Genomic DNA, 288,358 nt, shown 5'->3' with positions numbered 1-288,358 from the left:
TTAATTGGAAACTCCTCAAGTTGTCGCGGCACTCCAACCCGAGTTAATGGTTATGTCAAGTTCCCGTAGCCTTGAGGTCAGTTCCACTTTGGATCAGAAATGTGTTGAATCTCTCCAGGCTCCTCATCACTCTGTTGTTCACATTGAAAATAAATCTATAATATCATTTTTGCATCCTCCATATATATCACACGATCCTATTGCTCGAGCATTGGATGAGTCATACGTAGCAAGCACTGATGCAAAACAAAAAATTCCTTCTTTCTTCATGTTTGCTCATTTTTCAAGTTCAAACTTTTGTACGTGTTTGTCTTTGACTCGCAACATGTTAGGACGCCGTGGTACGTCTGCAGAATGTCTTTCATGCACTTTTCATTTTTTCTTCTCTGTGGATGCATTCAAGCTTCGAACATTCTAGTTTTCTTTGTTTTATATTTCTTGTTTGTTGGTTTTCTTGCATATATTTCTTGTCGTTCATGCTTTTGCCTTCATGGGCCAACCAATGCGTCGATGGCTGAATTGGAAGTATCATTTTACATGAGTTGGCCTATGCTCTGATTAGGTTAGGAGTAGGAGTAGTTTTTATTTACTTGTTTGTTTCTTGATTTGTTTGATTTTATTCCTCTTCTTTCCTTTTTTTGTTTTCTTTTGCATCCGTACGATAGTTTTCGCATGAAACCGTGTTTGGCTTCTTAGAAAAGCAGGGTGAAGTCCAAGAGGAACTTGTACAGATGTCAACAGTTGGTTATCTATCTATTCCATCTCTTTATGTGAATCTTGCATTTATTCTAGTCGATGATACCCTTATGGAAAATATGTTCCTTTCAGAGAGAGTCAAGTTGAAATCACGATGCTTGCACTTTTAACTAGTACCGCATACTCTAATCGATTTTCTATTTTTGGTTAACCCTTGTGAACTCAATCAAGCAAAGTAAGGAGAGGGGGGAAAACCTTAACAAGTATGTCAAAGGTATATATAAGTATTATTCTATGAAGGGACAACCTCTTCTACTCTCTATAAGTCGAGATCCCTTTTCTGCCTAATGAAATAAATAAGTTCCTATGCACAGTTCTTTGAAAAATGAAAAAATGAAAAAAAAATGAAATAAAGGGTGAAAGAAGAGAAAGTCTTCCTCCATAGAGAGGTAAAGAAAGTAACTCCACCGGGGTACTATCTAGGCTCATTGGCAGCAGAGCAATGCTTGTGTTCCTGAAGTGACTCCGCCGGGTTACTGTATAGGCTCGCTGGTAGCGAAGCAACACCAGAGATGAAACTAAAACTCTGATAGCATATTTTACTTATGCATCTATATACCCCTCATCCCCAATTGAAACAACTCAGTTTAACTTGGCTTGGTATGTGTGTTTCCGATGAAGGGAATGGTAAGTACTACATCTTTAACTCAAGCTTAGTGAAGGAGTTATGATAAGTGAAGAACTGAACAATACTTTCGGAAGAGTTAGACTCACTTTGCATCAGACAAGGTCCATAAAGAGAGCTGGAGTTAAACCACAACAACTCATCTTGCATTGATCCAAGTATCCATGCTTCAACTGAGACTTATCTTTTCAGTTAGGCTTTTTTTTACTTACTTAGATGATTTTCTAACCCATAAGTTGATCTCCTTACTTTCTCCCACAGTAGTTATGGGCTTGCCTCATAAAACTACGCAATTCTTGAGGGAAACTAGCCTGTTGTTGTGAATTATGCAGCCTTGACTACTAAAGAGCATTTAGCTCAGAAAATGTGCAGTCATGAGGGGGCAACCTAGCACTGAGCCCAAAAAATGTGCAACCCTCATTGAGCTCAGAAACGGCGTAGTGCACTCAGACAGAAATTTGCCCAGTTCCCGGAACTGCGTTTTCTTTCCCGACAGTGTGCATGGCAGGTTTCCAAAAAACAAAAGAAAACAAAAAAACAAAAACAAAAATCCCTAAAAAATAGGGATCTACTTTTAATATCCCAAAGGAGGCACTTGCGCTATTTTTAGAAACTTCCGCCAAGTGTCGCTTTTTCCTTGATTTTATGCATGTGCATCATAAACCTTAATTTATCCAAATCTATTTAATCGACACTACTAGAGCTCATTTTCACACTCGATATTGGAGCTCTAGCATCCCCGAGGAGATCAAGGAGCCTTTAATGTGATCATCGTCGCTTTTTTGGGTGAGTTTTGCTTTTGTCGTCTTTTGCCGCTTTTTTGTCATCTTTTGCCGCTTTTTTGTCGTTTTTTCTTTTTGGCTTGTGTGACTGTTGTTTCACTTGTTTCTATGCATGGTTTCTAGTGTTTTAACTTGTTTTAACCTGTAGAAGTGTTGTTTCAAGTTATAGATTGCCTTTCCCAAGTGTCACATGATTTTTCCTATTTTTTCACCAACGGTCATCGTTGTGGCGACTCTCCTCACATGCTTCATTTTCCTTCTGTTTAATCAATTTATGCACTTGTTTCACATGCATGCATCAACACTTAGCCAGATCTACACTCAGCTTCACATTATCTTTCAAATCTACTTATTTTTCACACTCCCCTTGGGGCAGATCTGGGTTCCCATGCCCAGATCTCACTTTTCACAGCTTGCACTACGCAATCTGGAGACTCAAGCCTCTGGCTTGGCCTCTGGAATTGCATAGAGCATAGCCTAGGATGGCCCCAACTCCACACTGTGCAGTTCCAGGAGCCAACCTCCCAGCTTGGCCACTAAGACTGTGCAATGCAAAGTCTCTCCCAGGCCTTGGCCCAGGTTGAACTACGCATTGTGAAATTTCAGTCATCAAGCTTCCACCTTGACTGTTGGGACTGTGTAGTGCACAGTTCCCATAGACTTTAGTCAATCACCCCTGTCAAGCAAAACTATGCAACCCATCACATCAAGTGCCTGGCTTGCTGCTTGAACTTGCCTTGAAGTTGTTTTGGTTTTTAACTAACATTTGCTCGCCATGAGTGTCCTCTCTATCCCACAGGTATAGAAGTTGTTGAGCATCTCTCCAGTAGTCACAGTTAACATGGCATCCAAGAGAGTTGCATCAAATTTAACCGCCGAGAGCAGTACTGGGGAAGCAGTTGAGCAGGTATCAGTTGATTTACTAGTATATGCAGATACTCAGTTGTTCATTAAGAAGGGAATGACACTAACATGGAAACAGATCAAAGACACTTTTGCAAAAGACTTTGGGGTAGATTTGGAGGATCGGCATATCTTAGTATCTGGTAGTCAGGGTTATACAAGGTTGCGTGCAGGTATCCCGCCTTCCCATGTGTGGACATCATCAGTGGGAGTGTCTCACATACGGATGAATAGACTATGACATTGAGTAGTGCCAGTGGGAGGAAGTTTGGCACCTTTCAGAGTAGAAGAATTTCAGCAGATGTATCACTTCCACGAGTCTGTGAAGCACATGGACTCACTCTTCTATGCCACCCATAGTTATGTGAACACAAGAGACATTGTCAAGCGCTGGGTGAAAGATCTGTTGAAATTTAGACAGGCACCCACCCATATTTACAAGACGAAATACCTCAAGAAGACTTACTAGTTCTTGATTATCTTTGCCTGCATAATATATGGTCAAGAGAACACAAAGACCTTCACTGTGGCCTATAGCAGTGGAGCAAAGAGTTTGTTCAAACTCTCAAAAACATACATGTTTCCATCGCCCATGTACAAGAGTGGGCAATGCGGTACAAAGGGGGCTCACTTGACTTAGTGAAGAAGATGAAGCCATAGGCATAGCTCGAGAAAGAAAAGGTCTAAATGTTGATTCAGAACAATGAGCATCTCACCTCATTCATCGGCAACACGCAGGCCTCATATGTGCAGTTGTACAGTAGTTTGGATGCCTTGGTGAGAAAACACAAGATCTCATCAAACGGTTCCCTCGCCGATGTTAAACCCAAGAACCAAGTGTGGCAGGAGATCGATGAGTACTTGGAGCAAATAATACAAGAAGCCACCAGGGAAGACTTGGAGATGAAAATGCACAACATGCAGAAATACATCAATGGTCCTGTCGTGATAAATACAATGTTGCTCATGCTTCAAAACGAGTTGGACACAAGTTCCAAGATGATATACCCTTATGTCATGGAGGCTAGAGTCTACTTCCAGAAAGACACCATTAAGTATTTTGGGGACACCATCACACAATACCAAGCTTGGCACCAATATATGGCCGAGAAGCAGCAAGTGGAGGTTGTTGAGCTTGACTTCCCCCAAACTCCATAAGCATAGTGTCATGTCTTGTTATGCTGTCTCTACCCTATTTTGTCTTATATGGGTACATGTAGAAAACGTAATATTATTTGTAATTATGTCTTAAGTGAAATTCCAAGTGTCAATATTGGAATATGAAAAGTCATCATGTAATGTAATGTGTTATTTAGGGAAGAAGTGGAAGAGTCATGAGGGTAGTCCAAATTTCACAAAAAGGAGTTGAAGAGTCACACTTTTGGCTAGGCTTACGCTTAGAAAGAGCTTAGGAGTATTGTGAAGAGCCTTTGGTTCTCCATAGTGTAGAGCGAGTATACTTCTTTGGAGAAGCAGGTATTCTTGACTGTAATGTTCCACTATTGGGGCTAGTGGTCGTCAATCGTGTATGTATGGATGGAACTTTCACTTATAATAATAAAATCAGAGCCAACACACTTTCATGCATATATCGTTAATATAGTAGGACTATTATTGTTATATTGGCAATGTATGTTATTTAACTTACGCATATGCTTATGAACTAATTTGTATGCATTTGTACGAATCATGTTGAATGTGTGTTATGGATTAACTCATCACTTTAATTTGTGGACTATTCTGCATTTTAGCTAGTGATATCATTTCGCTCATGTGTTCCTTTCAAGCTACGTACTATTACAGGCTTCCAAGCGGTGCACTTCCTTTTCCCTTTGTGTGTTGGAACCTTCATACATTGCACTTGACTCTTCGTATGGTCGCACACTTTCTCTCAGCCAAAGTTATCATACTTTTCTCTGCATGTTTCCACGGTCAAGGCATTACATTACCACCCACTTCTAGGACTTCTACACCAAACAGTGTGAGGTCTAGTTGGGACTTCAAATCGGGGAGATCCCCTAAATTTTGGCGGGTCCAACACAATCAACACTCTCCAAGTGATCCCACTGAAGGCATCTCGTGCTTTTGTGCTAGAGACTGTAAGCCATTGTGTAGTCGACTATAGGAAACAATAGCATTAGTCGACTGTTCTCAAAGACGGATATAATTATGATGGTGGAGTCTCAACTGTACTTTGCCTATTTTAGTGGTAATCCTTTCCTTTCTAACCAACTATCGTGGAACGTCTAGATATTTGGTAGCCTATTCCTGGAGGGAGTCAACAACTTTGTTTGCCACCTTTAGTAGTTTTAGAACTTATTGTGCCTTCTTCTATATACCAACAAGGGAATCCACTACTTCATGTAGAAGTATCATTTCATCATACAATTGTGCCATGGTATCCTCCATTGGCCCCAATTCCTTCTGTATGGATGAATTCCATTTTGTTGTATTAAAGTTGTGGGAATATGGTTGTTGGTTTTCCAAGGCAAGATGTTTCTCCTATTGATTTACTGTAGCTAAATTTCTCCTCAATCATGCATTCTCATTCAATAGGTATTTTTAGTTATCCTGCGTTGTTGTATAAGAAGCAACATTAACTGCCATGATTACCTAGGGATTCCTTCTAGTGTTAATAATTATCACATTTTCTTTAGATATAGAGACCAACCTCTAAGGATCATTTTTGAAGTATCTTCACCTTTGTTGCATGATCATTTTCTTTAACTGATAAAATGTGACATTACACACATTTATGACTATGTCTTCAGGCGTAGGTGTGATTCCATTTCACCAAATGGGATATGGCCACCCGTAAGAGGAGGTTTTGTGGTGCCACTACTCCATGTAGAAGTATCATTTCATCATACAAATGTGCCATGGTATCCTCCATTGGCCGAAATTCCTCCTACATGGCTGACTATCATTTTGTTGTATTACAGCTCCGGGAAGATAGTCGCTAGTTTTCTATAGCAAGATGTTCCACCTGTTTCTTTATTGAAACCAACTCTCTCCTCAATCGTGCATTTTCATTCAATATGTATTCTAAGTTATCCTATGTTTTTGTAGAAAAAGCAACATTAGGTGTCATGATTGCCTGAGGATTCATTCTAGTGTTAGCAGTTATCACCTTTTTTGTGGATACATAGACTAGACTCTAATGATCATTTGGGAAGTATCTTCACCTTTGTTGCATGATCCTTTTCTTCAGATGATCAAATGTGAAATTACACACATCCATGAATTTGTCTTCAGGTGGAGGTGTGATTCCCATTTCACCAAATGGGAGACGACCACCTGTAAGAGGAGGTTTTGTCGGAGAATATGGTTCATCATCTGCGGGCTGGATGGTATCATCTTCCTCCAATTCTTCCTCTATTTCATAAGTCAATTTTTCTTCCTCTATCCCCATTGTTGCTTCCTCCTCCTACGACTTCTTTTGCTGCTCTTCTTCCACTCTCCTTCTTTCCTCTTATTCTTCTTGTTTCTTTCTAAGAAATTCATCTTGCTTCCTCTTGTCGTCTTCTTTCTATTGCATCTTTCCCTCTAATTCTCTCCTTCCTTTTCAGCGTCAATAGTTCCATTATCCAATGGATTTTCTTTCCATTTTTGGCTACTTTCTGTCATTGGATCATGTTCGATCCTTTTCCTGGGAGTTGCAATCTTTACTGGAGTAGTTTTTTGTGGTGCCTCCTGTATCTGTACATCTCGAGCTGTTAAAACTTGGGGCGAACTGACTTTAATTCCTGGATATGTTCTTATCACTGTATTTTACTAATTTTTAACCTTCTCATATTTTGTGGTATTCATTGATGAATATCACCAAGAAAACCCAATCATGTCACAATGTTGCTTGTACACTCTCCTGGTATCATATCTATGAAAGTTTTTCATAGCAAATTTCAAGCGGTCCAGATCTTGTATTTCTGCATTTGTCGCATTGTGGCTTTTCAATTCATACAATCTGATCCTCAAAGGGAAAGTGGGCTAAGGGGATTTCTCCCTTCTATGAAGAATGTCTGACAACCCTTTATCCAACTTATAAGCTACTTCTTGTAGGACCACCTTATTAGTCACATATCGTGACATGATATGAGGAGAAATCTGACATCCAAAGCATCTGATATATGTACATTACATCGCAGCAACAAAATCTGCGCTATCATGCAATGACTCCTTCACTTAATTGGTCATGAAAGGAGCATCGATCTCATAGATCATCTGAAATATGACCATGAAGAAATGCTTCGTCAATCTTTTGTATGCCCCTTTATAACTTAACTCTGACAACACCCTGCGATGGAAGTAAACTGGAAACTTATTATAACGGGTCTAGTTCCAATACATTCACAGGAATGCATACCATGCACAAATCCCATCTAACATAAATGCAGACATATAGAACTTTGGTGCTTGGTTTGACCTTAGAGATCCTTTGGCCTGCCCAACATGACGCTGCAACTCAAAAGAAATTATATCCGCCTAATGGAAGATTTTGTCGTGGGTAACTACCATGTTGAGCATATATATCTAGTTCTTTTCAAATACTTTAGAGTTATTTCACCCATGCAGCCTGCAACACATGGAAATAAGGTACTGATGCACATCCCTAAGCATCCTAGTTGAGTAAATTGTATATGGGTAGTGTCGGGACTTGGCAGGCTCTCAACACCAAGATTTGGTGATGTCACTTGTGTTGAGATCAACCAATCTAGTGTAAAAGTTGTTGTTGGCATACTTTGTAGGCCTTACCATCTTATAATAAGTTTGCATGTCTTCTCCATAATAGCTCGCAAGTCAACCACCACTTTCACTATGAAGTACCAGATCTGAATCATCCAAGTGTGTTAGAATCCATTCAATTACCTTCGCAAAAGGAATGACTTGGAACCTGCATGAAATCATGTGTATCTTAAACCACTTGATGTTGATGAATATTTCCAAATCTTCCAGATTTTTAGAGAATTGTTTCTGCATGAGTGTTTCTTTGATGTCTTTCCGCGTGACCTCAGTGGATTTTCTATGAAGCACTACATATCTGTGAGAACAGGAATGGTTGGTTTTGTAACTTCTACTGCTTCTTCAGCGCTTACTTTTGAAGCTACTTTTGAGGCCACTTGATGTGTAGGAGGAGGCAGCGTTCCAATAGACGACGAAAGAGTAATGACAATAGTAGCTTGAACACCTATACGTGGAAGGACAATCATAGATACAAATATTAGCTTCACAAAATCTTCTATCTATTACAAGTAATAACTTAGTAGATCATATCCAAAAGGCCATCAAATGTAGCTAAGAGTATAAGCCTATCAATGACAGGACATGATTCCTGTACAAGCAAGAAATTTGCATGAAAACAAGGAGGGCGCACTATCGGAGCATGAAGGGAAGTTCAAGGATCACTCGAGGCTTCAAGGTGCCTTAGGGGTTCAAGCAAGAGAGATCGATTATCAAGGGTGCAAGGTGCATTGTCAAAGCACGAAGGAAGATCATTCATGAGTTCAAGGTGCGCTCATGCACTCAAGGAAGCTAAGAGGGCACAAGGGCGCACTCCGAAGCGACGAAGGGTTAGGATTTAGGCCTTCAAGATGTGCTCATGCACTCAAGAGGACAAGGAGCAAACATGTTAAAGAGACGAAGGTGAAAACACTCATTTGTTTAGGGTGCACTCATGCACTTAAGTAGGGCACAGTTCTTCGTGCTGAAGGAGTATGCTCTTGTGGAAAACTTGCCTTTTTGGGTGCAATTTTCTTTGACAGATGGGCCTTCGCTTCCAAACGTGTTTTTTGTCTTGGAATGGCTCAAGGAAAAGTCAAACAACAAGATATTATGATATAAATGTTGAGAGGAAAGATCTACAAGTTTTTATAGATTATGTCGCAATCATGACTAGAATATGAAGGGCAATGAAATATGGAGAGTCACAACCTGTGATAACAATTTGAAACTTGTAGAAGCAAGAATGAACTAAAATGTCAGTAAAGAAACCAAAAAGAAGTTAAATGTCAACAATTGATAGCGAAAACATCAAAGGAAAATAATAGAATCAAAATGCAAACTTACTTGGAATGAATATCTAGAAAGAGTTCCTTCATCCAAAGAAGTGTGTTCAACCTAAGATGGGAGTGATTATGAGAACGAATGATTAGAAATATTGATCTTAAAGTGATTACATGCAAATCCATTCCATGCATGCTCACCACTTATCGACGGATGGATGAGTTAGTTAGTGAAGGAAAGTGGGCTCCTATTTTCTAGGAGCACCCACATGCAATAAGAAAGTGCATGCATGAGTTGAAGAGGGCATAATTCTTTGTGTTGAAGGAGTGCGCTCAAGTGAGGGTGCACTAGCTGAGGATGAAGGAGTGCGCTCAATAAGAAGGAAACTCTTCATCATCTTGGAGTGTAATTTTGCTAAAGAAAGTTATTTTCTTTGCTTTTTTGTGCTTTTGCATGGCGAATAAAGCTAGTTACTAAGTCCAGAAAAGATATATCTTCACCTACCTTTTGGATAAGATAACACAAGTGCTCACTGTAATGTCCCAAATGCAGAAAATTTGGAATAGACAGTGATATACAAAGGAAAATTCAATTCATATAGAGAAAAATTAAATGAACGACAAATGCTCAATACATAACAGAAATGTGAACCAGCGGAGCCATTTTATTAATGGAGTGGAGCAAGTACAAAGTGCGGAAAATGAACCTAGGCTTGACATAACTCAGGTGTCAAACAATAATCTCAATGCAGGAAAGAACTCCTCCTCTAATGCTCTATTTTGTCTCTTAGTAACTACAATTGTTAGCTGGAAAGGAGCTGCAAGAAACCCTGCATCTAGTGCTTACAAAGTGGTGAAACTTCAGCCACAAACTCCTTCGCCAAAAGCCATAAAAACCCATAAATGGTTTGGCCCGATTTTGACCTCCCCTAAAGGCACTGTGCAATCCCTAGCAATTCTTCACTGTCTGCTGCAAAGATACGGCTGGAAACCCCACTTCTGGTGCTCAGAAAATTCTTAAACTTTATATCTAGGATCCTTGTCAAAAACCCAGAAATGGTTTGGCAAGATTTTGACCTCCCAAATTCGACCTCTTCTATGGCCCATGCCCTCCAAACAGCTCCAGAAATATGGCCTGCAAGGAATGACCACAAAGTCCTCCTCCAAGCTCTAAAATGGAAACAAACACCACTCTAAATATCTCCTCTAACCTCCACGGCAAAACTCATCCTCAAGGAATGATACTCTACCCAGCAAATGAGCTCCCACACACTACCTCCGTGCTAGCCTGGTTAGTGCGAAAGTCACACTGCCAAGCCAGAAGCTCAATCAGCTCCCAAAATCTTCTAGATTCTGACAATCCTCCCTCGCCTCCTCTCCGTAAAATCTCACATCAAATATCCACTGCTAAGCACCACCAATGAACTCTGCCTCCTCTCCACTATGTCCCCCAGTAATACACACAACCTGGAAGGGAATGCTACTGCTGGGAATCACAATGTGATCCTCCTCCTAAAGAAATGAAGAAAACCTTCCTAGGGTGGCACTCGAAATCCCCCGAAGAAAGGGTGAGCTCTTTTCCTAAAGAACTCATGCTAAATAGTTAGTGACTCAGCTAAGCAGCTCGAGCAACCAAAGAGAAATCGATATACTTCAATAAGATGAATGAAATGAGGAGAGATACCTTCCTTATATAGATTTCGTGGAGCACTTTTCCCTCCAATTTTACCTCCATCGTGGGCCCTCACTTAACGACCTACATGCAAAAATTAACCGCCTTCATGCAAACCAAACTAGGAAGTGCGTCTTTCACTAGTGTGGGTGGCCCCCATGTGTAATTTAACCACAACAAAATAACTTCCCCTAAGTCTAATCTCCTAATAAAAATAGAATGGGCCCCATCACCTCCAAAATCGGCCCCAAAATATAGAAATTAATCTTGTTCCAAAATAATTTAAGAAGGAATCTTACAATCCTCCCCTCCCAAATGTTGCTTGTCCCCAAGCAACTTCAGTGCTGGATGCTTAAGTATGTGCTCGCCCTCCCAAGTAGCAGCCTCATCTGACAAGCTCCTCCAATGCACCAAAAAATATTGCTTGTCCTCAAGAAATGCCTGAGAAAGCATCCTCTCTAACCACTGCTCCCCACTGTCACTGCAAAATGTGCCAGGGTCCCAGATGTGCCACTGGATCGTATCTAACCTTTGCACTGTCCTGATATGAAAGAATCCTTCAATACGATAATTCTGGGCCATCCTATCCAACATGAAGCTCCTTTCACTCCACTCATTATCCTACCTGGTGCAAGTACTAGAAGTCCCCTGCTCCATCAGTGACTCGCTAAAGCCTAATGGAATAATTGTATGATCTCCCCTTGTAGTAGCCAGCACATCCCTAAAGGTGATTGAGTTGTGAAGAGTTGTGATGCCCCAGCTCCCTGCTAGTCCCAGAGTGGTGACACCATGCTGACGCTACGCTACTCTGGCTATGACATACTCCCATCGTGCGCAAACAATATCCTCTCCTCCTGAGGCCTAGTGGCAAAAAATCTGTGAGAGTCAAGCTCATCCTACCCAGGCATCTCCATGATGCCAATACCTACCCCTCCACTACCCATCTCAACTCTGAGCCATAAAAGGACAAATTTGACTTGCCATGCAGTGGAGGTTTCATAGATCCCCCATGTTTCAAACCCAAAGTGAACTGGATCATCCTCTGCAATGATCCTGCTCGTCACAAAGTGGAGTGATCTGCCCACTAACTGGATCCCCAGATTCCCCAAACATACGAGGAGCTCATAACTCCCACTCCTCACAGGATGTCGTTGCATAACGTCGTTACCAGCTAGAACCCATCTGACCCTCATCTTTGATCCTTGTATGTATTCCCTGGGTGGAACCCAAGTATAAGGAGTAAGTCTCATGCATGTGACCTACCCTGCTCCTGCTCGACCATGCAATGAAATTCATTATCCCAACTCCTGATGATACACCTCGACACTGCTCGAAGTTTGGGTACCCTCCTGTATATGAAGTCTACCATCCACTATCCCTCAAGTGTGAGATCAGGGGTGGAATATATGCTACCTTGCTACCAACCACGCCATCCCTAAGTCTGTATCTGACAACTCGTGCTCCTTCCAAGGATCTCAATTAAAGAGTCTCCTTCTGACTAATGGCACGTGATGTCTCATCCAACTGTCTAGGGTGAGCCTCCCTTACCCTGCTGCCTAAATGGAGAGTGTCAAGGGGAAACAACCAAACACTCAGTGACTGTAAGCAAAATTGGATGATGATGGGCGAGTATGTCCCAAATGGTATGATCAAAATTTTTCCAGAATGCCCAAGAGTGATCCTACAGACGACACTCTCTCTGCCCCAGATCTGCTTATAACTCGCTCGAATCCCTATCTCCACTAAGCATGGTGTCCCCATATGCTCAGCAATGTCCTCATCGATCTTAGGTGAGCTAAATTCAACAGTACACCTAATTACCATGCCCATATGCCTCCTTGGAGACAATGCTCCAAAAGCTTGCTGCGTCGCACCATGCGTCATTGCACACCACCAAGCAACACCGCATTCCTTGGCATGCCACTATATGCCGCAACCTATCCCTCTACACCATTGGATACCCCCAGCTACAGGTATGCCATCCTGTACCATCTTGTGTCCCGTCTGTGTCACTACACCGATCACTCCCCGTATCTACTCAAGGCGACATGAGGTACTCCCCCATGCATATCCATGCCCATCTGCAGACCAATGCTCCACACTAGATGCTCCTACCGATCCCCGAATGAGATGGCCTAAAGATATGTCCCTATGTGTCGACCCACACTCGACTGATATCATCACCTCCATCGCCGCATCATCATACCCTCTAGTGAATGGATATTCACTCCAAAGCCTTCCTGAGGGATCTGAGAAGTGAATCTCCCTATGTATCAACAGTGATGTTACCCCTGCACTGTTCCTCTTTGCCCCACACAAAAGTGAAGAATCCCCAACTCCATACAAGGCATCATCTGGTGGCTTTCCAATGCCACCTCCTTCAACAAACTCCTACCAGAGTGTGTTGATCACCCCGTGACCCTGTGTACAAACGTCGTACCAAGTCAACCCAAGAAGCCTGTCCATAAACTGGTTGGCCACTGGTGCTGACAGAAACTCTCCTAGCAGAGGTGCACACTCGACTGCTAAGTCAACTATACCCTCTAGGTCGTAGTCAACTGGTATACCTGGGAAACGATAGGTGGTCCCTCCTAGATCCCAATGATAGTTGGGGCTTCTAGCATCCCTAGTCCCTGGAAACTCCTGCTGAGCTCCACCTAGGTCCACTACCATCTCCATAGCCCTCTCCACTGGGTACCAACTCAGAATCTCTTGCCACCAAACCCCAATAGAGGGATCGAATGGAAAAACTCCCGCACCTAGAACAATCCCAGCATGCGGGTGTTGCACCTTGTGTAGCTTGGGTCGTCTCATCTCATTATCTTGGTCAATGCATAAAATGTGACTAGGTAGCTCTGTCTCTCTCTGTCCAATGGGCCAAGATAAACTAACAGTGTTGCCAGCCTCGTTTATGTATGCCCGAAGAGGTTTTCTCTCACGCTCCAACATGCACTCTAGTTGCACCAGTAGGGAATCCAACCGCCACCCAACATGAGTCAATTTGGCCGTGGACTCAGCACAAACTGCTCTCATGCCCTCCAGCTCCTCGTTCTGCTGCAAAATAGCCTCACACACTAATGCGACCTTCCTTTTTAATGCTAGAAGGTCGGCCTGGAACTGGTGGAATTGTCATGGGCGTCTATTGCTTGTAAACTCAGTCATAGCTTTAGATACCTCAGCAATTGTTGGCATCTCGTCCATGGGTGGCTCCTCTGCAACAAATGGCTCTATGTGTGTAGGCTCTATCTCCTCCACCAAGGTGTCAACTGGGGCTATCAAAGAGGTTTCTAATAAAGGAGCATGTTGTGCCACACTGGGTATATCGATGTGCTCCTCACCCTGTGGGCTCTCATCATCATGCTCAACCTCCTCCTCAAGCTCCTGATATCTAAATCTAGGTCTCCACCAACAAAAGTATTCCCTGGTTTCACCCTCTAACTGTCTATGTCCTGCCTACTCCTTTTCAAGAGATCTGGTGCCCTAATCTGGTCGAATTTCCCCACATGATGTAGATGGTTGCATCCCCACGGCCTGCTCACCTCTAACATCTTTATTTTAAGGGTGAGGACGGGTTTGGTCTATCACCCTCCTCAATTGGGCTAACCGCTCATCGTCCCAATGAATTCTACCCTAGAATTTCTGCATACTGCATTTCCCTTGAGACATGGATTTGTCTCTGATTTCACCCGTCACTATGCACTCATACAAAAATCTTCCATGATCTTCTGGCTAGTTTCCCACAGCTAGGCCAATATCATGCTCTGATACCATTGTAATGTCCCAAATGTAGAAAATTTGGAACAGACAATGATATACAAAGGCAAATGTGATTCATACACAGAAAAATTAAACAACAAATGCTCAATACACAACATAAATGTGAACTAGCTAAGCCATTTTATTAATGGAGTGGAGCATTTACAATAGTGCGGAAAATGCACCAGGGTGTCAAACAATAATCTCAATGCTGGAAAGTACTGCTCCTCTAATGATTTACACTATCTCCTAGTAACTACAACTCTTAGCTGGAAAGGAGTTGCGAGAAACCCCACCTCCGATGCTCAGAAAGTGATGAAACTTCAGCCCCAAACTCCTTGGCCAAAACTCACAAAAAACCAAAAATGGTTTGGCCCGATTTTGACCTCCCAAAATTGACCCCGAAAGGCATTGTGCAATCCCCAGTGATTTTGCACTATCTGCTGCAAATATATGACTGGAAACCCCACTTCCGGTGCTCAAAAAATTCTTAAACTTTATTTCTGGGATCCTTGTCAAAAAACCAGAAATGGTTTTGCCAAATTTTGACCTCCCAAATTCAACCTCTTTTATGGCCCATGCCCTCCAAAAAACTCCAGAAATACGACCTGCAAGGAATGACCACAAAGTCCTCCAAGCTCTGAAATGGAAGAAAACACCACTCCAAATATCTCCTCTAACCTCCATGGAAAATCTCATCCTCAAGGACTGATACTCTACCCACCAAATGAGCTCCCACAAACTGCCTCTGCGCTAGCCCGGGTAGTGTGAAAATCACACTACGAAGCCAGAAGCTCAATTAGCTCCCAAACTCTCCTAGATGATGACAATCCTCCCTCGCCTCCTCTTTGGAAATCTCACGTCAAATCTCCACTATTAAGCACCACCAATGAACTCAGCCTCCTCTCCATTGCGTCCCCCAGTAATACGCACAACCTGGAGGGGAATGCTACTGTTGGGAATCATAATGTGATCCTACTCCTGAAGAAATGAAGAAAACCTTCCTAAGGTGGTACTCGAAGTCCCCCGAAGAAAGGGTGATCTCTTTGCCTGAAGAACTCGTGCTAAACAGTCAGTGACTCGGCTAAGCAACTCGAGCAACCAAAGAGAAATCAATACACTCCAATAAGATGAATGAAATGAGAAGAGCTACCTTCCTTATATAGATTTCGTGGAGCACTTTTCCCTCCAATTTTACCTCCATTGTGGGCCCTCACTTAACCACCTACATGCAAAACTTAACCACCTTCATGCAAACCGAACTAGGAAGTGTGTCTTTCCCTAGGGTGGGTGGCCCCCATGTGTAATTTAACCACAACAAAATAATTTCTCCTAAGTCTAATCTCCTAATAAAAATCGAATGGGCCCCATCACCTCCAAAATCGGACCCAAAATATAGAAATTAATCATGTTCCAAAATAATTTAGGAACGAACATTATACTCACAAAGATAAGGTGACGAAACTTAGAAATCATTGACTTAAGAGGATGCAACACTTAGAGAAAACATAAGGATAGCCAAGCAAACAACATGATGAAGTTAGGTGGCTTGGAATGATAATTTACGCAAGTTCCAAAATTAAGTTACGCAAAAAATTTGGAGGGTCATTGTTGCAGCTTTAACATTTGGCGACACACTATCAGAAACCCCAACTCCTCTGTTTTGGTTTCATTCATGCATGAAGTATCAATTTTCTAGGAAGTATTGATTCAATCAGTGAATCACCTCAGCTCCCCATTCTACCCGGTTAAAGATATAGTCTTTCTGTTGGAAATAACATTGAGAGGGGGGGGTGAATCAGTATTTACAACAATTAACTTTTTCATTTCCATAATCAGATTTATATATGCTACTTCAGAGCAGGGAACTCATATGTGCACGCAATTGTTCTTAAGGAAACCAACGTATGTCCAGTGAACTTATGATTCAGTTAATTCATCATTTTCTAATCTTTAATGAGTGCATCAGTGCTTTATTAAACATTAAACAGTAACCATGTGCAGTAATAACATAATAAACCATCACACATAAGCAACACACATGAACACCAAGATTTAAGGTGGAAACCCAATGTGGGTGAAAACCACCTGTTGTTGTTGTCTCTGTCTTCTTTTAATAATAAGAAAAATCTGTTTACAATCTTGTACTGGTGCAGACTCATACCAGTACGCAAGCACCCACTTACAGAAGGCTACAACCTTCTCTTGTTCTCCAGCTTCTTCTGGAAGGGAGCTACAACCCCCTAGTTCTTGTACTAGCCGATATATTTACTAGTACGTAGGCTCCGACCTACAGAAGGCTACAACCTTCACTCGTTCTCCAGCTGCTACTGGAAGGGAGCTCCAACCCCCTGATCAAATCACCAGCCACTACTGGTAGGAAGCTTCGACTTCCTCACTGAAGGCTCCAACCCTTAGTATCCTCCAAGGACCACATTTCATAAATTTTCATACTGGATACTCCTGGTACACAACACTACAATATGAAGGCCATGTTTCATCAAATTTTCACACTGGACCCATTAGTAACATTGAAGCTCAAAATCAATCACCACTGCAATACAACCATCAAATACATTTGCATCAACCAATCACTGAAACCCAATCAATCTCTGATATAACTGAAACTCAATCATCAATCTCTGATATAACTGAAACAACCAATCACTGAAACCGCTAAACCTCTGACACAACTCAATCAAACAATAGTTGAACCTCTGACACAACTGAATCAAACCATCACTGAAACTCTAACACAACTAAATCAACCATTTATTCAAACTTAATCAAATTCAACCAATCAACTGGAACAGAAAGATCATTGTAACTTGTACACAGATCTGAACCCAGAACAGTGCATCAACAACCAAAACTAACTATAACCTCAAAAGGCATGTGTCAAAATGTATATGCTCTTTTAATGAAGCAAACTTGTGTGTATACACTACTTCCTTTTTCCCAATCTGCGTATACCTCTAAATATACTGAATCATAAAACCTCTGAACCATAAATTGTACCAATCAGTGGCATTCTAAAGATCTATTATCATATTACAGATTTCTAATCAGATAGCAACAAGGATCACCCTTCTTTCTCAATCAATTAATTAATGAGACACATAATCTTTATGCATTCAGTTTTACTTTCAGATCTAAGAAGACTTCATTGACAGACAACAGTAAAACAGCAGCACTAATATGATAGATCAGTCATCATTGAACATCAAGCTTTTCTTTTGTATACGCTACTTGGAAGATTCGAACCAGCATGTATACGCACCTTCACCAAAGTGAACCAGCGTATAGATCTGCAAATACTTACTTATAACTTCGCTGCAATTCTCGATTTCAGACATACCCAGATCATCACATATAAAGGATAAAACATGTGTTGGCAATCAGATCTGGCCCATCCATTATCATATCACATAAGTCATTATGATCTTGATCCATCATTAGATCTCATCCATCATCAAACGCTCAAGTGCATATTTAGTCTAGATCAAGCAAAGCATCAAAAACCCATAACATGCATATTTGCTTTTGAGCTAACACTTCATAAGATATTCATTACTTGTGCACTTATCCCTTTGATATTCTCCTCCTTATATAGTTTTTGAGACCAAAACCACCTAGGACCAATATCTCGGACCAATACCTTGGACCAAATATCTCGAACAAATACCTTGGACCAAAACCTCGGACCAAAACCTTGATTTTCCATCCCATATCCGCTTTTCCTTCTATGAACGTGCATGCATACGTATACGCTTCTTTCATTCCATGAGCCTGCGTGTATACGCTACTTGGACAAGGTGAACCAGCATATATTTCTTAAACCATTCTCTTTCTTCAATTTCTTGATTCTAATTTGTAGTCCTTGTTCCCTCATCCAATTTTTTTGTAGCATTACTTTGTTCCCTCTGAATAGATTTGTTATAATGTGATTTGCCATATCACTTCTTAAATGATTCCTTTGAACTGCCCTGTATTATGTCACATCTGTAAACACAACTTCCATGCATTCTGTCACATCTGATATCTCTCTTGTAGATTCATCTAGTTACGTAGATTCATCTAGTAACCATATACAAGTGAGTTGTTCTGCTACAAGTGGGTTTCCATCAAGTACAACACATGTATCATAATGCCAACACTTTCCCGTTCCATTACTCAGCATAACACAACATAAAGCAGGCCAAGTCATTTGATGATAATAAGGGTAATATATAACCACAGGTCAAAACTAATCAAAGTATGAGTTTACATCTTTGGTGGTTCTCCGCTGCCAGCAGGCCTGGACAGTACCCCAACAGAGTCACTTCAGGAACAAAAGCATTGCTTCGCTACTATCAAGCCTGGATAATACCCCGACAAAATATATTGCTTCACCTCCCTGTGCAGGAAGCCTCTCTCTTCTTTCACCCTTTATTTCTTTATTTAAAAGGACTTTAATTAGGCACTTATTATTTTAAAATGGGGTGGAAGAGGGATCCCGACTTATTGAGAGCAGAAGAGGTTGCTCCTTCAGAGACAGGTTTATAGAACAACGATAGTTAGTCCGCTAAAAATTTTCCCCTTATCTTTCTCTACTCAAATAGATAGGCGAGAAAACATTATTAACAAACAAAACCGAGCATAGGAGCCAGAATCCTGAATATATATGGGCATCATGGTTCTGTTTATGGTTTCCCGGTTGTAGGATTGTATTTTCCATCCAAAAATCATTGACTTTAAAGATGTAAACCAAATCACAGAAGAGGGTAACAGATAAGCTGATCCAGGTGGATTTTGGTGACCACCCACCTATCCCACTTGGACCCCCACAACTGTCTCTTTCAGTTTTTCAGTTTCCATAATTGTAGCACAATTTACTATTTTTAGCAATTTTTCGGGTCCTGAACTTTCGGAGCCATTTTGAGGCCCTAAACAACGTTTTTTGGGAAATATGGGAGCAACATGAGTTCATGGATTGATTTTGCTCTTCCCAAAGTTGTAGTGCTCGAATATATCTTTCTAATGAGCTATTGTACATGTCAAACTAAGATCGGGTGCCAAAGTTACGACCCCGTGAAGTTGATGTACCAAATTACCCAAAACGAGACCCACAATTTGGCGTTTCATCTTCTAGGATTAGGTTTTGGAATGTTAAGGGTTTTCCATTGTTTCTCAACAATAAATAGGCCTTCGAGCATCATTGTAACATAGTTCAGAGGCATGTAGCCACCACATCTCTTCTCAGAGATAAGCTACCACGCCTTAGCTAGTTTATTTCCTTTTCTGTTTGTAAGCATATTTCAGTATTTTACATTAATGAAATGAAGTATTATTTCCACTGCATCTCTGTGTTTATGGTTATCTCTTTAATTTGTTGTGTTCCTGTTTAAATCTGGATCAGTGGTATCAGAGCGTTCTGCTTTTTTCTCTGTTTTTCTTTGCACGTCCCCAATGAGGTCAAGATATGAGGAGTTAGGGCTTGAAGTGGTCGAACCTTTGCAAGACCAGCCTCGCAAATCCTGACGACCTCCCATGGCAGATGAAAAGAAAGACGAGGGGGCAGGAGATCCTATCAAAATCTTGCTCGAAGAAGCCCTCGAGCGACAAAGGAACACGATGATGGACAGCTTTGCCCAGATCCTTCAGCAGCTACCCAGGGGCGACGCATCGGCTTCCAACAGCTACTCTGGAAACGCCACATCGTTTAAGGTACAAGTTAATTTTGAAATCCCCATCTTCGAGGGTCAGATAGACACAGATGCCATAGATAAATGGTTAAATCTACTAGAAGGGTATTCTTTCTGTTCATGAATTTTCGAGTCGGGAAAAGATTGTTTTGGCTCTTCTTAAAGCAGCCCCCCATGTCAAGGACTGGTGGGAAACCTACTGCGAGTAGAAGGATGAAAGTATGGGCTCACTATTTTCAGCCACACCCACTTGGAATTCATTCCGGAACGCCATCAAGGAGCAGTACTACCCTGTCAAAAGTTATGAGGACAAATACATAAACTGGACCACGCTGCGGCAGGGAAGAGACCAAGATCTGCCAGAGTTCACAAACATTTTTCATACCCTTCGCACACAATTGGGTATCAAGGATTCTGAGCTACATTTGGTACTCAAATACCGCGACTGCCTACACAGGTACATCCAGGAAGAGATGAAGTTCTTGAACATCTCCTCGCTTGGCACGATGTACCGATACACTGTCAAAATCGAGCAAAAGTTCAAACAAAAGAAGCAAGACTTTGGATCTTCAAATCCGAAGACCAAAGGACAAAGCCAAGGCGGGATGACCCAAGACAACTCGTCAAAGCCACAAGAAAATAACAACACTACAAAGTGGAAGAAGGACACAAGAAAGTGGTGTGAGTTCCATAAGAGCCCCACTCACAACACAAGTGAGTGTTGGACCAAGCAGTCGCTGGTGGTCGAGTTAAAGACTTCAGAATCAAATGCATGTTCTGACCCTGAGTCAGAACCCGACAAGGGGAATGGAAAGGGAAGCATATCATTGATGTGAAGCCCAATGCCATTGTTGCCACCGCCAAGATCCAGAAGAATGAGCCCGAAGATCTAGAGGAGGGGGAGCGTCTTTTCCACTCACAGATGTGGGTGAAGGGTTCACCGTTGTAATTCATTGTTGACAATGGGAGCCAAAAGAACCTCATTTCAGCAGAGGTCGTGAAGCAGTTGGTCCTACCGACTACACCACACCCGCAGTTGTATAGTATCTGGTGGCTTCACCAAGGACAAGATCTCTGAGTTCGCCAGCAGTGCCACCTTCCTTACAGCATCAAACCCTTCACAGACAAGGTATTGTGTGATGTTACACCTCTGGATGTTTGTGATGTACTATTAGGCCAGCCATACTTTTGGAGGCGACATGCTGTGTATGAGTCAAGGCCTCGTGCTGTCATTATTTCTTTGTGTAATTCATTATACAGGATACCGAAAGTAGCCCCACCTACCGCCACCTCTTTGATCACTACCAAGAAAGGCAGCAAGCTCATCTCCTAGACTAGGAAATTCATTTTATGTATGGTTCGCTCCCAAAGTAAGGGGAATATCATCACCAAATCCATGACCCCCGCGACGAGTTCCTCCACACAGTAACAGCAACAAAGGGATATAGTCATGACAGAACACAGGAACAACTTATCCTCACCCACAGGGGTACCACACAAGCTTCAGGTGGGCGACAAAATCTGGTTGCATCTGCAGAAAGAACGCCTGACAAGAGCCCATCAGAAGCTCAGACCACTCCGACATGGTCCTAACAACATTACTAATGTTGTGGGAAACAATGCTTTGGAGCACAACATTCCTCCATTCCTTCGCTTGCATTGAGTGTTCAATGTGGAACACCCTCGACCATGCTTCCCACCATTACTGGACATATCAGAGAATGTAGAACAACTCACCAGGGACTAAGCTTAGCAGATGGAGGAACTCAACACAATGGGGACCATTGCTTCCTAAAGGGGGAGGAATGATCCAGGTGGATGTTGATGACCACCCACCTATCCCACTTAGACCCCCACAACTCTCTCTTTCAGTTTTTCAGTTTCCATAATTGTAGCACAATTTACTATTTTTAGTAGTTTTTCAAGTCCTGAACTTCCGGAGCCGTTTTGAGGCCCTAAATGATGTTTTTTGGGAAATCTGGGAGCAACATGGGTCCATGGATTGATGTTTCTCTTGCCAAAGTTGTAGTGCTCGGATAGATCTTTCTAACGAGCTATTGTACACATCAAACGAACATCGGGTGCCAAAGTTACAACCCCGAAAAGTTAATGTACCAACTTACCCAAAACGGGGCCCACAATTTGGTGTTTCATCTTCTAGGGTTAGGTTTTGGGATGTTAAGGATTTTCCATTATTTCTCAACAATAAATAGGTCTTCGAGCCTCATTGTAACATAGTTCAGAGGCATGTAGCCGCCACATCTCTTCTCAGAGATAAGCTACCATCGCCCTAGCTAGTTTATTTCCATTTCTGTTTATAAGCATATTTCAGTATTCTACATTAATGAAATGAAGTAGTATTTTTGTTGCATCTCTGTGTTTATGGTTATCTCTATAATTTGTTGTGTTCCTGTTTAAATCTGGATCATAAGCCAAGGGTTACATGTTACTACAACTTTCCTTTCACAAAAGATTAGCCACATCGTCTTGAAGCCAAAACCAACTTTAAAAAAAGACAAAAAGAAAAAAAAAAAAAAAAGGTGGATAATGAAAACACATGCCAAAAATTAAATGCATCTAACTAAATGCAACCTATCCTACCTTAAGCTAAAAATTACAGGGTTGGGTTAAGTGAAATGGAACTTCCAATGCAACCATAGAGGTTTCTCCCCACTTTTGAATCGAAAGATATGTGCACATAAAACCAAAGTATGATATAGTGCAGTGAAAAGGATAAATAGCCAAAACATCTACATTGATAGGTAAAAACAAAAGCTGTAAGCACAACAATGTGACACACTTAACTGCTCTATTGGATGAAAAACTCCACAACAAAAGTATTTACCAAGTTCACAACCATAAAAAAATCAACTAACTGCATGAAAGAGCAAGCCATGAGACATGGGTCCTAACCGATAGGACTCTTCAAGGGAATCTGCAATAGGATCATGGAAATAACCTTTAGGAAAAATTTGACAAGAATGATAAATCAAAGAAAAATCTGTATTATGAGCAAAATCAATAGGTTGACCATAATCCATGTTTTCATGCGAGTTGAATCGAAGGATTTGACAATAGTTAAGATCATTCTTTGTTTCCATGTCACTAATCAGATATTTGCATAAAGAGGGATGCAACAATCAAAACTCAAAAGTCCAATTAAATTTCCACCATAAGGGTTTAAGAGTTGAACACATAAAAAGTGAGAATCTCTAAAGAGAGAATCCATGTCCCATGAGATGACATTAATGACGAGATTTTGTAAGAAAATTTTAAACTAACTAAAATCACAAATATCATTGGGGTGACAGGGAACCTGACATAACCATCAGCATAAGTTGAAGTGTCCTATTCACTCAACTTGACTTTGAACTATGAAAAGATTGAAAGTTAGACTTGGAAAGCACGATCAGTTGCTTGTTTGAACAATAGTCATTATTCAAGTCACCAGATTTATAAAGCAATTGAGGTTCATTAGTTAGATTTTCGAGATTACAACAAAATCCTCAATAATAAGCATATCATCTTCGTGACCAACCAGAGATGTACCTAAGAGAAAGTATTCAATAATTGCATCATACTCCATTTAAAACTTTTGCAAATCTAAATGTTCCTGTGGGAACAAATATTCATCCATGAAACTTGAACAATAATCACCATATAATTCAAAAAAAAGGAAATGATCGAGATAATGGTTGTTCAAGGATCCAACTATAGGATCGACAAGGGGACTATCAAGATTCGAAGTTGATCGATTAATAGGTTTGGGAAAAACATCATCTAGGGAAAGATGTGAAAGAAAAATTGATTCCTCATTGGCAAATTAATCTTCTGACTTACTAATGAGTTCAGGTTTGAAACACAGAACATCAAAAGGAGTGGGACAAGCAACAAAAGGAATATTGAGTTCTTCTTCGGGATGTTGAAACTCCTTTTGAACAAGAGCGCTTAATGGATCTGATTCAAAATATTTTCTTAAAATCCTTACTAAGAAACAAAACTTTTCCTCCAAAAATTTCCAATCCACATCCTCATCTGTAAATTCATAGCAAAGATGAAGGAACCAGTCAGCAATCCACGAAAGTCTTTGACTACAAAGTGCAAGCGGTCTGACTCTTGTATTTCTGCATTTGTCTCATTATGGCTCTTCATCTAATACAATTCGACCATCAATGGGAAAGTGGTCCAAGGGGCTTTCTTCCTTTTGGGAAGAACTCTTGACAACCATTTATCCAACTTATAAGATACTTCTTGCAGGACCACCTTATTAGTCACATATCACAACATGATATGAGGATACATCTAACATCCAAAGCATATGATATATATACCTTCTGTCACAGAAAACCAATCTATGATATCATGTAATGACTCCTTCACCTAATCAATCATGCAAGGAGGATCGATCTCATAGATCATCTGAAATATGACCACAAACAACACAAATATGACAACACCCTACAATATACCCCTCTTAAACTCAAATATGACAACACCCTACAATAGAAGTAAATTGTAAATTTATCCTATGGGGTACAATTCCAATACATTCTCGAGAACGCATATAATGCACATATCCCATCTAACAAAAATGCAGACATATAGAACTATGTTACCTAGTTTGACCGTAGAGATGCTTTAGCCTACCCAACATGACATTGCAACTCAAAATAAAGTATATTTGCCCAGTGGAATATTTTTCCTTGGGTAACTACCATGTTGAGAATATATATCCAGTTCTCTTCAAATACTTCAACATTATTTCGCCCATACAACCTGGAACACATGATAGTAAGGTACTGATACACATCCCTAAGAATCCTAGTCGGGTAAACTGCAGATGGGCAATGTCAAAACTTGTCAGGTTCTTGACACCAAGATTTTATGATGTCACTTGTGTCAAGATCAACCCATCTAGTGTAAAAGTTGTAGTTGGCATACTTTGTGGGTCTTATCATCTTATAATAAATCTGCATGTCTTCTCCATAATAGGTGGCAATCTGACCACCACTTCCACTACAAAGCACTAGATCTAAGTCGTCCATGTGTATTAGAATCTGTTCAATTACCTCCGCACAAGGAATTACTGGGAACCTGCATGCAATCTTATGTATCCTGAACTGCTTGATATTGATGTATACTTCCAAATCTTCCTAATTTTCATAGAAATATTTTTGCATGAATGTGTCTTTGATGTCTCTCCACGTGACCTCAGTGGATTTGTCTATGAAGAAATGTGTTCCCGTGAGAATAGGAATGGTGGGCTTTGTAACTTCTATTGCTTCTTTAGTGCTTACTTCTGAAGCTTCTTTTGAGGCCACTCGACATGTAGCAGGAGGCATCATTCCAACAAATGATGAAAGAGTAATGAGACTAGTAATGTGAACACTTGTATGTGGAAGCACACTCATAGCGAAAAATATTATCTTCACTAAATCTTCTATCTATTAAAAGAAATAATTTAGTAAATCATATCAAAAAGCCATCAAATTTAGCTAAGAGTATAAGCCTATCAACATTGGGACATGGTTACTTATACAGGCAAGAAATTAGCATGAAAATAAGGAGCGCACACTATTAAACCACGAAGGGAAGTTAAAGGATCACTCGAGGCTTCAAGGTGTGCTCATGCGCTCAAGCAAGAGAGATAGATCATCAAGGACGCAGGGCACACTGTCGAAGCATGAAGGAAGATCATTCGTGAGTTCAAGGAGCGGTCATGCGCTCAAGGAGGCTAAGAGGGCGCAAGGGCACACTCCATGTGACGAAGGGTCATGCTTCAGGCCTTCAAGGTATGCTCATGCACTCAAGAGGACAAGGAGGGTGCAAGAGCTCATGCTAAAGAGACAAACATGAAAACACTCATTTGTTCATGGTGCACTCATGCGCTCAAGGAGGGTTCAGTTAGTTGTGTTGAAGGAGTGCACTCTTGAGGAAAACTTGTCTTTATGGAAGTAGTTTTCTTTGATAGTCGGGCCTTTGCTTCCAGAAGTTTGCTTTTCCATGGAATGTCTCAAGGGCAAGTCCAATAACAAGGTAGAATGATATAAATGTTGAGAGGAAAGATCTACAAATTTATATAGATTCTATCGCAATCATGACTACAATGTGAAGGGTTATGGAATGGGGAGCGTCACAACTTGCAACAGCAATTTGACACTTGTAGAAGCAAGAATGAATTGAAATGACAGTAAAGAAACTAAAAAGAAGTGAAACACTCGCAAGGAAAGCAAGATCTACAGCAAAAACATCAAAGGCAAGCAATAGAATCGACATGCAAAACTTACTTGGAATGAAGATCCAAAAAGAGTTCCTTGGTCCAAAGAAGTGTGCTCAACCCAAGATGAAAGTCATTGTGAGAAGGAATGATTAGCAAGATTGATTATAAAGGGATTACATACAAATCCATTCCATGCATATTCTCCACTTGTCAACAGATGGATGAGTTAGTTAGTGATGGAAAGTGCGCTGCTATTTTCTAGGAGTGTGTGCACATGCAACAAGAAAGTGCATGCATGAGTCGAAGAGGGCACAACTCTTCGTGTCAAAGGAGTGCGCTCAAGTGAGTGTGCATTGGTTAAGCATGAAGGAGTGTGCTCCACTATGGCGTGATTGTTCATCTCGAAGGAGTGTGCTCAACAAGGAAGCAACTCTTCGTCATATTGGAGTGCGATTTTGTTCAAGAAAGTGCTTTTATTTGCTTTTATGTGCTTTTGCATGGTGAATAAAGCTACTTACTAAGTCAAGAAAAGTTATGCCTTCACCTATCTTTTGGATAATATAACACAAGCACTCATAAAGGTAAGGTGATGAAACTTAGAAATCATTGACTTAGGAGGATGTGACACTTAGAGAAAACATAAGGATAGACAAGCAAACAACGTGACGATGCTAGGTAGCCATGAACGACAATTTACGTAGGCTCCAAAATTGATTTAGGAAAAAATTTTGGAGGGTCGTTATCGCAGCGAAAACACCTTCATTATGCTCTTAAACTCTCCAAAAGGATTTTCCCTTCCTTCAATGTAAAGCAAGACACTCTTCTCTCAAAGAAGATAAAAAAAATCCTCTATTGTTGAGTTCTCTCAATGAAAGATGATGTTGATTGCACTAACAATTTTGGTAGCATAACCTTGCTCTAACTTATTCTTCTTGGCTCCAATTCATCTGATATTTATAGGCACAAGATCACTCCATGTCTCCCCCAGACCCATTAATGAGATTAATATGGGTCTCCTTAACTCCCGTTCAGGATTGGAATGACTCAAAAATGGGTTGCAAAATCCTTTATTGTTAGACAAAACCAACTCATTCAATGTGATGTGCTCCATGGGTTGCTAAGTTGTCACTTTGGTGGATCCACCAACTATCGAAGAAACAATTGCGGCAATCTATGCATAACAACTTTGGCACTCTTGCACAGTTTAATTTTTTAAATGAAGCTTAAGAGACCTTTTTCTTGTGTGCTTCATGATGCTTCTAGTGTTAATTGGTATACGTGTAATGTTGTTTTCTGACATTGAGTGTATCCTCACTTGTAAAATTGAGTGTATGATTTTTCCATGATAACAGCTATCCCATACCGTATGAGGTTAGGACCAAATGTATAATCGAAATACATCACGTTTTATTGTGCCTAACGATGAGTCCTACTAACTTCTTGAGAGAGTGTGTCTTGTGAGGAAAGAATCAAGGGAATCCTTACGAATGGATAAAACAACCTCATGTTGTTATGAAATTTTATTACAAAAATTGTCTATACGAGGTGAGCATGTTCCATGCTCGTGATCATGACTTTGACTAACATATTACAAGTACATAGGAAATGTCATATCAAAAGATGTTAAAGAAGTTGATTTGTTGTATGTTGAAGTAAATGACTGCTTCGCCCTTTGGGGCGTCTTAGTGACAAAAGGCAGTTGTGGGTGCCCCCATGCATGAGGTGAAGGGCATTGTTAAAGGGAGTGTGATCCTGATGCATGAGTCATTGACCAAATGAAAGAACTACAATTGTCACAAGGTACAATACTCCTTTGATGTCAGAGTTGTGTTGATGTCAAACATTAGAGGGACTGAGGAAATTAATGCATGATAATGTTTCACATTGTTCCACTCGAGATTAAACCCAAAATGGAGAATAACCAAGGTACTGCTTCAATTCTGGAAAGTGAGCGTTGATGTCGACAGAAAGGAAGCGACGAGCATATGGAAATAAGGGTTTCTAGGAGATATGCTTGAAGTTGATGCAAATACTGAAGCATGTAGTGTGAGCCAAGGGCATAATAATTGAGAGTGAAAATGCATAGGGAACATTCGGAAGTGCCTAAGATTGGAGCGTAAATGTAAATGGTGGTCATTAAAACAAAATTGTAGGATAACAGGCCCCATGGAGTTAGGATGACATCTAGGGGAGGGGCGAGTAATTTTTTTGACTGGATATGATGGATTGACTTCTATATGATGACATAGTGGGAAGAATCATTAAGACACAACATGAGATTGAGATTGAGCAAACAGTATGTATGTAAGATGAGCTCCAACTAAGGGTGACTAGGAACTGCTACTAGGTAGTAGACAGAAAAATATGGGTGAGGATTTGTTTCCAAAAGAATTTTTATACACTTTCCAAATGAATTTAAATGTGCTTTGGGATGTACAAAACACGTAGATGGGTGCCCCAAGTGTTGGAAATACTAAGAGGGGGGTTAGTCATTATTTTCTTTTTCTTTTTACAATTGGTTAGTTAATATTCCTTAAACATTTAGAGCATTAGAACATAACAGAACCTAATCATCACATCAAATACATAACACAAGTATTTGGATTTAATCAAAGCTTTGTTATGTAGCAATGTACATACAACATTTTCTAGTTGGGTTGGAAGGAAGTGCATAACTCCCAAGGTTTACCAGCAAGCAGGAAGGATGAAAAGGCTCCCTGAAGGATCAGCTCTCGTACCAGGGAAAATGGCCCAAGTACAATGGACTATTATCATTGCAACTACCCTTACTTCTACAATTTCCACAATGTCATTTTCCAAGGATTCTATCTGCTACCACTTCTGCTATTGATGCCACTTCTTCACCTACTACCACATACTACTACTACAATTGCCACTACTAAACGCAACCACTGTATCACACAATTGTTGTCACTGTCTGCTACTACTTACTTCATTGTTGTTAATACTTTTGAAATCATTATTATCAACTCTTCACTAAAATAAGGTTGTTGTTGTCTGCTACTTCTGTTGAACTGTCAGAATGTTATTTTTGCCTACTTACAATTGCTTCCATTCACCCCTTACTGTTGCACTTGTCTATTGCTACCTCTAGTACATACTGCACATGGTTACTATCAACGCACTATCATCGTTTACTTGTTGTTTAATGTCCAGACTATTACAACTTCCTCACACATCAAGAAGGTCAATGTGTGTTCATATAATTTCCTGCCACATTTATCATTAATTTCTGCACAATCATTTATCCTGTAGGTTACTGTTATGACACAATTTGCTACTAGATCAAGTCAACATCGTGAGTTATTGTCCCAACTTTGTTTTGCTTCCAAAGTTACTATTGTCGTTCCAAATATCTATGGTCACTGTCATATGAATCATGGCACAAATTCAAGGGTTATGTTCAAAAAGGTAAATTTGTCTTACAATGATACACCATAATCATCCCATATTTGCAGTCTCAAATAATACTAAAGACGTTGTAACAATGTCTCTTATTGTTGTAGATTTTGCCTTGGGCTAAAAACTCTTGAGGTCAACTTTAGAATTGGTTATAATGCCAAAAGATGCATTTCAAGATTACTTCAAACTACTATGCAACTTGCTAATATAGATATGCCAGTGAATTATCTTCATACTAGTGACTATGCCCTTGTCAATGGTATTAAAAGAATCATTGTCATGTATTATTCATCACCGCAAGCACTCCAACGCACTGCTAAACCACATCTATGGGGATTTTTGAAATACAAATAGGATACTCTGTGGTAATTTCAACCCCCTTGGATACTTGTGAAACTTCTGACTGTCGCACTTCAATACCAACGTCAACCCCAAATCCAAGTTTAATAGTTTTCTCACATATAGATGATATTAAGCGACCAAAGACCTCAAATGTTGTAGGCTAGCTTCATTTTTACAGAGAAGAGACCACTGTCTTCGGTGATCACGGATAGAGCTTGGGAAAATTCAAACCAAGCATTCATCTGAAAGACTATAAATTTGTGCCAAAATACTCATCGTTTTCTTCATGTTTTCTGTCACGTATAACAAGGAAAGTGCCTAAAGTTCCTCCCAAGATCCGAGAAAATCATTGTGTATTTTGGATCATGTGTCAAATAAAAACAGATATTTGCCAATAAAGCTATGGATTATATCACATAAACTTGGACTGATGCCATCTCGTCAAATATACATCGAACTTCAGATGTGTAGTGCAGTTGTACTATATGAGCCACAGGTAACGAATTCACATTTTCTTTCAAGTTGTAGGTACCACAAATTATTCCAGAGAAATATGTCGCCTCCAAAGAGAACAATACCAGATCTAAAAAATATATTCACCATAGACCCATGTTGTTCAATGAGAAGAATTCATTTCGAAACACGTGATTTGTCTTGCAAACCCTCGCTAACCCTCTTGTAGTTTCCACCTGTTTTGGCCATAACAACAATGGTCTTGCAAAAATAAATAAACCCTAGCGAAACCCTAAAAGATATGACTATAAATCCTTTTAGATTTTTCTCATTTGTTCAATCTATCCTTGTCGCAGAGAGAAAAAGACTTCACAAGTTTTCTCCATACTTCGAGAAGTAAAATTATGTATATATATAGTTTTATTAGCTCATATTTGATGGACGACAAGGTATTTTAATAAGAGGACAAGCCTCCACGTAAAGAGCCAAAGCAATCCCCACGAATTGATTTTGGAATATAATCTTTTTAATGTTTTGGGCTGTTATATTATTAAATCATTTTTCTCTTTTGGTGTTTGACTTCCTTAATAATATTTTGGACCTTCTCCTTGTTTTGGACCAAGGCAATTTCCTTTTTTTTAATCATTAGGTTGACCTCAAAATATGAAATATATATTTTTTAATAAAAGCTCCTTCTTATGATATGTGCCATAGGTTAAGCTGCCACATCATCTACCACTAGGTTTTGAATAGGTTGCCATGTCAACATCCATGGAGCCACATCATTAACCAATGCAATGTCGCCACCACATTTTTAATAATTTAATGCCACCTCAACAACCCTATGTGGTTTTGAACCACAAACTGGGACCACAACTTCAACTGGGAAAATCTCACAAATCATGAGGGCCACGGAATGCTCCACATATGAATGGAACTAGCTTGATGAGTAGAATCTTATGGCGAGGGTGCCTAAGGCAAGATCATTGATCTGCTGCTCCAAAAACGCCAATAAGAGTGAGGTATTTCCATCGTCTAAGAACCCAAGCCCTAAAGCTAGGGTTTCTTTCCTGCGACCTCTCATCTACCTGATAAATCCTTATGCTCTTGCGTTGACATCAATGACCTGTTGCACGCCTGCTCAATCATCCTGCAACTACTCTCGCTTTGACATCAATGACAAATTGTTCAACAATTTCCCACTTTGTCATTGATGTCGACATACCAAGTATATCAAAGCATGTTGCATCATGCATCTCTCTTTCTCCCAAGTTTCTCTAGCCCTTTGACATCAATGGCAAAGGGTTATACCACTAAAAATCTGCCTGATCCTACGGACATGTGATCTACCTGTGCTCCTCCTAAGGATAAGGCTTCTTCTGACACTGACGATCTGTGTGGACCTGTAATCTTTTAATTGTTCTTCTCCCCCTAAACCTGTTATGAGTTTGACATATATGTCTTGTTATTCTATCCATGTTGGTTGTCTGTCACTTTTAGACTTATACCTTTGCAGAGACTCCCCCTATTCATGCTTTCTTGCTGCATTAGATTTTGTGCTAATGCTCCCCTTGAACAATATGCTTCTCCTACAAACTCCCCCTATCTCTATTATCTACCAGTCATGTGAGAGATCATGGAGAAACCTATTTTCTCTGTCAGGCCGTAGTGGTCTTGTCTTCCTACCTAGTGAATGACGTTCCTTCCTGATTTTGTGGGGTCCACATCAAACCACTTCTACAATCTCATGCAAAATGACCAGTTTTGTGACATAGATAATATTCTGCATCCCTGTTTCTATGGGTTCCATGTCAAGCCACTTTTTGTAATATCGAGAAAATGGCCAAGATTATGGCACAAATAGCACTCTACATCTTATCTCAATAATGGAGCAAAAGGGTTGTAGTTCTTATTGTTCTAGGGGTTTGGGATTTTGTCTTGTCTTCCAGTAAATCTGCTCCAAGGGATTTGATAAAACCCTCTGTTAATACTCCTTCTATATCCCTTGCAATCTCTAGCTTTGTGTCCATAGTTAGAACATGTGTAATAATAACCATGAAATGTCTCTACATACCTAGGAGAATAGGGTGCAGATATGTGGAAGGTGTCTCAACCCTGAGAAATTTTTTGCTTCTCTTCACTCTTGAATGCTCTATCCTAAGTTGGTGTCCTGAATGCACCATCCTAATTTGAGGTATTTGTCTTCCAACATTATGTGTTGGTTGATTTGTGTAGGACCTTGACTTTGAGCTTCTCTCCATTTTTTTGATAAGACTGCTTCTCTTCCTTGACATGTGGTTGCTTTTCATTTTTGGGATAGGAATTCCCTTCACGTAATTGTTCTTCATCATTGGGATGAGGCTTCTCTTCTTATGGTTGCTCTTCATCTTCTTTGACATGTGGTTGATCTTCATCATTGGAATGTGAGGACTCAACAATATATCCAAGACCTGTATTAATGAGTGGTGGTCTCTGGAAATTGATAATATCTTCCAAGACCTATGAAATTCTAAGTTTTTGTTTCAATTTGTTCACTTTAGCTCTCAAGGTGATGGTTCCTTGCTCATGGTTTATGCAATCTTCTTCCTTCTTCTTTATCTGACCTTTTATGACATCCTCAACCCTTTTGGACTCTTCAAGTTCCCTCTTCAAGGAGGTGATCTACTTTTCTTTATTTTGCTTGTTCCATTTGTTTTGTTTTTCCTTTTCCTTGAGTTGGTTTGTCAAGGTTCTTTCCCTATCATTTGCCTCTAACAATTTGCTTTTGAGATCCTTCACTTACTTCTTGGCTTCATCAAGTTCCTTATCCTTTTCACATGATTGTATATTATCGATTTGAGCTCAAAGTCAGATATTTTCAATAAAAGTAAATTGAACACCTTCCTCTATCTTTTTATTTTCAGCCTTCAAGTTTTCATGTTCATTGTGAATAACATCATACAAGGTTCTCAACCTCTCTCGGTCACGTGTTAGCATTCAAATATTCTCTTTGAGAGTTTTGACATCTTTAGAATCATCAACCATCTTGTCAATGAATTTTGAATGTTATGGATCTGCCTTCAAGTTGTTAAGCTTCCACTGAAGGACCTGCTCTTATACCAATTGTTGGAAATACTGAGAGGAGGAATGAATCAATATTTCCTTTTTCTTTTTACACTTGGTTAGTTAATAACTCTTAAACATTCAGAGCATTAGAACAGAATAGAACCCAATCATCACATCAAAGACAAAGCACAAGTATTTTCTTTAATCAAAGCTTAGTTATAAATCAATGTACATACAACATTTTCCAGGTGGACTAGAAGGAAGTGCAAAACTCCCAAGGTTTACCAACAAGCTGGAAGGAAGCAAACACTCCCTGAAGGATTGGCTCCCATACCAGGGAAAATGGCCCAAGTACAATGGATTTTTATCATTGCAACTACCCTTACTTCTGCAAATGCCACACTGTCATTTTTCAATATTTCTATCCACTACCACTGCTTCACCTACTGCCACATATTGCTATTGCAACTGCCACTGCTGAACACAACCACTGTATCACACAACTGTTGTCACTATCTGCTACTACTTACTTCACTGTTGTTAAAACTTCTATAATCATTGCTATCAACTCTTCACTAAAATCAGGTTGTTGTCATCTACTACTTCTATTGAACTATCATAATGTTATTGTTGTCTGCTTACAGCTGCTTCCATTCACTCCTTGTTGTTGCACTTGTCTATTTCTACCTATGGTACATACTACACATGGTTATTATCATTACACTATTATTTTCTACTTGTTGTTGTTTACTATCGAGACTACAACAACTTCTTCACACATCAAGAAGGTCAATGCATTGTCTTATAGTTTCCTGCTCTACACAATCACAAGTTCTGTAGGTTAATCTTATGACACAATTTGCTACTAGATCGAGTCAACATCATGATTTATCATCCCAACTTTGTTTTTCTTCCAAAGTTGTTGATATTGTTCCAAATATATATGGTCACTGTCATATGAATCATGGTACAATTCAAGAGTTTTGTTCAAAAAGGTATATTTGTCTTATAATGGTACACCATAATCAACCCATATTTGCAGTCTCAAACAATACTAAAGACATTGTAACAATGTCTCTTACTGTTGTAGATTTTACCTTAGGCTAAAAACTCTTGAGGTCAACTTCAAAATTCGTTATAATGCCAAAGGATGTGTTGTCAGATTACTTCAAACTATTATGCAACTCACTAATACAGATATGCCAGTAAATTGTCTTCTTACTAGTGCCTTTGCCTTTGTCAGAGGTATTAAGAGAATCATTGTCATGTATTATTCGTCACCGCAAGCACTCCCACGTACCGCTAAACCACATCTATGGAGATTTTTCAAATACAAATAGGATACTTTGTGGATACTTGTCAAACTTCTAGTTGTTGCACTTCAATACCAACAACAACCCCAAATCCAAGTTTAATAGTTTTCTCACATATCGATGATATTAAATGATTAGAGACCTCAAATATTGTAGGCTAGCTTCATTTTTACACAGCAGAGACCATTGTTTGGGGTGGTCAAATATAGAGCTTGGGAAAATTCAAACTAGGTGTTCATTCGAAAGACTAAAAATTTGTGTCATAATGCTCATCATTTTCTTCATGTTTTTCGCCACGTATAACAAGGAAAGTGCCTAAAGTTCCTCCCAAGATCTGATAAAATCCTTGTATATTTTGGATCATGTGTTAAATAAAATCGGATCTTTGTGAATAAAGCTCCAGATTATATCACATAAACTTGTATTGATGTCATCCCATCAAATAGACATCGAACTTCAGATGTGTAGTGCAGTTGTAATATATGAGCCACATGTAGTGAATTCATAGTGTCTTTCGAGTTGTAGGTACCACAAATTATTCTATAGAAATATGTCATGTGAAAAGAGAATAATACGAGACCTATAAAACATATTCACCATAGACCCACGTTATTCAATGAGCATACTTCATTTCAGAACACACAATCTCTCTTGAAAACCCTCACTAACCCTCTTCAAAACATGTGATTTCCACCAGTTTTGGCCATAAGAACAATGGTCCTGCAAAAATAAATAAACCCTAGTGAAACCCAAGAGGAAATGACCAAAAACCCTTTCAAATTTTTCTCCTTCTCTCAATCTGTCCTTGTCGCAAAGAGAAAAAAACTTCATAAGTTTTCTCCTTACTTCGAGAGGTAAAATTATGTATATCTATAGTTTTATTTGTTCATATTTGTTGGTCAATAAAGTATTTTAATAAGGGGGAAAGCCTCCACGTAAAGAGCCAAAGCGATCCCCACGTATTGATTTTGGAATCTAATTTTTTTAATGTTTTGGTGCATGATATTATTAAATCATTTTTCTCTTTTCGTGTTTAACTTCCTTAATAATTTTTTGGACCTTCTCCTTGTTTTGGACCAAGGTATTTCCCTTCCTTTTTTTTCCAAATTCCTTTTTCTTTTTTTCTTCTTTTAAATCATTAACTTGAACTCCTTAAAATCTTAAATATATAATTTTAATAAAGCTCCTTCTTATGATATGTGCATAGGCTAAGCTGCCACATCATCTACCGTTGGGGTTTTGACCAGGTTGCCACATCGCCATCCATGGAGCCACAACATTAACCAATGCAATGTCATAGCCACATCTTTAATAATTTAATTCCACATCAACAACCTTATGGGGTTTTGATCCACAAATTGGGACCTCAACTTCAACTAGGAAAATCTCACAAACCATGAGGGCCCATGGAATGCTCCACATACCACTAGAACCAGCTTGACGAGTAGAACCTTATGGTAAGGGTCTCCGAGGTAAGATCACTGATATCCTACTCCAAAAATTCCAATAAGAGCGAGGTATATCCATCATCCAAGAAACCAAACCCTAGAGCTAGGGTATCTTTCCTGCAACCTCTCATCTACCTTATACATGCTTCTTCCCCTGCTTTGACATCAATGATCTATTGCACACCTACTCAATCATCCTACAATTGATCCCGATTTGACATCAATGATAACCTGTTCAACACCAAGTGTGCATTGTCCTAAATTATGATGCAAGATAATAATTGCAGAGGGTGGGTGCCCCTTTGGCTAGTCTCAATTTGGGCTAAATGAGGTGGATTGATCCCACAAATGGTCTACGACGGTGTGGGGGTGTCGGAGGCCAAGTGCAGAATTCGGTGTTGCATTCATGACGATCAAATGAAAGACTGCGTGGTAAGGGTGGTAAGAAATTATATGAAAAGAGAAATGATGTTGCCTTCCAAGTCATGCAAGTGAATGATTCCTGAGGAGGTGGCCATGGATTTTGGTAATGTAGGGGGTACTATTGAATGAGGCAATCCATGTAGGTGAAGGAATTACAAACCAATGCAGACACTTACCGTGTACAAAAGGAAGGTGACGATAAATGTGGTTAAGGTTGGGGACCTTATGACTAACTTAGAAAGGTTGATATCAAATCATGTAGTGTTTTATGGGAAAACCTATCATGCCAGTGAAGAATGATACCTTGAAAGTCGTTCAATTGTTGCAAGGGCGAGGCTTCGTATTGAGCAAAGAAGTGACCTGCAATTTTGAAACCAAGATCCCACTTGAAAGTATCAATTGTTGCAAGGGCAAGGCTTCGTATTGAGCAAAGAAGTGACCTTCAATTTTGAAATCAAGATCCCACGTGAAAGTAACATCAAGATACAAAGAATAGAATACATATACATAAAACCAATGGAAAAACAACAAGGCACACCAATTGAATATCTCGAGTGTAGAAATGGCCCGAAAAGGAAACTTTTGGAAAATTGAAGTGAACTTTCCATGTTGAAGTATGATGTGACATGATCGCAATGACACGAGTGGTTTTGAAAACAGATCTCATGGGCTCACGTATTAGAGTTCGAAAATCGCAAGAATGGTGTATATAAGGGCGGTGGGGCCCATAGTTCCACCTCATTTGAGCTCTAATGAAGTCAAGGCCAATTGTACCTGCGAGCTATTGTTGCTGATTTTTGTTTGCTGGAGTATCCTTTGGACAAGTGGTGAGAGATAAGTAAGTCATCATAATGATGTTTCTATCAATTTGGTAGATAGATTAGGCATGTCATACAATACGATACAATACGACCATTTTTTATGTTTGGGTCCCATAATCGTGCGGGTAACTCTATAGGAGTCACAAGGGTAGTTGTGAGAGTGGGAAAGGTAGTTACAGTGATGGCCATAGTTGTATGCTTCACAGGCACAGGGGTGTCTGTGTAGGTAGAGGAGGGACAACCACAACCATTTGATAGATGGTGTGTGCAATACGCCACGACTATTAGTCACATAGGCACAGTGAAACCCACATGCATTAGGATGATATAGTTGTGATGATCGTTGTGTCACCCATGCACTTGTATTATGAACAGGCACGCAGACCCCACAACTATGTTTGATACAACCACGACGTTCCAGCTAAGCTTTGGAGAGAGGTTTTCCTTTTTTTACTAACTGTCTTGATCATTTTGATGGTGCTTCACTAGAGGAAATGTGACTATGCTAAGCTGCATGATCCAATCACGCAAAATCCATAGGCAAGGGTGGACTTAGCTGCACAGGGGCTTCTCAAGTACCTTGAGAGCCCACTGATCCAATCATAGGAGTTGCTCTTGTGTTTCTAGATAGGTTTATGACAGCCTCAACATGAAGTATTCGACATCATGGGTAATCACTTAGCTATATTGACCAAGGTCGATATTTACTTCTTAACTGGATTACAGCCTTGGCGGTAGGAGGTTCTCGCCGAGCCTCTTCAACATGCCCTTTCTTTGAAGGATTAGGCCAAGTAGTGGTGTGGACCCTAGGCATTAGAGGGTGGTGCGATTAGGGTCGCGTCAATATTGGATGTTGGAGTATGAGTTGTGATGGTGATGATATTCCATATTTTTGGTTGGACGACCCCATATTGGATCATAGGGTAACAGCTGCCAGTACTCGATTAGATGCACATGGGAACCTTCCATGATTGGGCACAGGTGATGCAACACAATCTATTGGCTTAGTTAGCATGGGAATCGATGGGATAACTTTGAGATTTCACTTCTGGAACTCTCATGTGTTGCTTCTTCTATAAGTAGGTGATCCTCATACAACCAATCATTCAAGCTCTAGTAACCCCACTTCGCGACCCGAGGATTGGACCCTTGATGCCTCTTGATGGGGGAGGTGATATCGGGATATACTAGACTAAGATGATCCACGCTTGGTGGATATCAACACCACAAATTAGTTTAGACTACCTATATGCAAGGATGGACTTCATTGACAACCCAGGCATGGGGTTGCCCCCTGATGCTGAATGGGGGCCTTCAGGTACACATGAGTGATGTGATTTATCCACTGTATTTCATTTATGACTTTACATGTTTATATTTGTGATGGTATTGATGTTACCTTTGTGTACTGGCAGATATCGAGCCTCGAGGCCAGGAGAGGGCCCTAATTCGAGATGCACCTCACGACAAAAGACATGCATCAGGCAGTGTGCATGTTGGATATGTTCGGCCAGCAGAGGGGGAGCCAGAGGGAGCCCTTAGACCACAATAGAGCTCAAGGCTTAATGTTGTAGGACTGGCCACCCTTGTTGAGAGGGAGGACCAGGCAGAGCTCCCAAGGTAGATCTGGAAATTGCGGGCCTAAGTGGTAGCCTTAGAGGAGAGGGAGAGAGATGTATGTGATCAGATGACATCTTTTTTGTTTGGTATCTGAAATACTAGATGGGCCATGCAGATAAAGGATGTGGTGGATGTGAACATGACACCATATTGCGAGTGGTGGCTCGTGCTTAGGAGGGTAGCAGTGGCAGTGGAAACCTTACGGTTGATCTTGATTCTAGATCCTGAGGAGGTTGGGGGACCTCCTGCTAATGGAAAATGGAGCCATGGTGTTGGTCTATTCAACCATTGGCCCAGACGTTTTCATGTTCCAGGAGAAGCACCCATTATGAGGATGCTCCCCTCTTTTTGATGTTGATTCTTTTTTAGCGGCGATGGCCCTGGTATTGTACACAAACGGCATTATTGATGGTGTGTGTATATACATATGCATACATACATGTGTGTGTGTGTGATTTTGTACGGTTCACATGATGTGTCATGATGTGCTTTTATTTAATGGATCATTGCATGCTTTTTATGGTTCTCGATGATGATGTGAATGTGATAATTGACAGTCTAGGATGTGATTAGATATGTTATTGATGTCTTGGTTCCTATGTCTTGGTATATGTGAAAATGTAACATGATCAAACCCTCCTACCGATAGTTTAGCATGTAAGTATTTCTGAAATAGGCAATGATAATGAACCTAGAATGTCTGATTTAGTTACACAATGGTGAGTTGGGAATCAAGGAACACACACAATTGATGGATACCTAAGTGGGTGGAATCAACCAAAAGGACTATGACGACATCGTATTCAGCCTTATTCTTAGTATTTGAGCTAATGCAACCCCATTTATATGGAGAAGGGTTTGATCAGGAGAGTAGATGGCCCATGCTGCTGAAGCTAGATTTTACGACCATCAAGAAGCACCATCAATGAATTGGTGGTTGATCCATCCACGACACATAGAATATAAGCACAATTTAGTGAATGCATGGTAGGGCTATTGTCACACAAAAATCTAAAAACTATACATAACAACAACGTAGGGAAAATTGAGCATGATGGTTATGGGTGAAATATTTTGAGGTAGAGCCTATTAACATTATCTTTGAGACATGTGTCGTTAGGCTCTGCCAAGATGTATGCGCCTTTGAGAAGACAACCCTTGACTATGTATGGTCCATTCCAAAGCGTTTCGAATTTCCTTGGGCCAAGAGCTTTGTTGGTAACATCATAGTGTACGACTAAGTCCCCCTTGTTGAATGAACAGGGGGTGATGATATGATCGAAGGTGGCTTTGGTTTGACTCTTGGTGGCCTCATTATGTTGGAGAGAAGCTCGTTTTTCCAGTTGTACAAGGTGTTGCTTGAGGGGAGTTGTGTTAGGGAGAAGTTCTACTTAATGCATAGCGTAGGTATCTCGCACTTAATTGGGAGTATGACTTTTACCTCATGTACTAGGTGGAGGGGTGTGAACCCTGTGGACGTTTTGACCAAAGTGTGGTGTGCCAATAGAGATGAAAATAACAAGTGGTGATATTTATGTGTGTTCGCCATACGATTTAACATCGTCTTGAGTAATTTGTTAACAACTTCTACCTAGCCATTTGATTAGGGGTAGAATGGGGAAGAAAACTCATGTGTGAACCCAAGGAGCTGAGATAATTCTTTGAATATCTTATTCTCAAAGTGTTTTCCATGGTGAGACATAAGTTCCTTAGGGATGTTGAATTGCGTAATTATGCAATTAAAGTAAAAATGATAACAACATTATTTAACTTAGGCATGGCTTCTACCCACTTGGTGAGTAGTCGACAACGACTATGATGAATTTGTGGCCATTCTGTGATGGCATGTTGCAAGTCATGAAGTTGATGCCCTATTTGTAGAAGAGGCCTGCTACAATGATATGATGTGGAGCTAGTGGTTCTCTGGCTTTATGGGAGCTAGTGGTGCAAGTCTTGATAATTTTTTGATTACATAATAGATGACATGTTCTATATTATCGTCTCTATCTTGGACAAGTACATTGGCTATGCAACCTCGAATGTTAAGAGGTACATAGTGTAGTCTTTATTGTAATTAAGGGGTTTTATCAGTGCTGCTTGTGATAATGTGTCCTTCAAAGTGTTAAAAAGTTGTTAAGCTTGCCCATTCCATTGAAATGAAATATCCTAATGGAGGAGACAAAGAAATTGATGTGCATAAGGGGCACAGTCGGGGAAAAAGAAACCCGAGAAATTGGTTTTGGCTTGAAGGATTTATAGTTGTCGTAATGTTTTAGGTGGGGGGATCTCACAAATTTCTTCAACTTTCAGGGGGTTGACCATGATGCCTTCTTGGGAGACTATGAAGTTCAACAAGTATCCTGCATTGATGGTGAAAACACACTTGAGAGGGTTTAGGCATAGGTTGTACTATCGACAATGTTGTAATACAATTCGTAGATCATCAATATGGTTAGAGTTCTTTATAGAGAAAACTATGAGTTCATCCAAATATTCTAATATAAGATGAGCTAGATCATGAAAGATGCAGAGCATGGCCTGTTGGAAAGTGGCTTCGACATTTTAGAGGTAAAAGGGCATAACCTTTTAGGAAAAGGTTCCCTAAGGAGTGGTCAAATCAATCTTGTACTGGACCATATGGCGGATCTGAGTTTGGTTGTAGCGTGAGAAGCCATCCATGAAGGAAAATGCCTCATGCCCCACATAAGCATCAATGACCTAGTTGATGAAGGGTGTGGTATAATTATCCTTGGGACATTCTTTGTTCATATCCCAGAAATTAGTACATACTCATAATGTCCTATGTTTTTTCATGATGAGTATAGGGTTGGAAACCCAAGATGTGTAAGTGATAACATATATGAATCATGCTTTATGCAACTTTTCAATTTTGAGTTTGATGGTTGCAACCTTGGATAGGTGTAGTGGTTGTTGTTTTTTCCTTGCAAAGGAGGCATCATGTCATCTGTCAATACAATGCTCAATGATGGTAGGGCTTATACCAAGCATTTATGAATATGACCAAGCAAAGATGTTCCTTTGTAAGTGGCTACTTCACCTGGAGAATATGTTGCCCCAAACGAGATCTCATCAATAATGCTAGGCTTGTTCGAAATGTCCAACTTGATGGTAGGTGAGATGTTTGACATATTACCTTCTTCAAATGCGTATATGGGGTTTTTAAACCAATCGACATGGCTTGTAGGGATAAAATCCTTTATTTCCATTGCATATGCATTATTTATAGGTGATGCAGATGGTATAAAATATTTTTCTAGGAGGAAGAAGGAGAAATGATGCATGGCGCCCCACGAGCACTTAGGTGTTGTCATGGCCTCGAGGATTTCTTCATTAGAGTGAAATATGCTTGAAAATGGTGAAAAAGGTGTCATTGGGTCATGAGGAGGTGGTTGGCGCATGGAGTACTAATGGACATGCAAGGATATGGTGTCGTACTAGATACTATAGGACTAAGAAATTTGGATAGAGCGTAGATAGGTTGCATCCATGTTGCCTTTGATGGTACCTGTGGAACAATGTAACTAGTGTTGGTCTTCATAATTATACTTGAGTCATAATTAAATGCATTTATCAAAAGAAAGAAAAAGAAATTTTATTATTACATAATTGGCTTATCAAAGCATGGGTTTCATGCTTGGGTCAATTGTTTTTAGGTCAAAGCCTCCATTGAAGGCTTCTAGGGTTTATGTCAAGTGTCCTTGCCCATGTCATAATGTAAAGAACCCTTATTTGGATTTATTTGTCAAAGAAGAAATTTATTTTATTGTAAAATAGGTCAATTAGGCCTCCTCCACCAAGTCGGCCTCAAACTGGCCAAGTCAGCCTAAAATGGATAGTAGAATCACTATATAAGGCAATAACTCGACCTCATTTGTCACTCATGCACAACAAGTTTGATCTGCAACTTCTGGTGCCAGAAAATGTTTGAATTTCAAGGAAGAATAAGGAGAAGAAGAGCGAAGGAGAAGGAGATCTCTCACAAGCGTAAGAAGTTGAAATTCTCTCTCTTTTTCCCACACGTTTGAAGCTATTGGAAGGGCCAAAATTTTGTAGTTGCTGGGGAGATCAAAATTCTAAAGCTGTTGGTGAAGTTGGGGTAGAAATTTCTGATTTGATGTTGGGTTGTCACTGTTGGACAAGAAGAGGCTATTGAAAGTTGCAATATCTCATTGGAATGTTGACTTGGTGGAGGAGGAAGGTTTGTTGGTTTAGGGTCTTGGTCTATCTCATTTGAATTACTGAAGGAAGAGTTCTTGATTGGGTTTTCCCCTATATAGGGGACTTTCCCTGGTTTTCCCCTATATAGGGGATTTTCCCTAGTTGTGCGCCTACATCTAGTGTCCTTGATCTTCATGTTTTGATTTTGGTAATTTCTTGATGATCTAAGATAAAAGAAGAGCATAAGAAAGATAATAATAATTCAAATAAATCACAAGTACTTATCAACAAGGGAAAATCTTTCCACCTTTCTAATTTTTTAACATGGTATCAGAGCTAAGGTAAAGAAAAAGAAAAAGGCAGGTCAAATATCTATTGAGGTTAAAGAGATTAAGGAAAATTCAAGGGGATCATATATAGTGAAAATCCTACTATCTACAAGAACTATGTCAAACTCAACAAAAGGCGAAAACAAATTAGAAGGAGCCTTGAACTACAGAGTCTAGAAAAAGAGGATAGATCTCATTCTCGAAAACAACAAAGTTTTGGATCTCATTCAAGGAAAAATCAAGAAGCCCACAGATGAATCAAGTGAAGCAAAAAAACAAAGTTTATAGAAATAGAAATCTTGCCTATGAACCTTATAGTGGATGGAGTTACGGATAACCTAATTCCATACATATCGAACATAAATTATGCTCAAGAAATGTATGAGTCTCTCTCCAAGTTATTCACAATCAAGAACATTAGTCAAATAGAATGCCTTAAGAATGAACTAAGAACTGTTAAGATGACAAATGATGATACCATGTCATCACATTTTATAAGGAAATCTAGAATCAAATATTAACTCCAAGCAATAGATGAACTTGTCCCATAAAAGAAGCTCGTAATTACTACCCTTCTAAGACTACCAAAATCTTAGAGTGCCTTTGCATCGGGTCTTAACAGTTGGAAGGTACTCCAACATTTGAACAAATGTGGAATGCATGTAGTCAAGAAGAAGTCAGAATATCATTAGTAAACAACAACAAGGAGGAGGAAGAAAATACCTCTAATGCCTATTCCACTCATCACAAGAAGAAGGGAACCTTCAAGAAGTTCAAAGGACCAAAGAAGAAAGTGGACCTATCCAAGATTGAATGTTACAACTGTCACAAGATGGGTAACTACAAAAACATTGTCTAGAGAATATAGGAAATAAGAAGAGAGAGGGTGAATATGCAAATGTTGTTGATGAAGATCCAGCTAATAAGAATAAGACCGAAGAATTAGAAGTCAAGTACTTATACTAATAAGTTCTCTCTCTCTCACATAGCCCTCTTAGTCTTTTAAATTTTTTTTTGAATTAGTTTCCTTTATGTTTTGATTTCTAGAGTTTATAGGTCTAACATGTCTTGTTAGAAAAAAATCATTTTGATAAAAGTTATAAGTATCCCTTAAGATTAGATTAAGAGGGAGCCCTCACCATTTTACCAAATATAAGTATCTTACTCCTTGTCTTGTCTTTTATGTTTGGTTTCCCTCTCTAATCAAAATGTGTTTGTATTGTATGCTAATAACCTCTTCTTTATATTTTCCTTGGTTAGGAAAGCCTACAGAATACACAAAAGTTATGAAGGAGACTTCAGAGGATAAACTTGAAGCATTAAAGAAGTTATGTTACAAAGGAATCCCTTCAAGAATTGATGTCATACAAGGTTTTTTAAGGAACAAGTTGAGGTATGTCTTAAACTATAAGATTTATTATAAAGTTCTCTTCATGCAAAAGGCACGACCATTCTTCTTTTTAAATTTGCTTTACATTCTTGACATTATTATGTCTAAGGTTTTGAATCATAAAGATTCTTGTTAGGGTCATTAATCATTAGATTGAATCTAACCTCATTATACTATTATTTGTGTGGAACTTTAAAAGGGTTCACTGTAAAACCCTAAACTAAGGGTATGTTAATATTGATTATGAAACCCTAGTCTACTTAGGGTTGTTGATGAAATCTAGAATTCCTATTCTTTTGATGTTTTGGTATTGTTATGATAAAAACCCTAGCCCTTTAGGGTTTGCTATTAATGTATATGTTATGTATTGAAACCCTAGATCTTTAGGGTTTGGTGAATTAGGGTTTGTGAACAAAGCCCTTGTAAGTAAGATTCTAGGAATGAAACCCTAGGTGTATATTAGTTCGATTGAAACCCTAGTTTGAATGAAATTGTTGTATACCTAATTTTGATGTATTGATGTTTGTGTCTTGGGTTTACCTAGTAGATATTGTTGTGATATGCTAGTACATGATTATGAAATCCTAGATATGTATATGTGAGTATGCTAACCTAATTATTGATGCTCATAGTTTGTGAATTCTAGGATTTGTAACAAAACTTTAGTAGAAGATTGATATTCTAGGATATAATGATATTGTTTCCAATATGATTTAGTTTTGGTGATAAAATCTAGGGTTTGCAACAAACCTAGTAGAGTCTAACTTATAAATTCTGAAAATTGTTGATCCCTTAGATGCATTGTAGAACTAATATCCAAGGCTTTATGTCTCGAAGATGGATTCTAGGGTTTGAAATATATCATTAAAGAGTTTTCCACATATCTCTGAAAGAAATATTGAGGCCCTATATTTAATGAGACCGATATCTTGATTGAGTTTCTCGAATTCTTGATGGTGAAGTCTAGGGTTTATGACAAAACCCTAGCAAGAAGATGATGTCTAGCATATTTGTCTCATAACTAGGTTTTGGTATTTGATGTCAAAAGTTTGAATGTTTTGATGCTTCCATTGTATTGACATAATTAACTTCATGCTTATATATATTTGTATTTGGTTGTACTTGTTATTGAATTTTTGCAGGTACATAATCTTCAAGATGTTGAAGATGTTCGTATAAAACATGATGAAGGAAGTTATATGAATAAAATGACCTTGATGTTGTAAAAAGGAATGAAGCCATGAAAGGTTCTCCAATGTTATAGAAGAGGGAAGTGGTTGATTTCCCCAAGTTAAGAGGGACCATGGTCATAAGAAAAGAATACATCTCCCTAGTTGAGATGGAGGGCATATTATGATAGTCATGATGAATATATTATAGAAGAAATTGAAGAATGAATAGATCTTCAATATATTGAGGATGTCTTGGCGTTGTTGATGAAATGAAAAGCTTCTGAATATTTGAATACAAATAACTAAGTGGCATCAAGATGATTAAGATCCCCAAAGGTTTGTGTTTACTTGTATATGTGTATTTGAAAGTTTATTACTCATTGGGGTTGTGTTTGAACTGGTAAATCTCTTCATAAGGAAGGACGAACACTTGGAAAGTATGCTTGGAAAAATGGACATATCTAGTTTATTAGGGAGAAATGAAGCATCTAATGGTGGATGATTGGGAGGACATCTGACCGACCTATGTGTTTGTTATGAACATAAATTATGTAAAAATAAATAAAAATAGATAATAAATAATAATCATAATAATATAGATATAATAATAAATAAAAGTAAATTAACTAATGGTTAGTTAGTTAATAATGAAAAGGCATGTCTTAAAAACATGCCTGTTTGTGAAAGGGTACTTACCTCGCTATATATACATAACCCTCATTCTCATTTGTACTCATCCTACGTCAATTCTTTTATTCAATATACAATTACAATTACTGTCCTATAATGCATGTCTTTGTTTATGAAGTATTTTAAATATTTCCGCTGCATATACAACTTTTGGTCATTACATTGGTATCAGAGTTGTTCGATCCTCTGGTCGCTCAACCGCTGCACAGAGTCGTGTTCTCCGATCCAGGTCTTTGACCGTCAAATTCATCAACGTTGTTGTCGTTGAAGTATTTTGCTACAAGAATTTGGAGTTTTTCCACTTTGTTATCAAGCACTTGGCCAGTCAAAAAAAAATTAATATATATATGTGTGTGTGTGTGTGTGAAAAATAAATAAATAAATAAATAAGTAAAATAATAATAATAATAATAATAATGATAATCAAATTCAAAAAAAAAAAATGAAAAATAGAATAAGTACATATAAAGATTAAAAAAAAAAGATTTATAAATAAATAAATAAATATAGTCCGATGTAAATTTTGAAGGAGTTCATATATATAAAAGGTTATACATTATTGATAAAAAGTGCATAATAAAGCTAAGAGGTAATCTTTCCAAATATATTTAAAACTATACGTAAGAGAAGGAAGAGTAGATAATATTATCTTGATTCCAGTGGTTATAGAAACCCATGGTAATTGTTCATGGTATTTTAAAAGTAAAAGAAAAACAAGAGGAATACAAAATCTCTTTATGTGAATGGTAATTTATATTTTTTACGTGAAGAGTAGATAATATTATATTGATTCTTCATTAAGTGGTTGACAAGCCCGTGGTATCTCTTTATGTGAATGGTAATTTATACTTTTTACATGAAGAGTAGATAATATTATATTGATTATTCATTAAGTGGTTTACAAGCCCGTGGTTTTAGAAGCCAATGGTAATTGCCTGTGGTATTTTAAAAGTAAAAGAAAAACAAAAGGAATACACAATCTCTTTATGTGAATGGTAAGTTTTACAATTTACGTGGAGAACATTAACTAGTCAAAAGTACATAAGTGAACATATATTTTATAATATACGCCAAAGGTGAATAGCCACGTTTCACTAGGATTGTAACTTTTAAAAAAGAAAAAAAAAATATTATAAATAAAATATATATAAAGAGAAGTATTATATTATAAAGGGGTATTTAAAGAAAAGTTCAAGTCATAAAATTATTGAAAATATATATAAGTACAAAGCGGGTATTATTATAAAAGGTTACATAAGGAGAAAATATCAGTTAAGAGTTTACGTTAAAGTGAAGTTGAATTAAAGTTTAACGAGTTATATGAAATTTAAAAAATAAATACAAAGGACAATAAGATATTTAAAAGAAGCCAATTGAAACAATATTTAAATATTCTTTTTAAAATACAAAAGGAAAAAAAGCGTAAGTAGAATTATATAAAAAGAATACAAGGGAGTTTTGAAATATTAAGGATAATAGGAATTTGGATTAAAAGAGTTTTGAAGAATTATAATATATATATATATATATATATATATTAAAAAGGCACTTTTAAAGGAGGTTTGAAGTACAAAGTCCAAAGGAACTTTAAATATAATACCTTAAGTCATCTCGACAAAACAAATGGGATCAATCATTGAAAAAAATGATGGAGCTCAATTCTAAAATGACGAAGGAAGAAAGGTTTTCCTATAATGGTCTTTCAGTTACAAATCACAAAGTAATTACATTAAAAATAAGTATCCAAGGAAGAGAAGTTAATGTCGCCATCAACCCAAGAAATGATAAAAATTATATCAACATCAACTTGGCAAATCAACTGTTAATTCCAGAGCTAAGCATTGGCGTAAAAAAAATATTTTTGACCAAAACGAGTATAAAATTAGTGATCTACAAGTGAAAATAGGTCATTATGACTACATATCTCAATTTCATGTTGTAAGGACAGATAAAAACACTAGCATCATACTTGGTCAACCTTGGTTTAAGGATTTGGGTACATTCATGTTAAACATAAAGAAACAAGTTTTGACGTTCCCTTATAAAGGGAAGATGGTCATGTTTCGAGACATAACAAGTAAATCAAAATGAATAAAATCTTCATTAGAAGACCTTAAGGATATCTCAAACTTGATGTTTCAAGATAACAAAAAAAAGATATCAAAAAAGCAAAAAGAGCTTGAAGAAGTCATTTGCAGCAAAGACAAAGAAATTTCGCACCTTAGAGTTCACTAAGAAAAACTGCTCGAATAAGCCAAGAAAGCACAAGCATCAAAGAAGGAACTCAAGGAGCGTTTATTAGAACAAGAAGAAGAAAATTTACATTTAAAGAACCTTAACCAAACATTAGTAGAACAAATCAAGTGTTTAAAAGACGAGAAGTGTGAAGACCAAAATAAAGTTGACTCAGAGAATGAGGAATGCTTGTGTCTCAAAAATCATAATCAAAATATGCTCAAACAGATTAAAAAACTTAAGGACAAAAAGAAATCATTGACGAATAGGTTCAAAGAACTTGTCGCAAAGGAAGCATCAAAATCTCCAAATGTAACAATCAAAACTGAAGAAACAAACATCAATACCACTAATCTTGTAGTTCAGGCAAATCCAAACCCTATTGAAGTAAAAACATACTCAGAGGTTGTTGTTCAAATAAAGGAGACACCAAATAAGGATTCAGTAGTTAAGTCAACAACAACAATGCCTGATGGAAATCAGGAAACTTCCATAAAAACGTTAAAGGAAGTTCAAACAAGAAAAATTCCTTATCTACATCTGAATCACAAGAGTAGACACCTTAATCAATCTACAAATCTATATCATGCAGAACATAAACAAACTTATGTTTCGAAGAATATTGAAGTGAGCTCAGTCCGATCATACGATAACTATTCACCACACATCTCCAAGGATCAAAAGATTCCCGAGAAGATTAATCTAGGATGGTCTAATCCATTTTTAGAATGACAATTTTGTCTATCACTCAGAACATCATATCATCTTGTATCAACAAAGATAAAAGTTTAGAACAAGAAGATATTCTGAACAACAGAAGATATTTGATTCTTCATCAGTAAGCTTTGAGGACAAAGCTTCTTGAAGGAGAAGGCAATGTTATGAACATAAATTATGTAAAAACAAATAAAAATAGATAATAAATAATAATCATAATAATATAAATATAATAATAAATAAAAGTAAATTAACTAATGGTTAGTTAGTTAACAATGAAAAGGCATGTCTTAGAGACATGCCTGTTTGTGAAAGGGTACTTACCTGGCTATATATACAAGACCCTCATTCTCATTTGTACTCATCCTACATCAATTATTTTATTCAATATATTATTACAATTATTGTCCTACGATGCATGTCTTTGTTTACGAAGTATTTTAAATATTTCCGCTGCATATACGGCTTTTGGTCATTATAGTGTTGATGTATAGATCCCGAAGAGGGAGGATGGCGTTGGTCATGGAGCTCCAACCTTGGTTACGCACCTAGATCTCTGGGTTGATGGTTAGAAAGTAATCCTGATGGTACCTAGATTGGCTGAAAGCTTGAGTGCATATTAGTCCCACCTGAATAGAACACCTTGGTTAAGTTTCTAATCTGCAGCACTAAGTGTGCTATAACTCTCCGCAGTTCATCTTGGAGATCTTCCATGTACCTCTATATATATGTAATTATGAATACCTCCCTAGTTAAGAGGGAGCGTTGAAGAATATAACTAGTGTTGGTCTTCATAGTTTTACTTGAGTCATAATGAAATGTATTTATCAAAAGAAAGAAAAATAAAATTTATTATTACATAAATTGACTTATTAAAGCATGGGTTTCATGCTTGGGTCAATTTTTTTAGGTCAAAGCCTCCATTGAAGGCTTCTAGGGTTTATGTCAAGTGTCCTTGTCCGTGTTATAATGTAAAGAACCCTTCTTCGGATTTATTTGTCAAAGAAGAAATTTATTTTATTGTAAAATAGGTCAATTAGGCCTCCTCCACCAAGTCGGCCTAGATTGGACAGCAGAATCACTATAAAGGTAGCAACTCGACCTCATTTTTCACTCACTCACAACAAGTTAGATCTACAAGTTCTGGGGCCAGAAAAAGTGCGAATTTCAAGGAAGAAGAAGAAGAAGAATAATGAAGGAGAAGGAGATCTGTCACAAGCATAAGAAGTCGAAATTATCTCTCTTTTCCCCACATGTATGAAGTTGTTGGAAGGGTCGAAATTCTGCAATTGCTGGGGAGGTTGAAATTTTGAAGTTGCTGGTGAATCTAGGGTTGAGATTTCTGAGTCGATGTTGGGTCATAGCTCCCGGACAAGAAGAGACTATTGAAGGTTGCAATATCTCATTGGAATGTTGACTCGGTGGAGGAGGAAGGTCTGTTTGTCTTGGGTTTTGGTCGATCTCATTTGAATTATTGAAGGAAGAGTTCTTAACTAGGTTTTCCCCTATATAGGGGTTTTTCCCTTGTGCACCTAAATCTAGTGTCCTTGATCTTCATTTTTTAGTTTTGATAATTACTTGCTGAACTAAGATAAAAGAAGAACATAAGAAATGTAATAGTAATTCAAAGAAATAACAAGTAATTACCAACAAGGGAAAATATTTATGCCTTTCCAATTTTCTAACACTACCTTCGCAATGAATGAAGCGATCTTGACACCATGGAACGATGACAAGATGACTTTAATCACGGTTCATGTAAATGAAGAAATGTAGTAGATATGTTCATGTGTGTCATCAATACTGAGGGGCGGAAGTATCTAGTGTCCAATTATGGTAGAAGAGTTAGGGGAGGATTTTAGTGGGTGTGTTGGTGTCGTGGGAATTGTGCTAAAGGAATCAATGTGGCTTATCAATGGTAAGGAATGAGAAACCTCAAGGAAAGTGTGCATGTGGTGCTAGGTAATATCTAGGGTGTCAATTTTCTTATGAAAAGGTGAAGATATTTGCACAACGAAATTGCTCTTTGATGAAGCAAATCGGTGATTACATCACTATGTTATAATGCACAGACATAAATGTGTAGGATGGGTGGTTTTAATGTAAAGAGCACATGTGTGTGATTCACATCAACTAATTGTAGAGGAGACATAAAAAATAGTTTGAGGTGCATCATCCACGTTTGGGGTGGCTGGAAAGGGAGGTGCAACCATGATAGCATGGCATAATGTGACCAACACATCGCAATATTGAGGGAGATTGGGACAATGATGTGTGTAATGTGCATTTTGTGCACAAATGGTACATGGATGGTTTATGCATAAGCCTTTGTTGTGATATGTACTTGTATTTTCTCTAGGTTGTGGGGAAAGGCAATGGGTGCCTGAGGGGCATGAAGAATGACCTTTAACTCATCCAATGTAGGAATTGATTGGTAGGGTGTCCTATTATGTTAGAAAAGGCACAATGGGGAGGTACCCTAAGGTAAGTTGTATTAGCATGGTATTTTTCCTTTGATTTATTCACATCCTATCTTGTGTTGCCCTCTAGTGTCTGTAAAAGGTTTGGTGTGCTCGAAGGTGGTAGGACCTCCTTGGGGGGCTTGAAATAACATGCCCCATAGGCGCAACTCTTGACATGGTCGACGTGGCAAGTGGTGCCAAATATTAGATAGGCAATGCAAGATCCATGTTTGGCAAGGTGATCATCTTCATCACTTGGTGTGAGACAAAACTAGGCAAGGGATATAGGAAAGGATTTTGAGTGATATCGTATGGTAAAAGGGGGGTAACATTCAACATAATATTCTTAAGTTCCAATGGTGTCGATTGATTGCTTTGAGTCAATTCGCCATAAGAAGTGGTTAATACGCATAAATGAGTCGTGGAAGGAGGTGTTATGATAGGAGGTCTCCTGGGTAGGTACCAAGGAGAAGAAATTTTTAAAAATTCCTAGGCCACCTTCGGTTAAGGAAGGGACCAATTCTTGGTGGGTTCCAACAAAGGGTAACACACTATTCGGTGAGAGACAAACTCTTGATTCGTAAAGCATTAATTGGTGAATGGTGATGATTTTCTCATTATGGGGGGAATTCATAGTACATAAGACTAAATATGTTATAACCTTCACGACGTACATGTAACTTCTTCCAAACAAGTTATTATAATCTAGAGGGGTATCGAGGACTTCAATATATATGAGAACAATTTTATCGGTGAGTTCAACTAGTACATTTTGAAATAGTCCTACTAGTTGTAAGGGGCGATTATTATATGTCGTCAATGTGATGGAGGGAGTTGTAAGTTCAGAAGAGCGAAGTTTTTTCCAAATTGTTTTTGACATGATGCAAGTGGATGCCCCCTCATCAATGATGCCTCGATGAATGGTGAAATTTTGAATAGTCACTAGTATTTGGAATGCAACTAAAGATGGTAGCTAAGGTTCGGATTTATCCAAATTGAAGATGAAAAATCGTGAATTTGAGGGATCAAAGGTCCCTAATGCAGAAAGTAAGGTTTTTTGTTGAATTGGACAATTTTGAAGCACTTCCAATGTTGGCATTCTAGACGATAATTTTGCTAAGTCGTTGACAATTCTATAACTATGGGTAGCCTTTGCATTATACGATGTACATCATAATGTCCTTTGACCAACCTAGAGACTAGTTCTATGGGATGTCACGGGATCGTCAAACGTGGTGTTGTGGTAGCTGGAATTGCCTCAACTAGCGAGGGATTAGGTTCAGGAGGAGTACCATAATTTTGACAATGAGTTTGAAGACATCTATTGCCCGCATGTAGATGTCTCTATTTGTATTGTTTTAGGAACTACCCCCTGCCTTATTTGGGTATTGTGGAAGTCCAACTACATGTTGTGCAACAATGGTTTCTTGATGGGGGAATGGGTTCTATAGCACGACTAATTGTTGATTGACTCTGACCTTCCCCTTAGTTGCTCTCATGTGTTTTAACATGGGGAGTTGGGGACAATGGTGGGTGTAATGCCCAGACTCACCACAGATTGCGCAAGGGTGGTTAGTTTGGAGACCATTGTTCTTTCCTTATTTCTATAGGTTGGTTGTACCCTAGTATGGATTATGATTCCAATTAGGGGGGTTTCCCCTAGTCTATGCATTTTGTTATTGTTGGTTCCCACCTTGGCCTCGATTTCCCTTTTGCTTGTTGTTTCCTTAATTTTTGTTTTGGTTGGGTGGATTGGTAGTGTTGAGTTGTTTAAACACCTATTGTTGTTGTTGGGGGGAAGAGGGTTGAACAAAGTTAAGTCTGCATGTTGTTGAGGTGCAAGGTTAGGTTGTTGAGGGCCAAAAAAGGGTAATACAAATTTCCTTGTGGAGGAATTCGTAAGAAGGTTGGGATGTGGACAATTCATCTAAAGTACGCACAGACACTAAGTCCCCTGCATGGGATCAATAGTGGTAGGTGTAAGTGGGTTATGATAATATCCAGTTGTAGGTGTTTTTGGTGCTAAATGTGTACTGGTGGATTGGGGGAATGTTGGAGAAGGGCCATACAAATTCCCTTAATATTGGGGGGGGGGTTCCCAGGTTGAAATTGGGTAATGTTTCCAATCAACTCGTCAGTAGCATTGGATGCCCCCAACTTCTCCTATTAAAAGGTTGAGTTCATAGAGTGTTAGGGATCACTATGCAGAGGTATCCTGATTGTGTGTAAATAAGTTAAAATTGTTGAGATTTACTTATGGCTTCAACCTCATTTTGTGGCATAACAATGGATACAACTTTTTCTATGATAGGCAAAATTAATTCGAGGAAAAAGTCTAAAAGAAGTTCATTTGGAACATATACCTTGCATATACTGTGACATCTACACCTCTCTTGGATATGATCCACTATGTGAGCTGAGGCGGTTTCCAAAAATCAGATAAAAATTCTAGCCCAATGCCATGACAAAGTGGGAGTTGGAAGAAGGTGAGGAATGATTTTGCCAAAGATTCAAAAGTAGTGTGTGCTCTTGATTTCTCACTGACATACCATTTAGTTCGAAGGCTTGTTAGTGTATGTTGAAAAAACCTCAATTTATTTGAGTATTCAATGATACTATTCAAGGAACGCCAAATATGGAAGGACATCACATGGTTTTCTAGGTCTTCAGGTTTGTTCGGCATGGTTGACCATGTAGCATTATGAGCTATAGGATCATTTGTAACCTTCATCAAATTTGGTAGGTTCATTGAAGCTACAAATGGTAAGGTACATGTGATATTGGCCATTCTGATGTGACCTCTTTGAGATGAGACATTACCTTAAGAGGAAGATGTTCAACAAAGTAGAACAAAGGATGGAAGATCCTAACAAAGTGGGATTAATATGTGATCTTAGGGTGGAAGGTCGAGTGGGTTATGGTACAAGACCAGGCACTTGTCTTTCCAAAGGTGGGAGGCTTTGAAGGCACCCAGAGAAAAAGGGTACCGAAGGGTCCCCCATGTTGAACTAGTGAGTGTGTGAATCGTGAGGGGGGATTTCAAAGAAAAACCAAAGTTTCAACACATAAAACAAACCAAAAATAAAATGTTAATTTCCCTTGAGATGTGTCTTCATTTGCGAAACAATCAAAGTTTGGCGTGGGGGTTTTTGTGTATGAAAATCCTATAGATCTAACGTCTTGACACTCAATCAGTCATTAGGTCTTCTAGAAGTTTTGCAATAGTAGGGTCTCAAGCCACTAGCTAAAAACTAACAAAGGTATGTGAGGAGGGTTATAATGAGGGGTACTAGGGCCACATCCTAAAGAAACTGACAACGCTTCCAACAACCATTCAAAATCATCTCCAGGTGCACGTACTCTCGCACCCACCACCTATACGATAAGATGCCATAAAAATTGGCCACTAAGCTACTTTCGTTCAATGTGGGTGAGAGAATATGAGTTTCTAGTTGTCAACCACAGGATCTAAAACCCCTACCAAAAGTTGGGAGATTCAAGGAGGCCCACGATAATCCTTGGTATAGGCCTTACCCCCTTCATGAATTTCTTCTCACCACTGGCTTTTTTTCATTGTATGATGGAGGATTTCAAGCACCCTAAAATTCAACTTCTATGATTCAAGTGAGAAGTTATGAGGGGAGGTTTTTCTGATACCTACTCCCGAGGTCCTAACTTAAGCTATTAATTCTTTTGTGACCCCATGTTGGGGGAAATTAAAGTGTTTAAGTTAAAGTTACTTTTATGGGTCTCAATATTGAGGAGGGAGGATTGTGTATAGTAAAATGTGTGCAAAAGTGCATAAGTGATCATACAAAGTTTGTTTGATTGTAACAATGGTGGATATCGATGGAATCATTATTGATACCACCAAGTTAAACTAAATAAGTCAAATATTGCAAAAAATAAATGATGTCTGTTTGATGGGATACTAACTCTTCCTCCTAATTAATCTATGTGAATGATTCCAATCTAAAGGGAGATGGAAGACAATGATTTCGAAAACGATTATGATTCCCCAAGATCACCTAGGTGTGAGGGTAAGAACATACTTTGTTTTTACTTTCTCTATTCTTGGTCCCAAACTACAAATTTAATGAAACTAGATAAGCCATCCATGTGGCAAAGAATTAAACAAGCTCTCTACTTAGTGGCTAATTGGAGCTAAAAATAAGCTATCTAACATGCATAAAAATGTAGGAATGAGGATAGGTCACTAAAGTTTGTCCCCAACACAATTTATAAATGAAAATTACAACGAAAATGACTTTATAATCCGTGCGAGTCTTGGTGTTGCAACCGTGGGGGTGATGTTGCGACTGTTTTTTCGAGAGTCATGCGGACAACCTGATTTTTTAAGAAGAAAGACAAAATTCCCCTATGTTGAGGCCCGATGACATCCTACAAATTTAGCTAAGGAGAAACAAAAGAGATAAATGAAATGAAATGATAAAAGAGGCTCGCATGCAACCAAGATGATTAAAATAAAGACTTTGGAGTCATTAGTTTTAGGTTGTGGATTTGAAGCAATGGTGTACCAAATCCAAGTATTCTTTTGCAACTTCGTTGCCACTTGGAAAGGATCCCATAATTAGATTGATTGGAAACAAAACATAAACACAAATATAATGTAACTAAGTGAGAAACAAAGCAAGAGCACTCTCGCTCGCTCTCCAACCCCCACCTGTGCACGCTCTACAACCCTAATCGTGGTTGATGGTCGACCATGGGGGGCTCCTCCCCCTCCTTCATCTCCCTCTTCTAATTTGATCATCGCTGCCTTCTAAGAGCTAATCGCCGCCATGCTCAAAAAGTAAAAGTTGAAGGACAACAACTCGAAGTTTGTGAAAAAAGTTGAGAACATTCTAGCGGTTCCACTGCCCAAGAATTTATGTCGATTTACGATTGCTTATATGGGATTTGATCAGGAAGTTTAATGGTATGTGGCTGTCTCTGAAGTTTGTAGAGAAATGGGTAGAGAAAAAATGGAGAAACAAAATGAAAGGTGGATTGGCGATCTACTCAGTTGGTAATGGTACTTCACTTTTATGTTTGAGACCAGAGAGGATAAAGAGATAATATTTAGAAATGGGCCATACTTCTTCGGGGCCAAAGGAATGTATTATAACTGGTGGATGATATACTTCGATCCAGTAGAAGATATCCCCATGGCAGTGCATGTATGGATGAAATTACGGAGACTTCCTCTCCTATGATGGGGAGATGACTGTCTCTAGGCAAATAAGAAATGGGGTAGGAAGATATATTGATATAGCAGAACCTAAAGGAGGGAAGTTCACCTACAAGAGAATTTGTTTTGAGGTAGATTTGGAAAAAGGCCCCCTATAGAGATCCTTTTAACGATGGGAGAATGGAAGCATACCCAAATTATGGACTACAACTAGCTCCTCTTCAAGTGTCGATATTGTCACGAGTATGGACACTTTGAAAAGGAATGTAAGAAGGCCAAGCAAGGGGAAGTCACATAGGCTCAGAATGAAGAGCAATGGAAAATGCAAAGGAGGAATGGAAATTGAAGTCGGTAGACAAAGGATCAAGTTGCTCCAAGATGTGATGCCCCCCACCTCCTGAAATAACCCATTCGGGGTGTTACAAGGAATGAAAGGTAAACAAATTGAGGAAGAAAACAAGCCACTAGAGACGTCAGATGAGGAAGAGGAAGATGGAGACAGTCAAGAGGAATAAGAGATCCCCGATCCTCTACAAGGAAGGGAAGATTGGGAGGAACGAGCGACTTTATCAACGGAAAATCATCCCAACCCCAAGGTCCAAGAAAAAATGCAAGAAAAAAAGGATGAATTTGGTCTGGTCCTATGTCAAATTAAATCTATGGATGCTTCACCTTCAGAGCCAACCCAGGCCATAGGCAACACCAATAAAATAATGACAAGGAATTCGAAACTTCAAGGGAGAGGATATGAAGATGGAAGCAACCATGAAATGGAAAGCACAACAAAGAAACAAGGTCGTCACCTTAAGAAGGAGCTGAGACAGAAGGAGGCAAAAATCAATAAAATATTGGGAAGTCAACCCCAAATATCAGATGTTTTGAAAGGCTTAGGATCGAGTTCAAAAAGAGGAACCAAAAATGTCAATGGAGGAAGGAAAGCCCACTCCCCCATTAAAAAATGATGAAGTTTCTCTCATGGAATGTAAGGGGCATGGGTAACCCCAAAAAATCCCTTCTAATAAAGGATTTGATTAATTCGAATAAGCCTACAGTAGTGTTTATACAAGAGACGTAGCTAGAAGGTGTTGATCTCATGGAAGCCTCTAATATATTCTAGAAATATAGTGGAGGGATCGCCAAGAGCTCAAGGGGAGCATTAGGTGGACTTGGCACCTTTTGGGACCCAAGTGTATTCATAGCCAAAGTGGCATAAACTGTAGCGAACTAGATAACAATTGATCTAGAAAAAATAAGTAATAGAGAGAGAGTCAAACTTGTGAACATATATGCCCTGGTTGTATATGGGGAGAAAGCAGACTTTTGGAATGATTTTATCTTATTAAAGCAATCGTAATGGCTTCAAAACTCCATAGTTGGAGGAGATTTCAACACCGCGTTGACTGCACAAGAAAAGAAGGGAGGTTTGATGGTCTATGATCTGTCCGAAGAGAGATTAGAGGATCTATTGATAGAGTGAAATTTGATATATGTCAAACCACAAAGAGGTAGATTTACTTAGTCAAATAGAAGGTGTGGGGGAGCACATATTACTGCAAGGTTAGATCAATTTCTAATACACAGTTCATGGGGTATTATTAGGAAGGGATACTTCTTCAAAGTTCTTTCCCCTTGATGAATTAGACCACCGACCAATCAAATTGGTAATTGAGAAAGGAGAAGACTTGGGACCAATCTCCTTTAGGTTCAATCTAGGTTGGTTGTGTGAAGAAGGAGTGAAGGATATCATAAAACAGATTACAAGATGACCCACTTTTGTATGGGAATCAAATTTGAAGGAGGTCAAATGGGCGATGTGATAATGGGGTAGAGATTCCTATGTTCCTATAAGAAATAAGAAAGAAAGCATAATGCAGGAAATGAACAACAAATTACAAAAATGGAGAATTGTCAGGTCACAGAAAGCCATACAGAGAGGGAGAAATAACTAAACGCCCAATAATTCCAAGAATGTAGAAAGGAGGAGGATTCCCGACGTCTCAAATCAAGACGCAAATGGCTTAAGGTAGGGGATAGGACAAGACCTATTTTCACAAGCAAACCAATGTAAGGGAAGTCAAGAATAGAGTAAGGGAAAATATCCCCAAGAGGGAGGGAAAGGATCACTTCCTTTCCATAAATTAAATAAGAAGCCTACAATTATTTCCAAGCTCTATACAAAGTGGGTGGTGAGTTAGATTATGATAAGGCAGAAAAAATTCTTAGCACATTTCCCCAGAAGTATCAGATGAAGAGAACCGAAGTTTAGTTCGAAAGATTAAGGAGCAAGAGGTGACAAGGCCATATGGAGTATGGATCTAGACAAGGCACCAGGTCTAGATAGTTTCCCCATCAACTTTTATAGGCTATGTTGGAAAGGAGATAAAAAGAGACCTTCTTGGGATGTTAAATTGGTCCTTGGAAAAAAGTAAGGTAAGCGAGAGCACAAACTCCTCCTTTATTTCCCTCATTCCAAAAGAGACCAATCCATCAAACTTCTTTTGCTTCCAGCCAATATCATTATGTAATGCCTCTTACAAGATTATGACAAAGATTATTGCCAGCAAGTTAAAGAGGATTCTCCGAAGACTCATATAAGAGAATCAAGGATGTTTCCTCAAGCAAGGTATATTGTGGACAACATCGTCCTCATTCAGGAAGCAATCCATAGTAGCAAAGAGGAGGGGGAACTAGGATTCATCATCAGATTGGATATGGAAAATGCCTTTGATCGAGTGTGTCACTCTTTCCTCTTTCTTATTCTTAAAAAAATTGGATTTTGTAGTCAATTTGTCTCTTGGATAAATGCTTGTGTAAACTCTCCTTGAATCACTCCTTTAATAAATGGAAGGCAAACTCCCTTCTTCAAAGCCTCTGGCAAGGATGCCCCATGTCACCCTTGGTGTACATTTTGGTTATCGAAAGTATTAGCACACACCTTGAAAAGGAAAGAAGGTTTGGTTCCCTACTAGGCATCAACATAGCTAGAAATGTTAAAAATATCAACCATTCGCAGTTCACAAATGATACAATTTTGTTGGGAGGAGCTTCCAAAATCATAGCTAAAAGATTTAAATCCATGTTAGATTTATATTTGGAGCTGTCACGGGGTCAAGTAAGTAAAAATAAAAGTCAATTTTATGGATGGAATGGCTCGGATTCTATGTTGCTTGAGATTGCAAAAACTTTCAGATTTTCGTTTCAAACTAAATGGAAATCCTTCAAATATCTAAGAATCCCTATTTCCTTAGGATCATGTTGTAGTGACTACAACCACCCTCCAAAATTTTTCCTTAGCTTCGTTTTGGAGCCTCCCTTCCAACCTTCATAGCAGCTTGCCTTGCCTCGTCAACTTCACAAGCTTCAGTGTCCTCCTCGCACAAAGGCAGCCTGTCGATCACAGCTTGATCCATTCCCCCTCACAGGTTGTTCACCCAAACTTGGTCCAGCTACAGAATGAGCAGCTTTCCCAAGAAAATTGCACATTTTTGGAGGGCAACCAACCTTCCCTCCAGAAATTGTGCAATCCTATCTGGCACCTGCTGGGCTGCAAGATTGTATAATTTTGCTAGTCAACACTACCAGTAGGAATTGCAATTTACCCAACACGGCTGCTCAACCTAGAATTTGTGCAAATCTCGGCAGCAGTCAGCTGCTCTACCCAGAAATTGCACAAATCTCTTGGGCAGTCTACCCAGCTCCTAGCCAGAAATGCGCATTTCCTTCAAGCAGTCGAGCAGTCTCTTACATGTGCAATTGAGTTGACTGGTTCCCTCTGGGACCGAGGAAAACTGACTTGTATGCATAGGTTTTTTTTCCCAAGGCAGCATGCAAAGGCATCCCTTATTTCAAGGATCTATGATTAGCAGGTGGAGGTTACATGCAAGGATCATTTCAGAAACCTCCCACCAAGTGTCACTTTCCCTAGATTTGTCGCATGTGCGTCACAACCTCGATGTTATCTAAACTCATCAACCGGATGATGCAGAGCTCATTCCTCGCATCAACATTGTAGCTCTGACATCCCACATCACATTTAGGTGTAGTCGGCACATTCAGCTCAGTTGTTTTGGGGTAAGCCCGCTTCCCATGCCTTTTGTTGCATTTTTGTTGCTTTTTGTGTTTTCGCTTGTATGAGTATTGTTTGCTTGATTTCTTTGAATGCTTGTTGTTGTTTACATGTATATTAGCTTGTCTTAGCACCGTTTCATTTTTTGTCAACATCTCACTGCTATTGCATGCATGAAACTGTTTTTCACGAAGAGTCGTCGATTAAGTGACTCGCCTCGCCCACATACATGTTGTTCCATTTTATGAATCTGTCATTCACCATTTGCATGCATGATCATTCACTTATGCTTACACTCAGTATCAACATGCATTCACACTCACATTCACTTTCAGTTGCCCGTCGGCGAGTCTGGACAACCTTGGCTCGGACCTTGCCTCACCAAGACAGCATTGCGCAATCCTGAGAGGGAAGGCTTTGCTTTCCTCCCCATAAATGTGCATTTATGCCCAACAGTTGTTCCCCATGCCTACTTTGCGCAATCCTAAGGGACAGTTACTACTGACCAAGAAAATTGCGCAATGCAGTCACTGAGCCTGCAACCATTTCCAACTGAGATTACACATTGTGCAATCCCAACAGTCAGCAGCCAGAATGAACTATGCATTGTGCAATTCCAGCAGTCAATGAGTCTCCCAGCAGCCTAGACTGTGCCTTATGCAGTCTTGGCAGTCAGTCTCCCAACCTCCTGGTTGAAATAGCGCAACCTTCATGATCAGTCACACATGTATGTAGCAAGTCAGTTCTCAAGTTCATTTTGGTTTTCGACTGACATATTGCTTGCCATGAGTGTTTCCATGTCCCCAAGTATTGCAAGTGCTCATCTGCCTCTTAGTAGTGCAGGTACAATGGTTTCCAAGGGAGTAGAGTCGAAGACACCGTTTAGAGCACACTTGGAGATGTAGTCGATCAAGTGTTTATGAGCTTGGCTACTCACAAAGACATCAAGTTGTTCGTAAACAAGGACATCAAGATATGACAACAACAACATCACAACGAGCAGCGTCATGAATAGCAGTTGAAGGCAGCATACCGAATGCAGTGAATGCAAGAGGAAGGTTGTTGACAACACATAGGCGGGACAAAGTTGCAAAATCAAGCAGATCCACTGATAATGAAAGCAACTTTGGAGACTTAGGCTATGAGGTGACGGCGCGACATGAAGGTCGCGCGAAGACAGAGAATGGAACAAAGAAGGAGTTGCATGTGTTGAAGCAGCAACTCAAAAAAGAACATGAAGTTGCACAGACAGACGAATGAGTTGCAACAGGAACAGGAACAACAGTGGGCGCAACCTGCACTCACGGATGAAACTGCGCTCGTACAAGTTAAAGATCTATCCTGGAAACTGACACAGAGTAAACATGGTGAGCATTGTTGTTGATCGCATGCAAGGGATTCAACATCATGCATGTCATTGTGCGCACGCATGCAATCCAACCCATTCAACACACTCACCAAGGCGAAGATAAGAAGCAAGTCCAACTGGAGCTGAACATGTACTTCGGCAAGTTGATGTGCATGACCACCAGCACACACTTGAAGAGAAGCACAGACACTATGCATCAGTGTGTTGTTGGTCCATTCGCACCCAAGAAGACCATGTGCATGTTAACAGACGAGTTGGATGAAGGGGCCGAACCAATGCACCAGTTGCAACGTAGGCAAGAGTTCGCTTCAACAAGATGTCACCATGAGGTGCATGCACACCATCACGAATGACCAAGCTTGGCATCAGCTCATCACCTTCACCATCACAAGCATGTCAAAGAGTTGGTCTCATCACAACGGACCGAGTGCCAGTGATGTCTTGCTTGGCTTGCTCAAGCCATGTTGTCTCACATGAGTACATGTGCTTTGTAATGTTGAGTCATGTCAAGTGTAAGTCAAATGTCAATAGTTGGATGTAACAGTCATAGAGTAGGTGAATAGTCATGAGGGTAGTTGAACTGTCACAAAGGGGAATGTCAAGGGTCACCCCACCCTTTGCTATAAATAGTCCCTCATAACTCATTGTATAGGATTTTGGTTAGCCAAGCTTTTGATAAGACTATTCTTGCAAGGAGCTTGGATAGTATTGTAATGCACCTTGGCTTCTCTACTGCACGAAGCTAGTACATCTCTTTGGAGGAGCAGGCGGATGTGGCTGTAACATTTCACTGTTGGGGCTAACAAGTTTACATGGACGTATGGTATGATTGGAACTTACACTTCTTTATATAATAAGAGCCAACACGTTTTCACACATGTATTGTATCTATTGTAAGACTGATCTTCAACACTTGTAATGCATGTTGCTTTAACCTGTGCTCTACATCCAAACTGATTCATTTGTTGTAATGCATAATCTATTAATGGAAATGTGTTGTGTATGCTGTTAATGTTGTCCCATCCGTGTCGACTGCTCTGCCGGACATCAAACAAACCTTTCACATGAACCTTGTTGTAACAACCATTGCACTCGTTCAAACTTATCCGTGAGTGTCGTACGTGTTATTTTACCTTATATGTTGTGACTACCGCCTCCGAGTGGACTACTCCATCGGAAGTTGTGTATGTCCTATATGTTCTGTGTTCCTAGATGAGTTGGGACTGATCCCTTTCAATCTGGAACTTACCCTTCACCCTCATCTTACCCCCATGTGTTAGAACCTCTCATACACCTCCCTTGACTCACTGCAACATTCACACCCTTGCTACTAGAAGAGTTATCTTACTTGCCTCTGTGTGACATCGCAGTCAAGGCATTACTTTACGACCCACTGTTGGGACTCCTACACCAAACGGTCTAAGGTCTAGTTGGGACTTCTTACCGGGGAGATCCCCTTACATGTTGGCGGGTCCAGCATCGTCAACATTTTGGTGCTAGAAGGAGGGCCAGATGACAAGCTGAGTCCTCACATCTATTTTGAATCTCTACACATCTATCATGGTTCACTACCGAGTTGCTCTTCCGGAATGTATGTCTTATGGAAATGATTTCATCATCTCAGAACAACTTGCGGATAACTTGTCTTATAAAACATTTGATGGTAGAGGCTACATAGCCTTGGTAAGGGACGCGGTCGGCGTTGTAGGCTCATGCGAAGTACATGGATTCTTTGAAGAATACATGAGTTGCACGTTGTTCATCTACACGCTTCGAGGACACCCAATGCAATGGTGTGCTACACTGCCCGAAAAATCTATTCATTCTCTTGCTCATCTGGTAGTAGAGATAGATCGTGCTTTCAATCACTATGACCGTAAAGCACTCAACAAAGAAATTCTGAAATTACGAAAAGCACTCGATGAATCCGTTGAACAGTTTCACACACGCTTTTGTAATCTTGCATACCGATTCTCGGAAGATGATATTGATTAGGAATTTCTTGATGGAAGATTTGAGTATCTTCTTCACATATCCGAACCCTGCTCAACACACTTCGGTGATGGAGCTGCGCAATCATAGGCAAGCACAGTTGCTGTCACAAGTGATTGTCCGCCTTCACCTCATCAAACAGCTCCACCATCGCGAAGTGATGTGGGAGATCATGCACACACCTCGGTTGGACTGTCACATCTTCCACCCCACCTTCTCTTGAGATTTGTGTAGATTTGGCTTGCAAGCCTATTGGTTGTCACGTAGACTCGTTCCCTCAACCTTCGTCCTCGCGTTCTATTGATCCTCTAGATTGTACTGTCTTGTGTTCTCCCATTCCGGACTCCTCACCTGTTGTGAACGAGGATCAAGCTATTGACGGAGTTAGTGTTATGAAGCCAACCTGCACCATCATTCATGATGAGTTTGTGCGGGAATCTAAAGAAGAGCCCACGGTGAAGGATGACTCCCTTCCAGCCGCACCTCATATGCTTCATCCTGACATCCCTTGTGATTTTGCCACTGTTGATTTCCCCTGTGAAATTCATTTCTGGATGCTTCTACTTCTCATCATTCACATGACAAATTGGATGTCAGTTTGTCATTACAGTGCGGAGAGGACACATCCTCCTCGAAAAATCCGTTCAATCGGTCATTTATCTTTCTTGAAAACATAGAGGGTGAACATCTTTGCTTCTTATCTACCCCTCTGCCCGATTCATCAAATCATGAGGATGCCAACGAACATCCTGAATTTTTTTATCTTGGTTGTCGTGATCTATTCACTTCCTCATTTGATCACGATGTTGAGTCAACTGTTGTTAATCTATCCAAGACACTGGTCTACGATGATCTCTTTGTTAATGAGGTCGAAACCCCCCACACTGTCAAGGCACTTCAACCCGAGTTGATGGTTATGTTAGGCCCTCGCTGTCCTGAGGTTGGTTTCACTTCCGGTCATAAAATTGTTGAAACACTCAAGGCCCCTCATCACTCTCTGCTTTGCATTGAAGATCAACCAAACACCTAGATTTCGCTTCCTCCACTCAAACTACACGATCCCATTGCTCATGCGCTAGAGGAATCTTACATAGCAAGCACACATGCACAACACAAGTGGTCTACCTTTCTCAAGTTTTCTTGCATGTCACAGTCAAGAGAATGCATGCACTCAACATCTGCACGCAGTGTAGAATACCATCATGGCAGCACCATAGAATGCATGTCATGCACTTTCACTCATTTGTGTTATGTGGTCACTTGTAAGGTCGTAGTGTGTTTGTCTTCACTGTTACATCTTTCTTGTTTGCTGGTTCGCACAACTATCTTGTTCGCGAACCATGCCTTCACCAACATGGGTCAACCAATGTGCTGGTGGCTGCATTGGAAGTATCACTTCACATGAGGTGACCCATGCACTGTCAGCTTAGGAGTAGGAGTAGTGTTTTCTTTCAGTCAGTTTGCTAGCATGCTTGTTTGCTTACTTGCTTTGCTTTCTCTTTTGCTTCTGCTCTTGCTTTGCTTTGTTGTTTGTTAATTCGCTTGTTTCGTTTCATAGGATAGTTTCACATGAAACCGTGTATGACTCTTGAAGCAAGCTGGGTAAAGTACAAGAGGCCTTGTGGTGTTATCACTACTTGGTTATCTGTCATCTTGCCTCTGTATGAAGAACTTGTTACTTTCAATCCATGATATGTCAATGGAAAATACGTACTATTTGAAGTGAACCTTGGTGAAAACACAATGCTTGCGTGCTAACTAGTGTCACCTACTCTAGTCGGTTGTTTTTGGGTTAACCCTTGTCAACTCATTCAGGTAGAGTAAGGCGAGGGGGAAAACCTTAACAGGCACGTCAGAGGTATAATAAACTACTTCTCTGCTGGAACAACCTCTTCTGCTCTCAATAAGTCGGGATCCCTTTTCCGCCTCTATAATAAATAAGTGTTATGCACAGTTACAAAAATGAAAAAAATGAAAAAAGTTGAAAAAATGAATAAGGTGAAAGAAGAGAAAGGCTTCATGTGCAGAGAGGTTATGCAAGTAACTCCGTCGGGGTACTAACCAGGCTCGCTGGCAACGAAGCCATGCTTGTGTTCCTATGTGACTCTGCTAGGGTACTGTCCAGGCCTGCTGGCAGCGGAGCAACACCAGAGATGAAACTAAGACTCTAACGACTATACTGCTTGTGCACCAATATACCCCTCAACCCCAATCGAAACAACTATGTTGCCTTGGCTTAGAATGTGTGTCAATCGACCAAGAACTTGGCAGATGCTTCATTTTACAATCAAGCTAGTGTGGAAACCAAGAGGAGTTGAGAACTGAACAATACTTTCAGAGGTGTTAGACTTGCTTTTCACGAACAAGGTCCATTCAGAGAGCTGGAGTTCTACCAGTGTGTCACCAAGTGTTGTAGCAACTACAACCACCCTCCAAAATTTTTCCTTGGCTTCGTTTTGGAGCCTCCCTTCCAACCTTCACAACAGCTTTCCTTGCCTCGTCAAGTTCACAAACTTTAGTGTCGTCCTCGCACAAAGGCAGCTTGTCGATCACAGTTTGATCCATTCCCCTCACAAGCTGTTCACCAGGACTTGGTCTAGCTGCCAGATGAGCAGCTTCCCCAAGAAAATTATGCATTTTTGGAGGGCAACCAACCTTCCCTCCAAAAATTGCGCAACCTTGTCTCGCAGCCTGCTGGGCTCCAAGATTGCGCAATTCTACCAGTCAACACTTCTAGCAGGAATTGCACAATTTTCCCTAGCAGGGCTACTCACCCTAGAATTTGCGTAAATCTAGGTAGCAGTCAACTGCTCTACCCAAAAATTGCACAAATCTCTTGGGAAATCAGCCCAACTCCCAACCAGAAATGTGCATTTCCTTCAAGCAGTCGAGCAGTCCCTTGCATGTGTAGCTGAGTTGACTGGTTCCCTCCGGGACCGAGCAAAACTGACTTGCATGCATAGGCTACTTCCCCCAAGGCAGCATGTAAAGACATCCCTTGTTTCAGGGATCTATGATTAACAGTCGAAGGTTACATGCAAGGATCATTTCAGAAACCTCCCACCAAGTGTCCTTTCCTTAGATTTGTGACAAGCACGTCACAACCTCGATGTTATCGAAGCTCATCAACCAGACATTGTAGATCTCATTCCTCACATCAACCTTGTAGCTCTGACATCCCACATCACATCTAGGTGTAGTTGGCACATTTAGCTCAACTGTTTTGGGGTAAGCCCGCTTCCCATGCCTTGTGTTGCATTTCTATCACTTTTTGTGTTTTCACTTGTATGAGTATTGTTTGCTTGATTTCTTTAAACACCTATTGTCATTTACATGTATATTAGCTTTTCCTAGCACCATTTCAGTTTTCGTCAACACCTCACTATTATCGCATGCATGAAACTGTCTTTCACGAATAGTCGTCGATTCAGGGACTCGCCTCACCCACATGCATGTTATTCCATTTTTTGAATCTGTCATCCACCGTTTGCATGCATGATCATTCACTTATGCTTACACTTAGTATCAACATGCATTCACACTCACATTCACTTTCATTTGCCCGTCGGCAAGTCTGGACAACATTGGCCCGAACCCTACCTCACTAAGATAGCATTGCGCAATCCTGAGAGGGAAGGCTCTACCTTCCTCCCCATAAATGCACATTTCTGCCTAGTAGCTATTCCCCAGGCTTGCTTTGCGCAATCTTGAGGGACAATGACTGTTGGCCAAGAAAATTGTGCACTGCAGTCACCGAGCCTGCAGCCATTGTCAGTTGAAATTGCGGATTGCGTAATCCCAACAGTCAACAGCCAGACTAGACTACGCATTGCGTAGTTCCAGATGTCAGTCAATCTCCCAACAGCCCAGACTGTGCCTTGTGCAATCTTGGCAGTCAGTCTCCTTACCTCCCGACCGAAATTGTGCAACCTTCATGATCAGTCACATAGTTATGTCGCAAGTCAGTTCTCAAGTTCATTTTGGTTTTCGACTGACAGATTTCTTTCCATGAGTGTTTCCATGTCCCTAGGTATTGCAGGTGCTCATCTGCCTCTCAGTAGTGAAGGTACAATGGTTTCCAAGAGAGTAGAGTCAAAGACACCGTTTAGAGAACACCTGAAGATGCAGTCGATCAAGTGTCTATGAGCTTGCCTGCTCACGAAGACATCAATTTGTTCGTAGACAAGGACATCAAGATATGATAGCAACAACATCACAACGAGAAACATCATGAACATGAGTTGAAGGCAACATATCGAATGCAGCGAATGCAAGAGGAAGGTTGTTGACAACACAGAGGCGGAACAAAGTTGCAAAATCAAGTAGATCCACTAATAACGAAAGCAACTTTGGAGACTAGGGTTATGAGGTGACGGCGCGACATGAAGGTCGCGCAAAGATAAAGAATGGAACAAAGAAGGAATTGCATGTGTTGAACCAACAACTCAAGGAAGAACATGAAGCTGCACAGACAGACGAATGAGTTACAACAGGAATAGGAATAACAGTGGGCACAACATGCACTCACAGATGAAACTGCGCCCATACAAGTTAAAGATCTATCCCAACAGCTAACATGGAGCAGACATGGTGAGCAATGTTGTTGATCGCATGCAAGGGATTCAACAGCATACATGTCATTGTGCGCACACATGCAATCCAACCCATTCAACACACTCACCAAGTCGAAGATAAAAGCAAGTCCAGGTGGAGTTGAACATGTACTTTGGCAAGTTGATGTGCATGACCACCAGCACACACATGAAGAGAAGCACAGACACTATGCATCAGTGTGTTGTCGGTTCAGTCGCACCCAAGAAGACCATGCGCATGTTAGTAGACAAGTTGGATGAAGGGGCCGAACCAATGCACCAGTTGCAACGAAGGCAAGAATTCACTTCAGCAAGATGTCACCATGAGGTGCATGCATACCATCACGGACGACTAAGCTTGGCATCAGCTCATCACCTTCACCATCACAATCATGTCAAAGAGTTGGTCTCATCACAGCGGACTGAGTGTCAGTGATGTCTTGCTTGGCTTGCTCAAGCCATGTTGTCTCACATGAGTACATGTGCATTGTAATGTTGAGTCATGTCAAGTGTAAGTCAAGTGTCAATAGTTGGATGTAATAGTCATAGAGTAGGTGAAGAGTCATGAGGGTAGTTGAACTGTCACAAAGGGGAATGTCAAGGGTCACCCCACCCTTTGCTATAAATAGTCCCTCATAACTCATTGTATAGGCTTTTGGTCAGCGAAGCTTCTGATAAGACTATTCTTGGAAAGAGCTTGGATAGTATTGTAACACGCCTTGGCTTCTCCACTACACGGAGCTAGTACATCTCTTTGGAGGAGTAGGTGGATGTGGCTGTAACGTTTCACTATTGGGGCTAACAGGTTTACATGGATGCATGGTCTGATTGGAACTTACACTTATTTATATAATAAGAGCCAACATGTTTTCACACATGTATTGTATCTGTTATAAGACTGGTCTTTAACACTTGTAATGCATGTTGCTTTAACCTGTGCTCTACATCTGAACTGATTCATTTGTTAGAATGCATAATCTATTAATGGAAATGTGTTGTATAAGTTGTTAATGTTGTTTTGTCCGTGTCGACTGCTCTGTCGGACATCAGACAAACCTTTCACATGAACCTTGCTGTAACAACCGTTGCACTCGTTCGGATTGATCCGTGAGTGTCGTACGTGTTATCTTACCTTGTATGTTATGACTACCGCATCTAAGTGGAGTACTCTGCTGGAAGCTGTGTATGTCCAGTGTGTTGTGTGTTCCTAGCTGAGTTTGGACTGATCCATTTCAGCCTGGAACTCACCTTCACCCTCATCTCACCCCCATGTGTTAGAACCTCTCATACACCTCCCTCGACTCACTGCAGCAATCACACTCTTGCTACTGACAAAGTTATCTTACTTGCCTCTGTGCGACGTCGCAGTCAAGGCATTGCTTTATGACCCACTGCTAGGACTCCTACACCAAACGGTCTGAGGTCTAGTTGGGACTTCTTATCGGCGAGATCCCCTTACATGTTAGTGGGTCTAACACCATCAACATATCCTCTTTAAAGCAAGACTGGGAAGGCATTATGCATAAATTTCATAAGAAGATACAAGGATGGGGTGTGAGATGGCTTAACCTGGCTGGTAAAATTGTCGTAATTAAATTAGTACTATCGGCTCTCCCAATATATCTAGGTTCAGAATTGCTCGCTCCTAAGTGTGTTCTTCAAATGAGTGCCTTGATTAGAAGATTTCTATGGCAGCGAGGAAAGGATAATGAAAGGAAATTTGACCTTCTAAATTGGAATGTAGTCCGTATTCTAAAGGAGCATGGAGGGTTGGGAATTAAGGATCCCATGTATATGAATCTTGCACTAGGTGCTAAAATAGTTTGGAAATTGATTTTAGAAACCAATGGTTGGTGGAAGGAAGCTTTTCTCAAAAAACAATTTAACAAGAACAAGATCCTAAGGGCCGAGAGAGTGCAATGCGAAGGTAAGGGATCCAAAATATGGCACCTATGTAAAGTTGTTGCCTCGGTACTATTACAAAATTTGTGATAGAGTGTTGGAAATGGAGCAATAATCAACTTATGGAAGGACATGATATTGACAACTTCAGTGATAATAGAACATGAAGAGGGGGGACTCCTTGTAGAATGGTTTAATAACAAAGGCATCGAACGAATAAAAGACCTATCATCTTGGGACCCAGCCGGAGTCTGGACATGGTGGCAGTGTTGTTGGGCGTGGGATCCCCCAAGGGTAGTTTTTGGGCTTAAAGCCCATATTTTGGTCCAATTTTTGTAATCCAAATGTAAAGACTCATCATTTTGTGGTCGCGGAGATGTTAAAGAGTCATAGGGTTGTCCGCCCTTATTTCGATAATGTAATGTCGTTTGTAAAATATCTACCCATGGTCCGCGGACCATGGGATTGTATAAATAGAGCTAAGCTCTAAGTAGAAAGAGGAATCAATCAAGAAAATCAATGATGGAATAATGTATGAGAGATAACTCTGAGAAGAAGTCTAAGTTTTTGGTCGCAGCGTACGTAGAGGCTTTGCAGCTGAGTGCGCAAAGGCTTAGAAGTCCGCAGCTGAGTGCGCGGACCCCTGCAGCTAAGTGCGCAAGGCGAATCGAGTTTGTAAGCATATGGGATAATCAATAAAAAGAAGTATTCTATAATTTAAGTGTCTTTATTTCTTGTTGATGCATATGTTATATTGGGTATGAATTTCACTTCTAATGCTTATATGATGTGTGAATGTGTATAACTGTGTTGGTTAAGTGAACACAAGTAAGAACATCTGTTTACGTGAAGCTAACTAAGATTTGTTAATAAGATAAGTAAGATACTTAGCGTAGTTTGGGAAATATCACAATTCGCTGCCCTAGTAGCGCGAAAGCATATCAGCCCCTGGTTAGGGCTGTGTGGAAGTCGATTGTAACATTTCGTGAAGGTACTGAAGGGTAGAACAAAGGGATAAGCAACCTGCGTGAAGGTAGGTATAGTTGGAATAAACCGACATCACATCCATCTCAAGGGTTCAGAAACTTGGTTCCAGCATCCCCCCATATTGCTTCGGGTGAGACTTCAGTTCGCGCTCTGCAGGCTGATGCCGAAAGGGCCAGTAGTGTAGGGATATGTTTGGCTAACTAACGTTGAACCTGGGTCAGCCCTTCATAAGCCAATAAGTGTCCAGATCTCCCCACCTAATTAGTTGGGTAATGGAATCGACTCATTTCATTGTTGAAAGGACTTGCACCAATCTCTCATGGAGCATCCAATTCAAGAACGTGGATGCTAAGTAAATCACTTCAATATATAGTCAAAGAGGGATACAACCTGCTCCTCAATATGATCCCACACCCCCCAAAGAGGAGACTATGGAATGTGATATGGAAATATGATGCAATTTCAAAAATTAACTTGTTTTGTTGGGTCCTTACACATCAAAAGATCCTTATAGTGAAGAATATAAGAAGGAGGAATATTCAAGATTCGTCATGGTGTGCCTTATGTAAAGCAGAGGAGGAGTCGATACCACATTTATTCCATCACTATCCATTCTCCACGGAAGTATGGAGAATGGCCTTCGAAAAAATCAATATTGTAGATAACATTCCAACAAATTTGATATAGATGTTTGAGTCTTAGAAGAGCAATGCCCCCAAAGATAAAATCAAATCACCGACAGGGAAATGAGCCTTGAGTGCACTACCAAGTTCTTATGTTGGACAATTTGGCTGGAAAGGAATAAGGTGATATTTAAAGACAAAGTGTCGTCCACTCACAGAGCAACTATAAAAGCACAATGCTTACTAGCAGAATCCATGGTGGAAAAAGGACTAAAGTCAATGAATTGGGCAGATATGACCACTAAAGAGGGAGAATGGATTAGTTTCCCAAAAATATATGATCATGTTGTCAACTTCATGCCGAAACCTTCCTCCATCACCTTCACCCAATTAAGAATGGATGAGGAAGAATGTCGAGACTAGAAAACAAGGCAGCCCATTCTAATTCTCAATTTCGACGGGGCCTATAAAGGCAACCCCTGGGTGGTAGGAGTAGGAGGGGCATTACATAGCCTTGAAGAAAAATTGGAAAATACTTTTGCCTAGGGTCTATGATGGGAAACAAACAACCAAACATAGTTTTGGGCATTATGGAAAGGCTTGGAATTGGCAAGGGCTCGAGGAATCAAAAGCTTGTTGATTATAGAGGACTCAACGATGGTAATTAATCAGTCTGAAGGTGATTTCAAGACCACATCTTAGCTTCCCTCCAATTATTTGGAGAATAACACTGTTGGTGGCGCAATTTGAAAACACCCAGTTCTTCCACATCCTCAAATGCCTCAACACAATGGAAAACATGTTGGTAAATCAAGGTACTTGACTAGAACAAGGAGTATTAAATTTTCAGGATGTAGAAAGGAGATCCGCGCTGATACCATAATCCAATTCATTAAATGAAGATCCTTGGGAAATTGAATATATCACATTCTTTGACATTAGAATTATTAGGAATCAAAGCCAATAACCAGCTGGAATCACAATTGAGAAGATAATTCAAAACTCAACCCATCCTCCACATGTTGTATTTCATGCACGGAGGATCATACACCTGGATTGACAGCAAGAGAAGGTGGCCTGGTATAAAAACTCGATAACCCTCTCAAGCTTAATGCATATGGGAGATGGAGATCATTGAATCAAATCACATTAATGCTAACAAGAACTATTAAGGTTTGAAGCCCAACTCATCATTTGGGAAGATATAACTGACGACATCACCTTAAACAAAATTAATGATGATTTACGGAGGATCCTCCACCCAGGAGGAAGGGGAGGCAATAAATACTAGGTGACAATTCGAGGCAGAGTTGAACTGGTTGTTTGTATAGTGGAGAACCTTGTTGTGGAACAGTTGCTCGTAGAGATGACAAACATAGATGTAATTGAAGAATTCAATCGATGGAGGAAGGCGTAGGAGAATTTTTTTAAGAATCTATTGGGGATGTATGAAATGTTAGCTAGAATATTGGAGTTGTTGGAAAAGGAGAAGGATGACAGGGCAAAGGCGACGAAACACAAAATGGGATGGTACAATGCATGAACAGAGCATCCCTACTTCATTTGGAGTTAGAGATATTAATGTTGAAGACTAGGTGCAAGATAGCTCATTGGGATTCCAAGGAGGAGAAAGGAAAAGGCATGTTGGAACCAAGCATGTATCTGCAGACAGAAGCATACAACAAAGAAGAAGGCGAGTTTGTTGCATCGCTTGATAAGCAGGTACCACCAAAAGGAAATCCTGACATGGACCCAAGCCCCTTTGGGGCAAACTAAAACCTCTCTTTATGCTTTGTAGATATAAGTTAGTATTGTAGAAAATTCAGTAGATTCACAAGCCAATGCAATTTGCTAAAGCAAGAGATAAGAATCGACTTCTACTCTTTACAACGAAAGCCCATAAACATCGGGCAAACAATAATCAATAGAGGAAGATAATCAAAGGCATATAACACAATAAATATCCGAGGAAAGCCAAAACTCAAACCCCACTATCTGTTTTGTATTAATCCAGAAAATCAAGATGAAATTACAATGCTTGTTCTCTCTATAACAATCTCAGCACTTAGAAAATTCAATCTCCAACTCATAAGCAAGCTCAAGGCCAAAGCTTAGCCTCTTCACAAGCTCTCTAAGTCTCTATTCCAATGTGTAATTCCTATAAAGGATAACTTGTATTTAAAGGGAAATAAAGCCTCTAAAAATAACACAATCCTTTAAGGATAAGTTCCTAAATGCATGCACTATCAGTGCAACTCAGAAAAATCTAAAACAAATAGTACACTGTCCCTGCACTCTAGTCTTAGCTGGGTCTTTCTCTGAATCGACATGCATGAGTTTCTGATGAGTAAATATTCAGTTAACTAGAGTAGCACTGGTGGAGTTCATTAGTGTCACCACTGACTGTTAACTCACTATTAGTTCTCTCAATCAATTTGAGAACTAATTTAACTGAACTGACTCATGAAACTGAGTCTTCTATTTTACAACTCATAATTAACTCACACTGGACTCCTACAAAGTAGAGAGAACATATACATGACTTCCTAAAGACTTCCAACTCGAATTTCCTAAGTTAAGTAAGTTTAATAAACTTAATTTAACTATTTTAAATTCTTATGAGAATAGAATTTGAATTTAATTCACATTTTAATTCAAGGACAAATTAAACTAGAATTTCTTGTTGCCATTCTCAACACTCCCTCTCAACAAGAAAGGGATTATCAACTACCTCGATCCTATCTCCGTGAAACTCACACCTTTACAATGCCTTTGTCAAGATGTTAATATCTTGCTCCTCTGTGGGAATGTAATCTAACAACACGATCTGCCTCAATACACAATCTTTGAGATGATGATACCAAATATCAATATGCTTGGACCGATCATGAAAGATTGGATTTTCAGAGAGTTTGATACAAATATGATTATCAAAATAAATCATTGTCGGATCCATCTGCTGACCAAACAAACCAACCAAGATCTTCCTCATCCAGATAGCCTCACATGCTGCCTGACTTGCAGCCATGAACTCTGCCTCTGTCGAACTGAGTGCAACCGATCTCTATTTCCTGTTGTACTAAGAAACTGTTGTTGACCAATACTAACGATCCCTCCTGATGTGCTCTTCCTATCAGATGGACTCCCTGCCCAATTTGCATGGTGAAGCCTTCAAGATTCACTCCCTCTGTCCATCTGTAACATAACCCAAACTGAGTAGTGCCCCTAAGGTATCTCAATACATGCTTTGTCGCCTTCCAATACAACTTGGTAGGCCTAACCATCGCTTGACTAAGCTGGTTAACTGCATAGCACATATCTGGTCGTGTGTTCACCAAGTACATGAGTGAACCCACAAGCTGCCTGTAAATAGTAGCTTCCACTACTTCCCCTAAAGTTGCATCCTCCTTCCTCCAGTTACCAGCTAGAGGACTCTCCATGGGTTCACTGCTCTCCATGCGGAATCTCCTGAGTATCTCGTTGGCATACTTGCCCTGAGATACAAATGCCCATCTCCCTGCCATAACTCCATGCCAAGAAAGTAATGCATGAGCCCCATGTCCTTAATCTCAAACTCTCTTGCAAGGTCCTCCTTACAAGATTTGATGAGCTTCTCATCACCTGTCTGTATAAGATCATCTACACAAAGTACAATTATCAACATCTTACCTTCCACTACTATGTGATACAGGTTCGCATCCGCTTCACTCTTCGTGAAGTCCAACCCAGTGAAGTGGCTATCTATCTTGGTGTACCCAGCATGGGGTGCTTGCTTCAACCCATACAACACTCTTTTGAGTCGGCAACTCACGGTCTAAGGTTTCAAAACCTTCGGGTTGCTCTATGTACACCTCTTCCTCAATCATGCCATTGAGGAAGGCAGTCTTCACATCCATCTAATGGATCTTCCAACCCATCCATGCCGATAGTGCCAAAATAGATCTGATTGACGAGTACCTTGCAACAGGAGCAAAGGTCTCATCGTAGTCAATCCGCTCTACCTGTGAAAAGCCACGGGCCATAAATCTGGCCTTATGCTTCTCCATACTACCATATGAAGCTTGCTTTACTTTGTAAAGCCAACTAAAAAACACAACTGACTTGTCCTCCGGTCTCGGGACAACATCTCAAACACTATTTCGAACTATGGAGTCATACTCCTCCACCATCGCATCAACCCAAACCGGTTGCTGCACTGCTTCCTGAAAGGAAGATGGCTCTGTCACAACACATGCACCCATAAGTTCCATGTATCCAGTGTACCTCTCTGGTGACCTCCTCTATCTGCGCTGAGAAGAGGGTGCTCCCACATTCTCCCATGCATCATCCAACAATCTGTCAGCCTCTCTAGTGCGCTTTCTTCCCTCTTTGGAAGACTCTGCCTGAGTGGATGTCTCCACTCTCTGAACCTCTACATGTGGCTGCTCCACATCAATATGAGGCCCCTCAACCTTAGGAGCTAAAAGCTCCTCATCCACATGTAGCTCAAGCTCCCTCTCAAGGGATACTCGCATGGCCTTCTCCTCATCGAACCTGATATCCCTGCGAACCACTGTCATCTAACTGGTCAACATGTACACTCGATAGTTGTGGGGTGTATCAATGTACCCCACAAAGATCCCCAACTCCACTGTTGGCTCAAGCTTCTTCCGTGCATCTTTGGTCGCATAGAAATAAACCGATGACCCAAAAATCCTAAAGTGACCAACATCTGGCCTCTTACCATAATAAGTCTCCTCTGGTGTCTTCATCTCAAGTATCCAATGTGGGCTATGGTTTTGAACATAAACCATTGTGTTGCATGCCTCAACCCACAAGTGTAGTGGTAGGCCCCGATCATGCAACATCACCCTTGCTACCCCTACTATGCTCCTGTTCTTCCTCTCTGCAACCCCATTATGTTGAGGGTTATGGGGTGTCGTCAACTCTCGTTTAATCCCTTCCACTACACAGAAGTTCTTAAACTCATTGGAGACATACTCACCACCGTTATCACTCTGTAGAGCTTTAACCTTCTTGTGAAACTACATCTAGTTTTTCTACATCAATAAAATCAACACTAATAACAAATATGATTTTGCATTGTTTGGTTACCTTTATTTTTGCATCCTTATTTACCCATCCCAATGGATATGGGCTTGGATGATTACGAACTTCCAATCCTAGTTGTTTGACCAACTTTGCTGCAATGAGATTCACTTGTGGTCTTGAGTTGATAGAGCATCTATTTTCATCTTCTTGGCCTGTATCTTTATATGGAAGAGTTTGGTAATCTCCTTCTCTTCATGTCACTAAAGGCTACTTAGATTTACCCCCTTTAGTACTAATGTGTACACAATCTTCTCATCCACATCCAAGCTGCTTTCCACTTGATTACTTGTATGTGGCCATGAGATTTTTCTTCTTCCCATCCTTCTTCTGGTTCTTCGAGTTGAGTCCAACAATTTTCTTTTGTATGACCATAAAGGTTACAATAATTACAGTGGTTGTTGATATTTTTTTACTAATGTGTTGTGGTTGCTGTCTATTTGTCCTTACCTCCTATCCATGTTTTCTTCCTTTCTCTGGAAGCTTCTTGGTGTTCCTTCTGCTTTAACCGACTTGATTTCCCTTTCTTCTAGGCTATGTTTTCCTAGTATTGTTCCTATACACAAGCCTCATCCACCATTCTAAGTTTAAATAACATTATTTGCTTTTGTAGATGGCTATGTAGACCTCTTAAATACTTGAGGAGTGCATATGGGTTATTGGGAGAGAGGCCCAACATTATTGCCATCTTCTTGAATTATGTGGTGTACTCCTGTGCACTTTTCCTCTATCTCTTCTTGAAGTAATGCCATCAAATCCACCGGTCCTCTGCATATCTGATAGGGTAGAATTGAGACTTTTTGAGATTTTTGAAATCCTCCCACTCAATCACCAGAGAATCTCTCTCTACCCTCAGGGTTTTCATATGGATTTCCCACTACGTAAAGGCATTGCCTTATAGTTTTAAATAAACAAAAGAAATTATATGTTCTTCCTCTATGCATGAACACTAAAATAAGCCTCTAACTACTGCAACCAGTGATTTAATTTCAAATCTCCAATCTCACCTTGATATGGCTTGATGTCAACCTTCACTTCCATCTTGAACATGGACTGTGAATGGTTCATGAAACTTGAGCTGGTTTTTTTTTTGGGCACTCGCTTAGATTCCTTCTATGGTTCTTCTGGATCGTCTAATTTTCCTTTTGATTTGACCTCTGAGTTCGAATCTCCATCTTCTCTGATTCCAAGCTTATTTGCTAGAGCCACAATGAGAAGGTTCATATTATGGATGATATTTGCAACTTGTTCTTCTAGCCTTACAAATCTTCCTCTGTCAGATCTTGAGGGTTATTAATAGATTCATTAGCCATGGTTGGGGTTTTATAACTTTCAACTTAATTGATATGGATCTATTGCAACTCCCCACAATATACTAAAAGAAACCTGCTTTGATACCAATATGATTTGTAAACTACCGTAGGTATTCCATTGGACAGTTTGTCACGACATATATCATAAAATATATTGAAAATCCTTTTGGCCATAAAAATAGGAACAAGTTAAACTTGTAGCAATTAGATTCCATTTTTAGATCAAAAGAATGGACTTAATTAAACCAAAAATTCAAGGACAACTTTAGATTCTTATGATCAAAATTGTGTGTTAGAGAACCTCACCTCATCCTTTTGGATTTTGCTCTATTTTAAACTAACCAAACTACTCATAAAATCAATCTACCCAAAGGGGTTGGATTTAATGGTGAAAAGTGAGGGGCTTTTCACTGTTGGGTAAGGTTCAATTCTTGTGAGGGCCACTTACCCTAGAAACCATGGGGGCACCTTAAGGTAGGGATATAATGTCTAGTTGCACCTAGAGAGATTATATCAATAGTTTCGTGACCTATGCATACATAAGTGGATCAAGGGCCATCCTTATGTCCTTCTTTTTAAAAGTTTAGGGTTCATAACTCAGGTGGTTGAACTAACCATTTGTTTTCCTCCCCACATAGGTTCAATCCCATAAATGACATGTTGAACTATTGTGATAAGGATAGAGGGGTAAATGCCCTTTGTGAAAGAGGTCCACTCTAGTGTGGCTCGAGACATGTTGGTCTTTGCTAAGACACATGTCATTGGATATGATGGATATACTTTTGGGTTACAATAGCAACTATTAAGTTTGATTTTGGGGCTGCCCTATTTGGTTATAATGGTAACCAATAGGTTTGATCTCGAGCTTAATCTAAATCCTTTAATAAGTTACTTATTTCCATGTTAAAAAATACAATAAAATCAATTCAAATTGAGAAAGTAAAAAAAAAAGTGGTTTAACTATTCTAAGTTTTAAAAGTTTTCTAAAACATATTTTCCGATCAAATTGACAAATATTTATTAGAATCACAAATTTGATATATAAACTCTCACCATTATATTACCATAATTTTTTCCGAAAGTGCAAAATCCAAACTTTACATTCAAAAACAATTACATTCAAAAACAAATTTTAAATAAATAAGAACACAATCCGACTAAAAATTGTTTCAATCATTCCTAATCATCGATCGAGATGTTAAATCACGAAGAGGTCTCGCTTGATGTTGTCCAATGTTCAATGAACAAGAGAAATGGTTATGCGTATGCCCCGTTTTGATGTCCACATTCCTTGTGCTGGATGCAAATCTAATGAAAGGCGCTTCGTGGAATAACTTGGTAGGAATCGAAGCCCGGTGACAGCAGACGAGATTCCAAAACACCAGAACATATAATAACTAGAGAATCGGTCGATGTTCTAACAATAATAGGCAGATAGACTAACAGATAAGCAGTAGCTTCCTGTGCATTCTTGATCTGCTGCAATAATTTATTACAATGAAATCTTCCCTCCCTTCGTTAGCAATGGATTGCTCACACGAATCCTCCACTTCTCGTACTGTTTCATCCAAATTTCATCCCGCATTTTCCCTCAAAGAAAATTTCACCCCAAACATCGACAAACTGCTACCGTATTTTCACCAATTCGAAGGCGCCATTAACAGAACTATAAAGCCCCCCGAATCCAATAATTCTACCCCTAAACTATTTCCAGTATCGGCTGTAAATAACCACAGAATTCCTCATTTAACCAACACGGTTGCTAATTTATTTAAGTGTTTAACATCGAGGACGAATGCATCCGCTGCGAAGGTATTTGGCAGTATATTAGGGTTTTTCTCCTGGTCCATTTTGCATTCCAGGGCTTATCTTTGGGTTATTTCGAATTCCAACGGTCAAATAGGTTAGGCTATCGATTTCTTATGAATGATATAGTGTCTGTAATAAATTTTGTTTGGTTTCAGCAACATCCATGGTTCAAGTTTGGCAAAGAGTTAGGTCAGAGAATCGAGGATTTCAAGGCTTGCCTGGGGAGTGTTATTTCTGATGCAGCGAGGCAGAGGCAACGTCTAGTGCCATGCTTTGCCAGTGTGTCGACCGGTAGAGAAGAGTCCTGGGAGCCTAAGGCTGTGTTTCAGCTTGCTTTGAGTGCAGAGAATGTGGCGAAGACGCTTGAGGGAGTTCCTGTTTACACCGTCAGCAATGCGAACAATGAATTTGTGTTGGTGTCGGACCCGAATAGTTCAAAGTCCCTCGGGTTACTCTGTTTCAGACAACAAGATGCAGAGGCCCTCCTTGCACAGGTTGTTTATAGTTTCATTATTTTGAGATTTTCATCATTAGTACGTCATTGCGTCTAATTTTTCACTGTATTTCCGCATGCTTGTATTAATCGATTGCTACGCTGCGATTTAAAAGTTTAGTTTTATCTTTCTGTACCGAAAAGTAATTCAAATTTCATTTGTAGTAAACAATACGCGACAGAACATTTCTTCCTAATCACTCAAAATGGTATTTTATTAAGTCGAGCATTCTACTAAATACAAAAATAAATTACGGAAACAAATATAAAATTCTGAAGGCTGGAATATCCTTCCAAGGTCAGCACTGCTAAAAGGTTCAGACATTCCTACAAATATAAAGGTAAAGGAAACTAGAACCTCACAGATGTTCACTATTTAATCTTCAACCTCACCTTTGGATCCACGAGGTATCGTAGTAATGCTCTCTCAGAAGAAGGCCCCTGTGAGACCTGAATGCTGTCCTTGATACCCTGGTATGCTCTTTCTTGAATGCATCGAACGTATCGCAGATACATTTCCCCAGTTTGATCACGTTGTTTTCCATGTTCCTTTCTTGACCATACCTGAAGTCAATGACCGCTGATCCAAAATCGGTTACTATAAAAATTCGGCATTTGTTTTGGTACTTGTCAAGGTGGAAAATCAGAGCCATGGCCTTGTTAGGTCCATTTTCTGATTTGGTGATCTGGGGTCGTGAAACTTTAGGAGCTTGTTTCGGGCATTTAGACAACCGTTTTGGGGTCAATTTTTTGGAAAAGTTACCAGCTGCGTGACATTGTTCTACTTGTCGAGAGATTCGCAACAGTCCAAAGAGCACCCTAATTAGGTCTTGTACAAGGAAGTTATGCCTCCGACAAGTTCAGCTATACTTTGAGCATACACTACTCATTTGGAGCTAGTCACTTGTGATGTTAGGATACTTAATAAATCATAGTATATATGAATAAACTATTGTAAGTGAGGTTGTTGGGTTGTAATAAAATCACATGCAGAATAGATGGAGATCGTTCTATTAGAGTCTTAGGACAATCTGGAGATCCAATTCTTTAGGAACTAAGTTAAGTAAACTCTACCATATGAATTTGTATATGCTTTAAACAATAAGTCAAGCATGTTCAATGACTACTTGTGCTATAGTTGGTATCAGAACCTCTGTGGAAAAAGTCCCGTTAAAATCACGATAACATCGGAAACTAGCTATTTTTTCAACTCGCCGATTTTATCGGCCGGGTTTTTCACAATTTTTTCAAAAATGAAAAACTCGGGATAAAATTGGGAGTTTATCCAAAAACTTGTGAGTGAGGTGCCGGGCTGCGTATAAGTTAGGAAAAGGCCGATTTTTCCACTCATTTTGCACTCTAACCTTTGCGATTCGTGCTTGTGGAGAGAGGAGGTGTTTGTCACTGCCCAAGAGGAGGAGATTTACCTGATTGTGAGTGAGACAACTTCAAAAAACCCCTGATATGGAAGCCATCTCATTGGACCATATTGACACCACTGTTCCATGGAGGGTTGAGACTGAGAGTCCTATCATGGACTTGGACCCTGATTGGCTAGAGGTGGATCAAGAGGCATTAGAACTGGAGGAGGTAGCAGCTACAGGGGAGGGAGAAGTAAAGGAGGAGGAGGAGGAGGTGACACCATCTAGGATGGGCAGCAGTAGAGGACAGAGGCGACCTCCTATTTTTGCTTCTAGAGGACGACAGAGTCCATTTGTAGCCCCAGGGGCAGGGCCTTCTTCCTCTAGAGGAAAAGGCAAAGCCATTCCCTATTCTTGTAAAAGGGGCAGAGGAACTCAGTGACTGATTAGTTTATGACATGTAGATGACTCATGATGATGAATCATGATATACATTTATTATATTTTTTGTTGATATTTTGACTCTTGAGATTGAGTCAGGACTTGATTCGCTATTGATATGTGATGTAGCACTAGACTTCTTACACAACTTATATATTAGCTTTCTTTTCATATTTATGTGGCAATGCATATATTCAATTCACTTTAGATGCGAAAAAGTAAAAAAAAATTGAATATTTTTGTACTTTTTAAAATTTGCCAAGTTTTTGCCGATTTTTTCAAATACCTCCCGACCTTAACAACTTATTCAATTTCCGGACCCTCGCTGATTTATTCCAATGGTGGACTTTTTCCACTTTGATCAGAACAGGATCTTGGGAAGAGCAGGAAGAACAGGGAAGAGCACCAGTGCAAGCTTGAAGCAGCACAACTACTCCGGTTAAAAATCCAATGAGAATGATTGCACTTATTGAGTATTTGTGAGCTGCATATTCTTTATCAGAGCGATTTGGGATTGAGATGATGTCTAAGATCAAATCTATGTATGGATGAAGAAGGACTGATAATTTATGTAAATAATTGATTCCGGCGCTCCAAACCACACAGCCTAGCGAATCTTTGACTTACTTGTTGCACTGGACAGATTGCTAGATTGTCACACCTGAGGAAGCTTACGAGATAGTTATTGATCAGCACAACCAGAAGGCCGACTTCAGCACGATCATTCACATGCTCAAGAATCCCTGAAATTTACTGACTTGCCCTCCTCCAGCGATTGCAATCTGTTCGAATGAGTAGATCTCCAATAGTTCTGGCAGTTACAATGATGTTATCTATCATCTGTTAAAGCCTAGTCTTCTTGTTAGAACGTGCACAACATCAAAATTTCTAACCTGGTAACATTTTATTGGTTGGTTTCTCAAGGTTAATTAAATTGAATTCAACTTATTGAAATTTGCATTAACCTTGAGAAACCAACCAATAAAATGTTACCAGATTAGAAATTTTGATGTTGTACATGTTCTCACAAGGAGACTAGGCTTCAACGGATGATAGATAACATCGTTGTAACTGCCATACAGAACTATTGGACATCTACTCTTCCAATCTGTGAATCAATTGAGTGAATTTAAATTTGAGAAAAGATATGAGAATTATCCTCTGCAATCCAATCTTTAGATCTGGATCAAAATCGATCTTTCATGTATGTGTATTGGTTTCTTCACTTTGTTTTTGCAAATTGTTTCTGCAAGGTGAGTTATGCAAAGTGATTAATTCCCATAATCACAGTAACCTCTATAATGTGTTTCAGAACCTGGAAAACGATTTTTAAAGGATTTGGGTCAGTAGAGAAGGTAGGTTTACCTTCATAAGCTTGGTTTGTTTTTGATAAACATTCTCAAGGAATCTATTTTTACAAAGATTGTCATATCTTGCTCCTTTCTTCTACATTGGAAAACATAATGAATGCTTGCCAAAACTTTTCTTACCTGATTCACAACTTTTTCGTGACAACTGTCAACAACTACTCAGTGTGGAAAGCAAAGGTGCAAACTCATCTTGACTTTGAGGATTTATGGGCAATTGTGGATGGCACAATTACTAGGCATGCAACCGATGTTGATCAGTAGTCAAAGATTGACAAGGCTAACATGAAAGCCAAGTTTATAACTTTATTATCATGCTTAGGTGTTAGATGAGGTCCAACCTCATATCCGTGACTCAACCACAGCCAAAGATGCCTGGGATAAAACTCAACACTGTCTATGAGAGAAGAATCAAAATCAGATTCTGCATTTGCAAAGTCAATTATATTCTCTGAAGCTGAAGACTGGTGAAAAGATTGAAATTTTTCTTCGATGAGTTGCTGAACTGTGAGCCTCCCTACAAGTGCTAGGAGAAATAGTGGTGCATGCTTCCTTAGTGTCTATTGCACTAAGTGCACTTCCCTCTACTTACAATTTTTTTGTAACAACTTTAAAGGTCACCAGTCAAAAAACCAGATTTTATCAGCAGTTGGTCAACATGTTGCACCAAGAAAAGTCTATGAACAATAAAGATGAAATAAAAGAAGATCGTGCATTAGCAGACCATCAGAAAGGAAAGAAGCCCATGAGGCCTTCAAATCACCCTACTAAACAGGCAGTGTAGCAAAAGTAACAGACGATATGTCTTATCCATGGGAAAACAGATCATGAACTCAAGGATGGCTGGTATAATGCATTCACCAATAGCTCATCCAACAAGAAGCCAACACCACAACAATTGCAACAAGGATCGAAGAAGAAGCCCAGTTCACTCGAAGTTGGAAGAAGTCTTCCAAATAGCAGCAGCATGGCAATATTATTGATGACCGCAATCCTTCTAATGACGATTACTTTTATGCTGCACATACTAGTGAGGACATTACGCTGAATTTTGTTTGGTATGTGGAATCTGGAGCAATTCAACATATAACAGGAAGACAATATTGGTACACCAATGTGGATCATACACCTGACTGTGGCCAAGTGTCTTTGGGTGATGATTCATCCTACTATATCCAAGATATGGGCAATATTTCCTCATCACTTGATAATCATTCATTGAAAATCACTCGAGTTCTTCATGTTCCAGGATTAACAAAGAATCTATTGTCTGTAAGCCAATTGCTTGATCACAGAGTTAAGGTTGAATGATTGACAATATGACAAAAATACGTCTCATATGAGACAATTCTAGATGCTCAAAAATTGTTGCAAGGGCTTCAGGTATAGGCAAAATGTTCCAGCTTGATGTTGTCCACAACAACAGTCAATATCTAGTTGTTAAAGATACAAACTCTGGAAATCTTTCTCATAGGTGGTATGGACACTTTAGTGTTGGGTACTTGCTTGCTCTTAGTAGGTATGATATGGTGAGAGCCAGAGGCCTTACCTCACTAACAAAGAAATAATTTATGCTCTGGAAAACAACATAAAGCTCCAGTCAGTCCTCATATTGGGCAACTGGTCCATTAGAATTAGTGCACACTGATTTGTGAGGACCCATGAGACCCAGTGTTAGTGGATTCCAGTATTTTCAGCTTTTTCTTGATGATTACTCATGACAGATATGGGTGTACTGTGTGAGGGCATAGGATCAAGCTTCTAAAATCTTCAAAGAATTGAAAGCTCATCTGGAGCGACAATTTGATTGTCACATTCATGTCATTCACTCAAATCAAGGGGGGAAATCACTAGTCATGAGTTCTTTGACTATTAGAAAGCACATGGCATTAGTTGGCATTGAATGCTCCTTATACACCACAACATAATGGTGTTGTTTGGAGGCAAAATCATACCATTATGGAAATGGTGCATACATTGTTGCACGAAGCGGGGATGAAGCGGGTGCGTTTTTTAGAAGCGAAGCATCAGAAGTGTCATTTTCCAGAAATCTTTGGAAGCAAAGCGTCCTGGAAGCATCTATATATATATTATATTGCATTTATATTTAAAAAACCATCCAGAATGCCAAATTAGTTGCAGAATATTAAAACATGCACATTTATGCATAAATCAAGATATAGTGGCATCCACAGTACATTAAAGCAACATCTGTATATTATAAACTTATGGCTATTTGCTTTTATTTCACTTCCCCACCATGAGAACTTGGGAAGAGTTGATTCATATAGACATTGAGGAGGGACTCTGTGATTCCAAGAGTCTTTTCAACCTTGTTAGGTGTCGTTAGACAATGGATAGTAGAGTAATTGACCTTGTTGGGTGTTGGTGGATAGTGGGTGGTGGACATTCGGCATAGTTGGACTATGGATAGTGGACATTGGACCTTGCTGGGTGCTGCTGTTGGAGTAACAATCCTTGCTGGGTGTTGCTGTGGTAGTAATAAACCTTGTTAAGTTCTGCTGTGGCTTGTTTTGAACCTTGTTTGGTTTGTATTTGCCATTTGGAGAAGTTGAAACTGTTGTAGGGCTGAACTGTGTGCATTGTAGCATATTATTTGACTGAAATGGTGGAGAAGATCATTGTTTCCGCATTTTGGAGGTGTCTTGTGTAGTGACCTAGGTTAATTTTCGCAGTAAATTTTTCGTAGGTTTCATAAGGCACTAGGGTTTCAACAAAAAATATCTTCGAGTAGTTTAATTCAACACAATTAATGCCCTTTCAATGAACAGAATTTGCTTCTCAATAATACAATAAACCAGAGAGAATGCTACCATGCAAAAGATCAAAATCTACCAGTAATACAAATAATTCAATCAATGAAAGTTCAACACATCAGCCCAGTATTATTGTTCCACCATATGCATACACGATATGATAGTAAATTCAACAACAAAACATCAGTTCGACTTCATATACAATCTGATAAACACCATATGAGTTCTATTTAACCAAATCTTTTAGATGCCTCAGAATCACACTGTTGCAAATATGACGGCCCGTACTTCCTTCAAACTTCGGATTGGTGGAGTTTGGCTTCAGAAAAACCATAGACACGATGAATCGTACATTAGTAGCCTTGGATCTGCTAGTATAACCCTCGTGTTCCTGCCCGAATCTCTGATGCGCTGTTACGGGACCCGCACCTCCTTTAGACCTTTGGCTTTATGGAGTTTGACTTCAAAACTCCTATGGAAATAACTAATGAAGACTCTATACTTTGTCTGCTATAAAAAACTCGTCCAAGATATGATCTTGGGTTTGATGGGAAATCCCCTTATTCCATTACAAGATTCGCACTCTGTTCTAAGTCATGGATTACAGAACGATTTTTTGCATGGAACACCTGTGCAGCTGAAGATGAAAATAAAGGGCCGATCTGCTACAGGGACCCACGTAACACCTCCCATGGCCATACATTATATCACAATAAATTCGAATTATCAATGTCGCGGGTCTTGACTCGTTTGATGCTTATTCAATAAAAGCCCGATCTGCGACAGAGACCCATGTAACACACCCACGACCACGCTTAGCATGCGCACTGGTCTCTCTCCCCAGACTGAGTTTGGACAGCTTTGGGGGTCTCTTCCAAACCAGATCTGAGCTTCCAACAAAGGTCTGAATTCTTCGAGCCATAGGATCTAGAATTTCCAGCTACTGATTCACATATGACTTAGTCCAAAATCTCTCGCTTGCCCATAAAACTATTATATTACCACTGCGATTTTTGTTCTCTCCCTCGCTGATCATCCAAGATAGACCCTACTTCAGAAACTAGGGTTCAAACAGTACCAAAATTCTGCTATCTCTTTGCCCTCAGATTCAGTTACTTCAGGAGAAACTCGCTTTAGGTTTTGTCTTAGGAAGAGTTGGTTAGTTCTGGACTAGAGCCTCCTTCATAACCTGTCCCAGAACAAGCTTAAAGAACCAATAGAAACCCTTGCTATCTCTCAGATAATGTTCCTGTGCCAAATCAAGGAGTAAAACTCAACATAATTTTGTTAGTATTCTTGTACCAAAACATAGAAAAAAAGAAATGGCATCAACTAGGGTGGAATCTTTCACCATTGAAATTGACAAAAAGAAAGGGGTCTTAAAACCCTCAGAGACTCTGGCTCAAAGAAAACAAAGATAAATGATCCAAAATGAATTCATTCCTCTCATATTTATAGATTTCCTATAGGGGCCTCTTCTTCTTAAATTGATTGAGTACATTTTACTCCAAACCTCAATTTTGGGTTTCTTTGCCTAGCTACCCCAAACCTTGCCTAGACATTGGGTTTTTGGGGTTTTCCCCTCTACTGAGGACTATAGCCTACGCGGATATATAGGCTACTTTGTCCTTTGGGCCAATTAAACCCTTAGGAATATTACATCTTGTAATTAGCAACCTTCAAATTTGGGCTAAACTTGAGGAAGCGTGAAAATTTTGAGGAATCGTCGTTCCAAAATCCAGGGATTCGGTTTTGAGGGAAGTTCAGGCATGGATTCTCATGGTGGCCGGTTTCAGCCTCCAAACCTTGGGGGGCGCAGATCTTGCAACACTAGGTGCATAGCATGATTGAGGACTTAAACTTGGATTGGTCATATTGGGTAGAAGCGATTTACATAACAATTTACTTGCTGAATTGCGTGCCCTCCAAATCACTTGACGGGATTGCACCACATGAAGCATGGAATGGGCATAAGCTTTCTATCTCTCATCTTTGTGTATTTGATTGCAAAGTTCACACGCATGTTCCAAAGAAGTGGAAAGAGCTAGATAAGAAGTCCTTACAACGTATATTTCTATGGTACGGTGAATAGTCGAAAGTAAAACTAAGAAGATATGCATAAGCAAAGGTGTTGTATTTGATGAGAAGGGTGAGTCCATTCGACCCTCCGCACAGTTGCTTACAATGGGCATTGATCCAATAAACATTTTTGGTGATGATGAAGGCATTGATGATGACAGTAATGATGAGGATGATGTTGATGATTAGCTAGGGTCTTTAGCTTCACTATCTACAAATATTGCTCAAGGTATGCCCAAGTGGCATGTCAGTGCTTTTCAAGATGCAAATTTGGATGGAGTCCTAAACACTTTCACTTTAGGACCACAAACTTACAACATGGCTGGTGAAGAGGTCAATTTGGCCCTTATGAGCATAGTTGCAGAATCTTTTGAGTCCTCAATAGTTTGGGGAGCTCAATGGTCAAAACCTTGGAAAGAAATCTTATTAATCAATGCAGAAGAATACATGACAACTTGTTGATCTTTTGTTAGGGAAGATGCTTAGCAACCATGTTGAATCTTATTAATCAATGCAGAAGAATACATGACAACTTATTGAACGTTTGTTAGGGAAGATGCTTATTAATTGCAAATAGCTCTTTAAGATCAAGTGCAAGTTAGATGGTGACCTTGACAAGTACAAGAAAGACTTGTAGCAAAGGGTTATGCACAAAAAGAAGGCATTGACTATGAGGAGACTTTTGCTCCAACCCAGATAAAGACAATTAGTGTGGTTGTTGCTATTGCTACACAATTTGGCTTGGAGGTCCATTAGATGCACATGAAAAATGCCTTTCTAAATGGAATATTTGCAAAAGGAAGTTTATATGATCCAATTGGAAGGTTTTGTCTTGGTGAAGCACTAAAAGCATCTAGATTTATCAAGTCCTTATATGGTTTGAAGCAAGCTCCTTGAGTGTGGTACATCAAAATTGATGAGCATCTTATGCAACAAGGATTCCAGCAAAGTCCATATCATTTAAACCTGTACCCTAAGGAGCAAGGGGTGGTGATTCTCTTTGTGTATGTCCAAAATCTAGCCATCCCTAGCAACTTAGCAAAGATGATTGATTCCACAAAGAATGATCCGAAGAGATCTCTCGACATGACAAATTTTGATCTATTGCACTATTGTCTTGGTTTGGAGGTGTTGATTTTGTAGCCTGAAAAGGTTTTCTACATTGTCTTGGTGTCTTAGCATGTAGAAGTTATTTGATTGCCTCTTTAGGTGCTTGATTGGTGGAGTAAGTGATATTATAATTTCTTTCCCAAGGTTAACTTAGGAAAAGTACAATAATTAATTATTGTGGACTATTAGGCCAAAGTCTCAAGGATAAAAATTAAAATTATTTAAGTGACTTAGAGATAATCTCAATTGTTGATCTCAAGTGAGGCTTAAGATATAATCCTAGCCATAGATCACTTAGGAGATTAGGGTTAGAAATTTAGGCTTGATGAAATTATAAAATAAGCCTAAGGGAGAGGCGAGACACAATTGTGGTCCATGGAGAAAGTGATTTTATGTAGAGCGAGAGGCTTGACTAGATTGAAGAGAAATGAGAAGCGCAACAAGGAATTTTAGGAGAATTTCAGGGAGGTTGATTTGCTAAAGAGGAGCGCCGAATTGTGAAGGAGGCTGGAACATCCATAGAGGCCAATTCTTCAAGTGTGCATGGTCCGTATGAGTTCAAAAGAAAGGGGGCTGATTTGCTGGAGAGACATGTCTAATTCTCTAGGCCCGAGTTTCTTCTGGAGGGTCGTTTTCCTTGAGGTTGATATTTTCAGTGGGGCTGAGTCTCTAGGTTCCTAATATTTTCAGTGGGGCTGAGTCTCTAGGTTCCTAGCAGTTGTGGGTCTAACCCAAAATTTTCTTGAAAAATTCAATATGAAGGAAGATTGTGTTGGGTACAATTTTGTTTTTGTAATGTTATGGATATCTCCATTTTATTTCTGCCGCATTTTTTTTTCGAGTTAATATACCAATGTGTTTATTTTATTAGCAATTTCATAAATATTTGGGATAAATATTTTTTGGGTTTTTAATAATTGTTGAAGTAAAGTAAATCTAATTTGGAATAATTTAACATGTTATCAAAGCTATAAAAACTCTGTGGGAGATATCAGATATCACAAGGGTTTTTACAACAACGAATTATTTTATGGTAGCATAATTTTTGTTTTGCAGTGAGTCGATCTGGCAATATGGCCTCATCAAGTTTGAGGTATGAAGACAGGTTGGAGGGGGTTGTTCAGTCCATGGAAGGAGCGAATCACCTTTGATATAATGTGTTAGAAATTATTTAACAGAGCAATGAAGCACATAAAATATTGCATAAAATTAAACACAGAAACACATAGAACAAGATAAACACATATATACGTGGTTCACCCAATTTGGGCTACGTCCACGTAGAAACAGCCAGTCATTCCTTTCATTATCCAACAAAATGAAGAGATACAACCTACAAAAGATCCACTGTAATTTCCTCTTTGCTCACACACAATCATCATACATAGTCGCAATACAATTACCTCATATAAACTGAGGGTTACCTTCTAGAGCAAAAAACCCTAAATTAACATAATTGCTACTATGTTAGGTTATGGTATGTTCTATGCTTATAACAGTTTACTTCTTTTTCTTATTATATTCCACAGATTAGCAATCACATGTACATAAAGTAAAGTGCAGATAGAACATTAAACGATCGACAGAAAACAAGCCAAGACAGGAGACACAAGATGTGGCGGCTAGCTAGGGACAAACCCCACAATGTGTGGGGAAACCCTTTGATCAAATCTTCTTTTATCTTCAATAATTCAGCAGAGAGAAATAGTACAATAAATCTGATTCATATCAACAGTAGCAAACCCTAGATCAGCAACATCAGCATTAGCGGCTTCATTATCAAACTAGGGCAAACGATATCTCACAAACCGACCGTCGGATTGACTTCATTCCACCACCAAAAGTTGCGGCTTCCAGAGGAGGTTCAGATGAACCTACAACGCAGTTCAGATGAGGAGATCTTCTAGGCCACGTAGGTCAATCTTTACTTCTGCAGTTGCAGCTTTAGTTTTAGCAGTTTCTGGCTTCAAACTAGGGCAGTCGATATCTTGCAAACCGCTCGTCAGATTGACTTCATTCCACCACCAAAAGTTGCAGCTTTCAGAGGAGATTCAGATGAACCTACGTGCAGTTTAGATGAGGAGATCTTCTAGGCCACGCAGGTCAATCTTTGGATTTGCAGTTGCAGCGTCAGGTTCAACAGCTTCTGACTTCACGTGTGAGAGAGAGACCCATTTCTGCGCAGTAGAGAAGAGACTCATTTTTGCGCAGTAGAGAGAGAGATGTGATGAGAAGAGTGAGTGCAAATGAGGAAAAGTCCTCTTATGTTTATACACAACGTTGGTGTTTGAATAGATGCGACTGTTGGACTTCTGAGCCTACATGAGTTGTAGGTCGGCTTGATAATAATTCCATAATCAAAATAAATTCATATCTCCATGAATACTTATCGGAATCGGATGATCTTTATATCAATCCTACACCTCTCGACGAGAGGAATCTAAAAAATATTATCAACCATGAATAAGATGACCCACATGAAGTTTTGCCCTGGTTGCCAATTTTAACACTCCCTCTCAACCAGGGAGAACTTCATCTGCAATCTATCTATCAGTCGTTACTATTCATCCATCAAATGCACTGCCCTGTACAGCCTGACCCTTGCCCTGCTCTTCTCTATTCTGCTTGTTTTGCTTTGTCTTGTTCTGCCCTGTACTGATCGGTAATGTTTTGCTTTGTTCTGCTCTACTCTTGCATTGTTCTGTTCTGCTTTGCTTTTGTCCGAATTATGAAGAAGAAGAAATGATTGAGGATGTATCATACTGACTCAAAGTTAGTCTCAGAGTATATACCACTGGTGCAGACCAGTCTCAACCAACCCGAAGTCAACGTCATAGTGAGTACAACTCCACTGGTCCTAGACCAGTATCATCCTCCACTGACTCAAAGTCAGTCTTAGAGTGCATACCACTGGTCCCAGACCAGTCTCAGCCGACCTGAAGTCAGCTTCATAGTAAGTACCACTCCTACCACTGGTCCTAGAGCAATATCTCAGTGTTAGAGAGTGTACCACCAGACCAGTCTCAACCGACCCGAAGTCAGCGTCATAGTATGTACCACTCTCACTGGTCCCAGACCAGTACTGCACTGACACGAAGTCAGTCTCGGAGTATGTACCACTGGTCCCAGACTAGTCTCAATCGACCCGAAGTCAGTGTCATAGTATGGTACAACTCCTACCACTGGTCCCAAACTAGTATCGCAGTCTCAGAGAGTGTACCACTAGTCCCAAACTAGTCTCAACCGACTCGAAGTCAGCGTCATAGTATGTACCACTCTCACTGGTCCCAGACCAGTACTGCACTGACACAAAGTCAGTGTCGGAGTATGTACCACTGGTCCCAGACCAGTCTCAACCGACCCGAAGTCAGCGTCATAGTATGGTACAACTCCTACCATTGGTCCCAAACCAGTATCATTGATCCCAGATCAATGGAGGTCATCTAGCGTAGGGAGTACAGTAGATACAACAATGGGTCCATTGGTACTACTATGGTCCCTAACTTCATTTCCCTCCTCATTGATCAGATGAGAGGTACTTCCCATGAGTCCCAGACTGCATGGGTAGGATGCCTCGACAGGAGAACTAATCAATCCTGTCCTCACAGGAGAACACATCAATCCTGTCCTCACAGGAGAACACATCAATCCTGCTACAATTTCCATGGAGAACACATCAATCCAGGCCGCCATGGAGAACACATCAATCCAGGCCTCACAGGAGAACACATCAATCCTGCTACAATCGTCATGGAGAACACATCAATCCAGGCCTCACAGGGGAACACATCAATCCTGCTAGAGAACACATCAATCCAGGCCTCACAGGGGAACACATCAATCCTGCTACAATCGTCATGGAGAACACATCAATCCATGCCTCACGGGAGAACACATCAATCCTGCTACACAGGGAGAGCGAATCATCTTGTCCCACAAGAGAGCGAATCATCTTGTCCCACAAGAGAGCGAGTCATCTTGTTCCAGTGCACACCACCAGGGGAGGGTGAGTCACCCTGTGGTCGTATGTTGCTCCAGTAAGACCCACAAGCCCTCAGAGCTCCCAGAGCTCAATGTATGCAACATGCAGGATCCTTGTATAAGGGTTTCTTGACGACTCCAAGTCGTTTGGGAAAAATCACAGATTAGATCTTTCCTCGGGGCTTTGACAAGGTGTATCGACTTGTACATCATCTTAATGTGATGGAGCCTCCTTGCTCATCGACTTACCATATCCCAGATGATGTCTATCTGCTCGAGCAATCGATGAATACGAGATTCCTCAATAATCGAATCCCACCTCTGGTTGTTACAGAGAATCACAATGGTATGTGTTCAAACAGCTCACTGAAGAGCTTCCCCAACCAGGCAGCTTCATACGAGATCATATATGTAGATATGTATCCGGTCTCGGTGGTGCTTATGGCAATTGACTTCTGCTTCTTGCTCATCCATTATATCAAAGCAGAATCCAAAGAGAAACAACACTAAAAAGTGCTCCAGTGATCCTCCATGCTACCTGCCTAATCAGCATTCGAATAATCATGCAGTTTCGTATTTTCGGTAGTGTATCTCAATCTGTAGAAATTTCTGTTTTCCCACCCCGGTTTTCAGTTTCTCCTTATTTCTCCCATATAGTTAAATGCCCTTTCCCATAACCATACATTTAACAAGCTGAAAAAAAATAAATTCGCTGAAAACACAAATTCTGGAAATTTTACAGAATGCTGGAAATTGCAGAAATAAAAATCAGCAGTAATAAACAGCCATTAAAACACATTTAAACACTGAGATTTTTGGTCAATGTGACCCTGGAAAAACCCCCTACAACTCTTGGGGAAAACCAGTTTGAGAGCTCTTCTTTATTTCTGAAAATTGCCTTTTACAGTGAGAAATTTTCAGCAAAAAAATCAGCAAGCAAATTTACAACTTATCTCTTTTCCCATGCTTCACAGCAAACTGGAAATTACAGCAAACAGGACAGCAATAAATGTTGTACGGTCTTCTCGATTTTCGTGCCCACTTTCAGCATTAAATGCTGCTGTATGGCCCTCGTTTTGCGTGCAAAAAAACCAGCAAACTGCTCCTCGATTTTTGTGCAAACCTCTCCTCGAAAATCGTGCCAAAATCTGCTTTTCACTGTGTGCTGAATCAGCTGTACAAATCTGCTCAACTGCTGCCTTGGAATGTGTGCCAAGCTGCTATCTCCTTCTCCTCCCTACTCAGAAATCTCTCTTGCTCTCTTGTTCTCCTTCTCCCAATCTGCTCATGAAAGAATTGAATCGAATGTGATCGTTTCCTCCTTTTCCTCCCTTAATATAACTCCAAATGACTTTTGGGTGACCTAAGTGACTTTTGGGTGATCTCTAAATCCAATGGCTAAAATAGATTTAGATCAATGGCTGAGATTAAATGCTCATTTAAATCTCACTTTTTATTTTTTAATTCACCTCACTTTAATAAAGACTCACTTAGTCATTTATTTCCAAAGTCACTTTTCCTTTCTAATTTTTCATTGACTTTATAAAAGTCACTTTAAAATTAGACTTAGTAACTTTATCACTTAAAGTCACTTTTAAATTAGATTTAACTTTATAAAATTATAAAGTCACTTTAGGAGAAAAATTAAATTCTTTTGGACACTTTTCCCTAGGCCAAAGATCAAAGCCTAAGGGAACCACCTGTCCTCCGGTACCAAATTTCAACACTCCCTCTTACCGAGGAAGGTGTTCCTCACCACACCCATCTTGTCTCTGAAGTAGACATGCTTGCTCCGTGGTAAGGCTTTGGTAAGAATATTTGCAACCTGCTCATCAGTGGAAATATACTCAAGCTTCACAACTCCCTTCTGAACATAGTCTCTAATGAAATGATATCTGATCCCGATATGCTTTGACCTGTCATGAAATATTGGATTCTCCGTGAGTTTAATGCAACTCTGATTATCACAGTAAATCACTGAAGGTCTCAACGGCTGACCAAATAAGCCAAACAACATCTTGCGAAGCCAGATAGCCTCACAACTAGCTAGACTGGCTGCCATATACTCTGCTTCCGCTGAACTCAGTGCTACTGACTGCTGCTTGCGGCTGAACCATGACACTACTGCTGAACCCAACCCAAAACAGCACCCTGAAGTGCTCTTCCTATCAGAAGCACAACCTGCCCAATCAGAATCAGTGTATCCTGCCAATCTCACTCCATCTCCTTGCCTGTAGTCCAGACCATAACCCACTGTCCCCTGAAGTACTGCAAAATGTGTTTTGCAGCCACCCAGTGAACCTTCCTAGGCTCACACATAAACTGACTCATCGTGTTGACTGCAAAACAAATATCTGGTCTAGTGTTGACCAAATACATCAAGGAACCAATCAGCTGCCTGTACAATGTGGGATCCACCAACTCGGAATCCGAAGCATGAAGCTTCTTCCAGTTGGTGATCATTGGTGTCGACATGGGTCTACAATCCTCCATGTGGAATCTGCTAAGGATGTCCACAATATACTTCCCCTGTCCCAGGAAGAAATGCCCCTCCTCCTGCCACACCTCCAAACCCAAAAAGTAATGCATCAAGCTGATGTCCTTCATCTCAAACTCCGTCGCAAGATCTCTCTTGCGGTGCTCTATGAGTCTCTTTGCACCTATAATGATCAAGTCATCCACATACAGCACCAGAATGAGAGGCTCCTCACCAATCACAATAAAATAAAGGTTCGGATCTGCCTCACTCTTTGTGAAACCCATCCCCTGCAAATATGTATCTATCTTGGAGTACCAAGCTCTGGGAGCTTGCTTCAGGCCATAAAGGGCCTTCTTCAGTCTGCACACATGGGACTCCTTCCCATGCACCTCAAAGCCCTGTGGCTGCTCAATGTACACCTCCTCCTGTATGAAGCCATTGAGAAATGCGGTGTTCACATCCATATGGTGGATCTTCCAACCCATCTTTGCTGCTATCGATATAATGGAGCGGATCGAAGTATATCGAGCCATGGGAGCGAAGGTCTCCTCATAATCAACTCCCTCTACCTGGGAGAACCCTCTAGCCACAAACCTCGCTTTGAATTTCTCAATGCTGCCATCTGCAGCATGCTTTACCTTGTAAAGCCATCTGGAAGTAACCATGGATTTGCCCTCAGGCCTCGACACCACCTCCCAAACATCATTCTTCATGATAGAAGAATACTCCTCCTGCATGGCCTCTCTCTAGACCTGCTGGCTAGCTGCCTCCTCATAGCTAGAAGGCTCAGAGTCAAGGATGCTGGTAACCATCGCCATATAGCTACAAAACCTCTCAGGTGGTCTACTCTCTCTGACCGGCCTCTTCGGCTCAACAACAGATGTGGCATCTCTCAAGGTGTCCTGAAGCCACTTGGGCTTTCTCTTCCCTGAGCATGCTTCTCCCATAGAAGAATGAAACTCCTCCTCCTCATCACCATCAGTAGCCTGAACTCCTGACTGTCTGTCTGCTGTCCTCCTGCCTGCACCTGAACCTGTAGAAGCTGAGGTACCGTGTGAACTGTCCATCAATGGACTCCCTAGTGAACTGCTCTGCATGCTGCCCGGAGCACCACCCCTCTGGCTCGGCGAGCCACTGCTCACTGACGGACCTGACATCCTCATAGATGTACCTCCGGATCCTCCTGATCCCTGCCCACTGGATCCCTGCGACTGACTCAACTGCTGCTGAGGGTCTGGCTGATCCAGATACTCTAACTCCCGTGACCTCTTAAAGGCCCTGTCCTCCTCGAACTTCACATTCCGTTTGACAACAACTCTCCTCTGTGCAGGAATGTAAATCCGAAAGGCCTTTGAGGTCTCACTGTAGCCCACAAAGATACCCTTCTCTGCGGTGGGCTCTAGTTTGGTCCTCTTCTCCTTGGGTATATAGGAGTATGTAATGCATCCAAAGATATGAAGATGACCAATATCAGGCTTCTTCCCAGAGAAAGCCTCCTCCGGAGTCATGTGCCCCAAGGCACGATGCAGACACCTGTTCTGCAAGTAAACAGCTGTGCTGCAGGCCTCTGCCCACAAGAACAATGGCAACCCCTGATCATGTAACATGGCTTTGGCAGCCCCTATTATGGATCTGTTCTTCCTCTCCGCAACCCCGTTTTGCTAGGGGTTGTAAGGAACAGTGAACTCCCTCCTAATGCCTGCCTCCGCACAATAGTCAACAAACTCTCCAAGGGTGTACTCTCCTCCATTGTCCGACCTCAAGGACTTGATCTTTCGACCTGTCTGAGTCTCCACAAGAGCTCTGAACTCCTGAAACCGCTTGAAGACCTCACTCTTGGTCTTCAAAAAATAAATCCAGGTCCTCCTGGAGTGATCATCAATGAATAAAACCTAGTACTCATATCCACTCAAGGAAACATGAGACATCCGACTGCTCACATCGGAATGAATCAAATCAAGTATCCCCGTCGCTCTGCTGTCACTGCTGGGAAAAGGGGATTTGGCAAATTTGCTCATCGCACAACCTCTGCAAGTATCAAAGTGATCAGTACTGAAATCTGGCACACCTGTAGTGATCTCCTGCAATGTCCTCAAGGCTCCATGATACATATGTCCCATCCTGCGGTGCCAAATCTCACACAGCTCAGAACTGCTAGCTCTGCTATCGGTACTGCTCAATGCCAAAAGGGGCTGGAATGCAAACTTGTACACCTTTGCATGGCGTACACCTATCACTCTAGCTGAATCAGCTGGAGTGCCCCTGGGATACATCAACACCTGTCCTCCCCTGAACAGTACTTCATATCCTCTGTCCTCCAAAGCTGAGACGGATATGAGGTTCTTCCTCATCCCTGGCACATAAATAACCTCTGACACCTTCAAGGGAGGTTTGGACTCCCTCTGAAATGTCACTGTCCCCACCCCGACTGCTTTAACAACTCTGTCATCACCGAGTACTACCTCAATATCAGTGCCACTCTCTGAAAGCTCTGAGAAGTATTCACGGACTCCTGTCATATGACGTGAAGCCCCACTGTCCACATACCAGATACCTGAAGATGCTTCGCTAATCGAGGGAAAAGCATGCTCCCTCTGAACCTGTGTGGCAGGTGATCCTGCACTAGAGGACTCACACGTAGTGAACGCAAACTCTCGGTCAAAACGACCAACAAAGTCCTCAATCTCTGCTGAAGTTGCCACGTCCTGGTTCTTCCCCTTCTTCTTCTTCTTTTCTGAACACACAACTGCATAGTGTCCCATCTTTTGACAATTCCAACACTTCACCTTAAAATAGTCCTTCTGTGTGTTCCCCTGTTTACCTTTACCTTTTCCTTTCTTGCCTCCTGCCACCAGTGCTATATCTTCATCCTGCTCAACTGGCTTGGCTGCCCCAAGCTGACCTTTCCTGATCTCTGTCTGAATGCAATCATCCCAAAACCTCTCCCATGTGGGAAGGGTCTCACGTGCACAAACCCCATCAGCAAAGTTCAACCATGAACGGGGGAGGCCATTCACTGCAATCCGCACCAACTCAGTGGGTGGAATGGCCTCTCCAATCGCTGCCAACTCATCTCTCACATTAGTAATCTTTGTGAGATATCCAGCTGCACTATCATTACCCATCTTAATGTTCTTCAGCTTCTCCTTCAGGACCATCTTCCGGTTCTCATTGGTACTCTTGTAGAGATTGGACAATGCTGTCCACATCTCATGGGTATTGCTCTTTCTTCTCACATGAGGAATGCAATGGTCTTTGATTCCGTCTAGAATCAACTTCTTACCCTTGTTGTTCTTTTTATTATAAGCTGTCAACTGAGTAGCATCAGTAGGCACAACAACAGGGTTCTGTGTGCTATGCACCATGATATCCCAGACTTCTGCCTCCTCAAAGATACTCTGCATTCTCTCCTTCCAAACGCTGTAATTTATATGCCCATCCAGCCTATCCTCCACCCTCAATCCCAATGACATCCTGTTGTCATAAAACTGAAAAATAGCACTGCTGTAGTAAAGATAAAACTGCTGTTTATGAAAAAATCAGCTTGCTGAAATTTTCTGAGTGAAAAATCAGCAACTGTAATTTTTCCTTTTGCTGTCCCAAACTGCCCTTCAGCACTCAAGCTCTGATACCATGTAGAAATTTCTGTTTTCCAACCCCGGTTTTCAGTTTCTCCTTATTTCTCCCATATAGTTAAATGCCCTTTCCCATAACCATACATTTAACAAGCTGAAAAAAATAAATTTGCTGAAAACACAAATTCTGGAAATTTTACAGAATGCTGGAAATTGCAGAAATAAAAATCAGCAGTAATAAACAGTCATTAAAACACATTTAAACACTGAGATTTTTGGTCAATGTGACCCTGGAAAAACCCCCTACAACTCTTGGGGAAAACCAGTTTGAGAGCTCTTCTTTATTTCTGAAAATTGCCTTTTACAGTGAGAAATTTTCAGCAAAAAAATCAGCAAGCAAATTTACAACTTATCTCTTTTCCCATGCTTCACAACAAACTAGAAATTACAGCAAACAGGACAGCAATAAATGCTGTACGGTCTCCTCGATTTTCGTGCCCACTTTCAGCATTAAATTCTGCTGTATGGCCCTCGTTTTGCGTGCAGAAAAACCAACAAACTGCTCCTCGATTTTTGTGCAAACCTCTCCTCGAAAATCGTGCCAAAATCTGCTTTTCACTATGTGCTGAATGAACTGTACAAATTTGCTCAACTGCTGCCTTGGAATGTGTGCCAAGCTGCTATCTCCTTCTCCTCCCTACTCAAAAATCTCTTTTGCTCTCTTGTTCTCCTTCTCCCAATCTGCTCATGAAAGAATTGAATCGAATGTGATCTTTTCCTCCCTTAATATAACTCCAAATGACTTTTGGGTGACCCAAGTGACTTTTGGGTGATCTCTAAATCCAATGGCTGAAATAGATTTAGATCAATGGCTGAGATTAAATGCTCATTTAAATCTCACTTTTTATTTTTTAATTCACCCCACTTTAATAAAGACCCACTTAGTAATTTATTTCCAAAGTCACTTTTCCTTTTTAATTTTTCATTGACTTTATAAAAGTCACTTTAAAATTAGACTTAGTAACTTTATCACTTAAAGTCACTTTTAAATTAGATTTAACTTTATAAAATTATAAAGTCACTTTAGGAGAAAAATTAAATTCTTTTGGACACTTTTCCCTAGGCCAAAGATCAAAGCCTAAGGGAACCACCTGTCCTCCGGTACCAAATTTCAACACAATCCATTAGTGATTGTGCCATGAAGATATCTTAGAAGATTCTTGGCATCAATGGAGTGAGGCTCAACCAAATATGAGCTCACAGTGCTAACTGCAAAACATATGTTCGGACGGAGGTTCACCATGAACATCAACGTGAATGAGTTTTTGAAACTCAGAGGCATTTCCCAAATCTGGTCCGACATCACTACCATATAACTTCTAAAAGTTAAGATCCTCGAGGTAGTCATAGGCTTGCAGTCCATCATACTGAATCTTTCCAATATCTTTACCACATATTTTCCTTGAGATAGGAAAATTTCCCTTGGCTTTTGCCACACTTCAAGTCCTTGGTCCTTCATTTCAAATCCAGAAGCGCACTCCCTCTTACATTTGTGAATGAGAGGGTATGCACCTGTTAGAAAGAGGTCATCCACATACAACACCAGTATGAGAGGCTTGTCATCTTCAACCTTAAAGTAAAGGTTAGGATTAGCTTCACTCCTAGTGAATCCCAGCTTCATCAAGTAGCTATCGATCCTCTCATACCATGCTCGGGGTGCTTGCTTCAGCCCATAGAGAGCCTTCTTCAACTTGCATTCATGATATTTTCAATCATAAATCTCAAATCCTTCGGGTTGCTCCACATAGACCTCTTCTTTGATCGAACCGTGCAAGAACGCGGTCTTGACATCCATCTGATGTAGGTTCCATCCTTGTGAAGTCGCAAGGGCTATGATCGAGCGGATAGTCGTATATCTGGCAACAGGTGCAAATATCACATCATAGTCTATACCTTCCTTCTTAGCAACAAAACGAGCCTTATACTTTTCCTTACTTTCATCTGTTGCATGCTTTATCTTGTAAAGCCATTTAGAAGTGACAATTGTCTTGTCCTGGGGTCTGGGAGCTACTTCCCAAACATCATTCTCCATAATAGACTCATATTCTTTGGTCATAGCATCCTTCCATACTTTATGCTTGATGGCATCTGATAATGATGGAGGCTCATTTTGTATGATCATGCTCATGATGGTCAGGTATCCCTGATACCTGTTAGGTTTCTTACTTTCATGGAAGGTTCCTTGGGGTGCAGCATGTCGTTCAGTATCATCAAGTATCCCCCTAAGCCATGAAGGCCTCTTCCTAGAAGAGGGAGGCTCAGGTGGATAAATAAGATCCATGGGTTCCTCTACATCAAGCATTGTTACATCATCTACCCATAGACATCTTCCACAATCGTACGGTTCTTCCTTTCTGCCACACCATTCTGCTTAGGAGTATGTGGTGTAGTAGTCTCCCTCTTAATGCCAACCTCAAATATGCCTGAGTGAACCAACTCTAATATATTGGAGGTCTTGCTTTGGCTTGAGGGGAATGGTCCCCTTTTGAGCTTTCCTTCGGCACATCTTGTACATACACCTTCTTTCTCTACTCGGAATTTGAGCATCCCTATCACCGTTTGTCTTACACCGGGTAGAGCTTTATAATGAAGGTGGGTAAACCTTCGATGCCAAAGTTCGGGCTGAAGAGTTGTGTCACAAGACATGACACCTAGCGGACTTCCATCGACCTGATATAATGAATCAACACGAAACCCAAGATTAAAGGCATCTTTAACATTATTTTTCCATATACGTACCTTGCCATCGCTAAAGGTTACCTTGTAGCCTTTGTCTTCCATTGCCGAGATGGACACCGGGTTCTTTTTGAGGTCAGGTGCATTAAATACATGTTGGAATTTCTAGCCTTCTTGAATGGTTGTCCTCTTCCTCAATCCTCAGCTCTCCTCTTACCTTTGATGTTGAATTTGTCATTCCTTTAATTTGCTATCAGAGGGATTTTGATCAGCGTCCCGGTGTGAGTCCTTTCTATCAGGGCACTCCCTTGCATAGTGACCTGCTTGATCGCAGATGTAACATCGTCCTTTTCTTCCACCCTTAGGTCCAGCCTTTCCTTTTGATTTAGTCCTGGAATTATTTCTTTTCTTAGCATGAGAAGAAAAGGCAGCAGGAGGACCTTTAGGCATGGGCATTTCTTGCTCTTCTTCCCTTGTTTCTTGAATGCATCTAGCCATTAATTCCTCGAAACCAGGAATTTCATTATAGTTCATAAGAGTAGTCCTGAACACGTACCATTCGGATGGTAATCCTCCAAGAGTCGTGAGTGCCATTTCCCAGTCTATCGTAGATTTCCTTGGAGGTGTCTAGTTCAGAGATGTAAGCCACCAAGTGCTTGTCAATAGAGTCATGGATGATCTTCTATTTTGACTTCCTCGGTTTTCCATTTGTTCCATGCAGCAGCGGATGCATTTGATGGAGGCTCAACAATATTGCCTCTTACATGGTCCAACACTCCTGAATCTTCTAAGGTTAGATCGATAGACATCTTCCATGCGTGATAGTCATCTTTCTCACGCAGCTTGTCTTCGGCAGGAAAGAGTGTTGAGGACCCCATAGTTCTTTTAGGATAGCCTTGCCAATCATATCTTCGGTGATTGCTCTTGCTCTTGCTCGGGCTTTGTCTTCACCTTAGCTCCGATACCATGTTAGGTTATGGTATGTTCTATGCTTATAATAGTTTACTTCTTTTTCTTATTATATTCCACAGATTAGCAATCACATGTACATAAAGTAAAGTGCAGATAGAACATTAAACGATCGACAGAAAACAAGTCAAGACAGGAGACACAAGATGTGGCGGCTAGCCAGGGACAAACCCCACAATGTGTGGGGAAACCCTTTGATCAAATCTTGTTTTATCTTCAATAATTTAGCAGAGAGAAATAGTACAATAAATCTGATTCATATCAGCAGTAGCAAACCCTAGATCAACAACATCAGCATTAGCGGCTTCATTATCAAACTAGGGCAAACGATATCTCACAAACCGACTGTCAGACTGACTTCATTCCACCACCAAAAGTTGCGGCTTCCAGAGGAGGTTCAGATGAACCTACAACGTAGTTCAGATGAGGAGATCTTCTAGGCCACGTAGGTCAATCTTTACTTCTGCAGTTGCAGCGTCAGTTTTAGCAGTTTCTGGCTTCAAACTAGGGCAGTGGATATCATGCAAACTGTTCGTCAGATTGACTTCATTCCACCACCAAAAGTTGCAGCTTTCAGAGGAGATTTAGATGAACCTACAGTGCAGTTTAGATGAAGAGATCTTCTAGGCCACGCAGGTCAGTCTTTGGATCTGCAGTTGCAGCTTCAGGTTCAATAGCTTCCGGCTTCACATGTGTGAGAGAGAGACCCATTTCTGCGCAGTAGAGAAGAGACTCATTTCTTCGCAGTAGAGAGAGAAAGATGTGACGAGAAGAATGAGTGCAAATGAGGAAAAGTCCTCTTATATTTATACACAACATTGGTGTTTGAATAGATGCGACTGTTGGACTTCTGACCCTACATGAGTTGTAGGTCGGCTTGATAATAATTCCATAATCAAAATAAATTCATATCTCCATGAATACTCATCGGAATCGGATGATCTTTATATTAATCCTACACCTCTCGATGAGAGGAATCTAATAAAAATATTATCCGCCATGAATAAGATGACCCACATGAAGTTTTGCCTTGGTTGCCAATTTTAACATACCATCAGATCATCCGCTTAATGAATGGCCCAAATCGACTACGAAATTACAACAAGGCGATTTTTCATATATTTTTAGCTTCGGGGGCGTTGCCCGGAGCCCTTGCCACACAAGGGGGGATTGGCTGGGGGCTCATAAAAGTCGCTGTTGCCCCCTCTTGGACCCCCTTAACAATGATTAAATAAGCAGCGTTACGGCCCCAATAGGAGCATGGATCCAACCTCGATTGAAACAAAAACCTTTGAACAATCAGGAAGATAATCAAGCTCCACACCCAACATAATGGTGAGTGGTTTGTGGGAAATTGCAAGCCAAGAGATTTGAGTTCCTCAAGATCTACCCAAGCAGCTAAACATAAGATAAATGATATAAGAGCCAAGGGCTTCGTTTTGGATGGTGTGAAGGATCACATAATCCCTCACATAACGAAGAAAGATTCAGCCTATCAAATATGGACGACTTTGACAAAGTTGTATTAGAGTGACAACTAGAACAAAAAGATGGTGCTAAGGGAGAAGCTGAATAGCATCAAGATGAACAGATTTGAGATTGTGGCCTCATACTTCACAAGGATTTAGCATGTTTGTGATGAACTTTTAATTGTTGGGGAAGAGGTGGATGAGATGGATCTTGTCAAAGTAGCACTGAAAGGGTGTACCAAGTAGTGGGCTACATTTGTGACAGGTATCCTAGCCAAAGATAAGCTTCCTGATTAGGCTAGATTGTGGGATGATTTCACCCAAAAGGAGATTTGGGAGGAATCCATATCTGGTGGACAATGCAAAGGTGGAGACGAGGAGAACCTTACCCTTGCGGGGCAAGCAAATATGTGCAAGGGTAAAGCCAATCAAAACCAAAGTGGAGGAGCATCTTCACAAGGGAAGAAAGACATGAGCAAAGTCAAGTGTTTTGCATGTCATAAGTTTGCTCATTATGCCAGACAGTGTCCAAACAAGAAAAGGCAAGGGGAAAATAACAACAATTGCATAGATGGGTGAGTTCGCTGAAAAATTCGAGAAGGAATATGCTTTAATATCTTGTCTTTTTGGCACCATTGCAAGACAGGTGTGGTTTGTGGATAGTGGAGTATCTCGTCACATGTCGGGATCTTGTGATATCTTCACTAATATGGCCAAGGAGCACAAAGATCTACATGTGGAGTTTGGTGACAACACTAAGTATGCAATAGAGGGCATTGGTAGAGCTAGACTTAATTGGCGCCCCCCCCCGCCTCCAAATCTCATTTGCCAAGTGTTTAGACACCCATCGGGGGAAAAAAGTGATAGGGTACATTAATACCAATGGTTTAAAACTCCGACTCGAGTTTGGAACTGGCCAAGGGTTGACTCCGACTCGGTATTGACTCGGCCGATTTGATTTCTATGACTCGGTCATTGTAAAAAATACATTAAATATTTTTTTTTAATGAAAAACACAATTTTAAAGATTTTGATTCATGTTTCCAAACACAAAGCATTAGAATATAGAGAAAAAGCAACATATGATCAAAGTAGGCTCATGAATATATCCATTATATCAAAATGGCACCTAGTCTAATACATACATGATATAGAGATCAAAACAAAAACACATAACCAAGGAGGCTCTAAATGGTCTCTACAACAAAAGTAAACTGTAAAACATCACTAGTCACTAGTACTATTGACTACTGCTAGAGAAGCCAACATCATCTGGCTCAGACTCTGAATTAGAGTCAAACAGGGAAACCCATGGCTCCTCCTCCTCCTCATCACCATCTCCAACTGCAACTGTAGAAGTAGTAGCACTAGCAGCCGCAATAGTTGCACACTGAGATAGACGAGATATGCACTTCCGTCGTGGTTGAGTAGAGGAAGGGACTGCAACTAGAGGACTTGGGCCTGGGCCTGGTACAAGTGGATCTGCATTCAATTGAACATTATGTTCAACTAATGCCTCTGTTTGTAAATCCAAATCAATACCAATATCCTCATCAGAATCAAACTCTACTGGATGACTCTCCACTACCCAATCTAATGTTGGATCAATATCTTCCAACACAATGGGATCTGTATCAGGGGTTTTGTTCAGCAATTGGTTGCGTCTTAGCCGGAGGTTGTATTGGACATAGACTAGATCATTTAACTGTTTTTGTTCCAAATGGTTTCTCTTCTTCGTGTGAATCCTCTTAAAGACAAACCAATTGCACTCACACCCAGTCACACTGCAAGTTTGACTCAAAATACGGATTGCAAACTTCTACAATTGAGGACAATGGCTACCAAATGCCTCCCACCATTTTGCTGCAAAAAACATAGTTGTGTAATGAGTTAGCTCAACAAATTATATCCAACTTTCAAATTAAAAACAATTTAACAAAATAAGAATTTGAAAATTAAAGTTGTTTGTTTATCTAGTTCATCTGCTTCCCTTGCAATCCTTGCTAGGTTCTTGCCAAAGGTACCTGTGGCTCTGCTGAAACAAATGATTTGTCGGTGTATCTCCAGCTGATCACTCTCCTTAGGGATCATGTGGTCAATGCAGTCAATCAATCCATCTCTACACTCCCCGTCAAAGCTTTTGCCGCCAGAGCTTTATAATGATACCCTGGGTTTAGAAAAAACCCAGCTGCATGTATAGGGTGATGGAGTTGATTGTTACATCTTTGATCAATGATTTCCCAAATGGGCCCTGTTGACCACTACGTGTCAACTACCCATAGCAGTACACCCCCTTTTTTGCAAAAGGGTAGTGCTTGATCGCCGTGTCCGTGCCACTCGACTATCATCATCAACTTGATTATGTTATTTTGTAAACCCAGTCTGCATGTGTAAATTGTAAATAATCTTAACAGATCCGTGTCATGTATGTAATTGTCTAGGTAAACTTAATCTTCTAGTGATGATCTACGTTCCGGAAAGTTGTTTGTTTCACCGATCCATGATCGGCAGAGTTTTCTTTAAGCCTAACCCCAAAGTCAGAGTGGATTTTGTCATCAGAATCTTAGGGGAGTCCTAGTGTGCTAAGTTGAGTCCATGTAAAAGTGATTTGGGAATAATCTTAACTATTTGGTTAGATTATTTTATTACAAATTGCTTGATCTGCTAAGATTATGATTGTGTCGCAGAATTGGGTAGTCTATGAGGGTCTATGTCAAATGGGTTTTCTCCCTTGAGATGTAAAAATGTAAAAATCATGATGTAGAGTGTCTTGAGGGTTAGAAAATAATTAATCCCCTCATAAGTCCTAGGTCCTAGGTAAAATTCCCAAAGGCTAAGTTCGAGGGTCTAATAAAATAAAAAAATATAAAAAAAAAAAAAAAAAAATAAAAAAAAAATAATAATGAGTCAAAGTTTTGAGGAAATAAATGCAAAATTTTAATTTTTTAATATATTAAAATGCATTTAATTTAAAAAATGTGAAATTTCCTCAACATTTAAAATTTCGACGGATGAGATTAAAAGAGATTTTGATTCTCTTCGACGGTTGAGATTACTTTGACATGGATCACTTGAACTAGCCGTTGGGAAATTTATCTTTAAATAGGGTGTCAGGGGTCATTTGAGATCATTCGACCTGGGAGTTATGTGCTGAGTGAAAGCTCTCTTGTAATCGTTTTTCATGTGCAAATAAAGAAAGACTTTGGGGTTAATCTCTGCTGGTGTTACTCTTCGGAAAAATGTTGTAAGATGTTTTATTTTCTTGCATAAGATTTATTTTCAGCCATTGATGTTAGCTTATTGAAGATTGATTTAAACACAGGTATCTTGTTTGATTATTAGGGTTTGAATGATAGTTCAATTTCTGAATATAATGGTAGGTATCTCCATTAGATCTGAATTTCACTATTGTTTTCTCTCTCTATATTAATGGTTGAATTAAACTGTGTAGGAAATCCTTGATTTTGAGTTTACCGGGAGTTCAGGGAAGTTCTCGGCTGAACCAGCCAACTCCCAGATTGCATTTTCTGAAAAGCCCAGCTGGTTTTGATCCCGGGCTTATCATTAGAATTTTTGTTTCAGATGCATAAAGGGTTTTCTGAAGCACCTCATATTGAACTTAAAATTTTAAAAATATTTCTGTGGCATATTGATAAATTTGGCTATTTAGAGCCTTTAAACTGTGAATATTGTAATTATTTAGCTGATTTTAGGGTTTTTAGTTTTGTTTCTAGCATATTTTGTTTCTGGGTGTTTGTTTTTGTCATTACAGGTTGCAGATTTGAAGGTGTAGTCTTGTTCCGAAGCTAGATCTAGGCCCTGGAGGGTATGACCTGGCCTCAACATCATTTTGGCAGGGATACTCTTCAAAGGATTTTCAAATTTTCTGAAGAAATTCGAGGGTTTGTCCAAGCTATTTGTCTGCTGGAGTTTCATTTTCGCGGAAAATTTTGATTTTTTTTTTTTAAGGTGAGAGTTGTCTAGTCCCTCACCTGTGCGCTGCTTCCTACCTGCATGCTGTCCCTCCAAACCTGCAACGAATCTCCTTGCTATCCGCTATCTACACCTGCTTTTTGCCGTCCATTGCTACAACTCCCCTCAGCGTTTCTTCTCACGCTTCTCTCTACGCGTCTTCCCTTCCCTTCTGTCGTCTTCCTTGCGCGTTTAGCTTCATACCTCTGCCAGCTTGTTGCCAACCCTTACGCGTTCATCTCTTCCTTGCCCGCATCTTCACCTTGCTTTCGTCGTCGAGCTCCCTAGGCCTGCACACATCGAACACTCAACAAATTTTGATTTCGATTTATGAATGTATTATTTCTTTAGGATTTAGGTTAGCGTATTTGTGATTTTCATTTTTGTTTGACACTGTTAGGTGTTGGTTTTAATTAGACTTTTTTTTATTTTATTTACTTTGATTTCATTTAGTTTAGAATTTAGACAGATTTCAACTTTTCATTTTTTTTATGATGTATATATGTTAGTTATTTTAGTTAGATTTTAATTTAGATTTTTGATTTTGCTAATTAGATTAGATTTTGATTTTTAAGTTAGGTTTTAGTTTTAGTTTAAGTTTCATTTTCATTTAGATTTAGATTTTTTTTGTTTATTTTGACTTTAATAAAAATAAAAAATCATAAAAAAATTAGAAAACTAAAAAAATCCTAAAAAAAAAATTTTAAATTCTCAAAATTAAAAAATCTAAAAATTCATAAAAATCCTAAACATTTTAAAAAATTATAAAAATTTTTGGTGATTAAAAACTAAGCAAAAGGGATTTGCGTTTTAATGTTAAAAAAAATTTAAATGTGGCCTATGGCCCTTTAATTTTTTTAAAATTTTTTAGCCCTTTTTATTTTTTTCATCACCTTAAAGAATTTTAAATGTTGGATGAATGTTTGTCATTTTTATATAGTCAAATGCGCTTAAATTTTATCTAAAGATTAGCTATATGAAAGTGGTGAATCATTTTATGAAATTAGTGAGAATTTTAAATTTCGTGATTGCTTCAAATATTTAAATCTTTTGAAATTTATTTGCTAAAATATTGTGCATCTTGCATCTGGTGAAATTAATCATTGCTTGGATTATTTAATGTTCTTTACATCTTAGATATTTTGCAATTTTTTCAAGCAATCGTCAATTATTTCATAAGCAGCAACAACTAATTGATTACTTTGGATCATTGACTCCTCAAGGCACTGGTATTAAATCATTTAAAATTTTAACTGAGCCTTAATCAAGTAGTCGATTGCCTCGCTGTGTCTCCCGAACCGGCTGATTCCCAGCTGGTTCTCCTTTATCCCATAGGGTCTACCCCCCTTAGCCTACTTCAGGGAGACAACTTAAACGGAGAGATCAGGGATCAGGGTGACAACCCCTAGTCTGAGCGTTGTCGTGGTGCCTAGACACTCTGCGTGACAACATTTTTTGGCACCGTTGCCGGGGATACTTTATTTCTCGGTGTTTCAACGACTTTTCATCATTCATCGTTCATCTTTCTATCATTCGTTTGAGCTGGCAACGACAACATTTTTTGGCGTCGTTGCCGGGGATAGAGTTTTTTCTGTCCTTGGTTTATTCGACATTTATATTTTCAATCATCTCATCTCTTCCGCCATTCATTAGCCTGTCAAACGACCAACATTTTTTGGCGTCATTTGATCTTTTGATCGCCCTATCTTTCGTCATCTCATTAATCGTTTCATCTGCAACTTTAGCACTTGGACTTCTTGGTTCGTTTCTTGTTTGGGTGGTGACTCCATTTCTTTTCATTTATTTTTTCCCAGACAAGGAGCCCTTCCCTTATATCTGGTTGTTTGTTGCTTTTTGGATCTTAGAGTTAGATTCATGTTCAAGTGGCGACTCCACTGGTTTCATTTCTTGATTTTCTTGAGCAGAGGTCTCTCTCTATCATCCATTTGGTCCCTCATTATTCATCATGGATTATTTGTTTACCCCGTGTCATTTTACTAATGTTCTCCATGATATTGCAGAAGTGGCCATTTATAAATGCCTTTGTTCTCACATGGTGATTCAGTGGCTGTTAGAAAGCATCTATGCAGGTTTTCTCTTATAATGCTCATATATTGTAGTTCTCCCCAGTGTGATCAGGAAGATGTTAAAATGCGTCTATTTGTCTTTTCTTTAGAGGGTAATGCTTTGAATTGGTTTAATAATTGTCCTGAAGATTCTTTCACTTCTTTACAAGACATCGTTCATGCTTTTAAAGATAGATATGGTTATCAAGATACCTCGCCTTGTGCCCCTAAAATTATGCAATAGAATGAAAGTGATTTTGTGAAGGATTCAACTGTCGATGAAGGATTTCAAGACAATTCTCCATATCAGAATGTGCCATCCACTTGCACCGTTAAAGATCAAATCCATGACAGTGGAAAAGCAGGGACAAATTGTCAAATCATTGTCGACAATGAAAGGGAAAACCAGAAGCAAATTATAGAATTTATACACCCACCTGGAAAAGCGAGATAAGTAAATGTAAACCATGAAAGCTAATCATGATAGGGAAATTAATTCTATGCAAAACAAGTTATTAACTATGGATGAAGAAATGACTATCATGACATTCGATTATAATAATCAGTTGGCTACCAAGCAAGCAAATCACAATAAAGAGATAAACTCTATGCAACATTGCTTGATGACCATAAAAGCAAAGAATGACAAAGTAATAAAAGATATGGGAGTTAGTCAAATATGTCTTCATAATAAGTTATTGAGCATGGAGGAAGACCATGCCAAGGAAATGAAGGCTATGAAGGTTGAACACTCTAACCAGATGGATGCCATTACAATACAAGTACATAGATTTCAACAGCGGTCAGAGGATGAAAGAAACAAGGAGATGTCGATAGATCAGAAGCCTCCTTATCTGCTGCAACAAGCTCCATCTTATTATGAGGAGGTCATTGGTTCAATTGAAAAGTGGTTAATTGAAGGTGATCCAAATAAAATTAAAAACGATAAAGATCAGATGCAAAATGAAGAAAGACATGTCACGCATATCTTACATACTTCATCTGAGAGTTTTGAAGCAGAATGTTCCTCAAAGAAAAAACGCAAGAGAAAGAGAACGAGAAGGCAATTTGACGCATCAGATAGCACAAGAAGCTTAATTTTCCGATAGGAAACAGTCCTACCGTATGCAAATTGGACATGGCACATCCGAGTAGCAGTCGACAGATTTCCCTGAAAGCAGGCAAATGCTCAGTATACACTATATTGAACGCATCTGATGCCATGGGGCATCCTCTGTGTTTCTAACCCTACTCCTTGTTTTTTCAGCGTTATTTCTGTTTTAGAATTAGATTTACTTTTCATGTTACTAGATAGTTAATAAATGAGGAGCTTATATCTTTCCCGTGTTTAACATTATATGATGATTTTTGGACGGACGCTACTTATGTTTTGTTGTGTGTTGCGTGGATGCAGATTCTGGATTCTCATTTTCCTATAGTGCAGCAACGTGTCCCCAAGTAGAGCCAGATGTTGACCACTACGTGTCAACTACCCATAGCAGTACACCCTCTTTTTCGCAAAAGGGTAGCGCTTGATCGCCGTGTCCGTGCCATTCAACTATCATCATCAGCATGATTATGTTATTTTGTAAACCCAGTCTACATGTGTAAATTGTAAACAATCTTAGCAGATCCATGTCATGTATGTAATTGCCTAGGTAAACCTAATCTTCTAGTGATGATCTACGTTCCGGAAGGTTTTTTGTCTCACCGATCCATGATCGGCAGAGTTTTCCTTCAGTCTAACCCCAAAGCCGGAGTGGATTTTGTCATTAGAATCTTAGGGGAGTCCTAGTGTGCTAAGTTGAGTCCATGTAAAAGTGATTTGAGAATAATCCTAACTATTTGGTTAGATTATTTTATTACAAATTGCTTGATCTGCTAAGATTATGATTGTGTTGCAGAACTGGGTAGTTTATGAGGGTCTATGTCAAATGGGTTTTCCCTTGAGATGTAAATATGTAAAAATCATGATGTAAAGTGTCTTGAGGGTTAGAAAATAATTAATCCCCTCATAAGTCCTAGGTCCTAGGTAAAATTCCCAAAGGCTAAGTTCGAGGGTCTAATAAAATAAAAAAATATAAAATTTAAAAAAATAAAAATAAAAATAAAATAATAACAAGTCAAAGTTTTGAGGAAATAAATGCAAAATTTTAATTTTTTAATATATTAAAATGCATTTAATTTAAAAAATGTGAAATTTCCTCAACATTTAAAATTTCGACGGATGAGATTAAAAGAGATTTTGATCCTCATCGACGGTCGAGATTACTTTGACATGGATCACTCGAACTAGCCGTTGGGAAATTTATCTTTAAATAGGGTGTCAGGGGTCATTTGAGATCATTCGACCTGGGAGTCGTGTGCTGAGTGAAAGCTCTCTTGTAATCGTTTTTCATGTGCAAATAAAGAAAGACTTTGGGGTTAATCTCTGCTGGTGTTACTCTTTGGAAAAATGTTGTAAGATGTTTTATTTTCTTGCATAAGATTTATTTTCAGCCATTGATGTTAGCTTATTGAAGATTGATTTAAACACAGGTATTTTGTTTGATTACTAGGGTTTGAATGATAGTTTAATTTCTGAATATAATGGTAGGTATCTCCATTAGATCTGAATTTCACTATTGTTTTCTCTTTCTATGTTAATGGTTGAATTAAGCTGTGCAGGAAATCCTTGATTTTGAGTTTACCGGGAGTTCAGGGAAGTTCTCAGCTGAACCAGCCAATTCCCGGATTGCATTTTCTGAAGAGCCCAGCTGGTTTTGATTCCGGGCTTATCATTAGAATTTCTGTTTCAGATGCATAAAGGGTTTTTTGAAGCACCTCATATTGAACTTAAAATTTTAAAAATATTTCTGTGGCATATTGATAAATCTGGCTATTTAGAGCCTTTAAACTGTGAATATTGTAATTATTTAGCTGATTTTAGGGTTTTTAGTTTTGTTTCTAGCATAGTTTGTTTTTGGGTGTTTGTTTTTGTCATTATAGGTTGCAGATTTGAAGGTGTAGTCTTGTTCCGAAGCTAGATCTAGGCCCTGGAGGGTATGACCTGGCCTCAACATCATTTTGGTAGGGATACTTTTCAAAGGATTTTCAATTTTTTCTGAAGAAATTCGAGGGTTTGTCCAAGCTATCTGTCTGCTGGAGTTTCATTTTCGCAGAAAATTTTGAATTTTTTTTTTAAGGTGAGAGTTGTCCAGACCCTTACCTGTGCACTGCTTCCTACTTGCATGCTATCCCTCCAAACTTGCAACGAATCTCCATGCTATCCACTGTCTACACCTGCTTTTTGCTGTCCATTGCTACAACTCCCCTCAGCGTTTCTTCTCACGCTTCTCTCTACGCGTCTTCCTTCCCTTCTGTCGTCTTCCTTGCGTGTCTAGCCTCATACCTTTGCCAACGTGTTGCCAACCCTTACACGTTCATCTCTTCCTTGCCCGCATCTTCACCTTGCTTCTACCGTCGAGCTCCCTAGGCCTGCACACATCAAACACTCAACAAATTTTGATTTCGATTTATGAATGTATTATTTCTTTAGATTTTCATTTTTGTTTGATACTGTTAGGTGTTGGTTTTAATTAGACCTTTTTCTATTTACTTTGATTTCATTTAGTATAGGATTTAGATAGATTTCAAATTTTCATTTTTTTGTATGATGTATATACGCTAGTTATTTTAGTTAGATTTTTGATTTTGATTCTTAAGTTAGATTTTAGTTTTAGTTTAAGTTTCATTTTCATTTAGATTTAGAAATTTTTTTTTTTTGGACTTTAATAAAAATAAAAAATCATTAAAAAATTAAAAACTTTAAAAAAATCCTTTTTTTATTTATTTAAATTTTCAAAATTAAAAAATCTAAAAATTCATAAAAATTCTAAACATTTTAAAAAATCATAAAAATTTTTGGTGATTAAAAACTAAGCAAAAGGGATTTGCGCTTTAATGTTAAAAAAAAAATTTAAATGTGGCCTATGGCCCTTTAAAATTTTTATTTTTTAGCCTTTTTAATTTTTTTCATGACCTTAAAGAATTTTAAATGTCGGATGAATGTTCGTCATTTTTATATAGTCAAATGCGCTTAAATTTTATCTAAGTATTAGCTATATGAAAGTGGTGAATCATTTTATGAAATTAGTGAGCATTTTAAATTTCGTGATTGCTTCAAATATTTAAATCTTTTGAAATTTATTTGCTAAAATATTGTGCATCTTGCATTTGGTGAAATTAATCATTGCTTGGATTATTTAATGTTATTTACATCTTAAATATTTTGCGATTTTTTTCAAGCAATCGTCAATTATTTCATAAGCAACAGCAGCTAATTGATTATTTTGGATCATTGACTCCTCAAGGCACTGGTATTAAATCATTTAAAATTTTAACTGAGCCTTAATCAAGTAATCGATTGCCTTGCTGTGTCTCCCGAACCAGTTAATTCCCAACTGGTTCTCCTTTATCCCATAGGGTCTACCCCCCTTAGCCTGGTTCAGGGAGATAGCCTAAACGGGGAGATCGGGGATCAGGGTGACAGCCCCCAGTCTGAGCGTTGTTGCAGTGCCTAATCACTCTGCGCGACAACAGGCCCATACTTAGCCACTCTATCCTTGTATACTGCCTTTATTTGCTCCTTTGCTTGATCCATAGCCTCTTAAATGAAGCCCATAGCCAAACTTTCCCCATCCATCAACCGCAACACCTTAACCAGTGGCTCAACAACCTTCACAATCTTTGTAGCCCTTTTCCAAAATATTTCTTCATTAACTTTCTTTTTCACATCTTTGCCATCCTATTTGCGAGATCATTGACATTCATTCCATTCATCACTGGAAAACACCATTTGCAAGTTTCTATGTTGGGAAAACATAGATTGCAATGTCAAAAAATGAGTTGCAAATCTAGTGATGGCAGGGCTAATAATATCCCTGCCCCCTGTGTGTTTCCTCATCAGGCTCAAAATCCATGAATGATTGTAGATATATTTTGTTATGCTTTTGGCATGCTCTATAGTGTTCTTGACCCAATCTATTTTGCCAATATCCTCAAGCATGAGGTCTATGCAATGTGCAGCACATAGGGTCCAAAAGATGGTTTTGTGTTTTTCCTCTAACATTCTACCAGCAAGAACATAGTTAGAGGCATTATCTGTGATGATTTGAACAACATTAGCCACCCCCACCTCTTCATCAACCTCATACAAAAGCTGAAACAACAAGGGTGCATCTTTCACCCTATCAGATGCATCAATTGATTTTAGAAACATGGTTCCCTCTGGGCAAAAGATAAGAAAGTTTATGATGGTACGATTCCTTTGATCAGTCCATCCATTTGGCATGATGGTACATCCTGTTTTTGCCCATGGGCTTTTGAAATCTTTCAAATATTCATCAATGGAGGAAACTTCTTTTTGCAAAAGAGATCCCCTTAACTCATGCATAGTAGGGCCTTTGAAGCCCTTTCCAACAACAAATATGGCATCAAACATAGGTCCATAATATGGTGAATGAGAAGCATTGAAGGGGATATCAGCATCGTACCACCATCTAGCTATGTAATCACAGACAATCTTTCTCAATTCTTTCTTCCAATGGTAATCTAAAGTGGGCTGTATTTGACCTCTATTAGCTTGAGGACCATGTGCACTATTAGAGGGAGAAGAGGGTTTGAAATAACTTTTGATATCACCCTTATTTTTCATTTTACCCTTACCCTTTTTCTTGAATAGACTCCAAAGAGGAGGAACATAGCGAAATGGGTTGGATGCATCAGTGCAAGGGATAGATGAAGAGCCTTCATAATCAAAAGTGGGGTTGGCAACCATCATTTGTTTTATATTCCTCTTCTTCCCAATTTCAGCCTCTGTTTCTTTTTGCCTAGCTTTTTCTTGCTCAAACTTCTCAAAGTTATCTAGTAACTCCTTCTTCATCTCCTCAATTTGTGCTAATGGTGCTTCACATGGAGTAATTTGTCCTCTAACACCACCCAAGTGTTGTTTCAGCCTATGAATGCCCCCTCCACCCCCTTAATTTTTCTATGACAAAATTTGCAATGCATTTGATTATCAATCATTTCAGCATATGCCAAGCAACATCTTTCATTTTAGGAGCCATTTTATGATAGTTGGACCTGGAAATGAAAGGAAAAAAAATCTGAAAATGAAAAAAAAACAATGCTTCAATGTTCATTCCTTTTACAAACATTACTCTTTTCATCTAGATTTGCACAAAAAAAAAAAAGCAAAAATAGATTTTAGAAGTGAAAAAAAAAACCTCTAAGCACAAATCGCCTCCTTAATGCTGCTCCAATGGTTGCCCAAGAAGCTCCTCACTACTGCTCCAATGATTGCTTAAGACTCCTCACCGCTGCTCCAAAAACAAACTCCACAACTCTTCACAAACTCCTCACAAATTTTCACACAAATGCAATGAGATAGCTGTGAGGATATGTGAGGGGGTTGGGTAGCTTTTATAGGTGTGGGAGAGGTAAATGGCCTTAAAGATAACCTAAAGCCAAATTAGAATTAAGTTTGGGGTGCGTTTTTCCCTCCAAAAGATAGCGTTGGGCGTCGTTGGCTGGTTCGGCCAGTTTAACGCAGGGTTGGCCGGTTCGGTAACAAACGGGCCACTAGACTGGTTTTTTTGCCGAGTCGGACTGACCAGGGGTATGGCTCGGTTAGCTTGGCCGAATCCGAGCTGGCTTGGCCGTTTTTTAAAACATTGATTAATACCCAACTGAAATACAATAAGGAGTGATGACATTTGAAATATGAGTAGGTGTGTGGATATCCAACTAAGAAGCATGGTCTAGTGTAGCTGAAATGCAAAAGTGAGGATTAATGAATACCCATCTCAACATAGAGTTGATCCCATGCACATCATCCTCTTTGAATATGGAGAGGAGGTCAAGAAGAGAAAGTATTGGGGCACCACTTCCCTCAGGAATGCTGAATGTGGACCATCTAAAGATAGAACCGATGTTGCAAATATCTCTAATTTTGCTTAATATTTCCAATTTCTTTGAGTTTTTCATGTTGATGGTTTGTTTGGTATTTTCTAAGAGATTTTCAGGTCCAAGTTTATTCTTGTCAAGAATTTCCAATAATTCTTGATATTTTTTCCCATATTTCTGATAACTATCTTTCTAGACCCTCAATGATATGTGCCTTGAAATGATTTTTACAACATTGGATAGGACCTCTCCAAAACACCTTAGTACCAATACCAATGTGGTTCCACAATTTGGTAAAGGTGGCTTTTGGTTGAAGTTTGAAGGGAGGAGCCATTGAAGTATGTTGGTAAATCGAAGGTGCGATAAGGAGCATAGTCTTTTGACGAGTTTGAAGCTACGAATGAAAGTACATCTAAGAGAAACAAAGATCATAGTGGAGAAAGACAAGATCCATGTGAAACACTAAATGATCCTGCATATAGTATGTTTAATGAGGACAAATATAATTGTGTGGAAGACAAGGATCCACACAAACAAGTTGATCAATAGAAAGAAACACAAAATCATCTGTAGATTCATTATTAAAACAGAGTGGGATATACCTTATCGACTTGTGAGTGGAAACTGCATTGAAGGAGATGAGAAAGGCCTCTCTTTGCGAACAAACAATAGGCTTGTTAGAGTCACTATGAATCACCACTAGAAGCCGCAGAGTAAGCCTTGCTTTGCCAACAACAACATCTAATAGAAAGGTATCAACCCCTGAAATACAAAGGATGTATGCAAACAAGGTGGAGTTAGTACCGAAAATATCATCTTTTGAATTTGATACAACTTGATCATCAAAGTATATCACCATCCAATCTAGCAAAAGGAGGTTTCTATGAAGACCTCAAGAAAACATGCAAATGGGCCAAGAATGAATTGAAACCTACAATCCTATTGATCCATGCATCCCTAGTTCCGCGACACTTGGGGAAAATGCCACTAGTCAAGAGTCTCATATATCAATTGAATCACCCATAAAATTTTGCTGCCAAACAAGACTTTGGATCAAATATGAGAAGTGGCCCCCCTGTTGAGAAATCTAGGGCATGGATAGTTAAAAGATTTCTCTGCTTGATAATTGCTTGTGATATAATTTTACTTCTTAGCTTATAGTCTTTTCTTCGTTATGTTATTATTGTGTTCTTTTCATCAAGACAATTACCAATATGCACAATAAAAGACAAGTGACACAATATGTAGGCTTGTCAGTCAGGGCCAAAACCTCTCACCTCTTGAGAGGAAAACCCGATCAAAATTCTTCTTCTAGATCTTCAATTGATGAGTACCAAGACCATGACACAGACCCTTGACTCTAGTATCCTCCCAAGAACCTTGTCATTGTCCTTGATGCTCTGCCTCTTCCCTTCGACTTCCTTCTTGATCTGGGACTGCTCTCCTCGGCTTCTTCTAGAGAAACTCGGTCTCTATCCTTCACACTGCTTCTTCTTGACTTCTAGAGAATCTCGATCTCTAGGCTTTCACTGGTTTCCTCTAGAAAAACTCAGTCTCTAGATCTCTATCTCGGTCACCAGAATAATCCTTCCTTTTCTGCCCTAGAAGAATCCTCTGCCTTCGATTGCCCAGAAGAATCCTCTTCTTCGCTTGCCTAGAAGAAACTCTTCTTCACTACCCCAGAAGAAACTTCTCTTTGTTGATCCCAGAAGAAACCTCCTTTTTGCTGTCCCAGAAAAATCTCTCCTTGTTGATCCTAGAAGAAACCCTACTTCACAATACCCAGAAGAATCTCCTTTGCTATACCTTCTTCGTACTTCTTTTCTGGACTCTACTTCGCACTTCATCTTGATCAAATGCTTGTCGAGTTACTTGCTCTAAGTGAGGCCGAGTGTGGCTTATATATACACCTTTCCTCATGTCCTTTAGGCCGACATGATCACTTGTGGTTAGGCCGACTTCTTCTAGCAATTTCTTCCATCGTTGTAGGTCGACTTGAAGAGGATAAGTGACAAGGTCTTGGAGGATACTTTTCATAGACAAGTTTGACCTTTTACAAAGTGTAACATGACTTCATTACATGACAATGACTAACATTTTATGACTAGATGACAAATAAATCCTAAAGACTCTCAATGGGAGTCTTGACTCAAAAATAAAATCTCTTGCTCATGAAACCCATGAAGCAAGTCAATACAATAATTTTATTTTTCTTCTTTACATCTCATTACATAAAATCATAATTACATGTCATTATGAAGATCGAACCTAGTTGCACTTTTCAATGCCCTCAAAGCTAAGTTGCATTGAAACAGATATGACAAATTTTCAAAAAATCTAGATAAGATACGACAAGAAAACCACACACACACAAACACACATATATGACAAAATAAAAATTTCATATTACCATTCATCTTTTAGAATCTAAATTCCATATTTAAAAATGCATAATCATCATCATGATTCAACATAAACAAATCATCATCATCAATTCAACATAAACACTGTCATCATCATCAATGATTATTATAACATTCAACATATCATCAAGTTTTTGTTTCAAATTTCAATCATCAACATCATCACCAAAATTAATAATGCACACTACATAGTACAAATTACAAAATGAACTATGATTGGCAGTCTACTATCATATGACATATTATGGTATTCAATGTTCATTGTTCAAAAGTTTAAAACATCATCATAAATTACATTTACATATCATCAAATATGTCTTCATCCATGTAATTAAGATCCACATCAACATTTGAATCCTCTCTAGGATGTCCACTTGAAGATGCAATTATTGGTGCCTCCTCATCAAACAAAGTCATATGAGACATGGCATTCAACGTCATATCCAAGTCAGGCAACTCTAGTTCCACATCCCATAGTTTGGTGGGCCCAAATTTGTATTCGTCACTCTTGTGTGATAGAAGGTGAAGGTTCAAATGAATGTACGCTAGTTCTTCAGCCTTCTTGGAGCCCAATATGTTTCGCTTCACCGAATGGATGAAGCCATATGTATTCCAGTTCCTTTCTGTTGAAGAGGAATTAACAACCTGTGACAAGATCTTGATGGCCAATTTTTGGATATGTGGATGTTCCCCACCATAGTTGTTCCGCCAATCAATTGGACATGGTCTTGTCCCGCATAGAATTAAGGTCTTCACCCAAACCCTTTGGTCCCACAAAATGAGCAAACTCTGAACGAATTCGAATCCCAATATCAGGATCTACAAATAGCTTTCTAAAAGCTTTCTTAATTCATTGTGCGACTTTTGGGTCTTTGTTTGGTGTAGTTCTTTCTGGATTACTTGGCAACTCTGCACAATCATATTTTGGATTCACTGCATAGGCCAAAAGGTGCAATGGGGTGGTCATCTTGTTTCACCTTTTGGTCAATGTATCTTTAACTTCTTTGTAAAAGACTTCATTCGAGTCCTCCTCCTTGGAATTTATAACCACCCTTATCTTCTCTATCATGAAGTCAATGCCCTCATACACCTCTCCCAAATTAGGCATATCTGTGTCAAACATGCGTAACAAATCCATAATTGGCTTAATAATTGTCAAGAGGTACTCCACCCTATCCCACCATTCATCATCAACAACCAACCTTTTCATTACTTGTGCTCTTTCAGTTTGGGATTGCTTCCATTGATTCCAAATATATCGGCATACCATTGATTGTAATTCTTCTTTCTCTTGCATAAGCCTTGTTAAGACTATGACGTGAGAAGAAAAACGAGTCTCAACAACTTGCAAATGCCAATGTTTCAATAATTAAAAATCATAATTGGTTGAATACCTACTATGATTCACGCATCATGACATTTGAAAATCCAATTTACATATTTGCATTTATAGTCATAGAAGTTAGAATTTATGAAATAAACTTTAAAGTTTAGGTATCTTAAGGAGCTCCAACTTCGCAAATTCCTTGTAGTTGCCTTGGGACATGTGGTGGTTTGTTGAATTTCTTTTGCATGTTCAAAAATAACTCGAATCCACTCAATTTGCTTCCCTATCTCGCTCAACATGAGGTTCAATGAATGTTCAGCACAAGGGGTCCAAAAGTGTAATGAGCTAGGTTAATTCTGCCCTAGGGTTTCTTGGTTCTCAGAGCACTTTCCTTTCGAAACAATAGTTAATAACATTTAGTTTCTCAATTAGTTGAACAAAATAGTATAGTAGAATCTCCAATCAACAAATATAATAAGCCCACTGTACAATGCAACAATTTCATACAAATGCAATTACACCAAGCAATAATGTAACAATTTATTCACCAACAAATCATTGTCTAATGCCAATGTTCATAATTTAACCAAGTGTATTAGGGTCAATGATTTGATGCCCTAGTTCCAGATCCAACAATACGACTACTGAATTACATAGACTTCATACATCTAATAACCCTTGATTCAAATTGTTAGAAAATGTAGCTAGGTTCGGTCTTCATAATGGTCTTTGTACCTATATCATTGTATATTTTATGTAAAAGAAAAAAGAAGAAAGATAATATTTATTTTAATTAGTTTATTAGATAAGCATGTTCTTTATACTTCTAGGTTTTCTTGAGTCAAAGAGTCAAAGTCCTATTTGGACCTGTTGTAAAGAAAAAGGAAAAATAATTTTTCAATATGTAATTTAGGTCAAAAACCCCTCTAGATGACAAGTCAGCCTACCTATCAAGTCGGCCTAGCCCCAAAGGACATGTCTATTCTCACCCCTCTGGATAGTATAAATAGAGGATGATTTGAGCTCATTTGGACACACAATTCGCTTGATTGCTTTTGAAATCTTGCAGAAGGAGGGGGGCTGAAGTCTAAAATTGAAGAAGTGTTTGTGGAAGTTCTGTCTCATCATATTTCTTGATGAAGATATGATGAAGCACTGTTGATGGACTTACTGTGTTGAAGAAGGATTTGATTTGGCATCTAGAAGGCTGTTATTTTTTTGCAGTCATGGGTCTTGGATATCTCCCTTTGATCTGATTCTATAAGAAGAGAATTTTTCTGGCTTTTCCCCTTGGAGGGGTTTTGCCTTGGCTTGGAGCATATATCTTGTGTCCATTGTCTATTTGTGATCCTCATTATTTATGGGTTTTGGTAATTGTTTGATATAAAAGTAATAAGAAGGCAACATAATTTCATAAACAATTATCAAAGTAAAGAGAAATCACTCCAAGTGCTGCCCCTATTGATTTCTCAACATGGTATCAGAGCTAAGGTTTGATTAAGGAGGCTTGAAGATCACTGTTGTTGGCATACAAATTCTGCGTCTTATTTCCTGTGAAAGGCATATAATTCGAGTTTTGCTATCCTAGTTCTGTTCCTCATCTTTTGTGGAGAGATATTCGAGCTATGCAAAAGTTATGCTATCCGAAGTTCTATTGAAACGCGTCAAGATTACTGTGACATGCTACTATAGAAAGGAGATGACATTCTACTGTGGTATAATGTTGGTAATGCGAAGGACTTTGAGGCTAATGAAAGGATGATAATACGAGTTATCGTTCCTGAACATCGACTTACATTACTCATCCCTGAACTGATCTAAGATTGTGATACTTCTTGCTTATTGATGCGAGTTTCTATTAAATATAACAAAATTGGAAAGTCCTATAAAATTCGAGTGATGTAAGTTTCTTCTGAGATATTTTGGTCATCAAATTTTAGAAGTTCGCATTGCACCTATACTATTATGGCTCGCTTTTCTGAGGACATCACATTGTACACATTGTTTTGGTGGCTTGTTATCTCTATGTTACCGTAGCACGCATGAACAAATTGCATAACATATCTCTCAGTGTTATCATTATGTCCAGGGATGTGCCCCCCCCCTCGTCGAACCTGCTCTCGCAGGGAGCAAAATTTTCGCTCCCTAGTCTTTTTTGCAGTAACATTCCAAATGCAATTTTTTTCAAAAGAAACAAATAATTTTGATTGGGGCAGCCTAATGATCAAGCCTATGGCCCTAGTATTGATATGTGATTCATGGTAATGTTAAATTCTTAAAGTAAAAGTGACATTCTCCTGGATCTTCATTTTCATCCTTTTACTTAAATTTTTAACATTACCATGAAATGACTCAGGATGTTTGAGAGTGGTTCCGACCTCATTGGATTTCATATGGAGAAAGTAGAATTTTAGATCTCATTCAAAATCCAACAGACTTATCAGTTTTTCAGGATTGGGGGGATTGCAATGTTTCCATTGGATTTTGTCATGTATTAGGGTATGGAACTCATATTTAATCAAGAGCACCAATCCTCTATGTACTTTGATGTTAGTGACATTGGTTGTCGAACTCGTCTATCATGACCCTACTAAAAATGTACCCATCACTCAAACAAAATCTTGACTTGACATTCTATGTTTTTCCTATCTTATGTTAATGCTTAGAGGGTGATATTAATGACAAAGATCCCTATATAGATCCAAAGGTAATGACAAAGATACCTATGAATATTAATGCTTAGAGGGTGATATTAATGACAAAGATCCTGATTTTTCAACAAGACTAAAAAATTAGACATTTCTCGTGGCGGCAAGAGGCCCAAGCATTAGCAATAGATAATAAATTTTCTTGTCTTTTCTAGTTTCTGGTAGTTTTTATAACTGTGGACTCTTTGATATTTATTATTATACCTTTTGTAAACAATGTATGACAATTTAAGTTTGAAGTTTGAAGTTGGCAATTATAACTCATTGGTAATTATGAATATGATGCTTTGTGAAAGTTGAAAGTTGTTTCATTTCATTTCATTTTATATCATTTCATTTCATGTTAGATATTCTTTGTTGTAATGGTTACACTTAGGTCACGAGTACAACTTTGGTGGTCAATGATAATAGATGTTATATATTGAATTTTGAAAGCTTGAAACTTCAAGATTGATGAATCACGAGACTCAATATGCTTTATGTTACTAACTTGTGGACGTGGTTGATGAACATTATAGCTTCTAGATGATTGATGTTATAAGGTTCAATCTATGTTTTTATGCTTATATATCTATTTCATCATTCTACATGCTTTTGTTGACATATATGCATTAAAATATAAATAAATATATATTATATAAAAATTCGTTCCCAAACCGGGAGCTTTTGAAAATGTTGCTCCCGTTTCCAAGTAATCTTGGTTGTATCTCAATATATTATTATCTGTGGCTCGCTCTTCTTGTTGTGGCTCATGATATCTTTGACTTTGTGAAAATGACTTGTATATGTTTTAGCGACTCTTGTAAGTCAAACATGGCATCACATATGTTTTGATATGGCATATCTAATGACAAAGATCCCTATACAGATCCAGAGGTAATGACAAAGATATCTTTGGATATTAATGCTTAAAGGGTGATATTAATGCTTAAGATCCTGATTTTCCAGCAAGACTTAAAAATTAGACATTTCTCGTGGCGGCAAGAGGTCCAAGCATTAGCATTAGACAATAGATTTTCTTGTCTTTTCTAGTTTCTGGTAGTTTTTATAATTGTTGACTCTTTCATATTTATTATGATATTTTTTTTAAACAATGTATGACAATTTAAGTTTGAAGTTTGAAGTTGGTAATTATAACTCATTGGTAATGAATTATGAATATGATGCTTTGTGAAAGTTGAAAGTTGTTTCATTTCATTTCATTTCATGTTATATATTCTTTGTTGTAATGGTTACACTTAGGTTACAAGTACAACTTTGGTGATCAATGATAATAAATGTTATATATTGAATTTTTTAAAGCTTGAAACTTTAAGATGGATGGATCATGAGACTCAATATGTTGTATGTTACTAACTTGTGGACGTGGTTGCTGAAGATTATAACTTCTAGATGATTGATGTTATATGGTTCAATCTATGTTTTTATGCTTTTTATATCTATTTCATCATTCTACATGCTTTTGTTGACATATATGCATCAAAATATAATTAAATATATATTATATAAAATTCGCTCCCAAACCGGGAGCTTTTGAAAATCTCGCTCCGGCTCCCAAGTAACCTTGGTTGTGTCTCAATATATTATTATTTGTGGCTCACTCTTCTTGTTGTGGCTCATAATATCTCTGACTTTGTGAAAATGAGTTCGCTGAAACCCTAGCCTGAAGTGTTCTCTTCTTGTTGCCTTTAGCCACGAAGTCTCTAGTGTGTGAATGAACCAAGTGAGCACCCTTTTTCCCTCTTAGAAATCGACCTTGGTCCCACCACTACCATGAAGGGCTGAGATTAGATTTTATGGATGGCTGAGATCGTTTCACTTTTTGACTTGAGGAGAAATCAAATTTCTCCTAAGTCAAACTATAAGATAAAGGTAAATCTATGCCTTGGTCCACATGTGGGTCCCTTTGCCAAATGTAGCACACTTCTAACTCCATTTAACTCACCTTCAATAGGTGCCTAAAAGTGAGGACATAACTACCAAGCCTAGTCTTTGCAATCTTAAGTAGCTGCAACTTAGGGTCAGTACCATAAAAGTAATTGACCTTTGTATGCCTAGTGGCAAATTTGATGAGTTTCTTCCCTTTCTTGTACAAGTCATTAATCTATTTGTTGGGAATCACGATTGCCGTTAGACCAAAACCTGTAGGTGTTAGTCAACGATCGCATCGCCAAAGATAAGGATCCTTGAGAGAGGGTTAGTCCATGTCGCGAAACACACGGGGACCGTTGGTTTATCCAGTGTCCAACAATCTCCCCCCAATGCAAGTCGGGTGTGTATCGAACTGGTGACCTATGCTCTGATACCAATTGTTGGAAATACTGAGAGGGGGGGTGAATTATTATTTCTTTTCAATTGTTATTTTTACCAGTTAGATCACTTATAAATAGATACAAAATGAACAATAAGAATAAATACTTTTATTAATCTCTTCTTTACAATAAATCCAATACAGTAATGTGTAGGGCTCCAACCCTAGATGAAGACACCAATCTTCAATCTCCCAAGCTCCAACTTGTATTTTGCCAAGCACCAACTTGGACTTCCCAAGGCTCCAACCTTGTCACTTTGAGGCACCAACCTCTAGGGCTCCAACCCTATCTCTGGTACAGGCTCCAACCTGGTCTCTTGAGGACTCCTATCCTCTAGGGCTCCAACCCTATCTTCCAAGGCACCAACCTTGTCTCTATGAGGCTCCAACCCTCAGCTTCAATTCGTCAAGATAAGTTTGATGATTCTTTATGGCTCCCAATATCTTCTGCAACGAGCCCTGACAATATCTTCAACACTGCCTTCTCCAAATCACTTCATCAATGACAACCTTATCTTCTTAGAAGGTATTGCCACTGCTCTTCATGTCACACAAACAAAATCTCCAAGGTCACCTCATGATGACTTCAATAAGTTGTCAGAAGAAGTGGAGGCTTCTTCAAGGTGTGCTCTAAATCTTCAAGGATGCTCAACAAAGGCTTCACAAATCTTTTCAAATCAACAAGTATTGACAAGATCTGCACACTAGACTCCAAGAGATCTTCAACAATACTAGAGATGATTCCAAACTTCTTAAGTCATCAATGCTCCTTCAACAAGACTTAACAAAGCCTTCAAAAGGGTCAACAATGTTTTCAATCACTGCTCAAATATGATGCCCAAAATCACTGTAATAATTCTGTTCTCCAAACAGGTCCAAGACTTCTTTAATCAATTGAGCTACTACAGGAAGAATGTCTACACACCGAGCTGCAATGTCTCCTTAGCAATCTGGACTACTGCAATAGTAACAGTCCTCTGCAAGCTACAGAACAGAGCTCCTCTAAGTGACTGTTTCACTGATCCGAGCCTAACAGGTGACTGTCCTTACACCTGTCACAGGTCCGAGGTACTGATGGTAATTCTGGGCCTTCACACAAGTTAATTTACCACCGATCTGAGCCTTAAATGAGCTCCGTCAGGTGGCTGCCACAAATCTCTCCTCCACAGGTTCTAAGGCTAATCCGAGCTCAGTCCACAAGGCTGTGTCTTGCTGTAGGTCTGAACCTTGTCACTAAACAACTCACTGTTTGAGCTCTCAAAAAGTCTGCAATTCAAACTTGAAAGAAGGTTACTAACAACACTTTTTTCAGAGAACCTCGTCCAAAACACTACGAGTCTCCTTACTGATCCTTCCACCGAGGTGACTGTCACTCAAGCTAGATGACTGTTTGAGCTGTAATGAGTGAGCTATCTGAAATTCTGAGCTAGAAGAGACACAGGTCTGAGCACAGGTCTGTCCTCAACTCTTCATAGATGACTGCTTTCTGTCCCGAGCTCCTACAGGAGACTCTCCACAATTTCCAGCCCTTACTGTCCAGCAAAAAAGGAGTTTCTAACTAGTCCCAATCACTGAAAATGCCCAAACTGTGAACTTCTTTTAGCTCTCCTTGGCCTTCTTGCTTCAATGGTCCTTCTCTGAATTCCTGTGATATTCTTCACCGAAATTGATTGCTGAAATGATGAATCCGACCTTGTATTTATAGTGGTTTTCGACTAGAAAGGAAGGGGCACATCTCATGGTGGTCAAGCCGACTTAGACAGGTAGGCTTAGGTCGGCTAGCATTAAAAAATATTATTTTTCAACTTAAAAGTTCATTTTCTCTTCAATGGTTGGGAGTTTGAGGGCGTTAATAGCTAATTAGAAAGAGGAAAAAATCCTCTACACTCCTATGCCAATCCCATCCTTAAATAGGGTCATTTTACCACCAATAAAATTATTTGTGAGACTGTCATTATTATTTTATTTATGGCAGCCATTAGGATTTTAGTTTTAGGCATTCAATGTTTGTCTCCTTTATAGAATTAGGCCATCAAGTTGATTAGGATTAGGGATCCATCATTAATGATCTAAGGCTTGTCATGGATATTAGGGCAAGGGCTTCTTCATTAGGATTAGGGCTTCATGCTTCTTCATTAGAATTAGGCATCCTTATTTTATTAAAAGCTAGGTCTCTATGAGCATCAATCAAGGAGGGCTTGTCATCATATAGATGAGGGTTATAGATTCATCAAGAGCAAGGACATCATATTATTAGGGCAAGGGCATGTATATTAGGCACCTAATTGGCACTTAGGGATTATACATCAATTCTCATGTTTAGGGCATTGTGGGCATCTTTAGCACCTAGGGTTTGCATGAGGTTCATGTATCACAAGAATATTTTCCATCTCTAATAATGTGATATTGACATCAATGACAACCTTGACCAACAGTCTCCCCCTTTGTCATTGATGTCAATATTCTTGCCCTCTCAACATTCTCTCCCCCTTTGACATCAATGGCGAATGGGTTGCCCAAGTACGCTCCCTATCAAGCTGCTCCATCGTATTTCCTTCATCGATGATAGTTCACCGTGATGGATATGTTGCTTCCCCTGCCATAGTACTCTTCTTTAATGTACTTTCTCCTCCTAAGCCTTTGCATCCCTTCAAGGAAATGGATGAGGTAGTTAATCAACCAACTCCCCCTACCTGCATAAACTCCTCTAGCTCTTCTTTTTGCCCAAGACTCATCAAGGGGTTCATAGGGTTCTTCACGGATAACTTCTGCAAGAATAGTCAAGAATCACAAGCTCCCCCTAACAATATGCATGGTCTCCTTTTTGGCAGAATTTCACCATCAAAACTTGGAATATATACGCCAAAGATGTACAACATGATTTGATGTCTTGAGTGTTCAAGAGGCTTTCTGATCCAATTTGCTTTTTTCTCCAAACTTGTGTGGCCTTCTTCCCTTGCTTGGTAGTCATGCTTTTAGCTTTGTTAGGGACTCAAGTCAAGTTACAATCACAAGCCATATGTCCAATTTTATGGCAATTGAAGCATTCCATCTTGTTCATCAATGAGGAATCATGGCTTCTTTTTGCAAAGTTGCTTCTAGGAGACTGATGGGGACCATTATATTTGTCCTTGTGGTATGCCCTACAATCCTTTGCCATATGCCCAAAGTTTGTACAAGAATAGAAATAACCAAAAAATATACTTTGGTACCTGGAGGATGGAGATTGCCTTGATGTACTTCTAAAATCATTCTGCCTTGGGATCCTTTGATGATATCCATTGCCTCTTGCATTCTTGACACCATCTGCATATCTTCTTGGAGTAGGGTTTCTTCCAATGTCATCTTGACTCTTCTCCTTGCCTTTGCTGGAATTGGGGGCATCAATATTTCTTCCATGCTTCTCCACATCCTTGTTTTTTGAAGCATTAGGGTTTGCATCATTCTTGTTTTAAGGTTGCCCTGCATAACCAAGAATTGATTTATCAGGAGGAGATCATTGATGACTTAGGATTTCATCTAGGGTTTGAGAGCTCTTTAGACTCTTGTTCAGATGATCAACTTCTTTCCTTAGGAGATCAATTTCTTCTTTCATCATCTTGCATTCTTCATCCCTCTTAGCTAGATGATCCTCCATTTCTTCCTTCAGTTTGGTTGCTTCACGTGAATGGGCCTTAAGTTAGGTGATTTCCGATTTTAATTTGGTGATGTCTTCATCCTTTTCTTCTAGTTGTCATGTCATGGCATTTCTTTCTTTTTCTGCTTCATCGACTTGTCCTTCTAGGAGGGTCAAAACTTCCATTACTTTTTCAGGTCCTTGTGCTTGTTTCTTTGCTTCTTCTAGTTGAGATTTAAGGGAGGAGACCTCTTCCTTGCCTCTTCCTTGTATTGACCAATTTCTGCTTCAGTTTTGTTCAAGGCCTTGTGTCTTTGTTCAAGGCGGCTTGACAAAGTGTCCTCCTTATTCTTTGCTTTATCCAATTGATTTTTCATGGATATGACTTCTTCATGATGCCTTTTCTTGTTTTGATGAAAATCCTCCTTTAGCTTGGTGAGATCCTTATCTTTTTCTTGTACTTGAAGCTTAAATAGGTCAACTTCCTTCCTTGTCTTGTCAAGGCTATGGTCACCATTTTGTAATTGCTTCTTAAGCTCTTCATTTTCCTTTTTCAAACTGCTAATCTCTTCTAGGGCAGCTACAAGCTTTGCCATGAGATCTTCTTCGAAGTCATCTTTATTTTCTTCATCTTCTATGTCTTCCTTGGCCTTGATGTCTTCACTCCTGTTTTCAACTTCCTTAATGGGTTCTTGATTTCTTTTTTTCTTTCCATAATCTTCTTGACTAACAGTCATGGTCAATGCTCCTTTTGAGTGAAGAGCTTGAAGTTTGTTCCACATACCTTTTGTCAATGAACATTTCTCCACTTTGGTCTTTATAGCATCTATTAGCCCATTCAAGATTGCCTTCATTGCTTTTGTATTATATTCCTTGGATTCTCCTTCCATCATGCTTTTAGTAATCACTGATTCCCAGACTTCAATGCCTTGAGCCATTAATAAATTCCTCATTCTCATCTTCCATATATGAAAGTTTCCATTGAACGATGGAACTTTCATAATTTGGTTGTCTTCAGTTTTCACGGATGAGGAAGAGACATCTTTAAAAGGATTGGAGGCCTTCTTCCTCGGCTTTGCCATTTGTGTTCTAAGGATCAACCTTCAAGTTGTTAGGCTTTGAGTGAAGGTATTGGCTTTGATACCAATTGTTGGGAATCACGATTGCTGTTAGACCAAAACCGCAGGTGTTAGTCAACGATTGCATCGCCAGAGATAAGGGTCCACGAGAGGCGGTTAGTCCATGTCGTGAAATACACGGGGAGCGTTGGTTTATCCAATTTCCAACACCATCCACAATCTCTATGCTCGACAAGATCATGCATCAAAGAGTTTAATGTGCCCAGGAAGTGCTTGGGGAGCATCTAGGAAAGACCTAAGGAGCATCCAAGGAGTGCCCGGGGAGCACTAGGAAAGCACACTGTCTGCTTGGTGAGCTTCCAAGAGAGTGCCACATTCCCCATCGTGGTAGTTAACATACTCCCATTTTTTAGGAGCATGGTCCGAAGGGTGCTTCCATTTAAAGCGTTGTGGGCGTCTAGGAAAGACCTAGGGAGCATCTATGGAGTGCCCGGGGAGCACTAAGAAAGCACACTGTCTGCTCGGCGAGCGTCTAGGGAGTGCCACACTCCCCATCGTGGCAGTGAGCATGCTCCCAAGGGTGCTTCTATTTAAAGCGTTGTTCTAGGGTGGGAGTGTTGCCTAGGAGGACGCTCCTTGTAAGATGGGTCTATACACTTTGCTTGGTTAGAATTGCCAACAACAATAATTTCCTACATGTGGCATCAAATCTGCTTTTAGTTTACCCCAAAACTTTTATAGGTAATGAAGCACATATTTTAATGTGACTCACCTTTGGTATTCTTTTGGTCCATGCCATCTAAATTGTGACTCCTATCTCTTCTTTGGTGGGACTCCTTTTCAATAAATAGTCCGTTGTATGTATTTCTTCCAGTGTTTTAAAAAACGGCTGAACCGACTCTGACTCGGTCGAGCCAGACCGAGCCAATGCCTGGTCAGCTCGGCTCGGTGGTCGAAACGGAACCACTGGCCGGGTTGTTACCGAGCTGTCCCAGCCAGTTATCGACTCGATTGACTTGGTAACAACTCGGCTGGCTCGGTAATAACTTGTTTGACTTGGTAGCAACCCGGCCGACTCGGCGCTTTGAAAAATATCCTGAAGCACATTTGTCAAAAGTTGTTCCAGCTCCTACATATCAATAGTTGGGTTGTTGTTTATTGCATATTTATAGCCCTAAAGTAATCTATCGTTGTGATTGAAAATTACAAGGCCGAAATATGGTTATCCTAGTGGCATGAATTAGAAAACTGAAACAATGCATTGAGCCGTACAATGTTTTAAAAAGGCAAACGTTCTGGCAATGGACTAATAGATACATATTTACCTCTGATTTTTCTGGAGCTTGACCAGAATTAAATCAAGGGTTTTGAGACTTCATTAGGGGCAGATTTCTTGAAATCATCTCCAGCAGTCTAGGTAGAAGCATGAGACAGGCCCTTCTGTAGCAAAGGCACAAATTCGAAGACATCTGTTGATCAGTTCATTGGCTTATCATTTGGGAAGCTATGATTGGTTGCAGAGAATTGGTATTATTGTTGTTGTAGTCTAGTGATTGTCCTTGGGTTGAGGCAGAAAAGAATCCTGACATTGGTGGCTAAGTATGAACTTTGTATTGGACAGTGCACTGGGTGCCATTTTGATATAATGGATATATTCATGAGCCTACTTTGATCATATGTTGTCTTCTCTCTATATTCTAAAGCTTTGTGTTTGGAAACATGAATGAAAATCTTTAAAATTATGTTTTTTTTATAAAAAATTTAATATTTAATGTATTTTTTACAACGACCGAGCCGTTGAAATCAAACTGGCCAAGTCGATACGGAGTCGGAGTTTTAAAACGTTGATTTCTTCTACTCAATATTTATTTGGAAGTGATTTTGCTTGCAACGTGCACTGCGATTTTCATGATAATTATGTTTCTTCTTGCAAACTCTGAAAAGTCATTTTCTGTAGTCCCCTTTTCAATATCCAACTGGAGAACACTTATTCTTCTGTGTGACTCATCTTCAACCACAAGTTTTATTTTTTTGAATACACCTAAAACATCTGACTTTTCCTTTAAAAAATAAATCCACAACAACTGCGAAATGTTATCAACTTATCAACTAGAAGCAGAAAATCCCTGACACCTACAATGTGTTGGAATCACGATTGTCGTTACACAAAAACCTGCATGTGTTAGTAAACGAACGCATCGCCAAAGTTAACGGATCCACAAGAGGTGGTTAAGCACATGTCGCGAAACACACGGGGACCGCTGGTTTATCCAATGTCCAACAATCTCCCCCCAGCGTCAGCCGGGTGTGATTCGAAGTTCGAACAAGAGACCTTTGGCTCTGATACCACTTGTTGGAATCACGATTACCGTTACACCAAACCCGCAGGTGGTAGTAAACAGACGCATCGCCAGAGGTAAGGAATCCATCCATGAGGCAGTTAAGCACATGTCGCAAAACACACGGGGAGTGCTGGTTTATCCAATGTCCAACACAATGATGGTGAATTCATTGGTATGCTTATATGCGTGCACAAGCTCCACCAGAATCTTTGTCCTCCACAATTTTTTTGTGTCATAACCTTTCTGTCCTTAATTTAAAGAGTCAAACCTGCGGAACACATCCATTCCTCTTTCTGAATAGAAGGTAGACTATGACCTTCTTTAACCTACGAAGATGCCTATACCTTTGATGCCAAAACAATCTGACTTCAGAATTAACAGTACATGCAATCAACTATGAACCTGTCACTGCTACATCTTGTAAACTAGTCACTGCCACATCCTGCATTTTTTTCATTCTCACATGCTGGAATCTCTATAACTCATGCTTTTGCACTCTTGAAGCAATGATCTTCTTGATCTTGTCCTTTACTGGGGGTTTTCCTGCCTGGAAGAAGAATTCAATATATGGATTTTGTTCTTCAATCTGACAAACAAAAAGTAAAATTCTCTTAAACTAGGAATATATGAATGTAAATTTCTTGCCACTTGTCAACCTCAACTGTACACTGTGACGCCCTTGAATCACACGAGACCCACCGTCACCTCTCTCTGTCTTGAACCTCGCTTCCACAAAGGAAACAAAGTGATTCTTCCTACTTGTCATATCCTTTGAGTTTCCCAGTTCAAAAGGTCAGCTAGTTGCAACTGCCTTAAGCCCTTAAATATTTGCTTGCTTCCACTGACCATTAAACTTTTGAGAATTTGATGCTATTCTCATTTGCAAAGCTTGTAATTTTTTTTTTTTCAAATCTTAAGAACATCGATGCATAAAATCACCTCCTATATTCCTTAAACGAATACTATGGGTGTCTCGTAGATCGTATTTATCACCTGCAGCTTTGACTTCGATGACTTGGCAATGTCTCCCTAACAGCAAATCTTCCAAGCTCTATGGCTGATCTTGAAATGTCTCATTGCTAGCAAGAATCTTTAATTTCTATGGCTGCTATGTCCTAGACTCATGTATGTCAAACCTCAGTTAGAGACACCGATTTTCTTCATTGTTCTAGGTGTGCAACACATGATGTATCCCAGCACACAGATTCTCTCCACCCATGTCTAATTTCCGGTGTTTTTCTTTGCACACATGCTAGCCTGAAATTTTAATGTCTGCCCGTGCTAAGTCCCAGAAGATAAATGCTTTTGCTCACATCTTCATAGCTTATGTATCTGCCTATAGCTCCAGTTGCAATCACGACCTGCAAATTTATCCTCAGTTAAGTTTGCCTGTTCCAGCAATCATGCTATCCAGATTGAAACTCATTGCAAGTAAATTGCTTACTGCCCTTGCCATGTTAAATCACATCAACTCGTTTCTTGTGTTGCACATCCTACTTGTGTTGATCTCTTTTTCAAGGCCTTGGACACAACCTGCTTGTGTGTTTCCAAACCTCATCACACTTCGTTGTGAATCTATATATGCCTCATCCAATGTAAACTTGCTGCAACACTACCCAACACAGAACACACGGCAAGTTTCAGGCCACAATTTAAATAGTCCTTAAATTTTTATAAACATAATTATTTACCCAATTGCAAAGCCTCAATGTAATGCAATATTTATCCCTCCTGTCCAATTTACTCTTTGTCAGCGAAGGGTTGATTACCTTACATCTGTGATCTTGTGCCAGATGACCCATGATGCCATATGCTTGTTTTCACCTGTAATGCCACGTGCACATTACCCCTATGTAAATGTTGATTTCTCTCCTGTTCAATTGTAACTTCAATGTTTGTTAAACAAATATTTATTTTTATTATTTTGCAAGTTTAAAACTTAGGCATTCCTCAATTATTGAATATATGCAGTCGTGTTGTACTTATGTATGCACATTGTACACATGCTGACATCCGCTATGTTTTGCCAGGCTTCACTAATTCATCTTTTGTCTCTGACTCTTTGCTATGTTTTCTATGCTCCACCAATCTGTCTGATCTGTCTGCACAATCTGTCAATTGGTGGAGATCCATTCTTTGATGGTTGTCTGTAAATTTATTTGCAAGAATGGCAGAAACACAAATAAGCAATGCTACATTTTCTTGCCTCCTGTTGACCTTGTCACTGCCGTATGCATGATCCAAATGTTGTCATGTTCCTATGCATGATGCCTCTGCCTATGGTCTTTTTGCTTGTTGATCATTGGTATTGACATCCTCCTCCTAATATTGATTTGCATGGTAATGTCAAATAGAGTTTAATTATCAGTAAATTTTTCTAAGTTTGAACATAGACAAAGGCATAATATTTTCTCCCTTTGCTTGTCAAATTGTCTGTCAAATCAACTGTTTTAAAGATATGTATAGTGATGTCTTTATTGCTGTTGATGACTTTGTGGTCTTTCGTTGTCATTCTTTTCTTGTGTTATTTCTGCATGCTAATTTATGCCATGTCTTGAAAATAAATTTAATCTAAATCTCTCTCTATGCTGTAACCTAATGAAAGTTTTAATCATTAGATTGTTTTAAATTTTTAATGTATTCTTAGTATCTCATTGTATGCCTTCTCTACGCTCTGTTGACCCTGATTTTTCCTTATCATGAACATGCCATGCTTTGACTCTTGCATGTCACACCTTCCTTGCTATGATCTTCTGTCTTAGAATTGTCTCCCGTGTGTCACATTTTCCTGGCCAGAATCTCGTGTTTGTGTGCACACAAAGCCTTTACTATCTGCCATGAGTTTTTTTAGATGCCCCAGAACTTGGGCTATTGATACTCTCTGATGCCAACAAACCTGGGTCTGTTACAGAATTTTATGATAACATCGAACAGAATTTTATGATAACATCCACAAAGTCAGCTAGCATATGGGACAACATGCAACTTACATCCAATGCATCATTTTCTTCTACAAATGAAGAAAAAGAGAAGAATTTTGTGTAGGAGACGATATTCAATATTTGGATACCAAGCATTTTTGTGCTACTCATTTAGATTTGACCCCAAAGCTGTGTCACATTTTCTGGTTGGGTTTGCTTTCAGCAGGTTGTCTTTGACGTGTATTATCCTTGCCACTCCCTTGCCATATCCTTTACAGGCTTCTCCCTAAATATTGTTTCCAAACTGCTGTTTTCTAGGTTTGCTACCTTCTTGATGTGACTATATGCCTCATAATGATGGAGGAGACTCCACTCAGTTTTTCAACTCTCCTTTTTTGTGTATCTAATATGTCCTGCTCTTCCATTCCTCTTTGGGTTCCTTCCATTGTCCTGTCTCACATCTTAGTTTATGAAACCTAGTTCTTATCTGGGCCAATAATTGCTTTTATCTCCATGGGATGTTCATTTTATGTAAACTTGAATTTTGATTTTTCTCTCTAGGTTGAATTTCTCTATAATAGCAGTTTTACTCCCTCGTGTTGTCGCTTTTCCATTGGCCTTTTTTCTAGCATTATTGTGAGTGGATTTTCAGCCTCTTATTTTCTGTCAGTCAACTTTATTACATTGAATTTCCCATGTATTTTTATCCTTTGCAAATCCTCCTGTCGGATCTTGTTGGGTATAGTTTTGTTGTCCATGTCTGATCCTTTTTTTCGGTATAATATTAGCTTCCTTGTCTCCTCAAGTTCTGTTGGGTATAAACCCATTTTTTCTAGAAGTATCTCATATGGCATATTTACCTTAGAGATTATTAGATCATTCATTATAAAAGAGATTTACAAAAATTTATGTCTCGTGAGAAAGACAATCACTTGTATAATGAACTAACATTGGGTTAGGGCATAACTGAAGACTAATTTACACCATGTATTAACCTTATTTATTAATTTTACATGCAATTTTCTTACATTATGTCATAAGTCACTTTATCATCTAATACTAACACCTAATAAATACAAAATGATATGACCATTAGAATATGCCAACTCTGTCGTGGAAAATGAAAATGAATTCTGGATTTCTTTTTGATACAAAGTTAAAACTTTATTAATAGTACAACAATAACTTTCTTAATTACTACAACAACAATAAGAAAGGGTTTGGCTAGTTTAAAATTTAAACAACCTATCCTTTTACATATATGCATTCAAAAATCAATACCAAATTTCAACTATTGAGGAAAAGAATAATAGATTACGCATAATAGCACTGTATGTGAGGGTAGATTACTTAGCTTTTGGTCCTTGTAATATTTTTTTATTTCAATTGGCTGCCCTGTAGGAACCATTATTCCCTTATGATAGTGGCCAAAATTGAATTTGCAACTGTGACTCAACGGAGACCACTTCAAGGAGCACAAGTGACTGAATGCATCTTTGCAAAATGTAATTTGCATGTACATGCTAAAACTATACGAATTCAACGAGTTTCCTAAATTCTAATGCATTGGACTGACTTATACTGTCACAGTTCTCTACCTTTCCTGACTTTATATATAAAGTATTGACCTACTTTGTAAACCTTATAATGCCTTTGATGAGACCATGTTTATCAGCCCTGTGCAACATCCTGCCAACTTTGTTCATAAACCTAATCTGTTGAATTTACTTTAGATATTTTCTTGGACATGTAATTGTGTTTAAACTTTAAAGTGCCCTTATGTAATCATTTATGACAATTGTCTAGGTACAACTTCGACAACCAATGTTAAGCCGCGGAGCGAAGGTTGTACCCATTCCACTTGAAAAGGTAATTTACTAATTGATTGTGATAGAAAGTCTTGTTTAAATTCCATTTAGAAAATAGGGTTTGCCTTGGATTTGATGTATTATAATATGTTAATTGTGGTTACAAGGATCATGAATTTAATGGAATATTCAACACATCTTACTTGTACCTTTGAATGAACAGCTATATGAGACCGGCTTAATGTTTTGCTACATGTATGTAATGCTTTTCACATATCCATATGGGAAGTCAAATGCCAGTATTTACCCATATGCAGAGATGGTCTAGGTTGAGTGACTTTTGTTTGTTGTGCTGTATCTCGATCTAACATTGGAAATTGATAATTGCAGATCATCATTCTAGAATTTGACTTTGGTGCTTGACTGAGTCAACAATGTAATGTCTCCCATTTCTCTGATGTTCCTATCTGTGTTGAATCAAATTATCTTCTTCTTCATGCCTTTGTTTACTTGATGATGTGCAATTGTACTACCCAAAACACCAGTCTTACAAATATGAATAAAATATTCATAAAAATCAATTAATAAATAACATTAAAATAAAAAAGTATTAATAATAATTAATTAATTAAATTAATGTCCCATTTATTATGAAGGGGCATAGGTCAAAAGATGTGACCACTCATTTTCGTGGCCAGTCAATGCCTATAGTATATAGGCACACCGCCATGAAGAATTTTGTAATCACCATTCAATTCTTATTTAATAATACAACTAATTACTTACTCATACATACACAATCTACACCAATGTTGCGAACATCGGCATCGGGATAAAATCGGCAAGGGTCCGAAAAACCAAAAATCGTAAAAATCAGGAAAATATCGGTAAACATTGGCAAACATTGGCAAACATCGGCTAGGCCAAAAAATTGTGATTTCGAGATAAAATGGGGATGTTATCGAGATGTTCACAACACTGATCTACACACAATTACATTCTTGCGTACTGGTTTTCTCGCAACAGTGGTGTCAGAGCTGTACCACGAAGTTTCACTGTACCACGAAGTTTCACCGTGTTCGGTTACTCCATCAACTCCTTGACCACTGCTCCACATCTTTCTCTATCGCTGTTCTGTTCTGACACTGCCCTGTTCTGTCCCTTCCTCCAAACTGCCATCGTTGTGTTCACTGTACCCTTCATCACCACCAAACCATCATTGTGTCCCCTGTACCCTTCCTTACCACCAAACTGCTGTGCCTTATCTTGTTCCCTATGCTGCCATTCCCCGACATTCCATCCACTGTTCGTTGTGCATATATCTCTTTGACATTTGCTACCGTGCCATACTCTATTGTTGTGCCATCAGTTACGCTTGCCCCTTGACCATTGTTGTCAGCACTGCGTAACTCCTGTCGGCACTCGCTCATTTCCAACTGACCGACATTTGCTGTCAGCAAGCCGACAACGTGGGTTAGTAAACACGATTTTCAATCACAGCCTTACCTCATAGTTTGTCGACAAACTTTAGTTGGAACATTATTCATTCCAATCGGTGCGATTAATACAGTTTGTGACTATTGAAGGAAGTCCATAACGTCAATTCATATTAAGTTACTTCAACATATGATTTATATAGTTATATAATCAAATTATATAATAGTTATATTATATAATTAAAATTATATAATAGTTATATAATTTTAATTGAAATAATTATATAATATTAAAAAAATAAAAATTATTATTATGTTATATATATGTATATATATAAAGTAAGTGGGGACTGCAAGGAGAAAGGGCAAAATGGTGAATAATGAACAACTACAAGCCAACATTAGTTGTTGTAGAGACGACATCAATGACGTATGATGCTGTCTTGGTAATTTAGAAAAAACATAGATAAAATTTAACGAAGGCCAAAAGAAGTTAACATTAATGATGGAAAAAAATAGTACAAAGAGACAACAAGTTTGAAGAAACCACCAAAATACTTAACGACCATAACGAGTGACTTAATCAATTAATGGAGAAGGTGGACATGCTAGTAGTCCAAACTATTCAAAGACCAGAATCCAACCTGCAAAGTAGGATTGTGCATGAACCTGCTGATCCACCTGAGATATGGTTTTCGGGTAGCCAATATTACACTAAATTTCCAGAAAGAGACTATCAACGGATTAAAAAGGAGTTACCCAAATATGATGGTAAAGATCATCAGGGTGATATTGTGTGGGTTAATAAAATGGAAGCCATTTTTAAATCTAACCTGCCAAAAGGTGAACGAGAGAAAATCATGACCGCATCCGACAATTTGGGTGTCTATGGTGGTCTGATAAATGTGGAGCTCGTTTTTTTCTCTGGAAGAGCTTTGTGGATACTTTGCTAAAAAGGTTTTATGACGAAAAAGAAGATGATGTCTACCATAAATTTGTTCATCTCAAGCAAAAAGTGTCTGTAAGCGAATATACCCATGAATGGGAAGTACTAACTACAAGGTAATGAGGATTAACTGATGAGCAATTGCTTAAAATGTATAATAGTGGACTTGAGGAGTATATCCATGTAGAATTGAAATTATACAAACCTAAAACTATCGAAGAAGCTTGACACAGAACAAAGATTATTTGACAAAAACATAAGTTCAAAATGTCATCATTCAAGGAAGATGAAGACCAACAACAATACTCGGGAAAAAAAGAATCAAACAAATGTAGGTATTGTTTAAAAGTGTAACTAGGTTCGGTCTTCATAATGACGTGTAATTGTGATTTTTGTAAATGATGTAAAGAAGAAAAATAAAATTATTATTGTAATGCTTGCTTCATGGGTTTCATGAGCAAGAGATTTTATTTTTAGATGGCTCCCATTGTGAGCCTTTAAGGATTTTGTCATCTACTCATAAAAGTCTACAGAGTCATTGTCATGTATTGAAGGCATGTTACACATTGTAAAAGTCAATTTTGTTTTTGTAATTCACCCTCCAAGGCCTTGTCACTAGTCCTCACTCAAGTCAGCATACAATGAAAGGGATAATTCTAGAAAGATGATGTTGGCCTATTCCAGTGATCATGTCGGCCTAATAGTCATGGACAAACCACTATATATAGCAGTGCTTGGCCTCATTTGGAGGACAACAATTCGGTGAAGCAATTCTGAGATAACCAAGTGCGAAAATCATCCTAGAAGGAGCCTTAACATCAGCGAAGGAAGAAGAAGGGATAACGAAGATAGTGACATCATTGTGGTACTTCTTCAGTAATAATGTTTTTGGGCTAGTCTATCCTCACACATGCGAAGATTGTAGATTTGAAGTTGACAAAGGGAGGTCGAAGATTGCAGTCATATAAGGGTGATGTAGATTGGGTGAAGACCTCGTTGAAGGAAGCCGAGTAGAAGAGAAAAGAGTCTCCCTCTAAAAGGAGACTGTTCAAGGATCAAAAGTTGATCCAGGGTTTCTGTTGTGAAGCAAAGAGTTGCAGACCTCCAAGAAGAGGTTGAAATTCTGAAGGAAGCTGAGAAGAGGCAGAGGAAGAGGAAGAGTAGCGTTGATCTAAGGGTGAAGAGGAGGCTTGTGACTTGGTCTTGGAAGGGCTCTAGTGTCAAGGGTGTTTGTCATGGTCTTGGTATTCGTCAATTGAAGGTTCTATAAGAAGAATTTGTTTGGGTTTTCCTTTCAAAGAGTGAGAGATTTTGGCTCTGACTGACAACCTATATACTGTGTCTCTTGCCTCTTTATTGTTCATGAATTGGTAATTGTCTTGATGAAAAGAATACAATACTAACACAAGAAAGAAAAGGTCATAATCAAAAAAGAAAAAGACACTCACAAGTAATTATCATAGTAGAGAAATCAACTATCTATTGATGCCCTAGATTTCTCAACAGGTGTTGTGGAGACAAATGGACATCAGGACACAGACGCCTTGTTGCTTAACAAGAAATTGTATACATATGAAGTTGAGAAGGAATCAAACACTTCAAGCAATTAGTTAGATAAAAGGATAAAAAAGAAAAATAATTGTCGCAAGTGTGGAGAAAACTAGACGACTGGACATAAATGTGATGACACATCCTTACGCTACTATAAAATAGTAGATGGAAGGCAAGTTGAAGTACAAGAACTTGATGAAGAAATTGTTGTCACACACAAAGAAGATTCAAATCCTGAGGAACCATCATTAGCTGCAATCTCATGTGTCCAACAAAATCAAGATGGAGAAAGCAATTCTTCAAAAGGTCAAAAACAACAAGTCACTGCAAAATACGTTCCACCACACCTTCGGAAGCAGAGAGACCAATCTCCAAGACGAAAGAACATTAAGCCGACTACTCTACCAACAAACATGACAAGGAGACTACACCTTAAAACCCTAAAGTTTTACAGGATCATAAGAGGCAGCAATGTCAATATACTTGTCGATTCTGGCATGTACTCACAATTGTATAAACATTGATCTTTGTGTATGCCCAATCAGGGCCCTGAGCATGATTGTCGCTACTGGGCAAAAGTTGGAAGAGATAGGAGCATGCCATAAGTTTTCAATCCAAATACAAGAACTAGAGCTGCAAACAAATCTATTTTCCCTACCACTCAAAGAAATGGATATAGTTTTGGGTGCAGAATGGTTAATACAACTAGGAAGCTATAATACAAACCTTGAAGAATGGTTCATGGAGTTCAATTGGCAAGGAAGACATTATAAATTATATGGTGTTAATGCTTCCAGCTTCAAGGAAGGTACAATTACACATGAAGACTTCATTGGGCACAAACAAAGTCAAAGTAAAGATGTCATTCCATAGCAACGTGTTCAACTAGAGAAAACCCTTCTTGTTATGCTTTGAGGACAAAGCATCTCTAAAGGGGGTGGCAATGTTATGAATAAAATATTCATAAAAAAATATCAATTAATAAATAACATTAAAATAAATAAGTATTAATAATAATGAATTAATTAAATTAATGTCCCATTAATTATGAAGGGGTATAGGTCAAAAGATGTGACCACTCATCTTCGTGGTCAGTCAATGCCTATATAGGCACACCGCCACGAAGAATTGTAATCACCATTCAATTCTTATTTAATAATACAACTACTTACTTACACACACATACATAGTATACACACAATTACAATGTTGCTTGGGAGCGGGAGCGGGAGCGAAAACGGGAGTGGGAGCGACCATTTTCAGAAGCTCCCGGTTTGGGAGCGAATCCGGGAGCGATTTTTTAAAAATATATATATTTTTTTATATTTTTTAATTTTTGATACATATATGTCAACAAAAACATGTAGAATGATGAATTAGACATAAAAAACATAAAAAAACATAGATTGATCATTGAATCATATCACATCAATCATCTAGAAATTATAATCATCATCAACCATGTCCACAAGTTAGTAAAATACATATTACAACTGCAACATATTGAGTCTCATGAATCATGATTCATCAAATTCAATCTTAAAGTTTCAACTTCAAGCTTTCAAAATTGAAAATTCAATAACATTTATCATCATTGATCACCAAAGTTGTACTTGTAAGCTAAATTTAACCATTACAAGAAGTAATATCTAAGATATTTCTAAGTCCTAACTTCTAACTGTTAACATGACATGAAATGTTATAAATTTATAAAATGAAACATGAATAATGAAATGAAATGAAACAACTTTAGTCTTTCACGAAGCATCATATTCATAATTCATAATCATTACCAATAAGTTATAATTTCCAAGGCCCAACTTCAAACTTCAAATTTTCATTGTCACAGTGATATAATGTTTACAAAAAATATCATTATGATATGAAAGAGTCAAGAGTCAAGAGTCAAGGACTCAAAACTCAACAGTTATGAAAACTAAAGTCTAATAGAAACTAAAAAAGACAAGTAAACTGTAAATCTACATGTGGCCCTTGCCACGAGAGTCTCCAGGAGTAAAAGCAGGTCGTGGTGGTCTTCTAGGAGTCTCCCGCACAGACCGACGACCAGAACTAGAACCTCCACATGAGGGTGTAGATGGAGGTGGCGACAGCAAAGGAACAAGACTCGGACCTCGAGCACTGCTACTGGATGGTGGAGGTGGAGGTGGAGGTGGAGGTGGCATGGCTGCTTCATCTTCATCCCTTACAAGTTCCTCTTCCAGTTCTTCAATATGTACAATGCCATCCTCCAAATTGTCATCCTCTGGGTGATTGTCCCAAATTTTATATGTGGGATCCTCATAAGCCCGATCCTAGTAATGACTCAACAACCTCAAGTTGTAGTGCACATAAACCAAGCTTTCTGCTCGGTTTTCATTGAGTCTGTTTCTTTTCACATTATGTATGTAGCTGTAGGTGCTCCAACACCTCTCTGCAGAAGAAGTATTTAGTATTTACAACCTGTGAAAGAACTTTTTTTGCCAATTTTGGCAAAAGTCCGTGGCCGCCATATGTTTCCCACCATGTGAGAGTATCAAATCTATCTCTGTCGTCCATTGCGTGGAAGTTACCATACAAACCAGTGCCACTGAAGTATCTGCCTATTTCAAGGCGCACAGCTGCACATTCCTCCCTGTCAGGTACCAACTTTTCTAATGCTTCCAAATATCCTTTAGTTACCTCTGGATCTAAATGGGGTTTGGTCCTAACCCCACCCCCTGCTGCAGGTTGGCCCAACCAAGATGTAGAGTAGTATTTTGGCGTAAGGATATTCCACCGTTCACACACACAATCATGAATCAGTTTGTACAAGTTCGGATCTCTTTTATGAACAATATCTTTTATTTCCCCCAACATGGTATCCATTTGCTCATACACCTCGCCAATCACTGGTTTGTCTGTATCTGCAAACCGAATCATGTGATAAATTGGCTTGGTGAAATCCAATACTTGCCTCACACTTGTCCAAAACTGCCCATCAAGAGTGGCCTCCTCCACCATTTCAAAACCTCCCATGTCAGCTGCATTTGTAGCCCTTTCCTTTAATACCTGCCAATGTGGAATTGATACCATGCTAGCTAATGCCTCTCTTACCTTCAAAAGGCGCCTGAAGGTGAGGTAATAGCTACCAAATCTGGTCTTCGCAATCTTCAACAACTCCAATCTCAAGTGACTGCGGAAAAGGCCATGGGTATTGCTATGATTTGTAATAAATTTTATCATTTGTTTGCCTTTCTTGGACAAATCACCAATCCATTGGTATTGTTCATTTTTGTTCTTGACAATATCATGCAACAGAAGGTTCAATGTGTGAACCAAACATCCAGACCAAAATATGTTGGGGTATTGATCCTCAATAATTGCTCCCGCTGCCTTACAATTAGGAGCATTATCAGTGATGACTTGGATGACATTGTATGGGCCAATACGCTCAATTGTTTCAAGTAATGCTTCTGCAATGTTGATGGTGGTCTTGAACTTGTCTGAGTAATCATGTGCAGTTAGAAAGATGGGACCACTAACAGACACAGCAAGAACACTTATCAATGGCTTGCCTTTTACATTTTTCCATCCATCAGATACAATGGACACCCCATGGTCAGTCCAAGAACTTGTCATTCTATTCAAAGTATGTGATATTTTTGCTTTTTCATGATCAAGGCCAACGGTTCTTGCCTTGTCATACCCAGGGCTCTTGTATCCTTTAGGGGCATCATTTATGGCCGAAACCATTTCGTGCCAATAAGGTGAGCGAAGAACATTGAATGGTATCCCACATGCATAGAGAAACCTGTAAACTTTTGAATCCACATCATTCCTACACCCCTCATCAAGGAAATCTGATATGGTTCTACGCCTTAAAGATGATGACCCTGTGCCTCCATATCCACTGCCTTGGGAGGATGCTGAAGGAGTTCTTTGTGATTGTGAGCTTGGTTCAAAGAAACCCCTTGATTTTTTTGATGTGTATTGGGCTTCCTCCTCTTCCCTTATGTATTTGGCTCTATCCGCTGTTGACACCACTGTACAAGTTTTGATTCCTATTTGTTTGTCTCCATCTCATGGCCTTTTCCCCCAAAGGTGTCTTCTAGCACGGGTGTATGAACCTGTGTAATCAGTGTTGCAATGGGGGCAATGAAATTTAGTGGTTCCACCCCCTCTCCCTGTTTCAGCCCTGTTAACATATTTCCACAATGGAGTTTGGTCTTGTTTAGTTTTTTGAGGGTCATGTTCACCCTCCTCCAGCTCCTCCTCACCGGGGTTTTCACCAATTTGACTTTCTCCAGCTTCTTCATCCCCCTCTTCAGTTTGGCCCCTCCGTTTCCTACTCTCCAGCACCATAATAACCATAAAAGGGACTAGGAAGAGGAAAATCCCAAGAAATATAGCCAGGTCCATAGTGTTTGATGCTTGTAGGGTTTTGATTCTTGAATCTGCAAATTAATTTAATTTATTGGGATTAATTAATTTAATTTATTAATTTAGTTTAAATTCATGATTTTTAAACTCAATAAACTAAATTAAATTAACTAAATTACTACCTAACTAAATTAAACTAACTAAATTACCAAGTTACTTACCTCTGCAGGCTTGCTCCTCGCCCCTCGGCACTTGCTCCTCGGCGCCTCGCTCCTCAGCGCTTGCTCCTCGCTTCTCCATGCTCCTTTGCTCTTGCTCTTGCTCCAAGCTCTTGCTCAATGAAGTGATAATGAAATTTTTTTAGGCCCATTGGGCTTTTAAAACTTTTTTTTTTAATTGGATTTTTTTTGGCATCCGCAGATTTTTTTTTTTTTTTTTTTTTTTTTTTTTTTAATTACTTTGTTTAATATTATTTATTTATTCGCCGGATCGCTCCCGGCGCCCGTCGAAACACTCCCAGAGCGATTTTTTAATGCCCGGGAGCGATCCGGCGGAAAATGCTCCCAGAGCAATTTTTTAGCGTTGAAAATCACTCCGGGAGCGACAGAGCGACCACTCCCTGCAACAGTCCCGAAAATGGCAGGGAGCGCAAATTTTTTTTCGGGAGCGCGCTCCCGAGCCGCTCCGGAGCCGCTCCCGTCCGGAGCGCGATTCAGGAGCGGGTTCGAGGGGGGAGGGGGGCGCTCCCCCGCAACTATGCACAATTACATTCTTGCGTACTGGTTTTCTCGCAACAGACACAACTTACATCCAAGAAACTGCCAGAAATATGACCTTATTGGAACTTGGAACTCCTTTGATTAAAAATGGAATATACTAATCATTCTTTTTTAAAATTTTTCGAGTGTTAATGTTATTATTAGTTATCTTACCATTTGCATTTTTTCCATTTTAGTCACATTTTTAACTCTTTATTGTTTATTTTTTTATTTTTTATATAAAATGACCTGTTTAAACTGCAACAGTGTGCACAAAATCTTTCTTACTTCGATGCAACAGCTGATTTCTTTACTTTTATTGTATGTTTACATTATGAGGGCTCTTCTGCATATATTGTGACAACTCTCAAATACCCTCCAAAGTGTTTGTTTAGCAGGCGACAGAATGTGGTTGCGAACAACACAGACTTCTCTGTGGTGGCTGCAAACAGGCATTGACTTTCAATTGTTGTGTGCAGCAATTTCTTGGCAATAGCATTCTGCTATTGCCGTAGTGTTGGTGATCGCCTGGGGTACTGGAGATTATTACTGCATTTAATGAATCTTCCTCCCATTCTTTTCACATCTATTTGCACATGGTTCCCATTTTTCTCTGCATTATCTTGTGTAAAGAAAGCTGGCTCTGGTGCAAATAATCAAAGACCAATACGAAGAATTATAGATATTTGAACGTTGACTAAGATGAGATGATGCCTTGTTAAATAAGTGCAGGTAATATCTATACATATGAAAATGGAGGGTGTGAACAATAGTCATGCCTCTAAATAATAAAGACCCTCTCTTCTATTACTTGAAAAATCTAATTGACAAAGTTTCCAATGCCCAATAATCATGCCTCTTTATTAAAATTACAATAATAATAAGGTGCATTACACCATCTCTATTGGAACTTTTGCTTGAATAATCCAAGTGACAGACTTTCTATCGAGGAGATCTTTCTTCATACATTTGGGTTTCCAGGTGCAGTCCACTTGGGCGTGAAGGTGCCACAACTATTTTCTGTTCTTTTGGCTCTTTATTTCTGCCATTTTGTGTTTTGCTATTTCAGTTATGTCTGTAGCTGCAGTGGTAGTGCCATTTTGGATACAGGTGCACTGCATGTATGAACCATATGATTGTGGTTGACAGAAATTCTCTCGGCTGGTCCTTGTAATGTTGTTGCAATTTCCTTTTACAGTTAGAAAGATAGACATGGGAATGTTGTGAGAAGATTTGCCATTATGTATTGGGTGTGTCTCTGTTTCTTATGTTTGCATTAAGGAATTGGTTGTTGCACAAAGCCCCCTCCATTTTCTTGAGTGGTTGCTGCTGCTGATTAGCACAGTATAGCTGCAAACAGTAAGCGGGAGGCTTCAGTAATACATTATGCAGAGACTTTTGGGGTTACTTAGTTGGGTCCAGGAGGGACTTGATGCTAGTTATTTGGCATGAGAGAGGAATGTTTTATCTTAATCTTTTTAATATTTATTCAGTAAATTGTGTGGAGGCTCTTATCCCTTCATTTATTTTATTCTATTTCATGTGGTGATTTGTATGAGTATATTGGATGGGGGATGATGCTATAGGCACTGTCTCGCTAATACTGCGACATGCTGATGTTTGTCTGTTCCATTTTATCATCTTGGTATGGTTTTGTTTTTCTTTTATTTCTTCAGTAATATTCAAATATATAGCAACATTTACATAAAAATTTGTTGAATACCATATCCCTGAAATTTGCATACTTGCTGACTATTTTATTAGTATAAATGTATCTTTATCATATTTTGCTCAAAAGATGTTACAATTAGTTTAATGAGTTAAAAATGAATTATAATTACAGTGCAGATGCTTAAATACAATTGTGAGTGCACTTACCTTGCTTTGCTTTTGACGGTAATGAGCCATTAGGTATGGCCTAGGCACGTGCTATTTCATTCCATAATGTTCTCAGGTAATTGATATGTTGTATTTTGATGCGATTGTGTTAGTTGCTAGGCAATCTTATTATGTGCATTTCAACAATATTTGTGTGTGCTTTTTAGTGCTCTTTCTACTATAAACTATGTACACAATCCATGATTGAAGCTGAATGATATTCTGCACTTTGCTTTAAGTTTAATAGAGCTATAACATTGGAAAAAAACAGAGCAAGTGGTGCATAAGATTCGGCTTAGGTAACTTATATAGTTCCCTTTAAAAGTAGTCATTGACTCAGCTTTAATTTCGTTTTAGCACAAAAACAGTATTTAATCTCATGAAATAACTTGAATTTGCTTAATTTACTTGAATACCCAAGGTTCTGGTTTGTTTCAGCTTACCTACTTTTTTTCTGTTTCAATAGGTTTATACACTTAAGGTTGAAGGAATTGCATTCCGTTTTTTGCCAGATCCTGTCCAAGTTAAATATGCATTACAGGTGAGATTTTATCTTGCATTTTATTCTGCCACTGTTATTTAAATTGGTGTATCACATTATTCTTTATTTTGAGGCAGGAGAACAAAATTAGCAATTCTGCCTGTCTAATATATTGAAAAATAATACATTTTATCATTCGAAGGGAGAATATACTTGTGAATCAAGATTGCTTGTGGAAAAAGGTTCCATAGATCTTCTATTCTAGAAGTAAAGGATTCTTAAATTACTGGATGTGCCCTCCTCTGCCTCCAGATTCATTTATATCCAGTGTGGATACAGCTGGGATATGGCTAGAATATGAATCCCTTCCGGCTAAGTTACCAAGAAAAGGAAATGGATATGGATCTGGATTCGGATCCACCATATTTTTTAAAAGCTAGGATCCAGATATGGTGGGGAAATGCCATGTATAAAAAACACCATATATTTTTTAATTTAAAAAAACATATTCAAAGTTAAAAATCAAAACCATTCATGAATCACAACATTAGAACTGAAATCATTAGATAATTCATAAATCTGAAGATTGAAATCATGATGCATCATGCTTTATACAAAAAGGATAACTGTAAATACAAAATTGAGTGTCTCATCAATGATCACTCTATTGATATGATGATGTAGAGTAGGTCTAACTACATGTCAAAAAATGGGTCTACATGCTCATCAATTGAATATTTCAACTCTACATCATGATCAACCTGTCATATTCCTTGAAATTTGCCTTAAAATCTCCCATCTAGGTACAGCGGTAAATATATATTGTACATTGTTTGAGAACATACTATAGTCTATGTATCATGTTCTAAGAGGACTCTTCACCTAGAGTTGGATGGGATTGATCTAATTAAATTATTAATGACACAACCATCCTTTGTACACTATATATTATTATCTATGTATTGTCTCAATGCTTTCCTGTTAGCATTATCAAAAATTGAAAATTAAAATTTTGATGTGTCAGACCTTTCCTGCTAGCATTATCATGTGCTATACAGCCTATAGGTAATTAATAAATTATACAAATATACAGCCTACAAATTACTAATAAGTAATCTAACTAAAAATCTTAAAGAGTATTTGCCATTTATGGTTTAAAAAAAAAATAATAAAAAACTCTAATGTTATTTACTTGGGATCTGATGTGTGAGGGCTAATTGGCACAAGATCTGTTTCAGTGGCATGTGATCTATTTTTGGGTTTGAAAGATCCATTTATGTGGTGGATCCTATGTGGACATGGGTGGATTCATGTTAAATTATGGTATGTTCTATGCTTAGAGCAGTTTACTTCTTTTCTTCTTATTAACCACTGATTAGCAATTACATATACATTAAGTAAAGTGCAGATAGAACATTAAACAATCGCCAAAAAACAAGCCAAAACAAGAGACACAAGATGTGGTGGCTAGCTAGGGACAATCCCAATGCGGGAAACCCTTTGATCAAATCTTCTTTTATCTTCAATAGTTCAACAGAGAAAAATAGTACAAAATCAGAATTCTGTAATTTTATATCAGCAGCAGCAAACCCTAAATCAGCAACAACAAACTTAGTCAAACGAGATGAAATTGACCTCCAATATGCTTGGTCAATTTCCCGGTCAAGTAGTTTTCGAACAGCCTGAAGAATCAGCCCTTAAACAGCCCCAAATACACAGTCAAACTGCAGTTGACTGAAGTCAACCTACTGCCCCAAACTAGGGCAGTCAACGCTGGTCAAACCTGAGGTCAGATTGCCTCGATCTTCGTGCCAAAAATGCGGCCTGCCTAGGAGAGGCAGCTACACCAAACCGCACTCTTCTAAGGTCAACGCTTGGTCAAAGAGACCTTTAGCAGCTTCTGCGTCCTCCTTCTTCCGACGTGCGAGCTACTCCTTGTGTAACACAAAACTAAGGAGAGGGAGAGAAGAAATGAGTGAGATGAGATGATTATAAAATGAATCAACCTCACTTGTATCTATATGATTCATTGGGCATGTGTGCCACACATTTAATTGCTGGCCGACCTTGACAATTTGTCAAGTAAATACAAATAAATTCATATCTCCATAAATACTTGTCGGAATCATATGATCTTTAGATCAATCCTACACCTCTCGACAAGAGGAATCTAGGAAAAATATCAGCTGCCATAAATAATATGACCCACATGGAGTTTGGCCCTAGTTGCCAATTTTAACAATTCATATTTGTATATATATCTGAAACACAGATCTACTGATCTAGCATCAAGACCTCGTGGATTCGGTAGCACAACTTTTCAAATATGGCAGGGACTCAACAGGCACAAAAATCCCAGCCATATCCTTAAAAAACTGAAAAAAGAGAAATGAAAACAGAAATGGAGGACTAAAGCTTAAAATTGAAGATTTAACATGTGAATATGTAACTGATAGGTCATTTCACACTACTCATGTAAGTTTTTGCTGGACTTTACGTCAAATATGCACAATTATGTGAAGGACGGGTTTTAGGGTTTGAACAACAATTTGAATGTAGTTTATTTTCCTTGTTGGCTGAGTTAAAGGATGATCTTTTTCAACATGGGCAGTGTTTAAATATATTATACTGTCTATCTATTTATCTATAGACACACCATAGTTTAAAAACTGGTCGGTTTGAATCAATAATAGGTCAAACTGGCCAATCAACAACCTCAAGTTAATGAACGGGTAGAAAAAGTTGTTTGGTGACTGGTTGGTACTAGTTTGGTACCAAATCGGCCAGTTTGGTGCCTAAACTTTACCAACTATTCCGAACTGGCTGGTTTTGCTCCAAATCAGACTGACCAGGTTTCACATGAGTCTGGGATCCATAGTGGCAACTTTTTAGGTGGTTTTGGAGGAAATTAAGGGTTGATTCCCTCCCAAAACATACCCTCTTGGTCCTAAAACCAACCCTCCCCCTTCCTAAATCCTGGACCTAAACATAATACCTAACTCAACCCTAGCAATGTTGGTAATCAATGGTAATGTTAGATTCATAAAATAAAAGGAATAAAAAAGAAAGATTACCATTAATTGTTTTAGGATGTTTGAGAGTGGTTCCAACCTTATTAGACTTCATATGGAGAAAGTAGAATTTCATATCCCACTCAAAATTCAACAGACCTAACAATTTTTCAGGATTTTAGGATTGCTAGGATTGCGATATTTTCATTGAATTCTATCATGTATGAGGGTATGGGATTGGCATTAATCAAAAGAATGAAGCCCTTTATTTACCTTGATGTTGGTGGCATTGATTGTTGATTGGTGGTATTGATTATTGAACTCCTCTGCCATGACCTTAACAAAAATGTATCTTTCACTCAAACTAAAATAATTGGGTCGGCATCTTGGAGATGAACCTTTCCCTCAAACCAAAATCATTGGTTAGGCATATTGATCTTTTTCAATTTCTACGATATTATAAAGTTGAATTAGTGATCATGTTGATTAGTGATTTGTAGTAGGCTAGTGACCAAGTAGCTTGTAGAATTGTTTTTGGACTCTAGAGGGCATTTAGAGCCTCATTGATTATTTATTTTGTTGTTGATATGTATTGCGTTCGGTGCCATTTTCATATATTCACCCTTACATGGTATATAGATGAGAAAACATTGCATATTTTGTCTCTAATGTTTTGGAATCATGGTTTGAAATCTTAAAAATAAGTTTTTCGTTAAAAGCTTATTATTTCATGCATTTTGTTCAAATCTGGTTAATTGAATTCGGTTCAAATCTCGGTTAGATAAGTGGGTCGGTTCAAAACCCAACTCTAGTTTTTAAAACTATGCGACACACACACATAGAAATTAGGATGGAAGAGGAGGAACCATTAGAGTTCTCAAAATTTTCCTTGAAGAATCTATGTGGAAGTTTCGTCTTTGCTTTGTAGAAAGACGTAATTGGGGCACAGAGAGAAAAGGGGACCTGCTATTATTCTGAATATAAGACATTGGAGGAAGTACCAGTGTGACTAAGGTCTGCTACGGTTTGGGAAATGAGAGGACTATTTGCTTCATTAGGAAACACATTATTGAGGATGGTTATTCATGGTGGCCTAAGGAGGGGATACTTGGGGTATGGAAGATCATTTTGGTGTTTGGTAGGATCAAATTTGGGGTCAGGATGGAAAGATTTGAACCACGATTCATAATGAGAGGAGAGCCTATATTTATAGATGAGGCTTGTAACTCCTCATTTTTTATTCTCTAAATTAAACCTAATGAAATAAAAATAAAGGATACTTGTCATCTACATAATCAAGGAGAGTAAGTCTAAAACGAGTAAATGATGCCACACATGCATAAAACCCTCATGACAGTTGGATGACTCACAAAAGGAGGCGTCGATTTGGTGTAGATGCAAGTTGTTCCTTTGAATAAGTGAAATCCAAGACACAAAATATGGTATAGAATCCTCCCAAGTCAAGAAATGTCCAATATGTACCCGCATAAGGTGGAACGACCTTGTAAAAAGGGTGAATGATTCACTAAGAAGTGGACAACTCCTTTGAATGTGGTTAAGAGTGCTCAAAAGGTGCGTCCAATGAGTGATCATCTCCTCATCTCAAACAAATATCCTCCTCATGGCATGGAAGGTTCCATCTCCACCTCAAATCATGTCATAAAACACCCTGTGACTGTCACAATGTCCACACATGTCTTAATCAAGTGGAAACATACTCCAAAGGTGACGAAATGTGAGAGTGCTTAAAGTATCTCAACATGGCATATGTAGGGGATGTCCATGTGTGCATAACTAGTCGATTTGTACCTCAAAGGATGTGGCCATGTGCCTTGGGAAATGTGAGACTACCTCAAAAAATGTGAAGATGCATGCGTAATAATAGAATCATCTCAAAGAGTCCACGACCAAAGTGTGATATATACATAAGCAAAAGGGTCCATGTGGGATATAAAATAGGTGTGCTAAATCGTAGGTATCTTAGCCTTTACATAAAGTGCAACACCTTTACATGGCGTATAAAATAAGTGAGTGGCTAGGGGCTCCTATAGATCATGTGTCCTAGGAGATACACCTCAAGATGCCCAAATATCTACCTAGGACATAAATGCCCAACATGATGGGGTGTTACTACTATTAAGCGGTAGTTGGCCCTAGCATTGAAACCAAGCACCTTGAAATTGTTGAATTTTCTACAAGATGAACAATAGGCTAATTTTTTGTTCTAATAATTACTTCCTAATGATTTTAAACAATTCTATCTTTCAAGCCACTAATATCATTGAGCAATTATACACAAAATCTCTTAATAGTAATACAGTGAAAACAGTAAGATCATAAAGAGACAACCATGCACAATAAAGACAACAAATTTTCCTTGGGAAGCCCAAACATGAGAGAAAATCCAACAACTTTTCTTCTAGGAGAAATTATTATTCAACAAGGTTCACAATTACATAAATTGTCTAGAAATTTGTGCCAAAAACCAAGTCCAAGATATCAGTCAAACTTGGTCAAATACCAACTAGTCAATGTTGGTCAAACCAACCAAGTAGAAAAGTCAACATTGGTCAATTTTTAGAATTTTGGCTTGTGGTCAAGCTCAAACCTACAGTCAAAATCCATATTGCGGTCAGCGTTAGTAAACGATCAAACTCGGTCAAAATTGGTCTCAGTCAAACTTTAGATAATTCGCTCTTCTTCTGTTCACACGTGCAATTGTCTTGTGTAGAGATGTGATGATTATTGAGTGGTCGAAATGAGGATGTCTCTTGGTGTATTTATACTTGTCAAATGGGTGGGTTTTGACCAAGGGTCACACCCTTTCATGTTGGGGCCAACTTGAAAATTTGGAGCCTACATAAATTGTAGAAAAATAATGATCTGCACCCTTTCCCAATTTACAAATTTTGCAAAGGTTTTTCAAGCCCAACCAAGATGTTTTGATATGCTAATAAATTTTCTGAGCATTCATTTGAAACATTTAAAGAGTGCTTCTACTATTTATTTTTGTACAACTGATACTAAAGAAATATAACAAGTACCAGTGTTGTGAAAATCGTGATAATATCACGATATTATCATTTTATCATGATTTTTTCCCCAAGCCGATATTATCACGAGTAATAACTGCGGATTTTTTTTAATACCTGATAATTTCGAAAAAATCGCGATAATTTGAAAAAATCGAAAAAAATCCCGATTTTTTCCTAAATTATCGCAGGACGTTGGGGCAGCGCAGTTTTATAAGGCAAAAAATGATTTTTTTAATTTCATTTGCACAGTTAGGTGCGCGGAGGGCAGTGGAGTGTTGGAGAGGGCTTGGAGAATTTTCTTGGAGAGGATTGGAGCTATTTGAAGTGCGTGGAGGAGAAAATCAAGAGGAGGAGACTGATTATCTCCATAGAAACGGTATGGGCACCAATTTTTTTTGTTTTCATTGTTTTGAAACTTTGTTTATGTTTTTTTTCATTGTTTTTGGTTGGGTAACTTGGGTTTGGAATGGGGTTTATGAAATTTGCCCAATGTAATTTTTTTTTAGTTTTTTTGGTTGGGTTTGGAATGGGGTTTCTTAAAAATTAAAACGTATGTAGTTTTTTTTAGTTTTTGTACAACGTAAAAATTAAAATACTAAATTGTGAGTTTGTAACTTGTAAATTACTAAATACTAAATTGTAATCCTTATTTTCCCATAGGTTCACAACTTCATCGAAACAACATTCAAGTTTTCAACTTCAAAGTTCAAAAACAAACATGCCAAAGAAATTGGATCCTTTCTGGGAATTTGGTGAACCTAAAGCTCCGAATGAGAGACTAAACTTGACTTGCAAGTTGTGTGGCCACCCTATGTCCGGGGGGGTGTATAGGTTGAAGTATCACCTTGCACGAATCCCTGGATTTGATGTGGGGCCTTGCACAAATACAAATCTTGAACTCATCCGAAGAGCCATGAAAGCATCAGAAACTTTAGACCAGAATAGAGAGGCCAAAGAAGAAATGAAGAGGCAACTAAAAAAGTCAGCTGAAGCAAGTGGCACTAGTTCTACTGCAGCATCAACCAATCCGGTAGCTGCCACATCATTTTTTGTTCCTCGAACCACACCTGGTTCACAGCCATTTATCAGTACAATGCTAAAAAGAATTGAGAAAGAACAAGCTGACAAGTTGCTAGCAAAATTTCTCCTCTGGAGTGATATTCCTTTTAGCATTTTAAGGAATAATCCATTTTTCCAACCTGCTATTGATGCTATTGCAAGTGTTGGCCTAGGGTACAAAATCCCTTCTTATCATGATTTCAGAGGGCAGATTCTTCAAAATGAAAAGCTTGACTGCACCCAAAGATTGGAGGATTTTAGGGCATCATGGGCACAAACAGGATGCACTGTTATGTCAGATGGTTGGACTGACCAAAAGCGGAGAACCCTTATAAACTTCGGTTAGTTGTCCCAAGGGGACTATGTTTATCAAATCTGTTGATGTATCTGCACAAATCAAAGATGCAAGAACTTTATGTGATTTGCTAGATGTGTTTATTTTGGAGGTGGGTGCAGAAAATGTTGGCCAAGTCATAACGAACAATGTTGCAAATTATGTTGCTGTTGGTAGGATGCTTATGGACAGGCATCCTAGTTTATTTTGGACACCTTGTGCTGCACACTGTATTGATTTGATGTTGGAGGACATAGGGAAAATTCCCTTTGTCAAAGATATTGTTGATTCATCCAAAAGCATTACAAAATTTATATATAACCATACATCTGTGCTTAGCTTGATGAGAAGATTCACCAACAACAAAGAGTTGGTGCGCCCTGCCATTACACGGTTTGCCACCAGTTTCATATCTCTTCAATCCCTCTTGAATTCTATGTGGGATTTGAAGAGAATGTTTCTTTTAGAGGAGTGGCGTGCTTTGCCAATGAGCCGCAAACCAGAGGGAGAGGCCGTATGCAGACTAGTTTCATATCAGGAAGACTTTTGGGTGGGAGTGCAGGAGGTGTGCACCATTATGGAACCTTTGGTAAAGGATCTTCGGTTGGTTGATGGTGAGAAGCTCGCAATGGGCTATTTGTATGAGGTCATGGATAGGGCCAAAGAAGCCATTCGGGCCTACTATGATGATAAGGGAGATGATGGGTTTCAGAGACAACTCCTCCTATGGGGAGTGATTGATGAGCGATGGAACACCACACTCCATTGTCCCATTCATGCTGCTGGGCTTTTCCTCACCCCCGCATTTTCTTACGCATGTGGGTTTCTATTTGATGCTGAGATCATGGATGGATTCTTATCCTGTGTCCAGAAGATGGTGCGATCTCCAGCAGAATGTATAGAGATCTCTAAAGAAATTGAGACATATAGGATGGCAGGTGGCACATTTGGCTTTGACATGGTTGTCATTGATAGGACGATTAAAATGCCAGGTATTTTTTAGTTTGTAACTTTGTTTCAAATTTCATTGTCTCTTCAAATTCCATTTTTTTCTTATGTTTATTTAAAATTTTATTTGTAATTTTGTTGTAGATGCATGGTGGAGAATGTATGGTGGCAGGGTACCCCTTCTGCAAAAGCTTGCCATTCGCCTCCTTAGCCAAACATGTAGCTCCTTAGGATGTGAGCGCATCTGGAGTGTATTTGAAAAAATACACAACAAGAAGCGCAACAGGTTAACACTTAAACATTTAAAATATTGCAAATTTTCAAATAAATTTTTGAATTCATTAAACAATATTTTTTTATAATTATTAATTATTATTTCATGATCTTTGTACAGGTTGGAGTCCCAGCGACTTAATGACATGGTCTACGTCTACTACAATCTTCGATTGTGGGTGAGGCAACTTGAGAGGCCACCTGATGTGGAGGCCATCTCATTGGATGGGATTGACACCACTGCTGCATGGAGGGTTGAGGTCGAGAGGCCTCTCATGGAGTCTGCTGATGATTGATTAGTGCAGGATGTAGTGGAGGGGGAGGAGGAGGAGGAGGAGCAGGAGGAACAGGAGGAGGAGGTGACACCGCCTGCCCGGGCTACCCCTGCCACCAGTAGAGGACTTGGTCTACCTCCTATAGCTCCTACTTCTAGTTCTTCAACTTTTAGAGCACAACAGACTCCACTGCCAACTCCACCAGCACCAACATCTACATCTAGAGGGAAAGGGAAAGCTGTGGCATTTTCTCGCAAGAGGGGCAGAGGAAATCAATAGGATTAGACTTTAGTTATTTTCTTCATTTTATTGTATATGACATTATGACATGATGAGATACATTATTATAATTTTTGTTGATATTTTGAGGTTGAGTTGGGACTCAGGAGTCAGGACTTACTATTCAGGACATGATTCAGTGTTATGTGTGATTTTAGCACTTAAACTCTTATATATTAGTTCTTTTATCATATTTATGTGTCAATGTATTTATTTTATGTTGTAGATGGTTTAGATAATAAAAAAATTGAAAAAAAAAGAGAAAAAAATGAATATTTTTGTACCAAACGATTTTTTCCTGATTATTTCCAATTATTTCTCGATAATTACGATTTTTTCTGATTTTTTCCGCACGTCGAAATTATCCCGATAACGATTAATGCAACATTGGCAAGTACACACAATTTTGACACATGTATTTTGGTGAACTTGACCCTAGAAAAACCCCACTGTTGGGGAAAACTAGTTCTGAAAGGAGGCTTTATTTGTGCTTCTTAAAGGTAATTTTACAACAAAATTTAATAAGTGAGTTTAAACTTATCTCTTCCCTCTCGTTGCTTCTCTAAGGTTCCTTTAACACTGAAATTTCTGGGACTGATATATCTTCACACAGTCTCTCTCATCCAGTGAAAAATACAGCCTCCTTTTAGCTTACAATGTACAGGGAATTTAATGCAAGGAACAATCAATGCTTCAGAACTCCTTTTAGCTTACAATGTACAGGGAATTTAATGCAAGGAACAATCAACGCTTCAGAACTCTAACATATATTTCTCCGCTAGAATTAGAACTCCTGTAGCAGGATTTTCTACCCTAGACAACTCATTGAAGCCTCCTGAAAATCACGCTGTAGCATGCTCAGACTGGCCCAAGAATTGTGCTGCTCAGGCCCGAGATTCTCAGCCTCTTGTTGGCTGCCTGTTGGGTGAGAAAAGTGATGCCTATACGCTGCCTATATCTCAGAAAAAAATTCGACCTGGGTGCTTAAGTTTATAAAACTGCTCCTTAAGATTCAAGCCTCCTCCAAAGCTTAAGCTCAATCTCTTGAGATTCGAACCAATGCTAAACTCTCTCTTGTTCTCTTTGTTGTTCGATTTTCTTCTCACAAAACCCTTCCTCCTTTCTCCTCCTCTTCTCTTCTCAATGCTCTCATGAGCTGAAGTGAAGAATGAGCTCCATTTTCCTCCTTTTGTCTCTTAGAAAATATGTGAACCCTATCCCTAAGATCTAATGGTTGAGATTTAATCTCAAACCATTTAGACCAAGGGTGGAGATTAGTTCCCTACTTGACCCCTTCTCATGTGGTCCTCCTTTCTATTAATGAGCCTCCCTAGTACTTTTTAATGTTTTAGTTACTTAGAACCATGGTCACTTTTTCTCATAAAGTGACTTTTAAAACATAAGTCATTTTAATAATATAAAGTGTACTTTAGTACTTTAAAGTTTACACATAAGTCACTTTTAAAACATGTGTGATTTTAATAAGTTAAAAGTACCTAATACATCTCCACATAGAAATTACATTAGCCCCCTTGATATTAATAAATTCATAATATCACTTGGACAAAAGGTGATTTATGTGTCTCCCTAGGCCAAAAGTAGAAATGCCTAGGAAACACCTCCTTGGTACCATTTTCAGCAGAGGAAGGTGTTTTTGGCCACTCCCATCATGTCTTTGAACTTGGTGAGTATGTCTGCTACCTGTTCATTAGTGGATATCTACTCAAGCTTCACAACTGCCCTCTGAACCCAGTCCCTGATGAAGTGGTATTTGATCTTTATATGCTTTGATCAGCCATGAAATACTAGATTCTCAGAGAGTTTGATATGACTCTTATTATCATAGTAGACCGTAGTTGGTGTCAGCCTTTGACCAAATAAATGAGGGAGCATCTTGCAAAGCCACAATGCCTTGCACCCTGCCTGAGTAGTTGCCATATACTCTGTCTTTGCACTGCTAAATGCCACTGACCTCCATTTCCTGCTGAACCATGACACAACTACTGAGCCCAACAAAAAACAACACCCGAAAGTACTCTTCCTGTCACTAGCACTGCCAACCCAATCTGAGCCTGTACAACCAATCAATCTGACTCCATCACACTTGACGCAGTCCAGGCCGCAATCAACTGTGCCCTGTAGGTACCTCAACACATGTTTTGCAGCCACCCAGTGCACTCTCTTGGGCTCCATCATAAACTGACTCAATGTGTTGACTACGAAACAAATATCCAATCTAGTGTTGACCAAATACATCAAAGAACCAATCAACTGACGATACAAGGTGGGGTTCACCAACTGGGAATTTGAAGCATACAACTTATTCCAGTTGGCGATCATAGGAGTAACCATAAGCTTGCAACCCTCCATACATAATCACCTCAAGATATCACCAGCATACCTGCCTTGGCCAATGAAGATATGCCCATCCTCTTGCCAAACCTCCAACCCCAGAAAGTAATTCATCAACCCCATATTGGTCATATCAAACACTGAAGCAAGATCTCTCTTGTAGTGCTAGATGAGTTTGTCCTCTCTTGTAATAAACAAGTCATCCACATACAAAACCATAATGAGTGGATCGCCACCAAGCACAATGAAATAGAGGTTCAGATCTGCATCACTCTTCTTGAAACCCATACACTGTAAGTAGGGATTTATCTTCTCTTACCACGCCCTCGATGTCTACTTCAATCCATACAAGGCTTTCCTAAGCCTACACACATGAGACGTAGGACCACATACATCAAAGTGTACCAAATCAAGGATGCCTGCAGCTCTGTTGTCACTGCTCAAGAAAGACGTCTTGGTGTACTTTCCCAAAGCACACCCTCTACATGCATCATAATGATCAATGCTAAACTCTGGTAAGCATGTAACCATCTCCCTCAACATCCTAAAAGCTCCATGGTGCAAGTGGGTCATTCTCCTATGCCATAATTCGCATAACTCACTGCGATTGGTTTGCGCCACTAGGGCTCTAATAGGCTGACACATAAGCTTGTAAAACCTCCTGCTACGGAATCCAATCACACTAGCAGACTCAATACTGGATCCTTTGGAATATATCAATCCTTGTCCCTTTTGGAACAACACCTTATACCCCCTGTACTCCAAGCTAGAGACTGATATCAAGCTCTTCTTCAGCCCTGGAACATAAAGAACATCTGTCCCCTTCAGAGGAGGTAATGACTCCCTCTGAAATGATACTGTCCCCACTCCTATTGCTCTAACCTTGGAGTTATCTCCAAGCACAACCTCCAAGTCAATATCATCCTCTGAGAGACTCGAGAAGTACTCTCTCACTCCGGTCATATGGCAGGATGTTCCACTGTCAACAAACCATGCACGAGAAGATGTAACATGAGTACCTAAACTCACCACAAAGGAAAACTCAGTGTTAAATTTGGAAGTAAACTCGTCCACCTCTGTTGAAGTTGTAACTCCTTGCTTCTTCTTATTCTTCTTGTTGGGAAACTGAACAACATAGTGACCCATCTTCCCACAAGCAAAGCATTTCACTTTGCTCATGTTCTTCTCCTTGGCCTTCTGCTTCCACATCTCCTTCTTTGCTCCACTAGAAGGCCCCTTCTTGGCCTTCTTCTTGCCCTTCGCTGCAAGTGTGACATTCTCTTCACCCCCCACCACTCTTGCTGCCCACCTTAGCACTCCTCCTAATCTCCTCCTGGATGAAATCATCCCACATCCTCCTCCAACTTGGAAAGTGCTCTCTGGCCACAATGACATGTATGAATCCATCCCATTTCTCGGTGAATCCATCCAATGAAATCTTGACCAGCTCGTTCTCTGGGATAGCTTCTCCCACGACAACCAACTCATCCTTCACCCGTGAGATCCTGGTGAGGTATGAGGTCACACTGTCGGTCTTGGTCATCTTGGTGTTTCTTAGCTTTTGCCTCAACACCATCTTCCTCTTCTCATTGGAACTCTGATGTAAAGTGACCTAGGATTCCCACATCTAGTTGGCAAATCTCATCCCCGTCATATGAGGGAATATGTGGTCCTTGATGGCATCGACAAGGATCCTTTTAGCCTTCACACTCTTCTTGTTGAATTTCGCTAACTGAGTAGCATTAGTAGGAGGTTGTACATGAGCCTCTACAATGTCCCATACTTCAACTTCCTCTAGTAAAAGCATCATTCTCTCCTTCCAAGGGCCAAAATTATCAGCCCCTGCCAATCTGTCCTCTACCCTCAATCCTGTTGCCATGACCTTCCTAACCAACAAAATGGAGCAAATCTCATACTAGGCAGTCTTCTCCTTCTTAACCAACATTGCTTTGGGTTTCTGACTGTTGAGAAATGACAACAAGAAATTCCAGTTTAATTTGTTCTTGAATTAAATTGTGAATTAAAATAGAACTCTAATCTCATAGCAACTTGTAAATAGTGAATTAAGTTTAATTGACTTAATTAACTTAGGAATTTTGAGTTGGAAGTCTTTCTGTAGTCATGTATGTGAGATCCCTAAATTTTAGTGGTCCAGGATGAGTTTATTTGTGTTGTAATTAGATAACTCAGTTTGACTGAGTTATGGTTAGTTATCTAGTTCTAACTGTTGGAGGAACTAGTAGAGGTCTAGTAGTGAGTTGGTGCATTGGTGCATCCTTAGTGCTACTCCAACTAACTGGAGATTCACTCAAGAGAAACTCATGCATGTCAGTTCAAAGAAAGACCCAGTTGAGACTAGAGTGCAGGGACAATGTACTATCAGTTGTATGATTTTTCGAGTTGTACAAATCATGCATGCAATCAGTTATGGACCTAAGATTGGATTGCGTAGTTTTGAAAGCATGATTTCCCAATTAAATATGCGCCGATCCTCTTAGGAATTGCGTAAGGAAATAGGGGCTTGGTAGGAAACATAATTGGCTAAGTGTTGGCTAGAGTGGGCTTGTGAGGTAGAGAGTTGATTATACTTGTGCAGGGATTGTTCTAGTGAGAACAAGCATTGTATTTTCATCTTGGATTTCTGATTAATGCAATATAGATAGTTGGGGTTTTGAGCAGTTGCTTTCCCCATAGAAATATTGTGTTAATGTGCGATTGATTATCTTCCTCTTGTTGATTATTGTTTTCATCGATCTATTGGTTCCGTTGTTAAGAAGTAGAGTAGATTCTTGTTTTGTGTTTTAGTACATTACATGAGCTGCTGAATCTACAGGAAAATCTATGTGGTATCGGAGCTGAAGACATCATACTAGAGGAGATTTCGAGTTTGGGGTTAGAGGTGAAATTCGAATTTGAAATTCATACTTCAGGATCGGCAAATAGCTTTCTACGACTTGAGACTCGAGTATGCCTTGGAAGGCAAAGCGAATTACATAGCATGGAAGGACAGAATGGAAATAGTGTTGGAGGACAATGGCCTTAAGGAATTCATTGATCAAGGCATTCCTAAGCCACCAGCATCAGATGCTAATGATCTGGCCGAATGGAAGAAGTGTGTGGCAAAGGCGAGGTAGATTATTCTTGAGGGAGTTCGAGACCACATTGTCTCGAGTCTCCATGGCAAGGAAACTCCATACTCAATGTGGAAGACATTGACGGACCTATTTCAGAATAGTAGTGACCATAGGAAGTTGGCACTGAAGGACAAACTTAGAAAGATCAAGATGGAGAAGGGCGACTCAATTCAGAAATACTTGACCAAGTTCACTCATTGTTGAGATGAGCTTGGAAGTGTTGGGATTACTGTTGTCGAGGATGATATGGTGAGCCTAGCTCTTCTAGGACTCCCCAAGAGTTGGCATAGTTATCAGGACTCTGTCAATGGGAGGGAGAAGCTGCTAGATTGGGAACAACTGTGGTTGGATTTGATGCAGGAAGAGATTAGAAGGAACACCAGAGACAGTTCCTCATCAAAGACTGATGAGAAGGAAAATTGTGCCTTAACGGGTAAGGCAAAGAAAGGCAAGGGGAAGGCATCCCATTCCAAATTGGATTCTTGTCATGGAGGAAAGAAGAAAGACATGTCGAAAGTCAAGTGCTTTCATTGTCACGAGTTGGGACATTTTGCTACAAATTGTCTGCTCAAGAAGTCCAAGAAGTCCTTAGGAGGAGCGGCGGGTGAGGCTCTTGCCTCTCAATTCGAATTGGACTTTACCCTCATTGCATGCATGGTGTCATCAATGATGGGTAGTGTATGGTACCTAGACAGTGGAGCTTCATTCCACATGACTGGCAACAAGGAGCTCTTCAGTGACCTGGAGGAGAAGGATCTCCAGATGCATATCGAGATGGGTGACGACGGGAGGTATAATGCTACTGGATTGGGTACAGTTACCTTTTAGAGGGAGTCGGGTGCTCCTCTCACCTTGAGAGATGTTATGTATGTTCCCGGGTTGAAGAAGAACTTGGTATCCATTGCCATGTTGGAGGATAGAGGCTATGATGTGATCTTTAGTGAAGGAAAGGCGTTCCTTTGTCACATAGCCACGGGACAGGTAAAGAGGATAGGGATTCGGGTGAAGAATCTCTACAAGTTGGAGGTAGAAGATTGTGCTGCCTTGAGCACGAAAGCAGAAAAGGTGCAGAGCCGAGACATCAGTGAGTTGTGGCACAGGCGGTTGGGTCACTTGCATCATGGGGCTTTGAAAATCATGCAACAGATTTCTACTGGTCTTCCCAAAGGTATGCTAGAGCAAGTTGATACATGCAAGGGGTGTACTTTGGGAAAATTCACCAAAGCTTCCTTTCATGACAGAGACAGTCGAGCACAAATGATTCTAGAGCAAGTCCATTCAGATGTGTGTGGACCATTCTCGACAACATCCATAGCCAAACACAGCAGAAGGGATTAAACGGGAGTTGACGACACCCCATAACCCACAATAGAATGGGGTTGCCGAAAGTAAGAACAAAATCATTGTAGGGGCAACACGAGCGATGTTGCATGATCAGGGCCTACCACTACACTTGTGGGCTAAGGCATGCAACACAGCTATTTATTTGCAGAACAAAAGCCTACATCAGATTCTTGGGATGAGTACACCAGAGGAGGCTTTCTGAGGGAAGAGATCAAATGTTGGTCACTTGTGGATTTTTGGGTCATTTGTATATTGCCATGTGACCAAAGATACATGGAAGAAGCTTGAGCTGATAACAAAGTTGGGGATATTTGTGGGGTACACTGATACACCTCACAACTATTGGGTGAGCCTGCCGACTAGCAGGATGACAGTGGTTTGTAGGGTTATGTCAGATTCAATGAGGAGAAGGCCATGCAATGTTCCCTTGAGAGGAAGCTTCAGCGACATACGGTTGCAGAGCTTTTAGCTCCTAAGGTTAAGGAGCCTTAGATTGATGTGGAGCAGCCACATGCAGAGGATTTGGGAGTGGAGACATCCACTCAGGCAGAGTCTTCCAGAGATGGGAGAAAGCGCACCAGAGAGGCTGACAGGTTATTGCAGGATGCGAGAGAGAATGTGGGAGCACCCACATCACAACACAGGCAGAGGAGGTCACCTGAGAGGTACACTGGATACATGGATCTTATGAGCAGATGTGTTGAGACAGAGCCATCTTCCTTTGAGGAGGCAGTGCAACAACTGGTTTGGGTTGATGCCATGGTGGAGGAGTATGACTCCATTGTTCGTAACAGTGTTTGGGATGTGGTCCCAAGACCGACAGACAAGTCAGTGGTGAGCTCCCGATGGCTTTACAAGGTAAAGCAAGCAGCAGACTGTAGTGTGGAGAAGCATAAGGCCATGATTGTGGTCCGTGGCTTTTCACAGGTAGAGGGGATTGACTATGATGAGACCTTTGCTCTTGTTGCAAGGTACTCATCGATTAGATCCATATTGGCACTATCAGCGCAGATGGATTGGAAGATACATTTGATGGATGTAAAGACAAACTTCCTTAATGGCAAGATTGAGGAAGAGGTGTATATTGAGCAACCTGAAGGTTTTGAGACCTTTGACCGTGAGTCGGATGTGTGCCGACTCAAGCGAGCATCGGTTGAAGCAAGCACCCCGTGCTTGGTACACCAGGATTGTTAGCTACTTCACTGGGTCTAGCTTCACTAAAAGTGAAACAGATGCGAACCTGTACTACATAGTGGTGGAAGGTAAATTGTTGATCATTGTTTTATATGTCTACGATTTGATTTTGACAGGCGATGATAAGCTGATCAAGTCTTCCAAGGAGGATCTTGCAAGAGAGTTTGAGATGAAGGACTTGGGGCTCATGCACTACTTTCTGGGCATGGAAGTATGGCAGGGTGATGGGAAACTTTTTGTCTCTCAAGGCAAGTATGCCAACGAGATACTGAAAAGGTTCCACATGGAGAGCAATAAACCCATGGAGACTCCTCTAGCAGGTAACTGGAGGAAGGAGGATGCTACTTCGGGTGAAGTAGTGGAAGCTACCATTTATAGGCAGCTTGTGGGTTCACTCATGTATTTGGTGAACACACAACCGGACATGTGCTATGCAGTTAACCAGCTTAGTTAAGCGATGGTTAGGCCTACCATGCTGTATGGAGGGCGGGCAAACATGTGTTGAGATACCTTAGAGGCACTACTCAGTGTGAATTGTGGTACAAACGGATAAAGGGAGTGAAGCTTCAAGGCTTCACTGATGCAGATTGGGTAGGGAGTCCATTCGACAGGAAGAGCACATCAGGAGGGATCTTCAATATTGGGTCAACAACTATTTCTTGGTACAACGGGAAACAAAGATTGGTTGCACTCAATTCGGCAGAGGCAGAGTACATGGTTGCAAGTCAAGCAACATGTGAGGCCATCTGGACGAGGGAGATTTTGGTTGGTTTGTTTGGTCAGCAGATGGATCCAATTGTGATTTACAGTGATAATTGGAGTTGTATCAAACTCTTTGAAAATCCAGTTTTTCATGATCGGTCTAAAGTTTAAACATACTGATATCCGATATCATCATCTTCAAGATTGTGTATTGAGGCGGATTATGTTGTTGGAGTACATTCCCACTGAGGAGCAGGATGCTAACATTTTGACAAAGGCATTGTCAAGATGTAAATTTGAGTTTCACAAAGACAAGATCGAGGTAGCTGATAATCCCTTTCTTGTGGAGAGGGAGTGTTGAGAAATGGCAACAAGAAATTCCAGTTTAATTTTTCCTTGAATTAAAATCGAATTCTATTCCCATAGCAACTTGTAAATAGTTAATTAAGTTTAATTGACTTAGGAATTTCGAGTTGGAAGTCTTTCTGTAGTCATGTATGTGTGATCCCTAAATTTTAGGGGTCCATGATGAGTTTATTTGAGTTGTAATTAGATAACTTAGTTTGATTGAGTTATGGTCAGTTAAACTAGTTCTAATTGTTGGAGGAACTAGTAGAGGTCTAGTAGTGAGTTGGTGCACTGGTGCATCCTTAGTGCTACTCCAGCTAACTGAAGATTCACTCAAGAGAAACTCATGCATGTTAGTTCAGAGAAAGACCCAGTTGAGACTAGAGTGCAAAGACAGTGTACTATCAGTTGTATGATTTTCCGAGTTGTACAGATCATGCATGCAATCAGTTATGGACCTGATTGCGCAGTGTTGAAAGCATGATTTCCCAATCAAATATGGGCTGATCCTCTTAAGAATTGCACAAGGAAATAGAGGCTTGATATGCAGCAAAATTCGCTGAGTGTTGGTTAGAGTGGGCTTGTGAGGCAGAGAGTTGATTATATTGGTGACGCGATTGTTCTAGTGAGAACAAACATTGTATTTTCATCTTGGGTTTCTGATTAATGCAATATAGATACTCAGGGTTTTGAGCAGTTGCTTTCCCAGGAGAAATATTGTGTTAATGTGCAATTGATTATCTTCCTCTTGCTGATTTTTGTTTTCATCGATCTATTGGTTTCCGCTGTTAAGAAGTAGAGTAGATTCTTGTCGTGTTTTAGTACATTACATGAGTTGCTGAATCTACAGGAAAATCTACATTGATTGAGGTTTAACGACTGCTGTTCACTGAGAAGGCAGACTTTGTGCTTGCTGGTCTTTGTATCAGCTGATGGAAATTTTCAGATCTGAGCTCCCTTTGGCTCTGATACCATGTAGAAAAATAATGATCTGCACCCTTTCCCAGTTTACAAATTTTGCAAAGATTTTTTAAGCCCAACCCACATGTTTTGACATGCTGATAAATTTTCTGAGCATTCATTTGAAACATTTAAAGAGTGCTTCTACTATTTATTTGTGTACAACTGATACTAAAGAAAGATAGCAAGCACACACAATTTTGACACAAGTATTTTGGTCAACTTGATCCTGGAAAAACTCCATTGTTGGGGAAAACCAGTTTTGAAAGGAGGCTTTATTTTTGCTTCTTAAAGGAAATTTTACAACAAAATTTAATAAGAGAGTTTAAACTTATCTCTTCCCTTTAGCTGCTTCTCTGAGTCTCCTTTAACACTGAAATTTCTGGGACTGATATATCTTCACACAGCGTCTCTCATCCAGTGAAAAATATGGAAACCTTTGCTCCCTCTTTCTATCTTGTTGATAGGTCCCTTCTCAAAGCCATTGGATGATTTCTAGTGGAGGGTCTTTTCCGTGATCATCTTGAAGCTTGTATGGCATTAGGATGATTTGCTAGGGATGGTAGTGGACAACCCTTAACTATCACATTAGTCTCACATTTTCACGCGCAGATCCTTAGTTGACCCCATATGCCTTATAAATTAAGTAGGCACTAATCTATTCTTCATCTAGGCAATCATAATTAAAAAAATCCAAAACATTACCTTTTGTTTTAGGTTAAATCTGAATTTTGTAGCTTGCACTTAAATTTTCAGCCATAGAAGCTGTAGAGGGCTTGGCTAATTTTGCATGTGTTTGGCTTGCAGATCATCTATCATGTAAAATTTGTCTTGCTGGTCCATATTTCTGCATTTTAAGAGTGGAACAATTCATTTTTATGGCCGTTATGTTCTATTTCATTTTCAGATTTAGCAAGTTGCATAAATTCTAGGTTTACATGTGGTTTTAACCCTAGAAATCATCACTTTAAATCTGTTTAAGGGGTTGAAGCTCACAGCCCTAATTACTTGTCTATTGCTGCAATGTTTACACCTTTTAAACAGTTTTTTTAACAGCTGAAAGTAGATTTCGGATATGGAATCTTTTGGGAATGAATTGTTGAGAAATCTATAGGGCAATAGTTAGGATGATTTCTCTTATACATGGTAGCCGCTTGTGATGTCTTTTTACTTTTTCTTACTTACTATCTTCTTCTCTTATTATTATGTTATTCTTATCATCAAACAACTACCAGAACAAGAAGATCAACAATACGCATGAACACAGGATATAGGCTGCAAGTCAGGGCCAAAGCCTCTCACGTTGAGAGGAAAAACCTGCAAATCTCCTCTTCTAATAGATTCTTCAATTAACGAATTGCAAGACCTCTAGACCAAGACCAATATCCTTCAAGGACCAAGTCCAACCTTCTTGACAATTTGCTTCCTTTGTCCAAGTCAAACCTAGTCAAATCTGTTCTACCAGCACAACTTCGACCCCCAGCTACAGAATTTCGGCTTCTACTACAAGTCTGAAATTTTCAGTGCTTCCAGCAACTTCTGCCTTCGCACGTTGTAGCTGATTTAGGGCTTCTAGGGCCTCTCTTGACCTTCACTTGAGTTTCTCCTTCTAGGGCTTGAGAATGACCTAATGAGCCTTCCTTCGACCTTCTTTCTGCACTTTCGTCAAATTTGATCTTCCAACAGAAAAACCCTAGCCCTCTTTGCTTCACACGTGTGAAAGAGAGAGAAATAACCCAAACACTTGTTTTCATCCTTCTTCCTTCTTCGCTGGCCTTCTTCTTCTTCTCCTTCGCTTGAATGATGAGAGGATGAATGTTGTCTTAAGGAGGTCGAGTTCCCTCCTATATATAGGACTCCAAGGTGGACAAAATGCCCTAGAATAGGCTAGCTTCTTATTTTCCAGGGCGACTTGGTCTTGGAAGGTATCTTGACATTTTAAAATACATAAATAATTGTTTTTACAAGTTACAATGTGCCTGATGGGGTCTTCCTTATATGACAATGACACTTTTGACTTCTTGACCCGAGGACAAATCCTAGAAGCACTCAATAGGTGCCTAACCTCTAAAATAAAAGACCTTGGGCATGAAACCCATGCTTCATAAATAACAATAATAATTTTTCTTTCATTTTACAATATACAAGAATGAAAAGTACATTTCATATCTATGAAGACCGAACCTATTTACACATTTTTCAACAGTCCCTCTTAACTAGGGAGGTATTCATAAATGGTACATGGACATTCTCAATCTGAAGAGATCTCATAAGTAGAGTCAGATTGGTAAGCCATCTCTTTGCATCAAATCATCCAGCATTGTCACATAGCAAGGCCTTGACTAACAACTCTATTTCTCCACAAGATCAGAGCACAATTCTGGCGAGACCAATAATTGATAGACACCATCATCATTGTCTCTCAAGGCACATACCCCACTTGGGTGTTCACAGGGATTGTCCTTCCAGGACAATTCCCATCTTGGAATACCACATACTCAAGGAATTTCCTCTACAACCACTCATATCTTGGATGCCCTACCTCGTCCTCAAAGAGTGTCGGATGCCAGATGCTTACCCAATCCTCCATTCTTTGTTCACAAAATGAATACAACAATGATGTGTTTATTTCTCCCTCTCAACTGGGGAGGATATATCAACCAAACCAAGCTTGTATCCCAAGTACAAAAGCTTCTTGTTAGATTTTGTCAAGGTGTCAACTACCTGTTCATCTGTGGAGATATACTATAGCTACAACGCTCCATCCTGCACCAGCTTTCGAATGTAGTGATATTTGTTATTTATGTGTTTTTTCTTTCCATGAAACACTGGGCCTTTAGATAGCCTTACACAGCTGGTGTTGTCACAATGTATCAACGTAGGGTCCATTGGTCCTTCAAACAAGTCGGACAACAACTTCCTCAACCAGACAACTTCTCTGCTTACTTCATAGGATGCAATATATTTAGCCTTAACAATACTCAAAGCAACCGATTATTGCTTTCTTCTCATCCAGGAGACCATGGAGGATCCCAAACTAAAACATCCGCCAGTAGTGCTTCTTTCATCCTCCTCACTGTCTCCCTAGTTGGAATCTGTATATTAAATCAAGTGGACATAATTCCTCATCTCATACTTTAGGCAATAGTGGATTGTTCCTTATAGATATCTCAGTATATGCTTGGTTGCTATCCAATGATCATGCTTGGGCTCTACCTAGAACTGACTGAGAACATTCATTGCAAAACAAATGTCTAGTTGAGTATTTACCAAGTACATCAATGAGCTAATCAATTGTCTATACCTGGTGGATCCACTAGGCTTGATTCAGAACTTCTTAGCCTCTTCAAGTTTGCGATCATGGGAGTTGTCATAGGTTTGCAATCCATCATGTCAAACCTCTTCAACATCTCGATCATATAATTTCCTTGACCTAGATAAATCTCATTAGGTCCCTACCAAACTTCAGTCCCAAATAGTAGTGGATCAACCCTAGATCCTTCATGTCGGATTTTGCTGCTAGTTGCTTCTTACACTCTTGAATGCGACCTTCCACACTTGCCATGAGAAGATCATCCACATATAGAAGAATGATTATAGGCTTATCCTTCACAACCTTGATATAAAGATTTGGATTCGCAGAACTCTTCGAGAAGCCCAATTTTTGTAGGTATGCATCCATCCTTGCATACCATGCCCTTGGAGCTTTCTTAAGGTCTTACAATGCCTTCTCCAACCTGCAAACATAAGTCTCTCTATCTTTGACTTCAAATCCCAAGGGTTGCTCTATATAGATTTCTTCATCAATAGTGCCATTCAGGAATGCAGTTTTGACATCCATTTGATGGATGTTCCATCCCATCGATGCTGCCAATGAGACCAGTGAGCGTATAGTTGTATACCTTGCTGTAGGTGCAAATGTCTCTTCCTAATCGATGCCTTCCTGTTGAGAGAAGCCCCTAGCCACAAATCTTGCCTTGTATTTATGAACACTGCCATCTGCTGCATGTTTAATCTTATAGAGCCACTTGGAAGTTACCACATATTTGTCTTCAAGCCTAGGTGCGATCTACCAAACTCCATTTTTCATTCGATGGACACTCTTCATTCATGGCATCTTTCCACTCTTTATGTTTGACAACCTGTTCAAAGGTGGATGGTTATGCTTCTATTAGCTTTGTCATATAGGCTGCATAGCCAGAATATCTTTTGGGTTTCTTACTTCGCTAAATGTGCCTTTGGCTGCTCCCTGTCCCTCTGCATCTAAAAGAGTAGTTTTCAACCAATTAGGTCTCTTTCTACTTTCAGAGTCGGCCACAAGTTGCACGGGTTCACTAGGACCTTCATTTTCATGATTTGAATCTTCTTCTTCCCTGGTACATTCCTCTTCAAATATTGGAAGTTCTTCATCATCAGAGTCTATCGGGAGGTCTTTTGATTTCTTAAACACAATACTTTCATCAAATATCACATCTCGACTGACTTCTATTTGGTGTCCTTCCTTTATGTAGATCTTATAAGCCTTTGAAGTATTACTATTTCCAACAGATGTTCCCTTCATGCTTGTAGGATCCAACTTCTTTTTCTTATCCTTCGGTATGTGAATATAGACAGGACAACCAAATATTCAGAGATGGTCCACATTTGGTTTCTTCCCAGGAAGTGCTTTTTCAGGATTTATGTTGTCTAGCGAATTGTGAGTATATCGATTTTGAATGTACACAACAGTCTTTGTTGCTTCACCCTACAGAAATTTTGGCAAATCTTGATCATGTAACATGACTCTTACACTTTCTTCAATAGATCGATTCTTTTGTTTTGCAACTCCATTTTGTTCGGGATTATATTGGACTATCAACTCCCTCTTAATCTCAACTTCCTTATAGAAAGCTATAATTTCTTTTGAAGTGTATTGCCCTTCATTGTCGGATATTAGTATCTTTATTCTTCTTTTTGTAAGTTTCTCCACTTTAGCTTTGAATTCCTGAAATTTGATGAATGCTTCATCCTTGAATTTCAACAAATAAACCCAAGTTTTCCTTGAATGGTCATCAATGAATGTCACATAATATCAATGTTATTGGAACCGAACTGGTCATCGAACCGAGAAACCTTGTGGACAGGAAACTTGTCGGAACCAGACCAGAATAGAAAAAAAAACTGGAAAAAAACGTTTACCCAAAATACATAAAATATTCATATTTTAAAGAAAAAACAGATATATTCATGTACATCCATATGAATCCAAACCATTTATACACAAATATGCAAAAGTTCTCATTTATATAGCAAGTAATAGTGCATATAACCAAAATAGCACTTAGTGCAAAACATCGCTGAACCAAAAATGTTACAAACATCAAGAAGCAGGCTCTAAAAGGCCTTTATAGTCCAAAATAACATGCTAGATCATAGTATTATACTACATCCTACAATGCTACAAGCTACAACTATAGCAAATCAATGATCAAATCATCAATCATCATTAGAATCATCCTCATCTAAAGAATGAGTAGCATCCAAGTCTGCAACGGGATTACGGCTTGATTCCCCTGGCCCTGAAGTTGCTACTGGTGCTTCCGATATATTTGCCTCTGCATCCTGTGGAGGTGGGTCCAAGTCCAACTTGGAAAGGTCTTCATTGTCAAATGCTGTTGGTTGACTCTCCACAACCATCCTCATCTAAAGAATGAGTAGCATCCAAGTCTGCAACGGGATTACGGCTTGATTCCCCTGGCCCTGAAGTTGCTACTGGTGCTTCCGATATATTTGCCTCTGCATCCTGTGGAGGTGGGTCCAAGTCCAACTTGGAAAGGTCTTCATTGTCAAATGCTGTTGGTTGACTCTCCACAACCCATTCTGATGTTGGATCAAAGTCATCCAAGACAATGTTGCTTGTTTCAGGGGTTTTATTCAGCAAGAGGAACCGTTTGGAGCAAAAGCGGTTGAATGATATGGTTTTTGTTTTGTATACGCTCAAACACACTCCAATTTTGCTCACACCCTGAAGCAGTACATGTTTGACACAAAATTCTAATTGCAAATTTTTGCAATTGAGGGCATTCACTACCAAATTGTTATTTAGGAAAAATAATAAAAAAACCAAAAAAGAAGAAGAAAAAAATCAAATTTTTGGCTTACCTGGTTGCGTGGCTGTGGGGCCCACGGGTTGGAAGAATCAGTTTGGAACTGGTCGGGACTGGTTCGGTACCGAACGATCATTTTTGGTTTGGAGGGCCAGTTTGGACCGGTTTTGCCTCCAAATCGGTCGGGCCGGCTAGTTTTGCCGGAACCGGTTCGGTTCCGATAAAATTGCATATTATAGATGACCTCCAAGAGACTTAGTAGACATAGGACGAAAAACATCAGAATGAATGAGGTCCAAAATTTCTTTTGACCTTGAAGCATCGCTTCCAAATGGTCTCTTGACATTTTTACCCAATGCACATCCCTTGCATACTCCTTCATGGTCCTCCTTGAGTCATCAATCTGTAGATTCTTCATTCATGAATCCCAATCATCTTTGCATTTGCGGTGTTAGAATTTTTATCCCATACTACAACCTTTCCATCTATAAAAGCGACTCTATCTCCCTTATCTTCTAAACATGAAATAGAGAGTAGATTCTTTTGCAAACCTAGAACAAATAGTATGCTGTTGAGATGAATATTTCCTCCATTCTCTAGCTCTAGCGAGGTCGATCCAATTCCTCTTACAGGATAGATCTTCTTGTCACCAAGCTCAATGGAGTAAGAGGATTTTCCTCTGATAAGGTCTTTAGTTGCTTGTACTCACCAATCATATGTTTTGATGCTCCACTATCAATTACCCAAATATTCTCATCTTCAAATGTGCTAGTAAGTGCTAAGTACAATCCTTTGTCCTTTGTAGATGTCTTGGTCATATTATTCTTGATGGATAATAGGAGATTCCACAATGCCTTGTTACCTTTCTTGAGATGACTTGCTACCATAGAACACTTCTAAAGATATTTCTTCAAGGGAGTAGTGATCTTCATCATGCCCTTAGCCAACCTTAGCTCTGATACCATGTTGAGAAATCTATAGGGCAATAGTTAGGATGATTTCCCTTATACTTGATAACTGCATGTGATGTCTTTTTATTTTTTCTTATTATCTTCTTCTCTTATTATTATGTTATTCTTATCATCAAACCAGTGTTGTAAAAATCGCGATAAAATGAAAAAATCGCGATTTTTTCCCTCTGCCGATAAAATCGCGATAAATAAACGAAAAAATCGCCGGTATTTTTTTGCCGATTTTTATTGAAAAAATCGCGATTTTATGAAAAAATCGTGATAAAAACGAAAAAATCGCCGGGGGTCGCGACAGCATGGTTTTATAACGTTTTTTTGGGTTTTTCATGTGCTCATTTGGACAGTCGTGCGCGGAGGGAGGAGGAGCTCTTGGAGACCAAGCTGAAGAGGGTTTTTAGCCAAATCTAAGTGCTTAGAGGAGAAAATCAAGAGGAGACCACCGATTTCTCCATAGAAACGGTATGAAGATTTTTTTTTTTGTTTTCATTGTTTAAAAACATTGTTTTTGTAAGTTTTTCATTGTTTTTGGTTGGGAAACTTGGTATGGGCACCATTTTTCTTTTGTTTTCATTGTTTTTAAAGATTTTTTTGTATTTCTTCATTGTTTTGGGTTGGGTAACTTGGTATGACTATGGGAACCATTTTTTTTTTTGTTTTCATTTTTTTTAAACATTGTTTATGTTTTTTTCATTGTTTTTCCCATTTGGTTGGGTAACTTGGGTTTGGAATGGTTGGGTAATTTGTGTTTGAAACTTTGAACTTTGGAATGGTTGTTTTAGGTTGGGTTACGGGTAACTTGGATTTTCATTGTACAATCATCAATGTAAAAATTAAAAATTAAAATACTAAATTGTAATTTGTAAATTTGTAACTTGTAATTTTTTAAATGCTAAATTGTAATCCTAATCCTTATTTTCCATAGGTTCACAACTGCACCAAAACACCATTCAAGACTTCAAGTTTGCAACTTCAAAGTTCAAAAACAAACATGCCAAGGAAATTGGATCCTTTCTGGGAATATGGTGTACTTGATGCTCCGAATGATAGAGTAAACTTGAGTTGCAAGTTGTGTGGCCACCCTATGTCCGGGGGGGTGTACAGGTTGAAGTTTCACCTTGCAAAAATCCCTGGACATGATGTGGAGCCTTGTACAAATACAACTCCTGAACTTATCCAAAGAGCCATGAGAGCATTGGAAACTTTAGAGCAGAATAGAGAGGCCAAAGAAGAACTCAAAAGGCAACTAAAAAGGTCAGCTGAAGGAAGTGGGCCAAGTGGCACTGGTTCTACTGCAGCATCAGCCAATCCGGTAGCTGCATCATCATTTTTTGTTCCTCGAACCACACCTGGTTCACAACCATCTATCAGTTCAATGCTAAAAAGAACTGAGAAAGAACAAGCTGACAAGTTGCCGACAAAATTTCTCCTCTGGAGTGATATTCCTTTCAGCATTGTAAGGAATAATCCATTTTTCCAACCTACTGTTGATGCTATTGCCAGTGTTGGCCCAGGGTACAAAATCCCTTCTTATCATGATTTCAGAGGCCAGATTCTTCAAAATGAAAAGTGTGACTGCACCCAAAGATTGGAGGATTTTAGAGCATCACGGGCACAAACAGGATGCACTGTTATGTCAGATGGTTGGACTGACCAAAAGGGGAGAACCCTTATAAACTTCTTGGTTAGTTGTCCCAAGGGGACTATGTTTATCAAATTTGTTGATGCATCTGCACAAATCAAAGATGCAAGAACTTTATGTGATTTGCTGGATGTGTTTATTTTGGAGGTGGGTGAACAACATGTTGTCCAAGTCATAATGGACAATGCTGCAAATTATGTTGTTGCTGGTAGGATGCTTATGGACAGGCATCCTACTTTATTTTGGACACCTTGTGCCGCCCGTTGTATTGATTTGATGTTAGAGGATATAGGGAAAATTCCCTTTGTCAAAGATATTGTTGACTCATAAAAAAGCATTACAAAATTTATATATAATCATACATCTGTGCTTAACTTGATGAGAAGATTCACCAACAACAAAGAGTTGGTGTGCCCCGCCATTACACAGTTTGCCACCAGTTTCATATCTCTTCAATCCCTCTTGATTTCTATGTGGGATATGAAGAAAATGTTTTTTTCAGAGGAGTGGCGTGCTTTGCCAATGAGCCGCAAACCAGAAAGAGAGGCCGTATGCAGACTAGTTTCATACCAGGAAGACTTCTGGGAGGGAGTGCAGGAGGTGTGTGCGGTTACTGAACCTTTGGTAAAGGTTCTTCGGTTGGTTGATGGTGAGAAGCCCGCAATGGGCCATTTGTATGAAGCCATGGACAGGGCCAAAGAAGCCATTCGGGCCTACTATGATGATAAGGGAGATGATGGGTTTCAGAAACAACTCCTTCTATGGGGAGTGATTGATGAGCGATGGAACAACACACTCCATCGTCCCATTCATGCTGCTGGGCTTTTCCTGGACCCTGCATTTTCTTATGCATGTGGGTTTGATTTTGATGCTGAGATCATGGATGGATTCTTATCCTGTGTCCAGAAGATGGTGCGATCTCCAGAACAACGTATAGAGATCTCTAAACAAATTGAGACATATAGGATGGTAGGTGGCACATTTGGCTTTGAGATGGCTATCACTGATAGGACGATTAAAATGCCAGGTATTTTTTAGTTTGTAACTTTGTTTCAAATTTCATTGTCTCTTCAAATTCCATTTTTTTCTTATGTTTATTTAAAATTTTATTTGTAATTTTGTTGTAGATGCATGGGTGGAAAATGTATGGTGGCAAGGTACCCCTTCTGCAAAAGCTTGCCATTCGCATCCTCAGCCAAACATGCAGCTCCTCAGGATGGGAGCGCAATTGGAGTGTATTTGAAAAAATACACAACAAGAAGCGCAACAGGTTAACACTTAAACATTTAAAATATTGCAAATTTCCAAATAAATTTTTGAATTCATTAAACAATATTTTTTTTATAATTATTAATTATTATTTCATGATCTCTGTACAGGTTGGAGTCCCAGCGAGTTAATGACATGGTCTATGTCTACTACAATCTTCAATTGTGGGTGAGGCAACTTGAGAGGACACCTGATGTGGATGCCATCTCATTGGATGGGATTGACACCACTGCTGCATGGAGCGTTGAGGCCGAGAGGCCTCTCATGGATTCTGCTGATGATTGGTTAGTGCAGGATGTAGTGGAGGGGGAGGAGGAGGAGGAGCAGGAGGAGGAGGAAAAGGAGGAGGAGGAGGAACAGGTGACACTGCCTGCCCGGGCTACCACTGCCACCAGTAGAGGACGTGGTCTACCTCCTATAGCTCCTACTTCTAGTTCTTCAACTTCTAGAGCACATCAGACTCCACTGCCATCTCCACCAGCACGGGCACCAACATCTACATCTAGAGGGAAAGGGAAAGCTGTGGCATTTTCCCGCAAGAGGGGCTGAGGAAATCAATAGGATTAGACTTTCATTTTATTGTATATGACATTATGACATGATGAGATACATTATCATATTTTTTGTTGATATTTTGAGGCTGAGTTGGGACTCAGGAGTCAGGACTTACTATTCAGGACATGATTCAATGTTATGTGTGATTTTAGCCAATGTTGTTAAAAGCGCGATCGGGATTAAATCGGCGCCGGGAATAAAGCGGAAAAAATCGGCAAAAGCGGGAAAAAAGCGTTTGGCACAAAAATATTCATTTTTTTTCAATTTTTTTAATATCTAAACCATCTACAACATAAAATAAATACATTGACACATAAATATGATAAAAAAACTAATATATAAGATGTTTAATATCATTTCTAGCGCTAAAATCACACATAACATTGAATCATGTCCTGAATAGTAAGTCCTGAGTCCCAACTCAGCCTCAAAATATCAACAAAAAATATGATAATGTATCTCATCATGTCATAATGTCATATACAATAAAATGAAAGTCTAATCCTATTGATTTCCTCTGCCCCTCTTGCGAGAAAATGGCACAACTTTCTCTTTCCCTCTAGATGTAGAAGCTGGTGCCTGTGCTGGTGGAAATGGCAGTGGAGTCTGACGTGCTCTAGAAGCTGAAGAACTAGTAGTAGCAGCTACAGGAGGCTGAGGTAGACGGAGACCACGTCCTCTACTGGTGGTAGTGGTAGCCCGGGTAGGCGGTGTCACCTCCTCCTCCTGCTCCTCCTCCTCCACCTGCTCCTGCTCCTGCTCCTGCTCCTGCTCCTCCTGCTTCTCCTCCTCCCCCTCCTCCTCCCCCTCATCCTGCACTAACCAATCATCAGTGGGATCCATGAGAGGCCTCTCGGTCTCAACCCTCCATTCAGCAGTGGTGTCAATCCCATCCAATGAGATGGCTTCCGTATCAGGTGTCCTCTCTAGTTGTCTCACCCACAATCGAAGATTGTAGTAGACATAGACCATGTCATTAAGTCTATGGGACTCCAACCTGTACAAATCATGAAATAATAATTAATAATTAATATTATAAAAAAAATATTGTTTAAAACTTTAATGAATTCAAAAATTTATTTGGAAATTTGCAATATTTTAAATGTTTAAGTGTTAACCTATTGCGCTTCTTGTTGTGTATTTTTTCAAATACACTCCAATTGCGGTCACATCATGAGGAGCTGCATGTTTGGCTGAGGATGCGTACGGCAAGCTTTTGCAAAAGGGGTACTCTGCCACCATACATCTTCCACCATGCGTCTACAACAAAATTACAAATAAAATTTTAAATAAACATAAGAAAAAAATGGAATTTGAAGAGACAATGAAATTTGAAACAAAGTTACAAAGTACAAACTAAAAAATACCTGGCATTTTAATCGTCCTATCAGTGACAGCCATCTCAAAGCCAAATGTGCCACCTGACATCTTATATGTCTCAATTTGTCTAGAGATCTCTATACGTTGTTCTGGAGATCACACCATCTTCTGGACACAGGTTAATAATCCATCCACGACCTCAGCATCAAAATCAAACCCACATGCATAAGAAAATGCAGGGTTCAGGAAAAGCCCAGCAGCATGAATGGGACGATGGAGTGTGTTGTTCCATCGCTCATCAATGACTTCCCATAGAAGGAGTTGTCTCTGAATCCCATCATCTCCCTTATCATCATAGTAGGACCGAATGACTTCTTTGGCCCTGTCCATGGCTTCATACAAATAGCCCATTGCGGGCTTCTCACCATCAACCAACCGAAGAACCTTTACCAAAGGTTCAGTAACAGCGCACACCTCCTGCACTCCCGCCCAGAAGTCTTCCTGGTATGAAACTAGTCTACACACGGCCTCTCCTTCTGGTTTGCGGCTCATTGACGAAGCACGCCACTCCTCTGAAAGAAACATTCTCTTCAAATCCCACATAGAATTCAAGAGGGATTGAAGAGATATGAAACTCGTCGCAAACCGTGTAATGGCGGGGCGCACCAACTCTTTGTTGTTGGTGCATTTTCTCATCAAGCTAAGCACAAATGTGTGATTGTAAATAAATTTTGTGATGCTTTTTGATGAGTCAACAATCTCTTTGACAAAGGGAATTTTCCCTATGTCCTCTAATATCAAATCAATACAATGGGCAGCACAAGGTGTCCAAAATAAAGTAGGATGCCTGTCCATAAGCATTCTACCAGCAGCAACATAATTTGCAGCATTGTCCGTTATGACTTGGACAACATTTTCTGCACCCACCTCCAAAATAAACACATCCAGCAAATCACATAAAGTTCTTGCATCTTTGATTTGATGAGTTGCATCAATAGATTTGATAAACATAGTCCCCTTGGGACAACTAACCAAGAAGTTTATAAGGGTTCTCCCCTTTTGGTCAGTCCAACCATCTGACATAACAGTGCATCCTGTTTGTGCCCATGATGCCCTAAAATCCTCCAATCTTTGGGTGCAGTCACGCTTTTCCTCTTGAAGAATCCGGCCTCTGAAATCATGAAGAGAAGGGATTTTGTACCCCGGGCCAACACTGGCAATAGCATCAACAGTAGGTTGGAAAAATGGATTATTCCTTACAATGCTGAAAGGAATATCACTCCAGAGGAGAAATTTTGCCATCAACCTATCAGCTTGTTCTTTTTCAGTTCTTTTTAGCATTGAACCGATAGTTGGTTGTGAACCAGGTGTGGTTCGAGGAACAAAAAATGATGATGCAGCTACCGGATTGACTGACGCTGCAGTAGAACCAGTGCCACTTGGCCCACTTCCTTCAGCTGACCTTTTTAGTTGCCTTTTGAGTTCTTCTTTGGCCTCTCTAGTGTGCTCTAATTCTCCCAATGCTCTCATGGCTCTTTGGATAATTTCAGGATTTGTATTTATACAGGGCCCCACATCACGTCCAGGGATTTGTGCAAGGTGGAACTTCAACCTGTACACCCCCCCGAATATCTCCTTTCCACACAACTTGCAATTCAAGTTTTGTCTATCATTCAGAGCTTTAGGTTCACCATATTCCCAGAAAGGATCCAATTTCCTTGGCATGTTTGTTTTTGAATTTTGAATTTGCAAACCTATGGAAAAATAAGGATTAGGAAATAGGAATTTAGGATTACAAATTACAATTTAGCATTTACAAAATTACAAGTTACAAATTTACAAAATCCCAAGTTACCCAACCAAATGGCAAATGCCAAAAAACAATGAAAATCAAAAAACATAAACAATGTTTAAAAAAAATGAAAAAAAAAATAAAAAATTGGTTCCCATAGTCATACCAAGTTACCCATCCCAAATCAATGAAAAATTACAAAAAAATCTTTAAAAACAATGAACATTGAAAACAAATGGTGCCCATATGAAATTTCTCAACCAAAAACAATGAAAAACAAAGTTTATAACAAGGAAAACAAAAAAAATTTAATCTACATACCGTTTTTATGGACAAATTGGTGATCTTGTCTTTGATTTCTTCTAAAACCACTTGGATTCGCTCCCAAACCCTTCAGCTCTCCTCCACAAGGCGTCTCCTCCTCCTCCGCGCGGCGAAAGTCAGAAATGACTAATAAAAAATTGATTTTCATAACTTAAAGCCCGCTGCCCCGCGCCTCGGCGCTTTTTTCAATAAAAATCGCGATTTTTTCGAAAAAATCGTTATAAAAAAAAGCCCGCGATTTTTTCAAAAAATCGCGGTTTTATCGCGATTTTAACAACACTGATTTTAGCGCTAGAAATGATATTAAACATCTTATATATTAGTTTTTTTATCATATTTATGTGTCAATGTATTTATTTTATGTTGTAGATGGTTTAGATATTAAAAAAATTGAAAAAAAAACGAAAAAAAAAGAATATTTTTGTACCAAACGATTTTTTCCCGATAATTCCGATTTTTTCCGATTTTTTCCCCACGTCGATTTAATCCCAATAACGATTAATGCAACATTGCATCAAACAAATACGAAAACAAGAAGATTAACAATACACATGAACACAGGATATAGGCTGCAAGCCATGGCCAAAACCTCTCCCGTTGAGAGGAAAAACTCGCAAATCTCCTCTTCTTATAGATTCTTCAATTGACGAATTCCAAGACCTCTAGACCAAGACCAATACCCTTCCAAGACCAAGTCCAACTTTCTTGATGATGTGCTTCCTCTGCCCAAGTAAAACTCAGTCAAATCTCTTCCATCAGCACAACTTCGACCCCCAACTATAGAATTTCGGCCTCTACTAGGGCTTCTGGGGCTTCTCTTGACCTTCACTTGTGTTTCTCCTTATTCTAGGGCTTGAGGATGACCAAATGAGCCTTCCTTCAACCTTCTTTTTGCACTTTCTTCAAATTTGATCTCGCAACAGCAAAACCCTAGCCTTCTTGCTTCGCACATGTGAAAGAGAGAGAAATAACCCAAACACTTGTCTTCCTCCTTCCTTCTTCTTCTTCTCCTTCGCCTGAATGATGAAAGGACGAATGATGTCCTACGGAGGTAGAGTTCCCTCCTATATATAGGCCTCCAAGGTGGACGAAATACCCTAGAATAGGCCAACTTCTTAGTTGTCAGGCCGACTTAGTCTTGGAAGGTATCTTGACGTTTTACAATACACAAATAATTCTTTTTACAAGTTACAATGTGCCCAATGGGGTCTTCCTTATATGACAATGACTTTTTTGACTTCTTGACCCTAGGACAAATCCTAGAAGCACCCAATGGGTGCTTGAACACTAAAATAAAAGACCTTGGGCATGAAACCCATGCTTCAAAAATAACAATAATAATTTTTCTTTTATTTTACAATATACAAGAATCAAAAGTACATTTCATATTTATGAAGACCGAACCAAGTTACACATTTTTCAACAATCCCTCTTAACTAGGGAGGTATTCATAAATGGTACATGGGCATTCTCAATCTGAAGAAATCTCATAAGAAGAGTTAGATTGGTAAGGCATCTCTTTGCATCAAATCATCCAGCATTGTCACATAGCAAGGCCTTGACTAACAACTCTATCTCTCCACAAGATCACAGCATAATACTGGCGAGACCAATAACTGATAGACACCATCATCATTATCTCTCAAGGCACATACCCCATCCGAGTGTTCACAGGGTATGTCCTTCCAGGAAAATTCCTATCTTGGAATACCACATCTTCAAGGAATTTCCTTTACGACCATTCTTATCTTGGATGCCCTACCTCATCCTCAAAGAGTGTCAGATATCAGATGCTTACCCAATCCTCCATTCTTTTTTCACAAAGTGAAGACATGAATGATGTGTCTATCTCTCCCTCTCAACTAGGGAGGATATATCAACCAAACCAAGCTTGTCTCTCAAATACACAAGCTTCTTGTTAGTAAGAGATTTTGTCAAGATGTCAGCTACCTGTTCATCAGTGGAGATATATCGTAGCTGCAACAGTCCATCCTGCACCAACTTTAGAATGTAGTGATACTTGTTATTTATGTGTTTTGTCTTTCGATGAAACACTGGGTCTTCAGATAACCTTATACAACCGGTGTTGTTACAATGTATCAACGTAGGCGCCATTGGTCCTTCAAACAAGTCAGACAACAACTTCCTTAATGAAACAACTGATCTTCTTACTTCACAGGTTGCAGCATATTCAGGCTTAGCACTATTGAAAGCAACTGATTATTGCTTTCTGCTCATCCAGGAGACCATGGAGGATCCCAAACTAAAACATCCTCCAGTAGTGCTTCTTCCATCCTGCGCATTGGCTCTCTAGTTGGAATCCTATATCCAATCAAGTGGACATCGTTCCTCTTATCATACTTCAAGCAATAGTGGATTGTTCCTTGTAGATATTTCAGTAGATGCTTGGCTACTATCCAATGATAATGGTTGGGCTCTACCTAGAACTAAGTGAGGACATTCACTGCAAAGCAAATGTCTAGTCAAGTATTTACCAAGTACATCAGCGAGCCAATCAATTGTCTATACCTAGTCGGATCCATTGGGCTTGATTTAGAACTTCTTAGCCTCTTCAAGTTGTCATCATGGGAGTTGTCATAGGCTTGCAATCTATCATGTCAAACCTCCTCAACATCTCAATCACATACTTTCCTTGACCTAGATAAATCTCATCAGGTTCTTGCCAAACTTCCAATCCCATATAGAAGTGCATTAGCCCTAGATCCTTCATGTCGAATTCTGCTGCTAGTTTCTTCTTGCACTCTTGAATATGACCTTCCACACTTGTCATGAGAAGATCATCCACATATAGAAGAATGATTATAGGCTCATTCTTCACAACCTTGATATAGAGATTTGGATTAGCAGAACTCTTCGAGAAACCCAATTTTTGTAGGTCATCCTTGCATACCATGCCCTTGGAGCTTGCTTAAGGCCTTACAATGCCTTCTTCAACTTGCAAACATAAGTCTCTCCTAAGGGTTGCTCTATATAGAATTCTTCATTAATAGTGCCATTTAGGAATGCAGTCTTGACATCCATTTGATGGATGTCCCATCCCATCGATGCTACCAAAGAGACCAGTGAATGTATAGTTGTATACCTTGTTGTAGGTGCAAATGTCTCTTAATAATCGACGCCTTTCTGTTGAGAGAAGTCCCTTGCCACAAATCTTGCCTTGTATTTATGAATACTTCCATCTGCCACATGTTTAATCTTATAGAGCCACTTGGAAGTTACCACGGATTTGTTCTTCATGCCTAGGTACGATCTCCCAAACTCCATTTTTCGTTATCGATTGATACTCTTCATTCATGGCAACTTTCCACTCTTTATGTTTGACAACCTCTTCAAAGGTGGATGGTTCTGCTTCTATTAGTTTTGTCATATAGGTTGCATACCCAAAATATCTTTTGGGCTTCTTACTTTCCCTAAATGTGCCGTTTGCTGCCCCATGTCCCTCTGCATCTAAAAGAGTAGATTTCAACCAATTAGGTCTCTCTCTACTTTCAAGGACGACCACAGGTTGCACGGGTTCATTGGGACCTTCATTTTCATGATTTGAATCTTCTTCCTCCCTCGTACATTCCTCTTCAAATATTGGAAGTTCTTCGTCATGAAAGTCCATCGGGAGGTCTTTTGATTTCTTAAATGCAATACTTTCATCAAATATCACATCTCCACTGACGTCTATTTGGTGTCCCTCCTTTATGTAGATCCTGTAAGCCTTTGAAGTATTACTATATCGAATAAATGTTCCCTTCATGATTGTAGGATCCAACTTCTTTCTCTTTTCCTTCGGTATGTGAATATAAACAAGACAACCAAATATTCAGAGACTGTCCACACTTGGTTTCTTCCCATCGAATGCTTCTTCAGGAGTCCTGTTGTCTAGTGATTTGTGAGGACTTTGATTTTGAATGTACACTACAATATTTGTTGCTTCACCCCATGGAAATTTTGGCAAATCTTGATCATGTAACATGACTGTTACAGTTTCTTCAATAGATCGATTCTTTTGTTCTGCAACTCCATTTTGTTCGGGATTATATGGAACTATCAACTCTCTTTTAATCCCAGCTTCCTTGCAGAAAGCTATAGTTTCCTTTGAAGTGTATTCCCCTCCATTGTCGGATCTTTGTATCTTGATTCTTCTTTTTGTAAGGTTCTCCACTTCAGCTTTGAATTCTTGAAATTTGATGAATACTTCATACTTGGATTTCAGCAAATAAACCCAAGTTTTCCTTGAATGGTCATCAATGAATGTCACATAATATAGATGACCTCCAAGAGACTTAGTAGACATAGGACGACAAACATCAGAATGAATGAGATCCAAAATTTCTTTTGACCTTGAAGCATTGCTTCCAAATGGTCTCTTGACATTTTTACCTAATGCACATCCCTTGCATACTCCTTTATGATCCTCCTTGAGTTCAGTGATGCCAATCACCATTGAATTTAGAGTTGGTAAGATTTTGTAGTGAAGGTGACCAAACCTTCTATACCAAAGTTCACATGGACTTGCTTCTATGTGAACCAAAGCTTGAGAGAGAAGAGTCAACAATCTATAGAGTCTTCCTTCACGAATCTCAATCATCTTTGCATTTTCGATGCTAGAGTTTTTATCCCATACTACAACCTTTCCATCTATAAAAGCGACTCTATGTCCCTTATCTTTTAAATCTGAAATAGGGAGTAGATTCTTTTGCAAACCTAGAACAAATAGGATGTTGTTGAGATGAATATTTCCTCCATTCTCTAGCTCTAGCGAGGTTGATCCAATTCCTCTTACATGATAGCTCTTCTTATTACCAAGCTTGACGGAGTAAGAGGATTTTTCTCTTGATAAGGTCTTTAGTTGCTTATGCTCACAAGTCATATGTCTTGATGCTCCACTGTCGATTACCCAAATATTCTCATCTTCAAATGTGTCAATAAGTGCTAAGAATATTCCTTCGTCTTTTGTAGATGTCTTGGTCATATTATTCTTTATGGATAATAGGAGATTCCTCAAGGCCTTGATACCTTTCTTGAGATGAATTGCTACCATAGAACACTTCTATAGAGTCTTCTTCAAGGGAGTAGTGATCTTCATCATGCCCTTAGCCAACCTTGGCTCCGAGACCATGTTGTGAAATCTATAGGGCAATAGTTAGGATGATTTGCCTTCTTCTCTTTATTATTATGTTATTATTATCATCAAACAACTACCAAAACAAGAAGATCAACAATACACAGGAACACATGATATAGGATGCAAGCCAGGGCCAAAGCCTCTCCCGTTGAGAGGAAAAACCTGCAAATCTCTTCTCTTTTTATAGATTCTTCAATTGACAAATTCCAAGACCTCTAGACCAAGATTAATACTCTTCCGAGACCAATCCCAACCTTCTTGATGATGTGCTTCCTTTGTGCAAGTCAAACCGAGTCAAATCTCTTCCAACAACACAACTTCGACCCCCAAAGACAATTTCGGCCTCTATTGCAGGTTTGAAATTTTCGGCCCTTCCAGCAACTGCTGCCTTCGCACGTGTGAGCTGATTTAGGGCTTCTAGGGCTTCTCTTGATCTTCACTTGAGTTTCTCCTTCTTCTATGGCTTGAGGATGACCTAATGAGCCTTCCTTCAACCTTCTTTCAACACTTTCTTCGGATTCAATCTTGTAGCAACAAAACCCTAGCTTGCCTTCTTTCGCACGTGTGAAAGAGAGAGAGAGAAAAAGCCCACACACTTGTCTTCATCTTTCATCCTTCTTCGCTGGCCTTTTTCTTGTTCTCCTTCGCTTGAACAATGAGAGGATGAATGATGTCCTAAGTAGGTCGAGTTCCCTCCTATATATAGGCCCCTAAGGTGGACGAAATGCCCTAGAATAGGCCGAATTGGTATTGGAAGGTATCTTGACACTTTAAAATACAAAGATAATTCTTTTTACAAGTTACAATGTGCTTGATGGGGCCTTTCTTATATGACAATGACTCTTTTGACTTCTTGACCCTAGGACAAATCCTAGAAGCAGTAAATGGGTGCTTGACCTCTAAAATAAAAGGCCTTGAGCAAGAAACCCATGCTTCAAAAATAACAATAATAATATAAGAATCAAAAGTACGTTTCATATTTATGAAGACTGAACCTGGTTACACATTTTTAACATGAATTTCACTTAATAATTATCTAACAAACCCCTTAGAACTTTGCTGAAGAGTACATTTGGAATTTACTTTTAATATTGACTTAATCCACATCTTTCATATCATGATAAGTTGGTTGTGATTGGATATTAACATAGTTGGGTTTGTCCTAGTGTTTATCTAGGTGCCAGTGGCAACTTTTTGAGGGCTTTGCATTGGAGTGCAAGTTTGTGTGATAACAACTCATATTGGATTTAGCATTTGGGTGGTAAATTTGATTGAGGAGTGCCACAACATTGTTTCTTTTATAATATTTTGAATTAAAGCATCTTTTGACTATTAAAAGAAACATTGTATACAAGGATTTGATAAAAAAAAATTGGCCACACATATGAACCCCATGAGCATAGCATGAAAAGAAAAAAATTGCATTGGTTGGCTCAAGCCAAAACACCTCGAGTCATAATGTCACAAACTGTCTAGACATGGGGATATGAAATAATAAAAGACAAAGTGTAGAACCTCGATCAAAAAACACTAAGAAGTGACCATGCCACCCATTGGAGAAAGCTTGTTATGGTCATTCAAGGCACTGCCCTATCTAGTGACTAGGGGATCGACATCAACAAGTTGCACCAGTTCCTATCCATTGCTAGGAGGCTTGAAGGCCCAAGGCCTAGAAAATGGCCAAGACTAGAGTCAAAAAGTGTTTTTGCATTATGTGGAGGTATTGGTGGCCAACTCCTCCTATGCGACGACACTCTTGTACATGTTTGCTAGCTTGATGGTAGGGCCTATAATCTCTCCTATATGAGCTGGAAGAGGTAAACCTAGAAGGTTCATGTGTTCTTTGCTCATAGTATAGGGGGCCCCACCCCAATACTCTAGAAGCCACTCAAGGCACTTTATCTCAACTTGAACCCTTGGAGTTTGTACAATGATTTGCAAAGATAGATTGGCTTCTATTAGAGTGCCATCTTACCATGAAAATAATTGCAATGAGACTACAAAATTAAAATAAGCATTTTTTTCAGCTTGTCTATATGAAAAGAAGCATGTCAACCTTAACAAGCATCACACAAAGTGAAACTCAATTGCCCAAGGAAGTTGGTTGCCTAACAAGGCAAACTTTTGGGTGAGGGAGGTAGATATAATTGAGATAGAGATTCGACCCATGCCTCGACAAACTTTGATAGAGGGAAATACCAGAAAATATGCTTTTGGTTTCAACTCACTACATTTTGGACAAGATGGGTTTAGCATACCCATGTATGAAAATATGCTATCTATAGGAAGAGCCTCCCATAATTAGTTTCTATGCAAATATTGCTTTCTTTGGTTCCAACAATGGTTTCGAAATACGACAAAGTTGAAAAAGCTAGGGATTTTGTTGAGATTTTACTCACCACATTTTATTTAGCCTACCTTTAAGGAACAATGTTGCACGAAGCGGGGACGCGGAAGCGTCATTTTCCAAAGATCTAGGAAGCGAAGCGTTTGCGAAATATATATATATATATATATATATATATATATATATATATATATATATTTTGCATTTATACTCAAAACAAACATCCCAAATACCAAATTAGTTGTAGAAGACATGAAAACATGCATATTTTTGCATAAATCAAGATAGATATAACATCCATTGTACATTAATGATTAATTATTCGAGCATCAACCATTTAGATGCATCAACCATCTAGAATCTAGATTCTTCTCCTCTTCTCTAGCCTTTGCCTCTACCTCGATTGTTTAGGGATATTAGTCAACATTGCCCAATTTTGATCAAACTACCTAATTCAAGACTTAAAATATGGTAGAAAAAGCTTAACATGCTTGATCGATGATTTTGACTTGATTGAAAGGTAATTTTTTGCTAGGGGCATGCTGCGTGACAAAGGAGTTCAACAATTAACACCACCAACACTAGGGTACATATAGGGCTTGGTGCTCTTGATTAAATGCTAATCGCATACCTTCATACTTGATATAATCTAATGAAATGCCACAATCCCCTTGATCCTGAATTCCTGAAAACTGTTAAGTTTGCTGAACTTTGAATAGGATATGAAATTCTATTTTCTCCATATGAAGTCCAATGAGGTTGGAACCACTCTCAAACATCCTGAGTCATTTCATGGCAATGTTAAAAATTTAAGTAAAAGGATGAAAATGAAAAATAAAGGAGAATGCAATTTTTACTTTAAGAATTTAACATTACCATAAGGGAGCATCTGCTATATTTATATTTTTTTTGCCGTCGTTCGTCACCCTAACCCAAGGTGGACCCACCCCCAACAAGCAAACTCACCTAAAATTAAAAAAAAATGAAAAAAAAAGATTTTCTAAACGCTCTTCCGGAAGCTTTTCTGGAAGCGTACGGAAGCGTACGCTTCCTCCTCCGAAGCGCCACACTTCCGACGCCCGAAGCGCCATACGAAGCATGCTTCAGCGCTTCCGTACCACGCTTCCGAATTTCGGAAGCGCGCTTTCGGCCAAGCTTCCTAGGCGCTTCCGTACGGGACGCGCTTTGGGGCTTGGAACCGGGGGGGGGGAGGGCGCTTCGTGCAACATTGTTAAGGAATGAAAATCCATTTGTATCCCAAGGTTGGTTTATACCTTGTAAATGTTGTCGTTGTACCCCACTGCTAGTGTCACTTCTAGGAATGGGCTCTGTTGTCGCACAAAGTGTCTAGGCACAACGACAACGCTCAGAGTAAGGGTTGTCACTCTAATCCTTATTCACTTCGTTTAGACTCTCTCCTAGACAAATCAAGGAGGGTAGTCCCTAAGGTGAATGGATGAGAATAGCTTGTGGAACACAAGCTCTAGGAGACTTAAAGACGAATGTAAATGAGTCCTGGTTAATTGTGATGAATAGATTAAACACAAGACACAACCACAAGATAGAAATGATTATAGACCAGTGCCTTAATATTCAATTAACTAAATGAGAACAAGTTACGTACAACAATTTATAATGTGGTGAAGGTGACAATCATGAACGATTAAATGTAAACGCCCAAAACTGAAATATATTCTAGCAATTAAATCCCATGAAGAATTATAAAAATTAAATGCTAAGCAATGATTCTAGATTAAAAATGATTTTCTTCACTAACCCAGATCTAGAATTAATTATCTTTCTCTTATAGCCAATATAATTTTCAAAACATTAATTGCACTTGCAAATAGAGAAATCAATACCACAAAAATAATTTTTTTTACACTTACACTAATGACACCAAGGGACTTTCAATTTGAATGTTAATAATCCCTTAGGCAATCAATTTAATGTGGTAAATGAAGAAATTAAATTTTTAATGTGACAAAAGTAAATAAAAAAGGTTAATAAATTGAAATTTTAATGGGCCATAGGCCACATTAAATTTTTTTATGTGAAAGTGCAAACCCTCTTAAATTTAATTCCTTAGCCATTCTAAAGTCACGAAAATGAAGATTTTTTAAACTTTTTAGTTTTTTTAAATGTTTTTTTTTTTGTTTCTTAATTTTTTAGATTTTTTAAATGAAATCAAAATCAAAATAAAAAAATGAAAATAAAAGGAAAGGAAATCAAAATAAAATAAAATCAAAAGTAAACAAATCGAAAAGTAAAGAAAAATAAAATTGAATTAATTAAGAAACTAAACTAAAGTAAACAAGAGAAATCCAAAACAAAAATCAAATTTAAAATAAAAATGTATCTAGAAATTAATCAAAGTAAGAAAAAAAGAATTTAAATTAAAAATGAAAAAGGAGACTAATTAAATCCTAACACATAAACATAAAATAAAATAAAAAATAAAGGTGAAACCTAAACCTAAGTGATGCAAAAAGAAAAGAAAGAAAAGAGAGGTCAAATGCTTACTGTGTGTGCAGGTTGAGAATGCGACGGAGAGGAGGTCGAGCGGACGAGAAGGAACAAAGCAACGGAGAGGAATGTGATTGCAGGAAGGGATAAGATGCACGCAGGGGTATGGCAGCAACGAAGGATGAGGATTATATGCAGCAAAGAAAGGTGGGCAACGTTAGGGAGGAGAGGAGGACACAACAAAGAAAAGAGGGCAACACGCAAAGAGGGACGTAGGTGGAGATACATAGAAGAAGGCAGCGAAGGAGAGGGCTGCGGGTAGGTAGCAAGAGCTAAGGAAATGCGCTGCGAATGGAGGGAGTAGGTAGCACTGGGAGAAATGGAAGAGGGAGCCGTAGGTAGGAGAAGAGAGGGGAACACAACAGGGTTTGATGGCAGCAAGATATGGATGCGCATAGATGAGGAAGGGAAGACGACAGATGAGGGAGATGATAGGAAATGCGGAGGCAGTTTTTTTTTTTAGAAATTTTTGCAGCAAATCGAAAACCCAGCCAGCAGATCGAAAAGCTCATATAAATGGTAGCCAAAACACCCCTTAAGATATTTCCAGAAATTCTGATTAAAATGTTGAATCCTTTTGCTTCAGATTTATTCTTGAAACCATCTTGAAAGTTTCCAGATCTAAAAATTTCACAACCCTTGGACTGCAAAAATTTGAATAATATCCCCTATAAAATTATGTGAATAAATCCCAGAGATCCAGAACTTATCCTCCAGGGCCTAGATCTGAACTATACACAAATTTCTTCCTCAGATCTGTTGCTGCACGACAACAAGAAAACACCCAAACGATATATACAATGATAAAAACTAAAACCCATAAAAACCCACGTTATAAAAATAATTACAAAATTTACAAACTGCAGGCCCTAATTAGCCAGATCTATCATTAAGCCGCACAAAAAGTTAAATTTTTAAATTTTGAAAGGAGGTGCTAACTCGAAACCCTTCGTGCATCACCAACAAAAAAAAGTCTTATGATAAGCCCAGAGTTAATTTAGTTGGGTTCTTCGGGAAATATAGATCGAGATTTGGCTGGTCCAATTGAGAACATCCCCTAACGCTCGAGGATTTAAAATCAAGATTTCCCTGCAAAACTCAATCCAACCATTAAAAATAGAGTGAGAAAATAATAATAAAACTCAGACATATAGAGATACTTGCTATTACGTTCAAAATTTAGATTATTATTCAAACCCTAGCGACTGAGCAAGATACCTGTACTCAAATCACTTTTTAGAAGCTATCATCAATGGCTTTAGAAAAAATTGTGCATGAAAACAAGACATCTTACAATATTCCCATGAAGAGTAACACTAGTGAAACTTAACCCCAAAGTCTTTCTTTATTATCTAGAAAAAAGATTACACAAGAGCTTCTTGCTAAGCACACGACTCAAAGGTCGGATAGATCGACTGACAAATGACTTCCTATTTAAAGATAAATCCTCCAACGGCTAGTTTGAGTGATCCTCATCAAAGCAATCTCGACCGTTGATGAAGATTAAAATTTCTTTTAATCTTATCTATCGAAATATTTAATTCTTGAGGAAATTCGAATTTTTTAATTAAATGTATTTTAATTAACTCAAAAATTAAAATTTTGAGTTAATTTCCCAAAAAATTTGACTTTGACTTAACCCCCATGGATCAAAGGTTTAAAATTTAGCAAAATAATTAATTTACCCTAGTCCCAGGACCTTTTAAAATTTTATTTTTAAGGACCGACGAATTTTGCCTTTGGAGAATTTAAATTTACCTAACACCTAGAATTAATTAAATAGCCGGCTTAAGATTTTAATTTATTTTTGGTCAGAAAATTTAATTATTAACCTATGAGGGTATAAATTATTTTTCCAACCCTCAAGACACTTTACATCATGATTTTTATATTTTTTACATCATAAGGGGGAAACCCATTTGTAATAGACTCTCACAGACTACCCATTTCTGCGACACAAATATAATCCAATAGACCAAACAATTTGTAATAAAATAACCTAACCAAATAGTTAGGATTATTCCCAAATCAATTTTACATAGACTCGATCTAAAATACTAGGACTCGCCTAAGATCCTAGCGACAAAATCCATTCCAGCTTTGGGGTAAGACTGGAGGAAAACTCTGCCGACCATCCGAAAATGGATCGGTGAGACAAAAAACCTCCCAGAATGGAGATCGTCACTAGAAAAATAGGTTACCTAGGTCGTTACATACATGACACAGATATGCTGAGATTCTTTACATTATGCACATGCAGAAAGGGTTTACATAACATCTTGGAAGTTACGCTGATGATGATAGCTAGACGGCACAGACACATCGATCAAGTGCTATCCATTTTGCGAAAAAAGGGGGTGTACCACTATGGTTCGTTGACAAGTAGTGGTCAACAGACTCTTTGTAATATTGATTGATGGGGCAACTTCTAATTTCTTTAAACTCACTTAGGGGTGACTTCTAATTTCTTTAAACTTGCTAGGGGGCTTAGGCAAGGATGCCCAAAGAGGAAGGCCGACCTAAGGGAATCAAGGTTTCTCACAATTACCCACTTAGTGTCTATGGATGAATTGTTACTCTTTAGGAATGGTTTTGTAACAAAAGTTAGGGCTTTGGGCAAAACTCTTACCATCTTTGCTTTGTAGTATGGATGCAAATAAAATTCTAAAAGTCTACTTTACCTTGAGACAACGTAAAAAGCCACAGATCCATATCATTAAGATGGTATTTTCCTTCCAATTCAAAATGTTTTGGCTTTCATTTGAAGGGAAATAACTATCCCTAGAATGATTGGATGTGGTTGTATGGGAGGGTTGAAAAAGCAATTGACTCTTGGTGTAATATGTGGTTATCCATGGGTGGTAGATTTATGCAAATATGCTTATGGGTAGGATAGAGGGAAATACCAGAAAATATGCTTATGGGTTTCAACTCACTACATTTTTGATAGGATAGGTTTAGCATACCCATGTATGACAATATGCTATTTATAGGAAGACCCCCCCATAATTAGTTTTTATGCAAATATTGCTTTCTTTGGTTCCAACATTGGTTTCCAAATACTACAAAGTTGAAAAAGCTAGGGCTTTTGTTGAGATTTTTCTCATCACATTTTATTTAGCCTACCTTTAAGGATTGAAAATCCATTTGTAGCCCATGGTTGGTTTATACCTTGTAAATGTTGTTGCCATACCCCACTGCTAGTGTCACCTCTAGGAGTGGGCTCCTTGTAATATTGATTGATGGGACGACATCTAATTTCTTTAAACCCGCTAGGGGTGACTTCTAATTTCTTTAAACTCACTAGGTGGCTTAAGCAAGGATGCCCAAAGAGGAAGGCTGACCTAAGGGAATCAAGGTTTCTCACAATTACCGACTTAGTTTTTGTGGATGAATTGTTACATTTTAGGAATGGTTTTGTAACAAAAGTTAGGCTTTGGGCAAAACTCTTACCGTCTTTGCTTTGTAGTATGGATGCAAATAAAATTCCGAAAGTCTACTTTACCTTGACACAAGGTAAATAACCACAAATCCATATCATTAAGATGATATTGCCCTTCTAGTTCAAAATGTTTTGGCCTTCATTTTAAGGAAAATGACTATCCCTAGAAGGATTGGATGTGGTTGTATGAGAGGGTTGAAAAAGCAATTGACTCTTGGTGTGATATGTGGTTATCCGTGGGTGGTAGGTTTGCCCAAATTTAGAGCGTAATTGAAGCTTCGCCACTATATTGGATGGCCATGGTAATCATTCCAAAAAGTATATTGAACATGAATAGAAGGAAATGCTTCAAGTATCTTGGGTTTGACAGAAAGTGTAAAGTGAGCATTGGTAGGGAAAGGCATTTGGAGGATGGTACTGATAGGGTGCCTCTAGCAAGATATAATGAGAGAGAAGAATATATACCTTCTTACAATAGAAGAATGGTTTGGGTTGCCAAGTAAGAGGTTGGTAGGGAATCTCTATGTTGGAGAGAAATGGTTGGAGTTTTTTCCATCATTGGGAACTGCCTTGCATGGCTAATTGGTAATGGTCAAAAGGTTATAGTAGGTTCAGACTCTTGGATAGAGGGTCAAAATGCTTAAATATTGTCATAGAAACTAATGAATAATTTGCACTCAAAGGGCATCTTCCATATAATAAATTTTTATGAAGGGGAGTTGGAAGCATATGGGAATTAGGACTGAAAACATCAGATTAGTTGGGGTTTGATGTTCAGTGGGTAGAAGAATGGAGAAGGTACAAACCCTTTTTCATAGAAGCTATAATGTCGCCATTTTCAGTTTCCCTTATGATGTGGCTAGGATGGATTTCTAGGGTTCGTGATAGCTTGGTCACAAGATCGAGATTTCATTATTAGTGGGACTGAAGGGTTTTGGAGTCTTATGGGGTCCAACGAAGTTCGCTTGGCATAATTCATCATTAGGGTCAGTTCCACACAACTTATTCTTGGTTCCACTTTATTCTGACAATTCCGGTAAAACAGGGTTATTATTGAGCATATATTAAGTAAATATGCTTAAGGTGTGATTTTGGGAGGAGTATTTGATGAAACACCTTAGTGTAATAGCTCGTGGGAACGAAAACGAAGAGATCTACAGGATGGGATGGTGAAAAGTGACTTTCAGTGGCCGGACTCCAGAGAGTCGTAGAGGTGGATTTACCATTTTCCTAGATTAAAAATTGACTTTAATTAGTCACTAATAAAATAAAAAAAGGGGAAAATGCCTAAAAAGGTGATAAATGGAAACATGACTTAGATAAAAGGGGAGAATCTTCTAGAATGGAGATAAAATAATAAAATAATATTTTTTCTAGAAGAATGGAGAGGAACCATTAGATCTACAAAAGGAGTGGTAGCAAATCATTTGGGACATCTAGGAGTTGTGTAATTTTCTTATTTGAAAGGTTTGGGAACAAGGTTCTCAGCTTTCAACAAGCCCCGGGACGAAAACATATGTATCTCAATGTTCTTACCACATTGATGGTACACTAGATGATGGACAAGCTAGATAACGCTCTCACTATTACATCAAATAATGGCTGGATTAATGTTTTAAAACTTGGATTCAAACTCGGATTAGGTCAAGAGAAAATGGTTGATTTTTGGGTATCCGCCGGAGGTATTCCTTAGCTACACAAGTTGAAAGAAGGAAAATTTAAAATTTTAATTAAAAGAAAGAAAATTAAATTAAATTTTAAATGTAATTTGCAAAGGGACGTGCCTTAATATCACTATAAAAAGACACCTGATCTTGTGATTTACTCACTCATCACTCACATTTTTCTCTCTCCCCCTCACACATGGGAAGTAATTTGAGGAAGAGGTTGAAGTTTCCAAGGAGTCAAATTTTTGAGACAATCAATATTTTTCCAATTGAATTTTCTGAGTGTTATTACTTAATGATGTTTTGTAGTGTGTTAAAGTAATATCATACATCATTGGAAGTAATTATCAGTCGCAGGAAATTGTGCTTGTCTAAATAGCACTAGAAAATCAACATGGTATTATAGCATAAATTATGGTGGGTGGTGTTAAATTTTTGGGGGTTGTTACAATCTTTATGTACAATATATTTACTTTTACTCCTATTTAAATTTATGCAAAGAATTGCATGAATTATGGTGGGCAGTAACTCCTGGTAAATATGTTTAATTACCAAAATATAAAGAATGTACTGCATATTTACGTTTTACTTCTACCTAAATTTATACAAAGAATTGCATAAATTATGGAGGAACAATTTAACCAAGTCAAACACCATGTGGGTGAATTATAGCCTAATTCCAATGGAGTAAAATGAAAATTTCAATACGAGGAAAGATTTAACCTGATAACACCAATGAATAAATGGTTAGAGAATATTTGTGGGGTGAATAGCGACATAGATCCACTAGTGTTCATAAGAGATTAACCTAGGAGATTTAAAGGGATTTAAAGGGCATCTCAGAGGAGTCAAGAGTAATTTGTGTTTGAGAGGGAGAAATTGTACAAACATCAAGAATCGTGCCAGATGACCCAAAGAGCTTCTAGTTCAGAGGGAGTAGAGGGAGTAGACATTCAGGTAGAATTGAAGGATGCCACCTATTGGAGATCCAAAGGGTCTCTCGTGATGATGATGAGCAGGGGGCTCCCAAGGATAGTAAGTGTAAATTATGGTTCCCAAGGATAGTAAGTGTAAATTATGGTTGACCGAGTATGATATCGGTGTTTTTGTTCGTCCTTACAACATGAAATTGAGATATGTAGTCATAATGACCTATTGTCACTTGTAGATCACTAATTTTATACTCGTTTTGGTCAAAAATATTTTTCTTTACACTAGTTGATTTGCCAAGTTGATGTTGATATAATTTTTATCATTGCTTGGGTTGATGGCGACATCAACTTCTCTTCCTTGGATATTTCCTTTCAATGTAATTACTCTACAATCTGTAACTGAAAGACCATTATACCATTATAGGAAAACTTTTCTTCCTTCATCATTTTAGAATTATGCTCCATCATTTTTTTTCAATGATTGATCCCATTTGTTTTGTCGTGATGACTTAAGGTATTATATTTAAAGTTCCTTTGGACTTTGTACTTCAAGCCTCCTTAAAAAGTGCCTTTTTAACATATCTATATATCTATATATATATAATTCTTCAAAACTCTTTTAATCCAATTTCCTATTATCCTTAATATTTCAAAACTCTTTTGTATTCTTTTTATATAATTCTACTTATGCTTTTATTTCCTTTTGTACTTGAAAAAGAATATTTAAATATCGTTTCAATTGGCTTCTTTTAAATATCTTATTGTCTTTTAAATTTCATATAACTCTTTAAACTTTAATTCAATTTCACTTTAACGTAAACTCTTAACTGATATTTTCTCCTTACGTAACCTTTGATAAATGACTTGAATTTTTCTTTAAATACCCCTTTATAATATAATACTTCTCTTTATATATCTTTTATTTATAATATTTTTATTATTATTTTTCTTTTTGAAAAGTTACAACCCTAGTGAAACGTGGCTATTCACCTTTGGTGTATATTATAAAATATATGTTCACTTATGTACTTTTGACTCTGTTAATGTTCTCCACGTAAAACTTACCATTCACATAAAGAAATTTTGTTCCCTTTGTTTTTCTTTTACTTTTTAAATACCATGGGCAATTACCATGGGTTGGTTTCTAAAACCTCCGTTAACTTTTTCCACATAAAAAGTAAAACTTACCATTCACATAAAGAGATTTTGTATTCCTTTTGTTTTTCTTTTACTTTTAAAATACCATGGGCAATTACCATGGGTTGGTTTCTAAAACCTCCGTTAATGTTTTCCACGTAAAAAGTAAAACATACCATTCACATAAAGAGATTTTGTTTTTCTTTTAATTTTAGCATACCATGGGTTTCTAAAACCACGGGCTTGTAAACCACTTAATGAAGAATCAAGATAATATTATTCCTTCTCTTACCTAAGTTTTAAATATATTTGGAAATATTCTCTCTTAACTTTATCATGCACTTTTTATCAATAATGTATAACCTTTTTTATTTATTTATTTTTTTAAATCTTTTTTTTGTAATCTTTATATGTACTTATTTTATTTTATTTTTTTATTTTTCTTTTTTTTTTGAATTTGATTTTTTCTTTTCTTTATTTCTTTTTAATCTTTGTTTTTTGACTTTTTATTTTCTCTCCATATATATATTAATTTTATTATTATTATTATTATTGAATGGCCAAATGCTTGATAGCAAAATGGAGAAACTCCAAATTCTTGTAGCGAAACGCTTCAACGAAAACAATGTTGATGAATTTGATGGTCAAAGACTTGGATAAATCATCAGGGAACATGAATCTGTGCAGAGTAGTTGAGCGACTAGAGGATCGAACAACTCTGATACCAATGTAACGACCAAAAGTCGTATACGCAACGAAAATATTTAAAATACTTAGTAGAAAAATACATCCATCGTAGGATAGTAAGTGTAAATTGTATATTATATAAAGAATTGATGTAGGACGAGTACAAATGAGAATGAGGGTCCTGTATATATAGCCAGGTAAGTACCCTTTCACAAACAGGGATGTCTCTAAGACATGCCTTTTCATTATTAACTAACTAATCATTAGTTAATTTACTTTTATTTATTATTATATTTATATTATTATGATTATTATTTATTATCTATTTTTATTTATTTTTACATAATTTATGTTCATAACAAAAGATGCACCTGGTTCACCTTTGCCCAGCGAGCCCCACAGTTGTACCATGCACTTGGTAGATGACCCAGCGCTTGTATGTTGATGTGGCATTACTTACACCATCATTTGTGCCCTTATAGATGGTCTACAAGCATCTTTGACTTACTTGAAGACCCATGAGGTCACTTGTGTGCCCTCATTGGGAGCACCACAAGTTTATGATGTGGAGAACAAGGGGCCAACCCCTTGCCCTTTGCTTTTGGAAGTCCAATTCATCATTCTGGCACTTATGGACTTCATCAGGCCCCTCAGAGGGCTCAACGACATGCATTATTGATTATTTGACCTTTTAGGAGGCTTATTATTTTGTTTATGAGCTAGTTTGGTGGGCTTGTCACCAATAGATAGTTATTTGCACATTATTTTAGTTGATGGGCTAATGTAGGCTCAAATTAGGTAATTCAAACTCCTAAGGAGTGTATAAATAGGAGAGACATTAATTCATTTGTATCATCGCTTGGATTGGATCATTCTTCTCTCTTGAGTATTTCACACTTTTTTTCTTGGAGGATGAATTGGAGCATGGATGAATTTTGCTGTTTGGATTAGATTATCTTGTCCTGGAGCTTCTTTATTGTCAAATTGTTGATGGTTGGATATGTTCTCTTACATGTAAGCATACACATTTAATGTTATTCTTGTTTTACTTTGTCATATGCATTGGAATGGGATTTTCGCTATACTAGGGCTAATTGTTGCATTGCATAATTGCGAAATTGTGGAATTATTGTTTCTATATAGCATCTCTAAATGTATGGGCCATGTATGTTGAATGAAATCTCCTAGGGATAATTCTACCATTGAATTTATCTTGATAAGCCATCTCTTTTTGCAAAGCGAAGTGTAAAGCTTTGAGGTCACTTCTTCTTGCCCTAAAGGCCAAGCACAATAGTCCTTAAGGCCTCCTTGTCCGAGAAATGAAGTCCTTTCTCGTTATTCTCCTAGACTCCATTCTCCCCAAGGGATTAGGCACTGATCTACCAATACGTGGTCACTCAAAGAACCATTTTTCTTCACCTTTCCCCTTCTCTTCTAGGTCTAGCCAAGTTGGGTCACTTAGGGCATCACTTTCCCGACAAAGTAGCCATAGAAAAAGTTTGATCTCCTAGCCTCTACTGCGCTGGTGTGTCCTCAAGGTCTCTTCCAAATTTGAAGAAATTTCGATAGTGGGATTGTGAGATATCTCAAGCCCTAGCTCTGAGATCAAACTTTGCCTTGGTGTTCCCTAGGCTAGTACCTCATAGGATCAATTTGACACCTTTAAGTGGAAATTCTTGTTTTGATCCTTTCCCCTTCCTTGTCTGGGTTAAGATCATCATTGGTTGCTAGACTCCCTCCCCTTAACCTAGGTTGGGTCCACTTGGTCTCGTGTGGTCCCATACCTTTGAAAAGTTAATTCTTCAAGAACCACTTGGGAAATCAAGTTCAATAAGGATTTTAGGGATTGGGAAAATCTTTTACAAGGCACATTCCTCTAACCTAGCCCTTAAATCCTCACCTCCTTATCCTAGAAAGCTTTGTACCTTGCTTAAAGAGCAAGCAAGCTCCATTCTTAACCTCCTTCTAGGAAAAGGATCATTAAGGTCACTTCACATCCATTTGTTGACTCATCCTTCACAAGTGACTTTCCATATACCGGGTCTCCTCCCATCGGTGAAAGTCCATAAAGAGTAGGGAGTCTTAGCTGAGGTGACAGTGGGCTAAGTCTCCATTGTTGCCCTTGACCTAGCATTTGTCTCTTTAGGAGTCCCTTTTAGCCCCCTGCTAGTTTGAGTGGTAACAGGGCCCATTGAGCTAGTGGACCCACTTAAGGTCGTTGTTCTAGAATCCAAGAAGAGGCTGACATGGCTTCAAAGTACATTAAAGGATGCAAAGGGGCATGCAACTCCCCATGGCACCTTCAAGGAAAACAAAACATCCTAAGAAGTACTCAGGATTTGCAACATTGATGAGTAATATCATTGATTCCAAGCCTTCCAACTATAGGAGGCAACATGCCAGGAAGTTTGGAAGGATCCCGCGATGGAGATTATTAGTCCATCATGAAGAATGATGTGTGGGAAATTGTGCTAGCATGCCAGGAAGTTTGGAAGGATGCCACAATGGAGATCATTAGTCCATCGTGAAGAATGATGTGTGGGAAATTGTGCTAAGACTTGAGGGGAAGTCATTGGTGACTTCCAAGTGGATCTACTGTTGATTTTTCATGATTTCCTATTTTGATAATTACTTTCAATGATTTCTTAATTAATACTTTTTGTATCACATTCATCATTAAATAATTATACATAGAAATTCTCAACTATAAAGCAATAATGACAATAGGATCATGGAGAGATAGCCAAACACAAGTGACACACATTTTAGCTTGGTAAAACCCTAACTAGGGAAAAACCAACAACCTTTTCTTATAGAAATTATCTAATTCAACAAGAGATACAATTTGATTTTTCCAGACAAATAAAGTCAAACTGACCACAAATCCAATGAGTCAAACCTGGTCAAACAGACCACATTTTCGGCCTTCTGCACTTCTTCTGAAATTTGGTCAACTTTGGTCAACAGGGCCGAATTTTTGCCTCCTGCAATTTCCTCAGAAACCCTAGTCAATTGTGGTCAAACTGCCCATAAAGCCTTGGTCAATGCTACAAGACCTCGGTCAAACAAATTAAAAGGAGCCTTGGTCAATGTAGGTTAGATTTCGGTCTTGACACTCTTTTTCCTTCGCACGTGTGAATAGAAATCAGATGATCTTGGTTGATCCGAATTTCATCTAGTGATGAAGTCGAATGGCAATATATAGGGGATGAATGAGCTCAGGTGTGTCTTTAGGGTTGTCCGACTTGTACTTCTTGGAGGAAAATTCATAATTAAAATTTTCCCTCTTTTATTTTTTTTGTAGCCAACCTGAATATAAATTTGAATTTTTGCTTCTTTTAAATTTGTTGGCTTATGTAATTGAAGAATACCGATTGCAAATGCCAAAATTCAACATCTATAAGATCAAGCATGCGGTAGATGGCAACATAGAGAAGTACAAAGTGAGATTTGTGGCAAGAGGGTTCTCCCAAAAAGAGGGAGAGGACTATGAAGAGACATTTGCTCTAGTCACCAGATACACTTCTATTAGAACTATTATTTCTATTGCTTCTATTATGGGTTGGAAATTGCATCAGATGGATGTGAAAACCGCTTTTCTCAATGGAGTGATTGAGGAAGAAGTGTACATAGAGAAACCTCAGGGATTTGAGGTACATGAGAAGGAATCTCATGTTTGTAAACTAAAGAAGGCTTTGTACGAACTCAAGCAGGCACCTCGGGCTTGGTATTCTCGGATTGATGGATACTTGATGAGTCTTAGTTTCACTAAGAGTGATGTCGATCCAAATATTTACTACAAGGTTGTTAAAGGTGAGCCTGTGATCTTGTTGTTATATGTCGATGACTTGTTTTTGACAGGAGGTAGTTGACCTTTGAGTTCGAGATGAAGGATCTAGGTTTGATGCATTACTTCTTGGGATTAGAAGTGTGGCAGAAGTCGGGTGAAATCTTCCTTGGTCAAGGGAAGTATATTATTATGATCCTTCAAAGATTTGGGATGATGGATTGCAAGTCCATGGCCACTCCCATGGTGACCAATCTAAAGAAGTTGAGAGGCTATGACTCAGATTTGGTGAATCCCTCTATGTATCGACAGTTGATCGGATCCTTGATGTATCTGGTTAATACTAGACCTGGTATTTTCTTTGCAGTGAACACTCTGAGCCAATTCATGGTGGAACCTAGGCATGTACATTGGATTGCGACAAAGCATGTGTTGAGATATCTATATGGTCTAGTTAGTTATTGTTAATTTTAGGTATGGTCTATGCGTAGAGCAATTTATTTCAATTTTCACAATTAGCTCAATATCTTTTCCATATTAGCAATCACATCAACATTAAAGTAAATTGCAGATAGAACATAAACATAGATCGCAGAAGACAAGCCAAGACAAGAGGACACAAGATGTGGGGCTAGCTAGGGACAAACCCCAATGTGGGGAAACCCTTGATCAATTCTTCTTATATGTTCCTCAATAGTTCAACAAAGAGAGAGAGAGATAGTACATTTACAACAGAAGTGAACACTTTGACTTATCTAAATAAGAGCATAGATCATCTCTAAGAAGATGATACATGAGGTAGCTGAACTCAGTTGAAGACATGTTGCTAAAACTGATTTTCTCCAAGGTGACTCCATCACCTTGCTGCACTTATTATTGTGCTGCTCCTCATTATCATGCTGCACCTCACCGTGCTGCACCCATCATCACTATGCTGCATCTCATCATGCTTCACCAATCATGATAATACCCATCATTGTATTGCATCATGTACCATCATGTGCCATTTGCTGCACCATGTTTGCCATATTGTCCCATGTGCTTGTTGCACCATGCTTGCCACCATGTGCTTATTGCACCTTGCTTACCATATTGCTGTTTCATTGTTAGCATGCTTTTGATATTGTCCCATTGTTACATTGTTGTACCATGCCATCGTTGTAACATTCTTGTACCATGCCATCATTGTAACATTCCTGTACCATGCCATCATTGTAACATTGCTACTATCATGCTGTCATTATAACATTGTTTACCATGCCATCATTGTTACACTATCATGCATTCAAACTTCAATGGGTCACCTTGCTGTCACATTCCTAGCACTACTATCCCACTGTTAGTGACTGCTACTCCTATGATTGCTTGCTGTCCCATTTGTGTTTGCAACACCGTGCTTGCTGTCACATTCCTAACACTGCTGTCCCATTGTTAGTGACTGCTACTCCTATGATTGCTTGCTGTCCCATTTGTGTTTGCAACACCGTGCTTGCTGCTGTCCCATTGTAACCTACAACAACCCAACATACCTTAAACATTGCTATTCCAAGTCTGCTTTCACTGTTGTTTATACTGTGATTGGTTAGGGCATCTGGTCATGCTGCAACAACCCTTACAAACACATCTAACAGTCCACAAACAACCCTCAAAGACTGTGGCACACCTTCATGAGACTCCACACTTAGTACACTGCTATTTTGGGCATATACTAGCCCTTAATCCTCCCTATGCAGACCCTAACTGTGGTGCTATGGCCTGCGGCCTAGCACACAATCCACTTGTAGCATACGACCAACACCATACAAGAATTTTGTCCACAAAACAGTGCCCAAACAGACCTGTGAGAGAGGTCTCCTAATTCGGTCTTCCCAGCAAGCAACTTGGCCTTCCTTTCAGCAACTCGGTGCCCTGTTTAACCCACAACCCAGTCCCTGATATCCTCGTTGCCTTGTCCTCTTTTTGCTGCGGCTAGGGCTTGCTAAGGCCTCCTCCATAGCTGCGTTAAACTTCATCCATGACAAAGGTAAGGGCTCCTTTAGGTCAACGTATAGATCCCTTCCATAGCTTCGCTGGCCTGTCTTCTTTGCTGCGGCTAGGGCAACCTCCTTTCCTCCAACGTCTAGGGCTTCCACTCCTAGATTTCTCTTCCACTAAAACCCAAAGCGAGTGGAGAGAAATCAAGAGAGAAGTGTGTGTGAAATGACTCTCAAGTCATCTCCTTTTATACTAAAACGTTGAGCACATGTGGGTGTTATTTAGTTGCTGGCCGACCTTGACGAATTGTCTTATAACACAAATAAATTCATAACTCCATGAATACTTATTGGAATCGGATGATCTTTAGATCAATCCTACACCTCTTGATGAGAGGGATCCAAGAAAAATATCAACTTCCATAAATAAGATGACCCACATGGAGTTTGGCCCTAGTTGCCAATTTTAACAGTTATGGATTGAGATATGTCTCAAATGGTGAAGTACAACTACAGGGATACATAGATTCTGATTGGGCAAGAAGTTCCTAAGACAAGAAGAGAAAATCAGGATGTTGCTTTAGCTTGGGTTCTGCCATGATATCTTGGATGAGCAGGAAGTAGACATCTGTCGCATTTAGCATTGTAGAGACTGAGTATATTCCAACTTGTCTGGCGAGTTGTGAAGTAGTGTGGCTTCAGAAATTGCTCGCAGGATTGTTTGATTAGGTGATAGAGATGACCATGATACATCTGAGACATGGTACAAAAGGGAAAAATGAGGCTCCAATACATTTCTACGGACGAGCAGGTTGCTGACATTCTCACAAAGCCTCTGTCCTGGATGAAGTTTGTATACTTCAGGGACAAGCTTGGAGTGGTTGAGAATGCCTCCCTCGTTGAGAGGGAGCGTTGATGTTGTAGCATAAGGGCAAACATTTTCCCTAGGTCAAGGGTATTGATCAGATGCCATGTAATGTGGCTAGGGAGAATGGCTTAGATAGCATTAGGGCTCAGAGTGCTCCCTTGGTCAGAAGGTTTTGACCATATTGCCAAGGGTTACTTGGCTAGTGGGTAGAGGGAGTGCCTCAAAGCATCGGCTAAGTATTTTTACCATTCAAGTTCTATGAGGCGACATGGGGAAATGGTAAATTGGCCCATGGTTTCACTAGTGGTCAGGGAAAATTGACTTGGTTCCAAGCGACGACTTCATTAGTTGGTGACCCAAGACTAGTTTTGTTTTTACCCCGATCAGGGGGTACCTAACCATATCGCCAAAGGGTATTTGGCTAGTGGGTGACTAGATCCTTTGCATGATGCTAATGCAAGATGCTTTCCACATGGTTCTAGAATGGAACATGAAGTGGATGGATACATTAACATAGCGGGTTCATTCAATCTTTTCTTGGGATGGAGAAATTTTTTAGCTAAGTGGACATCTTGAGGAAGTCAAGGTGAATACCTCCCTAGCTAAGAGGGAGTGTTGATTTTTGGGTAGTTGCGGGAGGTATTCCCCAACTACACAAGTTAAAAGAAATAAAATAAAATTTTAAATTAAACGAAAGAAAATTAAATTGAACTTTAAATTTAATTTTCAAAGAGACATGCCTCTTTGGGCACCCTAATATCACTATAAAAAAACAAATTAAATTGAACTTTAAATTTAATTTTCAAAGAGACATGCCTCTTTGGGCACCCTAATATCACTATAAAAAAACACTTGAACTTGTCATTTATTCATTCACTCATCACTCACATTTTTCTCTCTCTCACATGTGTGAAGTAATCTCGAGAAGTGGCTGAAGTTTCTGAGGAGTTGAATTTTTGACATAATCAATATTTGACCAGTTGAATTTTTTGAGTGTAATTACTTAATGATGTTCTAGAGTGTGTTAAAATAATATCATATATCATTGGAAGTAATTATCAGTTGCATAAAATGGTGCTTGTCTAATTAGCACTAGAAAATCAACAAAAATGTTGCACTCCTACCAATCTTAAAGTCTTGAAAATTGTTAAGTCTGAAGAATGTAAGCTCAAAATATGATCCATAGTGCTCATTGTTTCAAGTAAATGTTTTGAATCACTACTAGGATTCATCATCAAGACCACTGAGTCAAGAGATAAGGAAGCATAGATCATTAATAAATATAAATGCCAAGGGACCAACACTGTAGACAGGGCAAAGGTCGGCTAACATAAACCCTAAAAGAGAAGAAGGAAGCAACAAACCCAAAATAATTTAAGTTAATTAAACAAAATAGAAATTGTTCAAATAATAATAATGATGGAAACAGATAATTAATTAAATTATGACTTCCTTTAAACTTGTGCAAACCATAAGGCAGAAAATGAGGTCTATCAAGGACCATAACGATCATCGACAACTCAAAAGGGTTTACAAAATTTCATGCTCTTGTGGAAAATGTTATATCGAAGAAACTGGTAGATCTTTTCAAGTTAGGATAAAAGAACATGGGGCTGACATTAGGAAGGAACGTATTCGTACCTCTGCCCTTGTGGAATATTCCATCAATTCTAAGCACCATATCCTCCTTGAAGACACAAAATTCATTCTTAGAGAAGACTAGTAATACGAATGTAATTAATTTGAAAAAAAAGGGAAATTACGATTTCATTCAAACATGTGGAAACCATCATGCAAGAAATGATATTTGTGAATGACCATATTGATCATCGACAACTCAAAGGGGTCTACAAAATCTCAGGCTCTTGTGGAAAATGTTATATTGGAGAAATGGGTAGATCTTTTCAAGATAGGATAAAAGAGCAGGGGGTAGACATTTGGAACAAACATATTCATACCTTTGCCCTTGCGGAACATTCCATCAAATCTAAGCACCATCTCCTCCTTGAAGACACAAAATTCATTGTTAGAGAAGACCAACACTACAAATTTAGGTTTAGGGAAGCCCTGGAAATAATAAAACACCATAATAATCTTAACAAGGATGGAGGTCTTGAGGTTAGTAGGAATTGGTTTTCCATAATTGTGCATCATGGAACTTGAGGAATTCTTTGTAATCTTCTTTTTCTTAGATTCCCCTCCCCACACTCCCCCCCTAATCTTGTTTTCTAGGTTTGTTGCTTCCTTCTTCTCTTTTAGGTTTATGTTAGCCGACTTTTCTTTGCTCTACATCTTTGGTCCCTTGGAATTTATATTTATTAATGATATTTGCTTCCTTATCTCTCGACTTGGCGGTTGTGATGATGAATCCTGGTTGTGATAAACATTGACTTGAAACAATGAGCGTTGTGGATCATCTTCCAAGTTTACATTTTTTAAATTCCAACCATAGGAATTTGCAAACAATAACTTTTAAGTCTGTTGAAGTTTGAATGGGATATGAATTTCTACTTTCTCCATATGAAGTTCACTAAGGTGGGAACTTCTCTTAAACATCCCAAAACAATTAATGGTAATCCTATAAATTTGTGTAGAAGTTGACATTTCCTTTTTAACGATAAAAAGGAAATGTCATCTTTTACTTCAAGAATTTAACATTACCATTAATTGCCACCATTGGTAGGGTTAAAAGTTATGTTTTTTGCTTCATATATAAAAAAATTGAATTTTGCTTGCTTAGTTAGCCACTATAGGGTTTTGCGCCTATTCAGTTGAGTAGGTATGTACTTGGATTAGTAGGGTCCCATTTAGTACTGAACTACGTCTGGCATGGTAGGTTCAATATGAAACTGCCCATTCACCTACCAACTTTGACCCAATCACCTATCAACTTTGTTGGGTTGACTGACTCTGAGTCAACTCACACCGAGTTTTAAAACATTGGGTTGGATGTGCCCACTAAAAGGAAAACTCAGAAAGGACCCATGAAAGATAGACTATTTCTTATTTTTTTTAATGAATTGTTACTCCACAACTTGTCATAGCTAAGAAAAGAGAAATGGCATATTGATTCTTGCATGGCCAAGTATTGGTTCCCAAACCAAGATTGAAGACATAAATAGTAGTGGAATTTAGATCATCAAATTTGCTAGCACAATTGAAATTGGTGAAGCCAACCAAAACAACAGAACTTCCTAAATTGTACTGTATGCCAAACTAAACTCCACCTCGTATTTATCAAAGCATTTGTTTGTTGCTTTCTTGGGCCTCAAGTCCTAATCCTACATAAAACAAAACTTGAGAAACTAGGTCAACAATGAAGGTAAGGTTTGGTCGAGTATGAGTTAAGTACAACAAGACGTCGTGATTTATAAATTGTTGTGGATATTCCATTAGACAGTTTGTCACAAAAGATTTGATAAAATAAACTGAAATTTTTACTATGAAGGTTAAAGTCCTTTAGATTCCATATTTGTTAATTACTGATTTTTTGCTTATGGATGAAATAGATAAAATACAGAAAATAGAGAGCAACAAATACTGTCAATACCATCCACAATGAACACAAAGATTTGCTCTAGGAAACCATTGCAGGAGAAAAGCCACCTAGGTGGTGAGGTTGCTTTGCACTCTTTTATCTTGTATGGAAATAATGTCAAGTACAAAGGAGAAGGGACTCTCTATGGAGTTACTTGAGACTTGTGGACAAAGAGGATGCTACTAAACACTAACTCCCTCTGTTATGCACTCTAACTCCCACTCCCACTCCCACTTGCTCTCCTTTATTATGGAACAAGATACAATAGTATAGAACAGAACTCCTGCTCGTCTTAGTGGCATGGTTTTAACATAGCCTGATAGCCAACTAGCGGCCAGGTTTAACTCTGTCAACTCTTAGATAGAGTTACAACTATTGATGTTTATAGCTTGGACAAGTGCTTCTACATAGGCTAGGTGTCAAGCATGTAGAAGATGTCCAAAATCCTCTTTAGGTGCTTGCTCATGAGGAGTAAGTGATTAATATGATTTCTTTCCTAAGTTTAACTTAGGAAAAGCACATTGATTAATTTAATTGATTAATGTTGGCTATTGGGCTAAGTTTCTAAGGATAAATAATTTAATTATTTAAGTGAATTAGATCAAATCTCTATCGTTGATCTAAGTGGGTTAGGAATTAATCCTAGCCATCTATCACTTTGGAGATTGGGGGTTAGGGATTTAGCTCAAGATGAAATTATAAAAAGATCCTAAGGGAGAGGATGAAGACACATCAAATCATTTCAGAGAGTGATTTTAATTTTTCCCAAGAAGAGTGAGAGACTCAAGACTAAAGAGAAGAGAAAGGTGTGTAGCAAGGTGATTTCGGGAGAAGAAGAGGCTGAGTTTGTGGGAAGAGAGAGAGAGGGCTGATATTTGGAGGAGGCCGAAATCTGTGAGGGGCGGAGTTTTTTTAGCCAGACTTGCACAGGGGTAAAAGAGAGATTTACTCCAGCGCACAAGGGGCCATACAAATCAAGGAAGGAGAGGCTGATTTTCAAGTCGAGAAGCCCAAATTTCCTGGATTGAGAATCTCCAATGTGCCAAATGCTTTTGGAGGCTGAAAATCCAAGTTCTATATTGCTGTAATTTTCTGTGTATTCTTTGAGGGTCAATTTCCCTGTCATGGGAACTCTAATTTTCCTAAGTTAATTAAAAGTGAAGGAGAATTCAGGGGGCAAAATTTTGTGCTGTTTGTGTGGCTGATTTTCCTGTTTTATTTCCGTTGCAAAATTATTTATGAAGCTAAAATACCCATGTATTTACTTTCAGCAGTTTCAAAAAAAGTTTTTACTGGATGAAATAATATCTATGTATAAAATAATTGTTGAGAAAAATAATGATACCTGGTATTAAGAATTAACATGGTATTAGAGCACTATAACTCCGAGAAGGAAGATCAAGTTGTCACAAGGGTTACATCAAAATATTTACTTCTTCCAGCAGATATATTTTTTTGGGATTTGGTGTATTTGATTTGGAAATTGGGAGGATGGTTGTGCAACTAGGGCCAAATTCCACTTTGGACAACTCATTTGATGGAGATGGTGATTGTATTGAATTCCTCTTTTCGAGATGACCAAAATTGACCTAAAGATCATCAAATTTGGACAAACAGAAATGTGTTCTAGAATTTATGCCCACTCGTGCAAATTTTCAAGGTCGGCCACATCATCATGTAGGTTCATGAAGCCCAAAAAACATGTCACTTCACCCTCAACGACTTGTATAAATATAAGTGACCTCCAACCACATTTGGCACCTCACTCATTCACATTCTTCTCTCTCCTCTCATTGGTTTGTACAGCGATTGGACATACCATTTCTCTCACACGTGTGGCAAAGAGGATGAATTTTCTGGGCAGATTAAAGGACTGAAATTTTAGAGCTGTTGCAGGATTTGACCAGCATTGAACAAACACTTTGGCTCATCCTTTGACTGTGATTTTTGTGGGAAAATTTCATTTTTAGTGGGCCATACTTTTTGGCACAGAAATCAAGAATTTCTGGGCACTTTGACATGTGTTGAGGACAGGACTGTTTGACTGCATAAGTTGACTTCAGTTGACCGAGTTCGGCTGCTGTTTGGATGACTATTTTGACTGCTGTTTGACCAGTTAAGAAGTTTGAGTTTGACTGCCTTTGACCGAGCTTCAAAGGGGATGTTTTGTTTCTGCGTTGACCATCTTTGACTTTCTGGTTAGGTCTGAATTGACTGCAGATTTGACAGGGCTGTTTTGACTTTGATTTGGCAAGTCAATTTTGTCTTTTTTTACTCTTTCTCTCTACTGAACATTTGATATAATAATAAGAAGAATTGAACAAAGGGTTTTCCCCATTCTGGGTTTTTCCTTGGCATCCGCCAAATCTGGTGTTCTCTTGTCTTGGCTTGTCTTTTGCATTTTGTTATTCATGTTCTATTTACAATTACTATCAATATAATTTATGGTTAATGTGATTACTATTGAAAAACTAAATTGGAAATTGTCATTGGGCTGTTAAAGGAACATTGAAGTAATTGTGCTAAGCATTTAACATACCATTGTTAACTAAAATTAACATGGTATCAGAGCCTAGGTTAAGACAAAGCCCAAGCAAGAGAGAGAAAAGCAATCACCAAGAGAGATTTATTGGACAAGTTTCAATGGCTTCTTCATCTTATTTCAAGACTGAGGGCAAACTCAATGATAAATCTGACTATCATGCATGGAAGATGACTTTGGACCTGACTTTGGAGGAGCATGAAGTATTAGACTATGTGCATGGAAAAGTGGTGGAGCCTCTTTCAAATGCATCGGCTACTGCTAAGACAAAGTATAGAAAAGGTGAGGTCAAAGCTATGTTACCAGGATTCGGATATGGATACGGATATGGATCTTGATCCGGATTCGCTAGTTTTTTGAAAATCCAAGATCCGGATACGGTAAGGATACATCATGTACACAAAAAAAATATAATAATATTTTTAAAATTAAAAAAAAATACTTTAGAGCTAAAAAATCAAATACTCCATGAAATCATCAAACCTTTTTAGAAAATTGAATGATAAATATGAAGATTGAAACACTGAAATGATGCATCCTCCCTCATACAAAGTAACAAAAAGGATCATAATATCATAAATGATAATAGTAAATACATTTACATATCCAATACATTTACATATCCTCAAATGGATCTATATCTTCTGCATATTTCAACTCTACATCATGAGTAGATGATGGGGGTCTTGGAATGTAGGAAGTTGCATCAGTAGGTTGCACTGGTGGTGGAACAATATCCTCAAGTACGTTGAGGTGAGTCATGGCATTCAGTGTCAGGTTCAAGTCAGAGATCTCAGGCTCCACATCCCACATCCTGCTCAAACCTTTTTTATACTCTGGTTCAACATGTGATAGAAGACGGAGGTTGGAATGAACATAAACAAGATCCTCAGCCTTTGCCGCTCCCAACCTGTTTCGCTTCACTAAATGGATGAAACCATATGTACTCCAATTTCTCTCAGCTGATGAGGAACTAGCAACATGTGATAACAACCTGGTGGCTAGAGTAGAGAGATGAATGCTATCCCCGCCATGGAAGTCCACAAAGTAATAGGATCAAGATGCCCTCGATCATCCATAGCTACTGGATCTGAAAAGCTACTAGTAGACTATACAAACCCTCCAAATTTTTGGCGGACTTCCATTGCAACTCCCATATCTCTATAAATTTTCCTCAAAGTTGTCTTATATCCTTGTACCACTTCAGAATCCTTGTTTGGTGCTGTTCTACCAGGTAAAGACAAAATTTTAGAATGATAGTATTTAGGGTGCAATGCATATGCCAAAAGGTGTAATGGTGTGGTCATTTTGTTCCACCTTTCTGTAACGATGTCCTTCACTAAATAATAGAATGTTTCATAAGGGTCATTTTCACTTGCCCTGATAATTTCCCTTATCCTCTCCAACATACTATCAATGTTTTCATAAACTTCCCCCAAGCAAGGTGTATCTGTATCAAATGCCCTGATCAAGGTCAAAATTGGTTCAGTGAACCATAGAAGGTATTGGACCTTGCCCCACCATGCATCATCAAGAATGATGGACTTGATTTTTTGCCCTCTATTAGAAGTGGAAGTCTTCCATGATTCCCAAAGAGGGTCAATGACCATTGCTTGTAATGCTTGTCTCACCTCCACAAGTCTCTTTATGACAAGAGTGTGGGAGGCAAAACGAGTTTCAGCAACCTACAAGTTTCAAAAAGTCAAATCTCAAATGAGAAACCATATATAAATTTGTAATTAAAAATAAGAATTTCCAATACAAATAATATTGATTAAAAAAAACTTAAAAGTACCTTCAGTAGCTCCAACTTTGCAAAACCCCGATAAATGGCTTGGGACATTGAATGATTTGTTATGAACATTTGGATTTCTTTTGATGCGACATATATTTCATTAATCCATTCTCACCAATCTTGGCAAGCATAAGGTTCAATGAATGTACTGCACATGGAGTCCAAAATATGTGATCATATCGACCCTCCACAATCAAACCTGTAGCTTTACAAACCCGTGCGTTGTCCGTAATGACTTGGACAACATTATGTGGCCCCACACTTTCTATTGTATCAATAAGAATTGTGGATATGAAAGATGCATCTTTCTCTATTCCACTGCAATCAACAACCTTCAGAAACATTGCCCCTTGGGGGCATACTACAACAACATTAATTAATGGACGATTTCTTTGGTCTCTCCATCCATCAGAAATTATGGACACACTTGTTTCTGCCCATGTATCCCGGATTGCCTGTAGCTGTCTATCCACAAATTGTCTCTCTAATGCTAACAAAGTAGTGCAGACCTTTTCATATCCAGGGCTTTTGTACCCTTTTGGCGCTTCATTAACAACCTTAATCATTTGTTGCCAGTAAGGGGAACACACCAAATTGAATGCTAGCCCATTTGCATAGATGCAACGAGCTACATGTTCATCGACTATGTCTCTACCTTGATTATTGAAAGTTGCTTCAAGAGGGCCTAGAGTGGGCCTTTTATTAGTTGTGGCAGCAGGCCTAGATGGCAATGGAGGCCTAGTTGCAGAGCTTTGCACACGGTGTTTTCCCTTAGCAAGCTTCTTATCATCAGCTTCTTGCAAAGATGCATAGAATTTCATTTTTCTAGAACTCAAACCTTTTCCAGGTTTGCCATTTGCATCTTTTGGCTCGGTGCATACTTGCACCCTTGTGTTAGTTTGACTAGTGAGATGGGCTTTCACTCTAGTATATGAACCATTTTTGATATCTTCGCATTGATTGCATTTCCATTTAAATGAACCACTTCCAAATTTTTTTTCAATAATCCCCACATATTGCCATAGAGGAGATTTTGGGTCTGGTTTGATGATTTCCCCTTCACTCTCATGTTGTGATGGTTCCATAATGATAATGGTCTATAGACTATAGGTTACCTATCTGCATATAAAATTCAAATTATAATATATTAATATATTATCAATATAGTAAATTTGTAATATACAATTAAAAAGTAAAATACATAATGATAAAAATAAAAAAATGAAATACATTAAAATTTAACAAATAATTTTGAAATTTTCTAACACTTCATAATAAAATAAATATAAATCTAAATACACAATTAAAATACATCATATTAAAATATTAAATTTGAATAGTTGAATATTAAAATTTAAACACTACCAATATAAATAAAAAAATGGCATTGATATTTATAATAACGATTATATAATATAATTATATTTATAATAATAATTATTAAATTATATAAATAATAATATATTATATATATGCTCAGATTTGAGATTTCCATACAATATCGGATATAGGCTTATAGCGTATATATAAATATTAAATATTAAATAGGCTAATAGCATATATAAATTAGGGATAGCGTATAGGCTAATAGCATATATAATATTTGTTCATAACAAATCGTTAGGGATAGCGTATGTAATGTTTTGTATATAATATAGTGTATGCAATGTTTTGTTCATAATAATTATATATAGCGTATATAATATATATAACCATTTATCCATAATATTTATTATCTATTGACACAAATATGAAATATCGTGATTTTTTTACCTGGCTAGCCGTCCGAGTTGGTGGTGCTGACAATAGCTGTCTGTCGACAAGCTTGAGCCCACTGCCAAATGGAATAGGAACATGAATAGTCGAAGCATTGTCTGCCGTCGAGTTGGTGGTGCCGAATGGTCGAAGCCGTGGCTGTCTATGCTGCTGTTTGCGTCGCTATCTACCCTGCGGCTGGATGGGGTCACGGTGTATATAATCCCTGCGGTTGGATTCAAAGAACAATGCAATATAAAAAGCTACAAAAATTCGACTGTTTTAACTTTTGCGGTTGCTCTGTTTGAGACTTATACACTGTTTGCCAACAACTAAGAGGGCCTACTTTACACTGTTTAACCTAAAAGTTAAAACCGCAACTGCAAACCTAAAGTGTTTTAACGTTTTCTGTTTCATTTTGGCGGTTCCGACATACAGTCTCGGGATCCGTTTTGGGACAAGACATCCGTTCCCGTAAAATGAAGAATCGCCACAGTGCCGTATTTCACACGTTTCCAGGTGTATCCGTATACGGATTTGGATTAGATTTGTGGATCTTGGCCCTCTGCCTGCCGAATCTAGGGTCAAAGCAAAGAAAATTTTGAATGACTCTATTCAAAAGCATTTGGTTGCCTATATTATATGATAAGCTGGTTGGGATGTTCAAAGTGAACAATGCACATCAAATCCTCTTTCTCAAAAACAAGTTGAAGGATATCAAGATGGAAAAAGGGGAGTCTATTCAATTATACTCCATGAGAATAACACAAATCAAGAATGACTTGCTATCTATTGGAGAAATTATTTCTGACAGGGAGCTCTCTCTCATTGCTCTTGGAGGTCTTCCAAGACCATGGGATGTATTTGTCACCACCATTCTCAACAATGACAGGATACCTGGTTTCGATGAGTTATTGGCTAGAAGCACTCAAGAGGAGACTAGGATGATGGAGAGAGACAAGCCCTCAAATGGAAATGAACCTACTGCTTTCTCCGCTCATGCAAAGAGGAAGAATAATGTTGGTCCAAGAAGACAAGGTCAAGGATTCAAGAAGGGATTCAAAGAAGGAAGAAAAGGAAGGTGCTACAATTGCAACAAGTTTGGTCACTATGCTAGAGAATGCCCTCACAAGAAGAATTCTCCAAGGGATGATGACAACAACAACAACAACAATTTCAAAGGCAATGGAAATCAAAGGAACAATAGGTTCAACAACAAAGGAAAGAGAAATGCTCCTACTGCTCGAAATGGAAATGGCGACCTCCCAAAAGGACAAGAAATACTAGATATGATGAAAGTAATGTTGTAGAAAAACAAGATGATTTTTATCTTATCTCCGCTCTATCTACTGCCTCTCCTCCGGATACTTTGGATCATTGGTTGATTGATAGTGGAGCCTTAAGGCACTTCATCGGGTACAAGGATGCCCTCTCAAATTTGGTTGAAAGAAGACTAATTTGAAGATCATACTTAGAGATAATGCCACCTACCCCATAAAAGGGATAAGTACTGTCACTCTTCACTTGAATGAAGGTTAAACAATTCATCTACAAGAAGTATTGTATGTCCCCGATTTGAAGAAGAACATAGTGTTTATTTCTGCGATGGAAGGTAAAGGCTTCAAGGTAGCATTCATTGATGGAAAGGTACATATTTGACAAATAAATCCTAAGGATGCATTTACTCTTGGATTTAGGGTTGATGGTCTCTATTATGTTGGAGGAAGTCCTTTGGGAGCTTTGGCTAGTGACTTCTTTTCAATTTGAGATATTGCACTGAAGGTTTGCCCATTTACATTACAAAGCCTTACCTGGGATAGGGAATATGGTCACAGGTATGCTCGAGTTCAATATAAACCATGAAGGTGTTTGTCAGGGTTGTGCAACTGGGCAACTTACAAAGGGACCATTCCCTTCTAGTGAAAGCAAGACAACCGATATTCTCCAATTGGTCCATTCTGACCTATCTGGTATGTTGCATGTAACATCATTGGGAGGATACCTATATTATGCAATCTTTGTGGATGACTTCTCATGCAAAACATGGATCTATTTCTTGAAGAAAAAGGATGAAGTGTTCAAATGGTTCCATTTTTTCAAAGCATTGGTAGAAAAGCAACAGGGAAGAAGATCAAGATATTGAGGACTGATAATGGAACTGAATATGAATAAAATGAATAAAATGAATTCAATGAATTTTGCAGAGAGGCTGACATTAAGAGGGAGACAACCATTGCATACACTCATGAGCAAAATGGAGTTGCTAAAAGTAAGAATCGAACAATCATGGAAGCCTCCTGTACCATGCGTCGTGATCAAAGCCTACTGAAGTTCTTATGGGGAGAAGCTGCCAACTCTGCCGTGTATGTCAAAATAGGAGCCTGCATCAAGCATTGGATTTCAAGACACTTGAGGAGGTTTTCACTGGCAAGAAACTTGATGTTTCTCATTTTAGAATATTTGGTTGTCCCGTGTATTTTCATGTGCTTTAAGAGAAAAGAAACAAGTTGGAAGCATTTGGGAAGAAGGGTATATTCGTTGGCTACAGTGAAAATTCAAAGGCATATAGAATCTATTTGCCCTGGTCAAAGATATGTGGAAGTAAGTCATGATGTCACCTTTGATGAAGATACTACCCTTGGGAAAGCCAAAGATGTTCCCATTCCAAGGAAGGACAATGATGATGTAGGGGAAAAACAAGATGAACCTTCGACAAATGAGCATATGCTCGATGTTGATGGTCCGATGGATCCTATTGATCCACCTCGAAGTGATCCCTCTACCTCAAGAAAACGACCACTATAGCTCAAAGATATTCTTGAAGATGCTGAAAGAATAATGCTCTAAGAGGAACATTTTGTGAAAGTAAAAAAGCCGAATAGGTATCAAGGGCACTTGGCTACTATGAGTACTGTCGTTCAAGCTAAACCATGCACGTTCGAAGAAGCCGTAAAGCACCAAGTATGGAAGGATGCGATGAATGAGCAGTACGAATCAATCATGAAGAATGATGTCTGGGACGTGGTGCCTAGATCCAAGGACAAGTTCATAGTCACCTCAAAATGGCTTTCTAAAATCAAACATGGCGCTGATGGGAGTGCTGAAAAATATAAGGCCAGGTTCGTTGCTCGAGGCTTCTCTCAAAAGGAAGGAGTGGACCATGAGGAAATATTTGCATCGGTTGCCCGATATACCACTATTCGATCTATTATTTCTCTCGCTGCCACTAAAGGATGGAGCCTACATCAAATGGATGTTAAAACTGCTTTCTTACGTGGCTCTCTTTCTTGCATGGCTTGCTTTCTTATGGGGGCCCTGATGTTCTTGGTAAACTCCCGTCCGGACATATGCTTCGGTGTGAATACATTGAGTCAATTTATGGTTGAGCCTCATCACATATATTGGATCGCTGCTAGGAATTGCTTAAGATATCTTTGTGGCACTCAACTATGGGTTGAGATACACTGTCGAGAATTTGAGGTTACATGGATATTCTGATGTTGACTAGGTTGGCAGTGTGGTGGATCGAAAGAGAAAGTCATTGGGGTCTGCTGCGATTTCTTGGATGAGAAGGAAGCAGAAATTGGTTGCTCTAAGCACCGCTGAGGCCGAATACATTGTAGCTAGTATGGCCTGTTGTGAAGCTATTTGGTTGAGGAAGCTCTTCAGTGAGCTATTTGAGCACGTGCTGGATACCACCGTGATCTATTGCGACAACCAAAGTGGGATTCGCCTTTCAGAGAATCCCATGTTCCACGACCGCTCCAAGCACATTGATATCAGGTACCACTTTATCTGAGATATGGTACAACGGGGAGCAATAAGGCTCCAACACATTAAGACCAATGAGCAGGTTGCTGACATCCTCACAAAGCCCTTGGGGAAGGTCAAATTCTTAGCCTTCCGAGAGAGACTTGGAGTCATGGAAGGACCCCCCCATGAGGGTCCTGCTTGAGTTGGGCATTAAGCTCTCGTAGGTCTTGGGGGCTTGGGCTACTTCTTGGATCTATGAGCAACCATAGGGTGAGTGGTTCACCTTCCCCTATAGGTGTGCTGTGTACAGGGTGAGTGGTTCACCTTCCCCCGTGATACCTCATGATTGTTGACATGTGTGTAGGGTGAGTGGTTCACCTGCCCCTACGATTGGTGACACGTGTAGGGTGAGTCGTTCACCTTCCCCTACGATTGATGATATATGCATAGGATAAGTGGTTCACCTTCTCCTATAGCACGAGCAGGATTAGTGGTTCACCTTCTCTTGCAGATGCCCCAACATACATCCTACTCATGTAGTCTGGGACTCATGGGAAGTACCTCTCATCTGGCCAATGAGTTGGGAAAAGTGGATAGGGACCATAGCACTACAGATGGACGCATTGTGTATTGCCATACTCCTTATGTTTAAGATGCATGGTGTTCAACAACTTTATCTGGGATCAAGTTTGATTGGGGTTCTACCCTTGGACTGACTTTTGTCAGTGGAGAGTGGTAAGGTCTTGTGACTCACTCTCGATCGATTCTTCTTCATTATCTATATCAGTGTTCAGCAGAGTTGAGACGAGATATAGAGATGGTACATGACGATAGGATGGCATGATGATTGATGATGATGGATGGATTGGCAGGTGGAATTCTCCCTAGTTGAGAGGGAGTGTTAAAATTGGAAACTAGGGCCAAATTCCACTTTGGACAACTCATTTGATGGAGATGATGATTGCATTGAATTCCTCTTTTCGAGAGGACCAAAATTGACCTAAAGATCATCAAATTTGGACAAGTAGAAATGTGTTTTTGAATTTATGCCCACACATGTGCAAATTGTCAAGGTCGGCCACATCATCATGTAGGTTCATGAATTCCAAGAGACATGTCACTTCACCCTCAACGACTTGTATAAATATAAGTGACCTCCAACCTCATTTAACACCTCACTCACTCACACATTCTTCTCTCCTTCTCTCATTGGTTCGTACATCTATTGGGCATACCTTTTCTCTCACAAGTGTGGCAAGGAGGACGATTTTTTTGGACAGATTAAAGGACCAAAATTTCAAACCTATTGCAGGGTTTGACTAGTGTTGACTAGGCACTTTGACAACGATTTTTGTGGGAAAATTTCTTTTTTAGCAAGCCATACTTTTTGGCACAGAAATCGAGAATTTTTGGGCACTTTGATTCGCGTTGACCACAGGCATTTTTGACTGCAAAAGTTGACTTTAGTTGACCGATTTTCACTGTTGTTTGGATGACTATTTTGACTGTTGTTTGACCAGTTAAGGAGGCCAAGTTTGATTGCCTTTGATCGAGCTTCGAAGGGGATTTTGCTGCGTTGACCATCTTTGACTTTTTGGCTAGGGCTGAATTTGACTATAGATTTGATAGAGCTATTTTGACTTTGATTTGGCAAGTCAATTTTGACTTTTTGGACTCTCTCTCCGCTAAACATTTGATATAATAATAAGAAAAATTGATCAAAGGGTTTTCCCCATCTTGGTGGTTTTCCTTGGTATCCGCCAAATTTGGTGTTCTCTTGTCTTGGCTTGTCTTTTGCATTTTGTTATTCATGTTCTATCTATAGTTACTGTCAATGTGATTGGTATTGAAAAACTAAATTAAAAATTGTCATTGGGCTACTAAAGGAACATTGAAGTAATTGTGCTAAGCATAGAACATACCATTGTTAACTAAAATTAACAGGTTACGATTAGACCAAGGTTTGAGTGAAGATGCATCCAACTCACTCCCTAGAAGGAGAGAATTGCATAAGTGTTGATGGAGAATGGGATCTCGGAATTTGTTGAAGAGACTCTCACTGATCTGAATGATGCTAACTAATTGTGGATACAAAGTTGCGTCCACCTAAGTGCTCTCAGTTTGTCATATTGAACCGATTCTTAAGGCTATACTTCATTTGGCTATCCATATGAGGACCACTTCTAGTGAGAATGAGATCAACATAAAAAACAAGAATCAAAAGCTCATCACATACTTGCTTAGTATAAAGTGTTAGAAAAAGATCTCGAGTTAAGCAAAAGTCATCCATCTTGTCATATCAAGCCCACTAACCTTTATGAGTTGCTATTCTTCAATCACTACAAGATTATAGTCACACTAAATAAAACCAAGAGACTTTTACTTATAAATCTCTTTCTACAAATTCTAATGTAAGAAGGCAAACTTAACATATAGTTGATGGATCTCCCATCTTTATGAAGTTGCTAGTGACAAATATGTGAATGGGATCCATCTTGGAAAATGGTGCAACAACCTTAGAATAGTCAAGGCCTTTGACCTAAGAGGAACCCTTCATTACTAACTTGGCCTTATACTTGTCTACACTTCCATTCATTACATCATTGCTTCTATAAACCCATTTACATTTTAGATTCTTCCTTCCTTTGGGGAGAGGAACTAAATCCCAAGTATCATTTGCCAACAAGGTGTTGAGATCAAGGTTACTTGGGAGCAGGAGCGAAAATGGAAGCAGGAGTGACATTTTCAGAAGCTCACGGTTTGGGAGCGAATCCTGGAGCATTTTTTATCTTGGAAAACCCACAAGAACTTTACTCTTCATCATTGATCATGAAAGTTGTACGTGTAAGCTAAGTATAACCATTACAACAAATAATATCTAACATGAAATGAAATATTACAAAATGAAATGAAATGAAACAACTTTCAACTTTCATGAAGCATCATATTCATAATTCATTACTAATGAGTTATAATTGCAAACTTCAAACTTCAAACTTAAATTGACGTATATTGTTTAAAAAAAATCATAATAAATGTGAAAGAGTCAATGGTTATAAAAACTACTAGAAACTAGAAAAGACAAGTAAATCTATTATCTATTGCTTATGCTTCGGCCTCTTGCCACCATGAGAAATGTCTAATTTTTTAGTCTTACTGGAAAATTGGGATCTTTGTCATTAATATCACCCTCTAAGCATTAATATCCAAAGGTATCTTTGTCATTACCTCTGGATCTGTATAGGGATCTTTGACATTAATATCACCCTCTAACCATTAACATAAGATAGAAAAAGCATAGCATGTCAAGTCAAGATTTTGTTTGAGTGATGCGTACATTTTTAGGAGGGTCATGATAAAGGAGTTCGACAACCAATGTCACTAACATCAAGGTACATAGAGGGATTGGTGCTTTTGATTAAATACGAGTTCCATACCCTAATACATGACAAAATTCAATTGAAACATTGCAATTCCCTAATCCTAAAATCTTGAAAAACTGATAACTCTGCTGGATTTTGAATGAAATATAAAATTCTACTTTCTCCATATGAAATCCAATGAGGTCGGAACCACTCTCAAACACCCTGAGTCATTTCATGGTAATGTTACAAAATTAAGTAAAAGGATGAAAATGAAATTAAAGAGAATGTCACTTTTACTTTAAGAATTTAACATTACCATGAATCGCATATCAATACTAGGGCCATACGCTTGATCATTAGGTTGCCCCACTCAAAACTTATTTGTTTCTTTGAAAACAAATTGCATTTGGAACATTATTGCAATTTTTTTTTGCAAAAAAGGCTAAACGCTCTCGAAAAGGCAGGGAATTTTTTTTTTTAGGGAACGCACTCCCAAAAACGCTCCCTCCTCGGGAGCGCACTCTCGAGGCGCTCCCGCTCGGAGTGCGAATTGCTAGCGGGAGCAAGAGGGGGGGGGGGTGCTCGCCCGCAACCTTGGTTGAGATCAAGAAGACAATAGATCTACAATGATCTCTTTAAAAAACCCTAATCAAATAATCAAACAAACAAATCTATAGCAACAATTAAATAAATCACAAGAAAGATGCTTACATACCATATCTTTGTCCAAGGGGGATGAATATCTTTATTGAGCCTACACATGGGTATCTAACTAACCCATTTATTGTATCTTACTATATGTGACTAGGTTGTCCTAATCATCCTCTTAGGGCTCACACCCTAGCAATAAAAGAATGTGTATAAATACAAGGCTAAATCTCACTCTTATAATCTCAATCAAGTTAATTGATTCATTCTTTGCCTGAGTGCAATCCTAAAGAGTTCACTCTACTTGTGGTATTTCACTTTTTGTGTGGTCGAATCTTCTTTGTTATGACTTATGATTGATCTCTCTTGGATGAAGATATGGTATGTGAACATCTTTCTTGTGATCTACATTAAGTGCTGCTATACATTTGCTGGTTTAATGATTGGATGTGTTGAGAAATCTAGGGCAGCTAGATTAGGAAATTTCTCCTTTCTTTGATAACTGCTTGTGATGTATTTTACTTGACTTGATTAGCTTCTTCTTTTACAGTTTACTTAATTATAATTAGTGTTCTTATCATCAAACAACTACCAAAACAATGAAGAACAATGAGAGAAGAGGACACAAGATATAGGCAATCAGTTAGGCCAAAACCTCTCCACTTGAGAGGAAAACCCACAAGAACTTTACTCTTCTTATAGAACTTCAATTGACAAATTCCAAGGCCTATGACCCTTGTCAAACGACCCTTCCAAGACCAAGTCACAATTCTTCTTGAAGACCTTACACTTTACAAAATCAACCCAAGTCTCTTTAATTCAAATCTGCCTTCACATCATAAGCTCAGACCTGCACCTTGACTGTAATATCTCAACCCCTTCTGACCTACAACTTTCAGTGTCTTTTGCATAGACCCTAGGATAGCATGTGGGAAGAAATGGATAAATGTGTTCTTTTCCCTTTGCTTGGCCTTCTCCTTTTCCCTTATGAACTCGGCCCTCAAAACAATTCTTATTGGCACCAATGAATGACTTCTTGATAGTATTGCAACTCGACTTCCTTGCAACAGAAATAAGCCCTAATATTTTTCGCATGTGTGAGGAGTAGGAAGCCCAAAAACAATCCCACACTTTCTATCTTCCTTCTTCCTTTCTTCGCTATCTAAGAGGCTTCTTGTCCTTTTTTTTTCACACTTCTTACTTGCTCTTGGATGCTTGATCGATGCTCCTTTGAATGAGGCCGAATGCTCCTATATATAGGCTTCCTTGAGAGCCCTAATAGGTTGACTTGTCCTTCTAGATAAGCCGACTTGGTCCTTTGAAGGCCGACTTGTTCTTTGCACATTTGACAAGGTCTTGGAGAGTCTTTGACTCCATTTTGACTCAATTAAAATTTTCTTTACAATATGCAACATGCCCAAATGGGTCTTCCATACATGACAATTAGTCAATTGACTTGTAGACTCAATGACACGCCTTAGAAGCATCCAATGGGTGCTTGACCTAAAAATAAATTTCCCTTGAGCATGAAACCCATGCCTCAAGAATGACAATAATAAATTTATTTTTATTTTTACAACAAATGCACAAAATCATGATTACATATGTCATTATAAAGACCGAACCTAGTTACATATTTCAACAGGATGATGGTTTGTTGAAGAGACCGTCATAGATCTGTTGTTTTCTTATGATCTCGACACCTTGTTGGTGAATGATACCTGGGATTTAGTTCCCTCTCCCCCAAGGAAGAAAGATTGTGAAATGTAAGTATGCAACAAATTGAAGTGTAGACAAGAATAAAGCTGAGTTAGTAGCCAAGGGTTTCTCTTAGGTAAAAGGCCTCAACTATTTTAAAGCCCATTCAAGAGATGCGAAGATAGATTCCATTAACTTTTTTTTCTATTACTAGCAACTTCATAAAGATGGGTGAACCATTCGAAAGGATATTACGTCTGCTTCTTACATGGGGATGTATAGGAAGATATTTATGTGGAAAAACCTCTTAGGGTTTATTTAGTGTGACTGTAATCTTGTTGTGATTGAAGAAATCTCTCTAACAACTCATTCAAGTTTTGTGGGCTTGGCATGAGAAGATGGTTTGATTTTTACTTGACTCAAGATTTTCTTTTGATGATACTTTATACTAAGCAAGTAGGTGATGAGCTCTTGATTCTTCATTTGTATATTGTTGATCTCATTCTCTCTGGCAAAGGTCCTCATTTGGATAATCAAATTAAGTCCAGTCATAATAATCAATTCAATATGACAAATTGAGGGCATTTGCATTATTTTCTTGGCTTAAAGGTTTTTCAGGAAATTCTCAGCTAAAGTATGCTTCGGATCTCCTTCGCATATTTCACATGGGTAAGTGTAAATCAACCACAACTCCATTTTTTTGGAGTAAATTTATCTACCAAATGTTCCATATCTTAGGTGGATGCAACTCTGTATCGACAATTAGTTGGCATTTTGTTGTACTTAACTCATGCCCGACCAGACCTTTCTATCCCTATTGGACTAGCCTCTCGAGTTTGGCTTTATGTAGGATTAGGACAGGAGACACTAGAAAGCAACAAAACAAATGCTTTGATACATCTGAGGTAGTGTTTAGTTGTAACTTTGGAATACACTACAATTTAGGGGTTTTGTTGTTTTGGTTGGTTTCACAGATTCCTATTGCGCTAGCGACTTTAATGTTTGGAAGTCCATTACAGATTATGTATTCAATCTTGGTTGGGAACCCACTACTTGGCGATGAAAGAAACAATATGCCGTTTCTCTTTTTTCAGCTATCACAAGCTATGGAGTAGCAGTTTATTAAAAACAGGAAATAGTTTGGCTCTAGTGGATCTTTTTTGAGTTTGTTTTCTAGTGGGCACATCCAACCACTATTTGTTATGATAGTCAGAGTGCTATTTGGCATGCCTATCATATAGTACAACATCAATTTGATAAGATCATTGAGATGCACATGCACTTCATTAGGTAGCTCAGCTGTGATTGGGAACTTCATGGTGGTCTCTTGTAACCTATGTGGAAAAAGTTCTGATAAAATCGCGATAACATCGTGAACTCGTGAATTTTTCAACTTGCCGATTTTATTGGTCGAGTTTTTCACGATCTTTTCAAAAATGAAAAACTCAGGATTTAATCATAAAACTTGGGATCAAATCGAGAGTTTATCCAAAAACTCACGAGTGAGGTGCCAGACCACGTATAATTTAGGAAAAGGCTGATTTTTCCACTCATTTTGCACGCTAACCTTTGTGATTCATGCGTGTGGAGAGAGGAGTCGTTTTTCATTGCCTAAGAGGAGATTTACTCGATTGTGGGTGAGACAATTTCAGAAAACCCCTGGCGTGTAAGCCATCTCATTGGACCATATTGAGTCTTGACATCATTGCTGCATGGAGGGTTGAGATTGAGAGGCCTATCATGGACTCGGTCCCTGATTGGTTAGAGGTGGATTCAGAGGCACTAGAGCTAGAGGAGGAGGAGCAGGAACATGAGGGAGAGCAAGAGGAGGAGAAAGAGGAGGAGGAGGTGACACCATCTAGGATGGGCAACAACAGAGGACAAAGGTGACCTCTTATTTTTGCTTCTAGAGGGTGACAGAGTCCATTTGTAGCCCAGGGGCAGGGCCTTTTTCCTTTAGAGGAAAAGGCAAAGCCATTCCCTATTCTCGTAAAAGGGTAGAGTAACTCAATGACTGGTTAGTTTATGACATGTAGATGACTCATGATGGTGAATCATGATATACGTTTATTATATTTTTTTGTTGATATTTTGACTCTTGAGAGTGAGTCAGGACTCAAGATTCAAGACTTGATTCACTATTGATATGGGATGTAGAACTAGACTTCTTATACTCGATTGATTAGTTTATGACATGTAGATGACTCATGATATACATTTATTATATTTTTTGTTGATATTTTGACTCTTGAGGCTGAGTTAGGACTTAAGATTCAAGACTTGATTCATTATTGATATGTGATGTAGCACTAGACTTCTTATACATATTATATATTAGCTTTCTTTTCATATTTATGTGGTAATGCATTTATTTGATGTCGTGGATACTTTACATGCTAAATTTAAAAAACAAATGAATATTTTTGTACTTTTTAAATTTTGCCAAGTTTTTGCCGATTTTTTCAAAAACCTTCTGACTTTAACGAATTTTTCAATTCGCAGAGCCTTGCTGATTTATTCCCGAGGTTGAGGTTTTCCACTTTGCCTGTAACACAGTCGTGGTACACTTTATATCACCCTTGATGTCCATCTTATTTCCAGATAGATGCACACATTGAAGGAAAGTTGTTGGCTTGCAATAAAGAGGATTTTGTGATATGTTAAAGGCAGTTACCAATTTGGTATTCAATGCTCTTATGGGTGTAAGGAAAAGTCAGTTGGATATACTGATTTAGAGTGGGATGGAGATCGGGATGCGTGAAAGTCTGCTTCTGGTTATACCAACTTTCTTGAATTGAGTTTGGTTGCATGGTCAAGCAAGAAGTAGTTTGCGATTTCCCTTTCTTCCACCAAGATTGAGTATATATATGTGTTGTCATAGCTGGGCATGAAGCCATATGTATTTGAACGCTTTTGGAGGAGGTTAGACTTTGACAAGAGCAGTCAATGTCACTTTGATGTGATAATCATGGTGCCATTCAAATTGCTTGCCATCTAAGTCACATGACACGAGGACACAAACAAAAATATGATTATCCGACTTATGACACAGTGACCCCGTGGAACATGACATGGAGGACACTTTATATATTATATATTAAAAACTATAATATATATGAAAAAATATAACAAATTAGTGAATTACACATAAAATATGAAATATGTAAAACATTTACATGATGATGATACAAATTCAATCATACAACTAATGCATATAACCAAAATAACATTGAGTGCAATCTATATTTGAATCAAAAATACATCAACAAAGAGGCTCTAAATGGCTTGTAGAGTCCAGAAAAAATAGGGTACAACAAATAACTAGTACTACATATCATCAAAATCATTCCCTATATTGGGAAGATCATAATCAATATTACGCTCTAGGCACTAAAATAAGATAGAAAAATGCTTAACATGTCAAATCGAGATTTTTGTTTGAGTGATGGCTACATTTTTACTAGGGTCACGATAGAGGAGTTCAATAATAAATGCCACCAACATCAATGTACATAGAGGACTTGGCCCTCTTAATTAAATGCTCGTTCCATACCCTCATATAAGACAAACTTCAATGGAAATGTTGCAATCCCCCTAATCCTGAAATTTTGAAAATTATTAAGTCTACTGGATTTTGTGTGGGATCTAAAATTCGACTTTCTCCATATGAAATCTGATGAGGTCGGAACCATTGTCAAACATCCTGAGTCAATTAAGGGTAATGTTAAAAAATTACTTTTAAGAATTTAACATTACCATTAATTGCATATCATTAGTAGGGCTTGGACATATCCACTTCCTCACACTTGGAATCCTTTTTAGCATTACTTAATTTCCCTTAGTTGCACTCCAAAACCTTTGAGAGCTCCAAACTTGTGACTGAATTGCGTGAGAATGAGGTAATAAATTGATATTAAGATGCTTTTTTCATTGGACACTTGTCTAGATTTCGAGACGTCATTAGGGCTCGTGTCCAACACCAATCAAACTTGTGTCTTGAAAACATGACACAAGTCAAACTCGTATCATGCAAACAGGACACGAGTCAAACTCGTATCATGCAAACAGGACACGAGTCAAACTCGTGTCACCTACGTGTGATGTTCGACTGGTGAAATATGTGACGCGAGGGGGGGGAGAACGTGTCACATTACTTAGCTCACCATCCAATGTGTCGCTCTAAGGGAAAGGATATGTCGAGGTCCATCAACACTATATTGAAGGGCTAATACATGATCAGATTATTCAGAGGGAGTATTGCTGCACTGACGCGACATTGTTGGCATCTTCACCAAACCTATGGCAAAGGCTGTGTTTGTCAAGTTTCAAGTTCTAGGTGGGATGAAGTTGTCATTAAAGGAGAATAGCGTGTAATGACAAATGTCCCTTCCCGCCCTCCAAGTCAAGATTAAGAGGGGATGTTGGTGTAATTATTGTTCCACTATGTACTATTGTACTCTTGTTTTGGTGGATATTAAGTCTCTTTTATGAAAGGCCCTAATGGTCTATCGTTAATATGGTGGTTAGAATATCGCTTAGTGGTTTCTTATCAATATGGTATTTAGAATCTAGCATAACAACCTGTATTTAATGTGGCAGTTAGCTTTGAGTTAATTGCTATACATAGGAGTTTGAATCCTTTATGTTACCATAAAATGTGGCACAATATAAACTTTTATATTTGTGGGAGTGGAGTTTTTCCCGCAAGGGTTTTCTCAACTATAAACTTAGTGTTTGTGTGATCTGGTGTGGTTTTCTCAATTATATTTGTGCATTTTTGCGTTGTGAGATTCTAAGAGAGACAAAATGTAGGAGAGGATATTCACACTAAACTCACCGACTTCATTTGTATAATAACCTAAATTATGATATAACTTTGTTTAAAATATAGCTATTGAAGATCAATTTGAAAAGTTGTGCTCATCCATTGTTGCATAAACACATTTTTAATTCTCAAACAAGATGCCTATTTTTAACAAAAATAGGGTGCTTGTCTAAAATGAGCATTCCTTAGTCTAATACCTCTGAGTTGAGTCAGATATGTTGACCTTAGCCAAATTGTATTTGCTGCCTCAGAATCTAGTAGATCTTGTAGAGGGGTACCCTACATGGAAAGTAGTAGGCTAAGTGACAACAACGAGGTGTGGTCCACTGTCACCACAATCACTACCCCCTGTTGCTTATGGACTTTCACCAATGAGAGGCTTCCCATCATTGAGGTCACCAATGAAAGGTATGCTAGGTTCAAGGATTAAGGTGAGACTAGAGGCTTATAGAGGATGGATCTTCTTAAGTATAGGGCTCAATCAAGGAAATAGAGGCAACTCACATCCTTTAATAAGACCAAATTAAGGCACAATTGACCTAGGGCTTGAGATATAACAAGCCAAAAGGGATACCCTAGGATCAATAGACCAAGAAAAGGTTTCCAATTAATGAGTATTAGCAAGAAAATGGTCCAAGAAACCTTTGGCAAGTCCTCAAGTTGAAGCATTACACAAACTAGGGTTTTTCTAGGGAAAATCTACCTAGGGTAAGAGGATTAGGGCTTGAAATGGAGAGATTAGTCACTAAGGAAGGTTGATTTAGAGGCAACCAAGTCTCCCCTTAATGTTGAATCTTTCCACAAGTTGAAATTCCTCCTTGAGGCCAATTCGCACCAAGCCTAGCTTGGCCGCTTATCCTTAAGAGGGCCAAGATGTGTGTGTGTGTGTGTGTGTGAGAGAGAGAGAGAGAGAGAGAGAGAGAGAGAGAGAGAGAGATCATGTTAAGTTTAGGTATGTTCTATGCTGGAGCAATTTATTTAATTTCCTTTCCATATTAGCAATCACATCAGCATAAAGTAAACTGCAGATAGAACATAAATATAGATCGCAGAAGACAAGCCAAGACAAGAGGCCACAAGATGTGGCGCAAGCCAGGGACAAACCCCACAATGTGCGGGGAAACCCTTGATCAATTCTTCTTTTATGTTCTTCAAAGTTCAGCAGAGAAAGAGAGAGAGATAGATACCCTTGATCAATTCTTCTTTTAAGTTCTTCAAAGTTCAGTAGAGAAAGAGAGAGAGAGAGATAGTACATTTACAACATAAGTCAATACTTTGACTTATCTAGATCTAGCATAGATCATTTCGTATAACGATGAGATCAGTTGAAGACATTTTGCTTTAATTGATTCTCCAAGGTGACTCCTGAGTCCTTCACCTATCATCGTGCTGCATCTCGTCCATTTGCTGCACCTTACCATGTAGCACCATCATGCTGCATCGTGCATCATCATGCTGCTCATGATCTCATACATCACGCTGCTCATATGTCATGCTGTCCATAATCTGCATCATCATCATGCTGCTGTCCTTACAGATGTGTATTTTCATTATGTTGGTGCCCTAGCAGATGTGCTTCATCATCATGCTGCTGTCCATCATGTCCATGTTCTCATCCAACTTCATGTTGCCCATGTATCATGTAGCTTAATGTGCATTATCATCATTATACTGCCCCTGCGAATGTGCATGATTATCATGCTGCCCTTGCCTTCATCATGTTTATCATGCTGCCCTTGTCATAATACACTGAGTTCTATATCTCAGGATGCTGTGTGTAACATAGTCCCTTCGTCCAAGATTTTCATCTTCAGATCACTATTGTATTACACTGTCCAATATGCTTAGAAAGACTGCTTCTTTCATAGACAGCCTTGGATTTACCACGCTGTCACCTACAACTTTGTATTACTGCGACTTTACTTCCTTGCTATTTATGACCTGCGTATTAGGCTACAGGTTAGCGTATATATGTTTCATTTACCTGTGCATATATATATATATATATATATATATATATATATATATATATGTATGTATGTATGTATGTATGTATGTATGTATGTATGTATGTATGTATCTTGCTGCGTAGGTTATCTCAATGACCAGCGTATATATATTGCTACGTTCATTGCCTGGGTATATATAGGTATTGCCATTGCCTTCATGACTGCGTGATATTCATGACAGCGTATCTATGTTTTATTGAATACATAGGGTATCACTGTTTCATTGACCAGCGTTATGTCCCATTGACCTGCGTCTGGGTGCTTCATGAAGATCGTAGATAACAGTGGCTGTGGTTATGACTGCGGCTAGGTGAGCAGCGTATATATATTTCATTGTTGTGTTCATCTCAGCGTCCAACGAGCAGCGTATATATATTTCATTGCTGCGTTCATCTCAACGTCCAACGAGCAGCGTATATATATTGACTGCATCTAGGTGAGCAGCGTATATATATTTCATTGCTACGTTCATCTCAGCGTCCAACGAGCAGCGTATATATATATATATATATATATATATATATATATTCACTGCGTCTAGGTGAGCAACATATATATATTTCATTGTTGCGTTCATCTCAGCGTCCAACGAGCAACGTATATATATTGACTGTGGCTAGGTGAGTAGCGTATGGATTGCCTTCATTATAGCGTATGGACAACGACTCTTTCTACTGCAACTAGGGCATCCAACGTATTCTCTTTTGTGTCTTCTCCTTCTCCAAAAACCCAAGACGTGGAGAGGAGGAGTTCACATGGAGAATGTGTGTTCTAAATGACATCAAATCCTCTTCTATTTATACCAAAAACGTATAGGCTGAATAGACATGACGTTTGGGCTTCTAGAGCCTACATAAGAGCTGATCGACTTGATAATAATTACATAATCAAAATAAATTCATATCTTCATAAATACTTATCGGAATCGGATGATCTTTGGATCAATCCTACACCTCTCGAGGAGAGGGATCCAATAAAAATATCAGTTGCCATAAATAAGCTGACCCACATGGAGTTTGGCCCTAGTTGCCAATTTAACAAATCAAAATTCGAGTTTATGGATAAAAGTGTGTTTGATCACCAAATTTACAAGCCCAATGCCTAGTCCTTGGGATGATAGAGTCTATGGGGGTGAAAGATTGGCTAAATCTTGAAAAGGAATAAGGATATTTTGATGCCCTATCACAAAACCCTAATTATTATGTTTGTGAGGGATCAAAGTCACTTGGGATTGCCATTCACATTTCATGCATGAGTAATGCATACAATGATGATATCTAGAATCTATACAATGATCTTCAGTGATAAAGCATAATAGAAAAGAGATAGATTATCAATTCATTCCATACATTAGACATAAGATAAAAAATTAATCAAATACAAGACTTCCAAGATAAAATGCATAAATAATCCTTATTGATCCAAGATATCTTCTTCAATTCCAAGAAATAGCTCTAGTAGACAAGAACACTCCATAGAATCACATCTCCACATCTCCACAAGATACAAAGAAGGTCGAAATCTCTAAGAGGGTTGAATTCAAGTCCAAGTGATGATGATGAAATATAATGAGCCTCTCTTATATTTATATGAGTAGGACCTAAAATTAGCCTTATGATACCCCTAAAACAAGTTTGATCACAAAATATGCTTGGGATATAAGCCAAGCCACTAGCTTTAACATAATATGCCCTAATTAGCCCACACGCGGGAGCCGCTAACTCTCTAGGCTTGCTGTCATGCAATAAATGAGCTCCAAATGGCATGTCTAAGTGAGATGAGGTGTCCAAGATGGTGTAGAAGCATGTAAAAGTCAAGATTTGAGGGTTGGCGTTCAAGTCAACCTCATTAACTCCTGTGGGGTCCGAATATCCAGTTTGGGCACCATAAAAGGGTCTCCATGGGTCTCCAACTGCTAAAAGTGGCTTCCTCTACTCCAGTGTTGAGTGCTTCTCAGGTGAAAATAACGCTTCCTAGTCTCTGAAGGTGAAACCATCCTCGTCTGGGCCCTGAATTAACTGCCATCCATCAATTGATGTCAAGGCCGACCTGGGGGCATGTCGGGTCTAGGTGCATCATCCTGAAGAATCATCAAATCTGGTACAAAATGACCCAACGTCCTAGGTGCAAGAGGTGCCCTGGAACATGTGTCATCTGATGCTGCTGGTAGGAGGTTGTAGCGTCTCAACGCTTCACTTTTTTGTGCCAATATACTTCTCTAAGGCCCTGGGTACTTGTGGAGAAGGTGCCTAAGACCTGGGCCGTTGAACCATCTAACAATCATAACAAAGATTCTAGTGAAAGCAACTAGACATTAGGGACTAAGTGTGATCCGTAAACTATTGTGGATATTCCACTGGACAATTTGTCATAACAGATCTAATAATATTATTAAAAATCTAAAAATTCTACACTATTACAGTTTATTAAACTTTACGATCTATGGATTTAACTGTAATTAGTGGATGCACGCGAATGGAAATAATGCAGAAAAATAGAGAACGACAAAATAAGCACACACACACACAAGACACAAGATATGCTCTCTGAGAAACCTTTTTGGGAGAAAACCCAGCTAGAAGGTGAGGCTGCTTCGCTCTCTTTCTTTGTCTGGAAATATGGCTGCAGATACAAAGAAGTAATGCTTGTGGCCAGTGGGCTACTACAGTGCACAAATCCTCTCTGTGTGCTCTAGCTCTTATCTCTTCTGGCTATGTTTCCTCAACTATGGAACAAAATGCTCTCGAAAGAATGGAATGCCTCTTCCTCTTAGTGGCCCAGTTATAACACAACCCGATAGCCTACTAGTGGTTAATTTTGATTACGTCAACTCTTAACTAGAGTTAGAATATAGATTCTTCTAGAGTATTTTACATCACAAACACGTGGCTAGCCCCTTTTCCATAAATAATGGGGGCTAATGCGACATCCTCCCAAACTATAGGTGTGAAAATAGGAAGGTCAACTTTTGAGTGGCATAACTTTTGCATACAGACTTTGATTGACACGCTTCTTGCGCCATTGGAAAGATCTCTATGTGTAGAATAGCATGAAAAGGTGTGGTGCTAAAGAAACAAAGTTTTACCCCCAAAAAAACATCGTTTGATGCCTCAAAATGCTCTTAGAAGGTTTCAGACCTTGTTTTGCCAAACTGGGTCCCGCCAGTAAAAATGGTCTTGTGAGCTGATTCCTCCACTTTTTCCACTCCAAATGCATCGAGATGGATGACAAACAATATAATGATCCAATTCAGATCACACCTCCCCATTTTGGGAGGCTTTTGGTCCCCAAAAGCTTTTACTGAATGAGGTGAGGAAATTTTTCCTCCACCTTCTCTCTGGTGTACCATTTAGCTTTGCTTGGAAGTTGTCCCTTCAACCTAATCTGCCAAAGGTCATGCTACCCTTGTCTTGTAGTTCTGGACCTCTTCTGCAAAACTGTATCTTCTGTCAACTCTGCTTGAGCGTCTGGTGCCAAATCCTCCACAGAAGGTAGGACTTGTTCCTCTTCTTGATCTAGCATGGAAGGCTCATAGAGTTTCAAATTCTCTACATTGGTAAACTGAGTTGATAGACATTATCACCCACCTTTTCCAGTATCTCAAAGGGACCATACCTTAGAGCCTTGATTTTCTTATCAAGCCCTTGCAACCTCTCCTTGTTCAAATGTAGCCATACTCTGTCTCCCACCTTGAATGATTTCTCTGTTCTGTGCTGATCATGCCTGGCCTTATACTTCTCCTATGACTTCTGCAGTGTTTCTTGTACCTGTAGATGGATTTGCCTGATCTTCTCTATAAATTTTTCAGCCCTCAAAGCATCTCCTGTAAGATCTTCCCTCACTCCTTGCTTCCCATATGCAATATCCAAAGGTAAAGGTGGAAAATATCCAAAGCAAGTCTCAAATGGGCACTGCCCTGTACCAGATTTTCATCCTAGGTCTTCAGTTGCTTCTGGTTGTATCCCCTCAGAAGCTGCACCAAAGTCCTGTTGACTACTTCTGTTTGCCCATCTGTCTGTAGATGGAATGTTGTAGATCTCTTCAACTTTATGTCCATCTTCTCCCACAATGTAGTCTAGAATGCATTGAGAAATCTTGTGTCCTTGTCTGAAATGATGCTCCTTGGTATCCCAAAGTGCACCCAGACCTGTCCAAAGAACAAGTTTGTTGCTTCTTGTCTGCTGATGGTCTTTTTACAAAGCATCATAAGACACATCTATTGAACCTGTCAACTACCACGAATAGGTAGTCATGTCCTTCCCTGGTTGTCGGTAAACCTCCCACAAAGTCCATGGAAATGATTTCCCAAGGATGAGTAGGTACAGGTAAGGGATGATATAGACCATGTTTCCTGTTGCTAGGCTTGCTGGTACAACAAAGCATGCATCCTCTTATGATCTACCTACATGCTCTTGCATCTTGGGCCAATACACATACCTTTGCAAGTTAGCCACGATCTTCCATACACCAAAGTGCCCTACAACCTTGGAGGTGTGATCCCCTTTAATCAGTTGCAAATGCTCACCTTTAGGAAACATAGCTTGTCCAACCTGTAGAGTAACCCATCCTGGAGATGGTAGTCAATGGTGCTGTCACGATCGTGCAGATGACTCTGACTCTGCAATTGCTAATACACTTCCTTGAAGTGCTCAGCTTCTGAATATACCTCTGTATATGCATCATGGATGAATGGCTCCATGTGCATAAGAGTCTCCAAAGTTGTAATCTTTGATGTGGGTGGCCTTGAAAGCATATTGACCAACTTGTTTGTGCTACCCTTCTTATACTTGATCACCAAATGAAACTGTTGTAAAAACCCCATCTACTTGTAATGCTTGGTCTACTGTAGGCTGTAGCTTACTCTGGGCCTGCAAGTACTGTAATGACTGGTGATCTGTGTGGATTACTGAATCCTTTCCCATTAGATAGTGCTTCCACTTCTTCATAGCTTGCACCATTGCATAGAGCTCCTTATCGTAGGTAGGGTAGTTAAGAATTGCCCCATGAACACAGGGGCTTCACTCAATGAACCTCTGACATATCACGTGCGTTCATGACATATTAAACAATACCCTTAATTTGACTACATATTGCAAAATACCTCTAAAAATCACATTATTTAACTCCCTACCAATATAAACCCAATACACCTTCCCAATTTAAAAACCCCTACTTTCACTAGATATTTTGTAGCTATCCATTTTTTTGTTAACATTTTTTATACCCCTTTATATTTTTCATTAACTTTGGACTCCATTTTTTATACCTGCTAATATAAAAACCCTCCCCCCCATATATGCCCCAATATATTATGTCATTTTTTCTTCAGTAAATATCCCCCAATATGAACCCACGTGGTATAGTATTTCTCCCCAAGTGAAGCCTCCGTGCCCATGAAATACTTCAGAATGGTAGAAAACGAGCTTTCCTCCTTGCATCAAGACAACTCCCATAACATACCCACTCGAGTCTGTCTCCACTTCAAAGGGCCGCTGTAAGTTTGGTAATGCCAGGATTGGTGCTTGGCTAATTTTCTTCTTTAGCTCCTCGAAAGCTTTCTGTTGACCTTTTCCCCACTGGAACTCTTGCCACTTGCTGTTATGGTGTGGAGCAGTGCTGCTACTGTTGAAAATGAGGCTATGAATTTCCTCAGATACTATGCTTCCCCAATGAAACTCCTAACCTCAGAAACATTAGTAGGCACCGACCATTTCATGATTGCATCCATCTTGTAAGGATCTATCTTCAGCGCTCCTCCACCGATCACATACCCCAGATACACCAAGGATTGCTGCGCAAACTCGTACTTCTTGAGATTTGCTAGCAGCAAGTGCTTCTTCAATGTTTCCAACGCCTGCGTCAAATGTAAAATATGGTCCTCCTAGGTAGCACTATATACTAGTATATCATCTAGATAGATAATAGTAAATGAATCTATAAAAGGGCGCAATATATCATTCATTAATCTCATAAACTTCGCTGGTGCATTGCGTAGGCCAAATGGCATAACTAACCACTCATACAAACCTTGTCTGGTTTTGAAGGTGGTCTTCCATGTATCTTCTTCTTTGACTCGAACCTGGTGATATCTAGACTTCAAGTCCAGCGTGAATACTTTGCTTGCTGCAAATGATCTAGCAGATCGTCTATCTTGGGAAGGGGGTATCTGTTCTTGAGCTTGATTTTCCTGTAATCTATACACATTTGCCAAGTCCCATCCTTCTTTGGGACAATGATGATGGGTGACCCACATGGTGATGTACTCGGTCAAATGACACCGTGTTCTAGCAGCTGCTGCAACTGTTTCTTCACCTCACTTGCTTCTATAATAAACGGCCTGTACGGCCCAATATTTGGCAATGGGGAGTCTGGCTATAGTTGGAACTCGTGCTCTACTTCTCTCTTAGGTTGTAACCCTTTAGGCTCTCGGAACACATCCTTGTATGCATGTAACAACTCTTCCAATTGTTGTTCCTATTTCTTAGTACACCCCTCCAGGGATGCCTTATCTCTTATTGACTCCTCTTTAGTCTGACTCTCTTAAAAACAGTAAAACATACTTCTTGCTAGAACGGATTAATTTCTTGGCTTGGTTGGCACTTACAAGTGAAATTTTTGACTTCTTTTTGTGCGTGTTGATGATGATGATTTCTCATCCTTGATGAGCCAGTACTGGCTAGCTCTCTTCATGAATATTGCATCATGCATGTCCATGTATGGACTCCCAAATACAACTCCATATACATCAAGGGGAACCACATCCAAATCTACTTCATCAATAAAATTAGCACTAATAACAAATCTAATTTTGCATTGTTTTGTTACCTCCAGCTCTCCATCCCAGTGGATATGGATTTGGATGATCACGAACTTTCAACCCCAACTTCTTGACTAGCTTTGCTGCAATGAGATTCACCTGCGATCCTGAGTCAAACAAAGCATCAATCTTTGTCTTCTTGACTTGTATATTTATATGGAAGAGTTTGGTCATTTCTTTCTCTTCTTGTTGCTGAAGGCTACTCAAATTCACCTCCTTCTGCACTGATGTACAAACGATCTTCTCATCCACGTTCGAGCTGCTTTCAACTTGGTTGCTCGAATCAGTGGCCATGAGATTCTTCTTCTTATTATCTTTCTTCTTGTTCTTCGGGTTTAGCTCTAGATGCAACTTCCAACACTTCTCCTTTGTATGGCCATCAATGTTGCAGTGGTTGCTAGGATCTTTGCACTAGTGTGTTGTGGCTGCCATCTTTTTATCTTTTCCCCCTTTTTGCTTCTTCTTCCCCTCCTTAGAAGCTTCATGTTGCTCCTTCTACTTTGATCCACTTGATTGCGCTCTTTTCAGGCCTATGTTCTCCAGGTACTGTGCCTATACACAAGCCTCGTCCACCAATTTGGGCTTGAACAACATCACTTGCTCACGCAGATGGCGGTGCAGACCCCCCAAATACTTGAGGAGTACATCTGGGTTCTTTGGAGAGATACCCAACATTATAGCCATCTTATGAATTCTGTGGTGTACTCCTGCACGCTTTGGCCCGACTTTTGCTTGAAGTAATGCCATCGGATCCACTGGTCCTCCACGTACCCAATGGGATAAAATTGTGACTTAATGAGGGTTTTGAAATCCTCCCACTTAGTCACTGGAGGTTCTCCCTCCAACCTCAGGGTTTCCGTGTGACTCTCCCACCAAGTCAGTGCATGGCCTTCTAATTTCGACCGTGTGAATGAGGTCTTTTGCCCTTCCTCGATCTAATGGACGTTGAAATAAACTTTCAGTTGCTGCAACCAATGGTTCAACTTCAGAGCGTCGATCTCGTCGTCGTACGACTTGATATCGACTTTTGCTTCGATTTTGAACATGGATTGATTCATGGCAGTTGAGCTGTGTTGATCTTTAACGTGTTCTTTCATTGGCTGGTTCTCCGTGTCTTCCTAATCTCTCGATCCCCCTTCTAATTTGTCCTCTACATTCGAACCCCCATTTTCTCCAAATATCCCTAGCTTATTGCTTAGGGCCTCCATGAGGAGGTTTACATTGTGGTTTATATCCATGACTTGTTGTTCGAGCCGCGAAAACCTCACCTCTGCAGGATCACAAGGTTCGTTTACAGATTCGTCGGCCATGATTAGGGTTTTGTGATTTTCGACCCCGTCGACCTAGATCCCCTACAAATATCCAAAGAAACCTGCTCCGATACCAAATGATCCGTAAATTGTCATGGATATTCCACTGGATTGTTCGTCACAATAGATCTAATAATATTATATTAAAATTTTGAAAATTCTGCACTATTATAGTTTATTAAACTTTACGATCTATGGATTTCACTGTAATTAGTGTATGCATGCGAATGGAAATTATGTAGAAGAGTAGAGAACGACAAAATAAGCACACACACACACACACAAGACACAAGATATGCTCTCTAAGAAACCCTTTCGAGAGAAAACCCAGCTGGAGGGTGAGGCCGCTTTGCTCTCTTTCTTTGTCTGGAAATATGGCTGCAGGTACAAAGAAGTAACGCCTGTGGCCCATGGGCTGCTACAACGCATAAAGCCTCTGTGTGTGCTCTACCTCCTATCTCTCTTGGCTATCTTCCTCAACTATGAAACAAAATGTTCTCGAAAGAATGGAATGCCTCTTCCTCGTAGTGGCCCGGTTATAACACTGCTCGATAGCCTACTAGTGGTTAATTTTGAATACATCAACTCTTAACTAGAGTTACAATATAGACTCTTCTAGAGTCTTTTACATCACAAACACGTGGCTAGCCCTTTTTCCATAAATAATGAGGGTTGACGCGACATCCTCCTGAACTATACGTGTGAAAACAGGAAGGTCAACTTCTGAGTGGCATAACTTTTGCATACAGTTAAAATTGGCAACTAGGGCCAAACTCCACATGGGCCATCTTATTTATGACAACTGATATTTTTCTTGGATTCCTCTCTCGGAGAGGTGTAGGAATGATCTAAAGATCATCTGATTCCGACATGTACAAATGAAGATATGAATTTATTTATATTATGGACAAATTGTCAAGGTCGGCCAGCGAGCAAAACAGGCATTCAAACCCCCAACTCATCCTCAACGTTGCATATAAAAGGAGGAGACCTCAAGTCATTTTTACCATCATCTCATCTCACATCTCTCTCTCTCCTCTTGTGATTGGGTACGCATATTTGGGCAACTTTCTCTCACACGTGCCAAGGAAGAAGGATGAATTTCTGTTTGACTGCGTTGACCTGTTTTGACTTCGGTTTGGGTGAGGTATCTCTGTCCTAGCAGGCCACAGATCTGGGCACTAAAATCGAGGCAATCTAACCTCTCCTTTGACCAGCGTTGATTGTCCTAGGGCTGGCCGCAGAGTTGACTTTCATTGATCAGTTTTGACTGGAATTTTTTACACTGTTTTGGGCTGATTAGACTTGCTGTTGGAGGTCGAAGTTGTCTGGGTTTGATCGAGCTGAATAGAGGAAGAATTCTGCCCTGTTTGACCAATGTTGACTTTTCTGGTTAAGGCTTTTTGCTATTGTCATAAATTATCAAATTTGTAAATTGTACTATCTCTCTCTTTGCTGAACTATTGAAGAATATAAGAAGAATTGATCAAGGGTTTCCCCACATTGGGGTTTGTCCCTGGCTGGTGCCTCATCTTGTGTCCTCTTTTCTTGGCTTGTCTTCTACTGTTTATGTTTATGTTCTATTTGCATTTCACTATCATGTTGATGCAATGTTTTAAAACTCCGACTCCGACTCCGACTCGGCCGAGGGTTGACTCCGACTCCGACTCCGACTCGGTATCGACTCGGCCGGCTCGATTTCAATGACTCGGTCCTTGTAAAAAATACATTAAATATTTATTTTTTATAGAAACACATAATTTTAAAGATTTTCATTCATGTTTCCAAACACACAACATTAGAATATAGATAGAAGACAACATATGATCAAAGTAGGCTCATGAATATATCCATTATATCAAAATGTCACCCAGTACATTGTCCAATACATACACGATGATGATATAGAGATCAAAACAAAAACACATAACCAAGGAGGCTATAAATGGCCTCTACAACAAAACTCTGTGACCAGTACTACTGGCTACTAGTAGAGTTGCCAACATCATCTGGCTCAGTGTTACTTGGGAGTAGGAGTGAAAGTGGGGAGCGAGAGCGAAAACGGGAGCGGGAGCGACATTTTGAGAAGCTCTTGGTTTGGGAGCGAATCCCAGAGGAGTTCGACAACCAATGTCACTAACATCAAGGTACATAGAGGGATTGGTGCTCTTGATTAAATACGAGTTCCAGAATCCATACCCTAATACATGACAAAATTCAATGGAAACATTGCAATCCTCCAATCCTGAAACCCTGAAAAACTGATAAGTCTGCTGGATTTTGAATGAAATCTAAAATTTTACTTTCTCCATATGAAATCCAATGAGGCCGAAACCACTCTCAAACATCCTGAGTCATTTCATGGTAATGTTAAAAATTTAAGTAAAAGGATGAAAATGAAGATTAAGGAGAATGTCACTTTTACTTTAAGAATTTAACATTACCATGAAAATTTATAACTGCTTGGAGTCCAAACCAACCAAAAAACAATTTTAAAATCCATTAAAATTTTATTAAATCGCAGTTTGACATGATGCTGGGCGTTTTTTTGTGACTCGGCCGAGTCATAACGGAAACGGCCGAGTTGGCCGAGTCAGCCATGACTCGGCTGAGTCATTCAGTGACTCGGCCGAGTCATGGCTAACTCGGCCAGTCGAACCGTTCCAAAGGCCGGGTCATAGAAAAAGGTATTGGCTCGGATCAACCCGGCCGTTTTGGTTTCGAAACGGCTGTTTCTTAAAACAATGTGTTGATGTGATTGCTAAATTGGATATTGATATTGGGCTAATAAAGAAATTGAAGTAAAATTGCTCTTAAGCATAGAACATACCATTGTTACCTAAAATTAACATAGTATTAGCGCTAAGGTGAAGTCAAAGCCCAAGTAAGAGTGAAAGAACAATCACCAAAGACAGTTGGACAAGGACAAAAGGCTCAATGGGTTCCTCATCCCACTTCTCGGCTGAAGACAAGCTCCGTGAAAATCTGACTATCATGGATGGAAGATGTCTCTTGATTTGACCTTGGATGAACAAGAAGTGTTGGATTATGTGAAGGTTAAAATCCTTGAGCCTCCTTCAAATGCACCGGCTGGGACAAAGGCCAAGTACAATAGGGTTGAAGTCAAAGCAAAGAAGATTATCAGAGATTCCATTGACAAGCGTTCGGTGGCATACATCTCCGAATTGAAGACCTCCAAAGAGATCTACGATAGGTTGATTAACATATTCAAGGTTAGTGATGCTAAACAAATTTTATTTCTCAAAACTAAGTTGAAGGATATTAAGAAGGGCAAGGACGAGGATATTCAGTCCTACTTCTTAAGGATCATTGAGATCAAGAATGGTCTGCTTTCGATTGGAGAGGTCATTCTTGACAGGGAACTTACTATCACTACCCTTGGAGGACTCCCACCCAAGTGGTATATATTTAGAACCACTATTCTCAATAATGATCGAATTCCAGGGTTTGAAGAATTGATGTCGAGATGCATTCAAGAAGAAACAAGAATGGTGGAGCAAGAAATGCCTTCTAATAGAAGCAACCCCACTGCATTCTCCACTCATGCCAAAAGGAGAAATAATGCAGGGTCCAAAGGTCATTTCAATGGAAAGCCTGGATCTAAGGGAGGAAGGAAGGGCAGGTGTTTTGTTTGCAATAAGTTTGGCCACTATGCAAGGGAGTGTTTAAATAGAAGGGACACATCGCATGATGATGATCACAATCATTCCAGGGGCAACTTCAACCACAACGATCAAAGGAATGGCAGGTATAATGGCAAAGGAAAAAGGAATGCGGGAAATCAAGGAAATGGTCGACCCTCCAAGAAAGCAAGGAACTCTAGGTATGAAGAATCAAATGTTGTTAACAATAAGCAAAAGGAGTACTATCTTATATCGGTCCTCTCCACTACCTCTCCACTGGACACTTTGGGGAATTGGCTAATTAATAGTGGTGCCTCAAGGCACTTCATAGGATACAAGGAAGCTCTCTCTAATCTGATAGAGAAGGAGACAAACTTGGAGATTATCCTTGGAGATGATGCCACCTATCTCGTGAAGTGAGTAGGGAATGTTACCCTTCAATTGAATCAAGGTAACACTATTCATTTACAACAAGTTCTATATGTACCTGATCTCAAGAAGAACTTGGTGTCCATTTCGACAATGGAAGACAAAGGATACAAAGTGGCATTCATCGATGGAAAGGTATGTGTTTGGAAAATAAATTTTAAAGATGCTTTTACTCTTGGGTTCAGGGTTGACACTTTTTAATATGTTGAAGGAAGTCCATTGGGAGCCATGTCTTGTGACACATCTCTACAATCTGAACTATGGCACCGGAGGTTTGCCCATCTTCATTATAAGGCTCTATCCGATGTGAGACAAATGGTGACAGGTATGCCTGAGTTCCAAGTAGAGCATGATGGTGTGTGTCCGGGATGTGCTGAAGTTAAACTTACAAGGTGACCATTCCCCTCAAGTAATAGCAAGACCACATATATATTACAATTGATCCACTCCGACATATCTGGTATGATTCCCGTAAATTCTTTGGGAGGATACTTATATTATCTCACCTTTGCAGATGATTATTCTTGCAAAATCTGGATCTACTTCTTGAAAAAGAAGGATGAAGTATTCACCTGGTTCCGCCACTTCAAAGCCTTGATGAAAACCAATCTGAGAAGAAAATCAAGATATTAAGGACTGATAATGGGACTAAGTATGAATCAAATGAATTCCATGATTATTGCAGAGAAGTTGGCATTAAGAGGGAGACTACAACACCATACACTCTCGAGCAGAATGGTGTAGTTGAAAGGAAGAATCGTACTACTGTAGAAGCTATTCGTGCCATGCTTCATGACCAAGGGCTTCTAAAGTTCCTATGGGCTGAAGCTGCAAATACTGTCGTGTATGTTCAAAACCGATGCCCTCATCTAGCATTGGACTCCAAAACTCCCGAAGAAGTGTTCACTGGTAAGAAACCCGATGTCTCTCATTTTAGAATTTTTGGAAGTCCCATATATTTTCATGTGCCGAAAGAGAAAAGAAGCAAATTGGGTGCATCAGGGAAGAAAGAAATCTTTGTGGGCTACAATGAAAATGCTAAGGGTTATAGAATTTATGTGGCTGGGCAAAGGGAAGTTGAGATAAGTCATGATGTCACCTTCGACGAAGATATGGCCCTCAAAAAGATCAACAACCTTCTTATCCCAAGGAAGGACAAAGAAGTTGACACCGGAAAACAGGGTGCAAAAAAAGATGAAATGATGCTGAATGTTGATGAACCTATGGATCCTATTGATCCTCCTCCTCAAAAGCCCTCCTCCTCCAAGAGGAGACCCTCATGGCTTAGGGAGACTCTTGAAGATGCCTAGAGACATATTGCACCAAGGGGGACTTTCCGTGAAAGTAAGAAGCCAAATAGGTATGAAGGATACTTGACCGTCATGAGCACTATCATTCAAAATGAGGCTTCATCATTCGAAGAAGCCATGAAGCAATAAGTATGGAAGGATGCTATGAATGAAGAATACGAGTCAATTATGAAGAATGATGTCTGGGATGTGGTTCCTAAACCCCAGGACAAATCGGTTGTCACCTCTAAATAGCTCTACAAAATCAAGCATGGAGCTGATGGAAGTGCATAAAAGTTCAAGGCTCACTTTGTTGCTCGAGGTTTCTCTCATAAGGAAGGTGTAGATTACGATGAGATATTTGCACTTGTTTCTCGATACACCACCATCCGCTCGATCATAGCTCTTGCTACCTCGCAACGATGGAACCTAGTTCAGAGGTATGTCAAGACTGCTTTCTTGCATGGTTCGATCAAAGAGGAAGTCTATGTGGAACAACCGTTAGGGGTTTGAGGTTCATGATCGGGAATATCATGTATGCAGGTTGAAGAAAGCTCTCTATGGCTTGAAGAAAGCACCCCAAGCTTGGTATGAGAAGATTGATAGCTATCTAATGAAGCTGAGATTCACTAGAAGTGAAGCCGATCCGAACCTTTACTTCAAGGTTGAAAACGATGAACATCTCGTACTGGTACTTTATGTGGACGACCTCTTTCTAATAGGTGCAGACCCTCTCATTCACAAATGTAAGAGGGAGTTGACCTTTGAATTTGAGATGAAGGACCTAGGATTGATGCACTACTTCCTAGGGTTGGAGGTCTGGAAAAAGCTAGGAGAAATTTTCCTATCTCAAAGAAAATATTTTGTGAAGATATTGGTAGGATTTGGGATGGTGGACTGCAACCCTGTGACTACCTCGTTGGAACTTAACTTTAAGAAGTTATGTGGTAGAGCTGTTGGACCTGAATTGGGAAATGCTTCTGAGTATCGTCAACTCATAGGAGCATTGATGTTCTTGGTGAACTCCCGTTCGGACACATGTTTTGCAGTTAACACATTGAGGCAACATATGGTTGAGCCTCATCATATACATTGGATTGGTGCCAAGAATCTTCTAAGACATCTTCGGGGCACAATCACTCATGGACTGAGATACATTGTTGGAGATGTGAGGTTGCATGGTTATCCTGATGCAGATTGGGTTGGCAGTGTGGTGGATCACAAGAGCACTCCTGGATGCTGTTTTTCTTTCGGTTCTGCTTCGATATCCTGGATGAGCAAGAAGTAGAAATCAATTGCCTTGAGCACCTCTGAGGCTGAATACATAGCTGCTAGTATGGCCTCCTGTGACGCTGTCTGGTTGAGGAAGCTCTTCAGTGAGCTGTTTGGACATGTGCTGGATACCACCGTGATCCTCTGTGACAACTAGAGTGGGATCCGATTATCAGAGAATCCCGTGTTTCATGGTCGCTCCAAGCATATAGATATCAGGTACCACTTTATCCGAGATATGGTACAACGAGGAGCAATAGGGCTCCATCACATTGGGACTAATGAGCAGGTTGTCGATATTCTGACAAAGCCCCCGGGGAAGGTCAAGTTCTTGGCCTTCCGAGAACGACTTGGAGTCGCGGAGAGACCCTCTTATGAGGGTCTTGTATGATATGGACATTGAGCTTTGGGAGCTCCGGGGGGGATTGGGGTACTTCTTGGAGCGATGAGCAACCATAGGGTGAATGGTTCAGCGTTCCCCTAGTGGTTTGCGGTGTACAGGGTGAGTGGTTCAACCTTCCCTTATGATACCTCGTGGTGACATGTAGGCAGGATGAGTGGTTCATCCTTCTCCTGTTGAGACATCCTACCCATGCAGTCTGGAACTCATGGGAAGTACCTCTCATTTGGCCAATGAGTAGGGAAATAAGGATAGGGACCATAGTACTACCGATGGACGCATCGTGTACTACCGTACTCCCTATGCTAGGATAACCGATATTGATCCGGGATCAATTGGAACTGACTGTAGGTCAGTAAGAGTGGTATGAGACAATCTCTTTTGATTGGAACCGACTTCGGGTCAGTTTGAGTGGTGGGATTGACTTTGGGTCAGTAGAGAATGGTATGATACATTCTCGATCACTTCTTCTTCTACATAGTACAGCAGAGCAGAGCAGTGCATTGATGGAAGAGATAGTACAAATTGGCTGATGGATTAGCAGATGGAGTTCTCCCTAGTTGAGAGGGAGTGTTAAAATTGGCAACTAGGGCCAAACTCCACATGGGTCATCTTATTTATGACAACTGATATTTTTCTTGGACTCCTCTCTTTGAGAGGTGTAGGATTCATTTAAAGATCATTTGATTCCGACATGTACAAATGAAGATATGAATTTATTTATATTATGGACAAATTGTCAAGGTTGGCCAACAAGCAAAACATGCATTCAAACCCCCAACTCATCCTGAACGTTGCATATAAAAGGAGGAGACCTCAAGTCATTTTTAACATCATCTCATCTCACATCTCTCTCCTCTTGTGATTGGGTACGCATATCTGGGCAACTTTCTCTCACACGTGTGAAGGAAGAAGGGCAAATTTATGTTTGACTACGTTGACCTCAAGCGTTGACTTGTTTTGACTTCAGTTTGGGTGAGGTATCTCTGTCCTAGCAGGCTGCAGATCTGGGCACTAAAATCGAGGCAATCTGACCTCTCCTTTGACCAGTGTTGACTATCCTAGGGCTGGCTGCAGAGTTGACTTTTGTTGACCAGTTTTGATTGGACTTTTTCGGACTGTTTTGGGCTGATTAGACTTGTTGTTGGAGGCCGAAGTTGACTGGGTTTGACCGAGCTGAATAGAGGAAGAATTCTGCCCTGTTTGACCAACGTTGACTTTTCTAGTTAGGGCTTTTTGCTGCTGTCATAAATTATCAGATTTGTAAATTGTACTATCTCTCTCTTTGCTGAACTATTGAAGAATATAAGAAGAATTGATCAAGGGTTTCCCCACATTGGGGTTTGTCCCTGGCTGGTGCCACATCTTGTGTCCTCTTGTCTTGGCTTGTCTTCTACTATTTATGTTTATGTTCTATTTGCATTTTACTATCATGTTGATGTGATTGCTAAACTGGGTATTGATATTGGGCTAATAAAGAAATTGAAGTAAAATTGCTCTTAAGCATAGAGCATACCATTGTTACCTAAAATTAACACATACAAACTCTGATTGACACACTTCTTGCGTCGTTGGAAAGATCTCTGTGTAGAATAGCATGAAAAGGCGTTGCGCTAAAGCGGCAAAGTTTTACCCCCAAAAAATGTCATTTGATGCCTCAAAATGCTCCCGGAAATTTTCAGACCCCGTTTCGCCAAACTGTGTCTCGCTGGTAAAAACGGTCCCATGAGTTGATTCATCTACTTTTTCCATTCCAAAATTATCGAGATAGATGACAAACAATATAATGATCCAATTCAAATCAAAGTGAACCAAACTTGAATGTCATGGGCTATTTAATATTTCAAATAAGGATCCCCTTTCAAAATGAAGACATTGATCACGCATTGGTGTTTTCTCCCTAGGTAGGAGTGGCTAAAGGTCAACCTTATTAGGTGTGTCCAACTCCTAAGGAGAAGTAACATTTCCTTGGTCCACGCTTTGATTAATAGGTGTTAGTGAATAATAATGATGATAACAAAGGGGATGATACTTCATGGTCAAGTGCCATGGTCAAAGGGACTGACTAACGGGGGTGTCCACATCCTGAGTGTATAAATGTTAGGAGGGAGCATTCGTGGATGCATGAGTTGCCAACTTGGCCTTGGTTTTTCCACCCCTTTTGTGCGCCTTTTACTTAATTTTTTTTTGTATTACTGCACATAGCGCAAGGGTTAGAGCTTGCTTTGAATGATCAACAATTATATTACCCCTTAATGATGAGTCAATTCATCGCTCATTGGGGTTCAGACATGCAAGGGTTCCTTCTTTAAATGTAATGGAGCAACATGTGCTCAAGAATCGGGTGATGACCATAATCAGTGAGGTAGACCATAGAGCTCATGCCCAACTTTTGCCCACATGCTAATTTGTATGTCCCTAGCCATCTTTTGCATTTTGATTTTTCTTTCTTTAAATTTGTTGTGGCCATGATATGCTCTTTCTGTTTCTTTTAGTTGCATCAACCTCCCAGGGCAAAGTTTCCAGGCCCTACCCAAGTATGTGGACATATGTGTGCCAAATCCCAAAGAACTCATGATAGGTTGAACCCGAAGAATGGAGGTGAGATAAGGGCTTATAATGTATATGGGAAGATGGAACTATCCTATCTCAATCAGGGCTTCCCAAGTAGTGCCCCTCCTATACCCATTGGGGACATCAAGGGAGGTTCCAATGGACTATGATCAAAGATTAACCCTCCATTTAAGGCGAGAGAACAAGATAACGGTCAAAACCCATCATTCTTCCACCTCGCAATTCATACTAAATGCCCGAAAACAAACAAGTTTAAGCACCTGATTACAGATGACCAAAGTACCTTTTGAGTGGAAGCCCACCTTCGTCCATGCACTCATGCCGTATGGGTGAGAAGCAATTGGATGATGCAAGTGGTGGAGATATAATGGCATATCGTCAACGAGTGGTGGCCGTTAGGGGCTGATGGCTACGTGGCTGACCTGTTGGCTGTCAAGTATAGGAGAAAAGTTTTTTCCTATAGGGTTACCCATTTTGGTGGGTAACAATATCTTAAATTTTGTTATCATTAATAGAGCAATAACTTCTTTTCTTCATCTCTATGAACTATTTAGTTTCCATGAGTCAATCTTATTATATCTGAATCAGTGTTGGAGGAACCGCACCCACCCCCCCAAGGATCAGGAGGCAGAACCGCGGATCCGAAAATTAGATCCTCGTTTTGCTTGTTTTTGTTGATTCCTGGAAATTTGGATCTGTGGGGGCCTGATCCGTGGTTCTTGCTACCTGATCCGCGGATCTAGGAAGGATCGGGTGCAAATTTGTGGAGATTTGGGCGTGTGTCCACCGTAGATCATGAGCGGATCCGAGAAAAGGTGGACGGTTCACATGGTTCCGCGAGGCTTTTTAGTTTTTTTTGTTTTGGAAATTTTGAATTGTTATGTGAGTAACTACACTTTCCAAATACTCCAAAGGTGCCCCTTGATGCTCCCTAGATGCTTCCTAGATGCTCCCTAATGGTAATATTAAATTCTTAAAGTAAAAGTGACATTCTCCTTTATCTCTTATTTCCATCCTAATGGTAACGAAAGATAAAGGAGAATGTCACTTTTACTTAAATTTTTAACATTACCATGAAATGACTCAGGATGTTTGCGAGTGGTTCCAACCTCATCAGACTTAATATGGAGAAAATAGAATTTCATATCCCATTCAAAATTCAACATACTTAATAGTTTTCAGTATCAATGGGATTGTGGCTTTCCATTGGATTATATCATGTATGAGGGCATGTCATTGACATTTAATCAATAGCACCAAGCCCTATATGTACCCCAGTGTTGGCGTTGTTGATTGTTAAACTCCTTTGTCATGGCCTTAGCAATTATGTACCCTTCACTCAAGTCAAAACCATTGATCAGGAATGTTAAGCTTTCTCTACCATATTATAAGGCTTTGATTAAGTTGTTTGATCAAAATTAGGCAATGTTGACTAATATCCCTAGAGAATTGAAGTAGAGGCAAAGGCTAGACAAGAGAAGAGGATTCTAGATTCTAGATGGTTGATGCTGGAATAATTAATCATTGATGTACAATGGATGCAATATCTATCTTGATTTATGTAAAGATATGTATGTTTTCATGTCTTCTACAACTAATTTGGTATTTTGGATGTTTTTTTAATATATATATATATATATATATATATATATATATATAGTAGATGCTTCCGAGATGCTTCGCTTCCTAGATTTTTGGGAAATGACACTTCCACGTCCCCGCTTCGTGCAACTTTGATCTGAATATTGAAAATAATGTAACTTCTTTTCTTCATCTCTATGAACTATTTAGTTTTCATGAGTCAATCTTATTGTATCTGAATATTGAAAATAACATTTGAAACTAGGTATTTTTTCATTAGAAGTGACAAGTCCACAGTGACTGCTTTTTAAATTTAGTAGATATGGAAAACATGCCAGATATACTGTGCCAAAAATTTAAGGAGAAACTACTGATCTGAAAGATGGAGGAGATGGGTGTGACTTGTTTTTTTCTTTTCACAGATTCCATTGTTTCCTTTGTCATTGATTTGCAAATAGAGTTCTTAGAAAAACAAGCTGAAATGGGTATCTGGAGAAGAATAAGATTTACTGATCAAGAAAAATTAAGCCAGTATGCACATCAATTTTTGTGAAAAAAAATAAAAAATTCTAGGTATTGTCAGATTTATAATATATTATTATGATGACAACAGACTTATTTCAAAGAAATTTCAAGGTGTTTTGGTCTTTTAAAAGAGAAACGTTTTTTTGAGAATAGAGCTGTACAGATACACATGCATATAGGCATATAGATGTACATCCATACAGTTGAGAATTGTAGCGACTTGTAGAGGAAATCCCACGAAATAATTGCCTACAACGTCACTTTATTTCTGCCACATTCCATTTTTTCCTCTAGTACGGCTTCTGCAAGTTGACCTGAAAACATATACATATACATCAACAGAGTTAGAATTTGAAGTTATTTGTAGAGGAAATCCCAGGAAATAATTGTTTACAGCGTCATTTTATTTCTGCCAGATACCTTTTTTTCCCTCTAGTAAGGCTTCTGAATGGTAACCCTGAAAAAAAGCCATAGCAGGGCTGTAATGTGCAGAAAACCCCAGCTGCTGTTTTGGTCAATGGTTGTGAGTCTGTGACTACATTGACGATTTTAAACCTTTAGATACACTTTGTTATGGATATATATCTATGTATCTGAAGTCATTGTCTGATAATTATGGTCTTCACTCTTCTTGTTGGGTAACTTTTGCATTTTAATCCTGTATTTTTTTGCTCTCTTCTTCGTTTAAACTTAGGTAGTTTCCTTTTCATTTTCCTTTTGTGTGGCTGTATATGCTGGACCTTTCTTGCTTATGTGTTTGCAAACTCTATTTTTTAACTTGCCATGCAACCTTTTATTTTGATCTTCTGGTGACTGATTCTGTTTTGGCCTTTCGTAGATGAAGTCAAAAGATTTGTCAAAAGCCTTTGATGGGGTGCCTGTGTTTCAGGTAATGACTTTTCTTCAGGATTTGTTATGGTGTTATCCCTGGCTTAATCTTCTTTGTTTCATTGGTTTGATCTTATTAATCAGGGAGCCACTGTGGAATTTTAAGCATGACTTAATGTTTAAACAATTATGATTTCTAATGCAGTATTAACATGCAGTCAGATCGCCTGGTTATAACGAAAAATAATCGACGGTTATATCCACTCTACTTCTGCAAGGTTTGCTTATAAAACTTGCTATTTATAAAAACTGTTTATAACTGATATCTTCTCTTTTTATAACTTCTTTTTTGTAGATTATTTTGGTAAAGTCATAACTATATTCCAGAATATCAAATATCAATGATCAGATGAATGATGTTTGGGGGTTTAATAATCCACTATGTTTATTGTGCTTTGGAACTTCTCATTTTTGGATGTGGCAGGAAGATTTAGAAAGAGAACTGCTAAGGAATTTGAAAAACCAACCAAAGGCATCCCGACTATCCTCAGATATTCTGGTAAGAAAGCTAGCTAATGATGCTTCCACAGATTAGGTGAATTGCATAATGTGTTCTTTGGAATTTGCAAAACTTTTCTAAGTGCGTTCAATGATAAAGTCTAAAATTGATTGGTTTTCTGCTTACCAGGTGGGAAGTTTGGAAGGCATCCTCAAAAAAATGGAGGTAAAGTCTTGCTTGACTTTTTGGATTCAGCTGTAATGCATAGTCTTTATATTTGCTTTGCTTTGGTGGTTCTTTCTTGAAGAAAATTAGCTTTCCTCTTTTATTCTTTTTGAAGTTGATAGTTGCTTACCATTTCTATTTCTGCTTGCTAAATTGCAGGAAAGTAAAAAGAGAACAGGCTGGGATGATGTAGTCTTTATTCCACCTGGGAAAAGTTCAACTGAACATATTCAGAAGGTCCTTGTATGAATGGTAGGAGGGAATATATGTTAGAACATTTTTATGCTCTTATTCTGGAGTTGCTTACATAGAGACTAAATTTGCGCGACTGTCGTGCTTGAAATGCACTCTTTGTTCTCATGTAAAAGTCCTGTTCCATATGCCCAAAGTGGGCGAGTAATATGGCTGTTCGAGTATCAATCAATATTTATTCTGTAAGTTTCTTTATGTTCAACTGCAAAAATGAGTTAAATCATTTAGGGAATGTTCACATAAATTTTTTGAAGTATATAGCATCCATTTCTTTGGGTCAGTTATCCCAGAATGTAAAATGCTGTTCGAGAGTTGAGTTTTAGACCAGCAAAATGGCATCACTCATATTAAACATGGTTTTCTACACCTATAAAGAGCAATTGAAGCTTTGGTACCGATAAGTATGCAAGCTGCCACATTCTATATTTTAATGGCATTAAATGCAAACCTTACACAGACACGCCTGATTTGTGGATACACAGAAGCCGTTGACAACAATTAGACATAGATTAAAGAACATAGCAGAAATGCACACTGCATGATCACAATTTGGACACTGTACAGAAAATCATACATAAATGTGTATCAACTACCAATATTTGCATTTCTTTCCGATGGCTGGAATTATTCCTCATTTCAGTTTATAGAATGGACAAGTGTCCTCTTTCAATTCAGTGCTTCAAAAGTTTTTTTCTATACAAAATATTCTGATAGTTTCAGTGGACTTAACTGATTTATGCTGTGAGCAAACAATAATTTGGATTGTTTATCGGACCTGCATATGTACACTTAAAACTAAGAATACTTCATAAGAACAGCGCTATACACGTTGCCTTGGATTCCATATACTATATGGACTAAGATGCTGTTGATTCGACCTTTTAACCTGCCTGCAGCTGCACCTAGTTTTCAGGCTTTCACAAATCCACTGGCATGCCAAATGAAATAGTTCATTTTACCTAAGAAAACTGTCCAGTTTACTGCCCATGTTAGAGGGCTATCTTTTTCTTGTTGTAGCTTGTTGAAGTTTCTAAGTTTACTTAGTTAGAAACCCTCCATGCACTTTATCTGATTTATTCCTACCTACTTGTTATTTTCCTTAACACGTTATTTACAATGTAAATACTGAAAATAAACACTAGTGCATGCTCAACATATTACAGATCAGCGACTAAAAGAAACAAGAACAAACACACCATATGACACCATTATTTTTGGACTAACGTCCCCGGAAAAACCCAATGTGGGAAAACCGGTGCAGCTATCTGAGGGTTTTCTTATTAAGCAATATCAGAGTACAACCTGGGTGCCGAAACTGGCCTACCCAACAGAGAATTTCCTTGGTAGTAATACTTCTCAGTTTCTGACAAATCTACTGGCTGAAACCCCGGATAATCCTTCCAGCAGCTACTCAGCACCAATCTGCCCCAGAAACCCCAGCGTTTGCCCAATTTGGACTGCATCAGCCTCTCCTAGCCCAACGCTGGCCCTGCATCAGCCTATCTTGGCCTGCGTCAGCCCTGCATCAGCGCTCTGACCCTTTGCATCAGCGACGCTGGCCTCTCTGGTGCCTTACGCAACATTTAGCTGCCTCTGCGTGGCACTGCGTGAGCACTGGTTGCTCTTGTGTCACTCTCTCTGGCTGCTCTCCCGACATTATCTCTGCCTCTCTGTCTCTCTGTACTCAATGCCTCTTAGCTGCTCTCCGATCACTGATTCTATCTCTCTTAGCAAACCCCACTCTAGAGAATAGAATGACTGACCACTTTGGTGTATTCTCCAAGTGACCCTCAAGACCCCTCTTATACTTTTCTTGTTGACATCTCAACAACCGAGATTAAGTCCCTAATCAACGGCTAAGATTAGATCTGGCTTGATCCATGTCTTTTGGACCACTCTAACACAGATTCATATTAATACACATTAATATTTTATTTTCGCTAAGTTTAGACTTTGGGACTCCATTAAAAATATTGATTATTTTAATATCCCCTGATCTGTTTAGAATCTGCCCAAACCCTTTCTGGGTATTGGAGATCTCATGTGCCCCAACCTGTCCACCAAATTTCGTGGCTAGAGCACATCCGATGCTACCCCAAATCAACATAACTGAAGTTAAGGAGGTTCCGCATGTTAAACTTGCAAACTGTTGACATATATTTTGCCCACAGAGAAATCCACCCAACTGTATCTATCATTCATTCTCAGTGATTAAATAAACAAAATAATGTTGAATGTTGTTCAACTCTATCATTGCATAATAGAAACATAGAAGTAAATCCTTACAATGGAGAGCACAAACGTAAAGAACAAAGAAAAGAAAAGAACAGAACTTCATTCCTTCTCAAAATTTCCTAAGATTGTGCATATGTGAGTGACTGCTTTCCGAACTGTCTTCTGCCCATCTATATACATATGCTACATCACCTTATTACTGCTAACCAAGAACCTACTTTCAAAGTAAATGCAACCGAGTTTTAAAATAAAATACATAGAAATCCAAACCAAGTACATTAGTTGAATATGATATAGTCCACACTAAAACATACAGAAAAGTGAATAGGCAAAGAGCAATAACATTCTTGTGCCATAGTTGACTCCAGATTACTCTTATCCTTACCCTCAAAAAAGTCTCTCTCCTGTCCACCTGTGACATGGATGAAGTATTAAAAGCCTGGAGTGTCCTAGGAGAAACTGAGTGGCGGCTATAATATGTGAAGAGTTATTGTAGGTATGATAACAGGGATTGTTGATGTTGTAAGTGGAACTGTGGACACTCATAGTATAGATGTTTTAAGTGGAGCTGTAGATCATGCTGCCATGAGAACTTTGAATGTGAACAGTGGAACTGTATACTGTTCTGAAGGCACTATTGATGCTGCAGTAGGTCCTCTAGACACTGTGGGGGCCTTGGTGAATTCACTTTCTGTTGCATGCCAATTACTATGGTGTTCAAGTCTATTGTGGGAACTGCAAAGAAGCTTGTCTCGTCTATTAACATGAAACTTCATTGCATTAGACAAGGTGTGTAACAATTCTGCGTATGCAGCAAGGTTCTGTTGCTTGATAATAGCTTTTCTAAGTTCAGAAAAGCACTGGTATTTTTGTTGGTGAGGATTAGAAAGTTTATGGACCTGCAAGATGAATATACTTGCACATTCAATATACAAAAATATATTGAAGAAATGATTGAATAATTGATAACATGATGATTTACAGCATGTGATGTTTATACAAGTGTACTTTGAATTGTCACATGCATGAAGAGTCTTGACATTTGGCAAATGGGTGCCTTATATGTTAATTTTTATTGATATTATTTATTAGTATTGTATTACATGTTATAAGCTAGGTATATTACAAGTCTTCTCTAGAAGCCTTTGTCATCGACAGAGATGAAACAACCATTTAAGAGTCGATCTGATGGGGGCATTTCAAAAGCATCAATCTATCCTAGGTCAGCTTTTATTGGATTTGTATGTTGAAAAGGTTTTGAATGGAGCTTTGTGATTAGCACTCCTAGTTGTATTGGGATTTTGATTCTTCAGAGCATATGGATAGTGCCATATTTTTTAGAGAACTATTGTCATTGGTAGGTTCAATGTTGTTTCTTGATCTTGATCTAGGATACTACTTATTTTTGTTGGATAATTACATTTTCATCATACACTTCTATAATTTTGTTGGCCAACACTATTTTCTCAGTAGCAACACTATTGATTTATGGTTTTGAGTTATTTTGTAAAGATCTTGCTTCCTCTATTGGGATTCTTGTGTTGAATTTTCTACAATATACATGGTAGAAACCAATCTTCTGGTCTAATAATTACTGTCTAATAATCTCATGTAGTTTGTATTATGCCACTGATATTATTGAACAACTATACATAGAATATTTTAAAAATAATGCAATGAAAACAATAAGATCATAAAGAGATAACCAGGCACAATAGAGACAACAAAATTTTCCCTGGGAAATCCAAACTTGGGAGAAAATCCAACAACTTTTCTTCTAGGAGAAATTATTCTTCAACAAGGTTTACAATTCAAAATTGTCTAGAAATCTGTGCCAAAAACCAAGAAATCTTAAGGGAGAAAGATATGAAGTACTTATCTTTTGATTACACTATTGAGAGTTGTAGGAAATTGTCCACTCTTTTATGGTCTTTGCTTCAACAATGAGAACTTTGAAACGAGAACTCTAGCCAAAAACTCCAAAATCCACTCTTTCTTGATCTTTGCCTCAACAATGTAAACTTTGAAATGAGAACTCTAGCAAAAAAATCCCAAAATCCACTCTTTCTTGATCTTTGCTTCAACAATGTAAATTTCGAAACTAGAAATCTAGCCCAAAAACCCCCAAAAAAACATGAAAAACAACTCGAAAACGGAAAGTGTTGATATATATATATATATATATATATATATGGGGTATTTTTCAACATTTTTTAAAAATGACAGTAAAAGCCAATAAAAACCAATTCTTTTTGGTGCAAAAAAATTTGAAAACAAAAAATGTTGATGTTGTAATAACATTTTTTTAATTATTATTTTTTATTTTTCAGAGTAAATTTTCAACATTTTTACATTTTAATTTTCAACATTTTTAAAAAAATGACAGTATAAGCCCAATAAAAACCAAATTGTGTGTGCAAAAAATGTATAAGTGGGATTGACCTCATTGAGCTTCCTTTTATAATCCTTAATATTTTCATTCTCTTTGATGGGTGCTTGTAAAGTAAATTTAGGAGAAGACAAAATCATACGTATAGAATATAAGTGAATATTCAATAAAAAAAATGTAATTTACTAAAGTGAATATTTTTTTTTCAAAATTACTAAAATATAACCTATTAGAAAAATTTCGCCCTATAAGCCCAATAAAAACCAAATTGTGTGTGCAAAAAATGTATAAGTGGGATTGACCTCATTGAGCTTCCTTTTATAATCCTTAATATTTTCATTCTCTTTGATGGGTGCTTGTAAAGTAAATTTAGGAGAAGACAAAATCATACGTATAAAATATAAGTGAATATTCAAAAAAAAAACATGTAATTTACTAAAGTGAATATTTTTTTAAAAAATTACTAAAAAATAACCTATTAGAAAAATTTCGCCCCTAAAAAATTCACTGTAATTGATGTCATTATTCAACCATTTTGTGAGCCTTCTTTTACAACACGTAATCACTTCCTTCTCTTTGATGGGTGCATGTAAAGTAAAAATAGATGAGGGTAAGGACTAAGTACTTTAAGCCGAGATACCTATCCAATTAAAACATTATGCTGCACTTCCATTTCATTAATCACAACCTTAATATCAAAAAGATGGACAATTGTTTTTTAAAATCGTCAATATGCATCTTTGCCTAATAATATTAGATAAAAAGAAAATATATAATATCATTAAATATTGATGGAAAAAATTTAAAATAAATTAACCATTGATATAATATATAATATCATTAAGCATTGATGAAAAATATTTAAAATAAATAAACTATTGATATAATATATTTCAATGACATTGGCATTAAATTTGAAAATTATATTAAATTAATATTAATTATTAATGACCTTATTTTTTTTCTGGGAACTTCGTAGACTAGTATATCAATAAATTTGACAATTATATATAAATTAATTTTCATTATTAGTGAATTCTACTGTCAATGCCCACTGAATAGTCAATATAGTATCATTATTGGTGTGCAATTTTTAGTATAAAGACATGTGGTTTTAATAAATATGATGAGTCAGAGTTTATGAAAATGCAATGTGAAAATATTTCAATTTTAATTCAAACTCCAACATTATGAACACAATGAATAACTTCAACATGGTGTGTTTAAGTACAAAATATGTTTTTATTTTGCTCAAGGTAATTTACGAATTAAAAACAATATTTTCATCCCATACAAACAACCTAAATGATGAAATGCATTTAATATAATTGAGAGAAGGGGCTGCATAACTCCATTATGTAGTATATCCATGTAATAGTTTCTAACTTGTTAGCTCTCATGAAGTGCGGTGAATGATACTGTTTGAAGGAAAATATGGATTGACACTATATCTTTTAGTGGATCTACTCCCTCGAGATATCCTCTAAAATAAAATAACTACTAACATTTTTAATTATTTCACATTATATTGTTTATAGTCAAAATTGCATAGCAAGGTAATATATCTTTGGAAGTTTGTAAATAGAAAGTTATTTTATTGAAAATTAGAAAAATTTATATGAATATTATAAAGCTTAGGATTTTAATTAATGGAGAATGCATTTGAATGTTTTCAAGTTTGTATGGTTTCAATTTTCACTAGGACTATTGCACATCAAGTGTATGTTGTGGTGCTTTTAAGGAAGTTTTTATGCTAATTAGAGTCCATATCTTTTCACGTCATTTGTCTCGACTTGAGAAAATTTTCTTTTAGTTAATTGATGTAGTTCATTCATAATCACTTCATTAGTCTCAACTTGTGCTTGCCTAAATGCACTTTCAAGAGTCGAATAAAGAGAAATATGATGTTTGGTTTGATTATTTTACCCCTAGGACCACTATTGCTAATGTCCATGAATGACTCTAGGTAGTAAGTTTCAACTCACAATAAAACCTAAACCAAGCTTTGAATAAAAGAGTTGTCCATTTAATTCGAATCATATCCACATAGTAGCACTATGGGCACCAATTTTCACCACCCTGGTATGATTTTTTACAATCTCTGAAAAAAGGGAGTTTTATTTAGTGAGAAGTAATGAAAAAATTGCATTCAAGGTTGAAATTTGGAAATTGTTGCGCTAAATGTGCGTGGACAACATGATCACCCATTGATCACCTTGGGGTATCTCAAACACACATTCCCGATTTAAAAAATGCAATTTTGTTTGAAATTTTCGAAAATAAACTGTGGGAATTTACCCTGTCCGACATTTTGGGTGAACACTCCACCCATCACCACGGACTAGAAAGCAAACAAATGATAAACACAAGAGCTGGTCAAACCTTAAATAAGGAGAGATTTGAGACTAGATTAACAGGCAATCAATAATCACTGATTAAACTGTAAACAATCAAATGACCGTTAAGTAATGAGAGTGATTAATACGTGATAAAAAGGGGGATACAATTATTAAAATAATACATAAATAATGGAGGGAATAATTTATTAAATGCATTAATATGGTTAAAGATAGATAAATAAACAGTAAAAAAGATAAAAAATAATATAATAAAGGTTTAGAGAGAGAAATTTAATAAAGGTCAAAAAAGAAGAAGAAGAGGGGGGATAAGATAATATTTAATAAATTATAATAGATATTTTTGAATGAATAATTATATAGTTTAAAATATATATTATAAATTCTTATGCATATTAAATAAATTTTGTAGTATATTTTAAAATACATTTTATATTATGTAAACAATCAATGATCTATCACTAATCGGGTGAACAATAAGAAACAAGAGGGGGATGTTAATAACAATTAAAATAAAAATTAGGAAAAATGTAAAGATATGAATTAAAAAGAGGGGAAGGGGGGTTAACAAGTAAGCTAATGGATTACTGGTTTCCAAAAGTGGCCAAGTTTATAGCCATCTTCCTTGTTGAAATTATTGGGATGCCTTTTGATCTCCAAAGCTTCCCCGATGATTCTAGTAATGGGATTCAAGCTAGGATTCAAGTCTGGTCAAAACAAATAAGGTGCTTGGTGTTGGAGGAGTGAATAGTGATGGAAGACTTAGTCACTCGGTGATGGTTGCTATCTACGATGTGCTCCTTAAGCAGGCTATGACCAGTCGACTTGTTTTGCCAATGTATGTTTTTCTGCATGAACAAGGAATTTGGTAGCTTGCATGAGATCAATCTTATCATTGGCTGACCAAAATAACTGTTTGAGGGTTTTATGGGCTTGAATACGATCTTGATGTTGTTTTTGGATAGAATCTTGACAAATGCTCTATGTGGTTCCTTTTATGTAAGGAAGAGAGACTTGGCCAATGAGAGGGGAGGGGGTAAAGTTGATGGATTTGGGGTGAGAGGTGACTTGGAAAGCTTTATGAATTTGTGAGGAAGAGTTTCCATTAACTTTGAAGGCTTGTATTAGGTGGGAGTTTTTTGAGGGAAATAACTGGGGAACAGATATTTTAAGGGTTCAGGAGATGAGAGTTTTTAGGACACCAAATTTTTGGGAATGGTGGTAGTGAGATTAGATGTGAAGGTAACAATCAATGTGGGTCTTTTTTCTGTAAACTTGGCGGGTAAGGGAGTCATCAGGGAGTTGGATGACAAGGACATCAAGAAAAGGAAGGGATTTATTTGATTCAGTTTCCATGGTAAAATGAATATGGGGCGAAATGCTATTAAGATGGGTAAGAAAGGCATTGAGGGCTTGTAGACCATGCTACCATATAACAAAAGTGTCCTAAAAAAATTCTATACCAACACTTTGGCTTTTGATGCCATGAGTTAAAGGATTTAGTTTCAAAAAAATCCAAGAAGATATTGGCCATTATCGGGGAAAGGGAAGAACCCATGGTAGTCCCTTCGATCCTGCTCATAGATGATATATTTGAAAGAAAAGAAAGTGGAGTAGATGCAAATATTGATGAGGTTGAGGGTCTCATTGCCAACCAGCTCAGATATTAGATTTAATGCTTAAGGGATCAAGATTTTAGTAAATAGGGAGACCACATCAAAACTAACCAGAATGCCATTCTCATCAAGGTGGATGCTTTTGGTTTTAAGAATGAAATCAACATAATATTTAATACAAGAGGGGGTGGAGCCCACAAATTGCTGAACTTTTTTCACTAAATACTGACCAAGCACGTGGGTTGGTGCTCCAATGGCGCTGACAATAGGTCTAAGGGGAACCCATGGCTTATGAATTTTGGGCTGGCCATAGATTTTGGGGGTTTGAGGTGCATGAGGGATGAGACGCTGCTGAATAGAAGCATCAATAGTAGAGGATTTTATACCCTTAGTGGCACGTTGAGTAATGGAATTGATGAGATTTCTAGGGAGGACTTTATAGGAGGAGGAAAGAAGATCAAATAATTTGGATTCATAATCTTCAGTGTTCATTACAATAGTAGCATTGCCCTTATCTACTTTAAGTATAAGAATATGAAGGTTATCATTGAGGCACTTGATGGCAAGGGTTTCTTCTCTGGATAGATTAGGTTTGGGAGGTTTGGCATGATAAAGGACTCTTCTACAATTTTGCCGAATTTCTTCAAAAATGTGGGGGGGAGGTTTTGAGAGATTAGGATGTCTTCCTTAGGGATTCAGTGAGGGGTAAGGGAAAAAGTGAAACCTTTTTTCAAGAGGTAAAGAGACGAGGATTCAAGGTCAAGGGATGTGAGAAGGCCTAGAAAAGGAGGGGTAAGAGGGGACAAGATTAGGATAAGGTATGTGGGGGACTCTGAGGAAGGGAGGGTATTTTCAGAATGATTTTGGTTATTATTAAGAGGAAGGGAATTGGAGATAATCTTAAAAGATTTATTAATATTAATTATATTAGAAGAATTATTATTAGGGGTAATATTATTATAATAATAACTATTATTAGGGGGATGGTTTTTTTTTTTTAGATCAAATTATTAGTATTGTTATTAGGAGAAGATTCATTAATAGAGTCATCGATATTAGTATTATTAATGGGAGACCCCATATTATTATTAATATTAATGTTATATTACTAATATTATTTGTAGTATTATTAATATTCTGATTAGAGGCAACCATATTAATGTTATGAATATTATATTTAGGATTTTAGGTATATTGTTTATATTATAGAACATATAATATTTGTTGTTATAAGGAACTTACGAAATGGAGGGGGGAGAAGATTTAAAGAGACAGTTAGAGTTAGGGCCAAGCAGACTAGCACATGCAGTAATGAAATATTGTGGAGAGATAGGATTTGGTTTGCTATTCCTTTTCTCGCATCGCAATGCTAAACACTAGATGAGCTCTAAGCAACGAATATTCGAGAAATGCGAATTGGACGTGGTGTGGGAAGCGATCTCTTAGTAGATGTTAAGAGATAAATGCACATTGGACGAGGAGTGGGGGGGATAATAGATGAAAGGAGACGAGGTCTGATTTCTTAGGAGGATTCAATCGAATTAGCGTAGACTTGGAAACTTGTTTCACTAGTATTAGCGCAAACCTGGAAACTTATTTCAACATAGGGACGATTGGATGAAGCAACCAATATATTCGATGTGCTTTCTGGCTTCATAGGTGAAGAGCGAATAACTTTTTGAGAGGTGGGATAGGAAGAGAGGGGAGGACCAAATATAGATTGACAATTTGAATTGAGAAAAGTGAGAGAGATGGGTTCGTAGCTACCATAAATCCATTCCTTTCCTTGATGGCCTTGTTACCTGGATTATTGATGGTTCCCTTTCCCACCAGTTTATAAAAAAAGGCCGATACTGACCATTACCTTCATGCCCAATCTCACCACCACCCTTTCCAAAAATCTAGTGTCCTAAAAACTCTCATCTCCAGGGCCCTTAAAATATCTGCTCCCCAGTTCCTTCCTTCAGAAAAAGCCTTCCTAATCTAACCTTTCAAAGCCAATAGACACTGTTCCTCTCAAATTCATAAAGCTTTCCAAGCTGCCTCTCTCTCCAAATCCATCAACTCTACCCCTTCCCCTCTCATTGGCCAAGTGTCTCTCCCTTACATAAAAGGAACCACATATATCATTAGCAAGGTTCTATCCAAAAAGAACACCAAGACCATATTCAAGCCCCATAAAACCCTCAGATAGTTATTTTGGTTAACCAATGATAAGACTGATCCCATGAAAGGTGTCTACCAAATTCCTTGTTCATGCGGAAAATCTTACATTGGCCAAATAGGTCGTCAGGTCACAACCCGCCTTAAGGAGCACATCGCAGATAACAACCATCACCGAGTGACTAAGTCCGCCATCAATGAGTACTCCAACACCAAACTCCTTATTTGTTTTGACCAGACTCGAATCCTAGCTTGTATCCTATTTCATAATACTAAAATTAGCAGGGAAGCTTTGGAGATCGAAAAGCATCCCAATAATTTCAACAGGGAAGATGGCTATAAACTTAGCCACTCTTGGTAACCAATAATCCATCAACTTACTATTCCCCCCTTTAATTCATAACTTTTTTATTCACATCTTTAAATTTTTCTTAATTCTTATTTTCATTGTTATTATAATCCCCCTGATTCTTGTTCTTATTATTCACCCAATTAGTCATAAATCGTTGATACTTTACATAATATAAAATGTATTTCAAAATATATTACAAAATTCATTTAATAGCATAAAAATTTATAATATATATTTTAAACTATATAATTATTCATTCATATATATATATGAGATCTTATCTCCCCTCTTTTTTGACCTTTATATAATTACCTTATTTCCCCTCTTTTTTTGACCTTTATTAAATTTCTCCTTCTCTGAACCTTTATTATATTATTTTTTTCCATTTTATTATTATTTATTTATTTATCTTTAACCATATTAATACATTTCATAAATTATTCCTTCCTTATCTGACTACTTATTTATTTATTATTTTAATAATTTTATCCCCTTTTATGATGGCTCATTAATCCCTCTCATTAATTAACAATTATTTGACCATTTATTATTTAGTTTAATACTTTATTATTGATTGTCCGTTAATCTAGTCTCAAGATTCTCCTTATTTAAGATCTAATCAACTCTCACGCTTATCATCTGTTTGCGTTCTAGTCCATGATGATGGGTGGAGTGTCCACTTGAAAAGTCAGACAAGGTAAAATCTCACACAATTTATTTCTGAAAGTTTCAGACAATATGAATAACTATGCAAATCTCCACTCTCAAAATGAAATTTTGTTATTTATTTTTCTTTTATTATTTCTCACTTGAGCAACTCTAGCTTGTGTCCTTAAATGACACTAGGTCATGAGATACAAGCTGTAATAGAATGCAAATCGAGCCTTAAATTGATGAGTAGTTAGTTTTGTTAGTCATATCTATAGAGTAACACTATTGGTGCATATATCTCATTATATGGAAGTCTATTCCTAAGGTGTGTATTTTGACGATTTCTAAAACTAGGGGTTTATCCCAATGATGGACAATAGTTAGATTGAATTTGAAGGTAAAATTTCAAAATTGTTGTGAAAGAACAATGTGGATAATGTGCTAACCTTAAGGTTACCGAAACACACTTTTCAAAATCATTGAAATGAAAATTTGATACTCTTTTTAATTTTTCTCCCCAGGAACACTTTTGCTTATGCCCCTTCAATGAATTTGGGTCATGAGTTGCAAATTGTGATTAAAATAATTTAGGCTTTGCAATGATGAGTCATAAATTTTATTGTATGCATATCCATGTGTTAATTCTAGAGGCACCAACATCCCTTGCATTTTCATTGCCCCCCAATGTTTTGGAAAATTTTGAAACTATAGTTTTGCAGAGTGAGATGGAATGCAAAGATTGCATTCAAAGATAAAATTTGGAATTCACTAGCCAGAAGGATGAGACAATTTTATCATCTTCGACTTGTCCAAAACACTTTCCAAATCTAATAGAGTTTAATTTTGATACTCATTTTGGTTTTCTTTCCCTACAACCACTCTAGCTTGTTTCCTTGAAAATCTTCGGGCCACAAGTTATAAGTTGATATAATACATATTGAACATTGGGACAACAATCCATTTGTTATAGTGTGCTCTTCTCTATGGAATAGTGATAGAAGCACCATTATCTCGTGAGTTTCACTATCACTAAGGTGTGTTTTCACAATTTTGAAACTATGGTTTTGTGGAGTGAGAGGTAATACAAAAATTACATTTGAAGGTTAAATTTTGAGATTGTTGCTTGAGAAGTGTGGGAAAAGTGTGATCCATTTGGGTTTGACAAAAAACACTTTCTAGAGGTGATATAACATAATTTCAATGTTTTTTGTTGTTGTCTTTAACTCCCTTCTTGGGACTATTGCCAGGCCTAATTTACTTGCATAAATTAAGACATTTATTATACCAATCTAGGATTCATAAATTGATGAAGCACATTCACTATATGTGAAATAATTAGCTTACTTTCCTAATGTGTCACTTTAATGAATAATAAGCTTAACTAGAATGATTTTTCTATCAAAATTTAAATTATGTTTAAGAATGAGATTCAAAGGACTAACTATGAAAGCTGATCAAAGGCTTTATTAAAGAATGGAATTAAAATTAAAATTTATAATCAAAAGAAAAATGAAAGCTAATTAATTCATTAGATAAGCTTTGAATATGAATGAAAGTCGATCTTTGACAAAGAATGGAATTCAATTTAACAACTATGATTAAAGAAAGTATAATAAACCAAGTCATTGCAGTGCAAAAACTAAAAGTTCTAATTTGATATCAAGGCTATCTTCGCTTGAACTATTTCAATGTAAAACAAAGTTCTAAACTAGCAACTTAACTTTCAAGACAAAATAGGAATTAATATTTCCCAATCTAGGCTACCAAAGCTTGCATAAGTAGAAAACCAGGTTGTGAGATATCATGCCTCAGATGGCTCACACAACAATACTTTGTTCACTTGTGGAGATTGTTGATTAGGAAATAATTTTAATCACTCATTCATTAAAGGGAAACACTACTGTAAATCAAATTAATTGAAAGCAATTGAGTCAAGTTAAGCATCTACTTGGGTCTCAATGAATAGAAAATTAGGTTGTAGTGTCTCTATTATACTCCCATGGGTGAAAGAGGCTTGCAACAATACTTTGTAAACCACTCCAATCATTACCCACAAGCAAGATTAGACTTGATTTTAAAGCAAATTCTACATTTAATCAAAAGAAATGTTTATTACAATATAAATAGAGGCTAATTTACACATATATAATAGAAGTTTAAAGATAACACAAAGAGGTATGTACCAACAAAATAATGCACAAAAAACTAAAATATGTATACATGAAAGATATGTGAACATGCCAAGAGATTGGGGGTCCTCCAAGCTTCGACTTGCACACACAAAGAAATTTACTAACTATAGAACCTCATTTCATGATCTATATATAATGATGGAAATAGGTACAAAATTTAATTAATTGTTTCTTTGTATAACGAACTTAGTCCCCTAGTCTCCACTCTATATGATTATTTATACAAATTGAAAATGAAACTAATAAGCTAGAAATCCTCCATGAGCTAACTATATGTCTGATTTAGCATCCGCACTCAGTAAATTCGACCTCAACGACAATCGAATTTGCGTCAAATCACAGGTTCTAAAAACAAGGGTGGATTTCCTTGTTGATAGAACATGTTTTCCTGGATGGTACAACACTGGTTGACCATTTTCTTGTGAAATCTCATGGATCAATGAGGAAACTGTCCAACACATAAAATATGGGAAGAAAACCCATTTTCCTGTTTTTCCTTGAATTGCCTATAAATATCTTAATAAAGGAGAAATTACTAGATCAAATTATTTCCTATAAAAGATATTAAAAATGAATTTTCAACATTTTGAAAATGGTTAAATGATAAAAACTAAAAATAAAATAATGCAAATACCTTTTTGTTTGCTTATTTAGCTTTCTTGGGTAAAATTAGGTAAAAGTGAAGGAAAATGGGGTAAATCTGGCTGGAATGACATTAGTTTAAGTTTCTTTTTAACAATAAAACTAAGGACCAACATCTCCCCCAAGGAGAAGTTATTGCATGTCCTCATCCAATCAAAATTGTGTTCCTCTTTCCATATTTTATATGGCCCTTGTTGCACGTAGGAGGACATCCACATTAGATGTGTACCGTCTTTGTATTGGCTGTCTTGGTCTCTGCATTAGTACTTTCACTTTAAGACTTTGATTTTTGATCTTCAATGGTTGTCTTTGTTTATACCATTGATAGCCTTGCTTTGATATCAGAGTGTTTCCTTTTGTAATATCTCATTTTCTTACTTTCAATCTTTCATTTTCCTAAAAAATGTTCATACTCTTCGTAAAAAGCATTTCATTTTGAGTCTTGACATACCTTTCCAATACTTTCATTTCTTCAACTTATTTTTTCAATCTCTTAATTTTACTTTTCTTCTTGTTCATGTCTAGCTCTGAATATCAAATTAAATTTGTTCACTTTGAATCTTCAGATATTGTAGAAGTACCTCTCTAGGTATTGGTAAAGGTAGAAAAGTCTCTTTCTTGAAGTTGCGATGGTTCTTCCTTTGACGCAAATATGGATGGTTCTTCTTCATTTTTTGCAAATGTAGATGGTTCTCATTCCTTTGCCTCTAAAGACTCAACATAATTATAGAAAATTTAATGATATAAGTCAACTTCCAATGCTAATATTGTAAGGGTAGAGAACTTTGTCCTTGGCTTCTTGGTAATATTTGTGAATGCCTATTCTTTTGTTGGATATCTTGTCTAACTGAAATTTTTCCATGGTTTCTCGGTATTATTTTTGAATGCTTGTTTTTACTATTAGCCATATTGTTTACCAGTTTTTTATTGATTCTTTGGGCATAACCCTAGTTACCCTTCTTTGATATGTGACTAGTTGTTTTGTAGGTTCTTCCACTTCCAACTTTCTTTTACCCTTAGAAACTGTTCTTTTTGATTCCCTTAGTTGAAAAAAGTCATCCTATTCCTCTTTTTTAGACTTATTTAGAGTGTCTTCTTCCATAACACCATTATTAACAAGGAATTTCTCCCAAGTCACGTCATTCTTTTGTAATTCATGTTGTATAATCATTTTGATCAAGCCATGATGATACAAGCTTCAATTCTCATTTCTTGGCTTTCTTGAATAGCCTTGGCCATTTTTTTCTTTAATATTTCTCAATAGATAATAAGACATATGAACATGCTTTTCATTCTTGAGATGAAAAAGAAAGTGTATATGATATAGAAACACAACACTGTATCTTCCTTCGCAACACCACTTTTCGATTTCAACACTGATTTTGGTATTTTTGACCATATAATAAGATTATAAGTTTTGTTTTGAAATGAAAATTTTCATTAAATTAATAATTGCATCAATTCTTACTTTAATAATTCATAAAATACTACTATTGTAAATATTAATTTGATTAAAAATTCTATTTTTTTTGTTTGCTAGGTAATGTGAGTCCTGAGATGACTAGCACGTCTAACCTATGGCTTGAGTATCCATGACCCAAGGGAATCTAAGTCTTCAAAATCACTCGAACATTGCACTCATCTTGGGCCACACCAACCCTTAGCATGGTTGGATTTTTGCCCACGAAGTTTTGAACCAATGACCTTTACAACACTGAGTGCCTTAATAGAACAACCTGTCACCGTTTCTCTATGCCCTATAGGCTTTATTAAAAATTATATCTTGATATACTCAACTTTAATTTTTAGTGGTATTTATTATGTTCAATTATTACTATTTATTTACTTATCATACAAAATAATTTTGTAACATATTTGATTTTATTTCTTCTTCTAATTTTGAGATGTCATTGATTTCTTATTTCTCAAGATGCATTTTATTTTTCATCTTAAAAGTTTTATCTTACACATTAGTAGCTAGTCCCTAATTGAGTATAACATTGCTTCCTTCTTTCCTTTCAGATATATGTATGGCATACATGACAAGCTTCCCACTAGATAAATCACAACATCTATAGATTGAGGGCCATAATCCATTTCTTTGGTTTAGAGACAACCAAAGTCCATTTTATAGATTATACTATTGTCTATTATTTGGGATCTCTATTTCATAATTAGGACACATGCTTGGGTTCAATGATGATAGATTCAAGAATAAACACACAAAGAATTAATTTTAATAGTGTTGTTCACATGATCAAAGGATGTTATTTGTCAATTTGTACTATCAATTCTAAAATATCTTTATAAACACACATGCTATTTTGTGCTAGAATTACATGTTTATATAGATAATAACAATAGTGAAGATAAGGATTACTTATGTTGGCGCTGATATGATTTTGTCAAGATAATTTCCTTGTATTAGGTTTATATTTTTCATTTTTACACTTAAAATATGAAATTAAACTTGTTATCCAAATTTGTAGCTTTCCGCTACTAGTCATTATTATCATTGGTTTGTACTTTGAATCTCATTAACTATTTTTGTGATCATTTGATGACATTAATAATTGTGGAACATTGTTGGTTCATTTTTTCTATCATTGAGTTTAAGAATAGTCATACATGAGTGATTTGCACATTCAAATGTGTATGATAGTTCAAAGATATTTTATAGCAAAATTATTTCATTCAATTTAGCATTGTTACTAAAAGAGATTTGCGCATTCAAATACACACAATAGTTTGAAAGAGATTTTTTTGGAAATTTATTTGATTTAATATGAAATTCTGGCTCTTAGAAGCTTCATCAAACCAGATTAAATATATATTATACATACACCAATATGTTTTGAAACCAACATTGATCAAAACCTATTAGATATATATTATACATACATCAATATTTTTTGACACCAACATACATTAATATGTTGACCAATTCAAACTAATATGTGAGATGCTTCTAGTATATTGTGCTAAAGTGTTCCCTTTTATAAAAGTATAAAATTGATTACAGCTAGGTGTTGTGTTTTGTTTTAATGTTAAATTGATGAATGATCTATTGATATATAAGTTGTTGTTATCAAAATTGTACTAGACTAGGTCAAGCCTGAATGTTTCATGGGATAATTTATTTCCCCTACACGTGGATTTCATTCTTAGACCCCTCCCATGAGATTTCAATTGATACTTGATGAGAACTAAACCCCACACAAACCAACTAATCTGCACCTCATAGATATCACAACTAAGAATTATTTTTTAACAAATAAGATGACATGATTTTTTCCCATACCTCCATGAACCTATAATGGACCTATAATGGTTGTGATTGTGGGTTTACATTAATCCACCATTACAAACTACAATAAACATTAACCATGTAGAGGAAATATTTTTCAAATATTTTGAAAAGGTATTGGTGTGGCAATGAGATGCCATCTTGGAGGCATGCAATGTGTTATGATTACTAAACCATGTGGGTGGTTTCCATTTGGTGGATTAGGTTGTGAGGCCTTCCCTTTGATTAATCCTCCTGATCTTTTCTCCTCCCTTTGTTCAGTCCTCATCCAGATTGCGAGGCTCTTGTCTCTGTTTTTCATTTTTGTTGTGCGGACCAATCTTCCATTATGGTTTCCATTTGGTGCATTGGGTTTGTAAGCTCTTTGCTTTGCATGACAACTCCAATTCATATTGTGTAATTTGCATTCACGTTGGTTTAGGTGAAAATTGGCAAAGAATCACTTTGTTAAATGTTTTATTAAATAAATTTAAAGGGTAGATATTGGAATTTTTTAAAGATTATGTAGATAGCATACCAGGCCAAGGATTCTACCATATCAATCATCAGTTAAAAAATAATAAAATGTATGAATACGAGGAAGTTTCATAGGATGAAAAACACTTTTTTATTTAATTCTTTGATATGAAATCATTAGATTTAATTGTTCAATATTTATAATAAAACCAAATTAGTGTGAAAATTTCATTTCTAAATTATTAAATCGTAATCCATTTAATAAATTAAAAATCATAATCAATTTAATAAATTATAATAATTAAATTAAGTTTATAAATTTGATAAATCAAAATTGTCTATATGACAATAATAATTATCACTTTCTAAAATAAAAATAAGTATTTTTCAATTATTTATTTATTTATTATTATTATCATTTTTTTAATGATGATGGTGGTTAACATTCATTGAAGTTGGTTAGATTTGTTGAACTTTCCGAGAGTTAAGGAATTGCATGACTTGCTTTAGAATTTTATTTCCGTAATCCAAAGAATTTAAGATAAGCATTCCTAAGTCACCATTAGATTCGTTAAGTTAAAATGTTAACAAGGTTGGTATTGTAACAAATATTTGTAAGTGTGATTTGATTGTTAGGTAAACTTGACTTGGTCATAGAGTCGAGAAGAATTTAGTTTATAGTCATGGTTTTTGGGCACATGGTTTTGGTGAACCATGGTATGTTGTACATATTATTTTATGTAATGAAGCCTATAAATAGGCTTGGAATCCTACATTATAAGGTACCAAGATGAGAGCTGACATCAAACTCTCTTGGTTGGGGCCAGGGTGTTGGTGAGATTTGTTGTGTGTAAGTCAGGGGAATAATAGAGGTATTGTTGGTTGGTTTTTCTTTGGTTGGGGTTTTCCAAAATAAATTATGTATGTGATTTATGTGTTGCTAGTTTATGCTTATTAATTGTTTCTCTCTCACATATTTGGTTATATTTTTCATTTTAATCCTAACATGTGGTATCAAAGCCATTGTTTTGAATTGTTGCATGAGACTATCATGAAGAAAATTAGGAGGAATTAATCAAGTGTGGATGAATCCATTCGTGTGATAGGTTGGTTTCAAAAGTAAAGGATGGTAAAACCCATTAGCAAATTCATGGAGGCCACATATCTACATGGAATTGAGACATGGCTATAGATTGAGGTCAAAGCAATGGAAAGATGAGAGAATGGTGGAATTGGTAAGTGTCCAGATAGCCAAAAACAAAACAAATTTTCTTTGGAGATGATTTTTAATCTTTTTAAAACTAAATGTAAATGGACATATCACTGTAAGACCTAGTAATACATGCATAAACATAGTAAAGTCTAGAGTGTTTAGGGGACGAGGGCATGTAGGTTTCTCATATTATATCTAAATAATATCTCCAAGTCAAGTTTAAAGGGGGGATTGTTAGGTAAAATTTGCTTAATCATAGAGTCAAATGAATTTAGTTTATAGTCATGGTTTTTGGGCACATGGTTTTAGTTACCCATGGTACAATTCTCATAATATTTCATTTGATGAAGCCTATAAATAGACTTTGAATCCTCTATTGTAAGGTGCCAAGATATGAGCTAGTATTAGGATTTCCCAGTGCTAGGGCGTTGGCCAGCTTGGATGTCTTTAAGCCAAAGGAATGATAAATATTTCGTTGGTTGTTTTTTCCGAGGTTGGGGTTTTCTAAGGAAAATTTTGTATGTGATTGATGTGTTATTATGTTATGTTTATTAATTGTTTCTTGCTTACATATTGTTTTTCTTTCATTTTTAATCATAACATTAATGTTGGTGTATGCAAGCTATTATAATAGAAAATGTTTCCATTTTCAATCATCTTAGTGTCACAAGAATGGCAAATTATTTTAACCCATGATGTTTTAAGAATCGCCTAACACCATATTTCACTATAGAGTTCATGAGAGTTTGTTTTCCTTTTAACAATGTTGATTTTCTTGTTTATTCTAGTTAAAACAAAGTATACTTTTGATTCTCTAAAATTAGGCTTGATCACCTCCTTATAACATCTTAATTTTCTTTTATTCTTAAATTATTCATTGCACATCACAATTTTTCATTAAATTTGTATGTAATGATATTTTCAAAATATTATTATCATTTATGGAGCAACATATTTCTTGATTCCCTAATTATTTACCAAGATTTGACATCTTTATGTGAACCTTGAGTTGCATGTAGTTTTGACTATCCAAGTTTGAATAAATATTATGTAGCCTTGTGTCTTCCATGTTATTTATCTTGTTAATGTACATTAGGTACCTAATCATATCCATGCTCTCAATGAAGAGATATAATTCTATAGGGAGGATATGATAGGGTGTATTATTTTATATTTTGAGATTATAAGTTATAAAACACTTTTGGATTTTCTCTATCTTTCTCCAAAATTATTTAGAGATCTTGTAGCCCCAAACTTGACAAAAATATAAGACAATAGGAGCAGTGTGAGTCTCAAAGAGGAGTTTGTTCTTTTTTCAGAGGAAAATGTCCTTTGATTTACAATTGTTTTCAATTACATAATAAGCTTTCGACCCTCAATTTATCCTTTTCTCGACGTTGTAGTTCTAGTTAAGCTTGTGATGATGATTGATTCCAAGATATTTGTATGGAGTCACTTCCTCTAAAGTTATTGTCGTAATAAATGAAATTCTCATAGGTGATCTTTTTAGATTTAATTATCATAAAATTCATTTTATCAATATTAAGAACCATACACTTACTAGAGCAAAAATCCTAGAGAAGTTTAGTTACTTGTCTAGATCATTGGGAACAATGTCATAGGAATTTATAGTTATTCCATATTTCTCCAAAATTCTCTAGACCCCACACTTCACAACTATATAAGATAACATGGGCAATGAGAGTCTCAAAGAGTAGTTTATTCTTATTTCATAGCCAAGGTCTACTGATTTACGATTGCTTTCAAGTGCATAATAATTTTTCCACCCTCAATTTATCATTTTCTCAATGCTATAGTTCTAGTTAAACTTGTGATGAAGATCAATTATGCGACATTTATATGAAGTCACTTCCTCTAAGATGTTATTTTCATGCATGGAATTAGCATAAATGATATTTTGGATTAATTATCGTAATTTTTTTTTGTCAGTGTTAAGAAACATACTCATGTTAGAGACAAAATTCTAGATTTTTTATTTTCTTGTCAAGATCATAAGGACTTCTCACCATAATAGCATTGTCATCATCACAAAGAAGAAGGATGATGACCATGCCAACTAGAGTTGGGTTGATATAACCTTCTTACAAACAACCATCTATCTTGACAATATATATGCCAAATTGGGTAGGGGATATAAAACAACCATATTAACATTCTATACTACAATTAATTTCTTCTGACTAGCCCTTAGCATTCTTAAACTTGGCAATAACATTACACTCAAGTGTATATGATATTTTAACCATTCTAGTCTATTCTAAAGGAAGGTTAGCTCTTGGTATTGCATCCTTTTTTTTAAATCGATGACGCAACAACCTTTAACCATTTTAAAAAATAATTATTAAATTTATATGTATTTTATTTTCATTTATGTAAATATCCTTGATCATACTAATTGTATATTTAGTTATGTTATCATATGAAAATTGCACTCATTTGTACACAGTAAGAGACACTCAAAGTTAGTGATCAACACATAGAGGGGTGACATTTTCAGCTGGAAGCACCATAGGCACTAAAAATCAAAATCTTTCCTAAGTTTCAAGTTAAAAAATTGAACCGCACAGGCGCATCATTACTGGAAATTAGCAGTTGCACGACTGTTTCTTCGATAAATGTGCAGTCGCTGAAATGTCCAGTTAGCATCTCGAGCCGCAAACTTGCTTGAGAAACACTCCAAATCTTGATATGAGAGGGCAGTAAAATTCGATCCTTGAGCCCCAAGAAGCCTTAAAGGCAAGGAATTGGTAGCTCTCATCTCATTTATGAGGTGAACCACCACATTGATGAACCAAGGGGAGTAGGAGTGTCCAAAAAAATCTATAAATACAAGTTCAAGGAGAGCTAGAAAAAGAGAAGAAGCCAAGCATTGTTATGCTACCAAAATTTCTCCCTAAGCAATCAAGCATTTCATTGAGAAGAAGATTTCACCATAGAGAGAGTCTTCATACTTCTTTGAGAGAGAGAGGAAGCTTGCAAAGAGATTGAGGAAAGGAACCTCCTTGCTGAGGATTTTTTAGCACCATTGCTCAAACAATTCTCTCCAAGTGTTTTGGATTGATCTATTGTATTACTTCTACCTTTAGCAGTCAATAAAGGGAACCCTTTTCCATTAATTTGTTGATGTGTTTTCTCCATTGAGCTTGGTTTATGTGTTTATTTCTTAGTTCTTAGTTTGTGTTAATATATGCATTGTTCTCCTTACTTGCAATGCTTTGTTTACTTATGCTTGTCCACTAACAACAACCAATTCTCTGTGGTTTCCTTGTAGGGAACAACCAACTCCAAGGAGAGTGTATTTGGTACTCCATAGCAACAAAAACACTACCACAGATTGGAAACTCCACTTGTTTCCTTTCTTTGATCTAAGGGTTGTTAGCAGGACCATTCTTTCTGCATTTTCATTACATTGTGCTTTTGTCACCTCTCTAGATTTTTGCAGGACCTCTTGGACTTGTTTTTCAACTGAAAATATTTATTGTTTATTTTATCTGTTGATCGCGCGTTTGTGCATAGAAAAATCATGCAGTTTACAAAAAGTGCCAAAAATCATTGTAATTTTTCTTTCCTGGGTGATTGGCACCCTTTAGTGAATTTCCTTCACCTCTGAACTTTTTTTCCAGTTAGTTCAAATTGCATAGTTTCTTTGCTAACCATAATTGATAGAGTAATTATATAAATATTTTCTTTTATTTACACAACTCACATAGCTTAATTAAAGGCAAAAGTAAGTGGCCAAATTCCACACATCTTTTCAATTTACGTTTGCTATTTTTCACAAGTCATTTGTCTTAATTAGTAAAGGATTAAGTGGCCTCTTATCTACATATCTTATTTTATTAACCGAAGCATTTATCTTTCATTAGTTTTTGGGACTAGGACCAAGTGTTACCAAAGAAAGTAAGTAATCTCTACTTCCCTTGCATCTTTTAGACAAACCTGGGCTTGCATATGAGATATTTAATAAAAAACTTGAGCTTTCCATCTCCCTTTAGGCACACATAGTGTAATAAGAAAAGAGCAAGTGGCCCATTATCCACTCATTATTTTTTTTCATGCAAGGAACAATCCAAACTTCATGTAATTAGAGGACATTGTATAGGATCACCAAATATCCACATATTATCACACTTTGTATGTTTGTTTTTCCACTTGCACACACATTACACGTCACACACAAAACATCTATAAAATTTACAAGAGGGCATCCAATTTCTAGATCTTTTTGTACTTATTTTATTTCTACTTACATAACTCACACCATATATGAAGCACGACTCCTAAAAGAAACCATATCTTGAACCAAATAAATTTCCCCATGGGGCCATAAAAGAATTTATAGTTCAGGGGAGGACCATTGGGGGTAGGCATCCCATAAAGCACCATGGTCATCTAAATTTTTGAAACATAGACATTAACTTTTAGGGTGCTTAAATCCTTCATTAGTCCACAGAAAAGACTACCCGAGTAGGTTAGAGACCTGATTCAGAGGGGGTTCGACTTAGGTCCAGTGCATGCGGTACTATATGGGGCTACTAGACCTGTATAGGGCTCGGTACTGGTAAATGATTACCAAGAAGCTAAAGATTTGACTGCTCACATGGAACAAAGGTATCTTAGTAACCAAAAATTAGGGAATCATTTCCCTATAGGTGGAGGTGCGGGAAGCACTAAAGCCTCATACAATTACCTTAGTTGATTCTTTTGGTTATTGGAAATGTCATTAGTTCTTTTGGGACGTAGTCCCAATACCTGCTATAAAATATATCTCCACAAGGCCCAATGCTTTTGAGAGTGGTAAGGGAGACTATGTATTCATAGGATTTTTTAACATATGCAGAAATAAACAAAAACCATTTTTTATTTGATTTATCACATAGCATAACTTAAAGGAAAAGTAACCATTTTATTTTTTGCTTTGTTTTATGCATGTGATTTACTTGCTTTGATATATTTTCCCTTCAATAATCACCAAAAGTAGCACCCACTTGACACCATAAGGTACCCCACAGTTCTCGATCGCTTTAGGAACTTTCTAAACCTCCCCATATTACAGGGAGGTATGCCAAGTCTCTCCCCATTTAGGCATAGAAGAAACCACACAACTACCATTATAGGATCATCCTTTATCAATGCATCTTTGATTAGGACCCCTCCTAGTAAAAAAACTCCTTTTACTACCCCTCAGGGGACACCTCACACTTCCCCTCAGGGAAGTCCACACACCACTCCCCCTGAGAGCCCACACATTCCCCCTCAGGGAACACCCTTGCACATAACTATTCACAATAATTTTTTGATGGAAAACAAATTCCAGGTCCCATTTTTAGCTTCCTTGAATCTCCCCAATTTAAGCCATCTAACCAATGACCCCATCGCACATGGCCATAATTGGCCACCCATGCCCACCAAACTACCTTTGGATGTTCCAAAATTTGAAGGAAAGAAGGAAGAAGACCCAGGGAACCATGTCATGAATTTTCACATTTGGTTTTTTGCTAATAGTATCGCAGAAGATACTATCCGTATACGACTATTTCAACGCACCCTCATAGGGCTCGTAGCCAAATGGTACATAGGCTAACCCTGTGGGTCACATGGGACCTTTGGTTCATTAGCCACAACATTCCTCAAATTTTTTTAGCTCCCCATCTGCTAGGACTTGGGACTAAAAATCCTCACTCATTTCAATCAAACATCTTCTACGCACATACTGGACCACATCCATGAATGGAAAAAATGCTGTAGTTTTTGCAAGAAACATCTGGAAAAAAAAATCCTCCCATACTTGTTTTTGAGATCCCTCACAATTGAAACCTCAAAAGATGTGGAAAGTTCCTCCCCAAGAAATGAGGAATAGGCAATCAATAAATATCAAGAGTTAGAGATTATGTATATGCTATCTAGTTACCTTTTCCATGTCCTTCTAGATGCACCACATTTTCAATCATTTAAACTTGAGGTACTAGGTACCTCTAGTGCTGTAGATGGTTTAATTGAGACCATAGCCCAAAATTAGCCAGGAAACACCTTCCAGTAATATAGAAGTATGTATAATGTCCCACCCATACACCAACTGTTTGGTGCATCTCTAACAACACAACCACCACAAAACATGAGATAATATATTGGTCAACCTACACCCATGCAGGTCAACCAATACCCTCCTACGCAAGGTAACCAATATCCTCCAACACGAGGTGGCCAATACCCTCCCACACTGAGTGGCCCATATCTTCCTGTACAGAGAGATGCTTACCCCCTAGGACTGCAGAAGTAGCTTCCAATTCCCAGAGCACGTATGCCAATCAAGGACATGGGAGTTTGTACTTCCATTTTCCAACACCTCAAAAAAATAATCCACCCGCACAAGCTAATGTCGGGGTCAATTTTGTGAAACCTTCCTTCCCTCAATAATAGAATGTGTTTGAAAAAATGAACATGACTAACCCATTTAATGTTGCTAAGAAGAAAGGAAAGAAAAAACCCAAGGCACAACCTGGACAGGGAGGAAACAATCAACAACAACCTCTGCAACCATAGGTTGGGGGCAACCCCAACTGTAATTGAAACCAAGGACCGACCAATAATAACCCACGAAGGAAAAACAAGAAAAATGGTCTATGAACCAACCATGCTTGTGCCATTTGTGAGGAACATGACCAATACACCCACCATTTCCATCAACTCTCTGAGTTGAAGAGGATCAAAGGCACTAGAGGGAAAGGGAGGAAAACCAACAAACTGTAGTAATGAAACATAGTTTTCCCCATCAAGGAGTGGTAAACACTCAACTTGACCCCCCTCAACAACAATATTTGATACATCTTGGAGGAGGTTCCTAAAGTAACTCAAGTCGTGACATTTACCTGGCAGGTGATTAGGTGCTCAAAAATTTGTTCAAAATTCAAAGTTATCATATCGGTGTGGAACCTGAACGACCGCGTAGTGGTCATCATATTGAATCTGGTGCAACTCATTTCATGCAAAACAAACTCTGTATGCTCCAAAAAACATGTTCTATCCATTTTCCTAAATAGGCAAATTTAAAAAAAAAATATGTAGGCAGCCCAATCAACAATCCGTACTGCTGACATGGCACTGAATGGGAATACCTATGTGGCATGGTGATTGTGCACATGAATGTTTACCTCCGATGAATTAGATGGTGCCAAGTGGCACAATTTCATTAGTGCAAATTTGGATGAATTTTATTGGTTGGTTGGTGGCCAATCACAGCCTGCCACATGGCCCAGCGAGGGGCTACCACATCGCAGCATGAAGGCCACCAAAATTGGGTTAAGGTCTAGGCAGCAGCAGTGGGGTTTGAACCCATGATCTCCAAACTCCAAGCGCCAAGTCTAACCAACACTCCAAACTTTGTTGCTTGTTATATAATGGCATGTGACTTATAATTAAAATTCAAGTTTGCTACCATCTGGGAAAAGGGTCAGCCCTTGGGTGTGTGCCACCCAATAGGACTACAGGCGGAGTAGAGTGGGGGCCTGGATGACGAGGGTGGGCCATTGGCCTTAGCCCTGGGAATGTGTCCCCCCCCATGTGGCCCAAATTTTTGGATTAAGGCCTCATTGGACATTTAATCTGTCCAACAAATTCGCTCGGAATTAGGCCAAATTGACACTCAGTTAGCGGAATTTGAGGTGAAATTGTAGGATGGTTCCGGATTTTGGGGAAATTGAGGCGCGATTAGTAGAAAGACCTGGGGAAGCCATAGCTTCTTCAATTTTTGACCAAATCAGGAGCAGAAAGAGGCTAGACATGCATTTTTGGGCATTCTGGAGCCATTGGAGCAGGTTTTAGAGCTGTTTGAGCATTGTAAACTGATTTATTCACACTTTTGAGCATAATAGAGAGGGCCAAGCCATTGGAAGCTGGACCAAGGAGACGTAGCCCAGGTGGGGTGAACTCCTTCATCATGTGTTGTTGTGATACTGTTTTGGTGATGTTCATGCTATTATATGTTGCTGTTCAATCATTTGTTTATGTTAATTTGTACATGAAATTTACATAAAACACTCAAAAACTCATGTTAAAACTTGCAATTAACCTCATGAATCCTTAAGCACTTTTACATATTCTGAAGAGGAATTTAGCACAACAAAACTAATTTTCCCATTCAGATCAAGTTTGGTATCAGAGCTCTTTCTTTTCTTTGTGCAAGGAGGATTTAGCTATTTGCAAGTGAATATTATGCTTACAAGGTTGAAGCTCAAGAGAGGAGAAGGAAAGCTGGTTGAAGGTCCTGAAGTGGGTCAAGGAGAAGGAGTGCAAGATTGCCACAATATCCACCATTAGTTCTACCTCAAGTTGAAGCCGAAGCTTCAATAAGCATGTCACATGAAGGAGAGCCTGCAAATATGTCAGAGGATGAGAAGTTTTTTAGGAAGGCTTTCTCTGACATGATAGAGATGGTGAAAGTCCTCTATGAAGAGAGGAATACAAGACTGCAGGGTGAAAGCTCCAAGTCTCCAAAAGGAGAAGGTTCTTCAGGAGGAGGGGGTAATGGAAATGGAGGTAAACTGATGAGCCCCGAATTGGGTAACTTATTGGGCTCATTTTGCCTAATTGTTCTTTATCAATCCACCATTTTTCATAGATTATGCATGTTTTTTGAGTATGTTTATGTTATTTGAACGAATAAGGGTGGTCACTTTACCAAGGAGGCTAATACGTGGTTATTTCAGGTTTTTGGACAAATTTTGGAGCAAAGCCAAGAAATTATGAGCCAGGTAACAACCAAGCATGAGGGAGCAAGGGCGAGGATTCGTAGGGAGGTTGTCTCTTGCATTAAATGGCCCTTCCTTGAAATCTCCACCCTCAACTTGGAGCTCAGCAGGCCACCAAAATGAATCCTAAAGGCAACCGAGCAGCTTTGTGAAGAGTGACTGTTTACTGGCAGTTTGAACAACCGAGTCCTTTGAGTTAAGGAGGGCTGCTAGGATCCTCGTAGTGCATAAATAGGAAGGCCTCAGCCTTCATAGTTTACTTTTGGAACTGTTGGGTTTTGCACTATAGTGCTCTCATTGTCTCAACTCGTTTTTACAGCTACTGCTGTATAACTTTCTTGTGACATGATTATTTTTTAATGAAAAGCAACTCTATTTGGCATTAGCTTTGAGTTCTTCATAGGAGCCTGTAGCTCTTGGGGTTGGGCCCAACCCAAGTGCCAAGGCTTCCTTTATGTATTGTTATTTGTTTTTTATGTCTTTGCAAAATAATTTCTGTTAAGTAGATTAAAATCTTGCTGATTACCTAGGTCATTGTTGATGATTAAAAAGGATTTTTATGTTCAGACTGAGTTGATAAGTTATTAACAGGGAAGATATTCAGAAAAAGGCCATCAAGGACTTCTGATCTCGCCTCTCCCTCAGTGGGATCATGAGCTGGGACAAAGGTGACCTTGCTGCCAACAAAAACACTGTCTTTGCTTCGCCTTGCAATCATTAGTGTTCGATTTTTATTTGCAGGAGTTGGTCACATGTTCAGATTCTTGATTGCTTTGTTGCATAGTTAGTATACATGGTTTCATTGCAAATAAACTTCTGTTCATTCTCTTTACTGTTAGCTAGATCAGATTAGGTTAACGTAACTAGGTCTCTGATCTTCCAAGTCTTCGTTGGTTCAGTTAGAGAAACAACTTGCAGAGCACCCGTACCACTTCTCTATCTACCTGTACTCCATCAAGCCCAGCTGCTCTGTCCCCTACCTCTGATCCTTGCCTCATATTTTCTACACCTTGACCTAGTTTCCATATTTTTGTACAACCTTGCTCCACTTCTCCTTGAACAAATCGATCCATCTTCATCTCTCCTCAGCTCCATCCACAAATTCCTGGACCCCCTCACACCTTTACCCTACCTCCATACTCACTTATCCACCTTTCTCCCTCCATCCACCCTCCAAAATCCCATTTCTGAACATCCTGTAGAAAATATAGAACATCCTGTAGAACCCTTGCAGACTTCCTGTAGAAGCTCACGAACGCGGTTTCTTGATAGCCAAACTTTGTGAAACTCTCTGGAAGGGTGTTAGCGACCCCTTAGGCCCTCTTTGAACCTTCCCAAACATCTGCAAGCATTTCCTCTCGCCAATCCACCTTTGCACAGTCAAAACAGTCAAAGCACATGCATGATGATTCTGACAACTTATTCAAAAATACAAAAAGATGTTTTCTTTTCAGATGTTACTATATAAGTAGCTTAGACACATGCATTTTACCTTCCTAGAAGTCAATGGCATCTCTTTCAGTATCTTGCATCCTCTTTCTTGCATCAGTAGGGCTAGCTGGTAAAATCAGGGTTTGCTAGGGTTTGCGTTTCCTTTCAGCTTTCCAGTTTCTTTCTGCAAGTAGATTAGCCTTCTTTGAGTTAGCTTTCGTCCATCAGTTAAAAAGCTTCTTCTAAGAGCTCATAAAAGTTGGCTTAAGCTCCTAGCGGACTTGTGCCAGCTGACCAAGTGACAGTCGCGACAAGAGTTAGTACTTGTGCATACAACACCGTCGCTTCCAAGTTTGTTACGAACTACCGGGTTGATAAAAGTAAATAAGGGAGTCCCAGGAGTTGCAGCATTATTGCTGCAATAATGGAGCCCACCATAACCCTCCACCATCTCCACCATCATCTTCACCTTCATATTCATAGACATATTCATCCTCTTCCACTAATACAACCCTTACTTATAATCAACAACATACCTCCAAAGGAATTGGTAAAACACTCCTGTTACAACTTGATGTTAAATTTGAACTGCCCATGTATAATGGTGAAGTGAATCCATATAATCTTGACAATTGGGTTCATTAGTTGGACGTCTATTGCAGAATTCAAAACCTTCAAGGTGATGATACAAAGATGCAACTATCTTCCTTGAGTCTGGAGGGTGCAACATTAATATGGTGGGAAGCCAAGACACAAGAAGATATAAAAAACATGGTAAGATCTCAATTTCTTGGTCTGATTTCATTGTTGCAATTAAAAGACATACCCTTTAGCATATATGTAGAAATTCATTATGAATCGGTAGAACTTTAGACAACTTAAAGGTCAAAATGTGCAAGATTACACCCAAGAATTTAGAAGAAGGTCTCTAATGTTAGGTGTATATTTGCAATCGCATGACACATTGCTGAACTATATAGGGGGTTTACACAGTTACCTAGGCATACTATTCTTATGTTTAATCCCACTAGTCTAGATGAGGTTTGTGTGCAAGCTACTCATCCTGAGGCAAGAGGGAAAAATACTCCAGAAGAGGGTAGTAAAAATCCATTTAAGGGTAAAGGAAAAGAAAAGGGTTTCAAAGGGAAAGGAAAGAAAAATGCATCCATTAAGAAGGAAGGAGAGAAACTAACATGCCAGAATTGTTCCAAAGAGGGTCATGATGAAACTCATTGTTGGAATCTTCATCCTGAGATGAAACTAAAGAAATTCAACAACAAGGGAAAATAGAAGATAGATGCAACCACTGAACAGGATTTGGGATCCGATTTGGGTGATGAAACTAAAATTACAGCCATGTGTATGAAAGGAAAAGAATCCATTTCTAGCCCTAGTACTTCAAATTTTCACAATGAAACTCCAAATGAAAAGAAGTGGATATAAATTTTTCACATAAGGGTAATCTCAAAACATAGAATTATTGATACTCTTTCTTATAGTGGCTCTCAAGCCAATCTCATCTTTGAAAACACTGTCAAAAGTGTAAACTTAGAAATCATTCCACATCATAAGCCATATCCATTAGGATGGATGTGTGACAATGCACAATTGCAAGTAACTAGAAAGTGTAAACTAAAATTCGCCATTACTGCAAATTTCATAGATGAAGTGGAACTTGATGTTGTGCCATTAGACATATGTGGTATAGTTTTGGGTAGCCTGTACCTCCATGACAGAAAATATATATTCCATAGACATGAAAACAAATACCATTTGTTCAAAGATGGAGTAGAATACATTGTAAGAGCCCATACCAAGAAACTAAATCTTTCACTTGTAAATGCGAGGCAGATGAAAAGACTAGTGAATTCTAGCAAGAATTTTGTGCTTCTAATGATCAAACCCAAGAATGATATTGATGATGAAGATTTTCAAGGTTGTGAATCAATATTGAAATCTGAATTGGTTGATGTTGTTAAACAATATGATGACATGTTTCAGGAACCAAAAGGATTGCCTCCCAATAGAGAAATCCAACATGAAATACAATTGTAGCAGGATTGTCCTCTTCCTAACATTTGCATTTATAGGATGTTAGTGATATAAAGTGAAAAAATTAAAAAACAAATTCAAGAGTTGTTGGATAAAGGG

At 38.5% G+C, this 288,358-nt stretch overlaps 1 protein-coding gene across 1 annotated transcript; it reads left to right on the top strand.

Annotated features, from left to right (window-relative positions):
- The first annotated feature begins 80,782 nt into the window (after nt 1–80,782).
- Nucleotides 80,783–257,045, top strand: LOC149250910 (protein TIC 22, chloroplastic-like). Its single transcript, XM_089459273.1, has 9 exons — nt 80,783–81,394; nt 81,547–81,885; nt 139,745–139,807; nt 151,141–151,215; nt 255,470–255,520; nt 255,678–255,737; nt 255,944–256,018; nt 256,148–256,183; nt 256,343–257,045. The coding sequence occupies exons 1-9, from the start codon at nt 81,080–81,082 to the stop codon at nt 256,430–256,432; spliced, it is 1,104 nt and encodes a 367-aa protein (XP_089315399.1). The 5' UTR covers nt 80,783–81,079; the 3' UTR covers nt 256,433–257,045.
- Nucleotides 257,046–288,358: the final 31,313 nt, after the last annotated feature.

Source organism: Pinus tabuliformis, chromosome 7 (assembly GCF_031772625.1).
Source record: "Pinus tabuliformis cultivar Carrire ecotype Pingquan chromosome 7, CPIR1, whole genome shotgun sequence".
NCBI classification, from domain to species: Eukaryota; Viridiplantae; Streptophyta; class Pinopsida; order Pinales; family Pinaceae; genus Pinus; species Pinus tabuliformis.
This window is presented reverse-complemented; position numbering and strand designations above follow the sequence as displayed.

Coding starts and splice junctions, on each gene's coding strand:
- LOC149250910 (XM_089459273.1), top strand. CDS start 81,080: ATGAAATCTTCCCTCCCTTCGTTAGCAATGGATTGCTCACACGAATCC. Junction 81,886..139,744: donor CAGAGGCCCTCCTTGCACAG/GTTGTTTATAGT, acceptor ACAATTGTCTAG/GTACAACTTCGACAACCAAT. Junction 151,216..255,469: donor AAGTTAAATATGCATTACAG/GTGAGATTTTAT, acceptor GGCCTTTCGTAG/ATGAAGTCAAAAGATTTGTC.